Source organism: Pituophis catenifer, unplaced genomic scaffold (genome assembly GCF_029215685.1).
Source record: "Pituophis catenifer annectens isolate HBS135680 unplaced genomic scaffold, rPitCat1.0.hap2 SCAF_2, whole genome shotgun sequence".
Taxonomy (NCBI): Eukaryota; Metazoa; Chordata; class Lepidosauria; order Squamata; family Colubridae; genus Pituophis; species Pituophis catenifer.
Window position 1 is genome coordinate 188,195,466 of NW_027256882.1, and position 243,793 is coordinate 188,439,258.

Consider the following 243,793-nt stretch of genomic DNA (forward strand, 5'->3'; position numbering starts at 1 on the left):
TTATGAAGGATTTGCTATTAGAATAGCAGTTACAGTATAAAAAAGAAAAGTGAAACACATAGAAAAAATGAGATATACAAAAATTATCACATCAGTTAATACTTAGTTAGGTAACCTTTAGCATGAATTATGGCCTAACAACGTCTTCCCATGGAGTGAACCAAGACTTTTAATTCTGTAGCTGTTATAATGTGAAACCAAGATTGAATGATTGCTTCTATTAACTGGGTTTTATTGCTGGGTTGCTTCTGACTAACAAGTTTCTTTAGTCAGCTCGATAGATTTTCAATTGGGCTATTCCCAGGCCATTCCAGTAGTGGAATATGATTATCTTGAAACTCCCAAAAAAAGTGGTGTTATTAGCCATCAAACCTCAAAAATACACTTTTCACAAAAGGTTTGCACAATTTTGGCACTGCTGTACAGGAGAGATCTTCAGCAGAAGGGCAGTATATAAATTTAAATATTAAATTAAATTAAATTAAAAAAATAAATTAAATTAAATTAAATTAAATTAAATTAAATTAAATTAAATTAAATTAAATTAAATTAAATTAAATTAAATTAAATTAAATTAAATAAATTAAATTAAATTAAATTAAATTAAATTAAATTAAATTAAATTAAATTAAATTAAATTATTAAATTAAATTAAATTATTAAATTAAATTAAATTAAATTAAATTAAATTAAATTAAATTAAATTAAATTAAATTAAATTAAATTAAATTAAATCAGCAGTCCCTAAACTTTGTGGCTTGGTGGTGCAGCTGGGGGGCGAGGGGAACTGAGCCGCATGAGTGGCAGGCTGTCGCATACACATGCACACGCAGCTCAACCTGTATGAGTACAGGCAGCATGCACACACATGCACATGCAGTTCGACTGCAAGTTGAGCTGTGTGTGTGTGGCGGCCTGCCGCTGCAATGCATGCACACAAGTTGAATTGCACACGTGTGTATATGCTAGCCTGCCTCTTGCATGGTCTAGTTTTGAATAGGCCATGGCCTGGTAGTGAGCCGTGGCTCGAGGGTTGGGGACACCTGGCCTTAAGCACAATAGTTGATTGCTTACTACAGTGCAAAGAAATTAAAGACTTATGTATTCCAGGGTTTAACCTCTAGGCTTCTTCCTCCTGACTTAACAGATACTAGATGACTGATAAAATCACTTTTAACTCATGCATTGTATGAGATTATTGAGGGGAAAACAAGCTAAAACCCTGTAGAATCCATTGTGGCTCATTGCTCCTATTGTACCTATCAACAAGAAACTAGTAGTGAAAGTAGAAGAATTTATGGAATCCTAAGGAATATTTTATGTAATTTCCTTGTTATTTTCAGATGTTGTATGTTGTTTGGATATAATTGTTTGTGTCAGAAAATCTATTTTATTTAAATTAATTTAGAAAACTTAATTTAACTATATTTTTACAATCACTCACAGTGACTCTGGGCAGTTTACAGAAGTAAAACCCCAAATACAAAACCCAATAATCCTCCGTTTTTATGGTCAGTTCATACCTCAAAAGGCATTTTGTTCCCTTCTGAGAAATATCTCCAAGTCAGGAGTGCACAGCGCACTGCATATGCCCTTTTCCAGACCGCCCACCTGTGCTTGATTTAGGTGAGATTTTTTAGGAGTATATGCACACAGCTGTAGAGCCCCTTGCTCATTTTTTGTAACAGTACTTCCCCCACTGCCTCATCATTAGCATCTGCCTGGATGATGAAGTCTGGGTGTTTCAGCACCGGCTCTGCTGCGAACAGGTGCTTGAGTTTTTTGAATGTCGCTTGGCATTCCATTGTCCATTTCAGCAGCTGGCTAGGCTTAGGTTCTCCCTCCCCTTTTGTCTTTAGCAGATTGGTGATAGAGATGGCTATCAGGGCAAATGATGGGATGACAGTAAAAGTTTGCGAACCCCAGGAAGCTTTGTAGTTGCTTCCTGGTGCAGGGAGTAGCCCAGTCCAGTACTGCCAGCACCTTTTGGGGGTCCATCTCTATCCCCTCATGAGAAATGTGGTAGCCTTGGTAGTCAATGTTGCTTTGGTGGACTTGCATTTTGACAGTTTAGCATACAGCTGGGCTGTTCACAACTTTTTGAGCACAACCCTGACCAGTTTTACCTGTTCTGCCATAGTCTCAGTATAGATTAAAATGTCATTCAGGTAAACTAGCACTCCCTTGTACAGGTACTCATGCAGCACTTCATTTATTAGCTGCATGAACACAGCAGGGGGTGCTTGCAGTCCAAAAGAGAGGACCCGGAACTGGAAACATCCCAAGGGACAATTAAAAGCTATCTTCCACTCGTCCCCCTTTTTGATCCTAACCTGATAATACACCTCTTTCTGGTTAGCATATAAAATAAAAAAAGAGAAAGAGAAGAAAATAATAAAACATTTACAACATGAAGAGGGGAAATTACATTATAGCATGAAGAAAAGAATATAATAATTCAAAAATATTATGAAAAACTTTATTATCAAGAGGAAATCTTGGAGGATGAGATAATAAAATACCTAAAAAACTCAGACTTACCCAGTGGTGGGATTCAAATTTTTTAACAACTGGTTCTACGGACATGGCCTGGTGGGCATGGCCTGGCGGTCATGTGACTGGGTGGGCGTGGCCAGATGGTCATGTGACTGGGTGGACATGGCCAACTTGACATCACTCATGTCAAGGGGCGCTTTGCCCAGCCCCTCCCCTCCTAGCCACTCCTTGTCACCCCCGACCTCAAGAACTATCTATAGTTCTGTAAAATGTTGTTCACTTTTTTCGACTTTATTATCTGCATCTACATACTATAGATATACTTTCATGGACCACTGAAAGGAGGAAATGGCTCACATGCTTTGCCCAAGAGTGTGATAGGCAGGTCACAAAACAGGCTTTTAAGGGGCTGCCAGAAAGAAGAGGGGGCAATGTATTTTCCAAAGCAGCAGAAGGCAAAACAAGAAGCAATGGATGGAAACTGAACAAAGAGAGAAGCAAACTAAAACTAAGGAGAAACATCCTGACAGTGAGAACAATTAACTAATGGAACTGCTTGTCTTCAGAAGTTCTGGGTGCTCCAACACTTGAGGTTTTCAAGAAGAGACTGGACAGCCATTTCTCTGAAATGGTATAGGGTCCCCTTCAAGGTCCCATCTAATTATTATTCTGACGCCTTTCCCAGGCTCTCCACTCAGATTTGGCATCCTCAGTTTTCCTGCCTGAGCAGGGGATTGGACCAGAACAGAGGTCTTCAAACTTGGCAGCTTTAAGACTTGTGGACTTCAACTCCCAGAATTCTCAGAGAATTCTGGGAGTTGAAGTTCACAAGTCTTAAAGCTGCCAAGTTTGGGGAGCCCTGGACTAGAAGACCTCCAAAGTCGCTTTAAGCTCTGTTATTCCTAAACTAAATAGCTAAGACCAGTGGTGGGTTGCTACCAGTTCTACCCAGTTCAGGGAGATCGCACGCAAAGTACATGCACGAAGCGAACCGGTGGTAATACCGGTTAGAAGCCACCACTGGCTAAGACATTCATTGGGACCCTATCTCTTTTGCTCCCTCTGGACTAATGAGTTAAAGAGCTGCCTCTAGACATTCCTTTTAATGAGATTTTTAGAAACCTGCAGTTGAAAGTTCTTCATGTCTCCTTACCCTGAAGACCCAATTTCATTTGGAATTTAATCCCAAACTGATTGCCCTTTTAGCATTTCTCTTGACACTTCTCCAAAATGCACCCCCAAGAAGCCACATCTCTCTCCCTCTCCCTCTCCCTCTCCCTCTCCCTCTCCCTCTCACACACAGAGGTTGGATTGGATATCTCTCCCCCACCCTCCTTCCCTCTCTGCTGCAGGCTTAGAAAGTCTGCTGTTTCCTCATTTGGCAATGCTTAAGGAGAATTAGGGGCTAGAGACAGTTGACATTCTCATCTCTGCTACAGGTGAGGCTCTCAGAAAGACTTTTTGGCAGGCACGCCATGCCTTCTCCTCAGCCTCTCAGCACTAATGAGAGATGCAGCTCTACTGCCCAGGGGAGGCAAAGCATCTCATTTTGTACAAACCATTTGCAGGGTTTTTTAAAGAATTTTTTTACCTGGCGGGGGCTACCAAAATGGGAAGCGTGCCTAGGGGGAGACTTTCCACCCCGCAAAAACCAATGGCTTGAAAGCGGCTCCTCTGCCACCCCCACATTCCCCCGCTGTCTTCTCCAAACACCTCCCCCCATTGCAAATGCAGCTTGCCGTTCAGGTGGGAAATGCCTAGAACACAATAAAGCCCACCAATTCACCTCCTGCTGGCAGGCTGGCTAATGGGGTGAGAGGAAAGGCAGGGGAGCCGATCGGAGCCATCTGAAAGAGGGGCTGAGGGAAAGTGCATGTGCTACAGCATGCTGCAGATGCCCTCACTGGCCCTTTGCCTGGCTTCCCTCCTCCTGCGGTCTCCTCAGTGCTTTCTCGTGTTCCCAGCCCCTCCCCAGTCTAGCTTGATTGCAGGTGGAGCCACATTGCCTTTTGCAAGTCCGCTATCAGAGAAGCCGGTGAGGGCTGGCTTTTTGCATAGTTTTGTCCAGCTGTCAGGGGAGCATGGCTTCCTCCCCAGGCCTCCGTCCATTCCCCCCCAACAGCTGGAAAAAGCTAGGCAAAAAGCCAGCCCTCACTGGCTCCCAGCTTCTCTGACAGCGAGCTTGGAAAGGGCAATGTGAGCTTCTGCCTTCATCAAACTAGACTGGGGAGGGAGAGAGCACGAGCGAGCCAGAGGCCCTTCCCTCCAGCCTTTGCCCAAAGCCCCACACTGCACCAGGAGGCTGAAGTTTGCATTTCTTCCCCCCTCTGAACCGCGCATACCTTGGCAACGGGACTCTTTCCGCTCCCTTTTCAGCTGCTGGAACAGCTTTGCTGCCCATTGCAGCCAGGAATCTCAAACACAGAATGAATGTTTGTGCTACAACAGTCCCTGGATCGGCCTCCTGCAAACTCTGCCTCTCGAGGAGCCCAGCCGAACTTTTGTGCGCCACTTGCTGAGGCGGAGGGTAGGCTGGAGCTACTAGGTAGCAAAACTAAGTGCCCAAAGGACCCCATCCCATCATCAGGAGTCCTGGTGCCTCAGCAAGTGAAACTTTGGCCGGACTCCTCGGAAGATCACAGAGTTTGCAGGCTGCCTGTCTAGCTAGCGCCCAGATTGGCTGCAACACAAGCATTCATTCTGGGCTTTATTTGAGATTCTTAGTTGCGATGGATAGCAAAGCTAGGACTGACACCGGCCAGCTTTCTCATCTAGGGAGCCTCTGCTGATCAGGAGGGCCATGCGGCAAGAGAGAAGGCATTGCGTTCCACTTTGCAAGAGCGGAGGCAGGACAACAAAGCCAGCTATGCTTTGACCTGCTGGCTAGCCTCTTTATTCCCCCTCACTCCCGGGGCAGCCGGGTGGCACAACATGAGGCTGTAGAGGCTTTATAGTATTTCTGGGACAATGGGAGCGTGCTGCTGCTGCCATTCCAGAGGGCGGGGGGGCAGCTGGGAATCTAGGCACTCCCACAACCTGACAGGGCAGGTGGGCGGGCAGGCGGACTGGTGGAGGGTGATCGTTCCTTCACTTGCGGGTTTGGGCTAGGCTGGCTGGCTGGCTGTTTTGCATGATGGTGACAGGGATCACCGCTAGGGGGTGGGTGGGGAGTGTGCCCTCACCCGGGTGGCTCCAAAATTAAATGCGGGAAGTGGCATACCAGAGGAGGTAGACCCGCTCCAGACTTGCCTGTTCGGCCGAAGGCTCACCTCAGGGGCAACATGGCAAAGCCATTATCAAACATATCAGCCCCATCCGAGGCGAGTTGCTGGGAGGGGCAAGGGGCATGGCCAGGCATGGCTAACTACCAGTTCGGGCAAACTGGTGCGAACTGGCTGAATCCCACCACTGGAAAATAACTGAACAATACAAGGGAATGTTAGAAGAAAGAATAACAATGATGGAATTGACAGAAGCTATTAAAAGACAAAAAAATGGGAAAGCACCAGGACCGGATGGCTTACCAGCAGAACTATACAAAACATTACAAGAAGTGATCAGTAATGTAATGCTGGAACTATTTAATGAACTTCTAATGAAGGCAAGAATGCCAGACTCATGGAGGGAGGCCTATGTAACACTTATACCTAAAGAAGATGCTGATCTGCAATTGATAAAAAACTATAGACCGATCTTGTTATTAAATGTGGACTATAAGATTTTTGCTTCAATAATGGTGAATAGGCTAAAAAGACACTTAAACAAATTTACCCATATGGACCAAAATGGTTTTTTACCTAAGAGACAAATCAGAGACAATATGAGGATAATTTTAAACACGCTGAAATATTATGAGACACACTCAGAAAAACAAATGGTGATGATGTTTTTAGATGCTCAAAAAGCTTTTGATAACATGAATTGGCAATTTATGATAGAACAATTGCAGAAAATGGATTTTGGGGAGAGATTTGTAAATACTATAAAAACAATTTATGATTGGCAATCCGCTAAAATAATGATAAATGGAGAAATGACAGAAAATATTACTATTACGAAGGGTACAAGACAAGGATGTCCCTTATCCCCGTTGTTGTTTATTTTGACCTTAGAAGTCTTAAATAGAAATATTAGGTAAAATGAAGAGATAAAAGGTGCACCAAAACTAGAATTGCACAAAGAATGCCAAAAGAGTATGAATGTAAGATTCTGTCTTTTCATACTTTGGTGATAGACTCCAGGAAGAAAAATAATTTTGAAATTGGCCAGATTGGGAATATGGATGAAATCCCACTAACCTTTGATGTGCCATCAAATAGGACTGTTGATGTGAAAGGTGCCAAAAGCATAACCATGAAAACCTCAGGACATGAGAAAACACATTACACAGTTGTGTTGTCCTGCTATGCAGATGGCACCAAATTGCCACCAATGTTAATATTCAAAAGAAAAACCTGCCCAAAGGAAGTGATTCCAAGAGGTATTGTTGTGCATGTCCATGAGAAAGGATGGATGGACGAACATGGAATGAAAGTATGGATTGAAAGAGTGTGGTCTAAACGTCCTGGAAGGCTTCTGAAAAAACCAGCTTTATTAGTGCTCGACCAATTTAGAGCACATATTAGTGAAACCACAAAGAAAAGATTCAAAGAAGTGAAGACTCATCTAGCTGTAATTCCTGGGGGTCTTACCAGCCAGTTGCAACCTCTTGATGTTTCCATCAACAAGCCATTCAAAGTGTACATGCGAGAAGAGTGGAACAAATGGATCATGATCTGACACCCACTGGACTATTGAGGAGGCCCACTATCACTCAAGTTTGTGAATGGGTGAAAACATCATGGAACTCAGTGAAGGACGAAATTGTTACACGGTCCTTCAAAAAATGTGGCATTAGCAATGCCTTAGATGGAACTGAAGATGATATCATTTATGAAGGTAGAGAAGAAAGTGATTGTGAGCAACTGAGTTTCCTAAACACTAATACCAGCAACAATGATGAGTTCTTGGGGTATCCAGAAAATTAGAGGAGTGCTTGAACCTTAAACTCTCTCCTCATTTGTTAATGACAGTGGTGATGGTTCTTAATACCGCTGTTGACTTTACATGGTTGTAAAAAGTGTACATGGTTGTAAAAAGTATACATGGTTGTAAAAATATACATGGTTGTAAAAATTATTCTGCTATACTGGTATTTTATTAAATAATATATTACTACACCATTTGGTTCAGAATACTTTTTTCCTTGTTTTCCTCCTCAAAATTTAAGGTGCGTCTTATATTCTGAAAAATATGGTATTTTCAACATCTTAATAAGATAACAAGGAAATTTATATGGCAAGGGAAAAAAGCAAGAATAAGTATAAAAATGCTACAGGATACGAAACTACATGGAGGATATGGACTGCTGAATTGGGAATTATACTACTAGGCAGCAGCATTGACTTGGATGAAGGAATGGGTTGAATTAAGAAATATAAGACTATTAACATTGGAAGGTCACAATTTACAATTGGGATGGCATGCATTTTTATGGTATGGTAGAATTAAGATACACACGTACTTTCATAGAGGAACACATTGCTATTGGCATGGGAGAAGGTTAGAGACAAATACTATGTGAAAATACCAATATGGTTATCAACAATGGAAGCTTTAATACACCCAAATATCTTTAATTTTAGAAATATTGTTAGATATAAGGAGTTACTAACAGATAAGGGGGAATTGAAGGGGAAATGAAAACTGGAAGAACAGGGGATTGAGATGGATTGGTATATGTACATGCAAATACAAACAAGATATGAAAAAGATGCTAAATTACATGGTTTTTACTTAGAAAAGACAGAGTTGGATAGGATGCTCACAGGAACAGAGGACAAATTAATTTAAAAAATATATAATTTCTTACTTGGCATTGAGCTAGAGGAAGAACAAGTAAAGGAAACAATGATAGCTTGGGCAAAGAATTTTGGATACTCAGTTGATTTAGACAAATGGCAACAGTTATGGAAAAGGAATTACAAACTAACAATGTCCACTGCATATAAAGAAAATCAATATAAAATGTTTTACAGATGGCATATTGTCAAGTATTTGCAAGCCATTGGCACATGTGTCATATAGACACCAGTGGAGGCAGAGAGTGTCTCCACCCCTATGTGGAAAGGAGGGGCTTACCCTGAGTATAAAACCCCCTCCAACCTTTTCCACCTTGTGCTCTCTCCATCTCTCCCTTCTCATGTTTGTTCCTCATGAGACTTGATCTCTGTTGTACATAGTTAATATGATTTATCATATGAATAAATATGTTTAAGACATTTATTTATGCATCTGCCTCTGAACTCTTCTATGCTCCTGGGTGTTTCTACGATCCCAATTCCAAAGAATGGTAGCAGAGGGAATGGTAGCAGAACTCCACTCCAGGAGCTGTTGAAAAGGCAAGATGCCCTCCAAAATAACCTGTGAGAAAAGCTCCCCTGTTGTGACCAGAGGCCTTCAATGGAGGAGAACTTCACATCAGCCCCAGTCTGAATCAATGGAAAACATTGAAGGGGATTTCCATCCAGCTACAACCTGGCAGCCAGAGGCCACCCAGATGCAGCAAGAGATCCCAGGGGCTGAGCCAAGCGATGCTGGAGAAGGCTTCTTCAGCACTGACAAAGAAGGGGCAGAAGGACAAAATGAAAGCCTGGAGAGGCAAGTGGCTAAGATATCAGAAGAGGAGTGCCGAGCAGTGCTCGCCTTCCTCCTTAAGACAAGGGCAGCAGCCAGAAAGAGGCCTGAGGAGGCAGCACCAGAGATGCCTGCCATTCCAGTAAGGACTCCCCTGCCTGATCTCTCCAAGATGGCGCCTGCTGCCAGAGAGACTCTCCCCTCACACAGTTTCCCGCCAAACAAAATGGCCACCAGCTCCCTTCTGGAGCCAACTTCCCCCAAGATGGCTGCTCCCCTGGGCACTTTGCCAGAACCACAAGCCAGGCCTACCCCAGCTCCACGGTCCAGGCCTACAACGCCAGCCAGTCAGTTCAGCACTCCAGCGGCCCAGAGGACCACTCTGAACCTACAAGCCCCTTGCCAGGCCGTGCCTACCACGGCAAGCATCAAAGAAGCCATAGAGACCCTGATCACCGTCCTGGAAATTAGGGAGCAACCACCCACCAGCCACCCCGAGGTCCCAGACCAACCTCATCTGATGTGCCTCCAGTCTCCTGAAAGATCTCCAGGCCTTCTTCGAGCTACTCCAAGGTTTCCCTGCCACACAACTGATCATCAGGCCTATGCTGAGGCTTCAGCCAAGCCTGAATTCAGAACCCAGAGAGGGAGATCAGAGCTTCAACAAGAAAAGGCTTTGGAGCATGCTCCATTTCCTGCACATGCCCAGTTGCTTCAAACTACAGAAAGACTACAAGAAGGAGCCAGACCTAAGCAATCGATCCCAGGCTTAGGGATCCCAATGTCATTCACAACAGGCTCTTTTCAGCCCTTTGAACAACTCCCCATGCAGTTTAATGGTAATAGTTTTGTAACTTTGCCAAATAATTTTGAAAAATTACATTTAAGTGGTCAGAATTTTAAAAAATGGTGTAAAGAAATTCAGATAATTCTCTTAAGAGAAAATACTCTGGACATGATCAAAAGACCACCTCCTTTACCTTGGAGCCCTGAAATCGAGTTCCTGCATAAAAGAGCTTACACAACCCAGTTAAATTCTATAGACATAGCTCTTTATGCCAGTCTTTCAGACGGTCTCACAGCTCAGGAAATTTGGACTGCCCTATATAATTTGTTCCATAGTGACAATATGGCTGCAACCAGCAGATTGTCAAGAATTTTTCACAATTCTAAACTCAAACCTGGTGTCAAGATGGGGGAACATTTGGCAACACTTAAAGCCATGAGGAATGAGCTTATACAGAGGGGGGAGCCTGTTCCTGAATCAACTTTAATTAGTGTAATGTTGAACTCCCTAGACAAATCCTGGAGTCCCTTCATTATTTCTCTAGAAGGGGTTTCTAGGGAACAAACAAATATATAATACTTTTCTGGTCGCTTTATTGAGGAAGATTTAAGACGCAGAGATGAGGAATAACAAGAAATGAAGGAGGCATACCACAGGCCTAGGCCTCAGAGGAGGTGCCAGGACACAAGTGAAAGGATTAATACCCTTCCCACCTGCTTTGACTGTGGCATGCAAGGTCACTTTAAAAAGGAGTGCCCTCACTCTAGGGCCAACACGGCTGGACCTAAGCATAATAAAAATAAAAGAGGCCGTGGAAGTGTCACCTGTAGTGTCACAGGTGACAATCCCACCTCCCAGGTACAGGATGCTGAGGGGCTGTGGCTTCTTGATTCAGGTGCATCAACGCATATAGCTAACAAGAAGCAACGATTTAAGATTTTACACCCACTCAAGTCTTCAGTAAAAGTTGCCACTGGGGACAAGGCAGAGGTAACTGGGGAAGGCGTGATCAATGTGCCTGGTATAGGAGATGTCAGTGGGGCACTGTATGTTTCCTCAATCAAGAACAACCTTTTAAGTATTTTAAAATTGACTGAGGATAAAAATGTAAAACTGGTATTTGAGAAGGGTGGAGGTTATATTTTCGAAAGTGGGGATGTTGTTGGCGATATTGTAAAAATCAACAATTTGCCTTATTTTTCCCCAAATGCAAAGGTCAAAAGGCACAAGACACCTAATAAGAGGGCACAGGGGGCTAGCGCCCAGATAGAGCAGAAAGCTCCTGTGCCAGTCCCCAGGTTCTCCAAACTCAAGGATGCTGGACCTAATCCCAATGAAGCTCCTAAACCGGCTCCTAGGACATCCAAAGCCATTAAGGCTGAGCCCATTAAGATCACAACTCCTCAGCCAACCCTGAGAAAGTCTAAGGTGACCATTAATCCAGTGCCTACTGTCATTACTGCACAGACCAAGACTGGTAATGATAAGATACATAAGGTTGACAAAGTGTGCATGGGTAAACCTTTACATTTGGATTGTGCACATATTTTACACTGCAGGCTAGGCCATGCCAGCTTCCCGGTTATTAGGAAAATGCAAGATTTTTCCTATGGGCTTAAGATAAAGAATTGTAATACCTATTTGGAATGTGCCATCTGTAAGGCAGCCAAATCAAAAACTTCTGCTATACCTAAGGTTTCTTCCCGACATGCAAGGTACCCTTATCAGCTGGTACACATGGATTTGGTTGGTCCTTTTAGGCCCTCCCTTGCCAAGGGGCGTTATTTTTTAACGGTAGTCGATGATTACTCTCGTTGTGGCCATGTATTTATTTTAAAGGACAAAACTGAAGTCTTTACCAACTTCAAATATCTTTACAACCAGATCCAAACGCAACACAAGGTGTGCATCGCTCAGGTGCAGAGCGATAGGGGAACTGAGTTTACATCCAGGACTTTTGAAAAGTGGATGAAGGAGAGAGGTATCCTCCATTTTAAATCATCGCCTCAAACGCCTTCAGAGAATGGCATTATAGAAAGGAGAAATGGCGTGCTGCAGAATGTCATGAACTGCTTACTTGCAGATGCCAACATGAGCCAAGGTTTTTGGGCAGAAGCAGTCAAAATGGCTAATTATCTAGTCAACAGGACATGGAGTAGTGCCATTAACCAAACCCCATACTTCCTGGTCCGTGGAAGGAAACCTAGCCTCTCACACCTGAGAAATTTTGGTTCCTATGCCTGGGTCTATATTCCCAAGCACCTCAGAAGAAAGGGGGGCAAGGCATCGAGGAGGCTCAGATTTATAGGTTATGCAACCGGCAGCAAGGCCTCTAGATTTGTAGACAAAAATAACCTTGTCATTGTCTCAAGATCAGCTTCCTTTGGGAAGGGGTCAAATTGGTCAAGAATTCATTCCAATGAACCCGGTTATTCCCCTATTAGAAATGACACTGAACTACCAGCACCACCTAAAGAGGATGAACCAACATACTCCAAACTACAGACCAGCGAAGATCCAGATGGTGATGAATCCCTACCTGACTCTGACGATTTGGACAAGCAATCCCTGGGTGACTTTACACCTCCTGCCTCACCAAAACATCCATATCTTCGCAGCGCCTGGGACAGAGGCCCGCCTCATTTCGATTGGAAAGATGCATCCGGTAGCTCCAATTCTGACACCAATGGTCTGGATGACAGCGATGATGGTGAGTGGCAATTCCCCAGACGGTCAAAACACTCCAATAAAGGGGTGCCACCCAAAAGGTTGGACATTGGCTGTATGGCCTCAGTCAACAGTGTTACCATGGCCCCTAAAACATACATAGATGTCCTCCAGCTTCCCGAGGAAGACCAGCGCAGGTGGAGGGTGGCAATGGAGCGAGAAATGGACAGTCTCAAAAAATTGAAAGTCTTCATCCCCATGGAAGTCCCCAAACAGAGGAAGGCAATTGGCACCCGTTGGGTCTACAAGGTCAAGCCATTGCCCAACAACAAACTCCTTTATAAGGCCCGGCTAGTAGAACAAGGCTACGCACAGCGCTACTTACAGGACTTTGATGAAACCTACTCCCCCACTGTGAGAGCAGAAAGTGTGAGGGCTGCTTTGGTCACCGCAGCAGCACATGGGGAACAGATTTTTCAATTCGACGTGCAAACTGCTTATTTACACACACATCTAAAACAAAAAATTTACGTCAGAGGTGCCCCCGGATTCCAGCAGAAGGAAGGCCACACCTGGCTTCTGAAGAAAAGTTTGTACAGCCTCAAACAATCAGGCAGAATATGGTACAAATGCCTGACTACAACACTCAAATCACTGGGTTTCCCTCCATCTCCAGCTGATAAATATACCTTCACAAGGGATACCAAAGGGAGGCTGGAGAAAGTCCTAGTGTATGTCGATGACCTTATATATATAGGGCCTGACAAGGGGGGATGTAATATATTTGCCAGGACCCTACAAAAAAGGTTCACTCTAAAGTCTTTAGGATATGTGGACAAGTACCTAGGCGTACAAATCATCACTACACCAAAAGGTTTTGCTCTCTCCCAAAAGGAGAAGATAGAGGAACTTTTGGTGAAATGTAAAATGGAAGATAGCAAGCCAATTACTATCCCAATGCAGACCAACTATTATGGTTTGGCACACAAGGATAGCCCAGAGTTCCCCAAGGATCAAAGACAGACCAGATCGGTGACAGCTAGGCTCAAAGAAGTATCAAGACAGCAACAATTCCAGATGGCAACTCAAGAAACAATTCAAAAATCTACCAAAATAGAAGCAGTGGGAGGAGCAAGACTTAAAGGTCAATTGAGACAAGACCACCAGAATCTGCTCCAGTTGCTTCAAGGGCCTAGAGATGGGAACTAGATTTTTGACGTGGAATGTTAATGGTTTGAATTCTCCACAGAAAAGAAGAAAAATATTTCATTATCTCAAACAATTTAAAAATGATGTGATTTGTCTACAAGAGACTCATATAAGAGTACAAGATCAAAAATACCTGATAAATGCAAGACTTGGTACACACTACGTAGCAGCAGCACCAGAAAAGAAAAATGGTATAGTTATATATCTGAAAAGAGACTTAGTTGCTAAATTAATTGAAGCAGATGACCAAGGAAGATTCTTAGCGATAGAACTTTTAATTAAAGGAGAAAAAATACTTGTAATTGGAATCTATGCCCCGACTCAACAACAAGAAAATTTCTACAATTTACTACACTCGAAGTTGACACAATGGGCATATAAAACTTATATCCTGTTGGGGGATTGGAATGGTGTCTTGGATATTAAAAAAGATAAGAAGGGACCTAAACAAAATGTTTTAACAAGAGCAAAACTGCCCAAAGCGTTTTGGGAGATGATGGATGATTGGGAGCTGAGAGATATTTGGCGTGAAAGAAATCCGGAAGAAAAAGATTTTACTTTTTTCTCAGACAGACATCAATCCTTTTCAAGGATTGATTTTATACTAATTACTAATGATCTTTTATCTAGGGTGAAGAACACGAAGATTTGTTCAAGAATATTGACAGACCATAGTTCAGTTTGGTTGGAATTGGAGTGTGGGAAAGGGTCTAGGAGGTCCTGGAGGTTAAATGATAACTTGTTTAGGTATGAAGAAAATGTAAAAGAGTGTAAAAAATTTATGAAAGAATTTTTTGTTATGAATATGCAAAAGGGTACATCTATGGAAATGGTATGGGATGCAAGTAAAGCATATATGCGAGGAATTTTGATATATTTGTATAATAAGCATAGAAAGAAACGGGGCAAAAAGAAAAGAATTAGAAGATGAGATTAGTAAACAGGAACAGGCTTTAATAGTCAATCCAACAGATAAGAAAATTAAAGAGGCAATCAATTTATTGAAAGGTCAATTTAACATGTTAATAGCAGATCAAGTGGCAACTAATTTACGATATGCAAAACATAATACTTTTTATAATGCCAATAAACCAGGCAGGTGGTTAGCATACCTGTTAAGGAAAAAGCAAAAATTAAGGACAATAGAGAAAATAAGATATAAGGGTAAGGAGGTTTATGAGCAACAATTGATTAAAAAATCTTTCTTAGAGTTTTATTCGAGGCTGTATACTGGTGATAAAATTAAAGATATAGATATAGATAGATATTTGCAGAAAGAGAATATTTATACAATCTCAAATGAGCAGAGGGATAGTTTAAACCAAATGATAACTTCCGAGGAAATTGTGTTAGCAATTAAGCAGTTGAAAGTGGGTAAAGCCCCTGGGACGGACGGTCTGACAGCTATTTATTATAAAACTTTACAGGAGGAAATGGTGGAACCATTGAAAAAATTATTTAACAATATACAACAGGGAGGAGAGGTGCCTCCAACCTGGAAGACAGCATTTATCTCGTTGATCCCAAAAGAAGGGCATGACGATACATATCCTAAAAATTATAGGCCGATTTCATTACTGAACACAGACTATAAGATTTTTGCTAAAATTTTAGCAAATAGATTAATGACAGTTATGCAGCAAATGATTCACCATGATCAAACTGGTTTTATAAATGGCAGACAAATGAAGAGTAATGTAAGGCAAATTGTTAACTTATTAGAGTATCTGGGAAGGAACAACCAGGTCCCCGCAGTGCTAGTGTTTTTGGATGCTGAAAAAGCCTTTGAAAGACTGAATTGGAAATTTTTATTAAAATTAATAGAAAGGATGCAATTTGGAGAACAGTTTGTACAATCTATTAAGGCAATATATCAAAAACAAACAGTGCAAATAATAGTTAATGGTGGCTTAACAGATCCTTTTAATATAGAAAAAGGAACAAGGCAAGGTTGTCCCTTGTCTCCGTTATTGTTTGTGTTGACGCTGGAAGTTTTACTAAGTAAAATACGTGAGATGGACACAATAAAGGGAATTAAAATTAGATAGCATGAGTATAAGTTACGAGCATTTGCGGATGACCTGGTTGTTACCTTAACCCAACTGGTACAATCGATTACAGCCTTGATGGAAATAACCTGCTTATATGGACAAGTATCTGGTTTTAAAATAAATGCAGCCAAAACGAAAATAATAGCTAAAAATATGGTCAGAAGCCAGAAAGAAGAGATAGAAAGGTTAACAGGATTTGAAGTAGTTAAGAAGGTTAAATGCTTAGGGGGTTATATTATGACTGCAGATATGAAATTATATCAGCACAATTATGAACCACTATGGCACAAAATACAAAAGGAGATGGAAAATTGGAAAAAACTACAATTGTCTTTGCTGGGAAGGATAGCCGCTGTAAAAATGAATATTTTACCAAAATTTTTATTTCTTTTTCAAATGATACCTATACTTAAAAAAGATGAAAATTTGAAGGAATGGCAGAAGGGCATAAACAAGTTTGTGTGGGCAGGGAAGAAACCTCGAGTTAAACAAAAGATAATGCAAGATATCCGAGAAAGAGGTGGTCTTAAAAAGCCCAATTTAAGATTGTACTATGAAGCCGCTGCCCTCTCAGCAATTACAGACTGGATAAATTTAACGGAGGAAAAGATATTGAATATTGAAGAATATGGTTTGGTCTACGGCTGGCATGCTTATTTAGTCTATGACAAGAAAGTAGATAAGGCTTTTAAAAGTCATATATTAAGAAATTCTCTATTGCGGGTCTGGAAAAAGTATAAATATAAATTAAGTGATAAGTTACCAATATGGACAGTACCCAGACACGCGATAGAGAATATAAACTTAGAGCAAAAGCAAGATAAGATTACATATAAGGAACTTCTTTATAAGGAAGGAGTCAGATTACAATTAAAACCAATGGAGCAATTAAGAGAAGAAGGAATTATTAGGACATGGTTTCAGTATGGACAGCTGCAGGCCAGATGGAGAGAAGATCAAAAAATTGGTATTTTGCAGCAGGATGAGAATTTGATAAAGCAAACAAGAGATAAAGGTCAAATGCATATAAAAAGGTTGTATAATGCACTAGTAGAAATAGATTCAGAAACAGAGTTAGTCAAGGACTGTATGATAAAATGGGCACAAAACGTAGGTGAACCAATAATGATGGAAACATGGGAAAAGATATGGGTCAGAAATGTAAGATTTACACAAGCACAAAATCTAAGGGAGAATTTTTATAAAATGTTTTATAGATGGCATTTAGACCCAAAAAAATTAGCCTGTATGTATCCAAACTTACAACCTAAGTGTTGGCGATGTGAGTGTAAAGATGCTACATATTTTCATATATGGTGGACATGTAAAAAAATTAAGGCTTTTTGGATAAAAATATAGTGGATTATTCAAAACATTTAAAAAAAAAATTTTACACCACAGTTCTTTTTGCTGAGAATAGTCATGGATTGTACTGTAATAGAGACTAAGTTGGTTTTAAACTTAATAACGGCTGCCAGGTTACTCGTGGCACAGTACTGGAAGAGGGAAGATCCACCCACCATTGAGGAATGGACATTAAAAGTTGTGCATTTGGCAGAAATGGCAAAAATTTCATCATATCTTAAAGACCATTCAAATGAAAGATATATATCGGAATGGAGAAGATGGATCGATTACATACAGAAGAAGTACCCGAATAAGAAGATTCATATAGCATATGAATGAAGTAACTTTAAGTAGTTTATGTTTGTTTTTTGAATTATAAGGAGTTAAGGATCTAGGGAGAATATGAAATGTAACAATTTGTTAGCATATTCTAGCTTTTGATTTGTGAATGCTATACCCTGTGCTTGTTCTGGGAAGTCTAGGGAGGGGGGTGGGGGGGAAGGAGGGAGGGGGGAAGGGGGGGTTGAAAATGTTTGTATTTTCTACAAAACTTTTTAATAAAAAAAAAAAGGATAGCCAAGAGTTCCAAAATAATACTCTATTTAGGTCAGTGGTTGGCTCATTATTATATATAAGTAATTGGAGCCATCCAGACATTGCCCTGGCCATGAACCTACTATCCAGACAAGTGGAACAACCTACCCAGTTCCACTGGTTGGCCATTAAAAAGCTATTAAGGTATCTCAAGACCACAGCAGATTACGTGCTTCGCTTGGAACCTGAGAATAGAGACAAGGCCCAATTAGAATGCTTTGCGGATGCGGACTGGGCCGGAGATACCAAAACCCGCAGGAGTACTTCAGGCTTCTTGGTATTGTTAAATGGGGCACCCATCCATTGGCATGTGGGGCAACAGAAATTTGTTTCGTGCTCCACCGCTGAGGCCGAATTTGCATGCCTATCAGAGGCAGGGAATGATCTGATATGGTTTGATGCCTTAATCTCTAGCATCTGGACACCACCAACTTTGCCCATCCAAATTATAGAAGACAACACCGGGGCCATAGGCATTGCCAAAGCCTATGCGGTGGGGAAAAGGTCCAAACATATCGATATCCGTTATCAAAATGTTAGACAACTAGTAGAGATGGGGTTTATATCTTTAACGCACTCTCAGACCAAACATCAAACAGTTGACATTTTCACAAAACTTCTACCAGCGGATAGGCACAAAGATCTGTGTAAAAAGTTATGTCTCACAGGGTAAAATCTGTTGTGCATTGCATTAGTGTGTTTGCATGCCATTGGCTCGCAAGGAGGGGAACTGTCAAGTATTTGCAAGCCATTGGCACATGTGTCATATAGACACCAGTGGAGGCAGAGAGTGTCTCCACCCCTATGTGGAAAGGAGGGGCTTACCCTGAATATAAAACCCCCTCCAACCTTTTCCACCTTGTGCTCTCTCCATCTCTCCCTTCTCATGTTTGTTCCTCATGAGACTTGATCTCTGTTGTACATAGTTAATATGATTTATCATATGAATAAATATGTTTAAGACATTTATTTATGCATCTGCCTCTGAACTCTTCTATGCTCCTGGGTGTTTCTACGATCCCAATTCCAAACATATGCCCCCTGAGAAACTGGCAAAAATGTTTAAAGATAAATCAGCTAAATGTTGGAAATGTCATCAGTTACCAGGATCTTATTATCATATGTAGTGGACATGTCCAGAAGCTAAAAAATATTGGAATAAAATAAAGACATGGTTGGAAGAAATGATACAACAACATATAGATTTAAAACTAGAGCTGTTCCTACTGGGTATCCTTCCAGAGAAAACTAGTAAAGAAAATACCTATTTGATTATACATGTAATAACAGCTGCAAAGAATGTTTTTGCATAAAATTGGAAAGCAGAGAAAATACCCTTGGAAGGAGAAATAATTAAAAAAAAATTAGACTGTGCAGAAATTAATAGATTAAGTTTAGTTTAGTTTATTTGATTTATATACCGCCCTACTCCCGAAGGACTCAGGGCGGTGAACAGCCAAACAATAAAATACATAAATACAAAAAATTTAAAAACCAGTTAAAATCAAATTAAATCATTTTGGCCCAGACAAATTAAAACACCCCAATAATTTAAAAACAGATTAAAATTTACATATTAAAAGAGGGAGGAGATTAGGCCAAGCCTGCTTGATGGAATAAAAAAGTCTTCACAGCGCGGCGGAAGGTACGCAGATCCGGGATCCTCCGTATCTCTGGGGGGAGCTCATTCCAGATGGTTGGTGCCCCCACAGAGAAGGCTCTCCCCCTAGGGGTCGCCAGCCAACATTGTTTGGCTGACGGCACCCGGAGGAGTCCCTCTCTATGAGAGCGTACTGGCCGGTGGGAGGCTATTGGTGGTAGTAGGCGGTCCCGTAGATAACCAGGTCCTAAGCCATGGAGCGCTTTAAAGGTGGTAATCAAAACCTTGAAGCGCACCCGGAAGACCACCGGGAGCCAGTGCAGCTCGCGCAGGAGAGGTGTCACATGGGAGCGCCATGACGCTCCCATTACCACCCGCGCAGCCGCACTCTGCGCCAGTTGGAGCCTCCAGGTGCTCCTCAAGGGGAGCCCCATGTAGAGAGCATTACAATAGTCCAGGCGGGAGGTGACGAGGGCATGAGTGACCGTGCGTAACGAGTCCCGGTCCAGAAAGGGACGCAACTGGCGAATCAGGCGAACCTGATAAAAAATCCTCCCGGTCACGGCCGTCAAGTGCTCTTCTAAAGACAGCCGTGAATCCAGGAGGATGCCCAAGTTGCGAGCCCTCTCCGTGGGGGCCAGTGATTCGCCCCCAATAGTCAGAGATGGCGTCAACTGACTATATCAGGACGTCGGAAACCACAGCCACTCGGTCTTGGATGGGTTGAGCCTGAGCCTGTTCCTCCCCATCCAGATCCGTACGGCCTCCAGGCACCGGGACATCACTTCAAGGGCATCGTTGGGGTGATCCGGGGTGGAGATGTACAGCTGGGTGTCGTCAGCGTACTGATGGTACTCCACCCCAAAACCACGGATGATCTCACCCAGCAGCTTCACATAAATGTTGAACAGGAGAGGCGAGAGGACCGACCCCTGCGGCACCCCACATATGAGGGGCCTCGGGGTCGACCTCTGTCCCCCTGTCAACACAGACTGTGACTGGTCAGAGAGAAAGGAGGAGAACCACCGCAACACAGTGCCTCCCACCCCTAACTCTTCCAACCGGTGCAGCATGATACCATGGTCAATGGTATCAAAAGCCGCTGAGAGATCTAACAGGACCAGGACAGAGGAGCACCCCCTGTCCCGAGCCCTCCAGAGATCATCAACCAACGCGACCAATGCCGTTTCCGTGCTGTACCCGGGCCTGAAGCCCGACTGGAACGAATCCAGATACGTTGTTTCATCCAGGTGCTGGGGGAGCTGTTTCGTGACCACACTCTCAACAACCTTCGCCACAAAACGAAGGTTGGAGACCGGACGATAATTTACCAACATTGCCGGGTCCAGGGAAGGCTTCTTGAGGAGAGGCCTCACCACCGCCTCTTTCAAGGCGGCAGGAAAGACACCCTCACCCAACGAAGCATTTATAATCCCCTGGAACCAGCCTCGTGTCACCTCCCGAGAAGCCAGCACTAACCAGGAGGGACACGGGTCCAATAAACAAGTGGTCGCGTTCAGTCTACCCAGAATCCTGTCCACGTCCTCAGGGGTCACAGGATCAAACTCATCCCAGATAACATTCTCAAGACCTGCCCCAGTCCCTCCCCCTGAGACTACCCAGTCGGAGTCCAGATCTTCCCGAATCTGAGTGATTTTGTCATACAGATATATACAGATTAACTTTGATGATTAAAGAAAGGGAAGATTCAGAATACTTTAAGATATGGGATCAATTTTACTATTGGTTAGAAAAGAGATACAGATGAGTAAATTAATAGCTATGTAAAAAATGTTATAATTAGAATATTGTACTTTTGGAGAAATGTTGCAATAGATTTGGTGAAAATGAAGACAGAAGAAACAACAAAAAGAAGATGAAGTCACAGAGAAATCGCCGAGATGTCACATGGGAGGGATGACTGATGTATTAAATGTTTGTGTATATAAATAAAAAAAAATTCAAAAAAAAAAATACGCCTCTTCCAAGTCCAGTTTGATAAAAAATTTCCTCTTTGCCAAATGGGCTAATATGTCTTTCATTAAGGATAGTGAATAGACATTTTCAATGAAGACAGTGTTTAACCCACTATAGTCAATGCATAGACGGAGGGACCCATCCTTCTTTTCCCTGAATAATACCAGAGCAGCAACCCTTCGGTCTGGCAGGCTAGATGAAGCTATGCTTCAGGTTTTTGTCTATAAAAGTTTGCATTTCCTCTAATTTCCTAGGGGTCATGGAACACATCTTAGATTTGGGTAGCTTGGCTCCTGGTAGGATTTCTATGGAGCAGTCAGTTGGTGGGGTGGCAATGCATCCAAGCCCTTTTCACTGAAGATGTCCTGCAGCTCCCGATACTCTTTGGGGATCCGAGGATCACCTTTGGAGCATTCCTTCATTGCAGCTCCCACCTCCCTTCTTGGCTTCACCCATGGCTTAGAAGTAGGGATCCCAGAATTCTTTTCCAGTTTCCCACTCTGGCTTGTTAACAGAATCTTTAACAGCATCCTACTCCAGTTCACATAGGGATTCCACTTCAATAGCCAAGCCAAACCAAGCATGAAGAATCTCTCCAAACCATAACACTCAAAGACACTATGTACACCCCCATCCTCATCTATGACAAACATTGCTGGGATCCCCCCCTTCTATCAAGCTGGCAAAAACGAGGGTCTTGGACCAAGGGAGGCCACTGTTCTTCAGACGGCTGGATGTGAGTCCCTTCTTGTGAAGTGGGGTCATAGGGTGCAGTTGGGCTTGCTAGTCACGTACCTGGCTCCCTGCCATGTGGTAGCAGCCCTGCCTGAGCTGCTTGATGTTATAGCCGCGGTGGCTGTTGACACCCCCAGGCTTATGGTCATGGGGGATTTTAACCTGTCATCAGTTGGCGAGACATCTGAGGTGGCTCGGGAGTTCATGGCTTCCATGACGGCTATGGACCTGACCCAGTTAATTTATGGCTCTACTCATGGGGGGACACACACTGGACCTTGTTTTTGTCTCTGGACAGTGGTTGAGTGATCTCGAGATAGGGGATATAGTGATTGAACCCTTGTCATGGTCAGATCACTCCCTCCTTCGCCTGGACCTTCGAACCGCCACACCCTGCCGCAGGGAGGCGGAACCGACCAGGTGATTCCGCCCCAGGCGCCTGATGGATCCTGAGAGATTCCAGATGGAGCTTGGGCCATTTCCTGAGGTTCTAGCACACGACTCAGCTGAGGACTTAGTGGCCGCCTGGGATAGGGCGGCGGCTGATGCTTTAGACCGAGTCGTGCCTTTGCGGCCTCTGACCCGGCGCCGGTCTCACCTGGCTCCTTGGTATACTGAGGAGCTGAGGGAGATGAAGCGCCAGAAAAGACGCCTAGAGAGCAGTTGGAGGGCTAGTCGTTCTGAATCCGACCGAACACTGGTAAGATCTCATATTAAGAATTACCTAGTGGCGATAAGAGTAGAGAAGAGTAACTACTTTTCTACTCTTATTGCGTCATCAGATAATCGCCCAGCCACCCTGTTTAGGGTGACCCGCTCTCTGCTCCATCAAGAGACGCGGGAAGACCCCTTGGAGGGTAGAGCTGAGGATTTTGTACAATATCTGTATGACAAAATTGCTCAGATTCGTGAACAGCTAGACTCTGACTGGATTGATCCAGAGGAGATGACAGGGGCAGGTCCTGAGAATATTATTTGGGAAGAGTTTGATCCTTTGACTCCCGAAAGCATGGACAGGATACTGAACAGACTAAAGGCGACCACATGTTTATTGGACCCGTGTCCATCCTGGTTGGTACTGGCCTCCCGGGAGGTGACACAAGGCTGGCTCCAGGAGATTATAAATGCTTCTTTGAGTGAGGGTGTCTTTCCCACCGTCTTGAAAGAGGCGGTGGTGAGGTCCCTCCTCAAGAAGCCCTCCCTGGATCCAGCTGTATTAGCAAATTATCGTCCTGTCTCCAACCTTCGCTTTGTTGCAAAGGTTGTTGAGAGTGTGGTTGCACGACAACTGCCTCAGTACCTGGATGAATCAAATTATCTAGATCCGTTCCAGTCGGGATTCAGGCCCGGGTACAGCACAGAGACAGCATTGGTCGCATTGGTTGATGATCTCTGGAGGGCTCGAGACAGGGGTTGCTCCTCAGTCCTTGTCCTATTAGACCTCTCAGCGGCTTTTGATACCATCGATCATGATATCATGCTGCACCGGTTGGAAGGGTTGGGGGTGGGGGGCACTGTTCTACAGTGGTTCTCCTCCTTTCTCTCTGACCGGTCGCAGTCTGTGTTGACAGGGGGGCAGAGGTCAACCCCGAGGCCCCTTATATGTGGGGTGCCACAAGGATCGGTCCTCTCGCCCCTTCTATTCAACATTTATGTGAAGCCGCTGGGTGAGATCATCCGTGGTTTTGGGGTGAAGTACCATCAGTATGCTGATGACACCCAGCTGTACATCTCCACCCCAGACCACCGCAATGATGCCCTCGAGGTGATGTCCCGGTGCCTGGAGGCCGTACGGATCTGGATGGGGAGGAACAAACTCAGACTCAACCCATCCAAGACCGAGTGGCTGTGGTTTCCGTCGTCCTGATATAGTCAGTTGGCGCCATCTCTGACTATTGGGGGCGAGTCGTTGGCCCCCACAGATGGGGTTCGCAACTTGGGCATCCTCCTGGACTCACGGCTGTCTTTTGAAGAGCATATGATGGCCATAGCCAGGAGGACTTTTTATCAGGTTCGCCTGATTCGCCAGTTGCATCCCTTTCTGGATCGGGACTCGTTACGCACGGTCACTCACGCCCTTGTCACCTCACGCCTGGATTATTGTAATGCTCTCTACATGGGGCTCCCCTTGAGAAGCACCCGAAGGCTCCAACTGGTCCAGAATGCGGCCGCGCGGGTGGTAATGGGAGCAATGTGGCACTCTCATGTAACCCCCCTCCTGCGCGAGCTGCACTGGCTCCCGGTGGTCTTCCGGGTGCGCTTCAAGGTTTTGGTTACCACCTTTAAAGCGCTCCATGGCTTAGGACCTGGTTATCTACGAGACCGCCTCCTGCCACCAATAGCCTCTCACCGACCAGTTCGCTCCCATAGAGAGGGACTCCTCAGGGTGCCGTCGGCCAAACAATGTCGACTGACAGCCCCCAGGGGGAGAGCCTTTTCTGTGGGGGCACCTACCATCTGGAACAGGCTTCCCCCGGAGTTACGAAACATCCAAGACTTACGCATTTTCCGCCGAGCCCTGAAAACATTTCTATTCCAACAAGCTGGTCTGGCCTAACTCTCCCTTTTTAATTGGCTTTTAAACTGTCTTTTAAATTGGGTTTTAAACCTCTTTAGATAAATTTGGATGTTTTTTAATCTTTGAGCCTAAATTACTTAATCTGTTTCTTAATAGTTTTTAACTTCTATATGTATTTGTATTTATTATGGCTGTTCACCGCCCTGAGTCCTTCGGGAGTAGGGCGGTATACAAATATGAAAAATAAATAAAATAAATAAATAAAAAGCCATGGGCACTTTGTCTTGTTTAAGTCTCAAACCCAGTTTCTCAACTAGGGCAAGGCTGACCAGGCACTTGGTGCAACCTGAGTCCAGGAGCACTAATCAGGGGTGAAATGCTCCCGGTTTAGACCAGATTGCCCGATCCGGTAGTGATGGCAGTGAGTGGTTCAGAGAACCTGTAGCAGAAATCCCTGCCCCCCCCCATTGCTCAGCTGAGCTGCATGATCATCAAAGGCTTTTTTTTACTTTTAAAAGCATTTTTTCTACAAATTCTACCTTCTACCTTTTTGGCCGAAGAGGTTGTAGAAAAAATGCTTTTAAAAGGCTCTGACGATCCCAGCTGAGTTGCCTGATCATCAGAGCCTTTTAAAAGCATTTTTTTAATAATGAAGAGGTTGTAGAAAAAATGCTTTTAAAAGTAAAAAAAAAAAAAGTTGGCCATGCCCACCCAGTCACATTACCCCCCACCAAGCCATGCCCACAGAACTGGTAGTAACAAATTTTACATTTCACCACTGGTGCTAATAGGTCTCCCTTGTGCTCCAAAGTTGGTACCACAGTTCTATAGGGATGGTTACTGGGTGGACTGAACAACACCAAGGGATCAACACTGATTGTCAGAGTCAGTGTTGCTCTCTGCTGGGCTGTCCTTGGGACCAGTTGGAGTTCTCTCACCATCTTTGGAGAATAGAGTGAACCCTACAATTTCCATCCTCTCCAGGACCTTCTCACGGGTTCTCTGTGGTGGCTTTCCTGGCTTCTTGTCAGAGCCTGGGACTACCTTCTGGATTGGGTACACAACTTTGCATTTGGTGGCTCGGTATCCCTCCTTCCCACACTTGAAGCAACTGGTGGAATGGCAAAGTGGGCTCTGGGTGTGTGGCAGTGGCTTATAGGATTCTTTCTTTTCTGGGAGGAATCTCCACCACCCACACCCTGGGCGGTGTCTGGAAAGGTCCAGGTCAATCTCCGTTTCCTCCACCAAGATATGCCAGCCATGGAGAGTGGGGGGTGGGTACCCCTGGAAATGTGGTTGTCAGCTTTGGAAGCCATATTAGCCCCAGAAGCTTCCATGCTGCCACCTTCTCACGTGTGGGAAAGTAGGAGAAGGGATTTAGTAGAGGGAATGTATTTAGACAAAATAGCATTCTTCCTTTTGATCAGGGTCAGGACAATCCTGCATCTGGAGAAGGAGTGGTTGGAGTTGCAAAGCACTTCCAAAACACTGCCAGGAATCAGTCAAAGTTTCTTACCTCTGAGGCATCATCATTGTGGAGGATGACCATCCATTCTGCCATAGTTCCTTCTTATGCCATAGTCATGCACCACACTTTGCCCCACTCAGTGGCTATATCCAGACCATATTCTTGCATGTAGGTCCAGACTTGCACCAGGAAGAACCCCAGTTGCTTGTGGTCTCCACTGAATATCATGATAAGGGCTGGTGCTTTGCAGTCTCTTTGCCTTGCAGGTGTTGCTTCTGTTTATGGCACAGATTGGTTCTCAGGACTGCCTGCAGAGCTGAGGTAGTCATTGATGCTGCCAGGCTTGATGCTGCTGTGGTCACCGCGGCAGATATGGTTGCCCCATCACTTGCCATGGTTGGAGCCAGTTGGATGGATGGCTGCACTGCTCAGGCTAGGGCTTTGCATGCCTTGAGGTTGCTGAATGTCCACTTCAAGAAGCCTATGGCTTGCTCCAGCATCCAGTCCTCTCAATCGGGCTCTCCAGTGAGCAATTCCTATTCCAGGTCTTCTAGCTGCACTTGCTGCTCTCGTTGGCAGCTGCAGTGGCTTCCATGGATAAAATTCACCTGCATGAGCTTTTTTTCCCATTCTTCCTTCTTCCCACCATATACCTCACAGATAGAAACTTGGCAAGGAGGGAAGGGAAGGGAAGGGAAGGGAAGGGAAGGGGAGGGGGGGAGGGGAGGGGAGGGGAGGGGAGGGAGGGAGGGAGGGAGGGAGGAAGGAAGGAAGGAAGGAAGGAAGGAAGGAAGGAAGGAAGGAAGGAAGGAAGGAAGGAAGGAAGGAAGGACTCGGAGACATGTCAGAATGGGGAGTGGGATGCAGTTTTTCCTTTGTTCCATCACACACACACTCTCAGCAAAGTGGCAATCAGTTCTCTGGTCAGCTAATAAGGGGGAAGAGGAAGAGGAGGAAAAAGAGAAGGCTTCACCAGGCTCTGTTGAGGGTCATGATGAGAGAGGAAATTGCACAAGCCCCTTTTAAATATAGAAAGAAAAAAGATCCAAAAGATCATAGGTTTCTTATATAACTATAATACTACCTCATATATAAAATCAATCTGCTACTATATTTTGACGGGTGATTACTGATAATGTATTAAACAATTTATAATATTTTAGCAATCTGTTTTTTCAACTGCATGCTATTTAGGACTGAATTTCATTTTATTAATTTTGATACATTGATGAGTATACATTTGCATATCTATAAAAAATTTCTGAAATAAATATAATTTTATAATATAAATATAATTTTTCAAAGCATTAGCATGGCACCATTATATTTTAAATATGGATGACTCTTAAAACATTCTATAGCACTTACAAGTTCATATATTAAATGTAATGATTTGGGATTTTTAAAATGTTTATATTATCCTGTCATGTTTTATTACAAGATTTTTTACAAATTAATTTGAATAACTGATTAAATGATATGGTTCTAATTATATTTTACAAATACATTTAGTAAGTGGCATTTAATTCAAACTGTTTGTTCTTCCAGGTTTGGTGTCAGCATTCCAAGTAAATTACTGCATTAAATTGCAGTTTAAGTTAATGAGAAGTTTGAAGAGTAATCAGAACAAGAAAAATAATTTGATTTCCAAATATAACATAGCTTTCTAGTTTGGGTTGGAAGATTTTTTTGAGTGGGGGTTGGGGGGGAGAAAAGTTCATAGTAGCTCCTATTTCATTAGAATTGAGTCAGCTGGGAAACTTGGCAGTTGTATACATGATAGGATCCCAATAGTCTATTATGTCGTATTTCTCTTGAGATGTCCTTTTTTGGATTCTATCATGGCTATCTCTTATGTAAAGCTTACTCACTGGTTCAGCAACTGTGAATAATCACTGAATGGTAGCATTATGTACAGAGAACTAGAATGGAATCTATGGTGTCTTACATTTCTCATCTCATAAAAATGAAGATATTGAATATATTATGGCTATGAGTCATATTAATTTCATCTGATAAATGAATGAAACATACAGTGATGTCTAGACAAAACAACTGACTAATTTCTGTGTTTAATAGTTCTTTATTTATATAATATATACACTTGCAACCTTACTTTGTAATTGCAATTATGAAACAATTTCATAAAAGGATTTTTAAAAAGGTTTATTACTTTTATTTTTAAAAATAGGAACCATGATAAATTACATCAATGTTCTTAAAATATTACAAATCCACTGTATAAATATCTCATACTCATACTACAGTGATGGAATGAAAAGAAAATCTGTCACGTACTTTCCAAAACATAATAGACGTAGATTAAATTCAATGCTTAGGGTTGAGATGGATGACCCACACTGTGACTGTAGGTAATGTCAGATCCCTAAAAGTGATACTGCCATTCAAGTGAAGGAAGGGGGGACTTGGATGGCCTGTGTCATCAGATAGTTTACAACCTATATCCTGGCGCCAAGGAAGCCTGAGATTCCCTTTACCTGCAGGAATTTATATGATAGCCATGTGGGTTGTCTCACTTTAAAGGGAAGTGGTGGGAATGCATGTGTGTTCGGGTTCTCAAAGGAAATAGTAAAGAAAACATCTTCACACTTGTGTATTGGCTGAAATCCGCATTCTGACCTAAAGGGAGGGGTCTCTACCACTTTAATCCTACTGCTTTGCCTAAGGGCATTCAGATTGTGCTTTAACTGGATGGTTTTCACTTCTGCTTATTAAAGGAATCCTTTTGAACAACTACGTTTCAAGAGTTCGTACTTTCTTAAGTTGGAAGGAGAGGCGATCCTTACAGAAAGCACAATCTGCAAAACGGTCAACCCAGAGAAGCAATCTTTGCTCTACTGAGGGGACCTTGCAAACCATGTCTGAACAAAGCAGAGAGCTGGGAGAAACCGATTGCTGGGGAGAGACAGCAACCGCCACCCAGTCGGATGCCTGCCTCGTGCGACCCATCGGAGAGGATGAGGTAACCCTGGAGAATCCTGAAAAGCCCCACTGGTCAATTGGCATTGGGAAGAAAGATGGCTGGGATGAGAGAACCAGAGGAGTCACCCTCAACCGTGGCAACCGAAAACCGGGGTGGAAACTGGAACTAGAAGCCCTTACTGACCAGGGGGGGCTGACCGAAGCACCCCTGAGGGAGGACTATCTGAAGAGGCATATAACCCAATTGGTGATGGAGACTTTGGAAAATCTTAACATCCGAAGGGAGCCAGGACAACAACCAAAGAGCACTGAAAGGGCAGCAGTCATGGATGATGCCAGGGGAGGCACCCCCCTCCTGGAGGCCGCCTATCGAGCAGATGGTGCAGCAGCTACGGGAGAAGACCCAGCAAACCCTCCCCCCCAGGCAGCACGCACACGGGCGCCCATTCCCAACCAACCCCGGGCTCTTCAGCTGGAAAGAGAAACTCCCCCTCTTGGGGTGAAGTTTGATGGGAATCCGCAACAATTAGGATTCTTTGTGGCACATGTGCTCACCTACATGCAAGAGTATGGGCGTGATTTCCAAACCCAAGGCTCCCGAGTGCGAGTTGTGACCCTAGCCCTAGAGGGTGCTGCAGCCAGATGGATGGTGACCCTACATAATGCCAACGCACCAGAACTGCGGAATTTCGACCATTTCATGATGGCCCTGCGACGTCGGTTCGAGGACCCACTGGCAGATCGCAAAGCACGTGACCGCATTAAGGTGGTGAGGCAGGGGCGACGGCCAGTAGCAGAGTATACTGAAGAATTCCGGGACCTCGCGTGTCGTGTGCACTGGCCAGAAGATATTTTGGTGAGCTGTTTCAAGGATGGACTAAGTGATGATCTATACAATGCCTGCGTGGCCCGAGGGGCACCGAATGACCTACATGAATGGTATGTCACCGCCGAAGAAGCTGAGATCGATATGGCCAGAAACCAGTATCGAGCGGGGCGAGCATGGAAGAAATCCTCACCCCAATGGAAGCAAGAGCCCCACAAACCACAAACCGCATTCTCCCCAAGATCTTCAGCCTGTTTCAAGTGTGGAAAAGAAGGGCACCGAGCTGCAGAGTGTCGTTCGCAAACACCCGCCCGGAACCACCCACCGGGGGAGGGTCCTGGAAAACCGGGTCGGCGTGGGAAGGAGACTTCCCTGAGGAGCAGGGAGACCATAGAAGTCCCATCCTCTCCCCTCTTTGGGGAAGAAACCCTGGCATCTGAACAGGAGGAATCACACTCGTTCGGAAGCGATCCAGATGATGAGCCACTGGTAAGCAAACCAATTAAACCGCTTACCCTCCCCTTAAGACTATTTATCCCAAATCAGGACAGGGAGATAAGTATCCCCACCCTAGTGGATTCGGGGTGCACCCGTTGTTTGATCAGCCCAACCTTAGTAGGGAAGTTAGGGATTAACGTAAGAAAGCTGAAAACCCCCATTGCTTTCTGCCAACTAGATGGGTCAATAGCAGGAGGGGAGCCAGCTTCTCTGGCCACCGTGCCTCTACATATAGGCATTGGAAGCCACAAGGAAAGGCTTACCTTTATAGTGGCACCTGGCATGGAATGGCCATTGGTTCTGGGCCTTGCGTGGCTAAAAAGATGGAACCCACAAATCAATTGGAAACAAGGCATCATAAAATTTCAGAGGAAGATGACTTTTGCTGAGTATCCACATAAAGGACTTGAGGGGGCAGAGAATCGAGAAACAGCCATGCCTGGTCATGCCACACCAACTGAGGGCATACCCATAGAATACAAGGATTTAGCTGAGGTTTTTAGTGAAAAAGCCTCAGATGAGCTCCCCCCCCACCGTGCCACTGACTGTGCAATAGAAATCTTACCCGGCGCGAAACTCCCTAAACCCAAGATGTACAGCATGTCACCGAGGGAGTTGGAAGAGCTGAGAACATTCATTGAGAAAAACCTAGCAAGGAGTTTCATCGAGCCAGCCCGACCAAAAATTGCAGCCCCAGTGTTGTTTAGAGAGAAAAAAGATGGTTCAAAACGCTTATGCGTTGACTACCGGAACATTAATACTATCAGTGTGCAGAACGTGTATCCTCTCCCCCTTATGAAAGATATGTTAGCACACCTCGCTAAAGGGAAAAATTTTTCAAAGCTGGACTTAAGGGAGGCTTACTACCGTGTCAGAATTAAGGAAGGGGATGAGTGGAAAACGGCATTTAACACCCCCCTCGGCTGCTACCAATTCAAGGTGCTCCCCTTTGGGTTACAAGGAGCCCCTGCAGTGTTTATGCAGTTAATAAATGAAGTGCTGCATCAGCATTTATATAAGGGGGTTCTGGTCTATTTGGACGACATTTTAATCTATACCGAGACCAAAGCAGAACATGTAAAACTAGTCAGGGCAGTTTTAAACAAACTCTGTGCTGCCAAACTTTATGCCAAACTTTCCAAATGTGAATTCTATCAAGAGAAAATTGACTATTTGGGATACCGCATTTCACACCAGGGGGTTGAGATGGATCCTCTAAAAGTGCAGGCTGTACTTGATTGGGACCCTCCACACACACGTAAACAGTTACAGAGCTTCCTGGGGTTTGCTAACTTTTACCGCCAGTTTATCCCTGCATTCGCTCAGATTGCTCTCCCCATCACCAAGCTCTTAAAAACGAAGGGGGAGGACAACCCTAAACCAAAGCAACCATTGAACTGGACTATGGAATGCCAGGCAGCATTTGAAAAACTTAAACGGCTGTTCTCAGCAGAACCAATTCTAAAACACCCGGACACAGAGAAACCATTTGTCATACAAGCAGATGCCAGCAATGTGGCAATAGGAGCGGTCCTGCTTCAGAAGAATGAGCAAGACCAACTACAACCCTGCGCTTACACATCCAAAAAGTTGAATGAGACTGAGCAAAGGTGGGCTATTTGGGAGAAAGAGGCATATGCAGTTCGTTGGGCATTGTTAACCTGGCGGCACTTCCTAGAAGGCAGTAAGACCCCTTTTGAAGTCTGGACTGATCATAAAAATCTAGAAGCCCTAAAGACCCCAAGGAAACTCTCCCCAAAACAAGTATGATGGGCTCAGTACTTTAAACGGTTTGATTTTACTCTAAAATACCTCCCGGGGGGGAAAAACTTTCTGGCGGATGCGCTATCCAGAAAACCGCAATACATTCGTGCAAGGTCAGACGTAATCAAACCTATAGTACAAAACAGTCAACTAGCCGCTAAAGTAGTCACCAGATCCCAGAAAAAACAAGAAACAGTGACAGACAATGACATCACCCAAAATTTTAAACAAGCATTGGCCACTGATGAATGGTTTTTGAACAACAAATCCAGCTGTCTGATGAAAGAAGACTTGGCTTGGGTGGGGGGGAAGTTGTATGTCCCTGCAAGCCAAAGACTATGCTTAATGGTATGGTGCCATGACTCCAAATTAGCTGGACATTTTGGGTTTGTGAAAACTTTACACCTGATTAAAAGACAATTTTGGTGGCCATCACTAAAAAAGGACATAGAAAGCTATGTAGCTAGCTGCCCCATTTGTGCAGCAGCAAAAAGACGCCAGGGGAAATCCCCAGGTCTATTGCAGAAGGTAGCTGAACCTGCAGTGCCTTGGAGAGAGATTGCTATGGATTTCATCGTGGAATTGCCAAACAGTGAGGGAAATACTGTTATTTGGGTTGTGACAGACCTATTTTCAAAACAGGCACATTTTATACCCTGCCAAAAGATCCCAACTGCTAAAAGTTTAGCCAAATTATTCCTAATATACATTTATCGACTTCATGGTGCTCCACAAAGGATCATATCCGACAGAGGGGCTCAATTCACCTCCAACTTTTGGAGGGCGTTTTTGGGCTTACTTGGTACTGGCCAGGGGTTGAGCACCTCTTTTCATCCGTGTACTAATGGCAATTCTGAAATTTTGAACTCGGTACTAGAACAATATTTAAGATGTTTCATTAATTTTCAACAGGATAACTGGACCGAACTTTTGCCTTTTGCTGAAGTTGCGTTTAATAATGCTGTACATTCAAGCACTGGTTTTACCCCTTTTAGAGTAGCAACAGGCCAGGATTTCAGCCCCATGCCTGAACTACCCACAGAAGAACCCACCATCCCCTCACTTAAGGAGTGGATGGATAATTTGCAAAACACGTGGCCAGTGGTTAGATTAGCCTTACAGGAAGCTAGAGAAGCTTTTAAGATTCAAGCTGACAAGAAAAGAATGGAACCCAAACCTTTTCATATTGGAGACAGAGTATACTTATCTACAAAATTCTTGAAATCATTACAACCATCAAAGAAACTAGGGCCAAAGTTCGTTGGACCTTTCCCCATCACTAGAATCATAAATCCAGTAGCAGTTGAACTACTTCTTCCAAAGACACTCAGGCAGATCCACCCAGTATTCCATATCAGTTTACTCAAACGAGAAGTAACCTCATCCCTCAGACCACCTGCATCTACACCATCTGTTCCCATCATAATTGAAGGTGAACAACACTTTGAAATCAAGGAAATCCTTGATTCTAGGATCCACAGAGGGAAAGTCCAATACTTAGTTGCTTGGAAACATTTACCATCAGCACACAATGAATGGGTCGCTAAACACCACGTTAGGGCTCCAATCTTACTGAGAAAATTTCACTCCCAATACCCTAACAAACCTTGTTGATCTACTATCATGAAATCTTGAAATCTTGTGTATATTTGTTTTTGTTTTTTTTTACAGGTGGACCCTTTTGTTTTCTAAGGAGGGTAGCATGTCAGATCCCTAAAAGTGATACTGCCATTCAAGTGAAGGAAGGGGGGACTTGGATGGCCTGTGTCATCAGATAGTTTACAACCTATATCCTGGCGCCAAGGAAGCCTGAGATTCCCTTTACCTGCAGGAATTTATATGATAGCCATGTGGGTTGTCTCACTTTAAAGGGAAGTGGTGGGAATGCATGTGTGTTCGGGTTCTCAAAGGAAATAGTAAAGAAAACATCTTCACACTTGTGTATTGGCTGAAATCCGCATTCTGACCTAAAGGGAGGGGTCTCTACCCCTTTAATCCTACTGCTTTGCCTAAGGGCATTCAGATTGTGCTTTAACTGGATGGTTTTCACTTCTGCTTAATAAAAGAATCCTTTTGAACAACTACGTTTCAAGAGTTCGTACTTTCTTAAGTTGGAAGGAGAGGCGATCCTTACAGGTAAAATATGTCTTTCTACTTGTTTTGCCCATAGCATGGAGAAAGATTGATTTCCATTTCATAGAATCATAGGGCTGGATTTGACCTTGGAGGTTTTCTAGTCCAACCTCCTGCCAAAGGCAGAAATCCTTATAGCATCCTGGACAAATTGTTGTCCAATCTTTTCTCGAAAGTCTCCAGCAACAGAACACCAACAACTCCAAGTAGTAAGCTGTTGATTAATTAATCGTTCTTACTGTCAGGAAATTCCTTCTTATTTTCAGTTTGGATCTCCCCCTGATGAGCTTCTACTCATTGCTTCTTATCCTGTCTTCAGGTGCTATGGAGAATAGATGGACATCCTCCTCCCTGTGACAGACCCTCAACTATTGGAAGACACCTAATCACTCCTAATCAGTCTCTTCAATAGGCTAGACCAGGGGTGTCAAACTTGTGGCCCGCAGGCCAGACGCATCATGTGCTGGCTCCATCCCCACCCAGTTTAGCAAAGGGGGGGGGGGGAAAGTCCCAATATGTCACATGATACCACCGTGACAACTTGAGTTTGACACCCATGGGCTAGACATACCTAGTTTCCTTAGCTGTTCATCATATGATTTAGCCTCCAGATCCCTTATCATCTATATTGCTCTTCTCTATACTGTTATGAATAAATGCCTAACTTTGTATATGGCAATGCATGGGCTAACCCCATCTTCCTCACCTAGCCCTTCCCTTGACCGCTCCTTACCTTGACTCTGCCTTCAGGGTACATAAGCCTGTGCACAGGGACTGACCAGTCCAGTTCCAGATGTGCACCTGAAAGGAAAAGACATGGCATAAATAAATACCTTTGAATTAAAGATAAATTGTATTTGTGGTTATTAGGCAAGGTCCTTGGAAAACAATCCACAAGATGGTAGCAGAGGATGGTTATGCCCAATAACCCAGGAATAATATCTGAAATACAACTTGCCCTGAAATGGAAGGAAGAATGAACACGAGGTCCATCACCAGACTAATGGCAGAGCTGCAGGAATCCAAAGGTGCCACAGCCAGAATTCCAACTGCCATGGAAGTTGGAGACCTGGACCAGACAGACAGGAGCGTGAGGCCACGAGAAAATGCAGCCAGGTACACAAGGGATGAATCGCCCGAGAGGGATGAGCTAAGAGAGACCATACAAAGAATGATGGAGGCCTCCATCAGCAAAGGGGAACTCTTCACGAAACTCCGGGACCTGCTAGATGACCATGGGGCAGCAATGAGCTCCCAAGAACAAGACTACGAGACTGCCAGACCAGTAAGAGAAAGATACCCCCTGGCAGAAACCCAGGACTTAAACAGCTCTAGTTTTGCGCCATGCTCCCGGCGGCCATCTTGGGATGGCCGCCGACCAATAGGAAGCCGAGATTCAAATTTAATGGCGCGAAATGAAAGAAACCCCAAAACAAATGGGGGAACAACCAAAGACAACCCAGAAAGAAGATACCAAAACATCAGGAGCTCGCCTGCCAAGCTCGAAGCCAGAAAAACGCATGGGACTCCAGCAGCAGCAACCGGCCCTGCACGTGACCCCCTCGCGCCAGCCACAACCACGAGCCGAGGGGACTACGGGGGGGCCATCGATGCCAATGCATCGCCCCAGCTCCCCCACCCGAGGAACACACACCGCGAGGGCAATCGCCAAGCACCGATCGCACAAGAGACATGCCGATGGCAGGACTTGAACTCACCACCCACCGCACCAGCAACACGAGACCCGAGGGAAGAGGAGCACGCCAGCTACTCACCCTCCATGCGACCTCCACCAGGCTTCCTCACATGTCCAGGGACCAGCGACCAGGGATCGGGACCACTCATCACCGCCGCCACCGCCGCCGCCGCGCCACCGAACCCCAGAAGTCCTCGACTTATGACCTCCTCGCCTCCTCGCCTCTCTCCAGCTTCCAGCAGGGATCCAGCCGCCCATCGATGGATGCCTGCCTCCAGGGATGAAGCCGGATACCCCAGGGGTGAGTCCGAACCCCCAACCATAGGCCTAGGCCGAGGCCTAAGAGCAGCAACAGCAAGCTACTCACCCACCGACTACAGGCACGAAATAGGCTTCGCGCATGCTCAATCGGCCCCTGTAAGAAGAGAAGAGGAGAACATAAATACAAGTCCATACAGAGTCCTTTACCGCAAGTAAAGGGAAGGCTGGAGGCCAGGGCTCCCCGATAGATCCCCACCTGAGAACAGATATAGACACAGAGACTCCCCCAACCCAAGGGACAGAAGGGGAAATAGAGACAGCTCCAGGGAGAGCCGATCAGGATCCATGTATGGGATTGGGGAAAACACACACACACGCCCACAAACGAGAGAGGGAGAAGCGTGGCTCATTGATTCGGGAGCCACCAACCACACAATTCATGACAGTAAGATACTGACTTCATTTACAGAGGAGAACTACCACATTAAGGTAGCCAATCAGAACAAAGTCCTAGTGACAGGGAAAGGAAATACATTCATAAGCGGGATAGGCAAGATAGAGGGGGTATTGCTCATACCCGAAATACCCCACAATATTTTAGCAACACTTAAACTCAGCAAAGACATGGGTATAGAGACCACCTTCAAGGAAGGAAAGGCCTATATGACCAAGGGCAGGAAAAGTATCGGCAACATAGTCATTGATGGAGGGCTAACATACCTCCATCCTAAAGGGAATAACCAGACCCGTATAATTGCTCAACTAGAAAGCACAGAGAACAAGGCCGATGCCCAAGTCGAGATAGAGGGGAACAAGGAAGATGACGCCACTGAAGATAGACACAACTGCGACACAACACACAGAGGGAAGTTGCTAATTGGTAAGCCCATTCACGATGACTGTGCCCACTTGCTACATAGAAAGTTGGGTCATGCCAGCTTCCTAGTCATCCAAAAAATGACAGAATGTACCAATGGTTTGAAAATAAAAGGCTGTAAAAACTACTTAGAGTGCTCCGTATGTAAATCCTCTAAACTAAAGACCAAACCTAGACCTAGGAAGGCCACCCGCACCACCAACTCCATCTTCCACCTGGTACACATGGACATTGTGGCCCCATGAAGCCCTCTACAAAATACAAAAAGAGATACTTCCTGACAATAGTGGATGACTTCAGCCGCTATGGCTTTGTGTATACCATTAACCATAAGAGCGAGGTATTTCAAAAATTTAAGGAATTTTACAAGAGGGTGGAGACACAACACAATACAAAAATAAGACAGATAATGATGGATAGGGGGTCTGAGTTCCTGTCAAGGGACTTCTCGAACTGGTTAAAGATGCACGGGATAATACATTACACGACTTCTCCTTTTTCTGCATTCCAGAACGGAGTCGTAGAAAAAAGGAATGGTTTCCTACAAACAATGGTGAGATGCGCTCTAGAGGATGCAGGGTTAGGACTATCATTCTGGGCAGAAGCACTCACCTATTCAAATTACACACTGAATAGGCTCTGGTCTAGCGTAGTAGAGAAAACACCTTACGAGGTGATGTACGACCGAAAGCCAAAAATAACACACTTGCACATATTTGGGGTCACAGCGGATGTACATATCCCCAGACAGCTGAGGCAAAAGGGAGACAAGGTCTCAAAGAGATTGAGGTTCATGGGGTATGAGCCCAGCACAAAAGGGTACAGATTCATCAACAGGGACAATAGGTTCATCATATCCAGGACTGTGGTGTTCCATGAGAACACCAACTGGTCAAAGATACATCTCAACGAGATACTCATCAGATAGGAAGACACAGACAACATAAGGGATAAGGGCAAACATACCACATTGGAAACAGAAACACAAGAAAGGCACAAACCTAGACACCAAGAGATAGTCACCAAAGGGTGGAAGGAAGACCACCCCATCATTAAAGTAAATGCAGTCACAGAAAAAGAAGCCAAATACATGCACGACACTGACGCACAACCAGACAGGCCCATAAGACACAACAGAAATAGAATGCCAAAGAGATTTGAGGATTATGTTATGTCCATACACCCAAATAAAATGACCCCCAACTCATACAAGGAAGTAATCAGTCTGCCACAGGAAGAGAGAAATAGGTGAGAACAGGCTATGGAGATGGAGATGACTAGCCTAAGGGAACTAAATGTGTACATCCCCTTTAAGGTCCCAGCCGACAAAACACTCATAGGTACAAAATGGGTTTTCAAAATTAAGGAACTCGAAGACAACAAGACTCTCTATAAGGCTAGGCTCGTGGCCCAGGGGTTTGCACAGAGGTATCCAGACACGGATACCTATTCACCAACAGTTAGGGCAGAAAGTGTCAAAAGCGCCCTAGTAATAGCATCCATCCTAGGCCTAGAAGTCTATCAATTCGACATTCAGACTGCCTACCTCCATGCAAAGCTAGACAAAGAAATCTATGTCAGGGCACCCCCAGGGAAGGACACAAAAAAGGGAGACACTTCGTTACTGAACAAAAGCCTGTACGGGTTAAAGCAGTCGGGAAAAAGATAGTATGAGTGTCTAGCCAAAACGCTCAGGGACATGGGTTTCACCACCACCTCAGCGGACCTCTGCCTCTTTGTCAAGAGGGAGGGCACATCAGTTGAGTACGCACTCATTTACGTAGATGACATTCTATACTTAGGACAACACAAACGGAAATGTGATGAATTTGCCGAGAAACTGGGAGAACATTTCACACTCAAGACCCTAGGGAGAGTCAACAAATATCTAGGGGTACAAATCAAGAAAACAGACAATGGGTTCAAGGTATCACAAAAAGAAAAAATATTAGAACTTATACACAGGTGCAACATGAAGGATGCTAAACCATGTGAAACACCCATGCAAACAGACTTCCTGAAACACATGCACGAAGAAGGGGAGTCATTTAAGGACAACACTCTGTACAGATCCGTCATTGGATCCCTCCTATATATTGCCAATTGGACAAGGCCAGATATCAGCTTAGCAGTAAACCTGTTATCCAGGCATGTCAGTGAACCCAAAATATACCATTGGGAAGGTGTAAAACAGATAATCAGGTATCTGAAACATAGCATACCTATACATGGCATACCTATGTCTAGAACCGACAAGTTCCAAAGAACCCGTATTGACCTGCTATATGGACGCTGACTGGGCAGGTGACACTAAGAGCAGAAAAAGTACCTCTGGTTATATATTTCTCATCAATAATTGCCCAGTACATTGGTACACCGGAAAACAGAATTTGGTTGCCACATCCATAGCGGAAGCAGAGTACATCTGTCTGTCAAAAGCGGCTAACAATTTAGTATGGTTCGATGATCTACTTTCCAACATATGGACTGAACCAGCTTATCCAATAACAATTCACGAGGACAATAAAGCGGCCATAGACATTTCCAACGTGGATGCAGTAGGCCAAAGATCCAGACACATCGACATCAAGCACAAGCACGTCAGACAATTATCGAACGTAGGTTTCATCAGAGCCGTACATTACGAGACTTCTGAACAAATCGCAGACATTCTGACAAAACCATTACCAAATAAACAACACACATACCTGGCATCAAAACTAGGAGTAGCTATGCATTGTACGGAGCCAACTCCAAACGTTAGACATTTAGAGGGGGATTTGTTATGAATAAATGCCTAACTTTGTATATGGCAATGCATGGGCTAACCCCACCTTCCTCACCTAGCCCTTCCCTTGACCCCTCCTTACCTTGACTCCGCCTTCAGGGTACATAAGCCCGTGCACAGGGACTGACCAGTCCAGTTCCAAATGTGCACCTGAAAGGAAAAGACATGGCATAAATAAATACCTTTGAATTAAAGATAAATTGTATTTGTGGTTATTAGGCAAGGTCCTTGGAAAACAATCCACATATACTCTTTCTAGGTCCTCAAAATCTTTTTTTTTTTTTTTTGTAACATATTTTGTCACTGCCGTTAATTTATTGAGATTTGTAAAACAGCAATTGATTGTGCTTTTACTTTGGTTTCTTGAACAAGATGGAGAAATTAATTTTCCATAACCTGGAATATGTCTTACAAACTACAATGCTATTGTTTTTACATATGTTATATTTTAAGGCAAACATGAAACATGTGCGATTAAATCTATGAGCATTAGTAGAAAAAGCAAATAGGTTTGGCACAACCCTTCTCAAGCTTTCTCAAACATTCCAGTAGTATTAATTCATCTGGCACTTGGCAACAATAAGAGCTTTTAATTGAAAAAACCCTCTCTTTAAATTTGAAGTGATGTAACTGTAAACATTGTTTTCAATTGATAACTCAGTTTTTGAACTAGAATACCATTGTACTGAAGTGAATAATGGCAGAACACATAGAAGCACAGACCTTAGCCCATCAAGCAAAGGGCATATGATAGAATTCCCACTCTTTCTCCCACTCCTTTAAGTCTAGATTCCCTACTATGTCCTCACCATAAAAAACAGTAGATTTTTGCTTTTGGGATACAGACCACTGAAGAAGATGTAGACCAAGGTCTGGATGTTGTCTGGATGTAGAAAGGCAGTAATAGGCCTTTCTTTTAAAACATTTATTTTTCCAGACCAGGGATTTTAAAAAAAAATTAACATGTTACTATTACATTATGCCTAAACTGAAATCTGAGCAAAGGCATCGTGGAACAAAATGTGGATCTGTTCCATATATTCTGCAGAGAACAGCAGATTTATAAAATCATCTGGGAAGGAAAACATACGTGTGCAATATGTGCCTGTGATTTCTTAATAACCCATGATGATGCTTAAGGTATATGTCAAACACAGGTTAAATATAGAAAATCAAAAGCATTTAAACCAATCCAAATCAGTGAAAGAAACCTGTTGAAATTCCATTTAGGGACAGAGGCGAACATAAAGTTTTTTACTGCACCATATTTTTTTTAATTTATTTGTTTGTTTGATTCTTTGTTTGTTTATTCTTTCCATGAATAACAGATTATTAAACTGATAAGCAATTAGCTTTCACTCATTAGTGTTGGTCTAGATTTAGAGGAAACCTATTCCCAAATTGAAAACATTTCAGCTTCAGTTACACCTTATTCTGTGTAATCACTCCTTCAGTGTTTGAGAGGCAAAATGCATGAGTGGGGTGACGAGAATAAAGAAAGAAATGCATGGCACAACATAGGAGAATAAAGCCATCAGGACAAGATTGAGCAGTCCATCTGCATTTAAAAGACAAGGGTCACTCTTTTGAAGACAGCAAAGTCCACATTTTGGACAGAGAGGAACGCTGGTTTGAAAGAGAAGTCAAAGAGGCCATCTGTGTCAAAATTGAACAGCTCTCTCTCTCAACAGAAGGGGAGGGATATGACACTATCTATCTCCAGTCTACAACACAGTCCTTTCAACAGTTCCAAAAAGGCTCCACACCAATTTGCACTACTCAGGTGACCCTGATGACACAGATAAACCTCCAGATGGCCTCAACAACTCTCTAAAAAATGCAAATGACCAGCTGTCTGCAAGGAATATAAATCCTTCCATTCACCTCCATCCAGTCAGATCTGAAAAAGCTTCTTGGATGAGAAGCAAAACTTCTTCAAAGAGAAACAAGAAAGTTGCCTCTTGAAAAAGCATATTTGGGACAATAAAAAAGAAAGTACAATTTTATGCACTATGTTAGAGTGTGACTATGTGAGACAACCCAGGAGCAAATACAATAAACAGAGGTTTGTATTTAAATAGTGGTTCTATCTACAAAGAATATATACATACACATACTTTAGTCAGACCTCAAACAAACAGCAAACAGCAATCAGCAATTACAGCATGGAAGCACACATGGAGAGAGAGATATGACCCAACAGGGCCTCTTCTTATTACAGGCTCTTAAAGTGATATCAGTCCAAGAACATTGCTGACTCATTCCTAGCATTACATCAGCAGCTGGTCAGCTCTTTAATCATTACCTGGACACTCCTCCCATTTAAAGCTGAACAGCTGTTAATCCAAATGCTTTAACATATTCCTGATGCTTGTCTACCTCTATTATATCCTCGCCTCCTACTTCGACATGTACTCTCACTGCTACAAACACTACTAGTACCATTACTACTACTGCTGCTGGAACTGCTCCTAATTTCATTTTCTAATGTCTTTGTACATGCTGTCTCATTACTTTCCATTACATCGTGTTCACCAACTCTTGGCTGAATACCTTCACTCTCTCTTTTTACTAGCTCAGTTTCCTCAGTTTGATTTATCTGTCAGCCTGACATTCTGTTCTAACCTAGGCTTCCTAAGACAGTAAAAAGCACATGATTAGTCCCAAAAACCCTCTTTTTATTTCAATGGCTGTGAATTATGTTCATTCACAGCCCGTAATGAGTCACAAATAGTTTGTAAAGAATCTGACAGAAGTCTGCCACAGTCCTTCAGGATAAGGCTGATAAGCACCCACCTTTATCTCCCTTGACACACTGCCAAAGACCTAATTGGCAATTAGCTTTGCAAAGCCACATGGAGCACAGAGTCAAAACAGAGCTTCAGAATTTAAACTGACCAGAATGAACAAAGTTGCTTCCTGCAAAGGCTCATGTGCCTTTGGTCCTCCTTTATGTCTTATGGGAGGGGCCAATCATCTTCAAGCCTTACTCCTGAGTCATCCCTTTTGTCTTAACTATTCTTGCCTTCTGGCAGCTCTGTGTATGTGCACACTGGGAACAGGCTCCCCCTGTTCCTCTACCTCACTGATGTCCAACTTTGGAGGTTCCGGAGGCAGCACATAACTCCCAGATGGCCCTGGGCCCCTCTCTGCCTCCTATGAGAGCCTTTGTCTGAGCCTTCCCCAGACTCCAGAACTGGCCCATGCTCCTCCCCAACCTCCTCACTGTTCGTCTCTGCTCCACAGGCTGCCGGCAGACCACAACACATTATCTTTAACTTCAGCTTCCTCCATTTATCCTGTTCTGCCTTAGGCAATGACCATATCTTTTGGAAATTATGGGGCTCATAACAAACACTACATACTCTAACCCCACTTGCAGTGAACCGATCAGTAGGTATACCTTTATTACTTCTTTCAGATTTCCTTGATATCATCTGTTCCTGCATTTCTGTGCCTTCTCTTTTTACCTCAGGTCTATCCTCTTCTATGTCTACTTCTGACCTGCTTTCCTGTCTCTCCTTCATCAGACTTTGCATAGCTTCTCCTTCTGGATAACTCATGCTATGCATTGGCATGAACAGCTCAGAATTAGCATGCACCCTATTCCAATTATTTTGTTCTGCAAAACTAGCAGACCATGAAATCATCACTTTTCTGGTTCCATCTGTGAACCTATACCCTTTTGAACCTGGCTCATAACCAACAAACCTAAGCTTCCTGGCCTTTTTCTGGTCTTTTCTCCTGGTGCCTACAGTAGTGGCCAAAATTATGGAAACCTTTTGGGAAAAATGTATTTTTGAGGTTTGATGGCTAATAACACCCCTTTTTTGGGGGGGTGTTTCAAGATAATCATATTCCACTGCTGGAATGGCCTGGGAATAGTCCAATTGAAAATCTATGGAGCTGACTAAAGAAACTTGTTAGTCAGAAGCAACCCAGCAATAAAATCCAGTTAATAGAAGCAATCATTCAATCTTGGTTTCACTTTATAACAGCTGCAGAATTAAAAGACTTGGTTCACTCCATGGAAAGACATTGTAAGGCCATAATTCATGCTAAAGGTTACCAACTAAGTATTAACTGACGTGATAATTTTTGTATATCTTGTTTTATCTACGTGTTTCACTTTTCTTCTTTATACTGAAACTGCTATTCTAATAGCAAATCCTTCATAAAAGTTATTGCATTACATTCTTGATTAAATTATCTTTCCATTGATATATGATTTTATGGTTCTACTAAAAAAAAAAGTGGTTTTATTAGCTTGTTTTAGAAAATACACTTTTCCCAAAAGGTTTCCACAATTTTGGCTGCTATTGTATGTACCCAGGCATAACTACCAAATGTTCTTAGGTGAGCCAATGAAAGTTTTCTTCCGTATAATAGGAAATATGGAGTTTCATTTATAGCAACAGTCCATATCCTGTTTATTATATAATTTGCTATGTTCATGGCTTCCCCCCAGTATACTCTACTCATTCCTGCATCTGCTAACAGTGAGTCTTTCATGGTTTGCAATATGCCATTCTGTCTTTCAACCGCTCCATTTCCAGCTGGCAAGTACAGATTCATACATCTATGCATTATGCCTTAACCATCTTTGAAAATTATCAGACATGAACTCTGTTCCCCTGCCTGTTTGCAACTGGCATACTTTACAACCATACCTTCATTCTACAAGTCTTATCCATTGCTTGAATTGTTGCAATACCTCTGTCTTACTTTTTAGCAGGTAACAAAACCCATATTTCATGTAGTCATCCACTATAGGCTAGTCATGAGAAGTCCCATGAAGTGTCTAATGACCTGAGCACCACATATACCTTGTGTGCTTCAGTAAACATCATTTCTCTTTCCTCTAACTCCAGGAATGTCTTTCCCATATCCTGCAGATGTTTGGGCATGCTCTCCCCCAGCTTCAGTTGTGCTTTATACAGTCTCCTTGTCAGCAACACTTTACTGCCTGCAATCTCTCTAACCTACACACTGCACAACGCCTCCCAGCCAGGGGTGAAATGTAAAATTTGTTACTACCAGTTCTGTGGGCATGGCTTAGTGGTGGGGTAATGTGACTGGGTGGGCATGGCCAACTTTTTTTTTTTTAACTTTTCAAAGCATTTTTTATAATGCTTTGAAAAGCCTCTGCCGATCAGGCAACTCAGCTGGGATCGTCAGAGAGGCTTTTTAAAAAATACCTCTCTGCTGATCAGGCAACTCAGCTGGGATCATCAGAGACTTTTCAAAGCTTTTTTTTACCACCTCTTCAGCCAAGAGGTTGCAGAAAAAAATGCTTTGAAAAGCCTCTGATGATCCCAGCTGAGCCACGCGAAAAAGCATTTTTTCGTTGGAAGAGGTGGTAGAAAAAATGCTTTTAAAAGTAAAAAAAAAAAGCCTCTGATGCTCGTGCGCCTCAGCTGGGCATGGGAGAGGGCGCACAGGGATTTTTGCTACCGGTTTTCTGAACCACCCGCCGCCATTGCTACTGGATCAGGCAATCCGGTCCGAACCGGGAGCATTTTACCCCTGCTCCCAGAACTCTTTCGCAGACTGGAGACCCCTCACATGTATCAGATGACTGTCCTCTAAAGCCAGAATTATGCTAGCTAATGCCTTTTCATTTCTTCTCCGGTCCCCATCATCCAGGACTGCTGGTAGTAACTATCATCCACAGCTCCTCCCTTTGCAGGTACATCTCCATCTTTACACTCCAGGAGACATTGTTTATTTCATTCAGTCAAGACACTGCAAAACCTCCTCCCATTATGCTGAGGGAAGCCATGTTGTTTGTTTCCGTTATAAGCAGTAACCACTAACAAACCACAATGCACAACCCCGCTGACTCTGGTGCAAGCTCTCACTGGGTTTCTCTTCTCTTTGGTTTCTCTAGTTACTCTGGCCTTCTCTCTGGACTGGGTCCATAACCTGTTAGAGTGTGCACAGTCTGACTATATGAGACAACCCAGGAGCAAATACAATAAACAGAGGTTTGTATTTAAATAGTGGTTCTAACTACAAAGAATATATATATACACGTACTTTAGTCAGACCTCAAACAAACAACAATCAGCAATTACAGCACAGAAACACACATGGAGGCCCTGTTGAGATATGTCCAACAGGGCCTCTTCTTATTACAGGCTCTTAAAGTGATATCAGCCCAAAAACATTGCTCATTCCTAGCATTACATCATCATAGCAGCTGGTCAGCTCTTAAATCATTACCCTGACACACTAAATCAACCCTGTCCCTTTTTATCATCCTGCTGTTATCATACTTATGCAAATATCTATGAGCAGCTAATTATTTCTGAAGATTTGAAGCAGCATCTATTCTACAGAGATGCTAATACCAAGTCTGCTTGTTTAGGACTAGGACAAGAGATCTCACTGCAGATAAGAATGATATCCATTGAGAGATATTTCTTGAAATATCAACTGCAAAGCCACTAATTTAAGATGGGGAAATATGAGGAAAGCCTTTTATTAAACTTCACTGGAGAAGTAACTGAACCAACCATATGCTGACCTGATCAGGCACTCTAACTATAGATATAGGTTTTTCAGAAAGAAGGATTCACAGTCACCTGGCTGCAATTTTCATCTGAGGCATGGGCTACTAACTTGGTAGACGGCTTATATCAGCTGATATAAGAGGATTTCAGAAAAACATCTTCTGTGTGCTCTTTGGGTCTTGTTCATTTTGCAGCTTTGCCAGACCTGACTTGGTCATCCTTAGAGGGATTTAACAACAAAACCTCTTACTAGTAGTAAACTTTTTAGTAACCATTTGCAGTTACTATTGCACACATTTGTACCATCACTTACCTTTAAGTTTTGAGATGGAGAATGGAAGAATGGAAAATGAAATAGGCTTCCTCATAGCAATACTATTTTTCATAATTCTCACCACAATGTCGGTCACTAAGAAGTTACATTATAAGCCTAGGAAACATGTATAATCTGAGAAAGAATTGTCACAGAGTAATTACAGAGTAAGAAAGCAGATCTTGGATAGAGGAAAATAACTTAATATCTATTAACAATATTAATAAGATAATCTTTAGCAAGATAGCAAGCAAAAGACAAAAGAAGGCATTTTTAAGTAAGGATCAATTCAGAAGTACCACCCTAATAATTTTTTCGTCATTATTATTATAAAATTTAGTGTTTCCATCGTATCCAACAGTGAAAATAATGAAGAATAAAGGACTCAGGATTGATCCTTATGTATGAATTTTGAACTAGTTATGTATTCACTTATGCTATTCATCTACACTGTTCAACTTATCAAGGGGTATGCTATCTTTATTGAAAAATCAAGAGATATTGTCCAAGAAATAAATAAAATAAAACTACCATATTTTCCAGTGTATAAGATGACTTTTTAACACATGAAAATCTTCTCAAAAGTCGGGGGTCGTCTTATACGCCGGGTTCTCCTGTAAGCAGGCAGACCAGCCCGAAAGGCTCTGACAAGCCTTAAATGGCTCTGGCGATCCAAGCTCTGATGATCTGCTAATCAGGCAATTCCGCTAGGATTGCCAGAGCCATGGAGAAGGAAAAAACTTTTCTCCTTTCACATGGCTCTGACGATCCAAGCTCTGACGATCTGCTAATCAGGCAACTCAGCTGGGATCGCCAGAGCCATGGAGAAGGAAAAAAGTTTTCCCCCTCCAGCTTGCTTACCTTAGCTGCTTGCCTTGCTTTGCTTGCCTGAATCCATTCCATCAGCAAGCAACTCCCTGCCTGCAATCAAGCAGGCAGGGAGTTGTGGACTTCAACTCCCAGAATTCCTCAGCCAGCAAAACAAAGCTGGCTGAGGAATTCTGGGAGTTGAAGTCTACAAGTCTTAAAGTTGCCAAGGTTGGAGACCCCTGTTCTATTGGGTAAGTTTTTTCCCCTTTGGGATCTTTAAAAAAAATAGTTAATTAGGGGTTTTTTTAAGTTGTTCTTTTTTAGACCTAGCCATTTAAAGTTTAGGAAGTTTTAAATTTAGCTTTCATATAAAAATAAAAATAAAATAAAATAAAATAATATTTGTGCAGCTTTCTGAGATTTAGTGTGTTTTTGTAGTGTTTCACTCTAACTACACAAACACACAAAATCTCACAAAGCTGTATGTGGAATTTTGTGTGTGTAAAGTGTGAAAGTTGGGTTTTGGGGCTTTTTGTGGCTGTGTGAGGTTCCTGCTTGTTGCAGGGGCCATTTTGGGTCTAGCACAGCTGCTTTTACATTGTGGGTGAGCCAGTTGATGTTTTTAAATTTTTATTTGGTGTGCGTTGGAAGAGGGGTAGTTTTATACGGCGAGTATAGCCCAAACCCTATATTTTAACAGGAAAATTAGGGGGTTGTCTTATACGCCCAGTCGTCTTATACGCCAGAAAATACGGTACCATAGTTTGGAAAGACTTGTTCTTAACAAAGTTGATAATTACAATACGTAATACTTGATTTCAAATGCTTAGAGGCTGATCTATTTATGTCAACTGTAAATGCTTCCAAGGTGTTAGTCTCACACTGACTGCTTTGTAGATTAGTAGATTCACCATTTTTCTTTTTGGAGATTAAATAACATTTGCCCTCCTGAAGTCACTATTCTCTGATTTCTCATCATTATCAAATTGGAAGGAACCTTGGAAGTCTTCTAGTCCAACCCCTGCTCAAGCAGGAGACTTTATACTATTTCAGACAAATAACTGTCCAGTCTCTTCTTAAAAGCCTCCAGTGATGGAGCATTCACAACTTTTGAAAGCAAGCTGTTCCACTGATTGATTGTTCTCACTGTTAGGAAGTTTCTCCTTAGTTCTAGGTTGCTTCTCTCCTTGATTAGTTTCCATCCATTGCTTCATGTCCTGCCTTCTGGTGCTTTGGAAAATAGGTTGACCCAATGGTGGGATTCAAATAATTTAACAACCGGTTCTCTGCCCTAATGACCGGCTGGGTGGTCATGTGACTGGGCCAACTCGATGTAACTTACATCGAGGGGCATCTCACATCACCCGGCCTCTCCTCGCCATGTCTGGCCCCACCTCACCCCTCCCCTCCCAGTTACTCCTTGTCATGCCCACCCTCACCTTGCCTCCCGGCCGCTCATCTCAAAGGCCTCAACCTATCTATAGTTCTGTAAAATTGTTGTTCAGCTTTTTTCGACTTTATTATCTGCATCTACATACTATAGATGTACTTTCGTGGACCACTGAAAGGAGGAAATGGCTCACATGCTTTGCCCAAGAGTGTGATAGGCAGGTCACAAAAAACAGGCTTTTGAGGGGCTGATACAAAGAAGGGGAGGGCAATGTATTTTCCAAAGCAGCAGAAGGCAAAACAAGAAGCAATGAACAAAGAGTGAAGCAACCTAAAACTAAGGAGAAAGTTCCTGATAGTGAGAACAATTAATCAGTGGAATTGCTTGACTCCAGAAATTCTGGGTGTTCTAGCCCGCGGGGCTCACACCGCAGCTGCCCGTGAAGGTAAGGCCAACAGCGGATTAGGGAGACCTATTCCGGGCCCGCCACACTCAGTCAAAGGGCACGTGCTGTCTTGGGAGGGAAGGCGAGGCTCAACTGCCTTTTGGGCCCAACAACCTCCAACTTAACCCATAGCAGCCAATTATGCACATATCTAAAAATATTTGTCAGAAATTGGGCAACTTTATTTTTCATCTTTTGCTGTGCAACAGAAATGAAGAATTCTCTTAATTTGTGATAAGAAAAATTACAAACCCAGGACCTCCCAAAAACAGTTAATGGAAAAAAAGCCTACTAGTAGCATCAACACTAAATCTAAGAAAGAACAAGACAACCAGAGGAAGATTAGGAGGCAGGGCAACAGCACTGTTAAGGCAAAAGATTTTGTTTCTGAATGAGTGATACGAAGCCATATGTGTGTGAGAGAATGGGGGGAGGGAGAGCGGGGAGGAAGGAAGGAGGGAGGGAGGGAGAGAAAGTGATCATCTACAGGGAGCTGCTGATATGCTTGGACAAGATCTAACTTTGCGAAGAGCTTATACACACACACACACACACACACACACCCCAATGAATGTAACAAGTAATGCACCACTGGTAATGGATAAGTATTACATTAAAGAGCCCTATAGACTGGTTTCACTGGTGTCACAATAGGGGTCTCCCATTGGCATGGTCCACCGGTTTCAGTATGCCTTGCTGAATCAATGCATCTAGTTGTTCATCAACTTTGAGCTTTAGTGCAATTTTTTTTTTTTTTTTTTAATTTGATTTATATGCCGCCCTTCTCCGAAGACTCAGGGCGGCTTACAATGTGCTCAGCAATAGCCTTCATCCTTTTGTATATTTATACAAAGTCAGCTTATTGCCCCCACAACTGGGTCCTCATTTCACCTACCTTAGAAAGGATGGAAGGCTGAGTCAACCTTGAGCCTTGGCGAGATTCGAACCCTGCAGTAATTGCAGGCAGCTGGTCTTAATAAGCTTAATAACAGGGTGCTTTAAACCCCTGTACCACCAAGGTACCCTCCTCGGTTTCATTCTTTTGGGTGCCACCTTGGGGTCCAAACTGAAGGATATTGGGATACCCCTATATTCTCCCAACTTTCCATCAAACACATTGGCGAACTCTTTACTCAACTCCCCGATGGTTTCTCCCTGGATTTTATGAACCCCGGTAATCTCTAACCCCAATGCTGCAAACCAACCCAGTCCCAGGAGGTTAGGCAGTGCACCTTGAACAACAACCAATTTAAGTGGCCCGGAGAAGTCTTCATATTCTACATGGAACATTTCGCTACCCTTAATGGGGATGTTATTTCCTTGATAATCTCTCAAACGAATACGATGACGCATAAGCTTCCACTCAGCTCCATGTGGCACCAATTTCTGTAGAGTCTGCCAGGATACAATTTTGTTGCCGACCCCGTATCCACTTCCATCCAGCAGGGAGATCCCACAATAAGGACAGTAATGTAAATTTTACTACTTCCCGGAATCCTGGTTTGATTGCTCACCCTCTGTGAATGACAAGCATCTGTGTTAATAGTAAAACACTCATCCTCTGGGGTTCTTAGCCTCAGTGGGCCATGCTCCCCCCCCCATTTCAAATTAAAGTCTGTCCAGTTAGGGGGGCAAGCAACGCGGCATGGCAAACTTGTGTTAGGTGACCCTTCTTCCCACACTGTCTACAAATGGTGTTTTTATGGCGACACATAGCTCTCGGATGGTTTCTGCCACACCCTATACATGAAGAGAACAACTTTTGATCCTCTGTCCATCTACGCTCCTTGCTAGCCGCTCTCAACCAATGGACATCATCATGATTATTTTCCCCATCTTCAGTGTCCTCCCGTAATTCCACCTCTCCCTGATGGATGGTTTCCCCCCTTCTAGTCGTCAGGAGGCTGCCCGACTTCTGGATCTCTTCTGTTGATCTATTCGATGATTCGACAGCTTGCGCCTCCTCTACTGCTGTCTGCAACGTTAACATTGGTTTTGCCAATAATCATCTCTGTAACCGAACATCCCAAACCCCACAGACCAATCTGTCTCGAAGGGCTTCATCTAAGTTGCTAAATTCACAATAGATAGCTGCTTTTCTGAGGGCTGCCATATAACAACTGATAGACTCACCCTCCGCCTGGTCCCTATGGTAAAAAGCATGTCTTCTAGCAATACAAGATGGTTGAGGAGCATAATGTTCCCTCAATTTGCTTAATAATATGTCCCATGGAACTGTCTGCAGGGGTTGGGATGCAATGAGGGCCCTCGCCATCTTAAACACTTCTTTTCCACAAATGCTCAAAACAACTGCTCGTTTACGATTGTCTGTGATATTTGTATAGTCATTAGCTTCCAATATACAGTCAAAAAAGTCTCAGGTTGACTCCAAGTCGGTTGTCGAGACCTTCAGGAGCAAAGCCTTGGGGGGGGAGGCAAGGTTCAACCACCTTTCAGGCCCCACTCTTGGCTTCCACGGGGCCTCTGGGTGGCTTCTGCCTACTCACCCTCCTCTCCATCCTGGGTCCCGCACCCAGCCTGCGATGGGGGGATGTGCTGCTTCCAGCCCAGCCCAGCTGGCAAGTGGGCGAGTGGACAGTCCTTGGGAGAGCGCACTGTGCTGGGGCGCTGTGTGGCCAGACCAGGTGCTTTCTCTTGGGCTTCCCCACAGAAGCCAAGAGCTGGGTCCGAAAGGCAGCCGAGCCTCACTGTGTCCCCCACCCCACCCAGGCGGCCCTTTGGCTGAGTGCAGCAAGCCCATAGCTGGTCTCCCTTTCACACCGATGGCCTTACTTCTCAGACCAGGCAAGAAGTGGCTGGGAGGGGAAGAGCGAGGGGCAGGGCGGGGCCAGCCACTGGTGAGATCAGTTGGTTCACCAAACTGCAGAAAAAGTTAGCTACCGGTTCGACTGAACCGGTGCGAACCAGCTCAATCCCACCACTGGATTGACCTACTCTTTGTGGCAGCCCCTCAAATATTGGAACACTGCTATCATGTCGTCCCTAGTCCTTCTTTTCACTAGACTACACATACCCAATGCTTACAACAATTCTTCATATATTTTGGCCCCCTAGTCATCTTTGTTGCTCTTCTCTGCTTTCTTTCCAGTCTCAGCATCTTTTTTATATCGTGGTGACCAAAACTAGATGCACTATTCCAAGTGTGGTCTTACTAAGGCCTTTTAAAGCAGTACTAACACTTCATGTGATCTTGATTCTACCTTCTATTAATGCAGCCTAGGGTTGCATTGGCTTTTTTGGCAGCTGCAGCACATTGCTGGCTCATACTAAGTCATCTACTAAGACTCCAAGAGCCTTCTCGCAGTTATTGTTATTGATCCAGGTTTCACCTAATCTGTACCTATATATTTGGTTTTTCTTCCCTAAATGTAAAACCCTGCTTTTCTCAACATTTAATTTCATTTCGTCAGATAGGGTCCAGTGTACAAGTCTGTCAAGATCAATTTAGATCTTGAGCATATATTCTAGGGTATTGGCTATTCCTGGCAACTTGGTGTTGCCTGTGAATTTGATGAGTTCCCCTTCTATTCCTTTATCTAAATTGTTTATCAAAATATTGAAGAATACTGGGCCTAAAATAGAATCTCAGAATCAGAATAGAGCTGGAAGGCACCTTGGAGGTCTTCTAATCAATCCCCTGCTCAAGCAGGAGTCCTTATACCATTTCAGACAAGTGGCTGTCCAGTCGCTTCTTAAAAGCCTCCAATGATGAAGTACCCCACTACTTACTTCCCACCATGTAGATGTAGTTCCATTGAAGACTATGCATTGAGTGTAATTTGTCAACCAGTTACAAATCCATTTGATGGTGATGCTATCTGCCCTACAAAGATATTCTCAAAAATAATACTTAAACATGTAGCCTATCAGTAAGTTTTGAGTTTTAATTCATTCAAAGTACTAGCATCCCAGCATCCTATTTCACTATTGAGTGTTTCTGCGTGGCATATAAACATTCTTCTACTTTTTAAAAAAATAACTTTCATTTTATATTTTTTTAATCTTAATTTTATTATTTTTATAAATAACTCAAGGTGGCAAACATACCTAATATTCCTTTCTCCTCCTATTTTTTCCACAATAACAACCCTGTAAAGTAACAGATTGGCAGACCTGGAAGGGACCTTGTAGGTCATCTAGTCCAACCCCCCACCCAAGCAGGAGACTCTACACCATTTCTGACAGATGGCAGTCCAGTCTCTTCTTGAAAGTTTCCAGTGATGAAGCTCCCACAACTTATAAAGGCAAGCAGTTCCATTAGTTGATTGTTCTCACTGTCAGAAAATTCCTCCTTATTTTTAGGTTGAATCTCTCCTTGATCAGTTTCCAGCCATTATTCCTTGTCTGGACTTCAGGTGCTTTGGAAAACAGGTTGACCCCCTCCTCTCTGTGACAGCCCCTCAAATATTGGAATACTGCTATCATGTCTTCCCTCGTCCCTCTCTTCACTAGACTAGCCACGGCCAGTTCCTGTAACTGTTCTTCATATGTTTTAGCCTCCAGTTCCCTATTCATCTTTGTTGCTCTTCTCTGTACTCTTTCTAGAGTCCCAACATCTTTTTTATAGTATGGTGACCAAAACTGGATGCAGTATTCTAGGTGTAGTCTTACTAAGGCTTTATAGAGTGGTATTAGTACCTCATTTGATCTTGATAGAATCCCTCTGTTAATGCAATTTAGGATTGTGTTGGCTTTGTTGGCTGCTGCCGCACACTGTTGGTTCATATTTAATTGGTTGTCCACTATGTCATTGCATTTTTGTATTTACCAGATGAGCTCAAACTTTCCGTAGCTTGCCAAGCCCTTATCTCTGATCCACTACGCATGTCCACATTCCTTTCTTTCTACTTCCCACTTTCTTTGTTCTCTTGCCAAGAAGTCCAGCTGCAGAGAGGTGGTCAGCAGGAATGTTGCCAAAATGTAATTATTTAGATTGTGAGATGTTTTATTTTCTTTATAACAAATAAATGAGTTTTTTTTTAGAAAAATATATCTTCGGGATTTATTTTCTTACAAAAGTATACACAAGGAAAATGCTATGATCCACGTCTCTAAATCAAGGTGCAATTACCCAAAAGCAGAATGGGATTAATTAGCACTCTGACACCTGGTAGCAGATGGACGGTTTATTTATGGCTTTTTCCTTCCTTGTTACTTTGATTAGACCTCTAGGCTAGTTTAGCCAGATGATTATTTTTTGCGACTGCAGAACGCTGATTAATTGTCTGCTAATATGCTGAAAAAGAAGAAAAAAGGAAAAATGAAATTAAGACCACCCTTCGTAAATGATTTGATTGATTTTTCCAATGAAGAGGAAGCAGAAAGGAGGTTTTCAAACTTCCGGCCGCTCGCCTCAGCCACCCAGCTAGAGGGAGCCATGGGAGGAGAAGAAACGGACGAAATGCTCTTACAAAGACTTCAGGAGGAAGATAAAGGCAGAGCTGCTTTTGAAGGTAATGTGCTGCGACCGAGGTCGGTGACACCCCCTTCCAATTATGCATGCTCTCAAACAGTCTCCCCAGAACCTTTGTTTTTGAAACTCTTGGTGCAAGGCCAGAGTTTCTACAAACGGCACAGCATTTTCACCCCCAAGCAGAGAGAGAAATAATTCATTATTCTCCTCGAAACTCTGAGCTCGCCCTGGATGAGCAAACTATAAAAGCCTATCATGACCATATAAATTTTTTTGAACATGAGCTATCCCAGGCAAAAATGGCTTTATCTATGTTTGAGCAAGATAAGAGAGAGTCTAGTGCTTTTAAAATCTCTGAAAACGCCATTTTGCCTTTTCCTTCGGAGCCAAAGACACACCCCCTGGTGGATTTTGTGTCAGGCCAATCAGAACAGACACACGTCACATGTGTCACATGATCATCTCTATTCTCAAATTACAAGTGCCACAAGTACAGAAAGATTACTTGAGCTGACTAAAACTAAAGTTGCAGCACCATCTGCTGGCGAAAGTAATTCACTAGAGAAAGCTGACATGCACCTCATCTTGAGAGAGCAATTACAATTGTTGCAGAAGACTTTATTAGAGATGTCCTTAACTTACTCAGATATTCAGGCTGCAATGCCACATGTGTCTCCACAGGCTCAATCTTCAGCACCCCCTGGTGGTGCTGGTGTCCTTTTAGATGGAACACAACAACGCTTAATGCAGCAAAGGCAAATGACTGTGTCCCCAGCAGGTCATGTTAATATTGCAACTCAAATGCAACAACCTCAACCACAAATGCATGCATACGTGCCTCCAGCTGTACAACCAGGGCCAATTCCTGGTCCACCTCCAGCACAACAAGCACAGCAAATACCACAGGTATTTTTACTGGCACAGCCAGCATACCAAATGCATTTTCCTCATTAGGCATTTTCTGTTGCTCCACTAACTGATGAGTCAAAATTAAAGATGTTAGGACAGAATTATAAGGCCTGGGTCAGTGAGATTGGATTGTTACTTCGTAGAGAAGGTACTCACTGTATGGTTTTTAATCCTCCTGCTCAGCCATGGACTCCTGCAATAAGAGACTTAGAGACTAAAGCTTGCACAACATTATTGATGTCCATGGATACTGAACTGCAGGTTACCTTTCCGCCTGATGCAACAGTCCAACAAATTTGGGTCCAATTGGAAAATTGCTACAGGCCTGTTTCAATTGAATCTTCATGTTTGCTCATGTCTGAGTTCCATGGTTCAAGATTGAAACCTGGTGAACAAATTGGAGGACGTTTAACCAAACTGAAAGGAATCAGAAGAGAATTGAGAGAAAGAGGCTATAATATTGATGATATTCAAATGATCAGCATTATTATTAACTCATTGAATTATGAATGGAAAGATGCCATTACAAAGATTAATCTAGTGCCTATTGCTCAACGCACAGTGGACAATGTATGCAGACTTTTAATTGAAGAAGAAGCATTTATGTTAGCTACGCCACACTTGAGAGGACCACCCGCATCAAGAGCTCCAGCTAGGCGTCCCTTCCAAGGAAGGACCTATGTTCCAAGGATGCCAAGATGCAACATCTGTAATCGTGTGGGACATGCCACCCAGGATTGTCCCCAACGAGTTCCAGCTCCTGTCACATACCAGCCCAGAGGAACAGATTCCAGAGGCAGAGGCAGAGAAGGAAGACAAGGTCGTTGTGGTCCCCAATGTGATCCACAAACTCCACTCGCCACATTGGCTTTAACCAATGATCCACAACCTCCAGGAGACAGACGACTCCTGTGGACTTTGGACAGTGGTACAGCTTTGCATGTTACCTACAGAAAGGAACTTTTCACAGAGATTCACGGGCCTGAACCTGAACTACGTGAACTTTATTCTTTTTCAAATCATCCTTATCAGGTCAAAGGAAAAGGAACTATTTATGTTGAAGAGTTCGATGCATTCATTCCTGATGTTTATTATATACCAACAGCAACCAGTAATTTGCTTAGTCAAAGTCACTTGTCTAGAATGTTAAAGTTCCAGGTTCACCACCTCGAGAAAGCAAGTTACATAGTTAAAGATGGAGATATTGTTGCTGAAACCATGTTAATTGGTGGTGTTTATTACTTAAAGCCAAAGCCTAAATTGCAAACACAGGCAAGTATACAAACTCCAAAAGGGGAGAGCACAGGCCCAGAGAGAGATGCTCCAGTGAGAGATCCTGTTGCTACTCCAAAGGCTCCTAAAGCCAACAAAAAGAAAATTAGGAAACAGGTTGCTCAGAGCAAGCCTGAAGTTCCTCTTACAACTGTTAATGTTGATAATTCACTAACTGGTAAACCTTTGCATTCCAGGTGTATCCATAAATGAGATAGAAGATTGGGGCATGCCAGTTTCCGTGTTCTTAGGAAGATGCCGGAGTTCGCAAAAGGTTTGGATCTAAAGGGGTGTAAGGTGTTTTTGGATTGTGCTGTCTGCAAGAAGGCCAAATTCAAAGCAGCAGCCATTCCCAAACACGCTACACGCCTGTCAACACGCATTTTTGATTTGGTTCACACTGACATAGTTGGTCCTTTTCTGCCAACACTTGGTGGTAGAAAATATTTTTTAACAATTGTTGATAATTATTCTAGATATGGATATGTATATCCTATGAAAGAAAAATCTGAGACCTTTCAGATCTTTAAAGACTTTGCTGCTCTTGTTTCTACCCAACACCAAGTTCGCATTGCCAGAATCCAGAGTGATCGTGGTGCTGAATTCATGTCTCAGTGTTTCCAGGACTGGATGTGTAAGAATGAAATTCTTCATCAGACGTCGGCTCCTTACACACCGGCTCATAACGGGGTCATAGAGAGACGACAAGGGATCCTGCAAACCATGATGCGTTGTCTCCTAGAAGATGCCAACCTTAGTAACCCATACTGGGGTGAAGCTATCAAATATGCAAATTACATTGTCAACCGTACTTGGAGCAGTGTAATAAATCAGACTCCTTTCTTCATGATGCATAGCTACAAGCCCGATCTCAAAAACATCCATATTTTTGGTTCATATGCTATGGTGAACATTCCCTTAGCTCAAAGAAGAAAAGGAGGTCCAGCAGCAAAGAGACTGAGATTTATGGGTATTGATGATAACTCAAAATGGAGCAAATTTATTGACTCTAAACATGTAATTGTGATTTCCCAATCTGCTAATTTTGAGGAAGATGTTGACTGGTCCAGGATTCATTCCAATGATCCTGGAGTTTATTTTCCTAGAGATGATACCGCTGATGCTGCGCAGATTGATGATCAAGATTCCACTAGTTCTTCTCAACCTGATGTTCCGTCTTCGCAAGCCACGGATGCTGACACTAGCGACAAATGTGAGGACGAGGACGAAGCAGAAGAAGAATGGACAGTTGTTCCGAGATGTTCCAAGAGGGCCACAAAAGGAATCCCTCCACAACGATATTCTTGGCAATTGACAAAAGCACCCTTGCCTTTGATTTGCAATGTTATACTTCCACCTGATACGTTCACGCAAATCAAACATCTTCCTGATTCAGAGCAAGACAAATGGTATGAAGCAATGCAGGTTGAAATGGACAGTCTAAAGAAACTTAAGGTGTTTACACCTGCAAAACCTCCAGCAAACAAAAAGGTCATTGGCACTCGATGGGTCTACAGAATTAAAAAGAAGCCAAATGGTGAGTCATTGTACAAGGCCAGACTTGTAGCTCAGGGTTTTGCTCAACGTTATCCTGAGGACTACACAAATACCTACTCACCGACAGTCTGAACTGAGAGTAAAAATTGCTTTAGCAACTGCAACTATTCTTGGTTTAGAAGTTTTCCAGTTCAAAGTTGACACGGCTTATCTACATGCAGACCTAGATGAAGAGATCTACGTGAGAGGCCCTCCAGGGTTCCGATAGCAAGAAGGGGATACCTGGTTTCTAAACAAAAGTCTTTATGGTCTGAAACAGTCTGGTTTAATGTGGTACTTATGTCTTACTGACAAACTAAATTCAATGGGCTTTATTAAGTCTGAAACTGATGAGTGCGTGTTCACAAAAAAATCTAACAGTACATATGAGATAGTTCTTGTTTATGTTGATGATATTGTTTATATTGGTCCAAATAAGAAAATAAGTGAAATTTTTGCCAAAGCTTTGCAGAGATACTTCACATTGAAAATCTTTAGGTCATATTAGCACTTATTTAGGTGTTCAGATTGACAAAACACAGAAGGGGTTTAGTCTTTCACAAGAGGATAAAATTGAACAAATCTTGCATCATTGCAACATGAAGGATGCTAACACAACGAAGACACCCATGCAAACAGATTTTCACAACTTGACACAAGAAGCAAGTCCTGAGTTCGAGGATCAACACTTTATCGTTCAGTCATTGGGTCACTGTTATACATTAGTAGTTGGACCAAACCCGACATTGCACATAGTGTTAATCTCTTGTCTCGACACGTAGGTAAGGCTAAACAGTTTCATTGGACATGTGTTAAGAAATTATTGAGATACCTAAAACACACTAAACATATGAAATTATTGTTAGAACCAACACATACTGATTATGCAGAATTATATTGTTATGCAGATTCTGATTGGGCGAGTGATAAGAAATCATGTAAAAGTACTTCAGGTTATATGATGTTCTTAAATGGATGTCCTGTTTACTGGCAAGTGCGTAAACAGAATTTTGTTTCCTGTTCATCTACTGAAGCTGAATATGCTTGTGTTTCAGATGCATGTAATTCTCTAACTTGGTTTGATGCTTTGGTCACAGGTATCTGGACACACCCAATCTGACCAATCACCATGATGGAAGACAATGAATCGGTGGTTTATATTTCTGAATCACATTTCACAGGTTCTAGGTCCAGACACATTGACATCCGTTATCAAAACATAAAACAATTAGTGAAAAAAGGTTTTGTTAAATTGCAGTATGTATCTACACATGATCAGATTGCAGACATGCTCAACAAACCGCTTCCAGCAGCTCAACACGAGTATCTGCATAAGAAGATGTGCCTTATTTGATGATGTACTTGATATTCGCTCAACTGGCAAAAGAAGGGGTTGTCACTGCATTTTTGTATTTACCAGATGAGCTCATATTTTTGGATTTTCAGACTTTCCGTAGCTTGCCAAGTCCTTATCTCTGATCCACTACGCATGTCCGAATTCCTTTCTTTCTACTTCCCACTTTCTTTGTTCTCTTGCCAAGAAGTCCGGCTGCAGAGAGGTAGCCAGCAGGAACGTTGCCAAAATGTAATTATTTAGATTGTGAGATGTTTTATTTTCTTTATAACAAATAAATGAGGATTTTTTTAGAAAAATATATCTTCGGGGTTTATTTTCTTACAAAAGTATACACAAGGAAAATGCCACGATCCACATCTCTAAATCAAGGTGCGATTACCCAAAAGCAGAATGGGATTAATTAGTACTCTGACACACTAAGACTCCAAGATCCCTCTCACAGACAGAGAGAATGACTGGTCCAAAAATCACCTAGCTGGCTTTCATGGCTAAACCAGGACTAGAACTCAGATTCTCCTGGTTTCTAGCCTGGTGCCTTAACCACCAAACCAAATTGGCTTTATATTTTCTATAAGACTGTAAAGTAAACAGTAATTAGATATTCCATAACCATGCTTTGGTTAATAAAATCATAGTGTGGTAAGGAACCACATAGATCACATAGAACAGCCTTCCTCTCCCCAATGTAGGAATCCATGATTAAAGCATTCCCAATATATGGCCATCCAGCATTTCCCATGTTGCAAAGTCCTCCACATCCCAGGCTTTCCATTATTAAATTAGAAAATTCTTCCTAATGCCTAATCAATGGCAGTTTCCTTATAATTTAAACCAATTGTTTCTTATCTTGTCTTTAACTTGCCAAAGAAATCTTCTACATAACATCTTTTGACATACTTGAAAAAAGCTCTCATGTCTCCCCACAGTCTATTCTATTCCAGGCAAAATGTTTTTTAATAGTATTTTAAAAAAAAAAACATTTAAAAAGATAAAAAGCTAATGCAAAAAAAAAATTGCCAAAAAGAAAAAAAGAAAGAATATAGTTGTCAGCCTCCACCTTTACTGCTTTGGCTGCCATGGTAATGGGGGGAGGGGGAGCTAGCATGGGGTGGGAAGCGTGCTGGAGAGAGAAATGAAAGTGATACTTAAGCTACTGGGCTGCATCTTTGAAGCTGCTGTCGGGTCAACGGTCGTGGCATTCCTGATTGATGATGCTGCCAGACGTGTGCTCCCACCTGACCTCTGGCAGACCCTTGGATTGGGTGATTTACGATGGACAATGGGAGGGAATGTTTTCTATCTGTAATTTTCGTGCTTTTGCCTCAGATTCTGCTTTTCCTTGGTTGCAATCACTTCCTTTTCCAGTAAAAGTACCTTTCTCTATAAAACAATGGAGTTGGGGTCATTCTTTCTTGGACTTTGAAGGAAGCATACCTGACATTAAGCAGAATCTCATTTCTCCAGCCATCCCGGATAACTACGAGGGGGCTGAACCCAAAGAATGTCTGATCAAAAGAGTGATGGAGATCAGATGGTGGCTTCTGGCTCTACAATAACTTCACTTCAAGCAGAAAAAGCTGCGGAGTGGATGGAAAAAATTCGGTTGAGAGAGGAGCCAGAGGAAGCCAGATGGTCAAGGGGAGTAGGAAGGTTGCCGGACCTGGAGAGGACCTCCCAAGGAGTAACCAGCTCCAGACCACGTAAGGGAGAGGCTGCGTGGATGCAAGAGCAAAAGGAGAGCCTCATGATTGCTCAGGCTATGCAACTCCTCCACAATGCCGAAGAAAGCCATAAAAGCCTTGAATCATATGTATTCCCTGTGGGGAAGGGAGTGGACTACCCCAGGGTGGATCCAAAGGAGGCTGATTGTGGGGGAGAGGATGTAGAAGCTGGGGAAGGAGTGTCTCAAGCCTCTGGTACCCAAGCGAGGGATGCAGCAGCCCAGGGGCCCCCAGAATTGTAGGCTCCACCCCGGAGATGTAAAAAACCAAAAATTCCCCCCTCCCAACTGACAAGTATGGAGGGAATCCGAAGACCTTGGGGCTTTTCCTAACCCAAGTGTGGAACCACATGCAGGACTAGGGGGAGGACTACTTATCAGATGCTGTGCGAGTGAGATGCATCACGAATGCCCTAGAGGGAGTGGCAGCTGAATGGATGGTGGTCCTCCTCCACAATAACAACTCCCCCTTGCTGAGAAACTACCACCTATTCATGGGGGCTCTTAGGAGGCGGTTTGAGGTTCCTAGCTCAGCGGAAGGCGAGACTCCGAATGAAGGGTATCCAACAGGGCCGGAGATCAGTGGCAGAATACACCCAAGAGTTTCGCGAGCTGGCACCTTTTATGACAGGGTGGTCAGAAGTGGCCCTATTGGAGAGCTATAAGGATGGACTGAATGAAGACGTCTACAAAGACTGTAGAGCATGGGGGGTCCCCGAAGATCTGCAGAGTTGGTACGTAGCAGCTGAGGATGTGGAGATCGATCTGGCCTGAAGCCGACTCTGAGGGGGCCACGCAGGGGATCCATCATCCTCCCACTACCACAAAGGAGGCCAAAGACGGCCGGGGGGAGAGCGGAATTCAAACCCAAGTTGAAGCCCTTCACATGTTTCAAGTGTGGAAAGGAAGATCACCGGGCTGCCGAATGTTTCTCCAAGCCAGTGCAAAACCCTACCGGCTCGGGGCCAAAGAAGGCTGACAAAGCGCCCGCAAAAACCCACGAAACCGCCCTGAAAGGGGAAGTCATTGAGTTCGCTCCCCGAAACCAGGGTGAGTTGGGAACTCCAACCACCGTGGATGACAGCGAGACGGAATCTCATTCCGGTGAACTGGTGAATCACACTGAGGGCCCCATGCTCATTCCCGCAGAAATAAGGGTGCCATCCACAGGGTCACACATGCAGATGCTAGCCCCATTAGACTCTGGGTGCACCAGGTGCATAATCAGCCCAAAGGTGGTAGAGAAGATGGGCCTGAGACTAAAATCATTGAAAAGGCCCATTGCTTTCTGTCAGCTAGATGGATCGATAGCAGAAGGGGGCCCAGCCAGTTTTAGGTCCGAACCCATTGAGATGCAATTGGGGGATCACTTAGAGACTCTCAGTTTTATTGTGGCCCCTGGCATGGAACGACCCCTCATACTTGGACTGCCCTGGCTCCGTAGATGGAACCCGTGTGTTAATTGGAAGATGGGGGTTTTGCGCATTCATGCTAGGAAACCGAGACTAGAGAGGGAAGAACACCCCCCCCCTTGAGGACAGAGTGGAACATGAAGTGGCGGATGTGGCAATAGACCACATTGAGGGGGAGGAGAAGATTCCAAAGGAGTATTGGGATCTCCGAGAAGTTTTCAGTGAAAGGGCCTCAGATATGCTGCCCACCCACAGAGCTACAGACTGTACCATTGAAATACTCCCTGGCGTAAAGCTCCCTAAACCAAAAATCTACCCCGTGACCCCTTGAGAGCTGGGAGAACTACGGAAGTTCATTGACAAAAATCTAGAACAGGGCTTTATCCAACCAGCCAGACCAAGGGTGGAGGCGCCAGTTCTCTTCCAGGAAAAGAAAGATGGCTCCTTCCATTTGGTAGTTGATTACAGAAACCTTAACACCATTTGCGTAGAAAATGTCTACCCCCTGCCACTCATGAAGGACATGGTGGCCCACCTAGGCAAGGGGAAAATCTTCACCAAACTTGATTTACAAGAGGCATACTACAGAGTGCAGATCAAGGAAGGGGATGAATGGAAAACAGCATTTAAGTGTCCACTGGGATGTTTCCAGTTTAGAGTGCTCCCTTTTGGACTACAAGGAGCCCCTGCTGTGTTCATGCAATTGATCAACGAAGTGCTGCATGAGCACCTGTATAAGGGGGTGCTGGTCTACTTGGATGACATTCTTATCTACTCTGAGAACATGGACGACCATGTGAAATTGGTGTGAACTGTCCTGAAAAAAATCAGGGCTGCTGAACTGTATGTCAAACTCTCCAAGTTTGAATTCCACCAAAGCAAAATTGACTATCTTGGATACCACATATCGCATGAGGGAATAGAGATGGATCCTGGAAAAGTCCGGGCTGTATTGGAATGGGTCGCGACACACACCCGCAAACAACTACAGAGCTTCCTGGGGTTTGCTAACTTCTATAGACAGTTCATCCCCTCATTTGCTAAAATCATGCTGCCAATAACAAATCTTCTGAAAACAAAAGATGAAGTAAAACCGAAGCCATCCCAGGCCCTTGAATGGACTATGGACTGTCAGGCGGCATTCGAGAAGCTGAAACGGTTGTTTGCTGCTGAACCAGTCCTCAAACATCCAGACATGGAAGAGCCTTTTATTGTACAGGCGGGCGCTAGTGACGTAGCAGTAGAAGCAGTACTTTTGCAAAAGAATGCAGAAGGGAAATTACAGCCCTGTGCCTATACCTCCTGTAAGTTGTCGGAGACCGAAAGGAGATGGGCCATATGGGAGAAGGAAGCCTTTGCAGTACACTGGGCATTGTTAACATGGAGACAATTTCTTGAAGGAGCTAAGCACCCTTTTGAAGTGTGACCATAAAAACTTGGAGGCTTTGAAAACACCACGTAAGCTGTCACCCAAGCAAGTCCGCTGGGCTCAGCACTTCAACCGCTTTAATTTCACTCTATGCTACCTTCCTGGTGGGAAGAACTTCATGGCGGATGCACTTTCCAGATTGCCTCAGTACTAAGGAGGAAGTGGTTCACCCAATCATCCCTTCGACCCAGCTAGCGGCACCAGTGACTACCAGGGCACAGGCGAGAGGCGATCCAGCCCTATCAAGCGATTTGCTTCAGAAACTACAAGAAGCTCTGAAAACTGACGAGTAGTTTCAAACCCACTCAAATGAATGTAGACTTCGTGATGGACTAGCTTGGGTGGGAGCAAAATTGTATGTTCCTGCCAGTTTGAGAGCAACAGTGTTGCAGCACGCTCATGACACCAAGGTGGTGGGACACTTTGGATTCATCAATTCTGGTGGCCCGCACTCAAAGGACCCAGTTGTGGGGGCAATAAGCTGACTTTGTATAAATATACAAAAGGATGAAGGCTATTGCTGAGCACATTGTAAGCCGCCCTGAGTCTTCGGAGAAGGGCGGCATATAAATCAAATTAAAAAAAAAAAGAAAAGGACATAGAGGCATATGTAGCCAGCTGCCCAGTGTGTGCCTCAGCTAAGAGGCCTCCGGGGAAGCCACCTGGTCTACTTCAGAGTGTAGCAAGGCCGAATGCTCCTTGGAAAGAGATATCCATGGATTTTATTGTCAGATAGTGGGGGGGTGCACAGACATATGGGCAGTAACCAATTTGTTTTCCAAACAAGTGCATTTCATTCCATGTCCTAAAATCCCTTCAGCTAAAAACTTTGCAAGAATGTTTATTCAAAATGTGTATAGGTTACATGGTACTCCAAAATGTATAATCTCGGACAGGGGTGTACAATTTACCTCCAAATTTTGGAAAGAGTTCCTGATGTTGATAGGCTCCATCCAAGGATTAAGCTCTGCCCACCATCCCCAGACAAATGGGGCTTGTGAGAGAACCAATTCCGTGTTAGAACAGTATCTCAGATGTTATATAGATTAACAGCAAGATAACTGGGTGGATTTATTGCCATTTGCGGCAATAAAGTTATGTATAATAACTCCATACATAGCAGCACAGGCCAAGAGTTTGTGCCAATCCCAGAGCTACCTCAAGATAACCCACAGAACCCCTCTTTGATTGAGTGGATCGAACAGTTACAAGGCACTTGGGCAGTAACTTGAAAAGCTCTAGATGAAGCACACCCAAGCCAACAAAAAAAGGTGCCCGGCACACACTTATAAAGTGGGTGATATGGTTTACCTTTCCACCAAATATTTACAAACTCCCCAAAAATCAAAAAAGCTCAGACCCAAGTATGTGGGCCCTTTCCCAATTACTCGAGTCATTAATCCAGTCACAGTTGAATTGGAATTGCCAAAAAATTTGTGACGAATCCACCCTGTGTTTCATGTCAGCTTGCTGAAATCGGAACATTCGTCCCCTTTACGTCTGGACCAAGAATATCCTCCTGTCCCCATACTGATTGAAGGAGAACAACATTTTGAGGTTAAGGAGATCTTGGACTCTAGGAAGCATCATGGTAAAGTGCAGTATCTGGTGGCCTGGAAGCATTTCCTATTGTCTAAAGCTGAATGGGTGAACAAACGTGATGTCCGGGCGCCAAAGAAAGTAGATGTCAGCGTCCCAGCACTGACATAGAAAAGGGAGGATGAAGCCTGAACTTTTGCCTGCTAAATCCCTTTGAAGATTCGGTCTCCTCGGAGATGAGGAGGGGGGAAACATTCCTGTGAACTGACGGAAAAGGAATCAGGAGAGTGACTTGGAAGATAGCCAATGAGAAGCAGAGAATTGGGGATCGGAAAGGGAGGGATTGGGGGGCAAAGGTCAGTATTGACTGCGAAGAGTCAGGATCAGGTTGCTGTGCTCGAATAAAGAGAAAATTTCCTTAAAGACTGGCAGTTTGGAAGTTCATTTATTTTGAGATAGCATTGAAACCTGATAGTACAGTTGTTTCACACCAAATATCCTGATAAACCTTAATTTATATGTTGTGCTGTTATCTCCTTTCCCCTTTTCTTTTTTCTTTTAGGACTAACATCTCTTCTGAAGGGGGGCCGAATGTCAGCCCCCACCTTTACTGCTTTGGCTGACATGGTAACGGGGGGAGGGGGAGCTAGCATGTGGGGGGAAGCGTGCTGGAGAGAGAAACGAAAGTGATACTTAAGCTACTGGGCTGCATCTTTGAAGCTGCTGTCGGGTCAACGATCGTGGCATTCCTGATTGATAATGCTGCCAGACTTGTGCTCTCACCTGACCTCTGGGAGACCCTTGGATTGGATGATTTATGATGGACAATGGGAGGGAATGTTTTCTATCTGTAATTTTCACATTTTGCCTCAGATTCTGCTTTTCCTTGGTTGCGATCACTTCATTTTCCAGTAAAAGTACCTTTCTCTATAAAACAATGGAGTTGGGGTCATTCTTTCTTGGACTTTGAAGGAAGCATACCTGACAATAGTAAAGAAAAGAAAAAGAAACATATAAAAAAAGACTTCCCCCTTCATCACACATATAAATGATTTTAGTAACTTACTACTTTTCTTAAAATACAACAAATGATCTCTTCTTCCCAGATCCCATTCCAAAGCCTCATAATTCAGTCCTGATCAACAACAGTTGATTAGGAGTTACCAGAGATAACAACATATGGAGTTTAACCTTGCTCCAATAAACCAACGTTATATTTCTTCCTTTTACTTTTAAAAATCTTGATCTTCATTCCCTTCAAATAATTTCCTGGAATTTTATTTCTTTTCATTTTTTTTCTTTGTCCTTTTCACGAAACCCTTTAAGGGTTTAGCAACTTACTTTTGTAAACCCACTATAAAAAATTATCCAGGTCACTCTTGTGTTATTTGTCTATCCCTTTTTAATTATGACATCCAAAAGACTTATCTCCATGCCTTCTGGCTCCACAGGCTCGAAGCTGTAATATGGAAGCAAACAGTCTCTTGATGTAAAACTATTTGTATTTAATCAAGTGACCTTTCAAAAGAATTCAATTCTTTTTTTTTAAATTTAAAACCTTTATTGTTAAAAAAAAATCTACATGGTGGAACCGTCTTGGCGATATCTCTGCCATACAAAGTATAACACAAGTCTCTTAAGTATTCAATATATATTACTACTTACTAATTATATACACACTTAACCTTTTATATACATTTACACTTGCATACTATATTACAAATATTGCCTCTTGTTTCCGTCTACACATCCTTATTCTTATCCATTCCAACTTCTATTCCTTAAGTCTAACCATTGATAAAATCGATTCCAAATCTCAAAGTATTTTGTCTCTCCTTTATTTTTCAGTTCTAGCATCAGTCTGTCACATTCTGCACAGTCAAGTATTTTCTTTATTATTTCCCTTTCTTTAGGTGTGTTTTTACGATTCCACTGTTGGGCATAAACTATTCTCGCTGCTGTTATGAAATGCAATATTAAATATGTTAACCTTTTTACTTAGATCTTCTTTTATAATTCCTAATAGGAATAATTCTGGTTTGAGTTCCAATCTCTATCCGGTCATTTCTTCCAACCACATTTAAATCTTTTGCCAATGTTCTTTTGCTTCTCTACATGTCCAACATATGTGATAGTAGGTGCCCGGTATTTGGTCACATTTCCAGCATTTAGGTGATAAATTTTTATTCATTTTGGCTAGCCTAGCTGGTGGTAGGTTCCACCTATAAAACATTTTATATAAGTTCTCTTTGTATGATGTGGCCAGAGTTAAATTCCTGTTTTTGTCCCACAATTTTTCCCACTTTTCCAATTTGATATTGTACCAGAGATGGGTTCTACTTACCTTTACTACTGGTTCGCAACAGGGCCGCACGCGCTTCCTGATGATGTCGGGGTCAGTGGGCAGAGCCTCCCGCCAGTTTTACTACTGGTTCTATAGAACCAGTCCAAACTGGGGGCAACCCACCACTGTATTGAACCCAAAGTAAAAATAATTCAATTGTGATCACATTCTGCTGAAAGACTTTTGGGAATGCTGTCATTTTCTGTCTTTTCATCACATAAGTCAATATAAATACTGGTTTGATAAGGAGCTCATAAAAATACTGATATGGTACAGGGGGGAATTGCATCAAAGCTATTGAAGTAAGAGATCTGTTCACTAGGATTTCTGCTGAGCTAACAAATATATTTAAAATGAATTTGTACTAACTGAATTTAGGGGTGCTACAAGAACTATTGTTTCCTCCAACTTTCCCTTTCTGGTCACCACCTGGAAAACACATAACTACTGAAATGTTTATGATTTGGAAATAGACTAAGAGGAATTCATGAAGTACACCCTGTCCTGAAGGAATCAGAATCAGAATTTTATAGCAGATCCAATTGTGTATATGTGTGTGTGTGTGTGTGTGTGTGTGTGTGTGTTATTTAGAACGACATGTTTTCTTGCCAAATGTCAATCAACCATATAATTAAAAACTCATTTTATGCAGTAAGAGAAATATTTCTTGCAATCTGCAAATACTTGGCATAATTTTCTCATTCCATAACGCTAACCCATCAAAACAAAATAAGAAAAGAATTGTGAATTATAAAAAGAAAGTGAAGATTGTCACCTGTTTAATATTTATTTAATATTGATTTTTGATGTATGTGCAAACACAAAAGAAGGCTGCTTTCCACTATCCTAATACCATGGGGATACCTTCAAAAGGACCCTTCTTACAGATCTTTATATTAGTTTGTTATAATTTTTGAATAGGTTTATAACACGAAATGCAGTTTCCAAATAGTCAAACCCTAAACTTAAATTTATGGCTCCAGTAAACAGTAACACATCCCACCCCTCCCCAAGGACTGGCACCTTGTCCAGATTTTCCAACTCAAAAACTGTTCCCAATGTATTTTGCACCCATAAAAAGCTGCTTTCTATATCTTTTATTATCTATGTTTTATTATCGAAAGAAAAATAATGGATCAAAGTTATGAACACTAAGTTTCAGAAGCCAATTTCAATAAGCTTCCCAAAGTGCTGGACTGAATTCTATAGACAGAAACCCTCAGGCAAACAGCAAAAGTAAGAATCTGGAAATGCAATTACACATAGTAAGAAAGCAAGTTACTGAAAATACAATCTCAAAAGTATGATACTAGAAATGCAATTAAGAGTTCCAGCTGTGCTTCCGGTGGCGTTGGAGGCGAGGACTGCAAGCTCTGTGGCCCCACTCCAAGCTCTCCCCGTCGGAGGGCTCCAAAAGGAGGGCACCTTGGAGGGATGGTAAAATAAAGGGGGGTGCCTTGCAGGTTGAGGAGAGCTGCATCTCTCCTCTCTGACTTGGAAAATCCCCCTCATCTGAAGACGAGGAGCAGCAGCAGTCAACATGGCTGCCATGAAACTGGGGACACTGACACACCTAAGAAAGTGCAGGAGCGAACAGAATGAACAATGATTGTTTCTGGGTAAGATGATTGTTCTTCTACTTAAAAATTGATCTCAAGGAAAATAAAAAATCCATGATAAGAGATTCCAAAAGGATAATTGTTTAAGGTGTGAAAATAAGCACTTCTAAGTTCTATGATGAGATCATAGTCAAGATCGCCATCTACTGATGAAAGGAAAAGTGACTCCTAGACTCCTGGAAATTTACAGAGGAGGAAAGAAATATTTGATATCCGGTGGAGGGCTGTGACCTTTAACTGTTTATTGTCTTACACTTAACAGAGGTGGAAATAAGAGAGCCATTTTTTAAAAGAAACTCTGGGAAACTAGAATAAAAGCCTAAAATTATAGAGCAGATTCAAAGAATTTGGAAAATAGCTTGGATTCTTAGAATATGGAGTAAATGTTGGAAATGGCCCGCTGAAATAAATGAGTTTGCTTGGAAATAAATGGCGTTTGACTGAAATTAACATTTGCTGAAAAAAAGGCATCATGGAAATATGAGAGGAATGTGCCATCTACTAATGATTGGAAATGTATAATTTTGAATTCTCCTTGATATAGATTGAGACTTTAACTATTTAATGTACTTATATTGCTATCATGACTGGAGTTGAAGGAACAGCTGTGGAAATGAGAGGACTTTTTAATGAGATGACTTTGTTGTTCCAAAGTATAAAAATACCAATGGATGGTATAGACAAGAAAATGGAATAAATCAAGGACTGGAGCAAAAAATAGGACTAACAAACCAGCCGATAAAGGAAGAAAGATCGAAGAAAATAAAACAGATAAATCAACAATTGGATAGACAGGAAGACATCTTTGATAAGGAGACTGAATTTTGGGAGAATTGCCAGCATACTGTAGGTATGTACTTTCTTTGAACAAGAAAGATATAGATAAAGATAGAGATAGAGATAAAGATGAGTAGCGTGGGTAAAAAAATGGATAGAAATAGAAAGAACTGCCTTTTAAACATTAAGGAAGCTTGTTGTAAGCTGATAGAGGCAGAAATAAAATTAGATAGGGGAAATATTAGAACGTATAATTTAACAGAATAAACAAAAATAATAGAAAGATTAGAGATTTATAGATGTTAAGCATTTTTTTTCCTGCTGTTTAAATAATATTATGAGTATCACCTAAGTTTGATAAATGTGATAAAGATTACTAATATTGTAATTTGGATTAATATGAACGATGCCCAAAATCAACTCTATCCACATACAGTATGGATGTATATTTTTTTTAAAAAGGAAGAAATGCAATCAAATGTAGTGAGAAAAAAATGGGGCGGGGAAGTTTACAAAACTACTGTGGATGTATCAGGATCTTTTGATTAAGGGACACACATCTATAGTAAATGAAGATGGGTGAAATCATCAACAAAAAAAGTACCAGCCAGCAGCAGTATATGCAAAAATAAGGTTAGAAAATCTAAAGCATAAAATGAATTTGTAAGGGAAACTAAGAAAAGGAGCTTTTTGGCTATTTATGTATGTATGTATGTATATATGTATGTATGTATGTATGTATGTATGTATGTATGTATGTATGTATGTATTGTTTGTTTGTTTGTTTATTAAACTTATATCCCACCCATCTCACCAATAAGGTGACTCTGGATGGTCTTTACTTAATAGTTAAAAGTTAATAATAAAAGGAGGGGTACTTGCTGATTGGAGAAGATGGCAGGATGGTAACAATTCTTATTCTGGGGGGTGGGGCCAGCTGTCAAGAGTGAAAGCTGTGCAGAATGGCTCTCTGTTTAAGAGAGTCGAATACACAGCTTTTTCCATCCGATCGGCAGATTCTTCAGAGTCCCAGATTCCTTGGAGGGGAATCGGAAGAAAGGGGCGCCCTGCAGAGCAGCTCTCAGCGGCAGTTGAGATTGCGAATGGCAGGAAACCTTCTGAGAAGTCGAATGGGGAAGAAAGGCAGCCCATAATGGTGGTCATGAAGAAACAACAACAGGCAGCTGGACAACATTAGCAGTGGACTAGCTGGATAATAGAGAGATGGACCTGGGCAAAAGTGATCTTGGCCCTCTGTAAATGACCTGGGGTCATCTTCTCAGAGGATTGCAAAGAGGGAAGAGTCAGAAGGAGGCCCAAGGAAGGAGGAAACTTCCTCTGTAGTAAACTGGCGAATAGCAAATGGGGGCCAAAAAAAGAGACCATTTCAACACAATAGATATCACTGGTGGCATGAGGGGAAAGAGGAAGAGGAAACTTACCATTGTTGCTGATTTAAGTAGACAATTTAGCTTGTGAGCGAAAGTACTGACTAACCAGAGAACGCAGGCATATTGAAGTAAGACTGACTGTTAACTAGGAAAATAGAGAGCAAGAGACACCTACTGGCCAAGGAAAAAACTGGAGACAATTTAAGTAAGGAGAGGAAATTTAAAGAGAAACAAGACCTATTTTGGATGGCCTGCCAATAACTGACTTATAAATCGAGGAAATTTACGGAGTAAATTTGGATGTGAAAAATTTAATGAAATAATCATAGTGGAACATTTTCAAGCAGAAATCATCTCTCTAATTATTATTGTTCTTTCTATGCAATCTTTGGACTACTATTTTATTAGCTCCACCACCTACTGCATTGATATTATTAAGTGATTCAATTATAGATTTTGTTATTAATTAATTGTTGACCAAGGGGAAGGTTTGCAGACTGTAGTTGGGGTAGGAAAGATCAAGAAAGGAAGTTAAAGAATACATAAGAGACATTTAAAAACATAAAATAGAGAGTGAAAGCTGCAAAGTTAAGATTGAGAATTAACTAGTTGAGAGAGTGATAGTTGAAGGGTGCTGGAGGAAACTAAGAGAAATATAAGGAAGTGGGGAAGTCAATTTAAAGCAGTATTGAAAATGACAAGTATCCCCAATTTGACAAGAATTGGTGCAGGAAGGAGGCAAGGAGCTCAAACTACAACAATGGAACTAAATCCAGCAGGACAAAGATCTATTGAAGGAATGCTACAGAGAGAGGGATTAAACTCATTTAAGGATCTACAACAGATGCTACAAACAATGCAGGAGGCTATGTTAAAAAGCCATGAGGATTTGAAACAAGAGATAGGATGTCAGCCTCCTCTGGAACCACCTGTGCTCCGCCGAACAAACACCACACGCACACACTCAAAGGTGAAGCTATCCGGTTTAATCGTAGCTTTACACGGTGGTCATACAGTAAGCGCTGAAGTTTTCTAATGAAAAACAAAGTCAGAGACGCCCAATTCCTCCGCTTATCTGGCTTTATAGAACGCCCCCAAGCACCCTGCCCTTGCTCAATTGTGCATTTAAAGTGACCGCGCTATTTTACTCCTTCAGGTTCACTGTGGATTCCCAGTTACTTCCGGATCTCACTGTCCCTCGTATTGAAGGGCGTTTGTTTCCTTTGACATCATTTTATTGACCCTGTCCCCAGATTCCCTATACCGTCCACCACCTGATATCACCGTGCCCTGCTAAACGCTACAACACCCCCCTTCACCGTGTCTCTGTTCTTCTGGCTTGTCACAGTCCCCGGGATCATGTGTCGAGGGAATGGCTGACACTCGACATGTGCCCCCCCGGCCAGGTCTCTTCCTGTAGGGACATAAAAACATTCGGTTATTCTCATTAAGTGGGAAAGTGTCCACCTGGTTTGTTTGGATATGTTTCATGGAATTGTTTTAGTAATCGTGGAGCATCTATATCCTTCGTTTTCACCCATGTTGCTTCTGATATAGGGTATCCCTTCCAATGTACTAAATACCTAAGCTTCCCATGATATATCTTAGAATCGAGGATCTTTTTAATTTCGTATGAGCTTCCTGCCATGGGCCCAGGACGTGTTCCTGTCTCTCTTATTTTGGCTGCTGGTTTTAGGAGACTACTGTGGAATACTGGGTGTATTCTTTTCAGTAAGGGGGGTAGTTGTAAGGATACCGTCACAGGATTTATTATTTTGGTGATGGGAAAGGGACCTATATACTTTGGACCTAATTTTTTACTGGGCATACGCAGATTGATATATTTTGTGGACAAATACACTTTTTCTCCTATTTTGAAGGGTAGGTTATCTCGTCTCCGTTTGTTTACTTGGGTTTTGTATGCTTCAGAAGCTTTTTCTAATGCATTTTTGATGTGTGGCCAACTCTGTTTAACCTTCTCTGTCCATTCTTTTGGACTATGGGAACTAGTCATTTGTACATCTAGATCAGGGATGGCCGGGAACTCTTTTCCAGAAACTACTAGGAAGGGTGTATAACCTGTACTGCTGTGCATGGTGTTATTATATGCTGATTCTGCAAAAGGCAAGAGTTCGTACCAGTCTGTTTGTTGGTATGACACATAAGAACGTAGATACCTTTCTACCATGGCATTGGCTCTTTCAGTGGCTCCATTGGTATTTGGGTGAAATGCAGAGCTCAGTCCCTGTTCTGTTCCTAATTGTCCTAGGAAACTTCTCCAGAACTGGGCGGTAAATTGGGGACCTCTGTCTGAGATTATACATTTGGGTGTGCCATGAAGTCGATATACGTGTTGGACAAATAGTTTCACTAGATGCCGTGCGGACGGTAGTCCTTTACAGGGGACAAAATGTGCCCGTTTGGAAAACTGGTCAATAATAGTCCATATTACATTGTGTCCTTTGCTGGGAGGCAATTCAACTATGAAATCCATGGCTATATCTTCCCAAGGCCTCTGTGGTTCAGCCACGGACTGTAATAAACCAGATGGTTTCCCTGACAAGGGTTTAGCTCTTATACAGACAGGACAGCCTTGTACATATGTCTCTACCTGTTTTCGCATACGTGGCCACCAGAACTGTTTCCTCACTAGATGCAACGTTTTCATGAAACCGAAATGCCCTGCTGTTTTTACATCGTGGCATTGTCGTAACACCTTATCTCTCAATCCTTCGGGGATATATAATTTATCTCCTTTCCACATTAGTCCTCTTTTCTGTGTCACTATCTGGGGATTGGTCTTCAACCAACTGTCTGTTGCTAATTTTTTCCTCAACTCCACTACCCAGGTTGTGGGGAGCGGGAATACATCCCTTCCTTGCTTTCCTGTCTGTTTATAAGGTATTAAGGCTTGTGTTATCTCCTCTTTTTGGCTCTCAAATTGCGGCATGCGCGATAGGGCATCCGCCAAATAGTTCTTTCCCCCTGGTATCACTTTCAGCTTGATGGTAAATCTGCGGAAATATTGCGCCCAACGTGCCTGTTTCGGGGACAGTTTACGAGGCGATTGAAGTGCCTCTAGATTTTTGTGATCCGTCCATACCTCAGATTCTACCTTAGTCCCTTCTAACAAATGCCTCCACGTTTGCAAGGCCCATTTTATAGCATACACCTCTTTTTCCCAAACCGTCCAATTTCGTTCTGTATCGGTTAGTTTTCAGGAGGTGTAGGCGCATGGTTGAAGAACCCCATGTTCATTTCTTTGTAGGAGAACACCCCCTACCACCACATCACTTGCATCCACCTGTATTACAAAGGGTTTCGATGTGTTAGGATGTCTTAGTATGGGTTCATTAGCGAAGAGGGTTTTCAACATGTCAAATGCACGTTGACATGATATCGTCCAATTGATTTTTTGTTGTGGGTTGCCTTTCCCGACTACAATTTTTCCGTCTTTAAGAGATCAGTCAACGGTAAAGCCACCTTAGCAAATGAGGGGATAAACCTCCTATAAAAATTTGCAAAGCCCAGAAAACTTTGTAACTGTTTTCAGGTCCTTGGAGCCTGCCATTCCAACACTGTCTTAACCTTATTTGGGTCCATTTCAATCCCTTTTTCTGAAATCCTAAACCCCAAGTAATCTATCTCTGTCTTGTGAAATTCGCATTTCGATAGCTTTACATACAACTGAGCCTTCAACAACTTCAGTAATATTTGCCGTACCAGACGAACGTGTTCCTCTAGGGTTTTGGAGTATATCAGAATATAATCTAGATATACAAGAACTCCGCGATACAGGTGATCATAGAGTATACTATTGATAAACTGCATAAAAACTGCAGGGGCCCCCTGTAGACCAAATGGCATGACCCGGAACTTATAGCTGCCCAAAGGGCAGTTAAATGTGGTCTTCCATTCATCACCCGCTTTTACCAGGACCCTGTAATACGCTTCTCGGAGGTCCAACTTAGTAAAGATCTTCCCTGTCGTGAGAGTGGAAAGCAAATCCATCATAAGGGGTAAGGGATAAAGGGGTTCCATATAGACAGTGTTTAATCCCCGAAAATCAACACACAATCTTAGCCCTCCATCTTTCTTCTCCTTAAACAGAACTGGCGCTGCCATATGCGCACGACTGGGCGAGATAAAACCCCTGGCTAGGTTCTGATCTATATAATGCCGCAATTCCTCTAATTCAAGGGGAGTCATGGAATACATGCGGGGTTTAGGTAGACTAACACCTCGTTTCAACTCTATCGCATAGTCTGTAGGACGGTGGGGTGGAAGGGCCTCACATTCCTTCTCGCTAAACACACGCCATAGATCTCTGTATGTCTCGTGTGGGACTTTTTCTAGACAGGGCATCTCCCTTCCAGTCGCTCCTACATCTCTACTGTCTTCAGGTGGATCAGGGCCTACTGCCAAGCGTAATTTGGAAAAACCCCTTCCCACCAAATGGTAGGTTTCCACTTATCTAACCATGATAGGCCTAAAATGATGGGTTCAATCATTTTTTCAACAACCACGAATCGTACTACTTCCCAATGATTCCCGATCTCAAGTGTCACCAGCTCTGTAACATGGGTAGCCGGTTGTCGTCCTAGCGTTGAACCATCCATCTGCTCAAAGTAAATAGGTTTCTGCAATCTCACTACATGAAGTCCAAGACTGTCCACTATCATCCTTCGTAAAAGACAACGGGTGCAACCGGTATCTACTAAGGCCCCTTGCTGTTCCAGTCTACCCGACCCAGGGTGTTTTAGTGTCACCTGGATAACGAAAGGTCGGACAGGATCACATACCCTAGGATCCATGTGTTCCATTTCCTCCTCAACGTTCCCCTCCTCCATCAGCATTCGGATGACGTCAGGAGAGCCACCATTGCCATCACGACCATTGGCCTCGCCACCTCTTGTTTGAGCCGTGATACGAGAGCGCTCCGATAGTCTGAAACGAAAACCCGCCCGCCTACCGGAACCTGATGTCTGGATGTCTGGGGTCCGGAGAGGCGGGAGTGGGCAATCAAGTGCTCTGTGGCCCTCCTGGTCACACCGGTAACACCAGAATGGTCTTCGTGAGGCAATACCACCTCTTACTCCTATAGGCTTATATGTTCGAATGCCTCCCCACCCTGTTGGCGGCTTCTCCAACACCTTCTGTGATGGGGTCACGGTGTCGCTTCGCATCCGGAACTCCTTCAGGCCTACATCCAATTCAGCAGCCGCTTTATACCAGGCTGTTATGTAAGGACCAAGGCCCCTATAAACGCAGGCCTGACGTAGGTCTCTATCCAGCCCCTTATGGAAATGGTGAACTAATAAACGTTCCGGCCAGCCCCTCAACCGATTAGCCAAGGTATGAAATTCCTCTACATAGTCTTTAGCCGCTCGTCCATTTTGCTTTAGTGAAACTAGATCACTTTCGACAATGGCCTGGGTGATGGCATCGTCCTCAAATCAACTCCATAATGCTTCCAGGAACAGTTCCAAATCTGCCAGTTCTCGAGCGTGCATGGTATGTAAACTGGCCACCCAGTCAGCTGCCTCACCTGTCAAAACCGTCGTAACCGCTACTACTCTGGCCCACTGAGAGGAATAATAGTGCCCGTAAGCATCCATGTAGGTGATCACCTGGCTTAGAAAGAGGGCTACACGGTCTGGATTCCCATCGAACGTGGCTTGTAAGGGAGGGAGGCCCCATGGTATTTGCTGTACCCAAGGCCCTGGGATCCATGTAGGTGCTGGATCCCGTTCACGCCTGGACCGCTCTCCACCCCGAGGGGCTCTTTGTTCCCGTGAGCGGGACCGTCTAGCAGCAGGCTCACCCTCCTGGTCCTCACGATGCCCCTGACTATGTGGCTGTCATCGTGTACCATGTATCCCCTCGCTTGACGAGGAACCTCCCCCCTGGGGAGCAGGGTCTTCATCCCTTCCGCCCCTGTATCGACTACGGTCTACTCGCAGCTTTGGACTGGCCAAACGCACCCTGGATTCGGACATTCCACCCGTTGACGCTCCCACCCCACTCTGCCACGTATTTGACTGGTCTGCCCCAGGCGCCCAGGGCAGCCAAGAGGGAGCATCCCGGAAGCTAGCTTCCCCAAACCTCTCCCTCAACATATCCATGGTGCTTACACCGGGGCCGGAAGAATAACTCCAATCCCCCTCTTCCTTCTCCTCCGTCCATCGCTTCTCCCGCCACCCTTGGAATTGAGGGGCTAGAGGGGGGGGTACCTGACGTCTGAAACCCCAACTTCCCCAGTATAGTGGTACTTTGCCACCAATTCCCAGATGGTTTTCGAGCAGCTTCAGTCCCCAATGAATCCTGTCTTTCCTGCTTGTCTTCTGGCGGCGGGGGTGACACCACTCTCTGTTTGGGGCGTACCACTGGCTGTTCGCAATGCTCCTCCTCCATCTCCACGTTCTCCCCCTCCTCTGCCTCCAGCTCCGTCCCCAAATCCAACACTGTGGCATCATCCATCACGCCCTCTGCCATTACAGCTGCTTGCAGTCCTCAGACAGAAGAATAAAGCGTCTCCGACTTTCTGTCAGCCTCCTCTGGAACCACCTGTGCTCCACCGAACAAACACCACACACACACACTCAAAGGTGAAGCTATCTGGTTTAATCGTAGCTTTACACGGTGTTCATACAGTAAGCGCTGAAGTTTTCTAATGAAAAACAAAGTTGGAGACGCCCGATTCCTCCACTTATCTGGCTTTATAGAATGCCCCCAAGCGCCCTGCCCTTGCTCAATTGTGCATTTAAAGTGACCGCGCTATTTTACTCCTTCAGGTTCATTGTGGATTCCCAGTTACTTCCAGATCTCGCTGTTCCTCGTATTGAAGGGCGTTTGTTTCCTTTGACCCTGTCCCCAGATTCCCTATACCATCCACCACCTGATATCACCGTGCCCTGCTAAATGCTACAACACCCCCCTTCACCGTGTCTCTGTTCTTCTGGCTTGTCACAGTCCCCGGGATCATGTGTCGAGGGAATGGCTGACACTCGACATAGGAGAAGTAAGGAATGACATGGGAAAAATGAAAGAAAAGATGAGATCGATGGATGATAAATTAGAATGCTTCCAGCAACGAATTCTAAAAAATGAACAAAAATTACAGGAGATGGATGATAGAATGGGAAGGGGGGGAAAAAGTGGAGGAGGTAGAAGAAAGATTAATTCAAGCCAATAGAGATCTTGAACAGACAATAATCCAATTGGAAATAGATAAGGCTACCCACTTTCTACGATTTCAGAATGTGTGGGAAGAAAAGAATGAGGACCTTCCGGAGATGATGGTGGAGCTATTGGCAGGAGCATTAGGAATTGGAAAGGAAGAAATGATTAATGAAATGGATGAAATTTATAGAATCCACATGAATTATGCACGTAGACATAATCTACCAAGAGAAGTGCATATTAGATTCGTTAAAAAATCGATCCGTGATGAGATTCTCCATAGGACCAGAGAAGATTCACTAGAGTTATGAGGAAGATAGCTTGTGGTGCTCAAACAAGTCCCAAGAAGGGTAAGAGACTTAAGACGACCCTACCAAACGCTTATAGCAAAACTAACAAGAAAAAAAAATGTAAATTTTCGGTGGCTGACTCCAGAAGGGATTATGGTATCATGGGGAAAAAGAAGGTTGAGATTGGACAAGGTGGACAAAGTAGAAGAGTTTTACAGACAAAATTTTGGTAGTGAGGTTGAATTGGAGGAAAGAGAAAGAAGGGAAGAAGGAGAACTAGGAGGACAGTCACCAAATAGGGGGGAATCCCAAATCAAGGAAAAAGAGAATGAGAAAGGAGAGAATGTGGATAATGGGAAAGACAATGATGGTGGAAACAAGGAATATAAAGAAGTCAGACAAACGAGGGCAACAAGACCTAAATATAAGTAGAGGTTTTCAAGAAGCACTAGCACTTCTATCATTAAATGTTAATGGGTTAAATTCTCTAGGAAAAACTTCTTTAGTAAATGGTATAAGACAAATGTGGATATAATAGTGCTGCAAGAGACGCACATAAAAAAGCAGCATCAGTACCTATTAAAATGCTCTAAGTTAGGAAAGATGTTCATAACTTCATCGCTGCAAAAGAAAGGGGAAATTGTAATGTATGTAAAAGAGGGTATTTTGGCCAAACAGATGCATAAAGATGAAGAGGGCAAAATATTGATAATAGAATTAACGGTGGATGGGAAAAAACTGATGTTAGTTGAAATATACGTGCCAAATGAGGGCCAAAAACTATTTTATAAGAAACTGTATAACATGATTAGAGACTTAGAATGTGATAATTTGTGTATAATTGGTGATTTCAATGTGATTGTAGATAGAGAACTAGACTATAGAAATGACAGATGAAAGAAAGGTGTTAGAAGGATATTACCTAATTCATTTTTCGAGATGGTGGAAGAATTAAGCATAAAGGATTGTTGGAGGGAAAGAAATGGGGATAAGAAACAATATACTTATTATTCAGGTAGACATCAATCTTGGTCTTGAATTGATATGGTTTGGGCATTGACAGATTTGAATCTGGGAATTGAGGATGTTAATTTTGACATAAATTTGTGGGCAGACCACAATCCCATTAAAATTAAATGGAAAAGGCAAAAAAAGACAAGGAGGTGGATCCTAAAAAAGCAATCTTCAAAATGAATTTAAATTAAAGATGGATGATCAAATGAATTTTTTTTTCAAAGTAATAAAAAAGAGGATACGAATAATCAGAACCTGTGGGACACGGCAAAAGCTTTTATGAGGGATATTGCAATATCATACAAGGCCAAAGACAACAAACAAAAAAGACAACGGCAAAAAAATTTAGAGGAAGATCTTAGCAAACTGGAAAAAGAGCTGCAGAAAGAACCCATAAAACGAGAATTGAAACAACAAATAAACACAATTAAACACAAATTAAATATCATTGAAAAGGAAAATATGGCACAACAAATTAAAAGCATTAAACAAATTTTTTCTGAGAATGCAAATAAGCCGGGAAGATGGCTGGTTTATAGACTAAGAAAACAGAAAGAAAAGAACTAGATTAGTAAATTACACAATGAAGAAGGAGAGTTAATTTATCAAAATGAGGCAAAGAGGAAGGTAGCATATGAGTTTTTTAAAAACCTATATGAGGATAAGGAGAAGATAGAAGAAGGTAAGATAGTGCAATACCTACAAAAACAGAATTGCCCAGAAACTCGGAGGAAGGTAAAAATTTATTAAATAATGAGATAACAGCATGGGAGATATCTGAGGCAATCAAAAAACAACAAAGTAACTAAGCTCCAGGCCCAGATGGTCTACCTTCAGAAATTTATAAAAATCATCAGGAATTATTAAGTCCACTGTTACTAGAGATGTACAATGATGTACTTAATGAAGCTAAGATACCTGAATCGTGGAAAGAAGCAACAATTACATTGACTCCCAAAGAAAAGAGCCTTGATAGTACAGGGGTTTAGTGCACCCTGTTATTAACACAGCTGCCTGCAATTTCTGCTGGTTCGAATCTCTCCAAGGCTCAAGGTTGACTCAGCCTTCCATCCTTTCTAAGGTAGGTGAAATGAGGACCCAGTTTGTGGGGGCAATAAGCTGACTTTGTATAAAAATATACAAAAGAATGAAGGCTATTGCTTAATGCATTGTAAGCCGCCCTGAGTCTCCGGAGAAGGGCGGCATATAAATCAAATTTAAAAAAAAAAAATCTGATTTGATTTATATTAAAAATTATAGGCCGATATCCCTACTAAATTCGGATTATAAAATCTTCATGACAATTATGGCAGACAAACTAAAGAAAATTTTAGAGAATTTCATTCATACTGATCAAAACGGTTTTCTTCCTGGACAGCATATAAGGAACAATATTAGGATTATTTTGAATACGATAGAATACTATGAAATCCACAATGAAAAACAGATGGCATTGATATTCATCGATGCGCAAAAAGCATTCGATAATGTCAAATGGGACTTCATACTAGAACAATTAAAATATATGGATTTTGGGGGAAAATTTATAAAGATGTTTAAAACAATCTACTCCAGACAAGAAGCCAGAGTGGTGATAAACAGGGAAACGACAAAGAACTTTTTAATCCAAAAAGGCACAAGGCAAGGTTGTCCACTATCACCACTGCTTTTTATTTTATCACTAGAGGCTTTAATTAGAACAATTCAAGAAGACAAACAAATCAAAGGTTTGAAAGTAAGAAAAGAAAGTTTTAAGTTACAGGCATTTGCGGACGACCTTGTATTTATTATTGAAGAGCCTGTACAATCTGGTTTTAGGCTGATGGAAGTGCTGGAGGACTATGGGGAAGTAGCAGGCCTGAAAATAAATAAGGATAAAACAAAAATGATAGTTAAAAACATGACTGAAGAGCAAAAAAAAAGAATTGGAGAGAAAGATAAATATACAGACTATGAAAAAAATAAGATATTTGGGAATTCAATTGACAGCGAGATGCATTACACTTAAAGAAGATAACTATGACAAATTAATGGTGCAAATTAGGTCTGATTTGGAAAAATGGGGAAAATTACAGCTATCTCTAATGGGCAGGATAGCCACCATCAAAATGAATGTTCTTCCGAAAATGTTGTTTTTATTTCAATGTATACCAATTCGGCTCAAAAAAGATTTCTTTCAAATTTGGCGGAGGCTTTGGCTCCTCATTCTTTGGCTTCCTCATTCTTTCCGAGGCAGCCTTTGCTGCTTTGGAAAGAGGAAAGAGAAAATGAGTCTGCGGAGAAGGAGGAGAAGGGCGTGTGGCTCTGGAATGTGCATTTCCAGGGAGGAAAGCATTTTTGGGTGGCAGCAGGGAGAAGCCCAAGCAAGGGTTCGGAGTCACAGCAGAACGAGAAGCCAAGCCTGTTTCCACCGGCGTGCCTGCCTCTCCCCCCTCTTCTCAGAAGAAGAGCCGCTTGCCGGCACTGAGCGCCTGAGGGAAGTGTCGGGTGGCTATTTTGAAAGGGGCGGGAGCAGTTTATGCAAGCCGTGGGATAAGTGCATTGCATTTCAGGCGGTGGCTGGTCCCAGCCCGCGCTGCCACCTGAAAATCCTTTCTTTCCTGGAAATGCACATTCCAGAGCCGCCCATCCTTCTCCTCCTTCTCTGCAGACTCATTTTCTCTTTCCTCTTTCCGAAGCAGCAAAGGTGCAGGGGGCTTCCCAGGAAGCCCAACACCCAGCAGGGAGGAGCCCAAGCAAGGGTTCGGAGTCGCAGCAGAACGAGGAGCCAAAGCCCATCTCCACTTGCACACCTGCCTCTCTCCCCCCTACTCAGATGAAGAGCCGCTTGCCGGCCCTGAGCACCTGAGGGAAGCGCTGGATGGCTATTTTGAAAGGGCCAGGAGCAGTTTATGCAAGCCGCAGGATAATGTATTGCATTTCAGGTGGCGGCTGAAACGGTGTTATTCTTGTTTTGCCTCTCCACACCCCATTTTTGGAATTGGGGAGGCAGCGAAGATCTCCAGGCAGCGGAGATCGCGGCAACAATGTTTTGGGTGGCAGCAGGCATGGTAGGGGTTGAACAATGAGCCCAACCACTGGTAGCGCACATCCCACCCAACCCCCACTGCTGTGCTGCCAGCCAAGACAGGCTCTCTGACCATATGCCAGGGAAGAAGCCGCGGGCTGGGCGGCTGCCCACCTGCCAGCAAATGCTGCCCAGTGCACCTGAGCTGGCCAGTCGCTCTTTTCTTCTCTCTGCAACTTCCCAAGAAGCCCAGCACCCAGCAGGGAGGAGCCCAGGCAAGGGTTCGGGGTCGCAGCAGAACGAGCAGCCAAAGTCTGTCTCCGCCGGCATGCCTGCCTTTCCCCCCCTTTCTCGGAAGAAGAACTGCTTGCCAGGTGGCTATTTTGAAAGGGGCGGGAGCGGTTTATGCAACCTTGAGCCTCCTCAATTGGGGTGCCTCCCTGGGAATTGCTGCCCGGCCTGGCCCAGGTGTTTGGAAAAACAGTACACTGCTGGAAGGGGAAGGGGAGAGGAGGAGGAGGAGGAGGAGGGGCATTACCTAGAGGCCAACTGGCAGATAAAAGTTGCAAGGCTCTGCCATAGTTCTTTTGGGTGAGCTGTCCTCACACGGCTCTCAGATCCCTGCCCAAACTGGCCTGGAAGTGGCGTGTCACCTAACACCCATGAGTGAGGTAGCGGCTGCTCTCGCCAGTAACTGAGCCCGCAAATTGGAATGGTGGGCTCAGTTACCAGTGAGAGCAACCGCCGCTTCGCTCGCCCTTCTCATTCAAACTTCTGGGTGTTGCTCCAGTTCTTTCCGCCATAGTCACACAGTCTTTTCTTCCAATTCTAGCTATGCCTTGGCACTCGCAGCTGCAGCAGCCCGGCACTGCAGTTCCCCTCCCTCCAACCAGCAGCCTCTGCTAGCGTCAAGGAGCTGGCAGCCGGGTGGGAGAAGGACAAGGATGGGCACAAGGTGACATGTTGCTTTCAGACCAGCCCGGCTGGCGGGTGGGTGAGCAGGCAGCCCTCAGGGAAGAGCGCTGCACTGGGTGACACATCTCCCGGTCGCGGGCTGCATGCGGGGCCCGAGGTGGATGGGTGAGCTTCTCCGGCCAGCGCATGGTGCTGCTGAGGTGGCGGAGCTGAGAGCGTTGCCGCCGGCTTGGGAACAGCTGTCTCGCCAGGGAATGGGCCGGTAACTGGTTGTCCTGTGGTAAGAGGCGCGCCGGTCCTCTTGGAAGAAGTGGGGGCGCATGTGTGGCGGGCGCACACATGCGCAGTGTGGGTTGCATGTGCGCATGCGCAGTGTGAGGTGTGAGGCATTCCATAGTACAGTTCAATGGCTGCTTTGGTTTAGGATTGTCCTCCCCCTTCGTTTTTAAGAGCTTGGTGATGGGGAGGGCAATCTGAGCAAAAGCAGGGATAAACTGGTGCTAAAAGTTGGCAAAACCCAGGAAGCTCTTTAACTGTTTACACATGCGTGGAGGGTTCCAATCAAGTACAGCCTGCACTTTTAGAGGATCTATCTCAACCCTCTGGTGTGAAATGCGGTACCCCAAATAGTCAATCTTCTCTTGGTGGAATTCACATTTGGAAAGTTTAGCATAAAGTTTGGCAGAGCGGAATTTGTTTAAAACCGCCCTGACTAGTTTTACATATTCTGCTTTGGTCTCAGTATAGATTAAAATGTCATCCAAATAGACCAGAACCCCCTTATATAAATGTTGATGCAGCACTTCATTTATTAACTGCATAAACACCACAGGGGCTCCTTGCAACCCAAAGGGGAACACCTTGAATTGGTAGCAGCCAAGGGGGGTGTTAAATGCTGTTTTCCACTCATCCTCCTCCTTAATTCTGACACGATAGTAAGCCTCCCTTAAGTCCAGCTTTGAAAATTTTTTCCCTTTAATGAGATGTGCTAACATATATTTCATAAGGGGGAGGGGATACATGTTCTCTATACTGATAGCATTCAGGGTACGAAAATCAATGCAGAGATGTTTAGAGCCATCTTTTTTCTCTCTAAAAAGCACTGGAGCTGCAATTTTAGGTTGTTTACAAATGTATAGTGTTAGAACAAAAATATAGATGTTATAGATAAATGTATGTTTAAGAGATAAATAAATATACAGAAATAAGGGGGAAAGTATTAATATCATATATTATGCTTAAATAGTGAACAAAGCTTAAGAACCAGAGGTGAAATGCTCCCGGTTTGGACCAGATCGCCCGATTCAGTAGCAATGGAGATGGGTGGTTTGGAGAACTGCTAGCAAAAATCCCTGCCCCCCCCCCATGCCCAGCTGAGCTGCACAATCATCAGAGGCTTTTTTTTTTTTACTTTTAAAAGCATTTTTTCTACAACCTCTTCGATGGAAAAAATGCTTTTAAAAGTAAAAAAAAAAGCCTCTAATGATCACGCAGCTCAGCTGGGATCATCAAAGGCTTTTAAAAGAAAAGAAGCCTTTTTTTCTTTTAAATGCCTCTGACGATCCAAGCTGAGTTGCTTGATCAGCAGAGGCATTTAAAAGAAAAAAAGTCTCTGCCGATCAGGTAACTGAGCTTGGATCGTCAGAGGCATTTAAAAGAAAAAAAAGCCTTTTTTTCTTTTAAATGCCTCTGACGATCCAAGCTGAGTTGCCTGATCGTCAGAGGCATTTAAAAGAAAAAAAACCCTTTTTTCTTTTAAATGTCTCTGACAATCCAAGCTGAGTTGCCTGATCGTCAGAGGCATTTAAAAGAAGAAAAGTCTCTGCCGATCAGGCAACTCAGTTGGGATCTTCAGAGCCTTTTGAAAGCATTTTTTTACAACCTCTTCGCTGAAGAGATTGTAGAAAAAAATGGTTTTAAAAGTAAAAAAAAAATTGGTAACATCCACCCAATCACATTACCCCCCCCGACACCAAGCCACGCCCACAGAACCGGTAGTAACAAATTTTAGATTTCACCACTGTTAAGAACTATATGTTTATATGAGTACTAATATTATTGTAAAGTGATGGAAGATGTTTGGAACCAGTGATGTCATATCTATGTCCAATGTTTTTTTAATTTTGTATTATTAATAAAAAAAACTTTTTAAAAATTAAAAAAACAATTCTTATTCTTTAAAAAAGTATGCTTGAATCAGTGGTGGGTTGCCCCTGGTTTGCACCGGATCTATAGAACTGGTAGTAAAACCAGCGGGAGGCTCCATCCACTGGCCCTGACATCATCAAAACGCACAATGGATTAAATTCACCGCAAAAGAGGAGGAAAATATTTCATTATCTGAAGCAGTATAAAAATGATATTATATGCCTACAAGAGACACATATTAGAATGCAAGATCAAAAATATTTAACAAATGCAAGATTGGGGACACATTTTATAGCATCTGCACCGGAGAAGAAAAATGGTATAGTTATATACCTAAAAAAAGACTTAATTGCTAAATTAATTGAAGCAGATCCACAAGGAAGATATATTGCAATTGAAATCTTAATAGAAGGGAAAAAAACATTATTGATTGGACTATATGCACCAAATCAGCAACAAGGAAGTTTTTATAAGACTTTACATGCTAAATTAATACAGTGGAATTATAAAACACATATAATGATGGGAGACTGGAATGGAGTTTTGGATATTAAAAAGTGTTAAGGTTATTGTTGTTGTGTTACCAACCAGCAGAGTAGATTGCACAGTGAAACGTTGCTGAGAGCAATGAATAAGAGATAAGCAAACTGGTTTATCAAAAGCTTACTTTATAGTAGAAAAACAGTCTCATAGTCTTTAAACAAATTCCAAGTCTTTGCCAGTAAATCAGTCCAGTAGTTACAGAATCTTCTTACCCAACAAACAGTAGTTGGTTAGAATAACAAACTCACTCTGGTTCACAAACCACGATGGTTGCAGATCCATCCAATGATAATTACAGATAGCACCTCCTCTCAATGATAGCTTATCATCAACAGCAGCATCATAGCAGCAACCTCTCAACAGCATATCATAGCAGCAACTGAACACGTTGCAGTACCTTGCTTAAATATTCTTACAACCAGTAATTATGTAATTACAGCATGACTCAGCATTAAAGCCACATAATACATATACAGATAAAGTAACAGTACACTTATATTGCCTGGACAACATAGTTAGGCTCAAACCATATCCTAACAAAAAGGATAAAAAAAGATCTCTACAAAATATTCAAACACGTGCTAGATTGCCTAAATCTTTTTTTGATATGATGGAGGATATGGAGCTGAGAGTTATTTGGCGTGAGAGGAATGGAGAAGAGAAAGATTTTACTTTTTTTTCTGACAGGCATCAGTCATTTTCCAGGATTGATTTTATATTAATTTCCAATGAATTCCTTTCTAGGGTGAAGAAAACGAAGATATGTCCGAGAACATTAACAGATCATAGTCCGGTTTGGATGGAATTAGAATATGAAAAGGCACCCAGGAAGTCCTGGAGGCTGAATGAAAATTTGTTTAGATATGAGGAAAATGTGAAAGAATGTAAACAATTTATGAAAGAATTTTTTGTTATGAACTTGCATAAAGGTACACCTATGGAGATGGTTTGGGATGCAAGTAAGGCATATATGAGAGGTATTTTAATTTATTTGAGTAATAAACATAGATGTAAATGGGAAAGGAAACGGAAGGAGTTAGAAGAAGAAATAAAAAATAAAGAGCAAGTATTAATTTTAAACCCAACTGATAAGAAAACAAAAGAAGCAATTAATTTATTGCGAGGGCAATTTAATATGTTGATGGCAGATCAGGTAGCAACTAATTTGCAATATGCCAAACATAACTCCTTTTGTAATGCAAATAAACCAGGCAGATGGTTGGCATATTTGCTTAGGAAAAAACAAAAGCTACGTACTATAGAGAAAATAGAATATAAGGGTAAAGAGGTGTACCAGCAAAATATGATTAAAAAAGTATTTTCAGAATTTTATACCAAGTTGTATACTAGTGATAAGATTCAAGGTATAGATATAGATAAACATTTGCAGAGGGGGAATATCTCCATAATTTCAGAAGAACAAAGGGAAGGATTGAATCAATTGATAACTGTGGAGGAAATTATTTTAGCAATTAAACAATTGAAGATGGGAAAAGCCCCCGGGACAGATGGGTTGACAGCAGTTTATTATAAAAATTTGCAGGCAGAAATGATGCAACCACTTAAAGAATTATTTAATAAAATACAAACTGGAGGACAAGTGCCTCCTTCCTGGAGAACAGCATTTATCTCCCTGATTCCAAAGGAAGATCAAGATCATACTCAGTCAAAAAACTATAGGCCTATGATGCCAGTTATGCAACAAATGATTCACAATGACCAAACCGGTTTTATTAATAGGCGATATATGAAGAGTAATGTAAGACAAATAGTTAATATATTGGAGTATTTGAGAAAAAACAACCAGGTCCCTGCAATGCTCATATTTTTAGATGCGGAAAAAGAGTTTGATCGATTGAACTGGAATTTTTTATTGAAAATAATTGAAAAGATGCAATTTGGAGAGTACTTTATACAATCTATTAAGGCAATATATCAGCAACAAACAGCACAAGTAATAATTAATGGTAGTTTAACGGAAACCTTTAATATAGAAAAGGGAACAAGACAAGGATGTCCTTTATCTCCATTATTGTTTATTTTGACTTTGGAAATTTTGTTGAATAAAATACGTGGTTCAGATAAAATAAGGGGAATTAAAATTAGGAATGAGGATTACAGGGTACGAGCATTCGCAGACGACCTGGTTGTGACTTTGACCCAACCAATAAATTCGGTTATAGGTTTAATGGATATAATTAACCAATATGGACAAGTTTCTGGATTTAAAATTAACGCAGGAAAAACGAAGATAATAATTAAAAATATGGTTGCAAGTCAAAAAGAAGAAATTGAAAGAATAGCAGGATTTGAATCAGTTAAGAAAGTTAAATATTTAAGGGTCTATATTACAACATCAAATGCGAAATTATACAAGTATAATTATGAAGTACTGTGGCAAAAAATTCAGAAAGAGATGGAAAGTTGGAAAAAATTGCAATTATCATTGCTGGGAAGGATAGCTGCAGTAAAGATAAATATTTTGCCAAAATTTTTATTTCTTTTCCAAATGATACCAATACTGAAAAAAGATGGAAATCTGAATGAATGGCAGAAGAGTATTACCAATTTTGTGTGGGCAGGAAAGAGAACAAGGATAAAATGGAAAATAATGCAAGATATACGTGAAAGAGGAGGTCTCAAAATGGCTAATTTAAGATTGTATTATGAGGCAGCTGTGCTCTCAGCAATTAGTGATTGGATTAATTTAACAGAAGAGAGAATATTGAATATTGAAGGGTATGATTTGTTATATGGATGGCATGCATATTTACTATATGATAAAAAGGTGGATAAGAATTTTAAAAGTCATATATTAAGAAATGTATTGTTACGTGTATGGAAAAAGTATCAATATAAATTAAATAACAAATTACCTGTTTGGACAATACCTAGACATATGATAGAAAATATAAGTGTGGAGCAGAAACAAGATGTGACTACCTATAAAGAGCTTCTTATTTTGGAAAGAGGTATATTGCAATTAAAATCTTTAGAGGTATTAAAGGAAGAAAGGAAAATTCAAACCTGGTTTCAATATGGGCAATTGTATACTAGGTGGAAAGAAGATCAGAAAATTGGTATTGTGCAAAATGAAGAAAATTTGATAAAACAAATCAGAGATCAAAGCCCAATGCATATTAAAAGGTTGTATAATGCACTGATAGAAATAGATTCAGAAACTGAGTTAGTGAAGGATTGTATGATAAAATGGGCACAAAACTTTGGGGAATCAATATCTATGGATGTATGGGAGAAAATACGGGTTAGAAATGTGAAGTTTACTCAAGCCCAAAATTTAAGAGAAAATTTTTATAAAATGTTTTATAGATGGCACTTAGATCCCCAAAAGTTAGCCTGTATGTACCCGAATTTACAACCTACATGTTGGAGGTGTAAATGTGATGATGCAACGTATTTTCATGTATGGTGGACATGTAAGAAAATTAAGGCATTTTGGATTAAGATATGGTGGATTATACAAAATATTCTTAAAAGGAAGATAAAATTTACTCCACAGTTGTTTTTACTGGGTATAATTGAAGGATGTACAGTTATAGAGACTACTTTGATTTTGAATTTAATAACGGCAGCCAGACTTTTGGTGGCACAATACTGGAAGAAGGAAGAAATACCTACTATTGAAGAATGGACATTAAAAGTAGCCAATCTGGCGGAGATGGCTAAAATTTCTGCATATTTGAAGGACCGTTCGAATGAAAGATATGTACTGGAATGGAGAAGATGGATTGACTATATACAAAACAAATATGGGACTAAAAAGTTGCAAATAGCTTATGAATGAAATATTCAGATGATTTTTTTTTCTTCTACTTTGATATCTTGGTATTTATGGCGGAGTTAAAGAGTAAGGGGAAGTTAAGAGTTTATAGTTAGTTTGCTTATGTTAGATTATGTTTGTTAAATGCAATACCCTGTATTTTGTTCTGAGAAGTCGGGGGGGAGGGAGAGGGGAAGGGGGAGAAGGGGGGGAATTTGTTTGTAAAACATTTTAAAACTTTTCAATTAAAAAAAAAGAGTGAGTTGGGAGAGGTGAAAGAAATGATACACGATATGAGTGAAAAAATAGAGAATTTCCAACAGATGATAGGAAAAAATGAACAAGGATTCAGGTAATAGAAGAAACATCAGAACAAGCTGAGAAAAAAATGGAATATATGAACCAAAGGCTTAAACAGGTAAATAAAGAGTTGGAAGAAAACATGATTTCATTGCAAATGGAAAAGGTCACTTACTTTCTGAGATTCCAAAACATAGAAGAGGAAAAAGGAGAAGACCTACCTGATATAATGACAGAATTGCTGGCAAATGCTTTACAAATTACAAAACAAGAAATGCAAGCAGAGATTAATGAAATATTTTGAATACACACAACCTACACAAGAAGATATAATCTCTCAAGAGAAGTTCATGACAGATTTGTCAAGAGGATAAGAGTTGAAATACTTTAAAAAGTGAGAGATGAACCTCTGAAATATAAAGGCAAAGAAATTGTGGTGTTGAAACAGGTGCCAAGAAGAGTAAGAAATCTAAGAAGACAATATCAATTTTTGACAGGTCAGCTGATTAAATACAATGTAAATTTCAGATGGCTGATATCAGAGGGAATTTTGGTAACTTGGAATGAAAAAAGATATAGATTGGGCTCATTAGATAAAGCACATGAATTTTATGAATATCAATTTGGCACTACTGAAGAACAGGGAAGGGGAGAGGAAGTAGAACATAAAGGACAAAGAGAACTAGTAATTGTGCAAAAGACTACATGGCAAAAAAGAAAATGAGACCGAGAAAACAGAACAAGCAGAACGAGAAGGAGAACGTAAAGGAACAGAGAGAAATAAGATCAACTTGGACAATACAACATATATACAAGTGAAAAAATGGAAGAAGAAATACAGATGCTATCAATTAACATAAATGGATTGAATTCATCAAAGAAAAGGAAAAAACTTTCACAAAACTACAAAAATTAAAATTTGACTTAATTTGTCTCCAAGAAGTCCACATTCAAAAACAACATAGTAAGCTTTCAGAATACCTCAAAATGGGAAAAGTATATTTTTCATTAGCACAACAAAAGAAAAGGGGGGTGGTCTTATATATAAAGGAAACAAAAAATGCCAAGCAAATATACACCGATGAGAATTTTGATGGTAGAGGTAATAATAAATAAAAAACAAGCACTTTTGATTCCATGTTTCCCCAAAAATAAGACCCTGTCTTATATTTTTTTTAACCCTGAAATAAACGCTTGGCCTTATTGCCATGCGTTCAAAAGCCTGATTGGGCTTATTATCAGGGGATGTCTTATTTTGGGGGAAACAGTGTAGCAATATATGTGCCAAATAATAAACAAAAAAAAGTCTATAAAAAACTTCACATGAAAATAACTGAAATGGATTATGAAAATATTTGTGTGTTAGGAGACTTTAATGCAATTGTGGATGCAAAACTGGACTATAGAAGCAGGAAAATAGGTAAAAATGCACGGAAAACACTCCCTAGGACAGTGTTGGAAACCTAATCGGCACTGAGTGCCAAAACGGGAGCGTGCATGCGCACATATGTGTGCCAGAAACCAGAAAAGCAGATGATTTTCTGGTTTCTGGCATGTGCAAGTGCGCCAGCCACCTGGTCTCCTGGTTCTTGGCACGCATGCGTGAACAAAGACCAGCTATTCAGTGCGCATGCACCGGTTCTGCCTGGCCTTTTGGGGGTCCTCACGTCTCCTTGACTGCCCCTCTGCATACTCCCCTGGCCGCCCCCCTGGTCCCCATCAGACATCCTCACCGAAGATCTGGTTCCGCAGCAGGACAGGGAGAGAAAGTTGGGTGGGGAATGCCACCTCCCTCCGGCCTTGGAGGAAGGGGCGTTGGCATTCCTGGGGCTCAGGTTGGGGAGCCAGCAGGCAGGAGAGCTTCATCCCAATTCTGGCCAGGATGAAGTGCCCCCCCAGACCACCACCGAGAACAAGCCAGCGCAGCGTGGCCAGCCAGCAGTTGCTACCGGTTTGCGACCCAGGCCAAATGTCCGCTACTAGTTCGCTGAACTGGTCTGAACCAGTCGGATTTCACCCCTGGCCAGAACCGTGGGTGAAAGTGACTATGTCATACTGGAATTCAATATAATGCAAAAACAAGCAATAGATAATAATCCAACCAGTGTCTTAAAATTTAAAAGAGCTGATTTTAACAAACTCAGAGAGAGCCTAGGAAAGATTCCATGGATTGGATTCCATGGATTAAATTCTAAAGGGGGAAACAACTCAAGAAACATGGGAAACTCTGAAAATGCAATCATAAAAGCCCAGTCCAGCACAATACCACTGAAAAAGAAAAACAAGAAATCCAAGAAGAAATCAACATGGCTGCACAAAGATCTCTCTGACAAATTGAAAGACAAAAAGGACAAGTACAAAAAATGGAAAGAGGGACAGATAACTAAGGCTGATTATCAGCAGATAGCCAGAACATGCAAAGATGAAGTCAGGAAAACTCAGAATGAACAAAGACTTGCAACAAAAGTCAAAGATAATTTTTAAAAAGTTTCTTTCAACATATTAATAACAAGAAAAAGTCAAGGAAACTGTAGGTTCACTAAAGAGAGAAGATGGCAAGGAAGTAACAGGCAGTAGGGAGGAAGCAGAGCTACTTAACTCACTCTTTGCATCAGTCTTCACGCAAAAAGAAATTAGAGGCCAACATACAAAAAAAACTACTGTAAAAGAGTAGAAATTAAAATTAAAATAAGCAAGAAAATGGTGAGAGAACATTTGACCTTGACAAATATAAATCATCGGGACTTTACAGATTACATCCCAGAGTTGTGAAGGAGCTGGCAGGTGTTATCTTAGAATCATTGTACCATATCTTTCAAAAATCTGGAGCACAGGAGAAGAACATGAGGTCTGGAAAAGGGCTGATGTGGTTCCCATCTTCAAGAAACCTGGGGGGGGGGACCAGACCCAGGAAACTACAGACCAATCAGTCTAACATCAATACCTGGGAAGATCCTGGAAAAGATAATAAAAAAACAGATCTGAGTACAGCTAGAAGCAAATAAAATTAGTAGCCAGCATGGGTTTGTTAAAAACAGATCATGCCAAACCAATCTTATTTAATTCTTTGTTAAAGTGACTAAATTAGTAGACGAGCAAAATGCTGTGGAGATAGTATACTTAGATTTCAGTAAGGCATTTGACAAAGTAGGCCACAACCTACTTCTTGGTAAGCTAGAAAAATGTGGAATAGGCAACCATCACCATCAGATGGATTTGTAGCTGGTTGACAAACCATACTCAGTGAGTAGTCCTTAATGGTACTACATCCATATGGAGAGAAATAAGCAGTGGGTTACCATAAGGCTCTGTCTTAGGCCCAGTGCTCTTCAATATCTTCATAAATGATTTAGGTGAGGGAATAGAAGGGGAACTCATGAGATCTGCAGATGACGCTAAACTGGCAGGAATAGCCAAAAACCCCAAATACAAGCTCGGGATCAAAAAAGATTTTGACAATCTTGAACAATGGGCCCTATCCAACAAAATAAATTTTAATGTGGAGAAAAGCAAGTTTACATTTAGGCAGAAAAAATCAAAGATGTAAGTACAGATTAGGCGAGACCTGACTCAAAAACATTAACTGTGAGAGGGACCTTGGAGTCCTAGTGGATGATAGCTATAGCAATAGCACTTAGACTTATATACTGTTTTACAGCCCTCTCTAAGCAGTTTACAGAGTCAGCATATTTCCCCCAATAATCTGGGTCCTCATTTTATCAACCTTGGAAGGATGGAAGTCTGAGTCAAACTTGAACCTGGTGGGATTCGAACTGGCAAATTGCAGGCAACCGGCAGTCATCAGTCATCAGAAGTAGCCTGCAGTACTGCATTCTAACCACTGTGCCATTACAGCTCTTATGATCACTTGAATATGAGCCAGAACTGTGCAGCAGTAGCCAAAAAAGCTAGTACAATCCTGGGTTGTATAAACAGAGGCATACTGTAGAATCAAGATCATGTGAAGTATTAGTACCACTTTATAAAACCCTACCTGGAAGACTATTGGAAGACTACACCTGGAATACTGCAATCAATTTTGGTCACCATACTACAAAAAAGATGTTGAGACTTTGGAAAAAGTTCCAAAAAGTTTGGAGAAGAGCAACTAAGATGATCAAAGGCCTGGAGACTAAAACATGTGAAGAACAGCTGCAGGATCTCGGTTTGGCTAGTCTAAAGAAAAGAAGAATTAGGGGTGACATGATAGAGGTATTCCAGTATTTGAGGGGCTGCCACAAAGAAGAGGGGTCAAATTATTCTCCAATTATTCTCCATGATAGAAAGCGTCCTCACATATTACGTTATGGTATGATATGCTGGCTTGACAGCCACAGATAGAAAGACATTACAAAGGGTGATGAGTACAGCACAAAATATCATGGGCTGTCCCCTGACCTCACTAGATGTAATTGCTAGGACTCAATATCTCAGTAGGGTGAGGAAAATTCTTAGGGACGATTCACACCCTGGTCAGCACTTCTTAATTCTCCTACCATCGGGCAAGAGATATAGAAGCATAGCCAGTCGAACGAACAGGCTGAAAAATAGCTTCTATCCGTGGGCTGTCAGACTTCTGAATGCAACATAACACCGTAACTATTTAGTGTGACAGACTTGCAGGGCCAGTACAATGTGCAATATGTCTACACCGGTGTAATATAATATAATGTAATGTTATACACATATATGTATATAGGATTGTGTGTCTGATCTATTGAGTTAGGGTTTTTTTTTTCTTTCACTTATGAGTTATTGAGATGTATTTTGTGTTTGGGCGGCTGCACTAAGGGAGGCTCATCCAATCTTATTGTTCACATGTTGTGCATTGACAATAAAGGTTTGAATTGAAAACACCAGAGAGCAAGACAAGAAACAATGGTTGGAAACTAATCAAAGAGAGAAACAACCTGGAATTAAGGATTTGTTTTCCTAACAGTGAAGACACTTAACCAGTGGAACAGCTTGCCTTCAGAAATCGTGGGTGCTCCATTACTGGAGGTTTTTAAGAAGAGACTAGACCAGTGATGGCTAACCTTTTTGCCATCGTGTGCCAAAAGCAGGGGAGCACGGGGGGAGGGTCATGCATGCGTGCCCACATCCATATTTATAAGCGCCCTGTCCCCCACGCATGCACGTGTGGCCCTCCCTGCTCCCCCTGCTTCTGGCGCACGATGGCACAGTGGGCCTGGTAAGACCATTTTTTGCTCTCCCCAGGCTCCAGAGCCTCTCTAGGAGCCTGGGGAGGGCGAAAACAGCCTTCCCCACCCGCCCGGAAGCCCTCGGGAGGCCAGAAACAGCCTGTTTCCCTACTTCTGGTGGGCCCAGAAGGCCCGAAAATCAGCTGGCTGGCGCATGCATGCCTGCTGGAGCTGAGCTCATGTGCCCACTGATATGATTCTGCGTGCCAACTGTGGCACACGTGCCATAGGTTTGCCATCACAGTACTAGACAGTCACTTATCTGAAATGGTATAAGATCTCTTGCTTGAGCAAGGGACTGGACTAGAAGACCTCCAAGGTCCTTTCCAGCTCTAATTCTGTTCTGTTCTGTTCTGTTCTGTTCTGTTCTGTTCTGTTCTTTTCTGTTCTGTTTTGTTCTGGTCAGGTCTAGATCTAGATCTAGATCTAGGTCTAGTCACCAGAAGGCAGGACAAGAAGCTATGGATGGAAACTCATCAAGGAGAGAAGCAACCTAGAACTAAGGAGAAATTTCCTGACAGTGAGAACAATAAACTAGTGGAATGGCTTGCCTTCAGAAGTTGTGGTGCTCTATCAGTGGAAGCTTTTAAAAAGGAGACTGAATGACCATTTATCTGAAATGGTATAGGGTCTCCTGCTTGAGCAGAAGATTGGACTAAAAGTCCTCCAAGGTCTCTTCCAAGTTGTCCCAAAGGTGGAGCTCAGAGCTGAAGAAGTTTCTTGGATGAGAAGCGAAGCATTTTCAAAGAAAAACTAGAAAGTCCAGTTGCCTCTTGAAAAAGCATATTTGGGACAGCCATGACCTGGATGTTTGAGAATCTCCATAGACACATCTCTTCCAACTCTTGTTATTCTGTTATTTCTTTCATAGCATATCTTGGACTCACTAAAATGATGTAAAGTCTGTTCTCACTATTATTTTCCACAAGATTCTTGAAACTATGCATTGCTTCTGGGAAAATAATCAGGGTTTGTCTCCCAACAGATATAAGGCAATTTAAAATCTGCCACAATGATACAATGGACTGAAAGATCTGTTATTTGTTTGTGAAATATATTATTTAAATTTTCTTCTAGACAGGAGGAGAGCATTACTTTTATTTGTTCCTCTACTTATTTTAGGTCAACAGTAGGGCCTAGTTCATTCATTTGGATTTCTGTTTGTGTATATTTTTTAACTGTAATGCAATTCTTCCTCCTTTCCTATTGCTTCTGTGCCTTTTAAAAACTGTATTTTTATATGCTGTATTCAGTCATATTTTTGTGTCATATTCTTCTGGAATACCTATAAAAGAGTTTCCAAAACAAGACAACTATGCAATATATTAAATATAGAGATTCATGCCTCTTGCAAGGTACAGCTTCATATGACTGATGAAAAATTATTTTGCAAAGGAGTGAGCAATAGCTCAGGAAAGTTTATGTCTTTTTATGAAATTTGTTGGTCTAAAAAGGTGCAGCATTTCTGATTTTTGGCAATCATACACTAACGGGGCCCCTGCCCTCTGGAATGAATTACCCCCGGACATATGAAGGATCCCCAACCTCCGCGCCTTCTGTTGTGCAGTGAAGACCCTGTTATTCCAGCAAGCCGCTTTGATGGGATAAATGATTTTAATTTGGTTTTAATGGGGTTTTAAAATTGGTTTTAAAATGAGAGTTTTAAATTCGGCCTATGATTTAATTATTTTAATCTGCTTTTAAATTCTATTTTGTACATTGTTTTTATTATGGCTGTTAACCGCCCTGAGTCCTTCGGGAGAAGGGCGGTATTTAAATTAAATTAAAAAACAAACAAACATGTCTCTCTTTACAAAATGTTTGCAAAGAGTTAGGGAAAAGGGTTTTAACATGTAGTGGGGACAAGAAGGAAGGATAGAAACCATCAAGCAGAATTCTGGATTTTTAGCTATTCTTCTGAGACTAGATATGATCCTTGCAGGACAGAAAATGTTTTTTAAATGGTCTTTCTTAAAACAAATGTACATTAAAATATTCTATCATATAGTATCTATTACAGATGCCCCAGGAGCATTTGTACAGAGTATTTCAATCATCTGCCAGAGATAATTTAACTTAGACGAAGAAACAACAATTAGATTAGATCAGTGGTGAAATCTAAAATTTGTTACTACCGGTTCTGTGGGTGTGGCTTGGTGGGGGGGAGGTAATGTGACAGGGTGCGGAGTATGTGGGGCAGCTCCACCCCCAACCCCCTCTAGCTTGATTTTTATGCCTGCACCTCAGATAGATAGATACAGGTTAACAGAGTTGGAAGGGACCTTGTAGGTTATCTAGACCAACTCCCGCCCCACCTCGTACAATCAAACAATGGATGGGGCTTAACTAGGGCTTATTTTGGGGGTAGGGCTTATATTAGGCACAGGCATGAAAATCAGGCTAGAGCTTGTTTTCAGGGTTGGTCATATTTTTTGGGAAACACATAATCATATACCAGAGTCAAAAATCACAATTCAGGGAATCCAAAGTCCCTGCCTATCTCTTCCAAGAAAAACCTAATATTGTTTGCAAAAGTAAAATACTAGAAAATTTTCATGACATCACCAGTTTGTTGGCCATTGACCAAGCAGGTAGTATTAGATATGAAAGAGAATGAAATGGGAAAAATAGAGACTAGAACAAAAGACCAAGAAATAGCAACTCACCAAGCTCAATTCAAACAAAAACTTATAGCACTTCTATCAATCACTTCAGGTGCTGCAGCATCCCATCCCATCCTAACTCTTTATATTCCTATCTGACACCTTGTCCCTTCTTCCTTCCCCTATCACCTATCAAGCTAACATTCCAAAAACAGCCTAGAGAGAAAAACATTGCAAGCAAACAAAGCATTTGAATGATGAAGAAAAGCAACAGTAAAAGAGAACTTGCTTAAGCCAAACAAAAAGCTAAGACAACTCAAGTAGAAGAAAAGTGAGTGAAACATAAACTAGAGCTCATTTCTGGCACCCAGATCATATCTTGGAAAAAAAAGGCAGCAATCATTCCCACCTTCCCTTTGCATGGAAATAGTGCTCCCAAATCTCCTTTGATACTGCTATACTTCAACTCATAGTCACATTGGAAGTTGCCAAAAAGTAAAAATGGGATACCAGCAAATAACCTGGATCTGCAAGGATGGAGTCAGGAAAGCTAAGGCTCAGAATGAGCTATGATTGCAACAAATGTCAAAAATAATTTTTAAAAAATCTTTCAATATTTAGGGCATAGGAAGGAAGCCAAGAAAATGATAGGTCCACTAATGGGAGATGGCAAGATAGTGATGGGAAGCAGGAAGAAAGCAGAACTGCTTAATTCCTTCTTTGCATCTGTCTTCATGCAAAAGAAAAAATAGTCTATCCAATCAAAAACAGCACCATAGGAGACAGAACAGGAAAGCAGACCAAAATAGGCAAAAAAAATAGCAAGAGAACACCTTTCCACTTTAGATGAGATCAAATCACTAGGGCCATGTGGTTTTCATTCCAGGGTTCTGAAGGAGCTGGTAGATATGATCTCAGAACTACTGAACAAGATATTTCAGAGCTCCTAGAGAACAGGGAACGTGCCAGAGTACTGGAAAAGAGCTTATGTAGTTCCAATCTACAAAAAAGGGAAAAAAGTGGATTCATAAAACTATAGGCCAATTAGCTTATATATCAAATCCTAGAAAAGACAATCAAGCAGCGGATTTGTGAGTACCTAAGAAATGAGCAAGGAGATTAATAGAAGCCACCATAGGTTTGTTAAGAACAGATCATGTGAGACAAACCTTATTGTCTTCTTTGATAAAGCGACTAAATTAGTGGATCAAGGAAATGCTATGTATATCGTATACATAGACTTCAGTAAGCCATTTGACAAAGTATATCATAGCCTACTTCTTGGTAAGATAGAACAATGTGGGATAGACAATACCACCACCAAATGGATTCACAATTGGCTGACCAATAGGACACAGCATGTAGCCCTCAATGGAACTACATCTACATGGAGGCAAGCAAACAGTTTGCTTGCCTCCATGTAGGTTCTGTCTTGGGCCCACTGCTCTTCAACATCTTCATAAATGATCTAGATAAGGGGATAGATGGGGGACTCCTCAAATTTACCGACAACACCAGGCTTGGGGGGGGGGGTTGCTAACATTTTGGATGATAGTCTCAAGATTCAAAAGGATCTTGACAGACTTGAACCTGGGTCCTGTCTAACAAGATGCAATTTAGTGGTGAGAAAAATAAGATCCTGAACTTAGACAGGAAAACCTAAATGCACAATTATAGAATAGCTGATACCTGGCTTATCAGTAGTAAATGTAAGAGGGATATTCAATAGTGTGCTACAGCTGCCAAAATGCAGTCCTAGGCTGCATCAACAGAAGGATAGTATCAAGATCTGGAATACACATCCAGTTCTGGTCGCCACAATACAAAAAAAATTCTGAGATTTTATTAAGAGTGCAGAGAAGAACAGTAAAGATGACAGGAGGTCTGAAGACTAAACCATATGATGAATAATTAGGGGAACTAGGTATATCTAGACCAGAGGTGGGGAACTATGGCTCCTTTATGACTTGTGGACTTCAACACCCAGAATTCCTGAACCAGCATGACTCTAGACTAATGAAGAGAAGGATTAGGGCTGTTATGATAGCTGTCTTCTAGCACTTGAGGGTCAGTCACAGAGATGAGGGGGTTGATTTATTGTCCAAGTCACCTGAGGACAGAACAAGAAACAATGGGTGAAAGTTCATTGAACAGAACTCCTACCTGGAACTAAGGGAAAATTTCCTGGCAGTGGGAGCAATTGACCAATGGAACAGCTTGCTTCCAGGGGTTGTAAGTGCTCCATCACTGAATGTTTTCAAGAAAATATTGGACAACCATTTGTCTGGGATAGTATAAGGATTCCTGCCTTGAATTAGAAAACTCCAAGGTTCTTTTTAGCCCTATGATTCTATAACATTTCTTTAACAGGATTTACATGGAGAATGTCACAGAAATGGCAAAGGAAGGGATGGCTTTTCTCCAGTGAATAACTTGATCAAACTAAAAATTAAATGAAAGAATGATCAGATTCAGATTCTTCTGTTCTTAATAACTCCATAAAACTTGCATTAAAATTAGCACTTAAAAACTAAATAGAACTACTGCTGTTACATTAGCAATACAATCCTGACCTCTAGTGGGAAATTACATTGAACTACCTCATGTCAGTCACCAAAAAAGAGTTAGAATCCTAATCTATACATACTAACTATATTATTACTTTTAAGACGAGCAATATTATGCAAAGCATAAAAAATAGGAAGTAAGTGAAAGCAATTCAAGAGAAAAGGGAAGGGAGTCTGACTGTAATTGTTTTTCCGGGACTTCCGGTTGGCGATTTGCTGTGACAGGGCGTGAGTGAGTGCTTGCTGCTCCTCAACACCCTTTAGCATCGCGTTTTGGGGATCCCCTTGGGGGACGCAGGACCCGGAGAGCCCTGCGGGCAAAAGAGGAAGCCGGACGAGCGGGAGGTGGGTGCGATCACCTCTCGCCGGACCAGGCGGCTCTGCCTAGCCAACGCGGTGAGCGGCCATTCATGGCGGGCACGAAGCAGCAATAACCAACTAAGACGGGAAGCCTAGAAGAAGATCGGAGGTGCGGTGACGGACTCAAGCCTATTCCCTATACCTGAGATCGTGCGGTAAGGAGGAGCTGGGAGAGGAGCGCTCGGAGCGGCGAGAGGCAGTGACAGAAAGGACAGAGCAGCCTGTACTCCCGGCGATCCGATCTGATAAGCCGAAGAGCAGACGAGAAAACGGAGGGAGTGGATCATACCTGTAAAGAGTTTTTGGAAGGTGTGGTGTGGCGAGGGAGTAAAGGAGAAAAGAAAGACCATTGCTGGGACTGGCGTTTTATATCGGGATCGAGGGGAAGAGAGCAGGAGCAATACAGTGACTGGCTGTTTGAGGCTCCTATCAAACAGGAAGTACGTCCATTAATCCGGAAGAGTGGATGAGCAGTGGTTGAACAAGAAGACGTTCTGGCAGAGACTAATATCATAGAGTTTAGCTGGATCCCAGCAAAGTGGGAAATTGAAGAAACGGAAGACCTCCTATTTGAACCCCATAACTCCGTAAAATAACATACTTATACCCACATTTTCATATATGTCAACATTTTCTTTATCCTTCTCTTGAATATCTGGATAGTAATAATTGAACTCTGTTTCTCTTTTCAAATTGATAAATATTAATAATTAGATTTGTTAAGCTATCTTATAGATATATACAAAAGGAAAAACTACATATATATATATATATATATATTTAATATAAAAAAAAGGGGGGGGGTTGATTATATATGAGAATTCAGATCTCTATAAGTATTACTAGATAAAAAAGAAAAAAAATAGGGTCTGATCATATACAAGAATCGGGAATTGTATCCTACTAATTAATTACTATATAGTGTTTATATTCATAGTACAGTAATATATAGTATTTCATATTTATTTATATTTATAGTAATCTATTTATTCCTATTTATATATATCATATTTATCTATATTCAATTTTTATTAAGATTTGAACTCAGACTTCATTAACTTATTATCTTATTATGGTCAACTTATATAACCCAGAATGTCTATTTGTACTTACCTATACCAATACTCTTTACTAGGATTAGAACTCAGAACTTAGAATTTATTAACTTAAAATAATTATTTGTACAATCTATTTATATTACTTATTTAATATTAAGAGTGAATTTAGATTCTTATAAGTGATTAATTGATTAGGATTGATATTTTGTTTAATCTATTTAGAGGAGAACTATATAATTTTAATTACATAATTATATAATTATATAATTAGTGACTGTTAATCGCTGGAAAGTGTATAGCAGTCTACCACAGTAATTTAGAAATCTAGAACTTACTATTAAGTGGAAATTATTGAGAGTGTAGGGAGGACTAACAAAGGAGTGAAATAAAGATATAAGAAAGCTCCTCAGAGAAAAAGTGGCTAGTGCCACTGGATGAGAATCTGGAGAAAGATAGAGGAGATATTAAAAGACCAAAAATCGGTCCTGAAAGATATGGCAAGTTTGACCTCCACAATTGCGAAAACCGGTAAAAAAGCGACATCTATACCTACCCTAGCGATGTCTTCCCCAGCTACCCAAAAATCAGTGGAAGGTCTTCAGAAACTAGACAAACCCCCTGCAACTCCTACATTGCAAACGGTGCAAGCATCCCTCCAGTCAATTCAAGAAACAATGCTTGCGATGCAAGAAAAACTCTTGAATAGCCACTCTGAACTAAAATCAGACATCCATGCTCTTGATTTTAAAATGAACGAAATCCAAAATGCTATTGCTAGTAACGAAAACAGAATTTTAAAAGCAGAACAAAGAATTGAAAAAAACGAGAAAAAACTGGACACAGTGGACCAAACCTTGTCGGCACAAAACAAAGAAACAGAAGACGCGCTGATCCAACTTGAGATGGATAAGGCCTCGTTTTACTTGCGTTTCCAGAACATCTCGGAGGAAAAAGAGGAGGACTTAGGTGATAAGATGGCGGAATTGATTGCAGAAACTCTGCAGCAAGATAAGCAGGAAATAATTCGTGAGATTGACGAGGTGTATAGAGTTCAGACGAATTACGTAAGAAGGAACAGACTCCCCAGGGAGGTCCATGTGCGTTTTGCTAGGAAAAAAGTTAGGGACATCCTGTATAACATAGCCCGGGAGGAAAAAATTACCTATGGAGGAAAAGAAATTAATATTCTGAAACAAATTCCGAGAAGAGTGAGGGAAAGGAGGAAAAATTATAGGTTCCTGACAAACCATCTAAACAGGAGGAATATAATTTTTAGGTGGCTTTTGCCAGAAGGATTGCAAATTTCCTGGCAAGGGAGGAAAATAAGAATTGACTGTCTAAGTGATGCTCAGGACTTTTTAGAACAACTAAGGGGAGGAGAGGAGGAGCAAACTAGTAAGGAGGATAACGAGATAGTAAATACGGAAGAAGAGATATCCCAAGAGCAAATTACTAGAGAAGATATAGAAGAGGAGAAGAAAAAGGAGGATACTGAGGAAAGAGGAAAAAAATCAAGACCAGTGAGAGCCGTAACTTTAAAAGGCAAGTAAGAACAAGAGACTAGAAACTAATTTTAGAAATGAACGATACTAAGATCATATCGGTAAACGCGAATGGTTTAAATGATTACAAAAAAAGAAGGATAATATTGTCAAAATTGGCGAAACAAAACCCCGATATTATCTGCATCCAAGAAGTTCATATAAAAAAAGATGAGGCTGATTATCTAAATTATTGTAAATTTGGTAAAGTATTCTCCTCATTAGCTGAGAAAAGGAAAAGGGGGGTCGCCATCTACGTTAAGAAAGGAATAATGGCAGAATGCAAATATAAAGATGGAAAAGGGAGAATACTTATAGTTGAAATAACGAGAGGCAATGCTAGGCTGTTATTGGTAGGGGTTTATGCACCGAATAAAAAACAAGGGAAATTCTACAGGAAATTGCAGGAACAGTTGGCAAATTGGGCACATCTTGAAATTTGTATGCTAGGGGACTTTAATGGAATTGTGGATCCAAAGCTTGATTATAAGAGCGATATAACAAAAAAGAATAAAAGATCTCCCCTACCAAAGACCTTTTTTGACTTAGTAGATGAGATAAATTTAATTGACATGTGGCGTACCTTACATCCCCAGGACAGACAATTCACATTTTATTCCATCCCACAGAACTCCTGGTCCCGAATCGATATGGTTTGGGCTACCAGAAAATTGGCGTTAGAAATAAAGAAAGTTAATATGGGCTCTAATACTTGGGCAGACCATAAGCTCCTAGAAATCAGTTGGTCCCACGATATGAAGAAAATACAACAGAGATGGAGTTTAAGGACCAATCTCTTAAACGAAAAAGAGTTTACACTAAAATTGAATGAAGAAATCAAACGCTTCTTCTTAGAAAATGGGAATCGAGAGACAGCCAAAGAAATTGTGTGGGACACTATGAAGGCGTATGTCAGGGGAATAGCTATTTCATATACTGCCTTTAAAAATAAGGAAAAAAGAAAGAGTAGAGAAGAACTTACTCAAAAATTAATACAAACTGAGGCCGAATTACAGCAACGACCGGGAGACGAGGAGACGAAACAACAGTGGTTGATGTTGAGGCACCGATTGAATTTATTGGACCAGGAGGAGATGGCTCAAAAAATAAGAAGATCTAAGCATTATTGTTTCGAGAATGCTAACAAGTCCGGGAGATGGTTGGCGTATAAATTAAAAAAAGAGAAGGAAAAAAACCAAATATTAGCTTTAGAAGACCCGCAGGGCATCTTGTTGACAAAGGAAGAAGATAAATTAGAAAATATAAGAAAATTTTATGAGTGTCTTTACAAAAACGAAGGAATTGAGTTAAATAAGGTAGAACAGTATTTGTTGGAAGCCAACCTCCCTCAAATTTCGGAAGAAGAAAAGGAAATGTTAAATGAAAAGATCACCATAGAGGAGTTAAGATCTGCCTTATCTAAAATAAAGAAGAATAAAACCCCAGGCCCTGATGGTCTCCCTGGGGAACTATATCAAAAATTTGATGATGCCCTGAAATTGGAACTGCTAGAAATTTTAAATGATGTTATTGCTGGTATAACAATCCCAGACTCCTGGAGGGAAGCCTACCTGACGATCATTCTGAAAGAAGGTGCCGACCCGAAACATCACTAGGGCCATGTGGTTTTCATTCCAGGGTTCTGAAGGAGCTGGTAGATATGATCTCAGAACTACTGAACAAGATATTTCAGAGCTCCTAGAGAACAGGGAACGTGCCAGAGTACTGGAAAAGAGCTTATGTAGTTCCAATCTACAAAAAAGGGAAAAAAGTGGATTCATAAAACTATAGGCCAATTAGCTTATATATCAAATCCTAGAAAAGACAATCAAGCAGCGGATTTGTGAGTACCTAAGAAATGAGCAAGGAGATTAATAGAAGCCACCATAGGTTTGTTAAGAACAGATCATGTGAGACAAACCTTATTGTCTTCTTTGATAAAGCGACTAAATTAGTGGATCAAGGAAATGCTATGTATATCGTATACATAGACTTCAGTAAGCCATTTGACAAAGTATATCATAGCCTACTTCTTGGTAAGATAGAACAATGTGGGATAGACAATACCACCACCAAATGGATTCACAATTGGCTGACCAATAGGACACAGCATGTAGCCCTCAATGGAACTACATCTACATGGAGGCAAGCAAACAGTTTGCTTGCCTCCATGTAGGTTCTGTCTTGGGCCCACTGCTCTTCAACATCTTCATAAATGATCTAGATAAGGGGATAGATGGGGGACTCCTCAAATTTACCGACAACACCAGGCTTGGGGGGGGGTTGCTAACATTTTGGATGATAGTCTCAAGATTCAAAAGGATCTTGACAGACTTGAACCTGGGTCCTGTCTAACAAGATGCAATTTAGTGGTGAGAAAAATAAGATCCTGAACTTAGACAGGAAAACCTAAATGCACAATTATAGAATAGCTGATACCTGGCTTATCAGTAGTAAATGTAAGAGGGATATTCAATAGTGTGCTACAGCTGCCAAAATGCAGTCCTAGGCTGCATCAACAGAAGGATAGTATCAAGATCTGGAATACACATCCAGTTCTGGTCGCCACAATACAAAAAAAATTCTGAGATTTTATTAAGAGTGCAGAGAAGAACAGTAAAGATGACAGGAGGTCTGAAGACTAAACCATATGATGAATAATTAGGGGAACTAGGTATATCTAGACCAGAGGTGGGGAACTATGGCTCCTTTATGACTTGTGGACTTCAACACCCAGAATTCCTGAACCAGCATGACTCTAGACTAATGAAGAGAAGGATTAGGGCTGTTATGATAGCTGTCTTCTAGCACTTGAGGGTCAGTCACAGAGATGAGGGGGTTGATTTATTGTCCAAGTCACCTGAGGACAGAACAAGAAACAATGGGTGAAAGTTCATTGAACAGAACTCCTACCTGGAACTAAGGGAAAATTTCCTGGCAGTGGGAGCAATTGACCAATGGAACAGCTTGCTTCCAGGGGTTGTAAGTGCTCCATCACTGAATGTTTTCAAGAAAATATTGGACAACCATTTGTCTGGGATAGTATAAGGATTCCTGCCTTGAATTAGAAAACTCCAAGGTTCTTTTTAGCCCTATGATTCTATAACATTTCTTTAACAGGATTTACATGGAGAATGTCACAGAAATGGCAAAGGAAGGGATGGCTTTTCTCCAGTGAATAACTTGATCAAACTAAAAATTAAATGAAAGAATGATCAGATTCAGATTCTTCTGTTCTTAATAACTCCATAAAACTTGCATTAAAATTAGCACTTAAAAACTAAATAGAACTACTGCTGTTACATTAGCAATACAATCCTGACCTCTAGTGGGAAATTACATTGAACTACCTCATGTCAGTCACCAAAAAAGAGTTAGAATCCTAATCTATACATACTAACTATATTATTACTTTTAAGACGAGCAATATTATGCAAAGCATAAAAAATAGGAAGTAAGTGAAAGCAATTCAAGAGAAAAGGGAAGGGAGTCTGACTGTAATTGTTTTTCCGGCTATGACACACTATGTCAAATCCCTGACGTGATAGTGCCATTCATATGGAGGGAGTGGGGAGCATGACTGCCATTCATATGGAGGGAGGGAGGAGCATGGGGATAAGTTGTATTTTATAACCTTTTTCCTGGCGCCTAAGCACCCTGCAATATTTTTGGGAATGAAATAAGGAGTGGATGTAGATTGTGTCAGTTGGTTAAAAGCAGAAGACCATGGGAACGGATCCTTATCTGGCCCTCAGGACAGCAGTTAAAATAAACATCTTCACACCTGTGTTGTGGCTCGATGTTTTCTATGGGAAATAGGTACTTCCCTCTCTGCCTATCTCCCTCTCTCTATCTTTCTCTGTCATCTCTTTCTTTTCCTCTATCTCCCTCTCCCTCCCTCCCTCCTATCTTTCTCTCATCTGTCTTTCTTTTTCTCTCTATCTCCCTCTCTATCACCCTCACATCCCTCTCTCATTTCTCTCTGTCTGTCTGTCTCTTTCTTTCTCTCCCCCCCGTCTCTCTCTGTCTCTCTCTCTGTCTCTCTGTCTCTGTCTCTGTCTCTCTCTCTCTCTCTGTCTGTGAGTGTGTGTGTGTCTCGCTCTCTCTCGCTCCCTGCTTCTGTCTCTTCTCACTTTCGGAAAGCCCTGCAGCCCTGTATACTCTCTTTGGGGTCTTTTGCCAGCTGTTTTTTTTTTCTTCCTTTTGGAAAGCCGGGCTGGCAGAGCAATGAGCGCAACCTGCGGCGGAGGCTTCCCTCCCCCTCCTTCTCCTCTCATGCGCACCTTCCCAGCCCCGCCACAGCCAGTCAGGGGGGTGTAAGAGGAGGGGGAAAGAGGAGGAGGGAAGCCTCTGCCACAGGTTGCGCTCATTGTTCCGCCAATCCAGTTTTCCAAAAGGAAAAAAAAAACAACAACTGGTGAAAAGCCCCAAAGAGAGCACGCAGGGCTGCAGGGCTTTCCAAGAGTGAGAAGAGACAAGGGCAGGGAGCGAGAGGGAGCAAGACACACATAGAAAGACATACAGTGAGGGAGACTGGCTGATGGTTGAGCGTCTTTTGCGAGGGCTGAATTGAGCTCAATCTGTCCCCCCACTCTCTCTCAATGCCTGACTTGTTGGAAACAGCGGGCGGCTACTTCCAGGTTTGGTCTCTGCCCAGAGAGACAGAGAGAGAGAGAGAAAAGTGCGCTTTCGCTGCAGGCCATGGAGGGAGTGTTGGGTCTCTCCCCCCCACATGCCCCATGCCATCTCCCCCCCACATGCCCCATGCCATCCAGACTTTTCCTTCCCTCCTCCCTTCCCCCTGCTCAATCCTACTTCGGGACAGAGGAGCGCACACTGGAAATGTGTGTTGGGGTGACCTCGGAGCGCATCTTCTGATCCTCCTGCACTTGTCTGCAACTCTCTGTGTTCTTCCAGGCCCATCTTGCTGAGGGGGGGAGCAGCCCTGTTGCCTCTGCTCTCCCCACCCATGGCCCCAGCCATCGCTGCCCAGGGAAACGAAAGCAAACAGAAATATAACTCTTGCTGAAAGGGCTGAGATCGGGGAAGGCACAGAAAACAGAAAGTGGCGTGTTTCGCTGCGAGAGCTGGACCACACCTCTTTGCCAATCAACTCACAATGGCAGCGCTTCTGCCAGGCCATCCCTCCACCCCGGCTGGGCTGTTGTGCTTGGCAGGGCAGGGGAGTGCTTCCCCACACCACCCCCTTCTTTCTTTTGGCCCCACCAACAAGGGAGGGGGAAGGCTAGGATTGGGAGATGGCCCCCACCCCGCAAGATCCGCCCCCGCCATTCTCTCCCAGCAGACTTTGCTGGTGGCAACAGCAAATGTACCAGGTGGAATGCTGTTGCCATGCAAAGGCAAGTGCCGGGGCACTTTGTTCCCGCACTAAGGGTTCGACCATGCCACTGTCACGACAGGGTGACAGGGAGCTGCGGCAGAGGGCCCAAAGAGCCGCATGTGGCTCTGGAGCTGCAGATTGCTGACCCTTGCCCCAAGGGAAGGAAACTGCCTTGCAAAGTAAGGCAACCGTCGAGTTTTGGTCCACCCCTTGGGGACCGAAACTCCAGAAATCCAACTGGAGACCCAGAAGACGAACCACTGGTAAGCAACCCAATGGAACCATTTACCCTTCTCCTAAGACTGTTTATACCCAGTCGAGGCAGAGAAGTAAAACTCTCTTCTTTTTTAGACTCAGGATGCACAAGTTGCTTGATAAGTCCCACCCTAGTAAGGAAACTGGGAATAAACCTAAGGAGACTAAGGAACCCGATCAAATTTTGCCAATTAGACGGATCAATTTCCGGGGGGAGAACCCGCCATGTTTGCTACCAAGCACCTACAAATAACTATGGAAAATCACAAAGAGACACTGACATTTGTGGTGGCACCCAGCATGGAACGGCTGTTAGTATTGGGGTTAGCATGGCTGAGAAAATGGAATCTCAAAATTAAAAGCAAGGGTCGATCAGATTTCAGTTGCAGGTAACTTTTGCTGATGACAAAAAGGGAGACCAGAAAGGGGGTCCTGACTGCAAAACAGCGATACCCAGTTGGGGAACGCCAGATGGGGGTATACCAAAGGAATAGAGACCTAGCTGAGGTTTTCAGTGAAAAGGCGTCCGACGAACTCCCACCACCACCACCATGCTACTGACTATGCAATCGAAATCCTGCCAGGGGTAAAGCTTCCCGAACCAAAGATATATTGCATGTTCCCTAGAGAACTGACAGAATGAAGCTTTCATTGACAAAAACCTGAAAAGAGGGTTCATTGAACCAGCACGCCCGAAAATCACAGCCACAGTACTTTTCAGAAAGAAAAAAGAGGGCTCTATGAGATTATGTGTAGATTAAAGGACTCTGAATACAATAAGTGTCCAAAACATGTACCCCCTCCCCTTATGAAAGACATGTTCGCACACCTCTCGCAATCAAAGAAGGACTATTTCAAGTCTTTATGTAGGGTACAGAAAGAAATAATACATAGATTTGGTATATGTGATGTGGCAGAAAACAACAATAAAAAACAATGATTAGACTTAAGAAAAAACAGATATCCTTAAAATATATTGTTTATGAATAAGCTAGGTTTTGCATGAAAAAAAATAGCTTTGGCTAAAAGCAAAACTTGACTTTCCTGACCATCAAAAGAAAACATGAATGCTAATATCAACTTTATCAAAAAGCTAATAATGAAGCCTAAAATTCCATAATATAATCTAAATATTACTAAAACTCTTATTGTCATAACCTTTAACTGAGTGAAACAGTGCATCATAGGGCAACAAAAATCAAATGGATAATAGCACTAGCAATAGGACTTGTATACCACTTCATAGTGCTTTACAGCCCTAAGTGATTTACAGAGTCAGCATATTTCCCCCTACAATCTGGGCCCTCATTTTACTGACCTCGGAAGGATGGAAGACTGACTCAACCTTGAGCTGATGAGAATCGAATTGCTGGTAATCGGCAGAATTAGCCTGCAATACTTCATTCTAACCACTGCACCTGTCAAGTCCCCATACATCTGTATCAGGACGCTGCCATTCTTGCGGAGAGGGCCTGGATGCCAGTTTACAACCTTTCCTTGACTGTGGTCTTTCTTTTACTTTGATGTACCTTCCTAGGAATGGGAGGGGGGAGGGAATAGGGTGGGGCCATCTGTTTTGTCTCAGGTCCAAGGGAATGAGCAAACGGTGCCTCAGAACAGTTTCTTATCACCTTCTCAGCTTGAGGTTCTCACAACAACCTCACACCTATGGATTGGCTCGCTTTTGGACTGGTCCGAGATGGGTTTCTACAACTTTTAACCTAATGATTTTGAGCGGGAATTTCAGATCCTGCCTTACTTTTCTTTCTTTCACTATCTCCCAATAAAAGTCCTTTTGAAATGATGCTGGTTTCAAGAGTTCTGCTTTCTTGAGGAGAGAGGAGAGGGAAGTCCTTACATTAGGCAGGATCTGCAATAGTGATCAATCTGGAGAAGCTCTGCTCTACCAAGGGCACCCTGCAAACTATGTCTGGGCAGGGCAGCGAGCACAGAGAAGCAGAGTGCTGGGGGGAAACCTCCACCACCACGCAAGCTGATGTGGCCTCCAGATGCTCAGCAGAGGAACCGGCTGTGTTATGTAAATAGGTTTTCTTGGCGGGAAGTTTGAATTAACTGACCATCAGCTGATTGGCTGACCACCACAGCTGCAAGGTATATAAAGGGAGCTGTTTCCTTAGGTCAGTCGCTGGGTTCTCACCATACAATAAAGAGCTGTTGTCACTCACTGCCTGGCTTGCTGTGTCCTCATTTACCCAACCTTAACAAGGGTGAGATCTGAGGCCAGAAGCCAAGGAAAGAGCTGAAACCAAAACCGAAAAGAGCTGAAACCACGTTCCGAGAGAGCCGCGGAACGCCCGAATCCAGAATCCTGCCAGGCGAGCGAGCGGAGCACCAGAGAATCACGAACAATGTATGCCTATACCCCGTCAGCGCCTTTCAACCCCAAGGAAGAGAAGTGGGGCTCCTACATGTCCCGGTTCGAGTGCTTCATGGTGGCCAACGACCTGCAAGGGCTACCGGACGTGTGGAAGAAGGCACTGTTCCTGAGCCACTGCGGACCCCGGGTGTTCGACACAGCCGAAGTATTGTTGGAGCCAAATTTGGTCCACAACATATCATGGTCAACGCTGCAGACCCTGCTGAAGGACCACTATGCCCCAACGCCTTCCAAGTACATCCACAGGTACGAGTTCCGGCAAAGGCTGCAGCAGGACGGCGAATCGATCAACGAGTACATCGCTGCCCTGCGTAAGGCCGCAAACCAGTGCGAGTACCGAGACTTGGATGAAATGCTCCTAGAGCAACTAATTTGGGGAGTGAGGGACAGCCGACTACAATCCAGGCTACTTGCGAGATCGAACCTGACCCTGCACATCGCCCTAGATGAAGCAAGAGCCCAAGAGTCGTCTGTAAAGGCCACTGAGAGACTGCAAGGGACCATCCATGGCCGGAAAGCACAGAGGGCGGCGACCGTGCACCGTGAAGCCGTGAGCACCGAGAGCGAAGGGGAGTCCAAGGAGGAGGTCTACCACACAAAGCAGTCCAGGCCAGACTGACGGGGATCCTGGGACGACTGTGCCAGCTGCGGAGGGCCCCACCCCCGACACAACTGTAAGTTCCGGGATGCGATCTGCTGTTTCTGCGAGAAAAAGGGCCACATCGCTCGAGTCTGCAGGGCCAAGCAAGCACAAGGCTACAAACCACGAGGCCAAGCCAACCAATCCGAAACAGCGCCGCGCCGGAGGCCCAATAAAGATGGCGGAAGCCAGAAGGGCACGAAACTTCGAGGCCTACACTATCTGCATCGGCCAGACCTGCACCTCTCCAGGAGAAAAGACCTACACCGCGGTCGAGATCGAGGGACGTGAGTGCCAGATGGAGATCGACACGGGATCTCCCATCTCCATCATGTCATGGGACAATCTAAAGAAAGCCATCCCCAGCGCACAAAAGCGACAGCTCCAACCACAGCGTCGTAGGCTAAAGGACTATCAAGGGAACCGAATCCCTGTCGAAGGAATAGGCGAGTTCCAAGTACGATACGGGGAGTTTATCGAGAAACTGCCCCTCACCATTGTCAGTGGCAAGCTCCCGAGCCTCCTGGGCATGGACTGGTTTCGAGCCCTGGGCATGGGATTCACCGGAGTAAGGAATATACAGAGCACCCTGAAGGATGACCTGATGCAGGAGTTCCAGGACGAAAGACTTGGCAAGTATGTGGGGACCCCTATCTTGTTCAACCTCAACCCCAATATTGCCCCAATCTGATTGAAGCCTAGGAGGGTACCGTTCGCCCTGAAACCCAAAATAGACGTCGAGCTGGACAAGTTGATTAAGCAACGGGTGCTTGTGCCAGTCGACCACGCCAAATGGGAGACCCCAATTGTGACACCCGTGAAACTGGACAGGTCAGTGCGCATATGCGCTGATTATAAGTGTACAATAAATAAGGCAACAGAGCGCTTATCCGATTCCAATTGTACACCATCTGCTGCATTCCCTAGGCCCTGGCAAGATTTTCACTAAACTTGATCTTGCACAGGCGTATCAGCAACTGCTGGTAGATGGTGCTACCGCAGAAGCACAGAGTATTGTAACTCATAGAGGGGCCTTCAAATGCACCTGCCTACAGTTTGGAGTTAGCATAGCCCCCGGACTGTTTCAAAGCACCATGGAGCGGCTACTGCAAGGGATCCCTGGGGTGGTTCCCTATTTCGATGATGTACTCAGTACCACTGAAGATGAACAGCAACTAGGTGGGAGGCTGAGAATGGTCCTAGGAAAATTCAGAAATGCTGGATTCCAGGTCAAATGCAACAAATGCATGATCGCAGTCCCCTCAGTAGAGTTTCTGGGGTACCGAGTAGACAGCACCGGCATACACCCCACCGAAAGTAAAATCAGGGCGATCCAGGAGGCCCCCACCCCCAAAGACAAGACAAGACAAGACAGGCGTTCTTGGGACTGTTAAATTTTTACGCAATTTTCTTAAAGGACAAAGCAACAGTGGCTGAACCCCTACACCGACTGTTAGCCAAGAAGTCCACCTGGAAATGGGGGAAGGCCGAGGACAATGCAGTCGCGAACATTAAGAAATTGCTGTCAGCTGAGAGTTTCTTAATACAGTACAACTCTACACTTCCCCTTGTTTTAGCTTGTGATGCGTCCACGTTCAGCGTGGGAGCCGTCCTGAGCCATAGACTCCCGAATGGCCTAGAGGCACCCATCGCCTACTACTCCTGAACTCTGTCAAGCGCCGAGAGAAATTACAGTCAGCTTGACAAGGAGGCCCTCGCCACTGTCTCGGGAGTAAAAAAGTTCCACGAGTACCTATTTGGGAGGGACTTCAACCTGATCACCAACTATCGCCCACTCCTGGGTCTCATCACAGGAGACCGACCAACACCGGCAGCCCTCTCACCCAGGATGATACCCTGGGCCATCTTCCTTGCAGCATACTCTTATTGCCTGGTACATCGACCAGGGGCGGACATGGGCAACGCCGATGCACTCAGCCGATGCCCATTACCAGACAGGTTGGAAGACTCCACACCCAGCATCCCCATTCTGCTGATAGACGTCTTGGACTCGGGGCCCATTATATCAGCAGAAGTAGCGAGAGCCTCAACCAAGGACCACGTGATCCGGACGGTCGCAAGTTGGATGACGAGGGGGTGGCCGGAGAAGACTGGGGGCGGGGAATTTAAACAGTATGCGAGCAAACGGGATGAGCTAACCATGCAAGGGGGGTGTCTATTATGGGGCGATCGGGTTATTGTTCCCTTGTGCCTAAGGGAAAAAGTCTTAACACTGTTGCATGAAGGGCACCCTGGGATTGTACGGATGAAGGGACTAGCCAGGAGCTACATATGATGGCTCAACATGGATGTAGACATTACCGAGTGGATGGGGAGATGCCAGCCCTGCCAAGAGTCTAGGCCAGATCCACCGACAGCACCGGTGAGGGAGTGGGAAAGACCCAAGGGGCCCTGGTCCAGAATCCACATAGATTTCGCTGGGCCATTTCACGGACAGACCTTTATGGTCATAGTAGATGCATTCTCCAAGTGGCTAGAGATCAAGCTTATGAGGGCCGCTACCACCAACGTGGTCATCAGGGAACTGAGACAGTTGTTCGCCACCCACGGGTTACCAGACATCCTAGTGTCAGATAACGGGCCCCAATTCACGGCCACGCAATTCGAAGGATACCTAGCGGAACTAGGGGTCAGACACGTCCTCTCAGCCCCGTTCCATCTGGCTAGTAATGGTCAGGCTGAGAGATTTGTAAGAAAGGCCAAGGAGGCCCTCTCACACCTAGGCCTCGGGGACTGGCAGGAAAGGATAGATTGATTTCTAACGGCCCAGCACTCCACACCTTGTACAGCCACAGGCCGAAGCCCGGCAGAGCTATTAATGGGAAGGAAGCTCCGAAGGGTACTGGATAGGCTAAATCCCAACTATTCCCCCGAGGTTTTCAAAGGGGGGGGGAGAGGAAGCTCAGGGAGTTCACCATAGGGACTCCAGTCCACGCCAGGAACTACGGGAAGGGCCCACTCTGGGAAGCGGGAACGATCACAGAAATCACGGGGCCCAAATCATACAGAGTAGACATGGGGGATGGAAGAGTTTGGCGCAGGCACATAGATCAACTGAGAAGACAAATCGCCACAGACCCCGAGGAAAACTTAAACGAACCGTTCCCTGACTACCAGCCAGAACCACAAACTACGTCAAGCCCGAGTGCAGCGGAGGACTTAGCTGATGATCCTGGCATCCAGAGCCGCCCCAGTGAAGAGATTCCACCGGCCAAAGAAGTTGCCGCCCACAAAGAGATCTTGGAGGTTCCATTGGCGGAGCAGGGAGAGACAGGGAGTCCCTCCGACCTGCTCGACGCCGCCCCTCCAAATGAACTGCGCAGGTCGACTAGGATTCGTACACTTGAGTGACACCCTAGTCACCTGAGAGACTTTGTATGTAAATAACACCCAAAGTGACTTCTGGGAGGGGAGGAGTGTTATGTAAATAGGTTTTCTTGGCGGGAAGTTTGAATTAACTGACCATCAGTTGATTGGCTGACCACCACAGCTGCAAGGTATATAAAGGGAGCTGTTTCCCTAGGTCAGTTGCTGGGTTCTCACCATACAATAAAGAGCTGTTGTCACTCACTGCCTGGCTTGCTGCGTCCTCATTTACCCCGTAAAGCCGAGATGGTCCACTAGTGTGGGCAAGAAAGACCACTGTGAAGGAAGGATTAAAGGAGTCACCCTCACCTGAGGCAGTTGGCAGCAGGGCTGGATACATGAGCTGGAAAGCCTGTCGGAATGAGAGGATCACCTCAAGAAGCATGTCATGCGCTTCGTCCTGGAGGCTTTCCAGGATCTTAGAGCCCGAGGTGCCTGTAAGTACTTACCTCTCCTCTCTCCTCAAGAAAGCAGAACTGTTGAAACAAATAATATTTCAAAAGGAAATTTTTATTGGGAGATAGTGATAACAAGAAGAGTAAGGCAGGATCTGAAATTCCCACTCAGAACCATTAGATTAAACATTGCAGAAACCCCTCCCCTATGTCCAGTCTGAGGCAAGCCAATCCACTAGTGCAAAGTTGCTGTGAGAAGTAGAACTGAGAAGGTGATAAAAATTTGTTCTCAAGAGCCACTTTGCCTGTTCCTTTGGAGCTGAGACAAAACAGATGGGCCCCAGCCTATCCCTTCCCCTCCCTTTCCCAATAAGGTACAACAAAGTGACAGAAATACCAGAAACAGGAAAAGCAGCATCCTAGCCCCCCACCCACCCACCAGAATTAATGGTTTTGAGCAGGAATTTCAGATCATGCCTTGCTTTTCTTGCTATCACTATCTCCCAATAAAAGTTCCTTTCTTTGAAATGCTATTTGTTTCAAGAGTTCTGTTTTCTTGAGGAGAGAGGAGAAGCAAGTCATTACAGCACCACCATGGCTTACATATGTCTGCAAAATCAATGACCCCTGACTCCTGAAAGAATGAAATCTGGGGGTGTTGTGGCTGCTTCAGTGCTGCTGATTGTCGCTGCTCTGCTGCATTGCTGTTATGGTTATATAATCTTTATTTGCAACATTCTGTGACAATTTTCCAGCCAGTCTCCCAATCTCTCTCTCCTTCCCTCACCCAGCAGCAGCCATTTACCTGCCTGCTGGGAAGGGAAGAAAAGGGAAAGAGAGGGAGAGAGGGACAGGGAAAAAGGTGGTAGGGAAAAAGAAGGCAGGAGGGTAGAAGGAAGATTTTCAATACTTTTTCACAAGGAAAATCAATGGAGAAGCAACAGAAATTCAGAAGTTGCTCCTGCTCCTACTGCTTTTTTGCCCACCCATAGTAATTCCGTTTCTCTGTTTAGGTAAGAAAACATCTCTGAATTCATGGGGGGGGGGTTGTTTAGTTGCATATTGGTATTGGTATTGACACTGGCTGTTAAATGTTTCATTCTAAGAGTCACTCGGGGATATCTAGTGCAAAATACAGATTACAATTGATCTTTTCAATCAACAATTGCAAACCCAATCTGTTTGTTGAAAACTTCTGAGATTGTTTGAAACCTTTTGATTTATCACCAATGTTCAGCAATTTCTCAGTGATATTGTTCTCCCCAAATGGTAATTTTGAAGTCTACCATACAGTATTCTGGGGTTGAAACTGTCTAATACCACTTTGTCCTTGGACTGAGTCCTGACGTCAAACTTGTGACTATTAATTGTTGTGTGTGTGACATTTGTCCTATATAAAATCCAGAGGGAAATTGCTGGGAGATAGTGGCATCAATCACATTGGAAGAAGAGCATGTAAAGGATTTTAATCTGTATTTCTTGAGGCCTATGATGGTTCTCTTGGTATAGATGTAAAGACAAAACAGATAACTGGATTTTTTACTCAAATCCTTCAAACTTTATGAAAAAGAATTAATGAAGGGGCTTCCGGTTTGGCTTCCGTCGTCGCTAGACAGTCTTTTGGGACCGCCACCCCCGCCGCCCGTAAAGAGCCGCCTTTACAGCTGGGAGGCGGCTCAAAAAACTCCGTTTCCTTAAGGAAATGTGAGGAGAGCTGGCGAGAGCAGGTAGAGCCCTCTGCGAAGTCCCCAGAGTTTTTTTTTTTACTCTTGGGGAGGAAGCAGGATGAGGCTCCCTATCCAGCTCGCCGCTGCTCTGGGCTTCGGGAGAACTCTGCGCTTTGCAGAGCTAGACGATGTGACCAACCTAATCAGCGAAAACGAACAGATTGCTTGAATAAGCAGGATGAAATCCGGATTTGGGACTTTAAATCGCAAGTATTTGTAACAACCCTATGATTGATTTCAAGAATGAAGAGAGAGTGAAAAGGGAAAAAAACGGTTTAAAATGGCGGCTGGCTGAGGCTTGAGAAGAAAGCTGAAAGCGAAAGTCTTTCCGTTTGAATGGCTTAATATGTTACAAAGTATTTGAAGCAATAGCGCTGGCTACAAGAGAAGAGAAAAATTTCTGTTTCATGCTTCTTCCTTCTTAGAGACTTGATATTGATATTGTGTGGAGAGAAGACTTTTTCTTTAAAAAGAGTCTGTTTGCGTGGCAGGATGGCGTTAAAACTGACAAAGCCAGACAACCAAGCTGTGGGGGGGGGCTCCCCCAATTATAAATCACAAGAGCAATTTTTGAGCTTGCAGATGCAGAAGAATGGTTTTAAAGATTTAAAGGAATTTGTTGTGGAGGAGTTGGCAAGACATGATGAGATTATGAACCAGAATCTTGAAAAATTTAGACAGGAAATTAAAGAGTTGGTTCAACAAAAGTATGATAACCTGAAGCGCTATATTGTAACAGCTTTGAAAACTTTTTCAGAAGTAATTATAAAGATGGATAAAGATATCAATTTAGAAATAGAGTCTAAAATGAAGGAAGCTGATTATAAGATTCATAATCTGGATAATAAAATACAAAGAATTGAAAATGATTTGACAATGATTCAAGAAAATAGCTCAGAAGTAGAGTCTAAAATGAAGGAAGCTGATCACAAGATTTACAATGTAGATAATATAAAGCAAAGGATTGAAAATGAAGTTACAATGATGCAATTCAGATCCATGGAATTTGCGATCAGAATGAGAGGAATACAGGAAAATAACAGAGAGGACTTGAGAAAGATGTCTACTGAAATTCTGGCTGTGATTTTAAAGGTCAGCTCTGAAGAAATATTCTGTAAGATTGATAAGGTCTACAGAGTAAATTCTTGGGTGGCAAAGCAAAGACAATTGCCTAGAGATGTGGTGATTTATTTTACTGATAAAGAAATAAGAAATGATATTGTGCAAAAGTCTTTTAACTCCGCTCTAGAAATGAATGGAATGAAGATCTGGATATATAAAGAGTTGCCGTCCAAGATGTTAAAAGATAGAAAGGACTTTGGATTTTTGGTGACTGAGCTAAAGAAACAAAACATCCCATTTAGGTGGGATGTTCCAGTTGGTATAATATTGAGATATCAAGGAGAAAGATATCAATTAAACACTGTTGAAAAAGCGGAAGAATTTTACTACAAGGTTTTTAAAATGGGCCCAACATCTCCACGTATGTCATCAGTGTCAGGAATACAGGAGGGGGATAAAGAAAAGCAAAATGAACAAGAGATTGAAACTCAGGCCAAGCAGATGGAGATGGAGGTAATGGAAAAACGACAAGTTATAGAGGGCTTTTTGGATGAGCCGCTTTTGGATTCTCCTTCAGAGGCTATAGCTGGATCACCTATAAATACAAGAGAGGCGGCTTTGGATCTTGATTTGATGTCTTATCAAGTTAAAGACCAGCATGTAACTCAATCAGCTGATATACAAGTCCTAGAAAGGCAACCAGGGTGGAGATCTAAACCACAACAAGTTAAGAAAAGAAGAAGCAGGTTCTACAAAACTAAAAAATTTTAAACTACAATTCTTTTTTAGCCAACAAATTAATGCCAGTTATTTAAGAGATGATTAAATATAATAAGCGGGATTTATAGAAGGCTGATACATGAAAATATAGCTGAGGCAAATTACAGACTTATACTATTTTGAGAAGAATAACAGATCTCTGCAGTGCTGGTGTTTTTGGGATGTGGAAGATGGCCTGTGATTGAAGCGGATCGGAACTTTCTATTTTGGACTCTCTGAAAAATGGATTACGTATATGTTGAGCTATAAGGCAAGAGAACTATGGAATTGGGGCATGCAGATGATCTGGCTGTTACCCTAACGTGGTTGTTGGAATTAATAATCTAGACAAAAGACATTACAGAAGATACCATATGGAATATAAATATAAAGTCACTCGGGGTTTTTTTTATATATACAGAAATACTTATTAATGATGGGGGCAGATGGTAATTGAAGATACTGAATATGCTGTTGGAAGCAGGACTTGATGTTACCCTAACATGGTCGATGGAATTAACAATCTAGTTGAAAGACATTATAGAAGATACTATATGGAATACAAATTTAAAGTCACTTGAGGGTTTTATTTATATATGGAAATATCTTTTAGTGATACGGGCAGAAGAATAAAGATATTAAATATATTATGTATGGTAGACCTGTAGGAAAGTGGGTGAAACAAAATTGATATGGTACAAGGTGATAGGTAACGTTACTGATTGCTTAGTTTAGGAAAAGGGATGTTATGTTTAGATATTAATATACTTAAAAGACTTGAATTAAGAGATATACGTATGGGGGTGGAGGAAATGGGTAGATTATGAGTAGAATAAATGCCAAATTAGGATCTATTATATAGTTTTATAGCCGAATGCTGTTTTGAAATGTATAGTATACCGGGGACATAATAATAATGTTAGAAAGAAATGTTTAGCACATAGGGGGTGGTGTAAAAGGGTGGTAAAGTATTATATAATGTGATATTAATTTGGATTTCATCTTGCAGAAGCCATGGGGGGAGGGGAGGGGGAGGGGGGGTTAGGGAGGGCGGGGAAAAAGGGGGAAAATTTGTATTTGAAAAACTTTTTCAATTAAAAAAAAAAGAATTAATGAACACATACTCTTAAGACAAATCCAGGACAAATAGGTTTGTTATGTATCTTTCCACCTTTATCCCAATTTATTTCCTAGTCACTACGTGCATTGATGAAATGAGCTGTAACTCACAAAAGCTTATGTCTTTTAATAAAATTTGTAAATGTTATTAAATTTTATTAATTTATTATGTAAATTAATAAAATTTGTTAGTCAAAAAGAGGCTGATTTCTTGCCATTAACATACTTTTCCCACCTTCAATGAATACTAAGGGGACAGTTAATTTATTGTACAATAAGAAAGAGTGTTGGTCAATAATTTATTTCTTTTTCTGAAGTTGCTTGTTTCCATGTTTTTTGAAAAACAGATATTAGTTGGTGTGAATTTGATAAGTACAGGAAGTGTTTTGTTTGAAAGTGTAGTCACTTTGGTCCTTCATGTTAAACCTGGAGTAAAACTATTAGATATATATTCACACACATCACTCGATAATGCCTAGTGACAGCTGTAACCAGTATCACCAGCCTCATTTTCTATGAAGTTTCAGAAAACTTCAATTCCATTATTTCCTAGAATATTCTTGTCATTTGGTTTTTAAAAATCACATTTTTCACCTAATAAGAGAACCACATCACACAGGAATACACTCAATTCCTTTCATCTGTGTATTTTTTGCTTCTGACGAATATTTTACAGTCAACTTTACCCGATTTCAGCTCCACGAAAACAGTGCCGGTTGACTGATAGCAATCATAATAATGTGATTTATTTTGTATGTGTTATTTATTACTATTACCAACTACGGTAATTGAGTTAATAATGATAACATGGATTTTGAGAGCCTGCCAGACCGACTTAGCTCGAATTAATTTGATCTCCATAAAAAGCACAAAATTTAAACCTTCCACGGTTCCTATGACGACCGCCACGGCGTTCCATCCGGCTACGTTAATTCCCATCTAAAAGATCCGGAAGTGCTTATAGCGGAAGTTGCAAAAGGGTGGAAAGAAAGGGAAGGTAGGTTTTGATCTTGTCTGCTTTTCCCGATGGAGTGTCTCTTTATGTGTGTGTTGGGGGTTGGGGGGGGGGGGGTTGAGGCTAGCTTCTGCATTTTATTTTTTTTAAAACTGCTTAAATTCAGAAAGGGAAAGCTACTTAGGGCTGCGAGATTGTGAAGCAGGACAATAATACTACGTAGGCGACTGTTTTGCTATTTGACGTTTATTAATTTATTTCCGCAAAAAAGTATGCACTGAGATGGTCCGGTAACCACATTTTGATTTAGTCCACGGCCATTCAGTAAATATTTTTGTTGTTTCTGCATACAGATTTCAACCCAAGATTTCCCAGTTTAACAGTTCAATTGCTGTTGACTAATAAAATAAATTCTGTAGGGAAAAAAGCCTATCAAACTTTATCAGAAAAGGTAGATACAACAGTTATGTCAGGTTGACATGAAAGATAACACAGTTCTGTGTACTTTTGTATAGGAATTGATCATGCTGCATCTAAAGAGAAATACACATAGATTACACATGTACAATAACACAGCCTAAGATTTATTATGGGAAAAGTTATCAAGAAAAGATGAAAATAATTGTCTGATTTACTAGACAATTGCTCAAAGTGCTTAACAAGCTCAAAAAGTACATAAGATCAATAGTTAATATATTAATAATTTGTTGAACCCATTTTTTTTTCAATTTTGTTTCCTGAGAATCAGTTGATCAGTCTGATATTGGAGACTGAGAATCAAATACAGTCAAAATTTTCAAGTATGCCATTCTGTAGACACACTAGTTCCCTTTTTAATTTTCTCAAAGATGTAACTTATTAGCAAGGGCAACAATAAAGCTAATATCTTAGTATAAATTGCTATCTAATGTATCTGATGAGGCAAAGACCAGATTAAGCCTCCTGGACGATGCAGGAACCCTAATTTCTTCTTTCCTCTCAGGTACATCCAAATTTGCAATCTGTTTGCATTTTCAGAATTCAAGTGAAGCTGTTGAGAAATAAGTTCAATACATAATTTGCATTCCTAGCCCAAGTTCTTTTTCTTTTAAGATGGAACCCTCTTGAATTAGCTGGTCAGTAAGTTTCTAAAGGCTAACCTCCATGTTCTTGAATGTTAGCCTTTAAGTGTATTGTAACAACCTATAAGAATTGATAATGCTATAGGAAGAACAAAAAGTGAATAGTTTCAAGCTTGTTCAAGCACTATACTAAGTCATTATAGAACAGAGACTGAATATATTTAATGATTTTAGATGTATTCAGTGTGTACCTCTAATCCTGTAGTTCTGTGGATTTTGTCTAAACCTGAATATGTTACTATATTTTATATATCAAAGTTGTATATTTTGTAATTTAGTCTGATAAAAATCTTTGATTATCCCCTCATTTATTTTGCCAATGTTAAATGAATAGTTTCTGTATTACTCTGTTCTCTCATTTGGTCCCATATCTCTTCAGGTGAGAATGTAAAAGGTGATGGAATATTAAGAATGCATTCATCTAGCAGAACACTATTGAATCTAGTCCATGTAATATGTTTGTATTTCATTTTTAGAAAATGTATATTTCAAACAATTGAAAAATAGTGTGCTAGTATTCTTATTTCTTTTGTATCTTAAATATTATTTCCTTATTTCTTATATTGTACAGTACATTTTTATTTCTTTATTTCTTTCAATTGTAGAAATATTAAACATGGACCTTAACAATTCAGACCCTGCTCCTCATTTAGAGTCTAAATGATCTTTAAAAAGTCATTGACTTTATCAATTAACTTCAGGATGATGGTAAGATTCTGTGGGTGCTGTATTGGCTTTTTTTTTTGTATTTTAAATAATGCATGGCTAAAAAGGGAGATATAAAGTATTTGTTACTTTTGTTCTTTCCAATTTGATTTCATGTATGGAGCTTCAAAAAGCGGTTCAGAAAATAATGACCATAACCTTGGTTTACTTGTATGCACTAATATCAATAGCCATATTTTTAGTTTTCCAATTATTTCAGTTTTTTGACAGCTGCAGCACATTGCTGGCTCATACTCAAATGGTTCTACTAGGACACTTAGATCTCTCTCACAGTTAGTACTGTTAAGTCCGGTACTTTTTTACTGCCTAAGTCCAGGACCTTACTTAATTACATTCACCATGATTAATACCAGAACTGATCAAAGTCCAAAGGATAATGAAGTGAACATGTTTAACATATATGGGCAGGATCAGGATTTTTTTCCCTCTGACTGTTTTGTTTCTGTTTTTTAAAAAAACAGTATGTTAAGCTATTTTAAAGATGCTTTACAGTTTTCATGTATCTCTTGCTTCAAACAATGCCACTGGCAGTTGTGCTTGGACATTTGACCAGTGGCCTCAAGTTATCTGCCCTTAACAGGGATACTTTGATATATCCTACTTTCCTTCTTTTGTTGTATTACAATCAAATTAACTTTCATATTTAAACCAATATTTAAATATTGGTTAACGGATTGCTTTCAGTCTATTCCTAACTTTTTACCCTGAAAACATGCTAAATTCCAGTAGGACTTATCTTCCACCTTGTGTTCATCACCTTTTGTTGATTAATTATAACATTTCATTTGCTCAATTAATTATAATACTTATAGGAATAAGAATATTATTTTCATTTTTGCAGCAGCAGACTTTAGAAGTTGCACTGGATCGTGCGGAGGTAAATAATAGATTATCTAAATTTTACAGGCTTTTCTGATTATAGTATTAGCAGTGGAAAAGACCATTGTTCTATTCATGATAGTTTCATTTAGAAGAATATGAAAAATGTATAATTCCTAAACAATTAAACTGTTTTATTGTAAACATTTAGAATAACATCTACAAGTAGTCCTCAACATATGATCACAATTGACCCCAAAATTTATGTTGTTAAGTGAGACATTTGATAAGTGAGTTTTGCCCCATTTTATGACCTTTCTTGGCATGGTTGTTAAATGAATAGTTGCAGTTGATAAATTAGTAACACAATTGTTAAGTGAATCTGGCTTCCCCATTGTTTTTGCTTGTCAAAAGGTTGCAAAAGGGGATCACATGATTTGGACACAACAATGGTCATAAGTATGAACAAGTTCCAACCATCTGAATTTTTATCACATGATCATGGGGTTGCTACAAAGGTCGTAAGTGTGAAAAATGGTCATAAGTCACTTTTTTCAATGCCATTGTAACTTGAATGGTCATTAAATGAACTGTTATAACTCGAGGACTATATGTATTCCCATTTGATAATGCCTGCTATACTCTGGAAAGATTCAAGAGATGTATTGTGGTCCGCTGGTGGCCTGCAGAGCTGGCAGCAGAGTCGGGCAGTGAGGAGGTTGGGGAGGAACATGGGCCAGTCCTGGAGTCTGGGGAAGGCTTGGACGAAGGCTCTGCATCAGAGGCGGAGAAAGGGCTATCTGGGAGGTACGTGCTGCCTCCGGAGACTCCAGAGTCGGACCTCAGCGAGGCAGAGGAACAGGGGGAGCCTGTTCACAGTGCGGCATGCGCAGAGCTGCCAGAAGGCAAGAACAGTTAAAACAAAAGGGACGACTTGGGAGTAGAGCTTGGAGATGATTGGCCCCTCCCATAAGACGACACCCAGCTGTACATCTCCACCCCGGATCACCCCAACGATGCCCTTGAAGTGATGTCCCGGTGCCTGGAGGCCGTACGGATCTGGATGGGGAGGAACAGGCTCAGGCTCAACCCATCCAAGACCGAGTGGCTGTGGTTTCCGACGTCCCGATATAGGCAGTTGACGCCATCACTGACTATTGGGGGCGAATCATTGGCCCCCATGGAGAGGGCTCGCAACTTGGGCGTCCTCCTGGATTCACGGCTGTCTTTAGAAGAGCACTTGACGGCCGTGACCGGGAGGATTTTTCATCAGGTTCGCCTGATTCGCCAGTTGCGTCCCTTTCTGGATCGGGACTCGTTACGCACGGTCACTCATGCCCTCGTCACCTCCCGCCTGGACTATTGCAATGCTCTCTACATGGGGCTCCCCTTGAGGAGCACCCGGAGGCTCCAACTGGCGCAGAGTGCGGCCGCGCGGGTGGTAATGGGAGCGACGTGGCGCTCCCATGTGACACCTCTCCTGCGCGAGCTGCACTGGCTCCCGGTGGTCTTCCGGGTGCGCTTCAAGGTTTTGGTTACCACCTTTAAAGCGCTCCATGGCTTAGGACCTGGTTATCTACGGGACCGCCTACTACCACCAATAGCCTCCCACCGGCCAGTTCGCTCTCATAGAGAGGGACTCCTCCGGGTGCCGTCAGCCAAACAATGTTGGCTGGCGACCCCTAGGGGGAGAGCCTTCTCTGTGGGGGCACCTACCGTCTGGAATGAGCTCCCCCCGGAGATACGGAGGATCCCGGATCTGCGCACCTTCCGCCGCGCTGTGAAGACCTTTTTATTCCAGCAGGCGGGCTTGGCCTAATCTCTTCCCTTTTAAATATGTAAATTTTAATCTGTTTTTAAATTATTGGGGTGTTTTAATCTGTCTGGGCCAAAATAATTTAATTTGATTTTATCTGGTTTTTAAATTTTTTATGTCTATGTTATTTTATTGTTTGGCTGTTCACCGCCCTGAGTCCTTCGGGAGTAGGGCGGTATACAAATCGAATAAATAAATAAATAAATATAAATAAAAGAGGAGCAAAGGCATGTGGGCCTTTGCAGGAAGCAACGTTGTTAATTCTGTTCAGTTTAAATTCTGAAGCTCTGTTTGATTCTGGACTCCGTGTGGCTTTGTCAGTTAGGTCTTTGGCAGCATGTCAAGGGAGATAAAGGTGGGTGATTATCAGCCTTATCCCGAAGGACTCTTTACAACTAATTGTGACTCCTCTGTGAATGAACAGAATTCACAGCTGTTGCAATAAAAGAGGTTTTTGGGACTACTCGTGTGTTTTACTGACTCAGTAAAACACACTGGGTCAGAACAAGATATAGTTGTGTTACTGATTACTATAGCTTGATTTTTTTTTAGATTTCTCTGAATTTTTTAATGGAGTTTTTATGGAGAAATAATATATTGCAAAACTCAACAAATGAAACATTAAATTGTCTATGGGAAGTGTAGTTGAGATGAGGATAACGTTAGGCAAAATGCTAAGTATATACAGGTAGTCTTTGACTTACAACCATTTGTTTAGTGATTGTTCAAAGTTACAACAGCACTGGAATTATGACCAGTTTTCACATGTACAATCATTGCAACATCCTTGTGATCACATGATCAAAATTTGGTTGCTTGGCAACTTGCATGTATTTATGACAGTTGCACTATCTTGGGATCATCTGATCACAATGTGTAACCTTCCCAGCTGGCTTCTAAGTCAATGGGAGAGTCAGATTCGCTTAATGCTGTGTGATTCATTTAATAACTGCATAATTTGCCTAATAACTTCAGAAGTTGCTTAACTACAGCAAAAAAGGTAATAAAATAAGACACAACTTACATAACAACTGCTTCATTTAGCAACAGACATTCTGGGCTCAATTGTGCTCATAAATCAAGAACTACCTGTATTCTATTCCACTTTCCTCCTCAGTCTTATTTGACATGTCAATAAGTGAATTGTATTCCACAATTATATAAATACTTGAAATTACCTGTGTATTTGTGCATTCCTAATATGTTTTTAACATATTAACATTCATACACTTTTTTTCAGTATATCATTGAAAGTGCTCGCCAGCGGCCTCCAAAACGAAAGTATTTATCTAGTGGGAGGTAAGAAATATTTAGTGCATTTTTCTTACTTTAACAGATGGAAATGTTTACTCAAGAGCTTTTTTTTCTAATTCCAGAAAATCAGTGTTGCAAAAGTTATATGAATTGTATCTAGAAGAATGTGACAAGGAGCCTGAAATAAAGGTAAGTGAAATCTCATTGTCAAATGTCTATTTTATGTTTTTCATAATGGACCAGGAAAGGCCAGTTGCACATAACTATTACGTTTATAGATTGTAGTAGCATTAAAAACATTCAGTGAGATGTCAGCATGGTTGCTTTGTCTTATGAAGAATTTCTACCCTTGAATGTCCATTCAATTTCTGGAGGTATCAGGAATTGGAGAAAGAGCAACTGCTTGCTAAATATAAAATATGGGAGTATTAGTATCTAAATGTGGAGGAGGATGTATTATACTGTTCTCAGGCACCTTTTACATAGGATTAGAACTTCCTATTATTCTACCAAAGTGGCAGTGATCATGTCATACTCAGTTGGTGATTATCAGTTTTTCTGTGCAGGGAACCTTAAACAAATTTCCCCCTTAGTTTTGTTTCAGATCACTCTGAGCTCCACAGGGGCCCTCAACACTAACATATATGGGAAACAGACAAGACACTTCTTTGGCTCCTAGTTAGCAATGTAATTCTCAGGGCAATTTATATTAATCACAGGAATTAGTCATGACTTGTTTGATTACATTTCCTGACTTGTTCCTAATGGAAATAGCAAGTATCGTTAAGTTTGAACAGTATAGTGTAAATATAAATTTACATGAAAATAAACATGGGTGTGTTATTTTGTAAGAAATATTATTTTGGAAGAAATGCTATTATTTTGGAAGAAACATTTGCAACTGTTTTCACAATAAAGCTGCCTTTACTGTGTCTTGTGAACTTGGCCAGTGAGAATATGTTTTCCTAATCAAATAAATTGTAGTCCTTGATCGGTCATTAAGTGGACTACTTGTATTGGCATGAAAGGTAGAAAATAATAAATAGCTTTTATTTGGGGCTGTGTTTGTATGAGTTTTGTGATTGACTTGAAACATTTTAAATATAAATACATAGATTGTACTAATCTAGTTTTGATATTCCTGATTTTCATGAATTGTTGCCCACATTTTAAAGCAGAAGCTGAGACGAAATGTGAATTTGTTGGAGAAGCTAGTCATGCAAGAGACATTGTCATGCCTAGTAGTGAATCTTTATCCAGGAAATGAAGGATATTCCTTGATGCTCAGAGGAAAGAATGGCTCAGGTAAAACAAGCATTGTTGGCTTTTAAATCTTTCTTTGATCTAAATAGTGTCTTTTTAAATAAACTGTGTGCCCAATTATTAGGCAAGTTGTATTTTGGAGGATTAATTCTATTATTAACAACTATAGTGCAATAAATCTCAAACCTGAATATTTAAGAAAGTAATTAGGAAAATATCTATGTGTGCACAATTAGTGTGCAGAATTATTATGCAACTAAATGAAAAATGAAAATTTGTCCATCTCACTTGTTTATTTGCATCTGTTAAAATGAGAATAATAACTCAATATGTACAAATAAACATTTCTGACATTTCAAAAAAAAATAAAACTAATCAGTGACCAATATAGCCACTGTCAGCGTTCCAAATTAGGCTCTCTTCCAGCGCTGACATAACAAGATGAACTTTTACCTAGTTTTGTATGTACAGATAGTGTTTCCTGGGAGACGAGGGTGCGGGCTACATTCCTGTGAAAAGAACGTGCCGGGAGGTAGAGATGGATCTGCATGATGGCCAATGGGATATTGGGGTTGGAGAGCGGAAGAGGAGGGGGTTGGAAGGAGGGGCCAGTTTGGCTGCAAAAATGAAATCAGGAATGTCGGCTTTTTATGTTCTTAAATAAAAATGATTCATTAGAGAGATTGCGCTTGAAAATGAAACTTATTTAAGATAGCACCGAAACCTGACAGACAGCCAAACTCTCCTCCAAATCCAGGCTGGCTGAGTTTAAATCATCCCGTTCCCTCCCAGGCATCTGATCTGGACTGTAATAGACTTATTCTCCAAACAGGCACACTTCATACCTTGTAGTGGACTGCCTTCAGCCCGTCAGTTATCCAAACTGTTCCTGAAACACATTTACCGCCTACATGGAGTCCCCAGGAGAATCATTTCCGACAGAGGGGTCCAGTTCACAGCAAAGTTCTGGAGGGAGTTTCTACGATCCATAGGTTCATCCCAAGGGCTCAGCTCAGCATTTCACCCGAGCACCAATGGGGGGGTAGAAAGACTGAACGCTATGATAGAACAGTATTTAAGATGCTACGTCGACTACCAGCAGTCCAATTGGGCAGACCTCCTATCTTTTGCGGAGGTTGCATATAATAATGCTGTCCACAGCAGCACGGGGCTAACCCCGTTCAAAATAGTGAGTGGCATGGATTTTGTTCCCATGCCAGAATACCCGAGGGAGCCTCCTTCCTCAGTCAGTTTGACCGACTGGATGGCAATGTTGAGACAAACTTGGGAAAATGTTAAGAGGGCGCTGGCAAAGGCGGCTCAATCTTATAAGGACCAAGCAGACAAGCACCGAACTCCCCAAAGACCATTTCAGCTGGGAGAGAAAGTTTACCTCTCCACCAAGTACTTGAGACTTAGACTCCCGAGCAGGAAATTGGGCCCAAAATTTATAGGACCATTTCCTATAATAAAAATAATCAACCCCGTTACAGTGCAATTGCAGTTGCCACGGCTTTTGGGGAAAATTCACCCCGTTTTTCACAGTAGCCTTCTAAAACCTGTAGTGGGGTCTACTTTAAGGCCAACTCCACGTGAACCCCCTGGGCCCCTGGTTGTTGGGGGCCAAACGCACTACGAGGTGCAGCGGATTCTTGATTCAAGATGGCACAGGGGGCGCCTCCAGTACTTAACTAAATGGAAGGGTTACCCATTGTCAGAGGCTTCTTGGGTGAAGAGCGCAAACATCCAAGCTGATCGCCTTATAGCAAAATTCCATGCAGACCACCCGGGAAAGCCGGGAGGGGGGGGTGCACAGCCGGGGAGGGGCTGATGAGACTAATCTTGTTGTGTTTTCCCTATGGGATAGGTGATGTCGCAGAAGTGAAGGGAGAGGGGCCGGATGTCAGTGTTCCAAATTAGGCTCTCTTCCAGCGCTGACATAACAAGATGAACTTTTACCTAGTTTTGTATGTACAGATAGTGTTTCCTGGGAGACGAGGGTGGGGGCTACATTCCTGTGAAAAGAACGTGCCGGGAGGTAGAGATGGATCTGCATGATGGCCAATGGGACATTGGGGTTGGAGAGCGGAAGAGGAGGGGGTTGGAAGGAGGGGCCAGTTTGGCTGCAAAAATGAAATCAGGAATGTCGGCTTTTTATGTTCTTAAATAAAAATGATTCATTAGAGAGATTGCGCTTGAAAATGAAACTTATTTAAGATAGCACCGAAACCTGACAGCCACCCTTCTTTTCAAGAACAGTCATAAGCCTTCCATTCATGGAGTCTGTCAGTTTCTTGATCTGTTGACAATCAACTTTTTATGCAGCAGCAACCACAACCTCCCAGATACTGTTCAGAAAGGTGTACTGTTTTCCTTCACCATAAATCTCCTGTTTAAGAAGGGCCCAGAAGTTCTCAATAGGGTTTTAGGTCAGGTGAGGAAAGGGGCCATGTCATTATTCTTTAATCTTTAAGGCCTTTACTGGCTAGCCACACAGTGGAGTACTTCGATGCATGCGATGGAGCATTGCCCTGCATAAAAATCATGGTCTTCTTAAAAGATGCAGACTTTTTCCTGTACCACTACTTGAAAAAAGTGTCTTCTAAAAACTGGCAGTAGGTTTGGGAGTTGATTTTGAGTCCATCTTCAACTCGAAAAGGTCCAACTAGCTCATCTTTCATAATACCAGCCCATACAAGTACCCCACCTCCACTTTGCTGGTGTCTGAGTCGAAATGGAGCTCTACCTGTCACTGATACATCCACGGACCCATCCATCTGGTCTGTCAAGAGTCACTCTCATCTCATTAAAAAGCTTTGAAAAATCTGTCTTCAGTTATTTCTTGGCCCAGTCTTCCCGTTTCAACATGTGTCTTGTTCAGTGGTGGTTGGGTTTCAGCCTTCCTTACCTTGGCCATGTCTCTGAGCACTGAACACCTTGTGCTTCTGGGCACTCAGGGTAGGTTACAGTTCTGGAATATGATAGCACTGGAGGATAATGGGCTCCTGATAGCTTCACATTTGATTCTTCTCAAATCTTTGGCAGTTAAGGTGCGTCTTTTTTCTCAACATGTTTCTTGTGACCCTGTTGACTCTGCAATACAACGTTTGTTGGTTCTGTGATCACGCCCCAATATCTTAGCAATTTCAAGAGTGCTGCATCCCTCTGAAAGACTTTTACAATTTTAACTTTTCAGAGTCAGTTAAATCTCTTATTTGGCCCATTTTGCCTGAGAAAAAAAAACTGCCTAATAATTATGCACACCTTGTTATAGGGTGTTGATCTCCTTAGGCCACCCTCTCCCTCATTACACAAATACACATCACCTGATCTGCTTATATCCACTAAGCATTCAAGTGTATACAGCTTGGAGGTGGAAAATATGCATAAAAATGATATATGGTCAAAATACTTACTTGCCTAATAATTGTGCACCAGTGTAATATTTTGAAGTATTATTACCGGTAGTGGAAGCCTGATTCAAAGTGTATCAGTGTTTCTTTTGTTATGAGTAATAGATGCTTGCTGAGCTTTATTTTGTTTTAAAACAGATTCAGAAACCATTCGACTTCCTTATGAAGAAGGAGAACTACTTGACTATTTGGATGCTGAGGAGCTACCCCCTATTTTAGTTGACCTCCTTGAAAAATCTCAGGTTTGAAAAGAATTTGCACAATTGTTTGTGGATTTTTAATGCCTTTTTGGTGTGATATAATAGCAACTCTACTTATGCATGTATGACAGTCAGTTGGGATATACACAGATATGTAGGCAGTTTGTAGAATAAGAGTGATAGCTGTTAACAGACAAAACTGAACAGAGTAAATCTAGATAAATTGCAATGTCAACAATTGTTCCATGTGGCAGGCCAATTAACAGTTAAACAGGAGAAGAAGATTGCTATTAGTTGTAGCAAGATAGAAATCCTAGTCTGGATTGGCAGTAAAAAAGAGAAACATCCCTGACAAACTCTGTGCATATAAATCTGTATACTGTATCTAAGAGTATGAATGTGTGTGTACACATGGATAGGTAAATATAGGCACAGATGAATGTGTATTTTCTTTGTAAAATCAAGACTGTAATTCACCATCTTACGTTCCATATGACCCTAAGACAAAACAGTTTACTTAGATTTCTATAGTTGCTTTAGCGTTAAATATTATTTAAATTGCTGGTAATAATACTAGCAACATTACACTAACCTACTTATTTTAGAGTTCACAGACTCATTTTAGAGTTCACATCAAAACACAGCTAAGGCAAACTTAATTAGCATAATGTTTAATGTGACAAGCTATGATTTCTGATTCAGTGAGAAACCATGATTTGAACAATGCTGTGTTTAATGCCTCAGTGAGTATGGTTATGGTTATGGTTATGGTTATGGTTATGGTTATATAAGTTCAATGATAAAACAAAGCAAAACAAAATAGATCAGCAGTGTACTAAGACTTAGTTTCTTATGTTTCCCCTACTTAGTTCCTTATTCTTACGTTCCATATGACCCTAAGACAAAACAGTTTACTTAGATTTCTATAGTTGCTTTAGCGTTAAATATTATTTAAATTGCTGGTAATAATACTAGCAACATTACACTAACCTACTTATTTTAGAGTTCACAGACTCATTTTAGAGTTCACATCAAAACACAGCTAAGGCAAACTTAATTAGCATAATGTTTAATGTGACAAGCTATGATTTCTGATTCAGTGAGAAACCATGATTTGAACAATGCTGTGTTTAATGCCTCAGTGAGTATGGTTATGGTTATGGTTATGGTTATGGTTATGGTTATGGTTATATAAGTTCAATGATAAAACAAAGCAAAACAAAATAGATCAGCAGTGTACTAAGACTTAGTTTCTTATGTTTCCCCTACTTAGTTCCTTATTCTAGGGCATTTCCAAATTAAATATTAGAAAGGAATTTATTTTGAACTATTGTCATATGTTTCAAAGCTCATGTCATAATTTGACCAGAATTGTTCCTTAGTTAATATCTGATTTAGAACTTTGAGATTGTCTAAAAAATTTAAAAGCAAGTATCAGTTTTTATATGACTTGGTGCCCTCCTTATTCTTCTGATGTATTGATAGAAGATATATTTAACAATTGATCCTAAGATGTAATGATCATTTTGGTTCTACTTAAGTATAATCAAATTGTTAAAAATCTCTCTATGTTTAGAAAAAACATAATGACTGTGTAAGGCCCAGCATCTTCCCTCTTATTCAAGAAAGTAAAGATTCTTGAAACTTGGCATTTCAAAAGGAACCTTTTATTGAAGGGGGTGATAGCAGGGTGAAAAGAAAACAGGCTCTGAGGGGCCCTCAGGCCATACAGTTAGAATAAAGGAATTATTAGAAACCCCTCCCAACAGTCCAGTGTGGATTCAGCCAATCCGCAGGTGTGAAGATGTTATTGTACCGGCTGCTCTGAGAAAACGATAAGGGAACTTTCTCAGGGTCATCTTCCACCGGCTTTTGAGTGATGCAACCCACATGGCCCTCTCTCCCCTTACATTCCCCAAAAGGTGTGAAAAATGCCAGGGTGCTTAGGTACCAGGCTAAAGGTTATAAATCGATAAATTGTAGGATACAGAATATATAGGGAAGAAAGTAATAAGTAAAGAAAGTAATTTAAAATCCCCCCTTCCCCTGAAGAATGGCAGATACATGGATCTGACACTGTTTATGTTTATTTTCTAAACAGATTAATATTTTCCATTGTGGGAGTGTCATAACAGAAATACGTGACTATAGACAGTCTGGCAGTCTGAAATCTCCAACATATCAAAGCAAACACATTCTTTTGCGCCCAACAATGCAGGTAAACTCTTCATGCTTTCAAGAACTGCCATTGCTATACCTTCAATGAACTTTTATTTATATATTCAGTATTTCATAATAAATGGTTACCCTCCTTTTTCCTAGACCTTGATTTGTGATGTGCATTCCATTACAAGTGACAACCACAAGTGGACACAGGTAGAAACAAAGTTATATAAGACTTGTGATATTATAGGTTGGTAGTCCAGAAATTTCTGATCTAAGACACATTTTTGGTGTAAGCTGTATTTCTGGTGTAAGATCGGTATTAGCTTATCCAATGAACCACTGAACAAATTCTTTTCAAATAGCAAGCCTGTATTTGGATTATGATGGAATGTTCTTCCATAACGAAAACTAGCATATCAGAAAAAATATCCGATTTTTCAATATCTATGTTGAAAAAATATTTTATTCAAAGGAAATTCATTCAAGTAAAGAATACAGGTAGTCCTCAACAAAGAGTACTTTGCAGCCCATAAAGCACTTCCGATTGCACACACGGCTGTAGCATCCCATGGATATATCACCATGATTTGCAATCTTTTTGCCAATTTCTGCTGTTATTTGCTAGTTTCCAGCAAAAAAATGCCCATTCACAAGAATGGATTCAGACTTATGACCATGTGATTTGTAAAAATGGTCATAAAATCGGGTTGGGTCATGTGGATGTCTTAATTTACGATCACAATTTACCACCCAATTCCAATCCCAATTGTGACCATAAATTGTTGACTACCTATACAACTTAGATGCAAGTTTAGCATCTTATTCAGAAATCAAAAATAAAAAGTGTGGATTTGGTTCCTAGTTGCAATTGTTTCTTATGGCAGAATATTTGAGTTATGGAATTAGAAGTTGTGGGTGTTTCAACACTGAAAATTTTTAAGAAGAGACTGGACAGCTACTTGCCTGAAATTCTATAGAATTTCCTGTTTGGAGTAGATGACCACCAAGGTTCCTTCTAGCTGTATTCTGATTGATTGAAGGATTGGAAGAGAACTTAGAAGTCACCTAGTCCATCCCCCTGCCCAGGACAGGAATTTTTGTACCATTCTAAATATGGTTGTCCAATGTTTGTTTACAAACCTCCAGTGATGAAGCATCACAGTTTCAGAAGGAAGGCTGTCCACTGCTAAATTCCCTTTTATTTTGAGTTTGGATTTCCTTCTCTAAAGTTTCCACCTTGTTAGTTGTTATCCTTATCTTGAGAATAATTGTTAAATAATGTGAAACAAAATCTCCCAAACTTAGAAAACTTGTAGCAGCCATTCCACATTCAGGACATACTTTAACTGTAGTAAGCCTATTTTGATTATTTTTGTTGATAGATAGATAGATAGATAGATAGATAGATAGATAGATAGATAGATAGTTGATTATTCTTACAACCATCAAAAAACAAAAATAAAGTACAGAATCTAATTCCAGGGTAAAATAAAATTTAAAAATACAGCAATAAAAATGTGTGATAAACACAAAGAATCAACATTCAGATAAGTGCGTCACCTTTACAGCATGCTCCAATCTGTTCACTATAATGGGTTCTTAACTGCTTTAACTATAAACTTAGCAGTTCTGATTAGAATCCAGGAGGAAATAGGACACTCTGATTCAAATTCCAGTGGGCTGTTCCTTCAAGTAAGGATATTAAGCATCTAAGCCTAAGAGGGTACATGGTTGACAGTCAAATAAAATATGAGCAATATCCTTGATGGCTGGGGCACCATATATACACATCCTCTCATGTTATGGCAGGTGATAGAAACACCCATATTTGACCTTGATTTTTATTTGCTAATTATAATATTGGGCAAAATTGAGACAGTTTCTCATGTGAATTGAAAATACACCTATTTCCCTCTCCTTCTAGTTGCATCTTTTACATACCATATTTTATTCTATTCTGGGAGATCTTTGGTTATCCTGAGGATAACATATGGGGAGACAACAACAAAAGAGGCTGCAAGGAGAAAGAAGTAGGAAAGCCATGATCAATAAGTACACTCCTATAGAGTCCCACTTGTTATCTGAACTGATATGATGAATGTCAAACAGTGGTTGTGTATGTGCTGCAATTCTTCTATGTAACCCATATATCTCCATACACACATTGTGTTAAGCAATATTTTATTTAACAATTCTTAGTTGAACAACCCATCAATAAATTCGTGTTTTAAATGAATAAATAATCATTACTTATATGACTAATTTCTAGTTTGTTTTCCTTTTCTTTGCTTAAGACATGATAGTAAATAGATATTAATATTTTACAGCAATTGTAGCTCTTAAATTCTAGAAGTTGAGAAATTTCTGATTTGCTGTACTTTTTTATTTTTTATTTTGTGTAACTAGAATATAGATATTATTAAATATGTTACTAAAAATAATGTTAAATATAAATTTATTTACTTCTAAAATGCAATACTATACAGTCTTGAAAATTATTGGAATTAAAATGTCAAACTTTACTTTACTTTACTTTACTTGTATTTGATTTATATACTACCCTACTCCCAAAGGACTCAGGGCAGTGAACAGCCAACAATAAAATACATACATACAAAATTTGAAAAGCAGAGATAAAATCGAATTAAAGTTTGGCCCAGACAGATTTAAAACCCCAATCAATTTAAAACAAATTTAAACTTTGAATATTAAAAATACTAAAAAATACTAAAAAATTATTAAAAATGTTTAAAAAGAGGGAGAAAGTTAGGCCAGGCCCGCCTGGTGAAATAAAAAGGTCTTTAGAGCGTGGCGGAAGGTGCGCAGATCTGGGATTCTCTGTATCTCCGGGGGGAGCTCGTTCCAGATAGTAGGTGCCCCCACAGAGAAGGCTCTCCCCCTGGGGGCCGCCAGTCGACATTGTTTGGCCGACGGCACCCAGAGGAGCCCCTCTCTATGAGAGCATACCAGCCGGTGGGAGGCTATTGGTGGTAGTAGGCGGTCCCGCAAGTACCCAGGTCCTGAGCCATGGAGCGCTTTAAAGGTGGTAACCAAAACCTTGAAGCGCACCCGGAAGACCACCGGGAGCCAGTGCAGCTCGCGCAAGAGGGGTGTTACATGGGAACGCCATGTCACTCCCATTACCACCCGATAGGTTCAAAAGGAAAAGTTGTCTATTAATATTTAATAGACAACATACAGTACAGTACATACATACTGTATGTTTAAGAATCAACTTAATCTATCATATTGAAAAGAATGAAACTAATTGTTGTCTACATAAGTATTGAAAATGAAATATATTGATCTCAGTGAACATACTTGTAAAAATTACTTGTAAAAATGTGCGTATAAATGTAGCATTAAAGAATTATTGCTCTTTTATAATCTTCTGCATTTGTGTTTTAGGAAGACAAACTTCTATTAGAAAGTCAACTTATACTGGCAACAGCAGAACCGCTGTGTCTAGATCCATCAATTGCTGTTACATGCACAGCAAACCAGCTTTTGTATAATAAGCAAAAAATGAATACTCACCCAATGAAACGGTACTGGAAAATATTCATCTTTAGAGAATCTTTGCAAAAATTTGCTTTATGTTATACTGGGAAAAAAGTTGATTACATTCAAGTTAGATAACTTTTAAAACCTATACAATAACCTAGAACACTGAGTGCAAATGTATTTTACGGAAAAAAATTTTTGGATGAAGTCCAATACAATTGTAAATTTATATTAATTAATAAAAGGGTTTTTTTTCTTCTGTTTAGTCGTATCCAATTCTTAGAGACTGTCTAGACTAGTCCCTGCAGTTTTCTTGACAAGGTTTTTCAGTAGTCACTTGCCATTGCCCCTCTTTCTAGGGCTGAGAGAAAGTGACTGGCCAAAAGAAAGTGATAGCTCATCCAGCTATCTTTGTGTCTAAGGCAGGGGTGTCAAACTCACGACTACACATCGTCGTCACATGATGTATTGTAACTTTTGCCCCTTCACTAAACTGGGGTGGGCACAGCCAGCATATGCTGCGGGCTGCAAGTTTGACACCCCTGGTCTAAGGCAAGACTAGAACTCACAGTCTCCTGGTTTCTAACCACTACACAAAATATAATATATTTACAAATTTAATATGTATTTACAAAATTAAATACAAGTATGTTTTACAAATTGAAGATATAGGCTTACAATTGACTTAATATCCTTGAGTTAAAAGGAATTGCACAGCAGCTTTCCAACTACATTATTAAATCATGATTTGGTAAATAATGCTTATAAATGCTTGTATAAATATGTTCCAGAATATAAGTTTTCTTTACATTAATCTTGCACTATCTTATAGATGTTTCAAGAGATATTCCAGGCCATCTCTGAATTACCAGCAGGAGGTGTCTCAAAGTACCATTCCACCACAGTTCAAGCTATTTGATTATTTACAAAAAAGAAAGGAGAGGAGAGGAAGCCAACAGTATGATCTCAAAATTTCCAAAGCTGGAAATGTATGCTTATTTTAAGAAGCTTTTAAAATAATACATTTGTGAAATGTATTTATCCCTATGACTTTTATATATGTTTGTCCTTTTAGTGTGTTGATATGTGGAAACAGAACCCCTGTTATTTGACTGCACCATCTGAAATAGATGTAAGTTTACAGATTTACCAAGCTTTCCTTCTATCATCCAAGCTGGTGGAGGTATTTCGATGAAATCCTAAACCTGCTTGCTGTTTTGTGACAATTTAATTTATTCTAATTAACACATTGCCTAATTATATAGTTATTTAAAATATTGAATATTTTTTATTTTTAGAAATGAAGGATTCTTTTGATGATGTCAGTAAATTTATTGTGACAGTTTTTCTGGAAATGTTTAATCCTCCCTATTTCTAAAGATGTATATCATTACAAGTAATTTTTTAAAATCCTCATTGGAGTTATACGTAATCAACCGGTTACTCCAGGGAAGATAGTCTTTTGTGTTGAAAGCAGTGGTCGGTTTCTACTGGTTCGCCCCGGTTCATGTTAACTGGTAGCGGTGGGAGGCTCCATCCACCTGCCCGGATGTCATCACAGATGCTCTGCGCATGCACACGCTCACCGTTCCGAACCAGTAGCGAAGGTAAGTGAAAACCACTACTGGTTGAAAGGCCCAGCTAGAATAGGACTACATATCTGTCATGCTCCAGAGGAGATTGAACTGTGTTGATTAGATTTCTTTAAATAACCAAAATGATACTATTTTTAAAAAAATAACTATGTATTATTTATTAACTATATACCTTATTCAAGTGTTGCTTTTATTCACTTGCACTTTAATTTCTTATTTCTCAAGGTGGAAAAATATGCTAAAGTGGAAAAATCTATCAAACCTGATGACTCACAACCAAGTGTCTGGCCGATTCATGTGAGTAGTAGTAAATTTCCAAGCACTATTTTTTTTAGAAAAAATGGAAATGCAATGTAATGAATAATTTGTTCATGATTGCATTTAGATGATTAAAGAAAGATCATTTTCAATTATTCATTAAACAGAAAACTGATCTTGTGAATTTTTCAAATGTGCAACTTCTTAGCAATAGAATGTAATTGTTTATGAGCTGCTGTTGAGTGTGTGAATAAACCAGTTTATTGTGTTCAGAATTCTATTGCCTCTGAACTATAGGTACTATACAATGAAAGAACAGTTGATAATGTGATATTAGGAATGTGATATTAGTGATAATTCCTATCTTTTGTAATTAACAGCTTTATGTTTGAATAAAAAATAAAAATAAAGAAGTACAGATAATCCCCAGGTTACAAGCGTTCCCTTAGCGAACATGCAAAGGTACGTGAGAAGTGCCCCCTAGCATTTACGAACAAGTCCCGAAATTATGAATGTTGCATCACTATTGCAGTTGTTCGTTCTTACGAATGTTCGCAGAGGCTCTTCAACATTTGCCCTGCCTATTCCCCTTTCCCCGCCGGGTCTTCACAGGCACTTTGCCTGTGGATACTCACTTACCTTGGAAAGATCTCTTCTCTGTTACGGTTGCTTCAGGCTTTTGGTGCATTTGCAGAGAACAGAGGCCTAACTTACCACGAGATCAGTAGTGTGAGATCTTTTTTAAAAAAGTAATATTTATTAAATTTTCAAACATTAAAATACACAATACAAAAATTAGAAAAGAGCAAAAAATAGAAAACTATAACACACAACAAAAATAAACAAACAAAAACAAACACATTGAAGCTTAAACACTAATAACATCTTTTCCACATTGATATCTCTATCCTAATTAACTTCCATACACAAATTCTACTTCTATCTATCACTAACTTAATTTACATCCTTATCTAAGTTATACTAACTTCTATTCACAATTTGGTTTCATGACAAAATATTGCTTACATTTTAGATTTACTCCAGCCAGGAATACCATCTATTCCAAATTAAATAATACTCAGTGTATTCCCTTTCCTTAATTTCCATGGATAATCTGTCCATTTCTGCACATTCGTATATTTTTTTAATTATAATTTGGTCTGGGGAGATATCCGGTTGTTTCCAATTTTGTACTATGACAATCCTACTCACAGTTAGTATATGTAATATGATATATTGTAAGTTCTTTTCCATTTTCCCTTCCAAGATACCCAGGAGGAATAGTTCCAGTTTTCTTTCTATCTTCCACCTAGTTATCTCTTCCAGCCATTTTTTTTATCTTCCACCAAAATTTCCCAGGAATGCCCCAGGAGGACTGGAGGAGAGCGCAGCTCCTCACTCATGGAGATCCACTGGTGGGGAAATGGTCGCGGAACTCGGTAAGAAATGCGCGAGCCAGGAAGCGGTCATGCTCCCTGGCAGGAGAGGGTTGCACGTTCACTCCAGCAAAGGTTTGTGCAACCCTCTCTGGCCAGGAAGCATGATCGCTTCCTGGTCAGCGCACCTCTTACCGCGCCCACTTCCCAACCGGTAGATCTCCATGAGTGAGAAGCTGCGCTCTCCTCCGGTCCTCCTGGGGCTGCTCACCTCCCCGCTGGCACCTTCTCCTTCTCCTTGCTGCTCCAGGAGAAGCCTGAGACTCAGCTTTCCTTGGCAAAGCGCTTCATTGCAGCGCAGGGAACATGTGCGGCACTGGGGGATCCGTGCAGCTACTATCCCACCCCTCCTCAGCCTCGGCCATGCCGCGAGGCTCCAAGTCGAGGAGAAGACGGAGGAAGGGGGGGGGAAGTCCAAACAGCAGCTACCTGAAGCAAGCTGCAGTGCTATTATGCAGGTTTCAGAGTGGTTGGAGAAGCGGCAGAAATAGCAGCCAGGGCTGGGCTTTCAGCAGGTAAGCAACGCTGCCTCTGCCGTGGGGAACTTTAGAGAGGGCGGGGGCAGGCTGTGCGAGCAGCCTGTCTCTTAGCTGGCAAGAATGGCTACAGCCTGCCCCCGGCCTCTCTTTCCAAAGTTCCTCACGCTCTTGCTGGGGGCAAGGGGGTGGCGGTGGCAGGAGCAGCAGGCGGGGGCTTCCCTCCCTCCCTCCCTCTGGAGGCCTGGGGCTATGCTAGAAGTCTGCTCGGGTGGGGAGACAGGGAAGACCCGGACCACCCATCCTTGCCACCACCACCCCCTCGCCTTGGCGGCAGCGGTTCTCATACAGCCACTTCCCTGGCAGTGGCAGGAGCAGCTGGCAGGAGAGAGGGAATGGCGGCAGGCTGTGGCAGCAGACAGTTTGAGCCGGTTAAGAGGCAAAGTTCTTCCTCCTGCCAGCCTCGAGCTCAGCTCCAGGCAGCGTCCAGCCATCCATATCTGGCCTCCCCCTGCGGCAGACCATGTGGATTCCAGGCAGCGCAACTTCGGGGCCTTTCCTCATGGTGGCGGTAACGAGGCAGGCAGGCAGCCGGGTGCACGGGAGCGATTGGCGGCAGCGCTCCTGGCTGGCAAAGGGCGGAGTACCGGGGCTGCATGTGAGCAAGGACGGCATTAAGGCCAGCTGATTGTTGCACATGCATGCACACCAGTAACCAGCAGACTAGCTGGCTGGTGCGCATGTGTTCCCTGGTAACCCAGAAGAAGAATGGGTGATGCCACGCGTGCCGGGTGACATGGCTCTGCGTGCCACTTCCGGCATGCGTGCCATAGGTTCGCTAACATGGTACTAGATCATCTGCGAATGCTTGAACCTTATATTCTTCCTGTTTGATTTTCAATCCTTTAATTATTTGATTTTTCCTAATTTGTATTAATAGTATCTCCAGGGATAATATAAATAAGAGGGGTGATAAGGGACATCCCTGTTTTACCCACTTAGCTATATCAATCTTCTCTGTTGTTTCCCCATTCATTATTATTGTTTCGAATAAATTGCTCTAATTAAATCCATAAATTTCTCCCCAAATTTCATAATTTCCAATTGATTAATCAGAACGTTCCAGTTTAAATTATCAAACGCTTTCTGGGCGTCTACAAACATCAATGCCAACTGCTTATTCGGATGGGCCTCATAGTATTCTAATGTATCCAGAATCGTCTGTGTATTATCTTTTATTTATGTATTTGGAAGAAATCCGTTTTGATCTGAATCAATAATTTCACTTAAAAATTTTTTTGGCCCTTTCAGCTATTATTGTTACAAAAAAATTATAGTCCACACTAAGCAGCAAGATTGGCCAGTAGTTCTTGACCTGCTGTGTGTTTGTAGATTCCTTTGGGATGAATGATATCAATGCCTCTCTCCATGTCTCTGGTAATTTCGATTGCCCTAAGGCTTCATTATATAAGTTCAACAATAACACTTCCAGAGGTCCTTGTATCTTTTTATAAAACTCAGAGGGAATGCCATCAGGTCCTGGTGTTTTATTATTTTTCTGTTTTTGAATAGCTGCTTTCATTTCCATCATAGTAAGTCTGCTGTTTAACATTTCTTTCATTTCCTCTGATATTATGGGAAGGTTCCTATCTTTTAAATATTTCTTTATATCTTCCTCCTCCACCTTCTCCTGGCTATAAAGTGTTTCAAAGTAATTTTGGGCTATTTTCTTCGTCTTGTAGTTGTGTTATTAGCCTTTTCTCCTTATCCTTTTTTAATTTATAGGACAATCATCTCCCAGGCTTATTAGCATATTCGAAGTATATCTGCTTTGTTGCCTTAAGTTTTTGCGCCATTTCCTCCTGGGAACGCAGATTTATTTTATGTTTAATCAGATTTCTTTCCTCTCTAATTTTTTTATCCGGGGATTCCTGCATTTTATACTCCAATTCCTCCAATTTCTCTTGTAAATTGTTGTTTCCTTTTTTCTCTATTTCTCCCCGCCCAGTATGCTATCATTAGACCTCTGATATAAGTCTTGGTTGTATCCCAAAAGTTCTGAAGGGTCGTATCTTCATTTGTATTTTCTTTCAAGAAGAAATCCAACTCTCTTTCCATCCATTCTATATACATTTGTTCTTTTATTACTCCTTGATTCATGATCCATCTCCTTTTCGATGTTGATCTTCCTGTCCATTTTAATATCAAAGGGCTATGATCCGCCCATATGTTAGTTGCTATTTCTATTTCATCTATGTTTTTACTTAGTTCCAAATCTGTCCAGATCATGTCTATTCTGGACCATGAATCATGTGGGTTAGAATAAAAAGTATATTGGGTTTTTTTGTGGATTTCCTTCTCTCCAGATGTCTTTTAGATTCAGCTCTTGCACCATGTCAAAAAAAGTGGTCGGCAGTATCCTCTTCTGTTTTTTTATTTTTCTTTCCCGATCTGTAATCTTGTTTTGTATCTACGACCACATTAAAGTCCCCCAATAAACAAATATTTCCAATTTCCAATTCCACAATTCTTTTAGGTAATTTATAATAAAATACCCCCTGTCTAATATTTGGTGCATAGATAGCCACCAATAATATTTTTTTGGGTCTTGTTATTATCTCAATTAATAAAATTCTGCCTTCCTCATCTGCATAAATGTGTTTCAGTTATAGCCAATCTTTAATGTATAAAACTACTACTCTCTTTTTTTGTGGTGCAAGAGCTGAATATAATTTTCCTAATTTAGGGGCTTCTAATAAATGTTCTTGTTGCTTTTTAATGTGAGTTTCTTGTAAACATGTGATGTCTGAATTGTGTTTTTGTGGTCTAGATAGAATCTGTCTCCTTTTGGCTGGCGAGTTTAAACCATTTATATTAATCGAAATTAATTTAATTTCTTCTTCCATTTTACCTTTTACTGACAGCCCTGGTTCCTTTCCTTAATCTCGTTTCCGTTTGTATCCTCGACCTTGTCCCTGTTCTTTTCCTCTGTTCTCTTTCAATCCTCTCCTGTGATTCCAATTCCGACTCCTTCCCTTCTTCCTGACTCTTATTTTCTGTGTCCTCTCCATTCTCCCTCTCTTCATCTATTGCTATACACTGATCGTAAAATCCCTGAGCCTTCTCTAGTGTATCCAACCTAATTTTTTTGTCTTGCCAAGTCACTAATAGGCCTTCTGGGATAAGCCACCAGAACATTATTTTATATTTGATAAGATGGGAGGAGAGAAAGTGATAGCTCTGCCTTTGCTCCCTTACCCTCCTGGGTACTTGTTTAAGAGTCAGAATCTCTTTCCCTTTGTATGTCATTGTTGTACCTCATGTTCTCCTATAGATTTCATATTTTAATTTTTAGATTTTAATTTGTTTTAGTAAATCGAATGTGTACCTCCCGTGACAATTTATTTCGCCGTACATAATTAGTATGCACCCTATACAATTCGTCAATACCATTTTGCAGCTCTTGTTCATCTTCAGGTTGTCTGCCAACAACTCTATCATGAGATTCAGGAGGTCGTCTTCCTTATTTTCTGGTATATTCTGAAATCTTGAGTAAAACGCAGCCTGTTCCATTTCGAGAAATGTTATTGCTTCTTCAAGTTCTCAATTTGTTGCCATCAATTTCTTTTCTGTCTCCAATTTTTTTTCTGTCTGTTCCATTCTTTCTTCCTCTATCTTTATCTACTGTTCGTTCTTGACAATTGTCTCTTGTATTTCTCCCATTCTGTCATCTAGTTTCCTTAGTTGCCTTTCACTTCGCCCATGTTGTTCTTTAGTTCTTCATGGTTCTTTCCAATAGATTCCTGGGTCTTAACAAGAACCTCCTGAATTATATTCAGAGTTGTCTGCATACTTTGTGTATTCATTGCAGCTCCTGCCTTTTCTCCTCCCAACATATCTCCTATCAGTTTTTGTCCTGCTGGAGAGGCAGTCATTTGTATAACTTTTTTTTTTCAGTTTTAGTTACTGATGTTATACATGTCATATTCGGTTTCCCAAAGAACTTCTTCCACAAGACCATAAAAAATCTATTTCCTTTCTCCTCCTGAAACTATATTTCCTAACTTCGTTTGGTTATTAAATGCTCCTTTCTTTTATGGTCTTGCCCACTTAATTTACAATCAATTTTGTTTCTTTAAAATTCATTAAATAGAGTACTCAAATAATTAATTAATATAATTGATTCTATCTTCCCATAATCTCAATGACTATTATCACTCTAGCTTGAATTAACAATACCTAAACAAACGATAATATATAACCTCAGTAGAAAGAAAGGGTATATAGATAGAAAGACCAGACAATTAATACGTTTATCTATTTATATATAATATCTTAATGCTTTCAGGAATCAAATAAGTAATAACAGATAATAACAATAACTAAGTAGACAAAAGTATATTACTTCAAGATAAAGAAAAAACATATAAATAAAAAGGCCAATTTATTACAGTCTTTCCTCTTAAACAATAGATTAACAAAATTACTTAATTACTTTCAAGGGTCCATTGAATAGTAGATATTAACAATAAAAAAGAAAAAAAATAGAGAAAGTCTAGAGATATACCATGGTATTTGTTTCTAAATATGAATATACAATATACATAATTTCCTATTAATTTCTTCCAGTCTCCTTCTTCCTTGCACTGTCCCAACCTCTTCCATTCATTACTTTCCAAGTCCTTTCTCCAAGATGTCTGCTCCTATTATCCTGCACTGTCACTGTAGTTGTCAATCCATACTCCAATCCTCATCGTTACAATTATTATATCCACGCTCTCCGATTTTTCACTTCCAGTCTCAGTATATTCAGTCACAGTCCTTATTGCAGTTTCCAACTTTCTTCCTCTTTTTTCCTTTCAACTCCTCTAAACTCCTTCTTTTCTCTTTTCCACCTCCTTCTTGCTACGTTGCTCCACCCCTGCAGCACCGCTTTTTCTCTCTTCGGAGACTTCCTTGTCACACCTTTTAGTTTCCACCAAATTAGGCAATTAACCCAGTAACTCACTCTGTCCCGTCTTTGTTCACCAGTGTATCAGGCTGTTTTCTCACTTCTTGCTTTTTTCACTATTCACACGGGCCAGTCCTTCGCTGTTTCCAGGGTGGTCCTGTGGGCCAGATCTAAGCATCCCATAGGCCAGATCCAGCCCACGGGCCTCAAGTTTGAAACCCCTGGTCAGGGGTGAAATGCTCCCGGTTTGGACCGGATCTCCCGATCCGGTAGCGATGGAGGCGGGTGGCTCGGAGAACTGGTAGCAAAAATCCCTGCCCTCCCCCCCCCAAACCCAGATGAGCCGCACAATCATCAGAGGCTTTCGTTTTTGCTTTTAAAAGCATTTTTTCTACAACCTCTTTGGCCGAAAAAATGCTTTTAAAAGGAAAAAAAAAAGCCTCTGATGATTGCGCGGCTCAGCTGGAATCCTCAGAGGTTGTGGAAAAAATGCTTTTAAAAGCCTCCGAGGATCTCAGCTGAGTTGCCTGATCGGCAGAGGCATTTAAAAGAAAAAAAGCCTCTGTTGATCAGGCAACTCACCTAGAATTGTCAGAGCCTTTTGAAAGCATTTTTTTACAACCTCTTCGCCGAAGAGGTTGTAGAAAAAATGGTTTTAAAAATAAAAAAAAATGGCCACGCCCACCCAGTCACATTACCCCCCCCCAAGTCACGCCCACAGAACCGGTAATAACAAATTTTAGCTTTCATCACTGCCCTGGTCTATACACCAACGCACAGAGTATGAGATATAAACAGGATGAATTAGAAATTCAGATTAATGAAGACAGATATGATATTGTTGCCATTACAGATATGATATTGTTGCCATCCAGATATGATATTGTTGCCATCCCACCATTACTTGGTGGGATGAAACCCACAAATGGAATATACAGCTAGAGGGATTTAAATTATTTAAAAGAAACAGACCAAATAAAAAAGGAGATGGAGTTGGATGATATATAAGAAATAACTACATCTCTACAGAAATGGAGCACAACAATGATGAAAACTGTCTTGAATGCATTTGAATCAATATAATTGGGAGGAAATGATATTGCCATAGTTGTACCCGGTTTCGAGCGTTCCCTTAGCGAACATTCGAAGTTACACAATAAGAGCCCCCTAGCGTTTATGAACAAATCCCAAAACTATGCATATTGCAGCAGCACAGCAGTTGTTCATCCTTACAAACGACCGCAGAGTCTCTGCAACATTCACCCTGCCTATCCACCCCGCACCCCCACCCCCCCGGCCGGGTCTTCAAAGGCACTTCGCCTGTGGAGACTCACTTACCTTGCAAATATCTCCTCTCTGTCATGGTTTCTTTGCCTGCATTTGCAGACAACAGAAGCCTAACGTACCGCGAGATCAGTAGTGCGAAATCTTGTGTAATCTCGCACTTTAGGCTTCTATTCTCTGCAAATTGAGGCCTGGATGTTTGCAAATGGAGGAAAGGCTTCAGGCCTTCCCTCTGTTTGCTGTTTTCTTGGCGAAGCCTGCAGGAGATTGCGTTCCTATAGGCTTCAGCAGCCCTTTGCAAAAAACCTTTGTTTGCACCAGCACAGCTTGGGAGGAGCAGGCACGTCCCTCTGAAGCCCTGTTCCTACAGGCAGATGCTCCCCCTCCCCTCACAGTCACTCCTCGCCTGGCCTGAGAAGGTAAGGGTGGAGAATGCAGACTCGCTCCATATTTCAGAGTGGGAGCGAAGCACCCCTGTACTTGCTTCATCTCTTGCTGAATCTCGCAGGCGCTTCTTCCGGCCGTTTCTGATGCTGCGAGAACGTCGGTCGTTCGGGGAGACGCACGACTTCCTCTCTGCCCTGAGACACTGACCCAGCTGTTTCTCTTTGCTGCTGCTGTTGGTGCCTCCATGGCCTGCCCACTGCTCTTGCAGCGCCATGTGCAGCACAGTTAAATTTAGCGCGCTTACAATGGGGGAGACAGCATCCCCTCCTCTCTTGAAGCCCATTACAATGCGTTGCATTGGCCGCAGCCGGGTTGGCTGAGTGTCTTGGGCTGGAGAGCAGGTCGTACGTCTCCCCGAGCGACTGAGGTGCATCCAGCACCAACAAAGGCTGAAGAAGTGCCCGCAAGACCCAGAGAGCACCGGAGAATCAGAAAGAGAGAGAGAGAAAGAGGGAGATGAAAGAGAGACAGAAAGAGAGAGAGAAAGACACAGATACACAGAGAGAAAGACAGAGATACACAGAGAGAGACAGACAGACAGAGAGAGAGAGAGAGAGAGAAATGAGACACACAGAGAGAGTGAGACAGAGAGATGAGACACACAGACAGAAAGGGACAGAGAGATGTGTGTGTGAGAGAGAGATAGAAGGAGAGAGAGAAGGAGAGAGATGAGGGAGAGCAAGAGAGACAGAGAGAGATGAGAGAGAGACAGACAGAGATGAGAGAGAGGGAGGGACAGAGAGAGAAAGAGAGGAATGTGAGAGAGAAAGAGAGATTAGAGAGAGGGAGAGACAGAGAGAAAGAGACAGGGAGAGGGAGAGAGAGAGAGAGAGAGAGAGACAGAGGGAAGGAGAGAGAGAGCGCGCTGGATTCATATTAATGGTTTGTGGGATTTAAAATTATGAATTTAGTGGTCCCTGAGGTCCGAAAGGTTGGTGACCCCTGCCCTAGACTAGTTCAAATCACCAGGACCAGATGGATTACACCCCAAGGTTCTGAAAGAACTGGCAGACATATCTCAGAACCACTGAACTATATCTTTCAAAGATCATGGAGCATCGGGGAACCAGAGGACTGGAAAATAGCTGATGTAGTTTCCATCTTCAAAAAAGGAAAAAAATAGATACAGGAAACTACAGACCTATCAGCCTCACCTCAATACCTGGGAAGATTCTGAAAAAGATAATCAAGCAATGAATCAGCAAACACCTTGAGTCAAACAAAGTCATAACCAAAAGCCAACATGGGTTTGTCAAAAACAGATAATGCCAGGAAAATCTTATTGCATTCTTTGACAAAGTGACCAAATTAGTGGACCAGAGAAATGCTGAGGATGTAATTTACTTCAACTTCAGTAAGACATTTGATAAAATAGACCACAACCTACTACTTGATAAGATAGAAAAATGTGGGTTGGACAGAATCACTAGATTCGTAACTGGCTGACCAACTGCACTCAACGTTGCACGCTCAATGGAACTGCATCTACATGGAGAGAAGTATGTAGTAGGGTACCTCAAGGCTCAGTTTTAGGCCCAGTACTCTTCAATATCTTCACTAATGATTTGAATGAGGGGATAAATGGGGAACTCATCAAATCTGCAGACGACACCAAGCTGTCAGGAATAGCCAACACTCCAGAAGATAGGCTTAAGATGCAGAAGGATATTGACAGACTTGAACATTGGGCGCTATCTAACAAAATGAAGTGGTGAAAAAAGTAAGGTTCTATATTTAGCCAAGAAAAACCAAACCAAGTGCACAGGTATAGTATACAATGTGTGCACAATTATTAGGCAAGCTGTATTTTGGAGGATTGATTTTATTGAACAACTACAGTGCTCTCGATCAATCCAAAACATTAATAAACCTCAAACCTGAATATTTAAGAAAGTAAAAGTGAGGTTGTGGCTTTCTTAGGTGGATATCTGTGTGTGCACAATTGTCGGGCAGCTATTAGTGTGCAGAATTATTATGCAACTATATGAAAAATGAAAATTTTCCCATCTCATTTATTTTCGTCTGTTCAAGTGAGAATAATAAGTCAAAATTCACAAATAAACACCTAATGTAGCCACCCTTCTTTTCAAGAACAGTCATAAGCCTTCCATTCATGGAGTCTGTCAGTTTCTTGATCTGTTGACAATCAACTTTTTGTGCAGCAGCAACCACAGCCTCCCAGACAATGTTCAGAGAGGTGTACCATGTTTCCCTGAAAATCAGACGCCGTCTTATGTTTTTTGAACTCTGAAATAAACGCTTGGCCTTATTGCCATGCGCTCAAAAGCCTGATTGGGCTTATTATCAGGGGATGTCTTATTTTGGGGAAAACGGGGTACTGTTTTCCTTCACTGTAAATCTCCTGTTTAAGAAGGCCCAGAAGTTCTCAATAGGGTTTTAGGTCAGGTGAGGAAGGGGGCCATGTCGTTATTCTTTCATCTTTAAGGCCTTTACTGGCTAGCCACGCAGTGGAGTACTTCAATGCATGCAATGGAGCATTGCCCTGCATAAAAATCATAGTCTTCTTGAAAGGTGCAGACTTTTTCCTGTACCGCTACTTGAAAAAAGTGTCTTCTAAAAACTGGCACTAGGTTTGGGAGTTGATTTTGAATCCATCTTCAACTCGAAAAGGTCCAACTAGCTCATCTTTCATAATACCAGCCCATACAAGTTCCCCACCTCCACCTTGCTGGTGTCTGAGTTGAAATGGAGCTCTACCTGTTACATCCACGGACCCATCCATCTGGTCTGTCAAGAGTCACTCTCATCTCATTAGTCCATAAAAGCTTTGAAAATCTGTCTTCAGATATTTCTTGGCCCAGTCTTCCCATTTCAACATGTGTCTTGTTCAGTGGTGGTTGGGTTTCAGCCTTCCTTACCTTGGCCATGTCTCTGAGCACTGAACACCTTGTGCTTCTGGGCACTCAGGGTAGGTTACAGTTCTGGAATATGATAGCACTGGAGGATAATGGGCTTCTGATAGCTTCACATTTGATTCTTCTCAAATCTTTGGCAGTTAAGGTGCGTCTTTTTTCTCAACATGTTTTTTGTGACCCTGTTGACTCTTTGCAATACAACATTTGTTGGTTCTGTGATCACGTCCCAATATCTTAGCAATTTCAAGAGTGCTGCATCCCCCTGAAAGACTTTTACAATTTTAACTTTTCAGAGTCAGTTAAATCTCTTATTTGGCCCATTTTGCCTGAGAAAAAGAAACTGCCTAATAATTATGCACACCTTGTTGTAGGGTGTTGATCTCCTTAGGCCACCCTCTCCCTCATTGAACAAATACACATCACCTGATCTGCTTATATCCACTAAGCATTCAAGTGTATACAGCTTGGAGGTGGAAAATATGCATATAAAGGATGAGATGGTAAAATGCTCACTTGCCTAATAATTGTGCACATGGTGCAGATGGTACCCTGTTCAATAGTAGTAACTATGAGAGGTATCTTGAAGTCCTAGTGGACAATCACTTAAATATGAACCAGCAATGTGCTGCAGCTGCCAAAAAAGCCAACACAGTTCTAGGCTGCATTAATCAAGATCATGTGAAGTGTTAATACCACTTTATAATGTCTTGGTAGGGCCACACTTGGAATACTGCATCCAGTTTTGGTTGCCACGGTGTAAAAAACATGTTGAAACTCTAGAAAGAGTGCAGAGAAGAGCAAGATGATTAGGAGACTGGAGGCGAAAACATAAAGAATGGTTGCTGGAATTGGATAGGTCTAATTTAATGAAAAGGAGGACTAGGTGTGACATGATAGCAGTGTTCCAATATCTCAAGGGTTGCCACAAAGAAGAGGGAGTCAAGCAATTTTCCAAAGCATTTGAAGGCAGGACAAGAAGCAAAGGAAGGAAACTAATCAAGGAGAGAAACAACCTAAAACTAAGGAGAAATTTCCTGACAGCTAGAACAATTAATCAGTGGAACAACTTGCCTCCAGATGTTATCAATACTCCAACACTGGAAGTTTTAAAGAAGAGATTGGACAACCATTTGTCTGAAATGTATACTGTAGGGCAACTTTAAGACTTGTGGACTTCAACTCCCATAATTCATCAGCAGCTTTGCTGGCTGAGGAATTATGGGAGTTGAAGTCCACAAGTCTTAAAGTTGCCATGGTTGGAGACCCCTGCTGTAGGGTTTCCTGCCTGAGCAGGGGGTTGGACTAGAAGACCTCCAAGATCCTTTCCAACTCTGTCATTCTGTTAAAAAAAGAGTAAGTTGACACCTGAATGGTAGTATTTTGAACTATTTGGCTGTGACCAACTATCAGTTTGAATATTGGTGTTCTTGTCTAGTTAACTGTTTGCTGATAATTCTATGTTGCCTAGAACTATGAAGGTTAGTAGAAGGCACATATTATTTAAAAAAACAATACATTTATGGACAAATCAAAGATACAACTTTTTAATTTTAGTCATTAATATTAGTATATAAGCACTTATAAATATAAAAAGAATTAGTGTCCTGAAATTATTATCTTACCTTATGCATAAGATGAAACCCCATCCAAGAATCCACTCCTTACAACTATTTAACTTGATAATCCAGCGGCATAGTGAGGTTGGGTTTGTTGAACAAGATACTGGTAGAATTGGAATGATCAGGGGTGTCAAACTCACATTGTCATGGCAGCATCACGTGATGCATCGGGACTTTTTTCTCTTTCGCTAAACCAGGCATGGGCGTGGCCAGTGTGTGATGCATCTAGCCTGTGGGCCGGGAGTTTGACAGTCCTGATCTAGATTATAATTTAACATTTGAACTTCAGCAGAAGAAACAAGTATCTTCTCTGTTGAGATTTAAGGATTGCACTACCCCAGACAGAGCCCATGTATAATCTGGGGATCCTCCAGGACTCATGGCTCTTGCTCAAAGAGCAGTTGGCAACTATGACTTTGCTGAACATGTTGTGCACCAGTTATGCCTTTTCCTGGATAGGGAGACTCTCTGTTTGGTTATTTATGCCCTGGTCATCTCCCATTTGGACTATTGTAATATGCTCTACCTGGGCCATTTTTAAAAAGTATCTGGAAGGTTCAGTTGGTTTAAACCTCATGGTTTTGTGCAGGTCTAGATTTGTACATGAGTCATCTCTTTTGAGAGAACTACAATAATTGTTGATTTGCTTCCAAGTTCAGTTCAAGATCCTGGTTGTCACCTTTAAAGTGCTACATGGTGTGGGGTAAGGTTATCTTGGAGGAGGACATAAGAGGATACACACATAATAGGATGCTGGGTTTAGTTTTTTACCAGTAATCCTATCCATTACCAAATTAAACATGTCATCCAAATATAGTTTATGAAGACTCTTGTATTCTCAAGAGTCCCAAAGTTTGCTGTTCTCTGTACAGCTTTATCACAAGCTAAGCACATCGTAAATATGTTGTTTAATAGTTATAAGTGTTTTTTCTATTTCATAGGAAATAAAAGATGATTATGTCTTTGAATGTGAAAATGGCAATCATTTTCAGAAGACAAAATTGACAATTTTTCAGTCACTTGGAAATCCATTGTACTATGGTAAAATCCAAACTCTTAAGAATGATGAGGATAATGAAAGTCCATCACAGTAAGTGGCATTAATCTTTCAGTTTTAGAAAAAAGCATTGATGTTAATTTTATAGCATTTTTTGCTAATATGAGCTGTAAGAACTTTGCATGTCTAGCAAGTAAAGAAAGGGCTTCTAAAATGTAGAGTGTTCTTTACTGCTGTGCAGATTATTGAGAAAAAATCTAGACAGTGTTTGAACATAATAATATATTATAGTTTGTGTATGAATACCAATAAAGTATGTGATTAGTTGAATGAGCTTAGGTGACTTTGGTCTCACATATTGCCTTCCAGAATGAAGATTGCTTCCATTTCATTAAATCACCCTTGTTTTACTGCAGGGGTGGGTATCTTTTTCACCTTGTGGATCACAACAGATGATATGTCGTGTGCATACATATGTATATACATGCCAGCATTTGCATTTATATAGTATCAGAGAATAGTGGAATTACAGAGTTGGAAGGAATCATTTAAGTCACCAAGCTCAACTACTATATCAGTGCTGAAATCCAATTCAAAGCTGCACAGACCGATGTCTGCCTTGAACATATATTCCATAAATTTGGAATCCACCATCTTCCTGATTAATTCATTCCATGATTGAACAGCACTTACTATTATGACCCTCTTTCTGGCATTGAATTGGAATCTGCTTTCCAGTAACTAAAATCCATTATTCCTTGTGTGAGACTCTGGAACAAGAAACAACAGGTCTTAACCTTCTTCTGGATTTGAAGAATGCTCACATACATCCATCTCAGTCATTTTGATTCAAGCCTAGAAATATCCAACTTCTTCAGTCTTTCTTTATAGATCTTATTTTTCAGTTCCCTGATAACTTTTGTTGCCAAACTTTTTCTGTTTGTTCGGAATGTTTTTAAGTGTGGTGTCTAGTACTGAATATAGCACTTAAGGTTGGGTTTCAGCTGATAGAATACTAGTGGCTCTCATTTAAGACTAACTGGTTCTGGCACTTGGTCATTAAGCAAAATGGGTAACTACAGTAAATAAACATTTGATACAGAATGAAAAACACTGTAAAGATCACTGGTTGTTGCAATCACATTCACGTACATGTCCTGTGCCTAACACTTTCTTTCCCAGTTTGCTCCCTTGCAGAACAGAGGTTGCTTAAACAAGCTATTTTTTCCTGAGCTCCTTTTTCCACAGCTCGGTGCTTCCCACAAAATTGCTAACCCTTACCAAGCTTAGCTTTGTTACCTTAATTAGTTAATTAGTACCCTTCAGTACCCTGACACTGCTGCCTGAAACTGACCAGACTTTAATCAATTTCACATTGAAGATTTTTGTTAATCAGGCACAGAAAATTCAGCTGTAAATGTACATATGTGTTTGAAATTGAATTTTTTTATTACCATTTACTTGCAAAGAATCACTGTTTAAGGCAAGTCCCTACATGAGAACTATTTGTAAAGTAAAAAAAATACTTCCTGTTGTATGTTCCCTTTGGGCAGTTAATTTTATTATATCAGGTTTGAAGTCAATTTTTGTTCAATACTTTTTCACAAGTGAAGTTACCAAAGCATTTGGCTTTTATGTCTCAAATGGAGAATTTGCAGCTGCTTCTGTTATGTTTTATTCTGTTCCTTTCTGCCTATCAAAATAGTTTTGAATTTTACTTTGTGATATTGGCTACTCCATCCAATATGTCCTCAACACATTTTATGAGCATTTCCTCCTCTTCTTCACCCAAATATGAGAGTAAAGGATCCAGATTTAATTTGAATGTATTTCATTTGATATCTCTTTCAACTTTGATGGACCATTGATGAAGCCTGAGAAATCTTACTCAGAATGCACTCAGTTGGCCGCCTTTATCTAGCTTGCAAATTAGCACTGTTACTGTAAATGCTTTGCTGAAGTCAAGATCTATTATGTCAACAGTATCACCATAATTTATAAAGGGAGTTACTCGTTTTTAAAATGATGTAATATTACCTCATTAATTCTTGATATATCCAGGCTGATTTCTAGTAATCACTGCGTTGTTTTTAACAGGCTTACAGAACAATGTCCGTATGGTTTCTTCTAGAATCTTGCCATAAAATATTTATGTCAGACTGACTATAGTTTGCCCCCCCCCTTTTAAGATAGAGACAATATTTGCATTCTTCCAGTGATTTCATATTTCACCCCCTTTTTAGGATTTCTTAGAAATAATGGCAGAACATTAATTCTTCTAGAATCTGAAGATTTAAACTCTGTCAATATAAAGTATTCCCCAACCAAGTTTCTATCAGTCTCAAGCTTCAGCTCTGCCTCTTCATCCTGCCATTATTCACATACCTTTGAAAGTGCTTTTTGTTGGGTGGAACCAACAAATCAAAATAGTAGCTGAGTAAGCTCAGCTTTTCTTCATTATTTGTTAGCATTTTGCTGTCTTCATTGAGCAGGTGATAGTACTGATTCTTTTATTTTGAATATACATACCTACAAAAATTCTTTTTTTGATATTTACTGTTTTTACTATAACTCATTCTCAACTCTCACTTTCCTGACATCACATGGGTTTTGGGTTATCTGTCCTGACTCTTACTTTGTGATCAGGCTTCTTTTCAGTTTCAGTTTGTGTGCCTGGTGTGTTTTCAGATCTTCAGTAATGTTTTAGCTACAATTTCATGTAGGCTGATAGCAGTAAAATAGATTTAATTGTTTTAATGTTGTCAGATTAGACTTTTATCTAACCATAATGGCTATATGAGCTAATTTTGGCCTACTAGTTAAGACATCAAGTTAGAAAGCAGGAGACTGTACATTCAAGTCCCACCTTAGCCATGAAAGCCAGCTGGGTGACTTTGGGCCTGTCATTGTCTCAACACAGCACACTTCTAAGGGTGGTTGTTGGGAAAATAGGAAGGTGGGTTGAATATGTTTTCCACCTTGAGTTATTCCTAAAAATAATGAACACAGGATAGAAATAAATAAATATAATCTATAGGTTATCCTCAATTTGTGACCATTCTGCAACCATTCAAAATGAAACAAGGTATTTACGATTCATGCCCAAAGTTAGAGCCATTGGAGCCCTCCTGTGATTGAATGATCAAAATTTGGGGGCTTGGCAGTCTGCCCACTCTTTTGACCATAGGGAGGGGCTGCAATGCACCACCCACCTGGGTATTTGCCCTGCCTTGTTGAGCAGTGAGTAAAGCCAAAGCTTTAGCCACAAAAGCTTTGCAAAAAGCGGCCGGAGAAGTTGGGTCCTAAAATGAGTCAAACAAACATCCAAGGAACAAAAGAGAGAAGCTAGCTGCCAGAAAACAGAACAAAGCAAAATGAAGCAAGAAAAAACAGCCCAGCAGCAGGGGAAGAGCCCAACTAGATGAGGGCCCGAGCGCTGCATTCCAGTACCACAAAGGCTTCTGAACAAGCCTATGTGCTTGGCTATAGCGAAACCCTGATGTTTGAAGCACCATGGAGGAAGCTTAGTGATCCATCCATTGGTGGCATTTTGTAAAAAATGTTTATGGGCTATCCTCTGCCCCAATTGACTGGCAGTTGAGACTGCAGATCTTTCCTAGCTCTTGCTAGACATTGGGGAAATGAGCCTGCTGCATGCAAAGATGGCAGCTCTAGGACCAGCTTCCCAAAATCTTCTCCTTGCTTTTCTTCCTCAAACTCACATTTTTTCCAATAAAGAAATAGAAAAAAAGCTGAGGAGGCAGGGTTGTGGATTCCCCCCCCCTCAATTAGATCTTGAAACTAAACTCTCCACCACTGCCCTCCATTCTTGATCCCCTTTAACCACTTAATTTACTAAATTTACTGTGTGCCTGGAAAGGAAGTGACAAAATCTGAAAGTTACTTACCATGATGAGTGACTGGCAGGCTAAAGAAGAAAGGAAAAAGGTTTTAATTTTTTTAAAGGGGGGGGAGGAGTATAAAGGAACCAAAGAAACCCTTCTGGGGGTTGTTTGTTTGGAGAGGTGAAGAAAAATACTTTGCAAAGCTACCAAGAACGCAACACACGAAGCAAACGGCCTCAGCAGAAGAGAAAGTCAGACAAGCAGCAAAAAGCTTTCCACGGAAGGTTTCCAAACCTTTTGCTGCTTGCCTGACTCCCTTTACGAACCAGCTTATTCTGTGACTGTTTGCTGCACGTGCTAAATCATCCTTAACTTTGCAAACAACCTTCCACACAAACAACTACCAGAAGGATTTTCTTTGCTTCCTTTAACTGCTGGGCTGTTTTTGGCTTTGCAAAGCTTTTTTGCTGCTTGACTGACTCTTTTTTGGACTCAACTGGGTGAGTCCCAAGGCACCCCATGCTCCGCTTAACAACCCACCTGGTGTTTAACAACCGCATCAGGGAGAGCAGGGAGTAGGCATCATTAAGGCCATTGCACTTAACAGCGTTCATCACTTATGATAGTAATGGGTAGGTTCCATTATGGTTGTAAGTCGAAAACTACCTATAATAATTTCTGAAAGTATCCACTGTATATATTTCTGAAAATTGCAGCTATATTTTTATAAGACACTATTATCTGGTAAAGTCTTTTTCAGCCTTCCTATATTTCCACCCTTTGGCAGAACAGGAACTTTCCACACATCATAGCTATGTATGTTCACTTGAAAAGGCAGACCTTAATAAATAAAGTCGGGATGGATGGTTTGTAGCAGAAGCAAGTTCATGATAAAGGAAGTAGTAGAGGTACCAGTGGAAATATTTGGAAAATATTTGTTTGGCAAAAATAATTTAAGGAATGGGGTGACTGTCATCCAGGTTCTTGGGCATAATAGTGTAAAAAGAATCCTGCTGAATCAGACCACATTTAGTCCAGCATCCTTTTCCAGCAATGTCATGTAAAATATCTCTAATTCCTGTCTGGACATGCACTACTGATGCTTTGTAATAGTTCATATAATTTAGTTATATGAGAAAGAAAAAGAATTAGCCAGTGAGCTATCAGAGATGAAATACTGCTTGAAGTGGGTTTCCGTGTTAAGCAAACATCATGTATGTTCAGCTCAGTTGATGTGACATATATAAACTATATTGTATATTTACTTAATTTTAATTAGTGTATTTTATTGTTTACAGTTTTCTTATTGGCTCAAAGTCAGAAGCAGAAAGGTAAGTACCTGATTACTATTTGCATGATTCTACAGGTAGCTGGGTTTGCTCTTGCAGAAACTCCTCAGATTGGCCTTATGGTTTTTTTTTTCTTTTCCTTGGAAATGAAGTTTGTCTTAAAACCCATGATCTTTGTGTAGAATATACCTTTCTCACCCATCAAATGCATACATTGTCAGAGTAGGATAGTGTGTCTCTTATTCTGTGTTTTGCTCTGGAGTTAACACTAAGTATTGGGGTGAAAGGTTAGGATGTTGTCCACTAGTGTGGTATGGAATGTTTGCAGAAAATTTAACAAAAGAACTGAAGTGTAGTTCTAAAAGATAGTTATAATCCTTTATTGATTAAATTGCACATTCTGTATTTCAAAGCTTTTCTTGTCATTATATACTACAATTACAACAGAAACTCAGGAACTATTCTTGGAATCCACTCAAACATTGAACTCAGAATAAAGAAAAGTGCTGAATTAGAATTTGTTTCTAAAATTGATTGTGATTGTGTAGAAGAGTAGAATATCTTCCATAGGGAATACTTTTAGTAAGCTTAAATACACTGTTTTTATTGTTCCTTATATACATGTATAGAAATTAATAGCCAGCAGAAATATAAAAATAAGCAGGCCTCTACTATTGTTCATTATCTAGATAGAAATTCTGCAATTTCATGAAAGATGTATTGATCTCATGTTATAGAGTAATCAACCAATATCAGGAGCTGGTTCAAAATGAAGCTAAATGTCCTGTGAAGATTTTTCATAATTCAAGTGGATCAATCCATGTTAGTCAACTTTCTCCTGGGAAGGAACTAGAAGTAAGTTATTTTTAAGTATTAGAGGATAACTTTGTACTCTCAAAAATATCACAGTTTCATTTAAGCCCTGTCTAAAAACATGCAAATTCACTTTTTATTAGTGACTTAATTACTTGACTTTCACCTATTCTTTATAGATGAATTGCATTATTATCATCTGATGCTAGTATGTAACAAATTTAGTACTCTATGTTATCAACTAAATCATAATAGCAATAGCACTTGTATAAGGCTCCATAATGCTTTACAGCACTCTCTGAGCAGTTTCCAGTGTCAGCATATTGCCACCAACAGTCTCGGTCCTCATTTTATCGACCTCAGAAGAACTGAGCTGTAGTGGCACAGTGGCTAGAATGTGGTATGCAGGCTTACCTTGCCGACTGCTAACACTTCAATACTCACCAGCTCAAGGCTGACTTCCATCCTTCCGAGGTCTAAGCACTATTGTTATTGCTATGGAAGGCTGAATCAACCTTGAGCCAATCAGGATGCCCTGGCTATGGGCAGATTTAAACCTGCAATGCTGCATTCTAACAACTGCACCACCATGGCTCCTAAATCATAAACTAAGAATTTGCTTTCATGGAATACAAAAAGATGATACTATTGGGTTTTTTTTCCTCCTTCAAGTGGGGAGAAGCAAAATGAAAGCATGGCTATCTACATCAATCTGAAGGTCATTCACAATAGGCCACTCCTACCAACACTGACAGGGCATGCCACTAGAATATGAATTGAGAGTAAATCCCAATTCTTACTAGCATTGATGATGATACCTAGTTTGGGTAATGAAATGTGTGCAAGAAAACAAGCAAGCTTAGAGAGCACCAAGGACCCTACATTTCAATCCTGAGTTACAAATATACTCTCTTATTGGTTATTCACAATAAGCCACAATTTTCCAGAATTCCCAATTATTGTGGCGTGCAGATAAAGTCAGTGCTTTTTGAATTGTCTAGAAAAGGTATATTAAAAAAAATGTCTGATGGTCATAGATCTGAATAGAATATTCAGAACAGAATATTCAACTTATGACTCTGTTCAGCAACCATCCAAAATTCCAATGGCACTGAACTTACTACCTGTATCTGAAGTTAATGATGCAGCACATTCCCATGGTCACATGAACAAAATCTGGCGTACCCTTAAGAGTGACACAGGGATGCTGCAGCATCTCCTGCCTTTCTCCCATCCTGTCCCACTAGTACGCTTGGGCCTATCCCTACCTGGCTGAATCCTTGCAGGCCTTAGGCCTGCCCCCACCCTACTGTAGGAAAGCCGTGGGGTGGATCAGCCAGTTCTCCTTCCCCAAAGCGATTTGTGCAATATGTAAGTAGACTGAGCTATGATGGGGAGAGGATGGTGGGAGACCCAGCAGTAGGAAGCAGGTCCAAGGCCTGTGAGAATCCAGCAGGGTGGAAGACAGGTCCAAAGCCTGCAGGGACCCAATAGGGTAGGAGGCAGGCCCAAAGCTTGTGTGGAGGTAGGAGCATGGGTATGGGACCCACTGGGATGGGAAACAGAGTACAGGATGCCTTAGGGGGAGATTCTGGGATGTTGGGGAGCTGCAGTGTGGGCCTGAGCCTGTGCCAGGTTTCCCAGGGCTTCCCCCACCTTTTGAGGCACCCCATTCTCTGCTTAATAACCATAGTAGGAAGAACAGGGATTGTGGCTGTTAAGTGAGGCAATTATGTGGGTCCCTTCTTTAACAACTGCCATGACTTATGATCATACTGGGCAAGCTATTATGATGTTAGATTATTGAGGTGAGGGCTTGAGGAGAAACATACATAAAGTTAAGGAGGTTGTTCACTTTCACTTTAATCTTCTTTCATAATCTTTTATACTATATGTACCTTAACAAATAAAGAAAGCATTTGCAAACATGAACATCATCTTCCTTAATATTAATCTTCCTTGGTAGATGATCTCTGGAGGGCCCGGGACAGGGGTTGCTCCTCTGTCCTGGTCCTATTAGACCTCTCAGTAGCTTTTGATACCATCGACCATGGTATCATGCTGCACCGGTTGGAAGAGTTAGGGGTGGGGGGCACCGTGTTGCGGTGGTTCTCCTCCTTTCTCTCTGATCGGTCGCAGTCTGTGTTGACAGGGGGGCAGAGGTCGACCCCGAGGCCCTTTGTATGTGGGGTGCCACGGGTCGGTTCTCTCACCCCTTCTGTTCAACATTTATGTGAAGCCGCTGGGTGAGATCATCCGTGGTTTTGGGGTGAAGTATCATCAGTATGCTGATGATACTCAGCTATACATCTCCACCCCGGACCACCCCAATGATGCCCTTGACGTGATGTCCCGGTGCCTGGAGGCTGTACGGATCTGGATGGGGAGGAACAGACTCAGGCTCAACCCATCCAAGACCGAGTGGCTGTGGTTTCCGACGTCCCGATATAGTCAGTTGGTGCCATCACTGACTATTGGGGATGAGTCATTGCCCCCCACGGAGAGGGTTCACAACTTAGGCATCCTCTTTGACTCAAGGCTGTCTTTAGAAGAACACTTGATGGCTGTGGCCGGGAGGTCTTTTTATCAGGTTCGCCTGATTCGCCAGTTGCGTCCCTTTCTCGATCGGGACTCGTTAAATACGGTCACTCATGCCCTCATCACTTCACGCCTGGACTACTGTAATGCTCTCTACATGGGGCTCCCCTTGAGGAGCACCCGGAGGCTCCAGCTGGTCCAAAATGCGGCCGCGCGGGTAGTTATGGGAGCAGCATGGTGCTCCCATGTGGCTCCCCTCCTGCGCGAGCTGCACTGGCTCCCTGTGGTCTTCCGGGTGCGCTTCAAGGTCTTAGTTACCACCTTTAGAGCGCTCCATGGCTTAGGACCGGGGTACTTACGAGACCGCCTTCTGCCACCAATAGCCTCTCACCGCCCAGTACGCTCAGGGTGCTTCTCAGGGTGCCGTCAGCCAAACAGTGTCGACTGGCGGCCCCCAGGGGGAGAGCCTTTTCTGTGAGGGCACCCACCATCTGGAACGAGCTCCCCCCAGAGATACAGAAGATTCCAGATCTGCGCACTTTCCGCCGTGCCCTCAAAACATTCCTGTTTCAGCAGGCCGGCCTGGCCTAACTTTCCCTTTATATTGCTTTTGATTTTATTTTAAACTGGGATGTCTTGAATTATCTAGGACCAGAGTGTTTAGTATATTTTAATTGGTTTTGTTTTAACGTTTGTATTACATGTATTTTTATCGTTCACTGTTCACCGCCCTGAGTCCCTCAGGAATAGGGCGGTATATAAATTTAATAAATAAATAAATAAATAAATAATAGGAAAGAAAACTGAAAAGTGTTAATCTAGAAGGGAAAATTAATATGTGATGGGAAAATAATGAAGATATCCCAGAATTCCCAAGCAACAACACTGGTTGGGGAATTCTGTGAGTTAAAGTCCACACATCTTAATATAGCTCTGTTTTTGGGGTTAGGGTTAGGGTTGATTAAAATAATTGGGATAGTTTTAAAGATGAAAAGACGAGCTGGGTGAATTCTTTTTATTTTTTCTTTTAGCAACTTTGGAAAACAAGTTCATATTCAATTTTTGATAAAATTAATAATATGACAACCTGTATCTTAACTCATTTAATATCATTAGATCCATTATTAAATGCTTCAGAATTGAATTAATTGCATAGAATTAAGCTCAGGGCTCAAAGTTTAAATGATGACAAAATATGAGATGAAAGTGTTTTGCAGTATGGAGACATGTTTCTTGGTTTGACTGGTTTGATTAAAAATAACTTATTCTGAAAAAATGAGCTCTTTTTAGGAATATAATAAACAACTCAGGAAAACTTTCTACTAATAATGTTTATTCCCATTCCTGAGAAAATACGAATATGCTGATTTTGACTGGCGTATCAGTTTCCATATTTGTTTGTTAGTATTACCTCTGTAGATTTCTTGTAACTTTAAGAGTGTATGCTTGCTTTTAGCAGACTGAGGGTGTGGCAGGTTATATTCAGTCTTCAGTGTTGGGAAAAGGTGTGAAACACAGACCACCTCCCATCAAGCTACCTTCAAGTGCAGCAAGCAGTTCTTCAGGTAAATATCATTTCAAAGCATTTTCCTTTGTGTTGAGAAGATATTTGTGGAATAAGTTGTGCTTTACTTGTTTAGATTTGTTAGTGAATCTTTTAGGTAATGGGAACATATATTTATAATCTTATTGATAACAAAAGTATGGGCAACTGCAAGCAAGTTACTCAGAGCACATTCCCCTTGAATAATAATAATAACAACAACAACAACAACAACAACAACAACAACAACAACAACAACAACAATAATAATAATAATAATAATAATAATAATAATAATAATAATAATAAGCCTTCTCCAATATCCTGTCACTCACCTGCTAGATGAGCAGACTGGAAACTAGGTAAACAGGACTTCATAACAGCCTTCCAGAGAGCTGTGGCAGACAATTTCTCACAGTAGTAACATTGCTTGGAAGGAGGGGAAAAAGACATATTCAGTTTCCTTCCAGTAGAAATAGTGAAACTGCAATCTAAAGAAGTTACTTATGTTCCAAACAAGTTCAAAAAATTGAGGCGGTCTGCATCTTTTTTATAAGCAAATACGGGACTGTATAACTAATATGTACTGTAGCAAAATTGAGGAAACAACTTTAGAAAATGAAATACTCTTTCTGATGTTGGTTCACAGAACAAATCCATCTATTAATTATGCTTTTCAGGTAATATTTTTAGTCCACAGCAGTCAAGCAGTCATCTCAAATCCCCAACTCCTCCTCCTCCTCCTCCTCCTTCTGCTCTTCCTCCTCCTAAGCCTCCCTGTGTGTCTCGGAAGCAGTCTCTGGATCTGAACCAATTGAGCATGCTTTCTTCGGCTTCTGTGTCTCCTGCAAGTGCTTCACAAAGTGAGTCCCGCCCTAAATTCTCCATTAAATCTTCATAGGCTTCTCATGATAAACTTCCTAACCAGCTGATCTGAAGAAACTAAATATCACATGTCCTAAATTGTGTATTAATTGTGCAGCACAAAGCAGGCCTCTTGTTCACTGTATGTACTTTGTTTGCTGTAACTGTATTTGGTTCTTCTGTATAATTATATATGTATGCACCCTCTGTGTATACGTTTTGACTCATTTTATGCAACCAACTTAGGTCTGTCTTTCATACAGCCTGATAATTAATGTAATCATAGAAGTTTCCAAAATACATATCTTTTTTCACTATGTCAATAGTAGCTCATTAAGACCAATTTTAATTTGCATATTTTAAGAAAGTAAAACTATTTGAATGTCATCAATTATGGTGTAATTGTATCTCTATATGTGTATATAACATGATCAAGTCCCAATATGGTAATAAAATAAAGTTTATAAATTGATTTTTTAAAAACACTCCTATACTGTTTTACAAATCATTGCTGATATCAAAATCATTACAAATCAAAAATATAAGAATAGTTCCAGGATATTAGTGCAGTTTCTTAAATATCTTCAGAACTGATAGAAAGCTGGTTTGGATTTTTCAGCAGCATCAGTTTGATAAATCTCACAATAAAAATAACACTGTGAGTTTTTAACCACCCTTTGAAATATATGGGAGGTGGGGAAGGATCCCTTAGAGCAGGGCTGACAAACTCGTGGCTCGTGGGCTGGATGCGTCATGTGCTGGCCATGCCCACGCCTGGTTTAGCAAAGGGGAAAAAAGTTGCGATATGTCACTTGATGCGACTGTGACGCTGCAAGTTTAACACCCCTGCCTTAGAGTATCTTTTAGACATTTGTCTATTCAGTTCTTGTAGTCCTGTGATTTGCATGTTGCATAATCTAAAATTGTCAGAAAGGGGCTTAACAGATGTCATTTTTATGCCTTCCAGTTTTGCACAAAGAAATGTAAAAGGAGCTTTGATAAGTTTTCCCAACTATCTGATTCACCTAATTTTCATTCCACTCCTTATATGCTGCTGGGAAATCCCAGAGACTAGATTGGAAGAAGGCAATGTCAAGAAAATTACATGGGCACATCCACATATTCATGAGGAACCAAACTCAACTTGTAGTAGTGTTCATTTTTCTAGATGTATGTGTTGTTGTATACTTGGCCCCCAGCTTTTAGACATTCAAATTTCTTTCTTTTCTTTCTGCAAAACATGAATGCTTAAAAAAAAAGGGACAAATTTAAAATAGTTTTAGAACTTTTGGATTGTCTTAATTCCATTGATGATATTGCTTCATGCCAATTTTACATTTTAAATGCAATCATTAATTGTTGCTTTCTTTCTGTCTGCAAGTTAAGGAAACCAGTGATGGATAATTATTTGTATTTTCTTTTTCACTGTCCAGATTTTTATTCAAGCTGCTTTTCTAATGTTACATTATTGTGCAGATATTAGAAGATTTATATGTTACAATGTTAGATTATTCATTTATTGTTTATAACATTTTAATACTTTAAATACTGAAATTGACATGAGATAGTTAATAGCAGAGGAGTGATGTAAATGTGTCAACAATGTTAGAATGATATAATGGAATAAATAGAACTGGAGTTGCAGATTAAGCATAGTGATATTTTTGTGCCATATGCTTCATTCATCAGAAACAGCAATTATTAACAGAATTGGCTGGATTGGTGGTGGTGTTTTAAAGTGGAGTAAAATATCAAGCTAAGTAAGAGTCCACTAACCTTAGTTTTAAAAAAGGACTGGCCTTTTATAACAAACGAGTGCTTTTTATTTTTCTCAATGAGCAGGGTCTGGAACTCCTAAACCAGCTACTCCTACTCCAACCAACACCCTTTCATCGACCCCACACCCTGCTGATGCTCAGAGCTCAACTCTGATTACCCATTCTGCTACCCTTACACCCCAAGATTCAGGCTTCACCCCTCAGCCCACTTTGCTTACCCCGTTTGCTCAGCAGCAAATGTCTCTGGGCCAGGCATTGCCTGTAATGACCATTCCTCTTTCCACCATGGTAACTTCCGTTACTACAGGAACATCTTCCAACCAGGTCATGACAAACACTGCAGGACTTAACTTCATCAATGTAGTGGGCTCTGTGTGGTAAGTTAGTTATTTTATAGTTTATAGTTACTTTCCACCTTGTTCCATGTTGCTGTGAGCCAACTGATGAGTGATGAACTTCAGATGGGTTAACCAATTAATGAAATTTAACATATTTTAGTGCATTTATTTCATTCCATATTCTTAAACATTAGTTGATCATAATTATGTGAACATACAAAAAGTAAACTTTTAGTAAGTTTTAAAAAACTGGTTCAGATTAGTATTTTTATTATTGTATTATTTCTGTGTGTGGGTAATCTGTCCTCCATTCTTACCATCATGAAGTTAGAATTAAAAATAAAGAGAGCATCTGTCATTCTATTCATTCCTTGAATACTGTTCACGTGTTATGTTGTTTAGATATGTTCTAGGTAGCTTTGGGATGGAATATGAGGAACTATAGATATGAATAAATTTTATTCAAATGAAACAAAAGATTTTGTTGTAACTCGATTAGTAAAACTGCATATTATTTCGTACCATGTTAGTCTAATTCTTACCTATTCCTTTTGTACAGTGGAACACAAACATTAATGAGTGGTTCAAATCCCATGTTGGGGGGTAGTACTGGTGCAGTCCCCCCTGCAGGTATAAACCTGAGTAATATTTTACCTTCAGGAAATCTGATGCCAAATGCACTCCCTGCTGCAATGCAGCATACCTCTCAGCCAGGTCAGTATGAAAATCGGACATGCTGAAATGGGATGATGATAATGATGATACCTATTGAAAGTTAAACTTGGGGAAAGAAACTAGAAGGTTACTAACTAGTAAATTGCATAGTATATAGTGATGGGCATTTTGGACTTGATTTACAATTAAAGCCATCTTAATTATTGCCCTAGGTTGCAATCCTCTAGAGCTGTGATGGCGAACCTATGGCACTCATGCCGGAAGTGGCACACAGAGCTATCTCTCCGGGCACACCAGCCGTCGCCTGTTGCTCTTTTGGGTTCCAGTGCGCACGTGCAGTGGCCAGCTGGTCTTTGCCTGTGCGGGAGCACCAGAAACTGGAACCTAAGCTTCCCGGCACGTGCATGTGCGCCGGGGAGCTGCTCTTCCAGTTTCCGGTGCTCCCCCACGTGCATGCCGGGGAGCTGCTCTTCAGGTTTCTGATGTCCCACACACACACACACACATTCTCCCATTTCGGCACTCGGTGCCAAAAAGGTTCGCCAACACTGCTCTAGAGTTTTAAGTTTTGTAAGCATATGCAACTGAATTTTCTAATCAGTGACACAGACCCAGACAAATTCTAGGATTCTTTCTATGGAATACTGTAGCTTCTGGTAACTCTACTTTCTTCTCAATCATCTGTTGATATTTATACGATGGCACTGATCTTCCAAATAACCTGCTGTTAATCAAGTTTTTGATTTAAAATTAAAATTATGTAAGCATTTTAACTTGCTACATTGGTTTCATAATTTTAGCATTTTGCAGAATATTTTATCTGCTATTATGATTTCAGTTTGTGCTCTATTTTTAATCAGTTATTTTATGTGCACTGTATTTAGGATTTGTAAGCAGTTCTTGTGAAGTAATATACTGTAAATATAATAAGCTAATTCTGTTCCGTTTCATGTATATGCCTTCTTCTACCCTGACATGGCAGTAGAGAAAAACTACAGTACTCTGAAAGCTTGAATCATTGCTAGGATTTAAGTATTAAGGTGTTTTAATTCAGTTTACTGAAACAAGATACATTGTACAGTTTCAGTGCAAATTAACTCTACTTAAATTTTAAAGCTCATATAATTTTTATGAGTTTTAAATACTAAAGTATTCCAAATTTTAAAGCTGAGCTTTAAAGTTGGAATATTTTAATATTTAAAACTCATCATTTTTTTGTTTCTCATTAGAGGAGGTATTTTGGAAAAAATAGTTGCTTCTGTTGAAATGACCAAAATAGCTTTTGTCAATATTAATGGTTAGTTACATTGTTCGCTTCCACTTCAGATGTAATTAAAAGGAAGAAAAAACCACAACATTTTCTTACCTAAATTAATCTCAGCAGGTGTCCCTTTTGGTTTAAAAAATGCTCCAGGCCTTCGCCCATTGAATCTTCTACAGGTATGATAATACATTTGGGCCTGTTTTTCTGTATGATTTCTCAAGACATTGAGTGGGGAAATTACCAGTAGATGTAAATACAAAAACCCTTATGTCCATTGACTAACTAGTAAAACATATTATCCTGTCAAAAATATAGAAGGATATATGTTTCTCTTGATATGAGGTTGGAAAAAATGTGAAAATAAAATTTTTTCATCGCAAAACATTGAGGCAAGGAAATTGTGGATCTGGAAAGCCAGTTCTCTATTTCAAATCTGCAAAAATGTGGAAATTTTGCAATTGAGTTAGGGGACCATCCCTCTGCCTTACTATCTCATTGCTCTTATTATTTTAATTAATTAGTTCACATTTATTGACTGGCCAACACCAATGACTCCAATGTTGGGATTCTCATTGAATTATCCATGCTTTTGTTATATCCTGACCTTGCTTTCTATATGGGCTTACCCTTGAAATAGTCCAGAAGCAAGTTTAAATATATAGCTGCTGATTTGTACACAATGTTGGCAATGCTTTTAATATTTATAATGGCTTTGGAGTTTCATTATTAGATGGACTGTCTAACCCATACTATTTAATTTGGACATGAGGATTGGGCTCTTAAAATTTTCCTACTTTCTGAGATACAACTTTGGACACACAGAGAATGCTATCTCCTGTATTGGTCTCAAGCTATTACATGTGCTTCCTTCAGAACCACACTCAGACTTAACTGTGCTTTCAGAAAATATTGAAACACATTCCTCCTTTGATGTGTATTTTCAGTTTGAGTTAAATAATTGCCTTTAACTGTTTTTATAAAATTGTGTTTGTTACTTTTAGTGCCCTGTAAGCAAAAAGATGGACCATAAACAAAGTACTGCTATTTTCACAAAGAAAAATTGATGAGCTTGGTCTGTGGGACATCCAACAAACTAGCTTAAAAGCTCTGCTCAGCACTTGTGCATTTCCACCTCTTACTCCTCCTTCCAGCTGTGACAGAGATTCCAGGCTTTGATCTAGTTGGAAATAAATACATATGTTTTACCTAATGGGGAATAGAATTAGTTGATGTAGGCAATATGAATTCCATGCACATGTACATCTATTGTTGCATAAAATGATGCTTGCTGTGGAAAAGTACTTTGGTCACTTTGTTTTAGGCTTCATTTTTACTGTGATTTTACTCTGTAACATCTTTTAGTCCCAATTTTCTTGACGTGGAAAAGGACTAAGGACACTGGGTGGTCACAGTTATGAATTCTAAATTCTATATATTTGTGTGCATAACAAATAAAATATGCAACTCTCCCAAGATATGCAACTCTCCTAATTTCTCTCTAAACTTTAACAGCTTGCAGGTGGCTCACTGATATTCAATCCTCTCCAGCAGCAGCAACAGCAACAACAACTCTCCCAGTTTTCATCTCAGCAGCCTACAACTTCTAATCCTCAGCTACAGGGAGATCAGGTAGGCATACCCATTAAGAATAATATAATAAACAATAATCCATGCTGTCTTATATGTTTGCATGTACTGTGTTTCCCCTAAAATAAGATCCATCCCAAAAAAAAGCCCTATCATGTTTTTGAATGCAAGTGCTCAAATTAAGCCCTATCCCCAAAATTAGCCAGGGTGCAGGGGGTGGGACGAGGTAAAAATTAAGCTAGGGTGGACATGGAGGGGTGGAGCTGCCCTACTTACCAGGCCTCGCACATCCCGACACTTGCCTTACCTTCTTCTGTGGCTGCTTGCCGCTTCTCACACGCATCGCCACCGGCCTCCATTTCACCTGTTATTGGCTGCAGAGGGCTTTCCAGAAGGCATATGTAGCTGATAAAAGAGCTCTGGATTGATCTGGAGCTCTGTTATCAGCTGCAGAGAGCTTTCCGTAAGGCATCTGAAGGCGAAACGGAAGCCAGGGGGCCCTGAGTGCGTCAATCTAGAGCCCATTTCTCAGATGCAGAGGGCTTTCCGGAAGGCTCTGACGGTGAAACAGAGGCTGGGGATGACGCGTGCGTGCGGCGGCAAGTGGCTGCAGAAGAAGTGGACCGGCAGCAGGCTCCTGTTGGGTGGGGCTGTTGGTGCCGCCGCCGCGAGGCGAGTCAATAATTAGACCCACCCAAAAAGAAGCCCTAGTTGTTTTTTCGGGGGTCAAAAGAAAATAAGACCTGGTCTTATTTTCAGGGAAACAAGGTAGATATCAACATAACTCCTTTAATTTATGTTGATGATATCACTGGGGAGTTAATCTCCACAATACAATGGAGCTGTCTTCAAAGAAAAGCTATTGTGTACGTGTGAAAGTTTCTGTAATGGCTGGAATTCTGCTAATGCAATTTCAATTCACATGGAATGTTGATTGCCACAGGGAGCCTTCCTATACCTGTAATTATATTGTATCCTTAGACAAGCAGCTGTTTTCTGACATACTGATATCACAACGTTCCATAGAAGGAAGGGTTGTATAACATTACTCATATGTTCAGTTGCACATGCAGTAGCGTTTAACAACAGTATTTATGCTTACATAACACCATAGTGCTTTACAGCACTCTCTGGGTGGTTTACAATATAAAAGCATTATTTGCATATTGCTCTCACAATCTTGCTCCTCATTTTATTGACCTCAGAAGGATGGAAGGCTGAGTCAACCCTTGAGCCAACCCCCACCAGGATTGAACTCCAGGCTGTGGGCAGAGTTTGCCTGCAAAACTGCATTTTAACCATTGCGCCACCAGGGTATGAAACTAAGATGGCATTGATCAAGCTCTTGGCTGACTTCTGGTGTGGGCAGGATGGGGGTTGTAATCCATCCTGATTGTTGATCTCTCAGCAGCTTTTTGATACCATTTAGAGAATCTTGCAAGTTTGATAATACAAATCTCCAATCTCCCACTGTTTCTTTTGCAGCTTGAGAAATAAGGAAGTTCCTTTCTGTGTTTCTTTCTCTGCCCATTATGCAGCTGTGGGCTATGCCTTCTCTTATCTGATTTTCCCTAGGCAGCATCTCTTCCCTCAATCTCCCAAGATCAGTCCCACATACCATTATAGATTGACTTTGAAGAGCATTCAGAAACTGCAGCTGATGTAGAAGGATAGTTAATGGTACTGGTTTGTTCCTTACATGTAACACCACTACTTCATGAGCTACGTTAGTATGCTTCCAAATGCAATTCAAGTTGCTGGTTGTCATCTTCAAAGCTCTTCATGGCTTGGGGCTGAGTTATTTAAGAGTCTACGTCTTCTAGTTGTTTCTTCCTGTCCCATCAGTGCTACAAGATAGCATCTTCCCGATCCTGTTTGCTAAAGAATCCAGGTTTATGGGGCCCAGAAGATAAGCTTTTTTTTGCCATAGTGCACTCTGGAACATTCTCCCTCCAGGATTATGTTGGCCCTAAATTTGCTTGCATTTTGTAAATCCCTAAAAACATGGCTGTGTGCTTGGGCTTAGAACCTTAAGCGAGTGAAGAGGCCTGTCTTTTGGCCGTGTGGATGATAACGTTTTTTTGCTTCTGTGTATTGTAACTTTTTATATGTATTTGTTTTATTTTTATTATTGTTTGTGGCCCAGAGTTTTTGAGATGGGTAGTAATATAAATTAATTGAACGAATGACTTTGTTCAATTGAGACTTTCATTAAGTTACCAACCTAACTCATACCCTTCCCATAGGAAGCATTCCCTTTACTGGAATGGCAAAATACTTGCCAGTTTTGCCACACATTAAAATTTTATTAAACGTCTGAGTTTGTTGATTTTTCAGGAAATACGATTGTTTCGAGCTTGAGGGAGGGAGGAAGCAAAAAGAATTATATTAAGAAATTGGAAAAATGATATTATTCCAGATGTCAAGGAATGGTTGTCAGAAATATGTAATTTATCTGTTTGGAGAAGGCAATATTCTTTACTAATCGAAGGATGCAGCAGTATGTTTCACTATAGCAGAATGGCAGAGATTCTGTATTATCTTAAGTAATATTAAGCAATATTTTAATTGTTTATTTTATAGTAGTAATTTCATTGCTATACTAGTGACTATTGATAAATATAAAATATAAGTTAGATTTTTTTCTTTTTTTCTTAGTTTGTATTTTTAGTTTGTACTTTTAATTTTTTTTAAAAAAAAAATCTTCTTGATGTTGTGGTTAAGGTGCTGGTCCAGAAACCTGGGGACTATGACTTCTAGGGCTCCCTTAGGCATAAAATCTATTTGGGTGATTTGGGCCCAATTACTCTCTTTCTGCCCAACCCATTTCAGAGTGTTGTTGTGGGGAAAATAGTATGCAGGAATATGTTGTTTTTCTCTGGGGCAGTTGTGATGTGATTGGGTTTTGGAGAACATTGTCATTAGTCTGTTGCCACAGTTGGAACATCTGATTGCATTTTGGTGTGCTAAAGTTATCCCAGGTCAAAGGGGCTTATTAGAACAGTTCACCCTAAGCATCTGGAAGTTATCCCAGGTCAAAGGGGCTTATTAGAACAGTTCACCCTAAGCATCTGGTAGACCTGGCTGGTTTCCAGAAATAGCTTGAGGTGTTCTATGAGTATCTAATCAGCAGTCCAGCTGAGAGCTTGGTCACAGCCTGGAATGGGTGAGTGTCAGAGATTTAGATTGCCACTATGTGGCTTCTTCCTGTACTGATATCAATGTGCACCTTGATTTTATGAGGAAATCCTGGAGATGAAGCATCAGAAGAAACATATAGTGTCCTTGGAGGAAGATGAAGACTGAAATTGACCAAACATGAATAAGAACCCACATTAGGAATTACATTGTGGTGATAAGGATGATGAAATTGCATGATTTCTTTATCCTTATTGCAACCGCTGATAGCTCCTTACCGGCTCTATTTAACCCTGTCCCTATTTGGGAGGAATGAATCAGTAGGATCATGTGCAGGTCCATTATGAGAAATGTTTCTACTATATGGCAGATAAAGTTGCTCCAGAACGACGACTCAACAGATGCCAAGGCTGGAGCTTGCAAGTTTAACTAGAGTTAAACTTTAGAGTCTGTGACGACTTCTTTTTTTTTTTGCATAAAGTTTTTTATTTTTTAATATGTCAAAGTTTCATTTTCAATTAAACAGTGTGTTGTCTGGTATAAATAGTTTGAAAGATGTAGTCATAATGTTTACAACTATATTCATTACACTGATATTAATTCTATAATAATAAAAATAATAATCATACTATTTACTTCTCTATTTTAACAAATCTCCCTTATTTCATTAATCTTTTTCTTTTATTTCCATGTTTCTAACTTCTGTTTTTGTTATCTAACCATTGATAAAATAAATCCCATATCATAAAATATTCAGTTTGTTCCTTTTCCTTAATTACAAGTGTTAATTTATTCATTTCTGCACATTCTAATATTTTTTATCACCTTTTCATCTGTAGGGATCTCTTCACTTTTCCACTGTTGTGCAAATACAATTTTGGCTGCAGTTAATACATGTAGGATCAAATATGTATTAGAGCCTGTGACTTTTAAGAAGTGGACAGAGTTCTCTAGTGTGGGAGTTCATCCATCTGTTTGTTTGATCCAAGTCACTCATGCTTAGTTTAAGGCCACTCAGGAGATGATTTGTGATTGTAAGTGATATCCACCTTCTTAGAAGAGTCCATTACTCTACCCAATGATCCTGGATATTTCCATTCAGATTTCACGCTCCATTTTCTGGGGAAGTTGGTGCAGACAATGGTTTGGCTCCAGCTCTAGATTATCCTGGAGGAAATTAATTATCTGGATCTGTTTCAGTTTAGCTTTAGGCATATATTGGAGGGGAGTTATTTCTGACTAAGGGTTAACTTTAGTACCTTCTAGAACTATGTTCTGCATTGTTGCAGCCTCATTAGTATTAATACACAGATGACAAACTGAACTACAGTTATAAGTCAAGAACCTCTGTTTGAGGTGTGTTTATAAACGAAGAATTCATGATGGTAAGTTTTCCATCAGAGTTAATAAAAGAAAGTTTCTGCTATAAAGTGGTAAAATCACTAAGAGGTATTAGCTGTCTCGTTTACAAAATCTTGTTTTCAATGAAACTATGTATCAAACTAAGAAATGCTTTGAAATGTATTTCTTCCTAAAGGAAAATAAATAAACTAACTATACAGATCATAAATATGTTTTGATATATCAACTTTTTTGCTAGGGTTCTGAGGAAGCGCCCCCAAACCAAGATCAATCCTTATCTGCTCAGCAAACTGCTGTTGTTAACTTGACTGGCGTAGGGAACTTTATCCAACCTCAGGCAGCAGGTACGTGTATTGAAGAACCAGCTTTATGGCGTGTTCCTGTGCAAATTCATTTTTAAAATCATGTTTCCTACCATGGGAGTATTCTAGCAGTAAATATACAACTCTGGACACATATGTCCTTATTTGAATTTTCTTTTTAATCAAATACTGTGTTGTTCAATATATACACTTTATTAAATGAATGAACAAACAAAAAGTCAGACTTACAGATTTCCAGGTTTAATGTTTTCACTGGTTTCTTATAAACCAATCAGAACCAAACAAGGGCTGGAAGGGAACTTGGAAGTGTTTTAGTCCAGCCCCTTGCCCATGGCAGGAGACCTTATATCACCCTTGACAAATGGTTGTCCAATCCTTTCTTTAAAACTTCCTGTGATGGTGCACCCACAACTCTGAGATGCAAGTTGTTCCATTGGCTAATTATTCCCTCTGTCAGGAAGTTTATCCTTCGTTCCAGGTTGGATTTCTCTGTAACTAACTTCTGCTCATTGCTTCTTGTCCTGCCCTCATGTGTTTTAGAGAATAAGGTGACTTCGTCTTCTCTGCGACAACCCCTCAAGTATTAGAAGACAGCTGCCATGTCACCCCTAATTCTTGTCTTTGTTAGGCTAGACATACCTAGTTGTCCTAACCATTCCTGGTAAAATTTATCCTACAGACCCCTTATCATCTTAGTTGCTCTTCTTTGTATTCTTACTAGGGTCTCATCATTTTTATATCAAGATGACCAAAACTGTATGCAGTATTCCAAGCATGGCCCCACTAGTGCAGTATGAAGTGGCATTATCATTTCTTGTGATTTTAATGCTATCCCTCAGATTATGTAGCCCAGGACTGCATTGGTTTTTTGGGCAGCTAGTTTATATTTAAGTTGTGGTTTGCTAGGACAATTACATCCCTCTCATAGTCATAATTATTGAGCCAGGTACTGCCTATTCTATACCTGTGCATTTGACTTATCGTGCCTAGGTGCAAGATGTCATTTTTCTCACCACTGAACTGCATCTTGTCAGCTAGGGCTGAAGTCTGTCAAGATCCTTCTGAATCTTGAGTCTATCCTCCAAAGTATTAGCAATTCCCCCCAACTTGGTGTCATCAGCAGATATGATCTTTCCTATCCCCTCATCTAGATCATTTATAAAGATGTTGAAGAGCACCGGTCCTGAAACAGAACTTTGAGGTAGTCCAAAGCATACTTCCCTCCATGTAGATGCAGTTTCATTGAGGACTAAATGTTGAATGTGGTTTGTCAGCCAACTGCTAATCAGTCTGATGATGGTACTGTTATCATTTTATCAAGAAGCATGCTGGAGCCTATTCTGTCAAATGCCTTATTAAAGTCCAAGTAAACTATCTACAACATTTCCTTGATCCATTAATTTAGTCATTTTACCTAACAAAGCAGTAAGAGTTGTCTGGCATGATTTGTTTTTTAATAAAAGCATGTGGCTTCTAGTAATCACTTTGTTCGTTTCTAGGTGCTCACAAAACCCTCCGCTTGATTATCCTTTCCAGGATTTTCCTGGATATTGATGTCAACCTGATTTGTCTGTAGTTTCCTTGATTCACTTTTTCCCTTTTTTGTATATTGGAACTACATCAGCTTTTTTCCAGTCCTCTGACAGTTCCTGTGTGCTCCAGGAGCTATGAAAGATTTTGCTCAGTGATTTTGAGATCACATCTGCCAGCTCCTTCAGGACCCTGAGTTGTAAACCATCTGGTCCTGACGATTTGAGCATGTCTGAAGTGCATGGGTGTTTGCTTACCGATTTTTGCCCATTTTGACCTGCATTCCTGTTCTGTCTGCCATGGTGCTGCTTTTGGAAGTTTGGATTATTTTTTTCCTTTTGTGTGAAGATAGAGGCAATGAACATATTAAGCAGTTTTGCTTTCTTTCTGTTGCCCATGACCTACTTGCCATCTTCTCCCATTAATGGACTGATCATTTCCTTGACTTTCTTCCTGTCTTTTACCTATTAAAAGAAATCTTTTTGTTATTTTTGGCATTTGTTGCAAGCCTTAGTTCATTTTGAACCTTAGCTTTCCTAACTCTTGTTGTTGTTGTTTTTTTTAAACATAGATAAAATACATCTTTTTAGAGCAAGGGTTTGATCCGGTATGAAATAATTACAATTGCTCACACTCCCTTCCAAATTTCATCCATTAACATCTTAAAAAGGAAAAAAAGAAAGAAAAAAAACACAAAGAAATCCAAACCCAATTTTTATCACTCAATCTAACATCTTATTCTAAATATTTGGCATTCTACTATATCACCCTAAATCTTAAACTCCAACTATAGACAGCTCTTTGTTATATTCATTTATCATTTTAACAATCAGTATTTCATATATGTTCCTTACTTCTAAAACCAAATTAAATCAGTATTTTTCTTAAATCACATCTAATGTCCATAATTTTAACATAGAATATTTTACTCTTCTCTTAAAATCCTTCAAAATCAATTCACTTTAAAATTTATTCCACATTTTCATCTATAATTAATTATTCCCAAAATGCTTTGTTTTTGCTAATTACGAGCTTCTTCTCCATTGCAACTAGTTCTAATATTTATTTATTTATTTATTTATTTATTTATTTATTTATTTATTTATTTATTTATTTATTTATTTATTTATTTATTAAATTTGTATACCGCCCTACTCCCGAAGGACTCAGGGAAGTGAACAGCCAAAAAATAAAATACATATAATACAAATGTTAAAAAACCATTAAAATACAATTAAATAATTTGGCCCAGAAAAACAAAACTTAAAACACCCCAAATTTATAAGACAAATTTAAAATTTAAAAATTTAAAAAATTTAAAAACAGTTTAAAAAGAGGTTAGGCCAGGCCGGCCTGCTGAAATAGGAATGTTTTTTTTTTAATAAAAAAAGTTTTTATTTTTTATAAATAAACAAACAAACAATACACAATCATTCACTGTATCATCTAAATACATCTTTTGTGTCTTCTTCTTGCTCCGCCAATATTTATCATATCTTAATATTATCATTTCATTTATTATAACATTTCCCCCACATTTCTTACTTCTCTATTAATACACTTATCTCTCCTTTTATTTTATTAGAAATTTTACAACAATTTCATCCCCACACAACCTTCAACCCCCCCTCCCCACACATACCCGACTTCCCAGAGCAAAAACGGTATAACATTTAACAAACCTAAGCTAAAATATGCTAATTTACTACAAGATTCAAAACTCCCTCACGTTCTTTTAACTCCCCTTTTAAAAGTTATTCATCAACCTTCCTTTTATAAATTCTCTTATCACATTTCACATTTATTACTAAAATCCTTTCCTTACCTTCTTTTTCAGCATTACTCCCTAGTAAAATTCTAAATTAAACATTTATCCTCTTTGGTCATTCATAAACCACTTGCCAATTTCTGATTGTAATAAAACATTCTTCAGAATATAACCTCAGAAATACTGTTAATCCATTGGGTTAAGTTATTTCTAAATCTTAAATTCATTCTTCAAAATATAAGTTTCAAAAAGCTATCCATTAAATTTTAAATTAAACATTTTGATACCTCAGTAACTTTTAAAAAGCTATCCATTTTTAGTTAAACATTTTTATTTCAATAAAACATTCTTCAAAATATAACCCTCAAAAGGCTATCCCTTAAATTATATCCAAAGATAAATATAATAAAACACTTCCTTTATATCATTGTCTTGAAAAATACTAATTTCAGTAAACTTTTCAGATTTATTACAAAGATCCTCCCCAAAAGAAATTAATCTTCCATTCTTCCTTTCTTTCTATATTTTTTCCAGTCCTTCTTCTTCAATAATACTTTCTTCTTCAGCATTGCTCCTCCCCCTGCTTTTATTTTCGAGAATTTTTCTCTTCTCCATTTTTTCCTGGCTTTTTTACAAACTCTCTTCTTTCTTTCTTTCTTCTCCAGTCTCACTCCTCCGTCACAATCCTGTTCTCCTCGCAAAGTAATTCCTCTCGGTAAAAACACCTCTTTAACTGCGATTGAGAATCCATCCCTGCAACAAAGTTGTAAAGTTCCACTTCGAATCTTCCTTTTTGTATAAAAAATCCCAACAGCTCCTGACAATTCTTCATTTGCCTGTATCAAAATCTCTGGAGGAATATCTCTCAATATTTCCTGGTTACACTTCTTCAAGCCTCTCTGCTCCTCCCTCTCAATTTGAAGAACCTCTATTTCATTTTCCAAAGACACAATAAACTGGGTTTTTTCTTCCGCCTCCTGTTCACTTATATCTTTGTTTGGGATTTGAGTAAAATCCTTCTTAAGAGACCCTTCAATTCTTTCCACGAATGTAGAGGCAAATGATTCCAAAACTTCTTCCAAAAGATCCACAGTCAGCATTTGTGAGCCTTCATCACTTTCAAAAAGGCCAGACATTTTTTTTTCTTAGATATAATTATTAAATCCTTCTCCTTTTAAAATAAAATCCTCTTCTTTTAAACGGGCTTTCAACACCACATAATGCTTTGTTTCTAAGTTTCACTTCTCCACGCCCCATTAGAGTCACACGCCATCTTACTTTCCCTTTCTACATAGAGCTTCAGAGGAAAGTGATAGATTTTGGAGTTAAAGTTTAATACTTGCAATTTTCGTTTCTCCTGTATTTGCTCTGCCAGCTTTCAAATCCAATTTTTTTTTCCCTTAAAATTAAGTTGCTGATGCTGGTGTGGTCGCAATGCCTCGTTCTGCATAAAGCAGACTCGTCCCGGATCCAGAGCACTGAAGAGCTTTCAGGGAGCTCTCACCCTGCAAACCCCAGGCTTAAAAAAAAATATCTGGGGGTCTAGGGAAGCTCTACCCAAACCCCTCTGCTCTTCTCTCCCCCTTTTTCCCAGGGGGAGAGTTTCGAGCCGCTAGACAGCTAATTTTCGCTGTTCTAGCGGCAAACGGAATCACGGGGCTGGAGCTCCTAAAGGAGCATCCATCGGCGATCGCGGAGCCACAGGAAGTCCGAAATAGGAATGTTTTGAGGGCACGGCGGAAAGCGCGCAGGTCTGTAATCCTCCGTATCTCCAGGGGGAGCTTGTTCCAGATGGCAGGTGCTCCCACAGAGAAGGCTCTTCCCCTGGGGGCCGCCAGTTGACACTTTTTGACCGACGGCACCCTAAAAAGCCCCTCTCTATGGGAGCGTACTGGTCAGTGAGAAGCTACTGGTGGCAGAAGGCGGTCTCATAGATACCCTGGTCCTAGGCCATGGAGCGCTCTAAAGGTGGTAACCAAAACCTTGAAGCGCACCTGGAAGACCACCGGGAGCCAGTGCAGCTCACGCAGGAGGGGCTTTTTAGGGTGCCGTTGCTCCCATAACCACCCGCGCGGCCGCATTCTGGACCAGCTGGAGCCTCCGGATGCTCCTCAAGGAGAGCCCCATGTAGAGAGCATTGCATTTAACTGGTTCATAACTTAAATAGCTATTCCCCAGCAGTATTTTCCTCCACTTCTATTAATCTGGCTTTTACTGTTCTTCAAAAATATCTCCTTCACTCCTCCTAGGTTTATTTTAGGCTGGATCGCAGCTTAGTTAGCTGTTTCCCACGGATGCTTTCCTCCACTCCTAACCTTATATTTAACTGGTTCACAGTTTGGCTTTAACTGCTCTCCAGTATTATCTCCTCCACTCCTCCTAAGTTTATTTTTGGCTGGTTCATAGCTTAATCAGCTGTTTCCAAGGGATGTTTTCCTCCACTCCTAACCTTATATTTAACTAGTTCACAGTTTGGCTTTAACTGCTCTCCAGCATTATTTATTTATTTATTTATTTATTTATTTATTTATTTATTTATTTATTTATTTATTTATTTATTATATTTCTATACCGCCTTTCTCCCGTAGGACTCAAGGCGGTGTACAGTCAAGAAAAATATAGATACACAAACATCATAAAATTGCTAATTAAAATTATTATTATAACATAGTTTGGGCCAATTAAATAGAACCTAAAATTAGATAACATTTTAAAAACATTCACAGGTTCATATGTTTAGCCCTGCCTGTTGGAACATCAGGGTTTTGAGGGCACGGCGGAAAGCATGGAGATCAAGGATATTTCGTATCTCAGAGGGCAGTTCATTCCAAAGTGTTGGAGCCCTCACAGAGAAGCCCCTCCCCCTGGGAGTCGCCAGTCCGCATAATTTGACTGATGGTACCCTGAGTAGTCCCCCCCTGTGAGAACGAACTGGTTGGTGGGAGGCTATTGGTGGCAAAAGACAGTCTCGTAGGTACCCAAGTCCTAAGCCATGGAGCGCTTTAAAGGTAATAACTAACACCTTGAATCGCACCCGGAAGACCACTGGGAGCCAGTGCAGCTCGCATAGGAGAGGTGTTACATGGGCGCAACGAGCTGCGCCCATAATCACCCGCGCGGCTACATTCTGGACCAGTTGGAGCCTCCGGGTGCTTTTCAAGGGGAGCCCCATGTAGAGAGCATTACAGTAGTCCATACGGGAGGTGACTAGGGCATGAGTGACCGTGCGCAAGGCATCCCGATCCAGAAAGGGACGCAACTGGCGGATCAGGCAAACCTGATAAAGAACCTGGCCACGGCCGTCAAATGATCTTCTAAAGATAGCTGTGAATCCAGGAGGACACCCAAGTTGTGGGCCCTCTCTGTGGGGAGCAAGATCTCATCCCCAATTGTCAGTGATGGTACCAGTTGACTATACCGGGACGCCGGAAGCCCCAGCCACTCAGTCTTGGAGGGGTTGAGTCTGAGCTTGTTTCTCCCCATTCAGATCCGCACGGCCTCCAGGCAACGGGACATCACAGCAAGGGCATCATTGGGGTGGTCTGGGGTGGAGATGTATAGCTGTGTGTCATCAGCATACTGATGAACACTCACCCCGAAACCACGGATGATCTCACCTAGCGGTTTTACATAAATGTTGAACAGAAGGGGTGAGAGGACTGATCCTTGCGGCACCCCACAAATAAGGTGCCTCGATGTCGACCCCCCTGCCAACACAAACTGCGAACGGTCAGAGAGGAAGAAGGAGAACCACCGAAGCACGGTGCCCCCTATTCCTAACCCCTCCAGCTGGTGCAGTAAGATACCATGGTTGATGATATCAAAAGCTGCTGAGAGATCTAATAGGACCAGGAAAGAGGAGCAACCTCTATCCCGAGCCCTACAGAGATCATCCACCAACGCAACCAGTGCCGTTTCCATGCTATATCATGACCTGAAGCCCGACTGGAATGGATCCAGATAGACAACTTCATCCAGGTATTGGGGTAGTTGTCATGCCACCACACTCTCAACAACCTTCGCAACAAAGCGAAGATTGGAGACTGGACGATAATTTCATAATATAGCCGGGTCCAGGGAAGGCTTCTTGAGGAGGGGCTTCAGAACCGCCTCTTTCAAGGCAGCGGGAAAGACACCCTCACTCAGAGAAGCATTTATAATCCCCTGGAGCCAGCCTCGTGTAACCTCTCAGGAGGCCAGTACCAACCAGGAGGGACACGGGTCCAATAAACGTGGCAGCGTTAAGCTTGCCCAGAATCCTGTCCACGTCCTCAGGAGCCACAGAATCAAACTCTTCCCAGATAACGCTCTCAAGACCTACCCCCGTCTCCTCCCCTGGATCTACCCAATCGGAGTTCAGGCCTTCCCGAATCTGAGCGACTTTATCATGCAGGAATTGTACAAAATCCTCAGCTCGACCCTGTAAGGGATCTTCCCGTACCCCTACCTGAAGTAGGGAGCGGGTCACCTTAAACAGTGCGGCTGGGCGGTTCTCTGCAGATGCAATAAGAGCAGAGAAGTAGCTAGACTTCGCCGCTCTTATCGCCACTAGGTAGGTCTTAATATAAGATCTCACCTGTGTTCAGTCAGATTCAGATTGGCCTGTCCTCCAATCGCTCTCCAGGCGTCTTTTCCGATGCTTCATCTCTCTCAGCTACTTGGAAAATCAAGGAGCTAGACGAGATCAGCATCGGGTCAGAGGCCGCAAAGGCACGACGCGGTCCAAGGCCCCAGTAGCCGCCCTGTCCCAGGCGACCACCAGGTCCTCAGTCAAGTCATGAGCCAGTCTCAGGAAATGGCCCAAGCTCCGTCAGGAACCTTTCAGAGTCCATCAGGCGCCTGGGACGGAACCATTTGGTTGGTTCCATCACCCTGCGGTGGGTGGAAGTGACTTGAAAGTCCATGTGAAGGAGAGAATGATCAGACCATGACAAGGGCTTGATGTCTATATCCCCTATTCTTAGATCATTCAGCCACTGATCAGAGACAAAAATCAAGTTCAGAGTGTGATTCCCCAAGTGGGTGGGGCCTTTAACTACCTGGGTCAGGTCCATGGCCATCATGGAAGCCATGAACTCCCGAGCTGTCTCTGACATCTCACCAGCGGATGGCAGGTTAAAATCCCCCATAACAATAAATCTGGGGGTTTCCACCGCCATCCCGGCTATAATGTCGAGCAGCTCAGGCAGGACCACTGTTACGTGGCAGGGAGCTAGGTACGCAATCAGTAGGCCCATCTGAATCCCCCGACCCCACTTCACAAGGAGGGACTCACATCCGGCTATCTGAGGAACAGTGGCCTCCCTCGGGCAAAGACTTTCTCTAATGATTGCTGCCACTCCCCCACCTTCCCTGAGTCCTTGGCTGATGGAATGCATGGAAACCTGGCGGGCACATTTCCATAAGGGGAACTCCTCCCTCCTGGCCTAACCAGGTCTCCGTAATCCCTGCCAGGTCAGCACCCCCCTCTGAAATAAGATCATGAATGAGGGGGGCTTTATTTACCACTGACCTGGCGTTACATAACATCAGCCGTAGACCCAGGGTCTGAGACTCTGAATAATCCGGGAAACGAGCAATGCTTTGGGGGTCGGAGTGCTCAATTGCTCGTAAACATCGAGTGCGCACTCCCGAAACATAATATGGCCCCCTGCAGCCGTCATATCTGCCCCTCCCACTTACTATACTAATGCCCATCACTTTATCCCCCTGCATCCTTGTCAGATTTCTGTCCCCATCCTCCCCACCATGATCATCAGACCCATTACCCCTTTCAGTGGATTTATGGATCCCCCCCAGATCCATTCCCACAATCCCTCCCAGAACCCCTTAAAATAGAATTTAAAGATTTATCTAAAAAACCCCAAAGCCGTCGGTTTTTTGCAAACCACCTCTCGGGGTTCCAAAACCTGTCCTCAAGGGCGGCCCTCGATAACTGAGAGGGCCAGACGTGCGAGAGGGGGGAATCCCACAGTGCAAGGAGCTCCGCAATTGAATACATCGAAGATAGGAGCGAGTTGAAGGAGATGAAGGATCATTTTCTTCTAAGAGTGTTAGAGATGGTTAAGACATGTAATTAAAAATAAGGGAGGAAATAGATGTTAAAGGAAGACCAGTATGTTACAAATGTCAATACATCGGAACATCATCGTCCTCTCACGACGATGGGAAGTCTTGTGGTTGTAGTAAGTCCATCCAAAGGAGGTGGGGGTAGAGGTCTCAAAGGGTCGCCCTCTCACAGCGACCAAACCATTTGAAACAAACAAAGAGAAAGTGGTCTATCTCCCCATAATCCAAGACTCTTGATGTCTGTATCTCCTCCAGTCCTGATACCAGCGATGGCCGAGGATTAGATCAAAAAAGAAGGCAGAGCCACTGGACAAAGTATTTAGGGTTAAATAATCAGGATAATCTTGGGGAATAGGTGGTAAATAAAGCTGCAGATCGATCTAAGATTGCTGAGTGGTCGTAATAGACCTGGACGTAATAGACTCCATTATCACCTCCACTCCTCCTAAATCTATTATTGAGCTGGTTCACAACTCGGTTGGCTGTTTTCCAGCAAAGCTTTCTCCACTCCTTCCTATTTATGGCTAGTTCACAGCTTTATTTCATCTAATCACCAAAATCATACTTCTCTTCACTCCTAACTTTTTCATTTATTTGACTGGTTCATAGCATTTTGTTTTAACTTACCAATTTGAAATAATAATGCATTATAACAAATATCTTCTCACCTACTCTCTCCTGAACTATTAATTTTCTTTAAAATTCTCCCATTTCATATTTATTTCTTATTTCTCTATGGAAAACAACATTTTAAACCACTTTGAGAAGCAATTTTCCATAATTATAAAATCTATAAACAATTCTTATTAATATTCAAAAATTCATTCCCACTCTCTTATTTTTCTATGGAAAAAAAACATTTTAAACCACTTTAAGGTCAATTTTCTATAAACATTAAATCTCTTATTAATATTTAAAAACTCAGTTCATAGTCTTCCAATTTTTTGTAATTTTTCTATAATCACATTTTTCCCGCCTTGAAAATAATTATAAAATCTATAAACAATTATTAATATTCAAAAATTCATTTAGATTCTCTTAGTTTTCTATAAAGAACAACATTTTAAACCACTTTAAAATCAATTTTCTCTGGTCTGTACTCTTATTGCCTAACCAGGTTAATTACAACAGTAATATTAATAATGAAAAATAAAAGAAGAACCAAAAAGGGAGAAATAAAAGAGAATAAAATATAGCAGGAAAGATTAAAAAGAAAAATTAAAAGAAAAAAAAGATGAGAGGAATAAAATGAAAGAAAAAAAAAGAAAAAAACAAGAGAGAAAAGAAAGAGGAAAACTCCTCCTAACATTATTTAACCTTCAATTACATACAAGATATTACATCCATTTTAATCAAACTGTAGTATTTTTCTCATCTTGCTACCCAATATATTCCAATTTTTTCCTTTCTCCAATCTGTCCAGACTCTTTTTTTTTTCCTTTTCAGTTTCAGTATCATCATAGTTATAAAGACTAAAAGATTTAGTTCTTTTTGTGTTCCATATATGGTATCATCATGTCTTCTTCTGTTGCCACGCCCTTCCCTTTTGTTGCCACGCCATTAATCAGCGGTTTTAATTGTTCCAATTAGTTTCTTCTTTTTAAATATCAATAAATTCTCCAGTAGACAGACTAGGTTCATCCAAAATCAAGCCTCCTTAGTTTTTTCTCAAAATAATACAGTTTGGGAAACAAGAAACAAAGTTTCTCCTTCAAATGGCAAGCAATCCCCACTTTGCACTTTCACTTCTTCTCCGCTAGCAACCATTTTGCCTTCCTCCGCTTATCTTTTCTCATAGTTTGAAAAGGTTTCTGTTTATTTCCTCTTCTTTTTCTCTCTCTTCAAAAATAATCCATTCTCATTAAAGAGAAGGAAAAAGTGTCAAATTTTATATCCATCCAAAGGAACGGTAATTCCAAAGCAATCAGTAAGTACTATAATCCATTAACGGGTCTTCCTTTTGTTAATTGTTTTAAATCCTTTGCCCAAGTAGTTCTTAGCTGCTATAAAGGCTAGGGAACACTTATTGATAACCATTATTTAAAGGCTGTTTCCACCAGGATAGATCCCACTCACCCAGCTTTCAAACGCCTTGCTCCTGCTTCTCCTCCTGCACTTTACTTGTCCCGGATGCCGCAGCCTCGAGGCAGCCGCCATGGCTGCTGCTCCCACTGCCGCCGGTGCAGAGGGCAATCCTCCGGCCCTGAGGAACTTGCCCGTTCCTCTCAGCTGTCCGAGGGGTCCCTCTCTAACCCCGTCCCTAAAGGACAGGGTAGGTCCACAGACCTGCCAGCAGTGGCTTGACAGACAGGGTTTTCGCGGGGCTCCTAGGAGCCCCACTATTTCCCTGTCTGAATTGCCGTGGCGCCAGGGAAGGCTTCTTCAGCTTTCCTAACTCTTGTCCTTACAGATTTGGACTATTTGCTCATATTCTGCTTTGGTTATGTGTCCCTTTTTCCATTTTTTATACTTGACCTTTTTTCCTCTCTGTTTATCAGAGAGACATGTATGCAGCCATGCTGGTTTTGTTTGTTTTTATTTCTCTGTGGTTTTGCATTGATTAGACTTTTATGATCTCATTTTTCAGAGTTTCCCAACATCTTGAATTGTTTTTTCCTTTAGGGTTTCCATCCATACAATCTTTTTCTTAGTTTATTGAAATCAGCTCTCTTAAAGTTTAAAATACTAGTTTGACTTGGTTCAATTAGCTGTGCCTGCATTATACTGAATTCTAGTACAACATAGTCACACTCCCCCAAGGTTCCTATAACTTCTACCCCTTCTAACATTTCATTCCTATTGGTAAGAATTAAGTCTAGCATAATGGAGCCTCTACTTCCCCCCTCTATCTTTTGGGTGACAAAGTTGTAGGCATGTCAGGAACCTGTTTTGATCTCCCATTTGCTGCAGAGTTTGTAGCAGAGTTGATGTCAGGATAATGAAAGTCCCCCATTACTATACTGGCATGTTTCCTGCATACCTTCATCAACAAGAGCCTTGGTAGTACAGTGGTCTAAAGCACCCTGTTATTAACACAGCTGCCTGCAATTACTGCAGGTTCGAATCTCACCAGGCTCAAGGTTGACTCAGCCTTCCATCCTTTCTAAGGTAGGTAAATTGAGGACCCAGTTGTGGGGGCAATAAGCTGACTTTGTATAAATATACAAAAGTAAGAAGGCTATTGCTTAACGCATTGTAAGCCGCCCTGAGTCTCCGGAGAAGGGCGGCATATAAATCAAATTTAAAAAAAAACAAAAACGGATTAGTAAAAAGTGGGTTCATTATTATTGATAATTGTTTGCTTCTTTCTGTGTTCAGTTTGGATACAAATTCTGCTTTTACTAGGAGTCTTTATTTTCTTGGTTGACTCTCAGTTCCTCATTTTCTTGATTGAGATGCAGAGTGATTAGTCTTGTCTCTAGGCACTTTACTTTTTCTACTAGTAATCCAATTATCCCAAAGGTGCTTTTTCAAGAGGCAACTGGACTTTATTTTTCTTTTAAGATATTTCACTTTTCATCCAAGAAGCTTCTTCAACTCTTGACTGGATGATGGGGAATGAAAGGATTTATATTCCTTGCAGACAGCTGGTCATTTGCATTCTTTTAGAGAGTTGTTGGGGCCACTTGGAGATTTATCTGTGTCCTCAGGGTCACCTGAGTAGTGTAAATGGGCGTGGAGCCTTCTTGGAATTGTTGAAAGGACTGGGTTGTAGACTGGAGATAGATGATGTCGTATCCCTGTTCCACAGCCCTCTCTCAACAGAACATTGCTCAGTTTATGGTATATGCAGTGTAATGCAGTGAGACGTGTAGATATGTACATTGGTGAAACAAAACAACCACTTCATAAATGCGTGGCACAACATAGGAGAACAAACCCATTAGGACAAGATTCAGCAGTCCATCTGCATTTAAAAGACAAAGTCCACTCTTTTGAAGTCAGTAAAGCCCACATTTTGGACTGATGGTTTGAAAAAGGGGTCAAAGAGGCCATCTATGTCAAAATTTAACAGCCCTTCCTCAACAGAGGAGGGATATGACACCATCTATCTCCAGTCTACAATACAGTCCTTTTAGCAGTTCCAAGAAGGCTCCACACCCGTTTGCACTACTCCAGTGACTCTAATGACACATAAACCTCCAAGCAGCCTCAGCAACTCTTTAAAAGAATGCAAATGACCAGCTGTCTGCAAGGAGTATAAATCTTTCCATTCCCCACCATCTAGTCAGCGCTGAAGAAGCTTCTTGGATGAGATGCGAAACATCTTCAAAGAAAAACAAGAAAGTCTAGTTGCACTCTAGTTGAAAAAGCACCTTTGGGACAACCATGAATGACAATAATACAATTAATTTACATTTGATGTAGGTATAGTTGGGTTCTCTATGGCAATGAATACATTATGTGTCCCATAATTTGCAAATCACTCTGGTGCTAGTCTCTGTTTCCATTATTATGTTATTCTTATTAAAAAAATGAAATATAGATGAGCCATGTGCTTAAACAGTAGAATTACTATAACAGAGACAAAACAATCTGGTTGAATTCCACATATTCCTATGGCTAGTGAAAACTAGTTATGGCATTTAAGAGTATTTTAATATACCTTTATATCCATATCATTTAATAACTATTTCAGTTAAACATTACACAGAGAAAATCCAGGCATTCTCTGTATTATAGTTTTTAATATTGCATTATTTATTTCATTCTTTTGGAGATAAAAATGAAATTAAAATTAATAAATTAATGAAATTAAAAATACATGAAATTTAAAAAAATAAAACATTTTTTCTTTTTTTCTTGGCAATCATTACAGTTCTTTCCCCATCAAATGGTTATGGCGGTAGCAGCATAAGCAGCTCTACTACATCATCATCTAGGTACCCAGTCAAAAAATAAAAAGAAAAAAAAAGGCTTCACTGGTATCAGAATCCTGAAACTTGCATTTGAGAGATATGTATGTATTTAATAATCATCTTTTTTAAAAAAATGTTTTTTCATGAAGCTGAATTTGTAGCTACACTGAGGCATAGCAATCAGCTGAAATTTGTAAAAAAAAAACTATACTGTTTTAAGATGAAATTATTTATCTGGAAATGTTACATAAATTTCAAGATTAAATAATATCGTGAAATAATGGAACTTCATAAATGTAACATGTTTATTAAAGTAATGGTTTTATGAGCAAATAGTAAATACACCTCTTACTAATTATACATTTTTGGTTATTTTATCCATTAGTTTCTGTACTTCTTTATGTCGTGCTTTTGCCCGACTGATACAGTCTTGAAGCTTTGCTTCTGTTATTGTGCTTCCACCTTAAAAAGAAACAGAAAACAAGGATACAATGTATTTAATACTGTCTGAGCTTTTAAATTGCCCATTAAATTACATCCATATATTTGTGATTAACCAAATGTTTTTAGTAGAATTAACCAACAAGACATTCTCATGATTGAAAAATTCCCTTTTTATCACCCTGTAATCCCTTAATTTGGTGTAGAGTCTTCGGAGAAAGGCAGCATACAAATTGAACAAATAAATAAGAGTCAGGGTGACTGGATGGAGCTGAGTGTTTACTGGCCGGATGCCTTTCCTGATGTCGCACGTAGTTTGAGTTTTTTCTTTGCACTTAAGGACAGAAACATCTGCCGCTACCTAGGATTGAACTCTTAACCTTCCGAGTGGGAAGCATCTTCACCACTAGGTCACTACGCCACTCAATGTTCATGATTGAAACACATCCCATCCCATCTGCAGTGCAGAAATGGAAAATGCAGTATCACAGATACTCCTGAATGGCACATACAAAATTAAAATTAAATTAGAAAATTTGGGACATATTAATTCTTAATAATTTAGTATTAATACCTGGTTTATGAACAGAACACAGTTTGTCATCTTCGATAGTCACAATAGTTAAAGTCCCAGATGCCAAGTCTTCTTCTTCTGCAGTTGGGTCAACTACCATTAGTGTGCTGTTGAAGATATATGCACATATGTGCCAAAATTTAACTTTTCTGAGATTTTTTAAATCCATAACAATTATATATACTGCTCAAAAAAATAAAGGGAACACAAGCAGAAGACATCCGAGATCTGAATGAATGAAATAGCCTTATTAAATACTTTGTTCTTTACATACAGTAGTTTATACACTGTTCAAACAACTAAAGGGAACACAAAACTACTGTATGTAATGAACAAAGTATTTAATAAGGCTATTTCATTCATTCAGATCTCGGATGTCTTCTGTTTGTGTTCCCTTTATTTTTTTGAGCAGTATACATTTACTGTTCAATTAGACAATACAGTGCATGTAACAGCAACATTAAAAAGCACCATCAGGTTCCTTTGTTCATTTATGTACTTTCCAGATCACCTGGATTATTATTGCTATCATAAGCATCAATGCTGAAGCCATTTTCAATTTAATTCAAAGACTTGTAAAGAAATTAATTTAAAAGACATATTGTTAACTTAGGCAATAAGGATTTCTTCAATCTGTGCCTTACTCTGAGTAAAAAATAACTAAACTGATCCTCTCAGAAAAATAGATGGACGTTTATCAGAGCGACAATCATCTTATCCATATTCAGATGGACCCATTTTCATGTATATAAATTTCTTCTGTTCATCAGTGAGAGAGATTTCATTTTAAGTGCATGCATATAGTGTTTTCTATTTTTTCCTCCCCATTTCCATCATTTATAAATGCTATAATGACATTCAGAGAACTTTCCTGAATTGAAACTGAATACAAGACAAGAAGACCAGAAGACAAACTCAAGATCCAAATGGATCTTGACAGACTTGAACAATGGGCTCTATCCAACAATATGAAATTTAATGTGGTGAACACTTCCTCTTAAAGAACGTAAATACAAAGATTAATCCCCTTCTTCCTAAATATCCTAGCACCAGGGTGCATGCTCCAAAGAGTGGGGGAGTGGGGGAAAAGAAAAGCTAAAGTAACATTGTAAGCAGTAGTGGTTCCATGATTTTTCACTTGGTGACCGCATCAGTTGATGACTAAATTGCTGGTCCCAATTGTAGTTGCTAAATGAGGAATACCTGGATAGCAGAAACAATTTTCATGGATTTTTAAGTGAATCTCCCTCCCTCTGCTCATACCATGTTCTTTTGGTGTACTAGAGGGCTCCCAAAGGAAGAGGCACCTAAGTATTCTTTGCTAATATAGCTGCTCAAATTTGGGGTTATCTGGTAACATGGTATTGTTTATTATAATCTACACACATACTTTTTGACCTCCACTTACTCAAACAACACAAATGATGTTGCCACTGGTTGTTTTTTAATAGTCAAAGGATTCTTCTCTTTCAAATTAACTTCCACCAAACCAGTTTCTGCATTTATTGCAACAACAGGCAGAAGCACTGAAATAACAAAGAATAGATATGGAAAAAGCAAGACTGGAAAATTATTTCATAAAGCACATTTTTATAAAGAAAAATAGAGGCATCCTCAAATAAACACAGTAGATTGACAGAAATGTAATAAGTAGCTTTTGATTTAAAAATATTCAGAACAAGGAAATCCTTCTGTGAATTGTGTCCTTTCTAACAACAAAATTTAGAAAGAGGTATTTGGCCCTTTGTTCAAGAAATTGATAAGGGAAAGATGCCGCTCTTATTGCGTCATCAGATAATCGCCCAGCCGTCCTGTTTAGGGTGACCCGCTCCCTCCTCCATCTGGGAGCGCGGGATGATCCCTTGCAGGGTCGAGCTGAGGATTTTGTGCAGTATCTGCATGACAAGATCACTCAGATTCGGGAAGGCCTGGCCTCTGACTGGGTAAGTCCAGACGAGATGACTGAGGCAGGTCTTGAGAGTGTTATCTGGGAGGAATTTGATCCCCACGGAGAGGGCTCGCAACTTGGGTGTCCTCCTGGATTCACGGCTGTCTTTAGAAGAGCATTTGACGGCCGTGACCGGGAGGATTTTTCATCAGGTTCGCCTGATCCGCCAGTTGCGTCCCTTTCTGGATCGGGACTCGTTACGCACGGTCACTCATGCCCTCGTCACCTCCCGTCTGGACTACTGTAACGCTCTCTACATGGGGCTCCCCTTGAGGAGCACTCGGAGGCTCCAACTGGCGCAGAGTGCAGCTGCGCGGGTGGTGATGGGAGCGACGTGGCGCTCCCATGTAACGCCCCTCCTGCGCGAGCTGCACTGGCTCCCGGTGGTCTTCCGAGTGCGCTTCAAGGTTTTGGTTATCACCTTTAGAGCGCTCCATGGCTTAGGACCTGGTTATCTACGGGACCGCCTGCTACCACCAATAGCCTCCCACCGACCAGTACGCTCCCATAGAGAGGGGCTCCTCCGGGTGCCGTCGGCCAAACAATGTCGACTGGCGGCCCCCAGGGGGAGAGCCTTCTCTGTGGGGGCACCTACTATCTGGAACGAGCTCCCCCCCGAGATACGGAGGATTCCGGATCTGCGTACCTTCCGTCGCACGCTTAAGACGTTCCTATTCCAGCAAGCCGGCCTGACCTAAACTTCTCCGCTTTTAAATGGGAATTTTAAATTTGGTTTTAAATTATTGGGGTTTTAAATATGGTTCAGCCAAATTTATTTAATTTGTTTTATCTCTATTTTAAATTTTGTATTTCCATGTTTTATTTTTATGGCTGTTCACCGCCCTGAGTCCTTCGGGAGTAGGGCGGTATATAAATTTAATAAATAAATAAATAAATAAATAATCCTGTGGCTCCTGAGGACGTGGACAGGATTCTGGGACAGCTGAACGCAACCACATGTTTATTGGACCCGTGTCCCTCCTGATTGGTGCTGGCTTCCAGGGAGGTTACACGAGGCTGGCTCCAGAGGATTATTAACGCTTCCTTGAGCAAGGGTGTCCTACCGGCTGCCTTGAAAGAAGCGGTGGTGAGGCCCCTCCTCAAGAAGCCCTCTCTGGATCCAGCTGTTTTGGCTAACTATCGTCCAGTCTCCAACCTTCGTTTTATTGCGAAGGTTGTTGAGAGTGTGGTGGCGTGGCAGCTTCCACAGTACCTGGATGAAGCTGTCTATCTAGATCCGCTCCAGTCCGGCTTCAGGCCTGGGTACAGCACGGAAACGGCATTGGTCGCGTTGGTGGATGATCTCTGGAGGGCTCGGGATAGGGGATGCTCCTCTATCTTGGTCCTGTTAGATCTCTCAACGGCTTTTGATACCATCGACCATGGTATCATGTTGCACCGGTTGGAGGGATTGGGGGTGGGGGGCACCGTTTTGCGGTGGTTCTCCTACCTCTCTGACCGGTCGTAATCTGTGTTGGCAGGGGGGCAGTGGTCAACCCTGAGGCGCCTTGTTTGTGGGGTGCCGCAAGGGTCGGTCCTCTTGCCCCTTCTGTTCAACATTTATGTAAAGCCGCTGGGTGAGATCATCCGTGGCTTTGGGGTGGAGTTCCATCAGTACGCTGATGACACTCAGCTGTACATCTCCACCCCAGGCCACCCCAACGATGCCCTTGAAGTGATGTCCCGGGGCCTGGAGGCCGTGCGGGCCTGGATGGGGAGAAACAGGCTCCGACTCAACCCTTCCAAGACCGAGTGGCTGTGGCTTCCGGCGTCCCGATATAGCCAGCTGGCGCCATCGCTGGTTATTGGGGGCGAATCATTCGCCCCCACAGAAAGGGCTCGCAACTTGGGCGTCCTCCTGGATACATGGCTGTCTTTAGAAGAACATATGACGGCCGTGACCAGGGGGGCTTTTTATCAGGTTCGCCTGATACGCCAGTTACGTCCCTTTCTAGATCGGGACTCCCTACGCACGGTCACTCAGGCACTCGTCACTTCCCGCCTGGACTACTGCAATACATGGGGCTCCCCTTGGGGTGCATCCGGAGGCTCCAGTTGGTCCAGAATGCGGCCGCGCAGGGGATTATGGGAGCAACGGGGCGCTCCCATGTGACACCTCTCCTGCGCAAGCTGCACTGGCTTCCTGTGGTCTTCCGGGTGCGCTTCAAAGTGCTCCATGGCTTAGGGCCGGGGTATTTACAAGACCACCTTCTGCTGCCAATAGCCTCCCACCGGCCAATTCGCTCACACAGAGAGGGACTCCTCAGGGTACTGTCAGCCAGACAATGTCGGCTGGCGACCCCCAGGGGGAGAGCCTTCTCTGTGGCGGCACCTGCCCTCTGGAACAACCTACCCCCAGAGATACGCACGATACCAGACCTCCGGACTTTTTGTCGGGCCCTGAAAACACATTTATTCCATCTAGCCGGGCTGGCTTGACCCCATCCTTACGGTTTTAAATTTATAATTGGTTTTAATTGGGTTATTTTAAATTGATGGCCAAAAGTATTTAATGTTTTTTAAATTGTTTTTAAATTTTATATGTTGTGTTTTTACCGTGGCTGTTCACCGCCCTGAGTCCTGTTGGAGAAGGGCGGTATACAAATTAAATAAATAAATAAATAACAACAACAACAACAACAACAACAACAACAACAACAGCAATGACTGTAGCAGTGGTGGGCCCCAATAAGGCTATCTTTTTATCCCAGACCTGATTTGTACCTCATCTAACTTCTGTGGATAAGCCGGTACTTTTGTCAAACCCTGGTTGCCATTACAATTGCTGTTTTCCTTCAATCCAATATAGTGCTAAATCTGTACTGCGTTTAAATTTTAAGTAAATCTCAAAGTATATGAACACAACTTACCATTTTTCAGAGCTGCTAAGAAAGCACACATGCAGGCGTCAAGAAGGTTTCCATCATAGTCTAAGCATATAATGTCACAATATAGAACCCATACAATCTAAAGAAATAAGACCGGCTGATGTAAATACTGGAAAAGCTTTCACATGCATAAAAAATAACTTCGAAATATTTGTCTAAGTCAGCATGTTATTTCACATCACATTGTTTGAAATCTGTTATCACTCATTCTAGCAGAATAACAGAAATGGAAAAACAGGATCAATTTAATAATGGCCGATTTATACATGTACATACTAGAGCATAACCGCTAGAACAGCTCAATATTACTAAATCATAGAGACAGGAAGGAAAGAAGGAAGGAAGGAAGGTAGTTAGTTTTAAAAATATTGTTGTTCATTAAGACCTCAACAACTATCATCTGATTAAAACTAAATGTAGTATGCCCAAAAATGACTGTTTGGGCCAATTTCAGCACAGAATATCCTGGTACGTTGAGCAAATGTGCAGTTTGCAATTGTTGCACTGATGGTTCTAGACTTGTGCATTTAATACATATGTTGTGCTTCCAGAGTGTGCCTTACTTTACATGCTGGACACCCCCTTATAAATGAGACCATTCTAGGTATAGCAATTTTGTTTTTGTATTATTTCTTCTGCCCTCCATCTGTTTTCCAGCAGTTTCCCAAAAACTGCTTGGATATGCACTCATCTAGTTTAAGGATGACATAATCTGTCATCAGGTCTGTGCTCAGTTTGTACTCACATTCCAGCAGTATATAGACCAATGGCAGACTTGCTCTAGAGCAGGGGTATCAAACTCAATTTCATTGGGGGCTACATCAGGGTTGTGTTTGACCTTGGGGGGTGGCCGGGGGCATGGCCAGCTTGATGTTACTAGTGTTGGGGGCGCCTGTGGTGGCCCAAGCGCTCTGCCAACGAAAATGGGCTCCCAATCTCTGTTTTCGGCTGCAACGGCCTCCTGAAACCCACTGCCAGAAAAAATGAAGCTTGGGAGGGCTGCATGCAGCCCACCTGAGCTCCATTTTTGCTGGCAGAGGCACTGCGGACCGATCCTTCACTGTTTCTAGGGCACCCCATGGGCCAGATCGAAGCACTCCGTGGGCAAGATCCGGCCCATGGGTTTGACTTGAGTTCTGCTCTAGAGAGAACTCAGTATCTGATATTTCATCTAGCCATCTAATGCCTAATATTTGCAAAGACTAGTCATGTAGAAATGGTTAAGCTATTTTACTTGCCTTTAATACACAGTCCACATTTCACAGGCACACCAAAGGGCAGTGAGCACAACAGCTCTGTAGACATTCAATTTTAATGTTGCACTAATTCCTTGATGTTCTGTCACGAGTGTTTCCAGGATTGCTGTGGCTACCTGCCTACTCACAAACAGTATGGTTTCAATCAAGCCATCTCCTGTTGGCAATTACCTGCAAGCCTTCCCCGCCCTAGTTAATTGCAGGTTAACTCCCCATATAAGCAAGGACCTTTTGCTTGCTACTTGGGCCTAGACTCCTGGTTTAGGCCTAAATGCACAGCTCCTGCAGGAAGCTCAGTGCAACGCCGCAGATGGGAGAAGAATGCAGATAAGGACTCCAGACGCCGTTGCAGAGAAACTCCCATGGATGCTTGCCTTTTGCTGTTTTGAAGTACGCAAGCTATCATCGGGACTGCTGCTGGACCTTTTTCCTCCCACAAGCTTCAAGCAATGTTTGCTGTTTGAACTGTTTTTACTTCAGGTGACTTTTAGCTGTGAAGTTTGTGCTGCCCCCACTTGGATTGCCTTGATGATGTATCGACGCCGAAGCTGCTTACCTTCATGCTAGCTTTATTCTCTTGTGAACTGTTTCGGTATTGTGGAGAGGGATCTAGGGTGATAGCTTTGCTTCACATACCCAGATAAGACTTTGTTTTTAATGTGCTTTCTTAAAGACATAGTGCTTTTTAAATGTTTTAAAGTAAATTATATTTTTACACAAGACGCCTCTGTCAGAATTATTTCAGTCTCAGTGTGTTTACTCATGAGCTGGTTCACGGTCCGGGGTACCCCTCAACCCCATTTCATAACATGTTCCCATACAATGGAACACAATCTACGAAAGCAAAACTTACCTTTGTTATTTTGCAGTTGATTCCTAAATGGTCACTATGTGGGAGAGGATATTGTCAAGGTAATTGAAATGGGATAGTTCCTTTCTTTGCGATTGGGTTCTGTGTATGGTGCATGACATGGTCTTTTGAATATTTTTTATTTAGTGCTCGACTTACAATCACAATTGAACCCAAAATTTTGTTGCTACAGTAAGCGAGAGAGATAAGTGAGTTTTGTCCTATTTTACAATCTTTCTTGCCACAGTTGTTAAGTGAATCACTGCAGTTAAGTTAATAACATGGTTGGAAAGTGAATCTGGCTTCCCCACTGACTTTGCTTGTCAGAGGGTCGAATTTTGATCACGTAATCATGGGGATGCTGCAATAGTTGTAAGTATGAACAATTGCCATAAGTCACTTTTTTCAGTGCTATTGTAATTTGAATGGACACTAAATGAATGTCAAATGCCGGGGAAATCAGGCAAAATTCTTCAGTAGTTGTTGCATAGTTGCTGATTGCCCTTGTAGATGTATATAATGGATGCATCATTCCTAAAAAATGGATCCTTACTTCCATAAAGACTGGAACAACTCAAGTGATTTTTTTCTAAAAGTACAGGATCACCAACTTTGTATATCACTGCAGGTATGGTGTCTGCCCCTGGGCTTTTGTCATGTTGCTTGCTGAGTAGAGAGCCCTAGCATCTTCAGTCAGTTTCTGTGACTTCAACTACTATTAGTATGTCACTGGGGAATCCTGTCTATAGCCGCATCACTAATAGATGGTCAGTTGAGGATACCTTCAAAATGTTCAGCATAGAGATATTCCTAGTGGGCGAATGGAGGTTCTGTGTTTCGCAGGGGACATAGTCCCAAAGGTGCTTTTTTAAGAGGCAACTGGACTTTCTTGTTTTTCTTTGAAGATGTTTCGCTTCTCATCCAAGAAGCTTCTTCAGCTCTGAGGACATAGTGGCGGAAAGGCAGCTGGATGTGAGATCCAGACTGCTGATAATTTTCTCTAAAATAAAGAGAGATCTTGAGATTGCTCATGTATTCTAAATAGCTGGGGATATTTTCATGAATTGAAAGCAGAAACAGCATTTTGCAGGTGCTCGCAATCAGCTCAGAATTGCAGAGCCTATCATTTTCTGAGCCATTAATGTAGCCTTTTTTAAGAACTCAAAATTCAACCTAGCCTCACTTTTTGGATCATCTTGAAATTTAATTTTCTTTTTATTACCCCTTCAAGACTGAAAAGCCTTGAAGCTTTGCAGGGTAACAAGAACTTTGAGAGAAGACATAGATAGAAGAAAGTAGATGTTAGAACTTGATGTATGGAATTTAAAGATTGCTTTAAATTCAAGAAAATACTTTGCTTTGTAAATATTTAATTGGGTGTAATGGGCATATCTATTTTAGTACTTTGACATATAAATAAGGGTTTGTTATTTCTGGTAATGTTTGATTTATTTATTTTTTTAATTTGATTTATATGCCGCCCTTCTCTGGAGACTCAGGGCGGCTTACAATGCGTTAAGCAATAGCCCTCATACTTTTGTATATTTATACAAAGTTAGCTTATTGCCCCCACAAACTGGGACCTCAATTTACCTACCTTAGAAAGGATGGAAGGCTGAGTCAACCTTGAGCCTGGTGAGATTCGAACTTACAGTAATTGCAGACAACTGGTGTTAATCAAAATGCTTTTAGTCTGCTGACCACCATTTAATTTTTGCAAGGTTTAATTGTTAATTGAAATTAGATTTTTATTATTATAGAAAGGAATTTGGGATTAGGTTTTAAATAGAAGTGGGGATATACATTCATACTGATGTTTGTTTATCTTGTTAGTTTTCCTTGTATTTCCTCTGCTTTGGCATTCAATCAGGCATTGTGTATTTTACACAGCTTATTTTGGACTATCCTATGTGCACTGTTAAAGCCATTTTCTTGGTAACAGTTCTGGTGGACATTATGATGCTTTTCAACAACCCACTTATCTCCTCATCATTCTCCTTGAATTATTCTGCTTGTTGAATAGAGAACCCTTTTCAGTGCAGATGAATGAATGGGATCCCTGAAAACATTTCCAGTTGTCCTCAGGACTGGCAGCAAGATGTACGATAGCAAGCTTGGTCTTTAAGCCAATGCTGAAACCATGCTGGGGTTCTTCAGCCTGGCTACGTTAATTCTTTTCATGGCCTTCTGGTCATCGCTTGGGTCTGATATGGAACTTCATTGTGGAGATAATGAACCCTGGCCTTGGTCACTCTGATATCCTCTCTTTTCTTCTGACAATGATGTAGTCAACAAAATGTCAGTGCTTAGAATGGGAGTGCAGCTAGGAGGTCTGGTTACAGGTAGTCAGACAGAAAGTTATACTGCTGTTGAGGAAGTCATGGGCTGCAATGGACTTCAGTAGGAGTAGAACATTAGTGTTACAGTTGCCTACTCTATATCTCCCAATGACTCCCTGCCAGGCTGCAGAATCACATCCTATTCTTGTGTTAAAGTTGCCGAGCAAGATCAGCTTGTTTATTCTGCTCACTGCTGATAGCAGGGTATCTAATTCTTCATAGTATCCATCTTTCATCTCAACGGTCATTGTAGGGGCATAGGCACTGCTCAGGGCGACTTGACTTTTATTCTGTAGCAGAAGCTGCAGTGTCATAAGCCAGTTGTTCACACCCTTGGAGAGATTAATAAGTTTCCAAACAAGGTGACTCTTTATGGTAAATCCAATTCCAGCATTGCAACTATAATCGCAGTCACAACTGACCCAGGAAAAAAGTGTATCCACCACCAATTTCAGTCAATTGATCTTTATTGGCAAGACAAATCTCACTCAGGTCTCCAATGTCAATGTTGTATCTTACAAATTCTTTGGCAATTAAAGCTGTTCTTCTCTCTGGTGTGTCTGCCATCAAGTTGTTCAAAAGTGTCCACATGCTCCAAGTGCCAATGATAAGCAGCATCACTTGCATTTTTGTGTTTTGACTGCCAAAGTGGGATCCTGCCAGCCATGGTAAACTGGCTAGGATGTAGTGAAGCAAGCAATGTTTTAGGGTACCTTTTCTAGCCCCTTCCTGATACTGCAGAGATTAGGAATGCATTCCTAGAGAGGGCTGCTCAGTCCCCTGGATAGATGCCGTTTTCAAAAACTGGCCATTAAACCTGAGTCGCCTGTGTGCAGATCTATGATTACAGCTCCTAGTGTATCCACACCTACTGCTCTGTCATTCACCCATGTTATTTTTTTAAGAGTGATGAAGATAATGGTGTTCAGATTAGCACGTAATATGAATTAAAATGAGGGTGAGTTGTGCGGTGTCCACTTCATTCTCTCTTCCCAATTCCCATCTATGTCCAGTGGCAAGACACAGTCGAAACAACTGGAAATGGGACTAGGCGTAGCAGGTGACCAGAATATCTTCTGTGCCTTGTCCTGTTCTTCATGTTCCACAATACTTTCAGGGACCATGACAACAAGTCCTTCCAATGGTCTCATCAGCTCAATCTGGAGTTTGTCTTTACATACTGGGATAGGCAGCTGTCTGTTTCACCGAGGGCTTAAGACCCTTTAGTTTCCCTCATCGGGTTTAGCCAGTTTATCAAAGCTGTTGCCAGTGTGTTCAATACAGGATATCAGTCAAGGAAGCGGTTGGACCAATGGACCAAGATGGATGCTCAAGAAGTAAAACAACAAATTGTTGCCCTCAATGCAGAAAAGATACTGACTTTATCAGGAAACAGGGCAGAACAGCAGCAGTGAAATAATGAGAAGTTATTCTAGGATATTTTAAGGAGCTACACAATGCCAAACCACCACCGCACTGCCCTTATCCAACTATTGCACATTTACCTCTGTACCAGGGGCGGGTTCGAAAACATGTCGCTACCAGTTTGCTCATGGGAGCATGCGCACTCAGTTGCGTGACACTTCTGCACATGTGCAGAAGTGTCCGGGCGGGTGGATGGAGCCTCCCACTGCCGCTGCTACTGGTTCGCCCAATCCGTGGCGAACCAATAGCAACACACCACTGCTCTGTACTAATGTGTATGTTTCAACTGACCACATTTGAAATGTGCTCAACAAAACATATTCAGTGGAAGCAAAGTGTTAACTGCAGTCCAGCTTCAACCTTGTTTAGAAACAAAGGGTGCGTCATAGCATACATGATAAAATCATATTTCGTAACTTCCCTGTTCGTTTGAATTTGTTAGTTTAGGAACATCTCAGCTTCTCACAATTCTTAAAATAAAATGTTTACTCACCTTTCCATCTAAAATGCATAGATCTTCTTTCATTATCATCTGTGAACTGAAATAATGGCATAATGAAGAGGACATTCCATTTATCCCCAATACTGCTTCTGTATCATCATCATATTAGTACCATGTTTCCCCAAAAATAAGACCGAGTCTGATTTTCTTTTGACCCCCCAAAAAACGGCTAGGGCTTTTTTCAGGAGGGTCTTATTCCCCCCCCCATATACTGGTATGAGGTGGGGGGCGAGGGGCCCCTTGCACCAGCTTCCCGAAGGGTCACAGCAGGCCATCCCACCATCCACGAAACAGCTTTGTGGGTGCCGCTCAGGCCACCATCTTCAGCAAACGTGGTAATCCCCTCCCCCCCTGCACATCATCCTTTCAAAGAGTTTCACTATGACGAAGAGGCGGCTGGAGGCAGCGTTTGCATCGGGTTGGGCTTTCTTCTGCCTGAGAAAAGAGAGAGAGAGAGAGAGAGGGAGGGAGGGAGGGAGAACGAGAGAGAGAGAGAGAGAGAGGGAGGGGGAGAGGGAGAGAGAGGGAAGCAACACCCGAGCTCCAGGTCTGGCAGAGCGCAAAACATGGTCGCCACCTGCTCCATAGCCACAAGGTGAGCTGTGGAACAGGGGCCCTCGGCTGCAAGGTTGCCTGGTGCTGTGGGCAGGGCTGGGGTTAGCAAGAGTGCGCTGGAAACATCTCCAGGCACCTGGAGACACAGAACTCCCAGCCTTCACTGGATCAGCTGATCAGCAGCCATGAGGTGACTGGGGAAGGGCTGCCTCCTATGCTGGCCACGCCCATTCCCGTCACTACGGTTTATTTTGGGGTAGGATGTTTATTAGCCCCCCCCCAAAAAAAATCAGGCTAGGGCTTACTTTCAGGGTAGATCATATTTGGGGGGAACATGGTACTACTACTACTACTACTATTAGTACAAATGTTGGCTTTCATTCATGTTGAATTCTTCCCAAAAACCTAGGTTGTCAATGTATCAGCATAGTATATGTGTGCATCTGCAGTGTGGCCTGTTGTAATTGATGAATGAAAATGTTATCAATGCACAGATTTTTTTAACTGTCATCCAAGGCTTTTTGAATGGCACCCAATAATATACAGTACGTTTAATAGCATCAAACCAACATCATCTGCCTATCTCAGATCTTTGGAAAAGACTTGGTAAGTGGACAAAAATGCCAAATCCAGTATAAATGCCTGACTGGCTGTGTAATGAACCATAATAATATCTTGAAAACCAGCATGTTGTCTCTCCGCTTTTTCAACCCAGGTTCTCTACAGACTACAACTAGCAGCTTCCCCAGCTGCCCTACCAATCTTAGAGCTGTCTAGCTGCTTACCTGTCTATTTATTATAGCTGCCCCACCCCAAAAGACTCTGATATTGAAGTCTAAATTTCTTACTTTTCAATGATATCAGCAATAAACTGACTAGCAGCCTGAGCCTCTTCGCATGGAGGTCCAGGTCGAAATCTTGATGAACAAAGTGGAGGAAGATCTACATTGGGAACTATATGAATAGAGAAATAATCATAAATATTATCTGCATGATAGTAATGTCATATTTGAAGAAAAAAGTGAATAAAGAGAGCTTACTGATATATCCCTTGTTACTGGAATCAACGGTGGGTGCTGCAAATTCCTGTACACAATGTATAGTTGGGGAAGGGCAAAATATAAGAATTAGAAGTCGGTTTAGAAATACTGTATTTTTATATACGGTATTTTTCGGCGTATAAGACGCACTCCCCCCCCCCAAAAAAAATAGAGTGTGAAAATCTGGGTGCGTCTTATACTCTGAATGTAGCCCCGCCCAGTTTCTCAAATGGAGATTTCAGAGGCTGAAAAAAGCATCAGAAACGAAGCTTCAGAAAAAAAGCCCTGAGCTTCAGAAAAAAAGCCCCCAAAAAAGCTTCAGAAAAGAAGCCCCCAAACAGAGCTTCAGAGGCTTTTTTTTCTAAAGCGCTGTTTCACAGGCTTTCAGAGGCAGGAAAAAAAGTTTTTTCTGAAATTGAGTTTCAAGTTTCAGAGGCAGAAAAAAAAGCAAAAGAAAAAGCAAGGCACAGTGCTCACAACCAAGGAACCTGTTGCAAAAATTCACCTTGGGAACAGCTGATTTGGGGTATTCCAGGAGGCCGATCCACCTGCCAATCAGCTTTTTTCTTATTTTCCTCCCCAAAAACTAAGGTGCGTCTTATACTCCGGTGCATCTTATACTCGAAAAATACGGTATCTGCAACTTGTAAAGTCAACACACATATTTTGCCTGAATTTTGATGTGTTTTATTATTTATTAAAACAAAATATTGAATACATTAGTTACACAACTCAGTTTCTAACATTGACTGTGGCAAGAAATTGGTGGTATGGTCAAAGCCAAAACTAGTGGGGACAAGATCTGAATTCCTACTTTCTTTTGTACTCACTCTTGCTTTCTCTCAAATGATTTCCTTTCTCATATACTACAAAGTGACTATTGAAATATAAATTATATCACAATTTTATATCTGAAAAGTCCATTTTTGAAATAGAGATAGCGTATCATCCAGCAACACTGGAAAGGGACATGAGTAAACTGGTCAATCTACTACTTCATATATTGTATGAAGAATATTTCATTTCATATTTAACAATATCAGAGTTTGGAATACCTCATTGTAAAAATTTCGACAGTTGCCATACTGATTAGTGCGCCCTTATTTTAGAAGAAAAGTTACTTTCTTTCAGTTATAATTTTTTCCTTTATTTTCTGTTTTATTTTCCTTTATTTTTCTCTGTATTACTTTTCCCTTAGTATATTTTCTTTACTGGTTGTTGCAATAGGCAAAGGATTGGGCTCCAAAAGAAGATTTTTTAAAATACTTTAGAAATTTCCTATTAGAGCTGAACAAGAGAATCTTTCCAAGAAGATACTCACAGTATAGTTTTTGCTTAACAACAGTAATTGGGATCTGAATTTCCAATGCAGTAAAAAAGTGACTATCCTGCTTAGAGATGGCAGTTTCTGTTGCTATCATTAAGTGAAAATTTCATCATTAAGCAAGAACCTCACATAACTGACTTGTGTTTTCCTGCCCACTTTCCAGAAGCAAAGTCAATGGGGAAGCCAGCTGGAAGCTGCAAATTCCAAATGGCTTGCAAAGATGGGTAAGTACTATAAAGTAAGGTCACAGGGTTACTGCAAGCAATGCATGTAGGCTAATGAGGGGCTGAAGTGCAAACATATTATGGAGGACAAGATCCCTGGTATCAAAATCTGTAGTGGGGCTCCTCAGGAGAAAAAGTGCTGAGAGCAACTTGCAACCTTTCCTGCTGGCTTCTCCATTGACTTATTTGTGGGAAGCTGACACCAACAAATGGTGATTACACCTGGATTGTGATCATATGACTCTGGGGGTGATACAATGGTTGGAACTTTGAGGACTGGTCATAAGCATCACTCATTTAGCACCTTTGCAACTTTGAATGTGGGCTGAACGAGTAGTCATTAACAGAGGACTACCTGTATTAACTTTAAAGATATATCCATGAACCTACTGCTTTTATGCCGCATATGACTGTAGTATTTCCTAACTTCAAAAGTGCAGAGCCATCTGCAGTTGTAATTGAACCTAAAGAAAGAAAGAAAAAAAAGCACTTCATAAAATCTACTTGAGAAAATATGTAAATGTTACATTGATGCATTCAAAATAAGAGCCAGTAGTTCAGGGGGGATTTGATTTAAATCAAGTCAATTTAAATCACTATTAAAAAGGCTTGATTTAAATCGAGTTGATTTAAATCATAATTTTTAAAGAGCAACTGTCATCTCTGTCCTGCAGCAGCTCCTCCTCTGACCCACTGTTGACTTACTAACCATCCCATTCACTTTAATGGGACAGCTGGTGATGCTGCAGTGACACAACAAGGTGAGGGACGTGGCAGGCAGCAGATGAGTGGATGCCAACTCACAGGCACTACCATGTTGGATCTGAAGTGAAAGGTGCTCTGTAGTATTATATTTATAAACTGCTAAGGTTTCACTTTCATTTTTACTGCTTGCCCTTCCTCCTCCCACTTAGAGCCTGGTGGTACAGATGCATTTCTCTTCAAACGATCATAGTTTGTAGTGTACATAAATTTGCAAAACAATGAGATAAAGGAATATTCCTGAACTTTGTTTTATGATTTATCTCATCGTTACTGTGAAATTGTGTGAATGCATCAATGCAGTGCAAGTTATCTCAGCTTGCAGAGCTTGGATTCATAGAATGAGTTTACCAAAAATGTAAATATTGCAGAACATAGTCTCATGCACATCAATCAGGGATATAATGTTCCCGGTTCAGACCAGTTCAGCCGATCTGGTAGCGATCATGGCAGGTGGTTCGGGGAACCAGTAGCGATGGTGGTGCGAGGCTCCGCCCATCCGCATGGTTATCGTAATAATGTAGGTATCTATATCTATATTACTACGGGTATCGTAATAATGTTTTTTTTACCCTCTGCGCATGTGCAGATGGTCCACGCACGGATGTGGCGTGTGAAGCGAGCACGCGCAGCATATGCACTTCCGAACCGGTAAGGAAGGTAAGTAGATTTCACCCTTAACATCAATTCAATTTTTATTATTAAAGTCTTAGACCAGAAACAAATAAAAGCACTCCGTATATACACACTTAAGACTTCTAGTTTAAGGGCGAAAGATTTATACGATCTGAAGAGAAACCAATTGGAGATTGCCCGAGAGTATTATGCGGCTCTGTATGCGGAAGAACAAATTCCCAATGAAAAGGTGGTCCAATACTTGTCAAAAGAAAGTCTCCCAAAGATTGGGGAAGAGGATAAAGAAATACTTAATAAAGAAATAACGATGACAGAATTAAGGACGGTAATATCAAAACTTAAAAAGAATAAATCCCCAGGCCCAGATGGACTTCCAGGGGAATTCTATAAAAATTCGGATTTGGAGGAAATTTTATTACCAAAGCTGTTAGAAATTTATAATGAGGCCCTAACAGAATCCAAAATTCCAGAATCATGGAGAGAGGCGTATATTACTCTCCTCCAAAAAGAAGGAGAGGATCCAAAATTAATTAAAAATTATAGACCGATCTCTCTCCTGAATACGGACTACAAAATTTATATGGGCATCTTAGCAGGAAGGCTAAAAATAATTCTGAATAAATTAATACACAGTGATCAAAATGGATTCCTCCCTGGAAGGCAAATCAGGAATAATACAAGGATGATAATAGACATATTGGAATACTATGAGGAACACCCGAACAAAGAAATGGCATTGGTCTTTGTCGACGCCCAAAAGGCATTCGACAATCTTAATTGGCAATTTATGAAACAACAAATTATCCAAATGGAATTTGGATCAAATTTTGTCAATACGATATCCACAATCTATCAAAAACAAAAGGCTAACATATTACTGAATGGAGAATTAACTAAGGCTTTTCAAATTAGAAAAGGGGTCCGACAAGGGTGCCCTCTATCCCCACTTTTATTTATTTTAGCACTAGAAGTATTTTTGAGAAAGATTAGGAACAATAATGAAATAAAGGGTTTAACAATCAGAAAAGAGATATATAAGACACAGGCATTCGCAGATGATGTGGTATTAATCATGGAAGAACTATTAGAATCAGGCACAAAAATTTTGGAAGAATTGGGCAATTACGGAGAGGTAGCAGGACTTAAATTAAATAAATCCAAAACTAAGTTATTAACAAAAAATATGATGGAGGTAAGAAAAAAAGCACTGGAAGAATCAATGGAGATCCAAACCGCCAAGAAGGTAAAATACCTGGGGGTGTGGATCTCATCAAGGTGCTCGGCCCTCAGAGAGGATAATTATTTACCATTGATTAGAAATATTAAACAGAATCTGGAAAAGTGGGGAAGACTACAGATATCATTATTAGGTAGAATTGCGGCAATAAAAATGAGCATATTACCCAAGTTATTGTATCTATTCCAAACGGTCCCTGTTAAATTAGATAAAAAAATTTTTTTGGAGCTCAATAGCAACATTAGAAAATTTATTTGGGAGGGAAAGAAACCAAGAATAGCAATTAGGAATTTACAGGACAAGAAGGAAAGAGGGGGTTTCGGATTACCTAAATGGGAGTTATATCAAAAAGCTGCAAACCTAGTATGGCTGAAAGATTGGGCAACCCTGAGAAATAAAAGATTGTTAACTTTAGAAGGGCATGATCTCCAGAAGGGTTGGCATGCATATCTCTGGGATACTGGGAAGAAAACGAAAACTTATTTTCATAGGCATAAAATAAGGGAGATCTTGATACAAATATGGGGAGAGATGAGACAGAAGCACTATAGGAAAATTCCGAGATGGCTTTCCACCATGGAGGCTATAATATATCCAAATGTATTAGAAATGGATAAAACAGTCAGATACAATGAATTATTAGATGGGGGAGGGAATCTTAAAACAAGGGAAGAATTGATGGAACAAGGTGCTTCTATAGACTGGTGGCCATATAAACACTTTTTAGCCAATTAGTTAAACCAACGAAAGATATTTTGACTAACTGAAAAGGTATCTCAGTGTAAATCGGCCATACATCTCAAGCAATACCGTAACAGATTATTTATATTCTGCCCAGAAAAGGACATGTCTCTAAGCCTGATTAGGCAACCTGCAACACCTATGGTCTTCTAGCTCAGGGGTTACCAACCCCTGGGCCATGGTCCACTACTGGGCCATGAGCCATTCAGAACCAGGCCATACATATGCGCATCCACACTTGCTCAAGTGTGTGCACACTCCATTTGCGCAAATGGAATTGCGAATGCATGCAACTATCACCACTCCCCTCCCCCCCTTGCCAGTCGCAAAGCCGAAAAAATTGGGGAACTCTGTTCTAGCTAATTTGTTGTCACAATGGTTTCATTTCATCCGTAGAAAATGAAGTAACAAAAACAGACAGTGCAATTAAAATCCTACAATATTGTATAGTGATGGCTTAGGGTTCGCTCATTTTTGCTATTTCTCATCATATCCACTGTACAGCACAGTAAAACATTTTACCACTGCTGCTGAAAAATTGTGTATTCTAAAAACAAGCTTTTTTCTCCGTTCTTTTTCTTGTGAGCAATTCAAAATGATTGTTTTAATTAAAATTTATGTCCATTTTTGTGGCACCATGCAATTTATCAGATATGTACTTACTAAAGGTAGATAAAAGCTGACTTTTCTGCACACTGTTTCTCATCGGTCTTTAAATGCTTCTGAAAGGTTGGCAAACCTGCTGAGCAGGGTGATAGCCCTCCATAGGAGACCAAATGATGACAGTCTGGATATCCTTTCAATTTATCTACAATTCTGCACTCTTGTGCCCTATATAGTGATGCTTCATCATTCTAAATCCTACTTAAAAAGGCTAACATGCCAAACAGTTTAAATTATATCATTATCGCACACATCATGCCAGAATTTGTTGAGAAAAGTACATGAAGCTTTAGTAGCAATGAATACTTATGGATATTCTGCTATAGTATTTGCTGGTAGAATCCTGAATCCATTGTTCTGTCAACAGAAATTTCAATGCTCATAAATGAGATGCCAGAAATTACCAAAACTTCACATACATTTTCCAACAAAGCAATGAATGATGACTTAGTATATTGACATGATATAAAACATTATTGTAAAAGTTGTTTAGTGAGAATCTTTTTATTGATTAATAGGATTTATATGAAGCTCTAATCCAGTGATGGCTAACCTTTTTGCCATCGCATGCCAGGAGAGGGAGGGGGAGGGTCGCGCATGTGTGTGCCCAGACTGATAATTCTATGCACCCTGCCCAGCACATGCGCGCGCAACCCTTCCCCCTGCTCCTGGCTCATGATGGCCTGGTAGGCCCGTTTTTCTTTCTTACCTGGTTCCAGCTCCTCTCTATTTTTATTTTTATTTTATTTTTTTAAATTTAATTTATATGCCGCCCTTCTCTGGAGACTCAGGGCGGCTTACAATGCGCTAAGCAATATATTTATCTGGGAAGGGCGAAAACAGCCTTTCTCAATCCCTCGGAGGCCCTCCAAAGGCCTGAAACGGCCCATTTCCCAACTCCCGGTGGGACAGGAAGTGACTTTTTTGCTGTCCCCAGCCTCTCTAGGAGTCTCTGGAGGCTGGGGACACAAAAAACAGCCTGTTTCCCTACTTCTGGTGGGCCCAGAAGGCCCGAAAATCAGTTGGCCAGCGCGCACATGCACACCAGAGCTCAACTGGTGTGCCCATTGATATGGCTACACGTGCCACCTGTGGCACATGGGCCATAGGTTTGCCATCACGGCTCTAATCACATTCAGAGTGTACAATATAATAGGATTACAGATAGTTCTATATAAGATTCACAAAATTTCTCTCACCACTGCAGAAGACAGAGGAGGAATAATATGTTCATGGAATATCAATCAAAGACATATTTTATGAGTCGAACATAAAGTGTCTTTAACTAATTTTCTATGAACAGCTCCTTCCATCGCTGACCACTCAATTCAGCAAGATCTTTGGTATTCTGGGAGTCTTTTGGGGGACTGGCAAGGAGAAGACAATGTGGAAAGAGCCAATTTCTGTAGTTAAACCAGATGTTGTGATTAATATGAATCATTTCATCATATGACCATAGTGGTTAGTCTTGACTTTTTCATATTCTTGCTTAATCAGAATATGTTCTCTATGCTATTCTTCCCATTATTTCTCAAAACAAACTCAACTACATATTGAAGACTAGTATCCCACAATTAATTTGGAATACTATGAGCAAGAATAGTTATTTAATAGTAAAGCATTTACCTATGTTGATAGTTGTGGTCCTAAATTCACCAAGGTCCCTTCCGTCGGGCCGACAATTTTCTTTCTATAAGGATTACCAAATCAGGCATACATAATTAATCTTATTAGATTACAGTATAGAAATTTGAGTTTAAAAATATCAGGATTTGACAAGCAAATTGGTATGATATGAATCATCTAAAACCAAAGGTATAATTATTTGGATTCAAATGCAAATATATTCAGATTTAAATACACCTGCTAAGTAAAAGCCGGTCACTGATAACCAAAAGTTGAATCTTCAATGGTAAAACGTTTGATAGGATTTTTTTTGTGTGTTTATTGAGGAAGTTCTGACAATATGAAAATAACCATTAAAAGACTGTGCGGACTGGGAAAATCCTGAATACATCTTGCTTTATTCTGGTCATATCAGATCCATTTTTAATTCAATCTGCTTCTATGGAGCAAGTGATGAGAGCCTCCAGATACTGCATGTCTATCTTCATACAAGGAATAGATTTGAAAAACACATTTAATATATACAGATATATACACTTTGTACTCACTAAGAATCTTCTGTAATATTCCAAAGGTTCTACAGTTCTAAAACAAATAGAAATTTAAGTATTTTAGAAACAGACAAATCAAGTTGAACATTTTTGGATAAAAATAACATTCCCAACTGGATAGTAATTTTGAATTTCCAAAGCAGCAGAAACTGTTTGTGGGGATGCCATCTGACTAGGATTTGTGGGATTTTAATAGCAATTATTGCAACCAAAAGAAGCAAATAAGATTTTTATGACTATTAGGCTAACAATCTATTCTCTCAACTTTTGCCCACTGTGGCCATTAAAATCTAGTACAACTGGCTGGGTCAGAGAGCAGTCAAAACCTCTTTATATGAGCAAATTATACCATTCCAGACAAATGGCTGTCCAGTCTCTGCTGGAAAACTTCCAGTAATGGAGCACCCACAACTTCTGAAGATAAGAACAGATTAATTGTTTTCAGTCCAGAAATTTCACTTTCACTTTAATAAGCTTCCACCTATTGCTTCTTGCCTGCTTTTAGGCACTTTGGAGAATAGGTCGACCCTCTCTTCTCTATGACAGACTCTCAAGTACTGAAAGACAATTATCATGTCATCCCTAGTCATTCTTGTCATTAAGGCTAGACATACTTAGATCTCTTAGCTATTCATCATAGAGTTTAGCCTCCAGATCGCTTATTATCATCATTGCTCTTCTCTATTGTTCTTCAATGCACTTTTTCCAGGATTTCATCATCTTTTTTGAAATGTGGCAATCAAGTGTGGCCTCACTAGTGCAGTACAGAACGGTACTATCACTTCTCATGATCTTGATGCTATCCCTGTGTTGATACAGCCTAATCATGCATTAGCTTGTTTGGCAGCTGCAGCATACTGCACACTGCTGCAGTATGTATGAGCACACTGCTGGCTCATACTTAAGCGGTTGTCCACTAGGACGCCTAGATCCCTCTCAGTTATTACTATTGAGCCAGATACTGCTTTTTCTTTTCTTTTCTTTTCTTTTTTGCCTAACATAGGATCTTACTTTTCTTACCATGAAACTGCATATTGTTGGATAGGGCCCAGTCAAGTCTGTCAAGATCCTTTTGAATCTTAAGTCTATCTTCTAAAGTGTTAGCTATTCCCTCCAATTTGATGCTGTCTGAAAATTTTATGAGTTCCCCTTCTTTCCTGTCATCTGGATAATTTATGAATAAGTTGAAGAATACTGGGCCTATGACAGAACCTTGGGTACACCACTGCACGCTTCCTTCTATGTAGATGTAATTCCATTGAGAACTATCTGCTAAGTGTGGTTGGTCAGCCAACTACAAATCCATCTGATGGTGGTAATGTCTATCCCACATTGTCACTATCTTACAATTTGACAAATGCCTTACTGAAATCTAAGTAAACTATGTCCACACATTTCTCTTATCCAGTAATTTAGTCACTTTGTCAAAAAAGACAATAAGGTTTGTCTGGCATGATCTGTTTTTGACAAACCCATGATGACTTGTAGTAATTGTTTTGCTCATTTCTAGATGCTCACAAATGCACTGCTTGATTATCTTTTCCAGGATTTTCCCAGGTATTGATGTCAAGTTGATTGGTTCATAGTTTTGTGTAATCAGTTTTTTTCTTTTTTTGTAGATTGGAACTACTTCAGTTCCTCTGGCAGTTCTCCCATGCTACAGGAGCCTTGAAAGATTTGGTTTTGAAACCACATTTATCAGTATCTTCAGAATCCTGGAATGTAATCCATCTGATTATTTGAACTCGTCTAGAGTGGATACGTGTTCTCTTACCATTCTTTTGCCCATTTTGACTTGTATTCCTATTCTATGTATCCTATTATGCTGTTTTTGATCAGTTGGACTACTTTTCTTTTGCGTGAAGACAGATGCAAAGAATGAATTCAGCAATCATGAGATATTATTGGAAGAAATTGGTGGGTTGGTAACTAAGAATCACAGTATTATTGTGGTTCCATTTCTGTCTGCTAACTAATTCCACAAGGTGGCAGTAGGCAATAAGGCAATGACTGATTTTCTGAGCAGGGCAGGGGACTACAGAGTTCCATTTTTTTCCTCTCTAGCTATTTGGTGTTTGAACTGGGGGAAATCATCCAAAGATTGGAAACACAGCATCATCAACATTCTAACAATTATTACATGATCACCAAATCAGAAAGATTCAAAGCAAAAGTAACTAAAAGTAAGGCATCCTAGAGCCCCTGGACCATTCTTGCTAGGGGAAATTCCTCTAGCTTTCCAAGATGTTTTCTTTTAGAAAAGTTAAACATGTACCTATTCTGCGAAGTAAGAAGTTTTCCAAGGCCAAAGAGTCTTTAAGATTATTGTTATATTGCTTTATTTTATATTACTTTAATTTTTGTAATGTATTTTGATCCTGGAGGAAATATGAGTACTGAAATAACTTAAAAATGTAAACAAAAAACTATTTTTAATTGCCCCTTAAAGAAGAGTTAGACTCGGTGGATCAGGAGAACAAGCAAAAGTTTTGGTTAAGGATCAGGGGACATTCTTAAACAGGCCCCTCTCAAAACAGACAATCCAATTAAGCCAATTTGTTATTCTTTTTCACTGGTCCTCTTTCACTACTGCAGGAATGCATAAATCCTACCAATCTGAATGTGTTCTAAACTTGAATACAGCAGGTTGAGGGTATAATTAAAAAATACGCATTCGCACAAAGCTGAAACTCTCAGTGGAGGGCAAAAACGATTCAATACATACGTGGAAGGATTTCTGCAGATTGTTTCTTGGTAAAGAAAAGTACACCTTTCTCCCTTTTTAACAGTAAGAAGCAAGGGACAACTTCCAGAAACCGAAAACGCCTGGTCGCAAATTGCGAGAATACACGGACGCGAGCGCTCGCGCCCAAGACCCTCCGGAACAAGGAACGGTTTTTGGGCACGAGGGGAAACACTCTGCGCTCCCCGATCGGCAGGAAACAAACATTTACCTGAACGCGGCCGTTACGGTCGCCGCCATCGATACTTCACTGACTCCTTCGTTTAGCAACTGATATAGATCCAGCTGCGGAAGCCGCTACTAAATCGAGTCTGCAATGTAATTTGAATTAGGAAAAGGAGAGATTGGCACGTTGTCGGCAGTTTCGGCAAAAACGAAAGTGAGCGGTCTCCCGGATGGTAATGGTAGCTGGAGGTTAAAAAAAAAAAACTTCACCTAATTTTCTGAATTCAATATTACGAGAATCTTACAGTTTTCCTTATACATATAAGTAAAGAAATGCAGAAATTCTGCATAGTTTGATTAATTTGATTACTTGGGTGGAGGATGATCTCTTGGATGAAAAGCTACGCTGAATTTTTTAAATAGGGGGTTGCAAACCACTTCCGTGATTGTTGCTAAGATTATTATGCAGAGGCACCTTAATGTCAAATCACGCATCGATTCGAAGGAAACTTGGTTTGTTTACAAGAAGACCGTCCGCATAAACCTGTCTTCTTTCACATAGTACTTTTCTAGTTCTTAAACAGTTTACAAATCCTCTGCCAGTATAAACAAAACCGCTGCTTATTAAAGTTGTTCGCATTTTAAAGACCAGACTTACGGTAGACTGAAAGTAGGGGCACAGTTAATTTTGTACCTTAGAAAACGAACCGACGAGGAGCTTCAGAATACAAAAGTGCATACAAAACAGCTTCTCCAATACAAAACTGTTCGAAGATTGCTGCCAAAGATCTTCATTGCCGTATCAGTGCTCACTCAGACTAATTTCAACGCATAGAACAGAATAACAGACTTGGAGGTCTTCTCTAGTCCAGCCCCCTGTTCAAGCAGGAGACCTGTACTATACCATTTCAGACAAGTGGCTATCCAGTCTCTTCTTAAAAGCCTCCAGTTGCAGGCAACGTATTTTAAATAACCCCCATATGTTTTTCACACGACATGAATGTGTTTATCTCACATTCAAAAATGTGAATTTCAAAAAAGCATTTTTTAGTTTTGTCTTCCTAAATGCCTAATCACCTGAACCAATAGGCTGCGCCATACACCGGAAGCTCAGGCTTTCTCGTCCTCGTCATTCTTTCCTTCCGCTTTCGTGTCTCTTTCGATGAATCGATCTTAGTGCTGGCTGGTTGAACACGCCTGAGCGGAGAAGCGAAGTGCTAAAGTAGCGGACGATGGAACTGGGCTGGCTGGTCGAAGGGATCGTGGTATTAGCGACTGCAGGGCTGGCTCTGGTGAGAAGGGATCAGTGTTGGCCCTAAAGCATTTCGAGAATGAAGGCAGAAAGGCAAACTTCCTCGTAGTGGGCTCTCCTTTCTTACAATCTCGGCCTCCAGACTTACGTTCTTCATTTTCCTGACATTTCAGGAAAATTTGGCCTACGGGATTCATTATATCCGAGGTTCAACTTTATATCCGCAAATTTAACAAAAATGCCTCGGAATGCATGCAATACGTCCTTCCTAGAGTACGGAGTAAGCAGTTCACCGTCTCATTCTTCACAGACTTTAGGCAGTTTATAAATTCAAAAATAAAATTGCATTGTAAAACTTTAGTAATATCAGATAAGAAAAATGCACAAATATATAAATGCACATGCTTCTGACTACAGCTACATTGAGACATTTGGAGGGAGACATCAGTGGATTTCCACGTTTAGTTGTGCACTTCTTTTTCTAAGATTTTGCAATTCAAGTCTTGAGTTCATCTTTGTTTACATCATAGTTTTACTTAAAATTACTTTAATAACTTCTGATTTTTTTAAAACTATATCTTTCTGGTGCATACTGCCCTTTGAGATGTTGTTCTTATTACCTTGTCAGAGAAAGCTGGGCTGCTGACTTGGATACAGGTAGTCCTCAATTTACGGCCACAATTGAGCCCCAAATTTATGCTGTTAAGTGAGAAACTTAAGTGCCCCATTTTAAAACTTTTCTTGCCATTCTTTGTTAAGTGAATCACTACAATTGTTAAATTAGTAACATGGTTTTTAAGTGAATCTGATTTCCTCATTGACTTTGCTTGTCAGAAGGTCACAAAAGGGGATCGCATGACCATTTATCACAATGGTCATAAATATGAACCATTTGCCAACCATCTGAATTTTGATCACATGATCATGGGGATGCTGCAAAGGTTGTAACTGAAAAATGGTCATCAGTCACATGCCATTGTAACTTTGAACAGTCACTAAATGAACTGTTGTAAGTAGTTCTTGTAGTTATGTAAAAACCTGTAGTTTTTACTCAGAAATTTTTACTCAGAAACCTTTAAGAAAGGCTCAGAACTCAGCCTTTCCTAAATTAGAAACTAAAAGCCAAAAAAAATTAAAAGCATGGGACAAAAGAAAAACTAATATGGCTTAATCTAATCAACACTATTCGGTATTCTTTTGTTTTCATTTATCTTTGCAAATGATCCTGTCATTTTATGCAATTTATATATTGCCTTTTGTTCTTTAAAACTCTCATCTCTTTTTTTAGGAGCTTATCAGCAGCATAATTCAGCTTCCTTTCAATCCACATACTCTCTTCATATGTTTGTTTTATGCTTCAGTCCTCATTTACTTTCTCTACACAAAATATTCAGGGTATCGCTTTTAGTCCTGGTCACTCTTTTTTGTCATGACTATTTGCCAAACCATAACATGTAACTATCATCAACCTGTGAATTCCTACTTTCATATGCTGTCATAACAGTTTAAATAACACCAATTCCTAATTTCTCATATATATTACTTTCATTCAAAAAGGAGTCATATCCTTTTTCTCAACATACAATATATTCCTCTATGTCTCTATGTCTTCATTTCATCTGTTACACATGAATGTTGAATACTATAATTTATTCTGTGTTTACATTTTGATTAGTGCATAGTCTCCCCCAATGCACACAATCTTGGACATTGAGATCAAATTTATTTCTTTTTCTTAATTTTATTTATCTATTCTCTATTCACTTTAAAAACTTTAACATGAATGTTTTAATCTTGCAAGAATGGTATTGCATTATTATTACAGCACTATCAGCTACTGCTCCTCTTTTACTTCCCTCCCAGATTGCTGTCATTGCATATATAACTGCAAGACAGTCACCAAGTATTTATGAATATGAAGATGAGAACTTATTTCTGAATGATAAGAAATCTGTGCCTAGCCTTCATGACCCTGCAACACGTGAACTTTCTGTAGTTATACCTTCATATAATGAAGAAGAACGATGTAAGAATAAATATTTATATATAAGATATTTTGCTTTATAAATTATTTTATCCTCAGTGTAGTTTTAATGAAACAAGATCTGCAGTTTTGCTTTTTTCCACATCTTACAGTACCATCAATGATGAATGAAGCTCTAGATTATCTAGAGATGAGACAGGTACGTATTTGCAATAATTCAGTAACATTTTTGAAAGTAGAATCTTCTGATTGTAAAAGAACAAAAAACCCTGTCAAATGAAAAATGGTTCTCTTTATTTTTATAGAAGCAAGATCCTTCATTCACATATGAGGTCATAATAGTTGATGATGGCAGCACAGATCAAACCACAAAGGTAGGAAATAAAGGATTCTTACAAACTTCAGATACTTGTGAACAGTACAGATGCTCTTCATGCTTATGAGCACTCATTCAGTGAGTGTTCAAACTTGTGATGGTCCTGAACAAGGTTGGGTTACAGTTAATCTTTGGAGTTTGACTGTTGTAGCATTAAATGACCTGCATGATCCTCACTTAATGACTGCAACTGAGATTGCCAGAATTGTTACTAAGCAATAAGATCACATGACATTATGTTTTATGATTGAATTGCTTAGCAACACCAATTCTGGTCCCAGTCACTGTTATAAACTGAAGACTATCTGTTTTGTTTGTTTTTTGAAAAAGACTTCTTGTTGTTAAAGTTTAAAATCACAATACCAGAAACAATACATGCATAAGAAAAAATATCAGAAAGCTTAAGAAGTAATTTTATCTATTCCATATCTCATTATTATTGTTGGTGTTATTATTTTGAGGGTCTGATTCCAAGATATTTACAATGTTTATTATTAAGCCAGTGATTGCTCTACTTTGCAAGCTACCATTTTTATTTAGTGATAGAGAACTGAAAACCTTTTCCTTCAGTGTACACTCAACTGAGAACATGGTTGCCTATGTATGTCAGAATAGCCTTTCTGTATATACCGTATTTTTCAGAGTATAAGACACCCTTTCCCCCACTCCCAAAAAGAGGGTGGAAATGTTGGTGCGTCTTATACACTGAATACAGCCATTTTTGGCCTCCCAAAGCCCCGCCCTGCTGGTCCCATTTTTGTGAAAAATGGGTCTGTTTTTTGAAAAAACAGGGTGCACAGAGGGTTTGGGAGGCCTGCAGAGTGCTCCTGGGGGCTGGGGAGGGCACAAATGCCCCAGTTTTTGCAAAAAAGGGGGGTTTGCCCTCCCCCAGGAGCACTCTGCAGGCCTCCCAAACCCTCTGTGCGCCCCATTTTTCGCAGAAATGGACAAAAAGCAGGGTGCATAGAGGGTTTGAGAGGCTTGAAGAGCACTCCTGGGGGCCGGGGAGGGCAAAAGCAGGCCCATTTTTGCAAAAAACGGGGCGCGCAGTGGGTTTGGGAGGCCTGCAGAGTGCTCCTGGGGGCCAGGGAGGGCAAAACCCTTTTTTTTCTTACTTACCTCTTCGAAATCTTGGTGCGTCTTATACATTGATGCATCTTATAGTCCGAAAAATAAGGTACTGCAAATACGCATTTTTTGTTTTTTTTTTTTGTTTCTTGACTTTTCCCTTGCTTATATGTTACATTGTGATAACAAAGCACAAAGAGGTGTGTGTGTGTGTGTGTGTGTGTGTGTGTGTGTGTGTGTGTGTAAAACAATTCACAGCTAGAATTGATTCTGCCAGAATAAGTATAATATATCTGTCAAAGTGATAATATATATTTGTCTAAAATAATTATCTCCTTCATTATGTGCATTTGTGTTCAAGTATTACATAGATTTATATAAACACTAGCATTAATTCACAGAGGACATTATGAAATATTTTAAATAACTGACAGTCTATTATGGTCTTACTGGAGATAATTTGAGGAAATGAGTAAAGAAAATGATGCATGTATTGTTTGTCAACAATCTTTGAAATAGAAAAATTTTGGGTAGAAAAATAGTTTTTAGCTAGGCTATAATTATACTTGTTTTAAGGACTTGGTTATTCATGATTTGTTTAGTAACAGAAATTAAACACAAGCAAGAATTAAGCAAAATAAATTGAAAGGGAAGTAAACTATACTAATTATTAGTAAATTATTTGGCCATTACATGCTGAATATTTATTCATTCATTCATTCACTTTGTATAGGCATCTATCTCATATTCATAATTCTGGGCAGTTTAACCATTAAAATACCAAAGCAATTCAAAAATTACAAAGAAAAAGAATCTAACCGTATTAAAACCACTACAATGAGCAGCCAAGATACAAAACATTCAAGGCATTCAAAATGGAACAGGCTCCATTCCATCACATTAGTCCTATTTATTGGTAAGATATACTGTGTGCACAATTATTAGGCAAATGAGTATTTTGACCATATATCATTTTTATGCATATTTTCCACCTCCAAACTGTATAAACTTGAATGCTTAGTGGATATAAGCATATCGGGTGATGTGTATTTATCACATCACCTGTATTTATCAGGGTGTTGCCTAAGGAGATCAACACCCTATATCAAGGTGTGCATAATAGTTAGGCAGTTTCTTTTTCTCAGGCAAAATGGGCCAAATAAGAGATTTAACTGACTCTGAAAAGTCAAAAATTGTAAAAGTCTTTCAGAGGGATACAGCACTCTTGAAATTGCTAAGATATTGGGGCATGATCGCAGAACCATCAAACCTTATGTTGCAAATAGTCAACAGGGTCGCAAGAAACATATTGAGAAAAAAGATGCACATTAATTGCCAAAGATTTGAGAAGAATCAAATGTGAAGCTACCAGGAACCCATTATTCTCCAGTGCTATCATATTCCAGAACTACAACCTACCCTTAGTGCCCAGGTGTTCAGTGCTCAGAGACATGGCCAAGGTAAGGAAGGCTGAAATCCAACCACCACTGAACAAGACACATAAGTTGAAATGGCAAGACTGGGCCAAGAAATATCTGAAGACAGATTTTTCAAAGGTTTTAATGGACTCATGAGATGAGAGTGACTCTTGACTGACCTCATGGACAGGCCCATGGCTGGATCAGTAACGGGCACAGAGCTCCATTTTGACTCAGACGCCAGCAAGGGGAGATGGGGTATTGGTATGGGCTGGAATTATGAAAGATGAGCTAGTTGGACCTTTTCAGGTTGAAGATGGACTCAAAATCAACTCCCAAACCTACTGCCAGTTTTTAGAAGACACTTTCTTCAAGCAGTGATACAGGAAAACGTCTACATCTTTCAAGAAGACCATGGTTTTTATGCAGGACATTGCTTCATCGCATGCATCCACTGTGTGGCTAGCCAGTAAAGGCCTTAAAGATTAAAGAATAATGACATGGCCTAAACCCTATTGAAAACTTGTGGGCCCTTCTTAAACGGGAGATTTACAGTGAAGGAAAACACCTGTTTTCTGAACAGTGTCTGGGAGGCTGTGGTTGCTGCTGCACAAAAAGTTGATTGTCAACAGATGACAGACTCCATGAATGGAAGGCTTATGACTGTTCTTGAAAAGAAGGGTGGCTATATTGGTCACTGATTTATTATTATTATTTTGAAATGTCAGAAATATTTATTTGTACATTTTAAGTTGTTTATTATTCTCACATTAACACATGCAAATAAACAAGTGAGATGGGGAAATTTTTGTTTTTCATTTAGTTGCATAATAATTCTGCACACTAATAGTTGCCCAATAATTGTGCACATATATTCTCATAAGAAATCCCAAACTTCACTTTTACTTTCTTAAATATTCAGGTTTGAGGTCTATTAATATTTTGGATTGACCAAGAGCACTGTAGTTGTTCAATAATAAAATTAATCCTCCAAAATGCAACTTGCCTAATAATTGTGCACACAGTGTAGATTATTCAACTGGTTCTAGATGCCACTAAATATATATTAAAGGAGGTACCTTTTAAGAAAAGCTATGCAGCACAGGGCTAGCCTGCCTCCTGAAGTTGTGGCGGTTCTACCCCTGCAGCTTTTCAAGAAAAGAGTTTACAACCTTTCCTGCCCTGGACAGGGATTTGGACTCTATGACTTGTAAGATCCCTTCCTATCCTAGGATTCAATAATACTTTGAAAAGGTGCAACAAGGGGCTGAAGAACAGTGTCTCTAACATGGTATTTTGTAACGTCAAATTTGCCTAGGGCACCGCTAAGACATTCGGGGTTGACTGGATTATCATAACACCCTCCTAGCTGTGTTCACCACAATTAAGAGGATGACGAGGGGAAAGATTTTCCTTGAAATGATGAGGAAAGACCCCCACCCCCAGGAAAAGACAGATGGGTTCATTCTGATTGTATAAGACCAAGGCTTAGGAAACAAATACATACAAAACCAGAATTGAGAAGGGAGCAACAGACAGCAAATGCCACCTCTGTGAATATGCTGAACAAACAGTGGACCACCTAGTTAGCTGCTACAAGGAGATTGCATGAATGAATTACAAACAATGGCATGACAAAGTTGCAAAAATGGTGCATTGGAATATCTGCAAGAATTACTATTTGCCTGCCAACAACAAGTGGTGGGACCATAAAATTGACAAAATAATTGAAAATGAAGAAGCTAAAGTACACTGGGACTTCGGAATTAAAACAAAAGCATCTGCCACATAACACCTCAGAGTTAGCAATTGTTGATAAGAAAAGACAAAAAAGTCTCAACAGTAGACTTTGCAGTATCTGGAGACAGAAGAATGAAGGAGACGAAACTGGAGAAAACCACAAAATATAAGGACCTGCAAATAGAACTATAACAACTGTGGCAAAAGAAACCAAGATAGTACCAATAGTTGCAATCCCAAAATGTGGAGCACCAGTTGGACACCATTGGCATTGACAAAATCAACATCAGTCAATTGCAAAAGGCAGCTTTACTTGGGAACAGCTTACATCCTGTGACAGTATCTTTAACACCATGAAACAACATCTGTCTGGGAAGGATTTAATAGGTGAATAAATTAGCAGGAAAAAGATTAGAAAAATTCAAATGGCATTTTCTAAACAAAAAATATTTTTGCCTGATACATATATATTTGAAACTCTTGACTATCAATTAGTAGCAAGTATAGCATTCCAAATTGTGATTACTGTTGTTTTATTCTGATGTATTATTTTCTATAGGTTGCACTGAGGTACGTTAAGAAGTATGGTAGTGACAAAGTGAGAGTACTCACTCTGGTGAGGAATCGTGGAAAGGGGGCAGCTGTTAGAATGGTAATAAACTCACCTGCTTTTCCTTTAAGTTGCATATTTTCTTTCTCAGAGGAAACAAATGATTCAATCTTTACCTTTTAGTATGAACATTTAAATTAAATTCAAAAATATTACTGAAGGTACGGCAAACTTACTGTTTTCATATTTAGAATTTATAGTGCTTGATGTCTCTGGAGATTTTCAGTCATCTAGGTCATAGTTTTCCCAAAAGTGCTTTTTCAAGAAGCAACTGAAGCAATGTGATATATGCAGTGTAATGTAGTGAGCCATGTGCAGATCTGTTTCTTTTGGGGAAACAAAACAACCACTTCATAAATGAATGGTACAAAATAGGGAAAAAAAACCCATCAGGACAAATTCAGCAGTCCATCTGCATTTAAAAGGCCATTCTTGAACACAGCAAAGTCTACATTTTGGACTGAGAGGACTGTTGGTTTGAAAGGGGGGTTAAAGAGGCCAACTATGTCAAAATTGAATAGCCCTCTTTCAACAGAAGGGGAAGGATACGACACCATCTATCTCCAGTCTACAACACAGTCCTTTCAACAGTTCCAAGAAGGCTCCACACCAATTTGCACTTCTCAGGTGACCCTGATGACAGAAATAAACCTCCAGATGGCCTCAACAACTCTCTAAAAGAATGCAAATGACCAGCTGTCTGCAAAGAATATAAATCCTTCCATTTCCCACCATCCAATAAGAACTGAAAAAGCTTTTTGGATAGGAAATGAAACCTCTTCAAAGAAAAACCAGAAAGTCCAGTTGCCTCTTGAAAAAGCACCTTTGGAGACAACCTATAGTGCTTATTTTGGCAAGTTGCTTTTGTTATTTTGGTAAGTGCTTATTTTGGTAAAATGGAACATAGACTGGCTATTTGATTTAATGGATTAATGGGGAAAGGAATTTCTATTAAACCAAATGCCTCTTAAATGACAAAATAATTTTTGAGCCCATTTTTGACACCATGAGAAAATATATTTTTCAGGTTACAATCAATAAAACTTTTGACAGGATGCAGTGAACATTATCTACTACTTTGCCAAACTGACTGTATTCTAAATTTGAAATGAAGTCTCTTTCTGTTTGAAATTTAATAAAACTTGGATCTACAAGTTTTTAGTATATTAGTATATTAAACCCTGTGTCTACTTAACCAGGATCCTTTGAATAAAACCATCTAAGTTCCATAGACATTTACTAGATTACCATTCCAAATTTGCAAAGTTAATTTAAAATATTTGTTCTTTGGGAGTACTTTTAATTTAAGTTGTAAATTAAAATTAAAATTAAATTAATTTGTACTTTTAATATTTATTATACATGTCCATAAATTATTATCTTCATGTTTGAAAGACATGTGATAAAATTAATATTGAAATGGATGTATTTAACAGTAATTTCACTTTTATGGCCATCTTTGAAAAATACTGCATTCCCCCCATCTCATGTGGTGAGCCCATCTCTTTAGCAGGGATACAAAAGAGAATAATACATGCTTCCTGTAATCTTCTCCAAGAGACATGGAGTTCTGGTATTTTGTCTTTTCAAAAACTTAACATTACTTAACATTAAAATTAGCCAGAGAGCCAGTTTTATATAATGGTTAGAATGCTGGCCTAGAATCCTACAGATTGTGAGTTCTTGGCCCCCCTTTGGTATGAAAGCCAGCTGGGGGACTTTGGGCCAGTCATTTTCTCTTTATATCCAAGTTGTTGTTAAGGGAAAATGAGAAGAATTAGGTATATTTACTTGGTTGATCTATAAAAATATAATCATAATAATGGCTACATAAAATATAGACCTCATTTTAGTTTCTGGTTGAGTTGCCTAGTAGCACCTTTGTCTAGAACCATTGTTATTGTTCTTGACTAGAGATTGGCGAGGTTTGTAGCTATAATTCAAACAGAGCTTTGTGAAGTTGTTCTTAGTGTTGAATGTGACTATTGGTACATGGAAAGCTTATTGCATCATATTAGTTTTTAGTTTTTTAAACAGATTATTCTATTTTAAACATAATTAAAAGGGAAACTGGCATGATGCAAAGCAAAGCATTAGTCTCCAGAGATATGATTTCATATAGGTTGTGCAGACAGTCTTACAGAATTAAAATGGTGGCTCACCGCAATTGTTTGGCAAAATTCTTAATCAGTATTCTGTTAAGCAGTCTCATTAATTTGGTTTCTGGCAAATTGCAATTAGTGACTGGCCATGTCCATTGTGGCATCCATTTTGTGAACAGGCAGTCCACCCCGTACTAGCAATATGATTGTGTTCATGCTGTCAAATATGTTCTCTGGTTATAAAGTTAATACCTAAATTATAATTTTGGGGAGAGGATTCTATCAAAACAAAGTATGACTTTTTTGTCTTTTCATAATAATCTGCTGAACTAATTTAGGTCCTTACATATTTTTTTAACTGCAGGGTGTATTTTATTCACGAGGAAAAAGAATATTGATGGCAGATGCTGATGGAGCTACAAAATTTAAAGATATTGAAAAAGTAGAAAAAGGTCTTGAGAGTCTCCAACCCTGGCCTGTGAGGTTCTATTTGTCTACTTTTTCTCCTTTTTGTTGGATTAGTAAGAAAATAAATATGTTTCCTTTTTTAAGTCTTAAGACAGGATCCAGAGAAAATTGAACATATTTAATTTCTTAAATTGTGTAGGATTAGAGCAAACATCTTTTATCAGGTTTGCATACATTTTTTAATGCTATGTTCTAGTTTGAGATTTGTAGTTTGGGATTACTGCAAAATATTCCCTTTTTCTACATGCAAGGGAGTTTAGGCTCAAGAAATTAAATTTTGGAGCTGATGGAAAAGTAGTATGAGCATTCTCATGTGATTATTTTTTCCCTCTGTTATCATTTGCATGCCCTTTGGAAACACTATAATCAAATGTAATTTCTTGTTGCCATTATTTTTTTAATTTAGTTTTAATTTAGCTGAGCTGTTTCTTCAAACAATATGCTTTGCATCTTATGGAAGTACAAAGCATCTTTCTTTGAATAATGAAAGCAGCTGCATCATTTTCTAGGCTTAGCCAGCTGCTTTAAAAGCTGCTTCCAGGTCTCTCTCTATACATGTACATGGCAATCATTGTGTCTCAAAGAAACAGCAGGAGCAACTTATAAACTCACCACATGCACCTGGAAGAAGATACAATGGCTTTTATGAGTTGAAAGGAGTGCTTATATGAATATAATTTGGAAACTACCTGTTCTTTACTCTGCTTCCCTTAAAGCTGTTAATGTTTTTCCCTCTAGGAAATGATGGCCATTGCCTGTGGCTCTCGGGCTCACTTAGAGAAAGATTCCATAGCACAGGTATATTTTTCTTGCCTCTGTTTTTTTTCTTCTGCACCTACTGTCAGACAGACTATTCCTTATAGACAGATATAAATGCCTTCTTTTTTAAAATCAAACCTATCCTCCTTTACTTTGCACAATCTCTGGTTGGAATGCAGAATGTGGGCTCTTATTCAGCAGTATACAGCCAGCCTAAATAACTAACACATTCATTACTACTGAGTATTTCTAACACAATTATCAAAGTCTCCATTCTGTAGTCTCTAAATTGAACAGTTATTTTAAAGTATTTTTATTAGATCAAACTAATTAAGAGATTAAAAAGTATATATACAACAGTATTAACAATATTGTGTAAGCACTAATTTGAAATGATAATGATAAAAAAAGTAAGAAGGGAAGGCCTAGGTTCCTTTTAAACAGAACAACTTCAAACCCCCTCCCGCCACATCTTTTCCTTGCCCTTTGTGGAAAAAAATTTCAAATGTTAACAAACAACACATATCAGTAGATCTTTACTGCATATGAGATGCAGATTTATCTTTCCAGTTTTTTTTATGGTAATTGTTTTAGTTGATTTCCATACAAGGAAAATTTACAATACCTGGTATCTTAGAAGATTACAAGAGATATAGCCAAGAATATCAGTTCAGGAATATTGAATGCAGTGTTGATATTATTGCAAAATGGAGCAATAGGATAGGTTCAGACAACTATTAGTTAATGTTCCAGTCCTGAGTTGTATCTCCAAAAACTGATTATAAATAGTTCTTAAATTGTGACTGTAATAGGGCCTGGTCATTACAGTCACAAGAAAAATTACAGAATTACGGAAAAACAGTTGGAAGGGACCTTGGAGGTTTTCTGGTCCAACCTCCTGCTCAAGCAGGAAAATTTATATCATTCTGGACAAATGACTGTCTAATCTCTTCTTAAAACCTCCACTGATTAATTGTTCTCACTGAAAAGAAATTCTAGGTTGAATCTCTTTTTATTAAGCTTCCATCCATTACATCTGGTCCTGCCCTGAGGTGCTTTGCAGAAGAGCTTGACCTCCTCTATGAGAGTCCCTCAGATACTGGAAAATTGCTATCGTGTTAATCCTAGTATTTCTCTTCATTAGACTAGACATACTTAATTCCTGCAATCATTTGTTGTTTAGTAAACAAGGCACCCATGTGATTGCCCCACTTAACGACCCCTACTCTCCCTGATGTGAATGTTGAGCAGAGCAAAATATGCCTCGGGTGTGGGAGGTCTAGTAACTTAGTAGTAAACAATTTAAATTTATACTGTGATTTAAACATAATATTGGCAGTGTATTTTCTGCATTATTGGATAAGTATCTCAGATCATTTAGTTCAAGATGGACCACATTGGAAAAGCAGGGTTATAAATACAATATTTCAGATTTTATTTGGAATGCCGATCTCTTGTTCAAGTATAATTCTAGAAATACGTTGAACATAAAATATTCAGTAGGACTGGGCGGTACTATAAATTCAAAGAAAGAAAGGTGCTTCAGAGTTTGTGTTGGTATATTCATAGCACTGCTAGCATATAAATATCAGTGCTGCTCTTGCACTTTGGTACATTTGTTCTGTAGAAAATTCTTATTTTTTCTTCTTATACTTGTCACAGAGAATATAGTTTATATGTAGTTCTGGTAAGGTGATCATGGTAAGCTTGTTATAGTAAGGTGATTATGGAAACAGAAAAGTTCTAGAATGCATTTGTTTTCTTTACTTTAGACCTAATATTTTGTGTATTTTGTTTACAGCGTTCATACTTCCGAACCTTTCTAATGCATGGATTCCACTTTCTAGTCAGGTTCCTTTGTGTTAAGGATATCAGAGACACGCAATGTGGTTTTAAACTCTTGACTCGGGAGGCTGCTTCTCGGACATTTTCAGCTCTTCATATAGAACGTTGGTTGGTATATTTCTTTCAGTTAATTGGAAACTGGTAATGTGTGCAAGGTTATGATGCATAATCCAGTATGTACATATATATGCTAAATAATTTTATGACTAGAATGCAAAAGCTTTCAGGCATTGCAAAGACTTTTGTATATTCACTGGGTCTTCTTATTTTCAATTTATGAAGATAGCTCTTCGTGCTTTTATCAAAATTAGAAGAGTTACTTTTTGTCTCTAGGACAGACCAATATAATGCAATTAAGGGCCACATTGATAAATTAAAAATAATCCTGGGTTGCAGTGGAGTAACTGCTAGGTCTTTCTATGGTAGCAGTCAGTGAGGCTTGGAGGTGCTAAGCAGCATGTTTTTAGAGGGGAGATGACTGCAAAGAACTAGACATCAATAGTTCTTTTCTTGTGGCAGTGATGCTTAGCAGCAGTGAATTTGTAGACTTTTCCAAAAGTGCTACAGATCTTATGTTATACAGGCCTGCTTTAGATATCATTTAGATAAGTAAAAGGATGCATACCTATCCCAGTGAAGTTCAAATCTACTTTTAAAAAAATACTATTTATTTAATCAGCAGAAAAAAATAATAGAAAAAGGGTCCCCCTTTTCAAAAAAAAATACATATACATTTACACTGGAGGAAATGGATGAACTTTTTGCTAATCTGTTAGCCAAGGTATGAAGGAAACTACAACACTGTCATAATGGGAGACTTTTAACTACCTTGACATCAGCTGGGAAACAAAATCTGCAGTGAGTGGGAGATCAAACAAATTTCTGAATGCCTAGCTGACATCTTTGTCATCCAAACGCTGAAGGTGGGAACAAGAGGGTTGGCTATACTGGACATAATCCTAACTAGTATGGATCAAATGGTTAAGGGAGTACTCTAAAGCACCTGAGGACAGGACAAGAAACAATGGGTGGAAGCTTGTTAAAGAGAGATCCAAACTAGAACTAAGGAGAAATTTCCTGGCAATAAGAACAATCAATGGAACAGCTCTCCTCCTGGACTTGTAGGTGCTCCATCACTAGAGGATTTCAAGAAAATATTGGACATCCATTTTTCCAGGATAGTATAAGATCTGCCTTGGGCAGCGGGTTGGATTAGAAAATCTTCAAGGTCCTTTCCAGCACTATGATTCTATAGGATGTAAATTCATGTATGAATGGAATGGCCATAAGAGACACTAGTGCTTTTCATATAAGCTGCTTGTGAGACTTTGCTGGTGAAATTGGATCCTACGAGCCAAATGGGATTGCTGCAACTATACCAATCTCCTTGCCTCCCCACTTGATCTGCTTGAAGTTCTAGCTGGATTGACAATAAAGTTCCCCAAACAAACGGTACAGAGGGACTTTAATCTGCCTTTACAGGCACAGACAGTTGGAATTTCATGACAACCATGGACCTGACTCATATCAATGGTAACATATTAGACTAATGGGTCTAGTTGGCTTTCAGAGGTAACCTAGAATTATTCCTGTGGTTCTGATGCATGGTTTGACTTTGACCCTGATTTCCCTTTGGAAAGAGAATGATCACTTTCTTATGAGATCTTTTGGAATTCTTTCCATTTTTATGGCTGTAATACTGCAATGTGTACCATATTAGCTGATGCGAAACATGGACAAAAGCTTTTTCTAGATTAAGGAAATGTGTAATGACTTCTTTTTTTCTCTGTGCTCTATGAGCACGCAAGCTGCAAAAATGACACTGGTGGTAGTCAAGCCTTTCACAAAACTCTTCTTGGTGCTGATTTCAGCGATGTCACAGAGATGGCGGTTGAAGATTCGCTCAAAAAAATTCATTGTGTATGACAGGAAGGGGATTGGTTCATAGTTGGTGAAGCCTGCTTGGTTGCCTTTATTCTTGAAGAGAGAAACAGTAACAATTATGGCACAATTAGTAGGTACATGACTAGAATCCATAATGACATTGAAGAAGCTTGTCAACTATTCAGTTGCTGTGCCATGAAGTTCTTTCAACTTCCAGATATCTGACTAGTAAATTATCTGAGCTATATGCTTTTGAATTCCTCATGACATTGATAGGTAGTCCAGTTCTTTTCATTATTATGTAGCAGCCCTTCCAGTTAACCAATAGTTTGCTTTCTGTACTAAGTGATAATAACAACACTTGGTCTTTTTCATTGAACTGCTGTAGTTTTAAACCCTTATCATCTTACCTCTTCTGTTCTTCCCTGGCTCTTCCTAAACATTCTTGGGCAATGTGTCCTACCACCCTTGATTTGTTTCTCCAGGTTAATATGCATTCTACCCATGTTTCCCCGAAAATAAGACCCTGTCTTTTTTTTTTTGCCACCAAAAAAGGCACCAGGTCTTATTTTCAGGGGGATGTCATCCACTGATTCACCTCACTTATGCATGTCACCCCCTGGCCTCTTTTTCACTATCAGAGGCCTTCATCTGGCAAGACCAGTAAGGCTTTCCTGAAGGCCTCTTCCGGATTGATTTGGAGTTCTGTTATCGGCTACAGAGGCCTTCTGGAAAGCCTTGCCAGCTGCAGCAAAAGAAATGGGCCAAGGTGTGTGAGGCCTGGCTGCAACTGTCCAAAGGTAAGTAATATGGAAGCTCCACGCCCCCATCCCCACCCTAGTTTAATTATTACCTGTGCACCCTGGAGTCTTAATTAGGGCTTATATTGGGCGCACATATAAAAATCAAGCTAGGACTTACTTTCTGAGTAGGTCATATTTTGGGGGAAACACGGTATTAAACTGTAGGAGCTTTCTAAATTTTCACACAACCCTTCCTTAATAACTCCCAACCTATTTTGAAGTTGCCTCCCAACTTTTAAATCTAGTGGACACCTTTGGGATTTGCCTATGGGCCAAATACCTAGAGTACTAGAAATGGCAGCCAAGTATCCTAACTTTTTGGTTTTGTTGACCTGCATATTTCGAAGCATAGCATTCAGGGTCTGATGGATCTTTTTAGTTATGCCATCTGCCTAGGAAAAATAAGGACTGGTACACACTCCTGTTATCCCTAAATCAGGGTAAAGATATTTAAGTAGGAGTGAGTGAAAATTAGATGCTTGATCCATGAGGATCTCCTTTAGTATTGTACTGATTGTGACCAGTTTCTTTGTTATTTATATTTATTAATGGAATTGTTTTCAAATAACAAGTTGCATAGTGATATACAATTAGGATATACAGTATTCCTTTACTGGATTGGAGCAGAGGGCCCACAATATCCATGGCTATTTTGAAAAAAGAAATGGGAAACAAGGACACTCTCCCTGGCTCCTCTTCCACATTCCTGTACACACACATGCACCAGTCAGCTGGCCTTCACGTACACGGGAGCGCCGAAACCCGGAAGAGCAGCATTCCATCGCGCATGCACAGGCTGGCACCGAATTTCCAGGTTTCCATTACACACATGCCCGATAGCCAGCTGTTCATCGCGCACACCTCTGTGCCGGAAACTGGATGTTTGGGTGCTGGCGCGCACATGCGTGGTGGAACACTGCTCTTCTGGGTTTCAGCGCTCCCGTGGGCACGAAGGCCAGCAAGCCCGTGCGGTCCAAGCGGGATGGTTTTGCGTGCCATTTTTGGCATGCAGGTCAGCACGCAGTGACATAAAAGGTTAGCCATCACTGGACTAGAGCCCCTCAGTTCCCCTATTAAAGTGACACAGCTGTTTAAAGTGACACACCTCTTGTTTATTCTCCTTCTTTTCTTCTGCCATACTGGGCTCTTTCATTACTCCTACTACTTTAGTCTCCTCCCTCAAGCCCTTTGTTGGAATCAAACCTTCAGCAATTGGAAAATCTATTCCAATCATTAGAGTACATAATAATTTGGGGATTATACCTGTCACCATTATTTATTCATTTGACTATATTTTGGCTGTAACAAATGGGAGTCTGTACAACTCAAGTGTCCACAAACATACTTGTGAGTTTTTCCCTATTTATTTATTTATTTATTTATTTATTTATTTATTTATTTATTTATTTATTTATTATTTTATTCAATTTGTATACCGCCCTTCTCCTAGTGGACTCAGGGCGGTGCACAGCCAGAGCTAAAACACATACCAATAAAAAATTTATAATTATTAAAAGAATTACATACTTTGGCCCAAATTTAAAACAATTCAAATTAAAACCCATTGACAAATTAAAAGCTAAAAAACTAAAAAAAAAAGGAGGGGGTTCACGCCAGCCCTGTTTGATGGAAAAGGAAAGTTTTCAGGGCATGGCGAAAGTCCCGGAGATCTGATATCCTTCGAATCTCCGGGGGCAAATAGTTCCAGAGGGCAGGAGCTGCCACAAAGAAGGCCCTCCCCCTGGGGGTCGCCAGCCGACATTGCCTGGCTATATAAATGCAGTCCTCAACTTACAACAGTTCACTGAAAAAAGTGACATGACCATTTTCACATGACCATTGCAGCATCCCCATGCTGCACATTATCAAAATTCAAGTGCTTGGCTGACTCATTTATGACAGTTGCAGTGTCCCAGGGCCATTTGATCACATTTTGTAACCTGACACAGCAAAGCCAGATTTGCTTAACAACCAAGTCACTAATTTACCAACTACAGTGATTCACTTAACAACTGTGGCAAGAAAAATTGTAAAATGAGGCAAAGCTCACTTAACAAATATTTCACTTAGCAACAGAAATTTTGGGCTCAATTGTAGTCGTAAGGTTGAGGACTACCTGTACTGCCTTTTTACTAAATGAGGATATACAAAAGTCTTTCTATTCCCACTGGCCACAGGTTGTTAATTGTTTATTAGGACAGCCCTTTATTTCAGAGAGCCATCCTTTAGCATTTATTTATTTTTTAAAAATTCACTTTTCTGTCATTTTGGTTAATTAACTTTCATCATACAAATGGTATCACTTAACACATTTTTTTTTCAAATAATTTTTATTGAGTATTTTACATTTTTAAAACCAAACACACAATAGCAAAACAAGAGGGAAAAAAAACACATACACTTACATCAGACGTTAAAATACAATACTAACAACAGATATATACAATTTTACAACTTTCTGCATCGACTTTACTCTTTACTCTTTACTCTTTACTGTCTTTACTCTTATCTTCCCGCTCCTTCTCTTTATTTTTAAATATTCATAATTAACCTTTTTGTAAGCAGGGTCATTATTTACATTTATATCCAATATATTAATATCAAATTTCACTTTATATTCTTATTTCTTAATTTGATTTTTGTTTTCTAACCATGTATAGAACCTGTTCCACACTTTGAAATAATCCGAGTTGTCTCTTTCTTTGATCTCCATCGTTAATTTGTCCATTTTGGCGCATTCGAGGATTTTTTAAATTACTGTTTCTTTCGATGGTGTATTGGTCGACTTCCACATTTGTGCTAGAGTAATTCTGGCTGGAGTAATCCAGACTTTTTTCCATTTTTCTATCAATCATTCCTAGGAGGAACATCTCCGGTTTAAAATCCATTTTTTGGAATGTAATCTCTTCCAACCACCCTTTATTTTTATACCAAAATTTCCTCACCTTAGGGCATATCCACCACACGTGGTAGTATGTCCCTAGTTTGTGACCGCATTGGGGTGATAGGTTGGGGTACATTTTTGCCAATCTCCCTGGTGCTAAATGCCACCTATAAAACATTTTATAGCTGCTTTCTTTGTATGATACTGCCATGGTCAATTTATAATTTTTTTTCTCACAATTTTTCCCATTTATCCAATTCTATGGTATGTCCGAATTCCTAGCACAACTTATCGTTTCCTTTACTGTTTCTTCTTCCAATTTGTATCCTAATAGGTAATTATAAATACTTGTAATTATTTTTCTTCCCAATCCTAATATTAATTTAGGATTAATTAATTGTTAATTAATTAACAATTCCAATTGTTTCCTGTTTATGCCAAATTGTTCCTTATCTTTTTTAAATCTAATTTTGATTTCTAAATATAGCTACCATTCCAAATTTATTCCTTATTTTTTCAGCTCTTGTACTGATTTTAATTCTCCTTTTGTGTCTAATAAATCTGCGTATCTCACCATTTTATCTAGGTCTGTGGTATTTGGATTATCATTGCTTCCATTGTAGACAACCAAACTGGGACTTTCATATAATGATTCTTTTTAATCTTTTCCCATACTTTCAGTAGTGCGTCTCTTACCTTGTGACGTTGAAATTAAGTGTGTGATTTATTTTTCCCATTCCATAGAAAGCCATGCCAACCGAGTTGGAGGTCATGGCCTTCTATCGTTAATATCTGCTTGTTTTTAAGTTGTATCCAATCTTTAAGCCATGTTAGGGATGCCGCTTGATAGTAAAGTTCCCATTCTGGTAAACCGAAACCTCATTTTTTCCTGCTATTTTGCAGTAATTTGAATTTAATGTGCGTTTTTTTCCCTGACCATATGAATTTTGATGTCAGTTTGTTCAGTTGTTCAAAAAAAATTTCCTAATGTTATTGGTACTGTTTAGAATAAATATAGTAACTTGGGTAATATGTTCATTTTTATCGTCAAAATTCTGCCAATTAATGATATTGGTAATTTAGTCGTGTTATCCAAATCTTTTTGTATTTGTAATAGGAGTGTATCATAATTGTCCCTCTTTATGTACAAATTCTGATGGCCAAATTCCTAAATATTTAATTTTTCTGTGTTCTCGAAATTCCCAGCTCCTCCTCTAGTTGTTCACTCTGTTGTTTAAATTTTTAATCAATATTTTAGTTTTGTCTTTATTCATTTTAAATCCTGCTACCGCGCCAAATTGGTTTATGTCTTGTAATAAAATGGGTCCAAATTCCTCAATAATAAATGCCAGATCATGTGCGAATGCTTGGACCTTATATTCTTGTGACTTAATTTTTAATCCCTTTATTTCTGGATTATCTCTAATTTGGGAGATTAATGTCTCCACCGACAGAATGAACAACAGAGGAGACAGCGGGTAGCCCTGTCTTACTCCTTTAGTTATCTCAAAACTTTCTGTTTGTTTCCCATTAATTATTATTTTTGCCCTCTGTGTAGTGTATATAGCTCTAATCCTATCTATAAATTTTTCTCCAAAATTCATTCTTATTAATTGGCTTATCATAAAGTCCCAGTTTAAGTTGTCAAAAGCTTTTTGTGCATCCAAAAAAACCACAACTACCTGTTTTTTGGAGTGAGCTTCGTAATATTCTAATGCATTGATGATAATTCTTATATTATTTTTTATATATTTGTTGGATAGGAATCCATTTTGATCCGAATGTATAATTTCAATATATTTTTAATTCTATCCGCTATTATGGCCATAAATATCACATTCTTATACATTCATATAAAAATTGAATTGTCTTTTTAAAATAAATTTACATAATTGTTGAGTTTAATTTTTTTAAAAAAATAAAAATAGGTGTTTTGTAAAATTTTCCTTGGTTTTGCTCTTAAATTTTGCTTTGTACAGCAAAATTATAAACAATTACATTTTTATGCCAATGGGTCTTTTTCAGATGTGTTCTTTTTTAGGTTTTTTTTTCTTTATTTTTTCTCAGGAGAATATGGTCACTGTAGATATAAATGTAGCTCCTAAACTGCCTCAGTAGAAGGGAGATACATAGTATTGGTATAGGATTACCTTTTTCTTTGACATAGTAATCAGTTACTTCCCTAGCTGGAAGTCTGCTATAATAAGGCCTTAAAATCTTTCCTGTTTTAAACTGGGTGCCCTTTCAAATGTAGCAAAATAAGCTTTTATATTCCATGATTAATTTAGGAAGTTGATATCTTTTTCTCTCTCCCTCCAGATCTGGTCTTCATCCTTTTTTTAATTAAGCCTTTCTTCTTGCTATTGCCTCCACTTTTCAGTTATGATATTGACCTAAGTATCTGGGCCTAGCCCTTTTTCTGGCTGTTCTGTATTCTTTTACTACAGGTTTAGGATGGACACTTGCCCCTTACCAGAGTAGTAGCCTTCTCTGTGTCCAAAGGAGAAGCAGTCCCTCTATGTTTTCCATCTTTTTTTGTTTAGTGTAAGCTCTACTGAAGATTGCATATTTGAGCTCCTTCACTACCAAGGAGATGCCCCTCCTACATGTGAGCTACTTATAATGCCTTCATAAGAAAATATTCACAGTAAGTTGAATTGATCCTGAGTGGCAACAATGGAGTTTTCAGGCACAAACCAGTGGCCTAAGAAACCAAATTGTTTGTATTCACTGACCAAAGGTAGTGTAGCTAGCATACTAACTTACTAGGAAGGACAATTAGAAGTTATCTAAAATATTCCAGCATTATACAATAATTAAAATGCCTTTTCTTTTGTCATCTCTTTGAAAAGTAGTAATATATCAGTTCTGGTTCTGCTTTTCTCACCGCTGCTTAGCAAACTGCCAGTGCTTTGCTGGGACCCAGTGTACTCTGTAGTTGTTTACATATTCAACTCTATCTTGAAACTTCAGAATGACTTGGTTGTTTTAAGTGAGCAGGATTTGGCCATTTCTCAGGAACACCCTTCAAATGTAGTTTTAAAAGCCTGGCTTCTGGGAAGGTGTGGTGAACTCTGTGAAAGATGACTCTGCAAAAGCAGAGCCGGTGAGTGCAACAAAGAACAAGGAATCATTGAGTAGAACTCTCTGGATAAGGAGATGACCAGAAATCACCTGCACGTACTCCAGACAACTACTTCTTGTGAGGAGACCACAGGATAACAGTTTTCTGTGGGTTTGAGTGCTGGCTGATGAGATGATGATATTAGCCATTTTGCTTGCAACAGCAGTGGAGATTTTTAAAAGACAAAGTTTGCAAACATGACTTTCTACTCACTTTTGGAAATTGTTTATTAACTACTTCTAAACTATTAGCTTTGGACCAACAAATCTGAAAACACTGGGTGAGTCTGCCTTCAATCCTGAATGAAAGAAAATTTTAATCATAAGTTTTAAGAACCTAAAAGTCTTAAATAATGAGCAAAAATAAAATTTTGGTCTTAGAAAATTGTAAATACACTAAGGATCCAGATAAATTTGATATATTGAAACGTTTACAATAAAATTTTGGATTTAATTATAAAAATACAGCTTCTCTTGGAAAATAATTTTGTCTTTATTTTTACAAGAAAAAACAAGCAATTCAAAAACTCGACACTAGGGAACACTAAAGTTTTTAGATAAAGAAAAGATTTACAAAGCTGCAAAATGTTGCCAAATGTTCTAATAATGAAAATACTGAAGACGACTTGAAGAATATTGGGCTTCCAAATGAAGAAATGGTGGACTCAATTCTGCGAAATTTCTTAATAAAAATTATAAATTTTAGATTTAAAGGCGTCAATATGTTAATCAGATATATTCTTATCTTTATAGGTCTTACTTATATAGGTTACTTTCCTGAGGCATGAAACTGGAATTTTAACCCATAGTTTTTGTTTTTGGCTTCACTGATAATAGTAATTAAGTTTTTTATTATTACTACATACTAGTATGTTTTTAATATGCTGTAACTTGCCTAGTGTTGCTTAGAGGATTAAAATGAATAATGAATAAAATGAATAAATATACAAATATCTACTTTTATAGTTGGAAAAATAAGAAACATATATCACAATTATTTTTATTTCATGATAGAAAAATTTAAATTGGCAACATTATTGTCATACGCGTATGGAAATCTATTAGAAGAATTTGAAAATATTTATTCTGTTCTTCTTCCAGGGCTTTTGATGTGGAACTTCTTTACATAGCTCAAAGCTTTAAAATCCCAATATCAGAGATTGCTGTCAATTGGACAGAAATTGAAGGTCAGTTACATTTTGTGTCATTTTGATCAGTTCTAGAGATCAGGTGAGTTCCACTGGGTCGGTAGTCTTAATATATTCCCCATGATAATATAGAAAGGTTAAATTATTGTTCCACAAGACTTTCTAATACAGGTAGCCCTCAACTTATGACCAGAATTGAACCCAAACTTTCTGTTCCTGAATGATACATTTATAAAGTGAGTTTTGTCCCATTTTACTACCTTCCTTGCCATAGTTAAGTGAATCATTGGAATTGTTAAGTTAGTAACATGTTGTCAAGTGAATTTGGCTTCCCCATTGACTTGGCTTATCAGAAGGTTGCAAAAGGTGATCACATAACTCTGGGATACTGCAACTGTCATAAATATGAGTCAGTTGCTAAGTGTCCAAATTTTGATCATGTGACCATGGGGATGCTGGAGTGGTGAAAGGTTTTTTTCCAGTGCCGTTATAACTTTGAACGGTCACTAAATGAACTTGTAAATCAAGGACTACTTGTATAGTTATTAAGAAAATTAAGCTACCGTATTTTCCGGCTCATAAGACGACTTTTTAACACTTGAAAATCTTCTCAAAAGTCGGGGGTCGTCTTATACGCCGGGGGTCGTTCTCCTGTAACCAGGCAGACAGCCTGAAAGGCTCTGACGAGCCTTAAATGGCTCTGGCAATCCAAGCTCTGACGATCTGCTAATCAGGCAACTCAGTTGGGATCGCCAGAGCCATGGAGAAGGAAAAAACTTTTCTCCTTTCACATGGCTCTGGCGATCCAAGCTCTGACGATCTGCTAATCAGGCAACACAGTTGGGATCGCCAGAGCCATGGAGAAGGAAAAAACTTCTCTCCTTTCACATGGCTCTGACGATCCAAGCCCTGACGATCTGCTAATCAGGCAATTCAGTTGGGATCGCCAGAGCCATGGAGAAGGAAAAAACTTTTCTCCTTTCACATGGCTCTGACAATCCAAGCCCTGATGATCTGCTAATCAGGCAACTCAGCTGGGATCGCCAGAGCCATGGAGAAGGAAAAAACTTTTCTCCTTTCACATGGCTCTGGCGATCCAGGCTCTGACGATCTGCTAATCAGACAACTCAGCTGGGATCGCCAGAGCCATGGAGAAGGAAAAAACTTTTCTCCTTTCACATGGCTCTGGCGATCCAAGCTCTGACGATCTGCTAATCAGGCAACTCAGCTGGGATCGCCAGAGCCATGGAAAAAGAAAAAACTTTTCTCCTTTCACATGGCTCTGACAATCCAAGCCCTGATGATCTGCTAATCAGGCAACTCAGTTGGGATCGCCAGAGCCATGGAGAAGGAAAAAACTTTTTTCTCCTTTCACATGGCTCTGGCGATCCAAGCTTTGACGATGTGCTAATCAGGCAACTCAGCTGGGATCGCCAGAGCCATGGAGAAGGAAAAAACTTTTCTCCTTTCACATGGCTCTGGCGATCCAAGCTCTGACGATCTGCTAATCAGGCAACTCAGCTGGGATCGCCAGAGCCATGGAGAAGGAAAAAACTTTTCTCCTTTCACATGGCTCTGACGATCCAAGCCCTGACGATCTGCTAATCAGGCAACTCAGCTGGGATCGCCAGAGCCATGGAGAAGGAAAAAACTTTTCCCCCTCCAGCTTGCTTATCTTAGCTGCTTGCCTTGCTTCGCTTGCCTGAATCCATTCCATCAGCAAGCAACTCCCTGTCTGCAATCAAGCAGGCAGGGAGTTGTGGACTTCAACTCCCAGAATTCCTCAGCCAGCAAAACAAAGCTGGCTGAGGAATTCTGGGAGTTGAAGTCTACAAGTCTTAAAGTTGCCAAGGTTGGAGACCCCTGTTCTATTGGGTAAGTTTTTCCCCCCTTTGGGATCTTTAAAAAAAAAATAGTTAATTGGGGGTTTTTTTAGTTGTTCTTTTTTAGACCTAGCCATTTAAAGTTTAGGAAGTTTTAAATTTAGCTTTCATATAAAAATTAAAATAAAATAAAATAATATTTGTGCAGCTTTCTGAGATTTAGTATGTTTTTGTAGCGTTTCATTCTAACTACACAAACACACAAAATCTCACAAAGCTGTATGTGGAATTTTGTGTGTGTAAAGTGTGAAAGTTGGGTTTTTGGGCTTTTTGTGGCCGTGTGAGGTTCCTGCTTGTTTCAGGGGCCATTTTGGGGTCTAGCACAGCTGCTTTTACATTGTGGGTGAGCCAGTTGTGTTGTGTTGTGTTGTGTTGTGTTGTGTGTGTGTAAAGTGTGAAAGTTGTTTTTTGGGGCTTTTTGGGGCTGTGTGAGGTTCCTGCTTGTTGCAGGGGCCATTTTGGGTCTAGCACAGCTGCTTTTACATTGTGGGTGAGCCAGTTGATGTTTTTTAATTTTTATTTGGTGTGCGTTGGAAGAGGGGTAGTCTTATATGGCGAGTATAGCCCAAACCCTATATTTTAACAGGAAAATTCAGGGGTCGTCTTATACGCCCAGTGGTCTTATACGCCAGAAAATACGGTATTTTCCCCACACTGGGTCTTTTGCATGCTGCTCCTTAGTCTCCTAATATGCTTTATCCCTCACTGTCAATATATTATGAAACTATTTATTTTTCAGTAGATTTTATCATTTTTTTCCTAGTAGTTAATAAAGATTATGGTGTGATAGGAGGTAATAGAATCCCTGTTGGGTGATGATTCTGAGAGAAACCAATTCCTAAACTATTCCAGTAATTTTACCAACATAAACCAAATTCAAAACACTCCATTGCAATACGTACTCCAATTTGACTGCATTTTAAATTTAAAACCCAAAATAATTTGAAATGATAAAGTAAACTGTACTTCACAAAAGTTTAGCCTCTTATTAAAGTTTGTAAATCTGAAAAGGTGCTACCTAACTCTGATTTTTGAAATAGAACAGCAAATAACACTAATGCAATGAGTAATGTTCTTACATTCTTTAGTCACCATCTGCTAGTTTGAAGATGTCTTATAACTTGCTTCTGTACTACTGTACTGGCTACAAAAGACTGTTACTTTATTGTATAAATAACATTTATTGATACTATAACAGCAAAATAAAAGCAAGCACTATTAAGAGTCTTATCAACAGTTAGATACACAGAGATATACATATCAAATCTTCAGCCACCTGATAAAATTATTTTTAATAGTAAACTTTAAAAAACAAATTAAATTAGTAAACTCAATTACATTAAATTGAAAATATGTATCTGGAGATTGCTGCAAGGAAGGGATGAGATACATACTTTCCAACTCAGCAACTAATTGTAGCACTTCTTATTTTCCTCCATAACTAACAGAATCAATTTCATAATGGCTTCTGAGTGGGCCAAGTGTTTTGTTTTTTGTGTTGCTCAGATGATTCAAGTTCACAAATATTCCATATAACAAGAATGGTTCTGCACAGATAGCACACTGTACATATGACCACTCATTCAGCAATTGTTCAAAGTTATGACAGTGCTGATCAGAGAGACTTACAACTGGATTTTGAAGTTACAAGCATGCCACATGATCGCAAGCTGGTCACTTGGCAATCCATTCGCATTTAGACCAGTTGCCAAGCACTCTTGATCACATGATTACGATTTGCACCCTTCCCTGCCTATTTCCCCAGAAAGTCAGTGGAAAAGCTGACAGAGCAGATTGCAGGTCCTTAGGGTAGTCTACCCATGCACCCTCTCCTGACCGTCTACACTTGTGCTGGCTATTGTGCTAGGGAGTGGGAAAACTAGGGAACAATAATCTGCTAGCAAAATGATACAACTGAATATTGCCTATTTTCACTTGAGATTATAATTTTGTGCCTCTTTGATACATTTTACGTTAAAACTATAAATTTAATATATTTCAGAGCAAATTAAAATTTAAAATTAGTGATTTTGAAATAATTACCTTTTATATGTATGTTTAACATAAATTTTATTATTTTTAATAATCATAGGTTCTAAGTTGGTTCCCTTCTGGAGTTGGTTGCAGATGGGAAGGGACCTGCTTTTTATACGACTACGATACCTGACAGGTGCTTGGAAACTTGACACCAGAAAATTGAATTAATTTATTCATCACCAAAGGATTGTTTTGATAAAAAAAATATATGATTTTTTTCAACAGTATAAATTAAGGAGAGAAATGGATCATGCATTACAATTTTTTTTCTGAATTTTCTTCAATGGCCAAAAATACAGCTTTTTTTCAGCCTTTTTCTTTTCAAATACTGAAATCAGTCTTCTTTTAACTTTTGTTTTCCATTTGTACAAAATACTGATGGACATTTAACTTTAGAAAATGGCATTTCACTCTGGATTGCTATTGCAGGGCCTGGTGGCTCAGCAGACTGATAGCATTGTGATTAACACCAGCTGTCTGCAGTTATTGTAAATTCGAATCTCACCAGGCTCAAGGTTAACTCAGCCTTCTATCCTTTCTAAGGTAGGTAAATTGAGGACCCAGTTTGTGGGGGCAATAAGCTGACTTTGTATAAATATACAAAAGTATAAAGGCTATTGCTTAACGCATTGTAAGCTGCCCTGAGTCTCCGGAGAAGGGCGGCATATAAATCAAATTAAAAAAAAAATCTATAAAATATTTTCTACAAAAAAAGCAAATATAACCATAGCAATGTGTGTGTTTTTGCATACATCACATTTCTTTCATAAATTATAGTATCAGTTTCCTAAGTACTGTAATACAGTAGTTATTGTAATCAGTTATATTGCAGTTTATTTTTGTGAAAATATTCAGAAATTGGACTTTTACATTAAATTCAATATAAAATTGCTGAACTTATTCACCATGTTTTAGATTAAAGATACATCTGATGGACAAATTCCTAATCTGCTGGAATTCTGAGCACAAGAAAGTGTTTATAAAACATAACATACTGGCAGTTTTCAATATTGTGGCCCATTAGTTGTCATCATGTGTCGCAACTAATTCTACGAGACGTTCAAGATATTTTTGTGTATCTTTATTGTGGGCAATTTTCTAACTGTGATAACCATTCATTTAAAGCACTCAGGTGTCAAACTTGCCATGTCACGTTGCCGTCATGTGACATATTGCAACATTTTTCCCTTCGTGGAGCTGGGCTGGGCGTGGCCTGTGTGTGACACATTCGGCCCATGGGCCACCAGTTTGACATCCCTGATTTAAAGTGTAGATGAGCTGGTATTTAAAACATTCTTAGATTGTTGCTACAATGAGAATCAGTATGGCATAATGATTTAAGATTTTGCATTGGGGCCAGGAAGTTTCAGGTTCAAAGTCCATTTTCAGCAGGAAAAGTTCATTGGTTGAGTCATTTCTCAGCACAACCTATTTCCTAGCAT

At 40.7% G+C, this 243,793-nt stretch overlaps 3 protein-coding genes across 13 annotated transcripts; 2 read left to right on the plus strand and 1 right to left on the minus strand.

The window, feature by feature from the left end:
* Positions 1 to 122,688: 122,688 nt before the first annotated feature.
* Positions 122,689 to 190,769, plus strand: SUPT20H (SPT20 homolog, SAGA complex component). 7 transcript variants are annotated; one of them, XM_070938340.1, is made up of 24 exons: positions 122,696 to 122,712; positions 124,397 to 124,499; positions 125,359 to 125,394; positions 128,393 to 128,451; positions 128,529 to 128,595; positions 129,585 to 129,711; positions 133,221 to 133,324; positions 135,384 to 135,500; positions 135,605 to 135,658; positions 138,857 to 138,996; positions 139,785 to 139,941; positions 140,028 to 140,084; positions 140,773 to 140,844; positions 154,836 to 154,984; positions 160,035 to 160,067; positions 160,763 to 160,880; positions 164,833 to 164,941; positions 165,600 to 165,782; positions 167,626 to 167,938; positions 168,459 to 168,613; positions 169,956 to 170,014; positions 171,351 to 171,467; positions 176,164 to 176,269; positions 190,435 to 190,769. In XM_070938340.1, the coding sequence occupies exons 2-24, from the start codon at positions 124,452 to 124,454 to the stop codon at positions 190,515 to 190,517; spliced, it is 2,463 nt and encodes an 820-aa protein (XP_070794441.1). In that variant the 5' UTR covers positions 122,696 to 122,712; positions 124,397 to 124,451; the 3' UTR covers positions 190,518 to 190,769. The 7 variants fall into 7 exon arrangements, with proteins under 7 accessions (XP_070794447.1, XP_070794441.1, XP_070794444.1 ...); XM_070938343.1 differs by having other exon boundaries at positions 164,836 to 164,941; XM_070938341.1 differs by having other exon boundaries at positions 122,697 to 122,712; positions 169,959 to 170,014.
* Positions 190,762 to 216,037, minus strand: EXOSC8 (exosome component 8). 4 transcript variants are annotated; one of them, XM_070938351.1, is made up of 12 exons: positions 215,662 to 216,037; positions 215,014 to 215,113; positions 212,057 to 212,093; positions 211,509 to 211,572; positions 206,234 to 206,307; positions 204,293 to 204,338; positions 204,101 to 204,206; positions 202,689 to 202,734; positions 196,308 to 196,404; positions 192,898 to 193,015; positions 191,490 to 191,596; positions 190,762 to 190,936 (listed from the first exon to the last, which is right to left on the minus strand). In XM_070938351.1, the coding sequence occupies exons 2-12, from the start codon at positions 215,040 to 215,042 to the stop codon at positions 190,830 to 190,832; spliced, it is 831 nt and encodes a 276-aa protein (XP_070794452.1). In that variant the 5' UTR covers positions 215,043 to 215,113; positions 215,662 to 216,037; the 3' UTR covers positions 190,762 to 190,829. The 4 variants fall into 4 exon arrangements, with proteins under 4 accessions (XP_070794452.1, XP_070794450.1, XP_070794451.1 ...); XM_070938349.1 differs by having other exon boundaries at positions 215,014 to 215,210; XM_070938350.1 differs by having other exon boundaries at positions 215,014 to 215,210; positions 215,626 to 215,667.
* An 88-nt stretch (positions 216,038 to 216,125) lies between these two features.
* ALG5 (ALG5 dolichyl-phosphate beta-glucosyltransferase) lies at positions 216,126 to 243,247 on the plus strand. 2 transcript variants are annotated; one of them, XM_070938347.1, is made up of 10 exons: positions 216,126 to 216,259; positions 218,083 to 218,245; positions 218,356 to 218,402; positions 218,509 to 218,577; positions 223,365 to 223,457; positions 225,882 to 225,995; positions 226,724 to 226,783; positions 228,546 to 228,697; positions 238,385 to 238,470; positions 242,407 to 243,247. In XM_070938347.1, exons 1-10 carry the CDS (start codon positions 216,200 to 216,202, stop codon positions 242,517 to 242,519), a joined length of 957 nt encoding a protein of 318 aa, XP_070794448.1. In that variant the 5' UTR covers positions 216,126 to 216,199; the 3' UTR covers positions 242,520 to 243,247. The 2 variants fall into 2 exon arrangements, with proteins under 2 accessions (XP_070794448.1, XP_070794449.1); XM_070938348.1 differs by lacking the exon at positions 216,126 to 216,259 and adding an exon at positions 216,429 to 216,499.
* Positions 243,248 to 243,793: the final 546 nt, after the last annotated feature.

What these genes read in the sequence shown, in the direction of transcription:
- EXOSC8 (XM_070938351.1), bottom strand. Translation starts at nt 215,042, where the DNA reads ATGGCGGCGACCGTAACGGCCGCGTTCAG. An exon ending in CAGTAACAAGGGATATATCA is followed by an intron (nt 204,207 to 204,292) that starts GTAAGCTCTCTT and finishes CTATTCATATAG; the next exon opens with TTCCCAATGTAGATCTTCCT. An exon ending in GTGTTCTGTTCATAAACCAG is followed by an intron (nt 190,937 to 191,489) that starts GTATTAATACTA and finishes TTTCTTTTTAAG; the next exon opens with GTGGAAGCACAATAACAGAA.
- SUPT20H (XM_070938340.1), top strand. Translation starts at nt 124,452, where the DNA reads ATGATCTTTAAAAAGTCATTGACTTTATCAATTAACTTCAGGATGATG. An exon ending in CAAGTGTCTGGCCGATTCAT is followed by an intron (nt 140,845 to 154,835) that starts GTGAGTAGTAGT and finishes TCTATTTCATAG; the next exon opens with GAAATAAAAGATGATTATGT. An exon ending in GCAGCATACCTCTCAGCCAG is followed by an intron (nt 168,614 to 169,955) that starts GTCAGTATGAAA and finishes AATTAATCTCAG; the next exon opens with CAGGTGTCCCTTTTGGTTTA.
- ALG5 (XM_070938347.1), top strand. Translation starts at nt 216,200, where the DNA reads ATGGAACTGGGCTGGCTGGTCGAAGGGATCGTGGTATTAGCGACTGCA. An exon ending in ATATAATGAAGAAGAACGAT is followed by an intron (nt 218,246 to 218,355) that starts GTAAGAATAAAT and finishes CACATCTTACAG; the next exon opens with TACCATCAATGATGAATGAA. An exon ending in GCTCTTCATATAGAACGTTG is followed by an intron (nt 228,698 to 238,384) that starts GTTGGTATATTT and finishes TTCTTCTTCCAG; the next exon opens with GGCTTTTGATGTGGAACTTC.